At 44.6% G+C, this 288,358-nt stretch overlaps 2 protein-coding genes across 3 annotated transcripts; both read left to right on the top strand.

The window, feature by feature from the left end:
- Positions 1 to 44,215: 44,215 nt before the first annotated feature.
- On the top strand, positions 44,216 to 67,867 carry LOC134970104 (chymotrypsinogen B-like). Of its 2 annotated transcripts, none has more exons than XM_063946174.1 (7): positions 44,216 to 44,315; positions 55,245 to 55,348; positions 59,869 to 59,948; positions 62,475 to 62,553; positions 63,035 to 63,215; positions 64,344 to 64,477; positions 67,656 to 67,867. In XM_063946174.1, exons 1-7 carry the CDS (start codon positions 44,222 to 44,224, stop codon positions 67,815 to 67,817), a joined length of 834 nt encoding a protein of 277 aa, XP_063802244.1. In that variant the 5' UTR covers positions 44,216 to 44,221; the 3' UTR covers positions 67,818 to 67,867. The 2 variants fall into 2 exon arrangements, with proteins under 2 accessions (XP_063802244.1, XP_063802245.1); XM_063946175.1 differs by lacking the exon at positions 44,216 to 44,315 and adding an exon at positions 54,066 to 54,144.
- Positions 67,868 to 98,265: 30,398 nt separating this feature from the next.
- On the top strand, positions 98,266 to 243,583 carry LOC134968711 (chymotrypsin B-like). The gene is made up of 9 exons (XM_063944216.1): positions 98,266 to 98,454; positions 98,604 to 98,789; positions 166,347 to 166,512; positions 175,685 to 175,788; positions 214,814 to 214,893; positions 216,815 to 216,893; positions 219,803 to 219,983; positions 220,285 to 220,418; positions 242,985 to 243,583. The coding sequence occupies exons 1-9, from the start codon at positions 98,266 to 98,268 to the stop codon at positions 243,144 to 243,146; spliced, it is 1,281 nt and encodes a 426-aa protein (XP_063800286.1). The 3' UTR covers positions 243,147 to 243,583.
- Positions 243,584 to 288,358: the final 44,775 nt, after the last annotated feature.

The raw sequence follows: 288,358 nt of genomic DNA, 5'->3' as shown, positions 1-288,358 counted from the left end.
GGCGACAGCGGAAGCAGTCCACTGACCAGTAAATCCCTTCCTCTTGTAACCAAGCTCCCGCAAACCACACCACCAACTCCCTCAGTGTCAATTTCCTCCTTACCCAGGAAAGCCAATAGTCCTGCAGGCCATGTCACTGGCAAGTCTGACGAGTCCTCTCCTGCCTGGGATTCCTCCGATGCATCCTTGAGTGTAACGCCTACTGCTGCTGGCACTGCTGTTGTTGCTGCTGGGAGTCGATCGGCATCCCAGAGGGGAAGTCGGAAGACCACTTGTACTACTTCCAGTAAGCAATTGACTGTCCAACAGTCCTTTGCGAGGAAGATGAAATATCACAGCAGTCATCCTGCTGCAAAGCGGATAACTGAGGCCTTGGCAGCCTGGGTGGTGAGAAACGTGGTTCCGGTATCCATCGTTACTTCAGAGCCAACTATAGACTTGATTGAGGTACTGTGTCCCCGGTACCAAATACCATCTAGGTTCCATTTCTCTAGGCAGGCGATATCGAAAATGTACACAGACCTCAGAAAAAAGAGTCACCAGTGTCCTAAAAAATGCAGTTGTACCCAATGTCCACTTAACCACGGACATGTGGACAAGTGGATCAGGGCAGACTCAGGACTACATGACTGTGACAGCCCACTGGGTAGATGTATTGCCTCCCGCTGCAAGAACAGCAGCGGCGGCACCAGTAGCAGCATCTCGCAAACGCCAACTCATTCCTAGGCAGGCTACGCTTTGTATCACCGCTTTCCAGAATACGCACACAGCTGAAAACCTCTTACGGCAACTGAGGATGATCATCGCAGAATGGCTTACCCCAATTGGACTCTCCTGGGGATTTGTGGCATCGGACAACGCCAGCAATATTGTGCGTGCATTACATCTGGGCAAATTCCAGCACGTCCCATGTTTTGCACATACCTTTAATTTTGTGGTGCAGAATTATTTAAAAAACGACAGGGGCGTGCAAGATATGCTGTCGGTGGCCAGAAGAATTGCGGGCCACTTTCGGCGTACAGGCACCGCGTACAGAAGACTGGAGCACCACCAAAAACACCTGAACCTGCCCTGCCATCATCTGAAGCAAGATGTGGTAACGAGGTGGAATTCAACCCTCTATATGCTTCAGAGGATGGAGGAGCAGCAAAAGGCCATTCAAGCCTATACATCTGGCCACAATATAGGCAAAGGAGGTGGAATGCACCTGTCTCAAGCGCAGTGGAGAATGATTTCAACGTTGTGCAAGGTTCTGCAACCTTTTGAACTTGCCACACGTGAAGTCAGTTCAGACACTGCCAGCCTGAGTCAGGTCATTCCCCTCATCAGGCTTTTGCAGAAGAAGCTGGAGACATTGAAGGAGGAGCTAAAACAGAGCGATTCCGCTAGGCATGTGGGACTTGTGGATGGAGCCCTTCATTCGCTTAACGAGGATTCACGGGTGGTCAATCTGTTGAAATCAGAGCACTACATTTTGGCCACCGTGCTCGATCCTAGATTTAAAACCTACGTTGTATCTCTCTTTCTGGCAGACACAAGTCTGCAGAGGTTCAAAGACCTGCTGGTGAGAAAATTGTCAAGTCAAGCGGAACGTGACCCATCAACATCTCCTCCTTCACATTCTCCCGCAACTGAGGGTGCGAGGAAAAGGCTACGAATTCCGAACCCATCCGCTGGCGGTGATGCAGGGCAGTCTGGAGCGAGTGCTGACATCTGGTCCGGACTGAAGGACCTGCCAACGATTACTGACATGTCGTCTACTGTCACTGCATATGATTCTGTCACCATTGAAAGAATGGTGGAGGATTATATGAGTGACCGCATTCAAGTAGGCACGTCAGACAGTCCGTACGTATACTGGCAGGAAAAAGAGGCAATTTGGAGGCCCTTGCAGAAACTGGCTTTATTCTACCTAAGTTGCCCTCCCTCCAGTGTGTACTCCGAAAGAGTGTTTAGTGCCGCCGCTCACCTTGTCAGCAATCGGCGTACGAGGTTACTTCCAGAAAATGTGGAGAAGATGATGTTCATTAAAATGAATTATAATCAATTCCTCCGTGGAGACATTCACCAGCAGCAATTGCCTCCAGAAAGTACACGGGGACCTGAGATGGTGGATTCCAGTGGGGACGAATTAATAATCTGTGAGGAGGGGGATGTACACAGTGAAAGGGGTGATGAATCGGACGATGGTGATGAGGTGGACATCTTGCCTCTGTAGAGCCAGTTTGTGCAAGGAGAGATTGATTGCTTCTTTTTTGGTGGGGGCCCAAACCAACCAGTCATTTCAGTCACAGTCGTGTGGCAGACCCTGTCGCTGAAATGATGGGTTCGTTAAAGTGTGCATGTCCTGTTTATACAACATAAGGGTGGGTGGGAGGGCCCAAGGACAATTCCATCTTGCACCTCTTTTTTCTTTCATTTTTCTTTGCGTCATGTGCTGTTTGGGGAGTATTTTTTTGAAGGGCCATCCTGCGTGACACTGCAGTGCCACTCCTAGATGGGCCAGGTGTTTGTGTCGGCCACTTGGGTCGCTTATCTTAGTCACACAGCTACCTCATTGCGCCTCTTTTTTTCTTTGCATCATGTGCTGTTTGGGGAGTATTTTTTTGAAGGGCCATCCTGCGTGACACTGCAGTGCCACTCCTAGATGGGCCAGGTGTTTGTGTCGGCCACTCGGGTCGCTTATCTTAGTCACACAGCTACCTCATTGCGCCTCTTTTTTTCTTTGCGTCATGTGCTGTTTGGGGAGTATTTTTTTGAAGGGCCATCCTGCGTGACACTGCAGTGCCACTCCTAGATGGGCCAGGTGTTTGTGTCGGCCACTCGGGTCGCTTATCTTAGTCACACAGCTACCTCATTGCGCCTCTTTTTTTCTTTGCGTCATGTGCTGTTTGGGGAGTGTTTTTTTGAAGGGCAATCCTGCGTGACACTGCAGTGCCACTCCTAAATGGGCCAGGTGTTTGTGTCGGCCACTTGTGTCGCTTAGCTTAGTCACACAGCGACCTTGGTGCGCCTCTTTTTTTCTTTGCGTCATGTGCTGTTTGGGGAGTATTTTTTTCAAGTGCCATCCTGTCTGACACTGCAGTGCCACTCCTAGATGGGCCTCGGTGCAAATTTTAGGACTAAAAATAATATTGTGAGGTGTTCAGAATAGACTGAAAATGAGTGGAAATTATGGTTATTGAGGTTAATAATACTATGGGATCAAAATGACCCCCAAATTCTATGATTTAAGCTGTTTTTTAGGGTTTTTTGAAAAAAACACCCGAATCCAAAACACACCCGAATCCGACAAAAAAATTTCGGTGAGGTTTTGCCAAAACGCGTCCGAACCCAAAACACGGCCGCGGAACCGAACCCAAAACCAAAACACAAAACCCGAAACATTTCCGGTGCACATCACTACTAAACAGGTCTTATTATGGTTTGTAAGCAGGCAGGACACTAAACCAAGATAAACATGATATGATAATAGCACTTGACATTATCATACATGTGTACAAATATAACCGCAAGTGGACATACAGGCCCTCCTTCCGAATTGATCGCTCGCTAGATGTTTTTAGCAGCCGTGCAAATGCATAGTCTTTGCCCACGGGGGAGTGTATTTTCGCTTTGCAAGTGTGCGAATGCCTGTGCAGCGAGCTCTGCAAAAACATTTTGTGCAGTTTCAGAGTAGGTCTGAACTTACTCAGCCCTTGCGATCACTTCAGTCTTTTTGGTGCCGGAATTGACGTCACACACCCGCCCTCCATACGCCCGGACACGCCTGCATTTTCCCTACCACTCCCAGAAAACGGTCAGTTGACACCCATACAACGCCCTCTTTCTGTCAATTTTCTTGCAATCAGCTGTGCGTATGGATTCTTCGTTAAAACCATAGCTCAGCAACGATCCGCATTGTACCCATACGACGCATGTGCGCATTGCGGTGCATACGCATGCGCAGTGGAGACCTGATCCAGCGCAGTGAAAATCTGTAGCACGCGATCAACCTGGAATGACCCACACAGTACAATGGTCAGAGTTTGTTGTAGCTGCAGTTATGTTCTCCCAAATCACTCAGTAAGTCCTGGAAGATAACAGAACACAATTGCATATAAAATATAATAATAAAATACACCAATATTAATGACTAAACAAAATTTGGGTGAACAATCAGACTCCAAACTGATAGCAAACCAGGAAAGCTAATGGCTGGAGAAAGATAGCATAAAGTTAAATATCACAGGGTCAGGAAAGGTAGAGGTCATAAGAAAAGCAAACATTAGGATAATGGAAAACAGCAAAACCATACAGTATGTGATACCTCTAGTATAGGAGCCAATGTACACTATAATTTAGGAGGATGCCATTAGACTAGGTGAAGCCACAGAGAGACAAAAAATGAACAAGCTACTGTAGCAAACAGAAAGGGACTTCACTGCTAAGTTGTACATATGCAGTAGAGACTGCGAGATGTCAAGGAGTATAGCATGAGAGCAGGGTGAGGTGCCACAATTCTGATGAGGGAGACTGGGCAAGCAATGATGCTGAAGTAGTGCCAATTGCCAATGGCGATTGATAGTGACTCTGAGATCCAGAAACAATGTCACAGCACTGGGAACTGCAGTCGAGCTACATTTTTGCTGTGTAAGGTAAAGCGAATAAAGGCAGGAATCCCTATTGAATGTATATGGAAAGACTATTGAAAATACATTAAAAGCATATTGCAGGCATATTTAATGTACTGAGTAACATGAACATATACTAGAGATGAGTGTGTTCGGTTCTCAGAGAATCGAACCCTACTGAACTTCACTACCCGAGCCCGGACCCAAGTCCGGCCTGGGTTTTCCCGCTTGACTCAGAAACCAGAATGAGGCGAAACGTCATCATCTCGCTGTAGGATTCTCGCCGTGTTTGGATACCATATAAGGAGCCGCGCGTCACCGCCATTTTCACTCCAGTCCGGGAGAGTGTAGTGAGAGGACGTGTCTCCATCCTCAGTGTCTGTGCGGGCAGGGAAAGTGGAGTGGCGATTATAGTGGTATCTTGTGCTACTCAGTCCAGTGTAGTGTCTTAGCTGCATCAGTCAGTCCAGTGACCAGTCCCGGTGGTGGTGGTGTCCTCTGCTGCCATATGTCCAGTGCTGCTGTATAATAAGTCCCTTACAGTGTTGCTGTGTTGTCCTGCATAAGACCAGTGGTAGTGTACTGTGCACCAGTCAGTCCAGTGACCAGTCACAGAGGTGGTGTCCTCTGCTGCCATGTGTCCAGTGCTGCTATATAATAAGTCCCTTACAATGTTGCTGTGTTGTCCTGCATCAGATCAGTGGTAGTGTCCTGTGCATCAGTCAGTCCAGTGACCAGTCACAGTGGTGGTGTCTTCTGCTGCCATATGTCCAGTGCTGCTGTATAATAAGTCCCTTAAGGCCCATACACACTTGACGATGCACACGTCGTTAACGACTTCCCTTGAACTTCCCTTGAACAGCTGAGCAAACGACATGAGCATACACACTACCAACGACCAACGACCAAAGACCATTCATCGTTGAAGCATCCAAGCTGAACAGTTTATTAAAATAATGAGCTGGGAACAGGGCTGGTGAACAGTGGCTTGGTCGTTGGTCGTTCACACCATACACATTCAACAACGTCTCTGGTCGGTAACGACCATAGTGGAAATTGAGCATACATGCTCCACAGATAAGCGAGGGTCGTTAACGTTCCGCGGGGCCGCGCATCGGTGGTCGTCGGATGCATACACACTTGACGATATAATGAGCGACGTCGTTGATGAGAGCTGAAATGAACGACGTCGCTCATTTTATCGTCAAGTATGTATGGGCCTTTACAGTATCACTGTGTTGTCCTTCATCAGACCAGTGGTAGTGGACTGTGCATCAGTCAGTCCAGTGACAAGTCACAGTGGTGGTGTCCTCTGCTGCCATGTGTCCAGTGCTGCTGTATAATAAGTCTCTTACAGTGTCGCTGTGTTGTCCTGCAACAGACCAATGGTAGTGTCCTGTGCATCAGTCAGTCCTGTGACCAGTCACAGTGGTGGTGTCCTCTGCTGCCACATGTCCAGTGCTGCTATACAATAAGTCCCTTACAGTGTCGCTGTGTTGTCCTGCAACAGACAGGTGGTAGTGTACTGTGCATCAGTCAGTCCAGTGACCAGTCACTGTGGTGGTGTCCTCTGCTGCCATATGTCCAGTGCTGCTGTATAATAAGTCCCTTACAGTGCCAATGTGTTGTCCTGCATCAGACCAGTGGTAGTGTCCTGTGTATCAGTCATTCCAGTGACCAGTCACAGTGGTGGTGTCCTCTGCTGCCATGTGTCCAGTGCTGTTGTATAATAAGTCCCTTACAGTGTTGCTGTGTTGTCCTGCATCAGACTAGTGGTAGTGTACTGTGCATCAGTCAGTCCAGTGACCAGTCTCATTGGTGGTGTCCTCTGCTGCCATATGGTCAGTGCTGCTATATAATAAATATCTTACAGTGTTGTTGTATTGTCCTGCATAAGACCCGTGCTAGTGCCCTGTGCATCAGTCAGTCCAGTGACCAGTCACAGTGGTGGTGTCCTCTGCTGCCATGTGTCCAGTGCTGTTGTATAATAAGTCCCTTACAGTGTTGCTGTGTTGTCCTGAATCAGACTAGTGGTAGTGTACTGTGCATCAGTCAGTCCAGTGACCAGTCTCAGTGGTGGTGTCCTCTGCTGCCATATGGTCAGTGCTGCTATATAATAAATATCTTACAGTGTTGTTGTATTGTCCTGCATAAGACCCATGCTAGTGTCCTGTGCATCAGTCAGTCCAGTGACCAGTCACAATGGTGGTGTCCTCTGCTGCCATGTGTACAGTGCTGTTGTATTATAAGTCTCTTACAGTGTTGCTGTGTTGTCTTGCAACAGACCAGTGGTAGTGTACTGTGCGTCAGTCAGTCCAGTGACCAGTCACAGTGGTGGTGTCCTCAGCTGCCATATGTCAAGTGCTGCTGTATAAAAAGTCCCTTACAGTGTTGCTGTGTTGCCCTGCAACAGACCAATGGTAGTGTCCTGTGCATCAGTCAGTCCTGTGACCAGTCACAGTGGTGGTGTCCTCTGCTGCCACATGTCCAGTGCTGCTATACAATAAGTCCCTTACAGTGTCGCTGTGTTGTCCTGCAACAGACAGGTGGTAGTGTCCTGTGCATCAGTCAGTCCAGTGACCAGTCACAGTGGTGGTGTCTTCTGCTGCCATATGTCCAGTGCTGCTGTATAATAAGTCCCTTAAGGCCCATACACACTTGACGATGCACACGTCGTTAACGACTTCCCTTGAACTTCCCTTGAACAGCTGAGCAAACGACATGAGCATACACACTACCAACGACCAACGACCAAAGACCATTCATCGTTGAAGCATCCAAGCTGAACAGTTTATTAAAATAATGAGCTGGGAACAGGGCTGGTGAACAGTGGCTTGGTCGTTGGTCGTTCACACCATACACATTCAACAACGTCTCTGGTCGGTAACGACCATAGTGGAAATTGAGCATACATGCTCCACAGATAAGCGAGGGTCGTTAACGTTCCGCGGGGCCGCGCATCGGTGGTCGTCGGATGCATACACACTTGACGATATAATGAGCGACGTCGTTGATGAGAGCTGAAATGAACGACGTCGCTCATTTTATCGTCAAGTATGTATGGGCCTTTACAGTATCACTGTGTTGTCCTTCATCAGACCAGTGGTAGTGGACTGTGCATCAGTCAGTCCAGTGACAAGTCACAGTGGTGGTGTCCTCTGCTGCCATGTGTCCAGTGCTGCTGTATAATAAGTCTCTTACAGTGTCGCTGTGTTGTCCTGCAACAGACCAATGGTAGTGTCCTGTGCATCAGTCAGTCCTGTGACCAGTCACAGTGGTGGTGTCCTCTGCTGCCACATGTCCAGTGCTGCTATACAATAAGTCCCTTACAGTGTCGCTGTGTTGTCCTGCAACAGACAGGTGGTAGTGTACTGTGCATCAGTCAGTCCAGTGACCAGTCACTGTGGTGGTGTCCTCTGCTGCCATATGTCCAGTGCTGCTGTATAATAAGTCCCTTACAGTGCCAATGTGTTGTCCTGCATCAGACCAGTGGTAGTGTCCTGTGTATCAGTCATTCCAGTGACCAGTCACAGTGGTGGTGTCCTCTGCTGCCATGTGTCCAGTGCTGTTGTATAATAAGTCCCTTACAGTGTTGCTGTGTTGTCCTGCATCAGACTAGTGGTAGTGTACTGTGCATCAGTCAGTCCAGTGACCAGTCTCATTGGTGGTGTCCTCTGCTGCCATATGGTCAGTGCTGCTATATAATAAATATCTTACAGTGTTGTTGTATTGTCCTGCATAAGACCCGTGCTAGTGCCCTGTGCATCAGTCAGTCCAGTGACCAGTCACAGTGGTGGTGTCCTCTGCTGCCATGTGTCCAGTGCTGTTGTATAATAAGTCCCTTACAGTGTTGCTGTGTTGTCCTGAATCAGACTAGTGGTAGTGTACTGTGCATCAGTCAGTCCAGTGACCAGTCTCAGTGGTGGTGTCCTCTGCTGCCATATGGTCAGTGCTGCTATATAATAAATATCTTACAGTGTTGTTGTATTGTCCTGCATAAGACCCATGCTAGTGTCCTGTGCATCAGTCAGTCCAGTGACCAGTCACAATGGTGGTGTCCTCTGCTGCCATGTGTACAGTGCTGTTGTATTATAAGTCTCTTACAGTGTTGCTGTGTTGTCTTGCAACAGACCAGTGGTAGTGTACTGTGCGTCAGTCAGTCCAGTGACCAGTCACAGTGGTGGTGTCCTCAGCTGCCATATGTCAAGTGCTGCTGTATAAAAAGTCCCTTACAGTGTTGCTGTGTTGCCCTGCAACAGACCAATGGTAGTGTCCTGTGCATCAGTCAGTCCTGTGACCAGTCACAGTGGTGGTGTCCTCTGCTGCCACATGTCCAGTGCTGCTATACAATAAGTCCCTTACAGTGTCGCTGTGTTGTCCTGCAACAGACAGGTGGTAGTGTACTGTGCATCAGTCAGTCCAGTGACCAGTCACAGTGGTGGTGTCTTCTGCTGCCATATGTCCAGTGCTGCTGTATAATAAGTCCCTTAAGGCCCATACACACTTGACGATGCACACGTCGTTAACGACTTCCCTTGAACTTCCCTTGAACAGCTGAGCAAACGACATGAGCATACACACTACCAACGACCAACGACCAAAGACCATTCATCGTTGAAGCATCCAAGCTGAACAGTTTATTAAAATAATGAGCTGGGAACAGGGCTGGTGAACAGTGGCTTGGTCGTTGGTCGTTCACACCATACACATTCAACAACGTCTCTGGTCGGTAACGACCATAGTGGAAATTGAGCATACATGCTCCACAGATAAGCGAGGGTCGTTAACGTTCCGCGGGGCCGCGCATCGGTGGTCGTCGGATGCATACACACTTGACGATATAATGAGCGACGTCGTTGATGAGAGCTGAAATGAACGACGTCGCTCATTTTATCGTCAAGTATGTATGGGCCTTTACAGTATCACTGTGTTGTCCTTCATCAGACCAGTGGTAGTGGACTGTGCATCAGTCAGTCCAGTGACAAGTCACAGTGGTGGTGTCCTCTGCTGCCATGTGTCCAGTGCTGCTGTATAATAAGTCTCTTACAGTGTCGCTGTGTTGTCCTGCAACAGACCAATGGTAGTGTCCTGTGCATCAGTCAGTCCTGTGACCAGTCACAGTGGTGGTGTCCTCTGCTGCCACATGTCCAGTGCTGCTATACAATAAGTCCCTTACAGTGTCGCTGTGTTGTCCTGCAACAGACAGGTGGTAGTGTACTGTGCATCAGTCAGTCCAGTGACCAGTCACTGTGGTGGTGTCCTCTGCTGCCATATGTCCAGTGCTGCTGTATAATAAGTCCCTTACAGTGCCAATGTGTTGTCCTGCATCAGACCAGTGGTAGTGTCCTGTGTATCAGTCATTCCAGTGACCAGTCACAGTGGTGGTGTCCTCTGCTGCCATGTGTCCAGTGCTGTTGTATAATAAGTCCCTTACAGTGTTGCTGTGTTGTCCTGCATCAGACTAGTGGTAGTGTACTGTGCATCAGTCAGTCCAGTGACCAGTCTCATTGGTGGTGTCCTCTGCTGCCATATGGTCAGTGCTGCTATATAATAAATATCTTACAGTGTTGTTGTATTGTCCTGCATAAGACCCGTGCTAGTGCCCTGTGCATCAGTCAGTCCAGTGACCAGTCACAGTGGTGGTGTCCTCTGCTGCCATGTGTCCAGTGCTGTTGTATAATAAGTCCCTTACAGTGTTGCTGTGTTGTCCTGAATCAGACTAGTGGTAGTGTACTGTGCATCAGTCAGTCCAGTGACCAGTCTCAGTGGTGGTGTCCTCTGCTGCCATATGGTCAGTGCTGCTATATAATAAATATCTTACAGTGTTGTTGTATTGTCCTGCATAAGACCCATGCTAGTGTCCTGTGCATCAGTCAGTCCAGTGACCAGTCACAATGGTGGCGTCCTCTGCTGCCATGTGTACAGTGCTGTTGTATTATAAGTCTCTTACAGTGTTGCTGTGTTGTCTTGCAACAGACCAGTGGTAGTGTACTGTGCGTCAGTCAGTCCAGTGACCAGTCACAGTGGTGGTGTCCTCAGCTGCCATATGTCAAGTGCTGCTGTATAAAAAGTCCCTTACAGTGTTGCTGTGTTGCCCTGCATCAGACCAGTGGTAGTGTCCTGTGCATCAGTCAGTCCAGTGACCAGTCACAATGGTGGTGTCCTCTGCTGCCATGTGTACAGTGCTGCTGTATTATAAGTCTCTTACAGTGTTGCTGTGTTGTCCTGCATCAGACCAGTTGTAGTGTACTGTGCATCAGTCAGTCCAGTGACCAGTCACAGTGGTGGTGTCCTCTGCTGCCATATGTCCAGTACTGCTATATAATAAGTCCCTTACACTGTTGCTGTGTTGTCCTGCATAAGACCAGTGATAGTGTCCTGTGCATCAGTCAGTCCAGTGACCAGTCACAATGGTGGTGTCCTCTGCTGCCATGTGTACAGTGCTGCTGTATTATAAGTCTCTTACAGTGTTGCTGTGTTGTCTTGCAACAGACCAGTGGTAGTGTACTGTGCATCAGTCAGTCCAGTGACCAGTCACAGTGGTGGTGTCCTCTGCTGCCATATGTCCAGTGCTGCTATATAATAAGTTCCTTACAATGTTTCTGTGTTGTCCTGCATAAGACCAGTGGTAGTGTCCTGAGCATCAGTCAGTCCAGTGACCAGTCACAATGGTGGTGTCCTCTGCTGCCATGTGTACAGTGCTACTGTATAAAAAGTCTCTTACAGTGTTGCTGTGTTGTCCTGCATCAGACCAGTGGCAGTGTCCTGTGCTTTATATTATTTACTACACATAAATGGGTTATTAACATTTAATCCAAATATCACTTTTACAGGGTTTGCCCTGTGTAGTGTTGAGGTATGCTCTCCTGTGCTGGATATTGTGTTATATAACTCCAGAAAAATAATGGAGAACAAAAATTTGGAGGATAAAATAGGGAAAGATCAAGAACCACTTCCTCCTAGTGCTGAAGCTGCTGCCACTAGTCATGACATAGACAATGAAATGCCATCAACGTCGTCTGCCAAGGTCGATGCCCGATGTCATAGTAGAGGGCATGTCAAATCCAAAAAGCTAAAATTCAGTAAAATGGCCCAAAAAAATAAACTGAAATGGTCAGAGGAGAAACGTAAACTTGCCAATATGCTATTTACGACATGGAGTGGCAAGGAACGGCTAAGGCCCTGGCCTTCAGCTTTACGTGACGTTGGAAGACCTCATCCTCCTGCTAGAAAAATGAAAAGAGTTAAGCTGGCAAAAGCACAGCAAAGAACTGTGTGTTCTAAGATGGTATCCCAAATCCCCAAGCAGAGTCCAAGTGTGTCGACGGTTGCGATGCCTGACCTTCCCAACACTGGACAGGAAGAGGTGGCTCCTTCCACCATTTGCACACCCTCTGCAAGTGCTGAAAGGAGCACCCTCACTCCAGTTTCTGATATTGAGATTGAGGATGTCACTGTTGAAGTACACCAGGATGAGGATATGGGTGTTGCTGGCGCTGAGGAGGAAGTTGACAATATGAGGATTCTGATGGTGATGTGGTTTGTTTAAATGAGGCACCGGGGGAGACACCTGTTGTCCTGGGATCAATAAGCCCATTGTGATGCCTGGGCAAAATACCAAAAAAGCCACCACTTCAGTGTGGAATTATTTCTCCACAAATCCGGACAACAGGTGTCAAGCCATGTGTTGCCTCTGTCAATCTGTAATAAGTAGGGGTAAGGATGTTAACCACCTAGGAACATCCTCCCTTATACGTCACCTGCTGTGCATTCATCATAAGTCATTGTCAAGTTCAGAAACTTTGGGTTATAGTGTAAGCAGTCCACTGACACCTAAATGATGTGATTTGTTTGAATATTGGGGGTAATTCCGAGTTGATCGCAGCATCAAGTTTGCTAGCAGTTGGGCAAAACCATGTGCACTGCAGGTGTGGAAGATATAACATTTGCAGAGAGAGTAAGATTTGGGTGGGGTGTGTTCAAACTGAAATCTAAATTGCAGTGTAAAAATAAACCAGCCAGTATTTACCCTGCACAGAAACAATATAACCCACCCAAATCTAACTCTCTCTGCAAATGTTATATCTGCCCCCCTGCAGTGCACATGGTTTTACCCAACTGCTAACAAATTTGATGCTGCGATCAACTCGGAATTACCCCCATTATTTATCTGTGAGGAAGAGGCTGTAACCACTGAAGGGGGGGGGGGGGGGGGGGGGCGGGAATCTGAGGATGAGAAAAATATCTTGCCTCTGTAGAGTTGTAAAACTTTGGTTGAAAGTGTAAGCAGTCCACTGACACCTAAATTCCTTCTTCCTCTTGTACCCAAGCTCCGGCAAGCCACACCACCAACTCCCTTAATGTCAACTCCCTCCTCAGTCAGGAACGTTAGTGGTCCTGCAGGCCATGTCACTGGCAAGACTGAGGAGTCCTCTCCTATCAGGGATTCCTCTGGAGGACGTTTGAGTGGTACGCCTACTGCTGCTGTTGCTGCTGCTGCTGTTGTTGCTGCTGGGAGTCGATCATCATCTCAGAGGGGAAGTCGGAAGACCACTTGTACTACTTCAACTAAGCAATTGACAGTCCAACAGTCCTTTATGAGGAAGATGAAATATGACAGCAGTCATCCTGTTGCAAAGCGGATAACTGAGGCCTTGACAGTTATGTTGGCGTTAGACGTGCATCTGGTATCCGCCATTAGTTCAGCGGGACTTAGAGAATTGTTTGAGGTAGTGTGTCCCCGGTACCAAATCCCATCTAGGTTCCATGTCACTAGGCAGGTGATACCGAGAATGTACAGAGACACCAGAAAAAGTCTCCTCAGTGTCCTAAAAAATGCAGTTGTACCCACTCTCCATTTAACCATGGACATGTGGACAAGTGGAACAGGGCAGACTAAGGACTATATGACTGTGACAGCCCACTGGGTATATGTATTACCCCCCGCAGCAACAACAGCAGCGGCACCAGTAGCAGCATCTCGCAAACAACAACTCGTTCCTAGGCAGGTTACGCTATGTATCACCGCTTTCCGTAAGAGGCACACCGCTGACAACCTCTAACGGAAACTGAGGACATCATCGCACAATGGCTTACCCCAAATAGACTCTCCCGGGGATTTGTGATATCGGACAATGCCACCAATATTGTGCGTGCATTAAATCTGGGCAAATTCCAGCACATCCCATGTTTTGCACATACAATTAATTTGGTGGTGCAGAATTTTTAAAAAAATGACAGGGGCATGCAGGAGATGCTGTCGGTGGCCTGAAAAATTGCGGCCTACTTTCGGCATTCACCCACTGTGTGCCGAAGACTAGAGCAGCATCAAACACTCCTAAACCTGCCCTGCCATCACCTGAAGCAAGAGGTGGTAACGAGGTGGAATTCAACACTCTATAGCAGTGATTTTCAACCATATTTTTACTCGCGGCACACCGAACAATATGTTAAAATTGCCAAGGCACACCACCAGTTCCCCACAGAAAAAAACAAAAAAACACACATTGGCCCGCACAGTAAAAAAAACACACACACACACACACACACACACACACACATACATTGGCCTACACAGAAAAAACAATCACACTGCTCCCCACATAAATCATGTTGCTCCCTACATAAATCCTATTGCTTCCCACATAAATCAATAAAATTTCTCCCCACATAAATCCTATTGCTCCCCACATGAATTATTCAAATTATTCCCCCAATAAATCCATAAATCCTATTGCTTCCCACAAGAGAAATAAAATAACAAATATTAGCCCCTACCTGTCAGCTGTCCTCCTCCCTAACACTCGGTGGTGGTGGTTGTTCATAGTGGAGTTCTGCAAATACTGAGCAGCGGGCGGTCGGGCAGGTGTGGATGTGGGTGGGCAAGGAAAGCTGTGTATGCAGGCGGGAACTTCTCCAACCCTTCGAACTTGCCACATGTGAAGTCAGTTTAGATACTGCCAGCCTAAGTCAGGTCATTCCCCTCATCAGGCTTTTGCAGAAGCAGCTGAAGAAATTGAAGGAGGAGCTAAGACAGAGTGATTCGCAAAGTATGTGGGACTTGTGGATGGAGCCCTTCATTCACTTTGCCAGGATTCAAGGGTGGTCAATCTGTTGAAATCAGAGCACTACATTTTGACCAACGTGCTCGATCCTAGGTTTAAAGCCTACGTTGTATCTCTCCTTCCGGCAGACACAAGTCTGCAGATGTTCAAAGACCTGCTGGTGAGAAAATTGTCAACTCAAGCGGAACGTGACCCGCCAACAGCTCCTCCTTCATTTTCCCCCGCAACTGGGGCTGCGTGCAAAAGGATAAGATTTCCTTGCCCTCCTGCTGGCGGTGATGCAGGGCAGTCAGGAGTGAGTGCTTACATCTGGTGTGGACTGAAGGATCTGCCAACGATTACTGATATGTCTACTGTCAGTGCATATGATTCTGTCACCATTGAAAGAATTGTGGAGGATTATATGAGTGACAGCATCCAAGTAGGCATGTCAGACAGTCCATACGTATTCTGGCAGGAAAAAGAGGCAATTTGGGGGCCCTTGCACAAACTAACTTTATTTTACCTAAGTTTCCCCCCCTCCAGTATGTACTCTGAAAGAGTGTTTAGTGCAGCCGGTCACCTTGTCAGCGATCGGCGTAGGAGGTTACTTCCACAAAATGTGGAAAAGATGATGTTCATCAAAATGAATTATAAATTCCTCCGGGAAGACCTTTACCAGCAATTGCCTCCAGAAAGTACACAGGGACCTGTGATGGTGGATTCCAGTGGGGACAAATTAATACTCTGTGAGGAGGAGGATGTACACACTGAAAGGGGTGAGGAATTGGAGGATGAGGATGAGGTGGACATCTTGCCTCTGTAGAGCCAGTTTGTGCAAGGAGAGATTGATTGCTTCTTTTTTGGTGGGACCCAAACAAACCTGTCATTTCAGCCAGTCGTGTGGCAGACCCTGTCGCTGAAATTATTGGTTTGTTAAAGTGTGCATGTTATGTTTATACAACATAAGGGTGGGTGGGAGCAATGACAATTCCATTTTGCACCTCTTTTTCTTCTTTGCATTATGTGGGGTTTAAGAACTAGTCTGTCTGACACTGCCGTACAACTCCAGGGGTACTGCCGTATAAGTCCAGGGGTACTTCCCTATAAGTCCAGTCTAGTGGTTCTGTCTTGTGCTGCATCAGTCCAGTGGTGGTGTCTTCTGCCATAAGTCCCATGGTGGTGTTTGCCCTGTGTGGTGTAGGGGTATATTATTATAATAGCTCCAAATAAAAGTCTCCTGTGCCACCAATATTGTGCATGAATTACATCTTGGCAAATTCCATCACGTCCCATGTTGTTTGTGCCGCACTCTTGTGTTGCTTAACTTAGTCCTACAACTCCCTCATTGCACCTCTTTTTCTTCTTTGCATAATGTGCTATTTGGAGCCTAGTTTTTTAAGTGCCATCCTGTCTGCAACTGCAGTGCCACTCCTAGATGGGCCAGGTGTTTGTGCCGCACAGTTGTGTCGCTTAGCTTAGCCATACAGCTTCCTCATTGCACCTCTTTTACTTCTTTGCATGATGTGCTGTTTGGGGCCTAGTTTTTAAAAGTGCCATCCTGTCTGCAACTGCAGTGCCACTCCTAGATGGGCCAGGTGTTTGTGCCGCACACTTGTGTCGCTTAGCTTAGCCATACAGCTACCTCATTGCACCTCTTTTACTTCTTTGCATGATGTGCTGTTTGGGGCCTAGTTTTTTTTAGTGCCATCCTATCTGCAACTGCAGTGTCCCTTCTAGATGGGCCAGGTGTTTGTGCCACACACTTGTGTCGCTTAGTATAGTCATACATCTACCTCATTGCACCTCTTTTTCATCTTTGCATGATGTGCTGTTTATGGCCTATTTTTTAAATCTGCCATCCTGTCTGCCACTGCAGTGCCACTCCTAGATGGGCCAGCTTTTTGTGCCGCACACTTGTGTTGCTCAGCTTAGTCATACAGCCACCTTGGTGCAACTTTTAGGCCTTAAAACAATATTGTGAGGTCTTCAGAATAGACTGGAAATGAGTGGAAATTAATGCTATTGAGTTTAATAATACCATAGGATCAAAATTTCCCCATATTCTGTGAGTTTTGCTAAACCAATCAAGACCCAATACACGAGGATGGAACAAGAACCAAAACAAGAAACATGAAAAGTGCCCACCGCACATCTCTAACATTTACTAAAGACTTTAGATTTGAGTGTGCTGTCAGCATATGTTTTGAGTTATTTTTTCACTGGAATCAAGAAAGACCAGCATTAGATGCTAATCCTACTACTGTATTGTGTTGCTAATCCTACAACTGTATTGAGTAATACAAGTACATGTATGTTATAGGTAGAGATAAGCGGTTCGGTTCTCAGAAAACATAACCCCCACGGACTTCACGTCACGAGCCCAGATCCGAGTCAGGCTCAGGTTTTCCCGCCTGACTCGGAAACCAGAACGAGGCAAAACGTCATCATTCTACTGTTGGATTCTCGCGGGGTTTGGATTCCATATAAGGAGCTGTGCATCCCCGCCATTTTCACTCTGGCATTGTAGAGTGTAGAGAGAGGATGTGTCTCCGTCCTCAATGTCCTCAGTGGTGTTGTCTTGTGATGCATCTGTACAGTCACAGTGGTTGTGTCCTCTGCTGCCATATGTCCAGTGCTTCTGTATAAGTAGAGTCCAGTGGTGCTGCGTTGTGCTGCATCAGTCCAGTGGTGGTGTCTTGTGCTGCATCAGTCCAGTCCTGGTGTCTTGTGCTGCATCAGTCCAGTCACAGTGGTGGTGTCCCCTGCTGCCATATGTCCAGTGCTGCTGTATAAGTCCAGTCCAGTGGTGCTGTCTTGTGCTGCATCAGTCCAGTCCTGGTGTCTTGTGCTGCATCAGTCCAGTCACAGTGGTGGTGTCCTCTGCTGCCATTTGTCCAGTGCTGCTGTATAAGTCCAGTCCAGTGGTGCTGTGTTGTGCTGCATGAGTCCAGTTGTGGTGTCTTGTGCTGCATCAGTCCAGTCACAGTAGTGGTGTCCTCTGCTGCCATATGTCCAGTGCTGCTGTTTAAGTCCAGTCCATTGCAGTGGTGCTGTGTTGTCCTGCATCAGTCCAGTGGTGGTGTCCCTGTACTGCTGCATATGTCCAGTAATACTGACGTATGTGTCCAGTGATACTGCCATATATGTCCATTGTTACTGCCGTATAAATGTCCAGCAGTACTGCCGTATATATGTCCAGCGGTACTGCTGTATAAATCCAGTGATCCTGCCATATAATTCCAGTGGTACTGGTATATAAGTCCAGTCCAGTGATACTGCCGTATATGTCCAGTGATAACAATGTATATGTCCATTGATACTGCCGTATATGTCAAGCAGTACTGCCATATAAATCCAGTGATCCCGCCATATAAGTACAGTGATCATGTCGTATAATTGCAGTGGCACCGGCGTAAAAGTCCAGTGATCCTGCCGTATAATTCCAGTGGTACTTGCTTATAGGTCCAGTCCAGTAATACTGACGTATATGTCCAGTAATACTGCTGTATATGTCCATTGACACTGCCGTATATGTTGAGCCGTACTGCCGTAAAAATCCAGTGATCCTGCCATATAATTCCAGTGGTACTGGCGTATAAGTCCAGTCCAGTAATACTGATGTATATGTCCAGTGATACTGCTGTATATGTCCATTGATACTGCTGTACATGTCCAGCGTTACTGTCGTATATGTCCAGCGGTACTGCCATATAAATCCAGTGATACTGCTGTATATGTCCAGTGATAATGCCATATATGTCCATTGATACTGCCGTATATGTCCAGCGGTACTGCCGTATAAATCCAGTGATCCTGTCGTATAATTCCAGTGATCCTACTGTATAATTCCAGTGATCCTGCCGTATAATTCCAGTGGTACTGGCGTATAATTCCAGTGATCCTGACATATAATTCCAGTGGTACTGGCGTATATGTCCAGTCCAGTGATACTGCTGTATATGTCCAGTGATACTGCTGTATATGTCCAGTGATACTGGCGTATATCTCCATTGATACTGCCGTATATGTCCAGTGGTACTGCCGTATAAATCCAGTGATCCTGCCGTATATTTCTTGTGATCTTGCTGTATAATTCCGGTGGTACTGGCATATAAATCCAGTCCAATGATACTGCTGTTTATGTCCAGCAGTACTGCCGTATAAATCCAGTAATCGTGTAGAATTCCAGTGATCCTGCCGTATAATTCCAGTGTTACTGGCATATAAATCTAGTCCAGTGATACTACCGTATGTCCAGTGATTAGAGATGTGCAGTGGGCATTTTTCGTGTTTTGTGTTTTGGTTTTGGATTTGGTTCCATGAACGTGTTTTGGATTCAGCCGCGTTTTGGCAAAACCACCCTTTTCGATTTTTGTCGGATTCGGATGCGTTTTGGATTCGGGTGTTTTTTTTTAAAAAAAAACTAAAAAACAGCTTAAATCATAGAATTTGGGGGTAATTTTGGTCCTATAGTATTATTAACCTCAATAACCATAATTTCCCCTCATTTCCAGTCTATTCTGAACACCTTACACCTCACAATATTATTTTTAGTCCTAACATTTGCACCGAGGTCGCTGGATGACTAAGCTAAGCGACCCAAGTGGGCAGCACAAACACCTGGCCCATCTAGGAGTGGCACTGCAGTGTCAGACAGGATGGCAATTAAAAAATAGTCCCCAAACAGCACATGATGCAAAGATAAATAAAAATAGAGGTGCAAGATGGAATTGTCCTTGGACCCTCCCACCCACCCTTATGTTGTATAAACAGGACATGCACACTTTAACAAACCAATCATTTCAGCGACAGGGTCTGCCACACGACTGTGGCTGAAATGACTGGTTGGTTTGGGCCCCACCAAAAAAGAAGCAATCAATCTCTCCTTGCACAAACTGGCTCTATAGAGGCAAGATGTCCACCTCATCCTCATCGTCCGATTCCTCCCCCTTTCACTGTGTACATCCTCCTCCTCACAGAGTATTAATTTGTCCCCACTGGAATCCACCATCACAGGTCCCTGTGATTTTTCTGGAGGCAATTGCTGGTAAATGTCTTCACTTAGGAATTTATAATTAATTTTGATGAACATCATCTTCTCCACATTTTGTGGAAGTAACCTCCTACGCCGATGCTGACAAGGTGACCGGCTGCACTAAACACTCTTTCGGAGTACATACTGGAGGGGGGGAAACTTAGGTAAAATAAAGTTAGTTTGTGCAAGGGCCCCCAAATTGCCTCTTTTTCCTGCCAGAATACATATGGACTGTCTGACATGCCTACTTGGATGCTGTCACTCATATAATCCTCCACCATTCTTTCAATGGTGACAGAATCATATGCAGTGACAGTAGACGACATGTCAGTAATCATTGGCAGGTCCTTCAGTCTGGACCAGATGTCAGCACTTGCTCCTGACTGCCCTGCATCACTGCCAGTGGGTGGTTTTGGAAATGTTATCCTTTTCCTGGCAGCTCCAGTGGCGGTAGAAAATGAAGGAGGAGCTGTTGGTGGGTCACGTTCCGCTTGACTTGACAATTGTCTCACCAACAGGTCTTTGAACATCTGCAGATTTGTGTCTGCCAGAAAGAGAGATACAACGTAGGCTTTAAACCTAGGATCGAGCACGGTGGCCAAAATGTAGTGCTCTGATTTCAACAGATTGACCACCCATGAATCCTGGTTAAGCGAATGAAGGGCTCCATCCACAAGTCCCACATGCCTAGTGGAATCGCTCTGTTTTAGCTCCTCCTTCAATCTCTCCAGCTGCTTCTGCAAAAGCCTGATGAGGGGAATGACCTGACTTAGGCTGGCAGTGTCTGAATTGACTTCACTTGTGGCAAGTTCAAAGGGTTGGATAACCTTGCACAACATGGAAATCATTCTCCACTGCACTTGAGTCAGGTGCATTCCCCCTCCTTTGCCTATATCGTAGGCAGATGTATAGGCTTGAATGGCCTTTTGCTGCTCCTCCATCCTCTGAAGCATATAATTCCACCTCGTTACCACCTCTAGCTTCAGCTGATGGCAGGGCATGTTCATGAGTGTTTGCTGGCGCTCCAGTCTTCGGCACGCGGTGTTTGAATGACGAAAGTGGGCTGCAATTTTTTTGACCACCGACAGCATTTCCTGCCCGCCCCTGTCGTTTTAAAAATAATTATGCCCCGCCAAATTAATTGTGTGTGCAAAACATGGGACGTGCTGGAATTTGCCCACATGTAATGCACGCACAATATTGGTGGCATTGTCCGATATCACAAATCCCCAGGAGAGTCCAATTGGGGTAAGCCAATCTGCGATGATGTTCCTCAGTTTCCGTAAGAGGTTGTCAGTTGTGTGCCTCTTATGGCAAGCGGTGATACAAAGCGTAGCCTGCCTTGGAACGAGTTGGCGTTTGCGAGATGCTGCTACTGGTGCCGCTGTTCTTGCTGCGGGAGGCAGTACATCTACCCAGTGAGCTGTCACAGTCATATAGCCTTTAGTCTGCCCTTCTCCATTTGTCCACATGTCCGTGGTTAAGTGGACAGCGGGTACAACTGCATTTTATAGGCGACTGAGGACACTTTTTCTGACGTCTGTGTACATTCTCGGTATCGCCTGCCTAGAGAAGTGGAACCTAGATGGGATTTGGTACCTCAAGCAATTCTCTAAGTCCCTGTGAACTAATGGTGGATATCGGACGCACATCTAACACCAACATAACTGTCAAGGCCTGAGTTATCCGCTTTGCAACAGGATGACTGCTGTGATATTTCATCTTCCTGACAAATGACTGTTGGACAGTCAATTGCTTTCTGGAAGTAGTACAAGTGGTCTTCCGACTTCCCCTCTGGAATGACGATCGACTCCCAGCAGCAACAACAGCAGCAGTAGGCGTTGCACTCAAGAAGCCATCAGAGGAATCCCAGTTAGGAGAGGAATCGTCAGACTTGCCAGTGACATGGCCTGCAGGACTATTGGCGTTCCTGTCTAAGGAGGAAATTGACATTGAGGGAGTTAGTGGTGTGGTTTGCAGGAGCTTGGGTAAAAGAGAAAAAAGGGATCTAGTTGTCAGTGGACTGCTTCTGCTGTCACTTTTCAATGACTTCTGATGAATGCGCTCCAGGTGACATATAAGGGAGGATGTTCCTAGGTGGTTAATGTCCTTACCACTACTTATTAGAGCTTGACAAAGGCAACACACGGCTTGACACCTGTTGTCCACATTTCTGTTGAAATAATTCCACACCAAAGAGGTGATTTGTTTTGTATTTTGACCAGGCATGTCAATGGCCTTAAACCTCCTAGTGATACTCTGTGGACCCCTTCATTCAAAGTAAAGCATTCATACCTCTAATACCAAGAAATAATGACACGGAGACTTGAATTTGGCAGAAAATTGCTAGCTATTTATTGTGCCCTAACCATTAGCAAACCTGTAAATTGAAAATTTTGTTAACATGCCGATTCAGCCGGCATATGGTGGCAGAAAAAAGAACGGCTCTATTGTACTGACGCTAACCTTAAAAACGTTAAAATTCAAAACTATCCTAATTTAAATACAAACTATAAAATCGGTAATAGGTGCCCAACTCAACCCCCACGGTGACTACCCACCCTGATGGGTGCCTGCCGCTGCCCCCGGACGGGTGGTCGAGCGGCCTTAAAAGTCGATGGAGGTGAGTGCACCTAAACCACACCAAACTGTAAATCACTACAGCTAACAAGACAAACTACAACCTGCCGTTCTTTTCCACCAACAGCGAAAGACTCCTCCCCAGAGTCTTCGCACCACCACCATAACCTCAACCTAACTCCTGCAATGCCAAAAATAGATCCTCCAGGAAAAGCATCATCCCCTCATTGGACAGATGCACACCATCAGGCCGAAAAAGGTGACTGTCACGAAACCGAATCCTAGGGTGGCGAACCACTTTGCCTCCGTGGGACAACACCCACTTCGCCACCGCCCCATTCACCTTTTGCCTGGCCTCATCAATCAGGCGACCGTCCGCCACACCTCGCCAACTCAACCTTGGCACCATCAAAGAGAACACCAAGACACAATTGGTCCATGCTGTGGCCACACTGGCCAGATCCTTCATCATGGCCCACCGCAGCTCCAAAGATGTCCTCTTCCCCAGGTCGTTGCCACCTAAATGGACAACCAGCACCCTAGGGACTCCATGCTCGCTGGCCTGACTGACTAATCTACTCTTCAGATCTCTCCACATCATCCCCCGCCAACCAAGCCAACAAACGCCATGTGCCCTAGGAAACATCTGTGCCCCCTCCGAGGCCAAAAACCTGGCTGCCCAGTACACATAAGAGTGGCCAACCACCCAGATAGCCAAATCATCTTCTACCCAACCTGAAGAGAAGGAAAGGGATAAAAATTGGTTACTAAGTATCTGCAGCAGTGTTATACACGCATTAACCTGAAGGATCTGCCAAAAGAAAAAAATGGGCTTTCGTTTATTGCAGAAGTCACGGCCTAGCCGATCTGCACAAGCTTCCAGCCAATTTGAAGCGGAACATAAACACACAATGGGAAAATCAAAATTAAAATAAGAAATTAAACGGGGTGGGGGGGTCGGGAGGGGGGTATAAAATGGGAAAAACATGTAAGAACTCAGCTGGAGGTGAAAGCGTAAAAACCTGCTGAGGGACTTTGATTAGAACTGATCATCCGAATTGTGGATTAGAATTCAGTCCGTCAAGTCAGGCAAAAAATCGCAAAAGAACTCCAGACCCCCGCTGCCAGCAGCGGCGAGTGGCTAATCCCTGAGTAGGATAAACTGGGGAGACAAACAGACAGACAACACAAGGACGTACTGAACTGTACAACATGACTTAGAACAACTACGAATAAACAAAACCACATGCAAGCAAACATCTCATGCAACGGGGTGAATATATCGTCTGTAACTTGACGACTTCCATCGCCCCACCGCCTGGATTTCAGCCACGGAAAACCATGCCGACGCAGCCGACGTCGCAGCCCCGATGCGAAAGGAATGCGTCCCGAAAGCAGCGGGTGGAAGGCCCAAGCTCGCCAGACAGCGACCGAGCATCCAATGAAACTGATATTTCATCATTGGCAGACCGTCATAATGAAGCAACCACGACCCCCGACCATCGGGCCGCACTGCCGCATACTGAACTGCCAACCTCACTGGGCAAATGCTCTCTTCGAGCGCCGGAACCAAGGTGACCCATCGACCTCTACCCACTTGGTCCGTCTTAGAGCGACGCAATCTGCACAGCAAGGACCTCTCACCCACCACCACGTCCTCGAGAAGCATGCGCGAATCTGCTCGCTTAGAAGGCGCCACCAGCTCCGAAACCCGAAAGGCACCGTGATAAGCCATTGAGAACGCCAAACTGAACAGCAGCGACTCAAACATGGACGACGCGATACCGCCAACCGCCATGATGACAGCCTGAAGCAAGGCCGCATCAATGGGCCGCCTCCTATCAGGCGGCGTCGGCGCCACGCGCGCCCATCCCTTCATCGCCTTAAGCAGAATCCCGCTCTTTGTCATGTCAGGGACACCCTTGATTTTGCTAAAGAACGAAATACCAGCCAAGTACCGGGATACCACCGCTCTGGACCTACCCTTAACAACCAGCTGCCAAATAAAAGAAAGCATCATCCGATGCCCGCTCCTACCTTGTTGACTTCTTCCTCGGACAAACTCCTCCCACTCGCTCCAAGCTTGTCCGTAAGCCTTGAGCGTGTTCGGAGCGACTGACCGCATCGCTAGACCCTCCAGTCCGGCCCGATCACCTGCCAGACATAACCGGGACATTGAAAACCTTGCTCATCGGCCTCGGGTGCCAACAAAAAAACCTCTCCCACTGACCTCGTGACAATGCGTCGGCAATTCCGTTCTCCAGCCCAGGCACATGCTGCGCGCGGAACAACACATTCCTATGCAAGCATGTCAACAGCAACTGCCCCAGCACCCTCAGGACCACCAGTGACTTCGCCCTTTGGTTATTTATCGCATGCACCACGCCCAGATTGTCACATCTAAACAAGATGCTGCGATGCGCCAGACGATCGCCCCAAACCTCCAGCGCCACCATAATGGGGAAAAGCTCCAGCAGCAAAAGGTCCTTAGTTAAACCCTCGCGATGCCATTCCGCCGGCCACGAGGCCGCGCACCAAGACCCCTCCAGATAGCAACCGAACCCAGAGGAACCCGCCACGTCGGTAAACAGCTGCAGCCCAGCGCTGTCGACTGTTGGGGCCTGCCATATACACACCCCGTTGAAGTCCTCCAGGAACGAGGCCCATATGGCCAAATCCCTCTTAATCTCGGAGGACAAGCGCACGAAATGATGTGGTCTGGCACACCCCGCAGTCGCCCTTTCCAGCTTCCGGCAGAAAACCCTGCCCATCGGGATCACCCAACAAGCAAAGTTCAAAATGCCCAGCAAGGACTGCGCCTGCCGCAGAGTGACTTTACGCGACCTTTCGAACCGGCAGATAGCCTCGCGGAGCTTCACAACCTTGTCCGGAGGCAGTCGACACGATCCCGCCACTGTGTCGATTTCTATCCCCAAAAATGACAAACAGGAGACCGGTCCCTCTGTTTTATCCTCGGCCACGGGAACGCCGAAGTGAAAAAACAGAGCTCGGATGCTGAACAGCAAGTCGCCGCACCGTGGTGAATCTGCCGGACCCACACACAGGAAGTCATCGAGGTAATGGGCGACCCCGTGACCCCCTGACGAAGACTCCACGCACCAATGTAGGAATGTGCTAAACCGTTCGAAAAACGAGCAGGAAACGGAACATCCCATCGGCAAACACTTGTCGATGAAATACTCCGCTCCAATCCGAAAACCCATAAAACAGAATGAGTCCGGATGCAACGGCAGCAACCGAAACGCGGATTCCACATCTATCTTAGCCATGAGGGCCCCAGGCCCGTAACTACGGACCAGCTCTAGCGCTTCGTCAAACGACTGATACACCACTGAGCAATGAGCAGGCGGTATCGCGTCGTTGACCGACGACCCCGACGGGTAAGAAAGATGCTGAATGAGCCTAAAAGCACCTGGAGTCTTCTTGGGAACCACCCCCACTGGGGAGATGACTAAGTCATCCACCGGGGGTGAGATAAACGGTCCCTCCATCCTACCCAGCCTAACCTCCTTATCCACTTTCTCCCGCAGAACCGACGGCAAGGCACGAGCAGACTGGAGATTCCGTTGGGCCCGAACCGACACCTTGCTCGCAACAGGCAAGCGAAAACCAAACCGAAAACCGTAAAACAAAAACTGCGCGTCCGCCCTATTTGGATACCAATCCAACCACTTGGCCATTGTATCCAAATTAATTGGCGTTGGAGCTCTGCGGAGCGCTTCCGCTTGCGCCAGGTCTTGGGTAATTTTGCTTACCCCGGGCACCCTGGCGACTGCCTTTAAAGCAGGTAGAGGCTGGGTGGGAGCCGCCACATTGCAAGAACAAATGTCGAAACCGACACTGCTTGCCTAAGGAACAGGACGCGTTGTTAAACGCGAAGCACTTCCCTTTTGCGGCGGCCTGCCCCCCTCCACGGACGGCCGACCTACCTGTCTTGCCCCATCCGCCATCCGCGCCGGTCCCTTGGGCGGATGACCCTGCGCGGTGCCCGTCCGCCGCCGGATTCCGGGGCTCCCTAGCCTGTTGAGAAGCCCGGGTGACTTGGAGCCAGACTTCCACGTCCTTGCAACCAAAGTCTATCACCTGCAAGCAGTCCTGCTTTTCCCGGAATTTCTCGTCATACATCCGCCATTCGATGCCCGATGATGTGCGCTGCATATTGTGTATTAAATGCAGGTACCTAATGACGTTCATATGTTCGTCCGGCCTATCTTCTAGGTAACATGCCGCGAAGACACAAAAACCGGCCAGCCAGTTTTCGAAGGTAAGGAAAGCCTCGGCCCCGATGCCCTTCTTCGCTGACGCCGACTTATAGTCCTTCTTTGCGTCCTTCGTCAAGACGAACATATCAACGTAATCCCCCCTGCAGATTTTCCTACGGCAGCTGTCCCTCAGTCCTCGCATCACGGCAGTGTAATCGCAGTGGACTACGCCAGGCAAATCGCGGCGCTTCTTGGCCCTGCGAGCGTCCTCGCTAAGCCGCTTACGTCTCTTCCGTCTCTCCTGCTGACCCGCCGCCCTCTTGGCGTATTTCGTTGCGCGCTTTTTTGCCCTAGTCGTACTACTGACTTCGGACGCCGGCGACGACAGAGAAGAAGAGGAAGAGCTGCGAGAACTAGAGCGCGTGCTGGAGCCCGACCCCGACTGCTCCACCTCACCTGATGTCGTCGACTGCTCGGACATGGAATCCTCCGGTGTGGCGAACGCAACATCCTCATCCTCGCTCCCCACCATCTCCACTACTCCGCGTTCACCTGAAGAAGAAGACGGAGCAAAAGACCCAGAAAACAATCGCGGCGCATGCCTAGCACCCCGGGGCGCAGGCGTCCCTGCTTCGCGCCCCTGCTCGTCCCGCACGGCACAATGATCCAGCTGCTCCGCGGCCGCCCCGAGTTCCCGGCAGGCGCGAGCAACTCGTTGCGCCGCCAACACAGTCTGCGTACCGGACCCGCCTGCTACTGCATGCGTGCCGGAACTGCTTGCCACCCCCGGGGATGCGGCCGCGGCCAGCGGCCCCAATGCCGCTACCACCGTTGCCAGGGCCGACGCCAGTGTTCCGGAGGGGTCCTGACCACCCCAAAACTCGGTGTCGTCCCCCGCGGGTTCCCCAGCCGGTGTCGATGCGCGCCTTCCTGCCCGACGCCTGACAGGCGCCAACAGGGGCCCGACGTCCGGAGCCCAGACTGGCCCGGTGGGGAACCGGCAGCGCCCCTGACCACCAGCGGCCCGGTCCCCAACCAGTCTCTGCTCTCCCCTTGGGATTGCCCTCTGGTGCCAGCGCTGCCTCCTCTCTCCAACTCCCCGCGCGCACCCTCCCCCTGCAGGCCGGAGCTCCCTCCGCCCGCTGGGAGGGCGCCGCGGCGTGACTCCCCTCTGCCCTGAGCAGCACTGCTGCCCCTGACCCACACTCTGCTTCTCCCCCTCCCCTGCTCCCCGCCGGACTCCGGCTGCAAGGGAGTGCTCTGGGGAGACAGGGAGACCAGCGGCGCCACTGCGCGCACACGTGCGCGAACGGCGCCGCCTGTGGAGAGCGCGGGTGTGCGCGCACCCCATGCGCGCGTCCCGTCTCTTCCCGCCATCAAGCCCCCGGCTGTGCCGCCTTGTGAATCCGCCGGACGAGACCCAGCGACGGGCCTCGTCCGGCTTACCGCCGCCTCCCGTCTGCTCAGCCCCCCTCGCCTGGCACCACTTTGCGGCCGCGACGAAGGGGAAGAGACTGGAGACGACTCCGGCTCCATCGACGGCCGCCCACCGCGGCGCGCGGGCGCCCGGCACTGAGGCTTCCCCCGCTGCACTCGGAGGTGAGGGCCGCTGCCCGCGCCCGGCCGGCAAAACCAGCCCGGCCCCCAGCGGCCAAGATGACCGAGTCCGCCGCTCTCCGCCCATGCCAGAGCCCGTGTAGGCTCCAGGGGACGGGACGCCGTCCGCAGGGCCAGCCAGCCCGTCCTCGGGCCCAGACCCACCGCTAGGTGAGCGGTAACGGGCTGGGGTCCCAGCGGAACGGCGAGGGCGAGAAGCAGCCATAAGAACAATGGAGTGTAATGTAGGGAAGAGGCTTGTAATAATGCTAAATTAGTACAAAGACCAAACAATGGGGAGACTCTGCTATGCAGCACTCACCCAGGCAATTCAGCAGCAAGAGAGACCAAGCTGGCCTAGCATTCCCTATATATATTAACCCTCCCCCTTTTCCAAAGGCTGTACTTTCCTCACAGCTAGGTCCACCCCTCACAGGATGTTTAACTCTTTCCATTCCTATGCAGTCATTTCTCTCTCCTATTCATCCCATGGACAACAGGTGTCTCCCCAGGTGCCTGACTTAAACAAACCACCTCACCATCAGAATCCTCCTCGTCAATTTCCTCCTCAGCGCCAGCAACACCCATATCCTCATCCTGGTGTACTTCAACAGTGACATCTTCAATTTGAATATCAGGAACTGGACTGTGGGTGCTCCTTCCAGCAATTGCAGGGGGCGGGCCAGTAATATATCTGGTATTAGACGGCAGTAATGTCTGGAATTAGATACCACTAGATAGATACCAGATACCACTGTGACTGGAATGATGATGACCTGTGCACAGTGACAGGACACTACCACAGCACCCTACAGCAGCAAGATACAGCACAAGACACTGTACTAGTATTACTAATGTAGTATTACTGAGCACCACAAGACAATGAGCAGTGATACTGAGCACTGATGATACTGAGCACTGATGATACTATGGAGAACTGAGACTGAGCAGTATGATTAGCACAAGACACTGTACTAGTATTACTAATGTAGTATTACTGAGCACCACAAGACAATGAGCAGTGATACTGAGCACTGATGATACTAAGCACTGATGATACTACGGAGAACTGAGACTGAGCAGTATGATTAGCACAAGACACTGTACTAGTATTACTAATGTAGTATTACTGAGCACCACAAGACAAGGGCCCTCATTCCAAGTTGTTCGCTCGCTAGCTAATTTTAGCAGAAATGCAAACGCAAAACCGCTGCCCTCTGGGAGTGTATCTTAGCATAGCAGAATTGCTAATGAAAGATTAGCAATTCTGCTGTTAAGTATTTCCTTGCAGTTTCTAAGTAACTCCAGACCTACTCCTAGATTGCGATCACCTCAGTCCGTTTAGTTCCTGGTTTGACGTCACAAACACGCCCAGCCACTCCTCCATATCTCCAGCCACTCCTGCGTTTTTACCTGGCACGCCTGCGTTTTTATGGCACACCCCCTGAAAACAGCCAGTTTCCGCCCAGAAACACCCACTTCCTGTCAATCAAACTACGACCAGCAGAGCGATTGAAAAGCTTTGTTCGCCCGTGAGTAAAATAGCATTGTTTTGTGTAAAATTGCTTAGCGCGTTCGCCCTGACGTGCACACGCATGCGTAGAACTGCCGGATTTTAGCCTATTAGCAATTCTGCTAAAAATAGCAGCGAGCGAATAACTCGGAATGACCACCAATGAGCACTTATACTGAGCACTGATGATACTGAGCACTGATGATACTACGGAGAACTGACACTAAGCAGCACGATGCAGCACAAGACACTGTACTAGTATTAGTGAGCAGCACAAAAGCACTCTGGAATTGTCACCCCCCAGATGGGTGGTCTTCTGTATACCGGCGGTCGGGCTCCCGGCGCTCAGTACACCGGCGCCGGGAGCCCGACAGCCGGCATACCGACACTTATTTTCCCTCGTGGGGGTCCACGACCCCCATAGAGGGAGAATAAAATAGTGTGGCGCGCGTAGCGCGCCACCGTGCCCGTAGCGTGGCGAGCGCAGCGAGCCCGCAAGGGGCTCATTTGCGCTCGCCACACTGTCGGTAAGCCGGCGGTCGGGCTCCCGGCGCCGGTATGCTGGTCGCCGGGAGCCCGACCGCCGGCCAGCCGTAGTGAACCCCCCCAGATGCCACTGTGACTGGAATGATGATGAATGATACACAGTCACAGGACACTACTACCACAGCAATCTACAGCAGCAAGATGCAGCACAAGACACTGTACTAGTATTACTGAGCAGCACAAAAGCACTCTGGAACTGTCACCTCCCAGATACCACTGTGATTGGAATGATGATGAATGATACACAGTCACAGGCAGGGGTTAAAGTGAGCCGGAACGGGGCGGAACTGCGTTCCGTCAGTTCCACCAGGAGACGGAATGCAGTTCCGCCTCCCCCGGCTCACCTAACCCGATGTCCCGGGCGGCGCTGCAGGGAGATGCCGGGCGCCCGCTGAGATCGCGTTACCAGCGGGCGCCCGTCTCCCTCTCCGCAGCGGCAGCCGGAGGCAGGAGCTCAGTACTGAGCTCCTGCTTCCGGCTCTGTCAGTGCGCGCTATGGGAGAGACGTCATGACGTCTCTCCCATAGTGCAGAGGAGCGGGCGGCGAGAGAGGACTGCGGCGGGGGGAGCGGGGCTTGGTAAGTATGGTGCTCCCCCTCCCCCTCCTCCCTCCTATATGTGTACCACTAGCGTCGTTTCTACTGGGTGCTAGTTACTGGGGGGCTTTTACTACTGGGGGGCTTTACTACTGGGGCAAACTACAGAGGGGCAAACTACTGGGGGGCTTTACTACTGGGGCAAACTACAGAGGGGCAAACTACTGGGGGGGCTTTACTACTGGGGCAAACTACAGAGGGGCAAACTACTGGGGGGCTTTAGTACTGGGGGCAAACTACTGGGGGGCTTTACTGCTGGGGCAAACTACAAGGGGCAAACTACTGGGGGCATTACTACAAGGGGGCAAGCTACAAAGGGGCAAACTACTGGCAGCATTACTACTGGGGGCTAAACTACAAGGGGGCATAATTACAGGAGCTAAACTACTGGGGGTATAACTACAAGGAGGCAAACTACTGGGGACATTACTAACTTTGGCAAACTACATGGGGGCTAAACTACAGGGGCTAAACAACTGGGGGCACAACTGCAGGGGGCATTACCACTGGGGGCTAAACTACATGGGGCAAACTACATGAGGGCAAAACTACTGGGGGCATTACCACTTAGAGGCTAAACTAAAGGGGGGGGGAGTAAATTGCTGGGGTCATAACTGCAGGGGCATTATCAGTATGGGCATGACTACTGGGGCTAAACTACAGGGGCTAAACGACTAGGGGCAATACTACACAGGGGCATTACCATTAAGGGTATTACTGATGGGGTGCACAGCTAATGAGGGCATTGTAAAGGGGGCACTTCATAAGGGGCACTACTGTTGGGGGCATTGCATAAGGGGCACTACTACTGTGGGCATTGTATAAGGGGTGCTACTGCTGGGGGCATTACTGTATGGGCCGACAAAGAAGCTGCGTTCCCGGTCCGCCCTCCGTCACTCCACCCCTACCATCGCCGCCGCACTGGAAGCCCAGGTTCCAGACTCCCAGCTGCAGCGGATCTGGGACCAGGCCGGCTTTATTATCCCTGCCGCTGCATCGAGCTCCTGTGACCGCGGCGCTACTAGTTCAAATCTGTCGCTGATTGGCTGCTGGTCCGCAGCAGTTTTGAAATATTAGCGCCGTGGTCACAGTAGCTTGATGCGGCGGCAGGGATAAAGCCAGCCTGGTTCCCGATCCACTGCAGCCGCCCTAAGCCTCCTCTGCCGCCCCGCCCTCGGACCTCTGCGCACCCACAGCCTCCTCCTCCGCACTATCTCCGAGGCCCACAGCCTCCTCCACATCACGCCTACCACAGCCTACTCATCCACAGCACCGCAGACCACCGCCGCTGCTAAACAGGTAATCTAACCTGCTGCCTTTCTCTCTCCCTAGTCCCTACTGTATTCCCTTGCTGTCACTTTCCATGTCCCTGCTGTCACTTTCCATGTCCCTGCTGTCACTCTCCCTGTCACTCTATAATGTGAATTTCGGCTCATACCGTGTGCTATAATGTGATATTCGTCTCATACCGTGTGCTATAATGTGAATTTCGGCTCATACTGTGTGGTGTAATGTGAATTTCGGCTCATACCGTGTGCTATAATGTGAATTTCGGCTCATACTGTGTGGTGTAATGTGAATTTCGGCTCATACCGTGTGGTGTAATGTGAATTTGCCTCATACTGTGTGGTGTAATGTGAATTTGGCTCATACTGTGTGGTGTAATATGAATGTGGCTCATACTGTGTGGTATAAATGTGAATTTCGGTTCATACTGTGAGGTATAATGTGAAAGGGGTCCTACTATTGTGGTGCATAATGTGTATAAGGGGTATATGGTGTGGTAAACTACACTGAAGGGCACGCCCCCTTTTGCGTGGCCACGCCCCCTTGTCAGGAGTGTGCGCGCCTTTGGCGCGCAAATAATTGCACACTTCACTTTTCCATACCCCCACTTCAAAATTTCCACTTGGGTACTACTACTGTGGGCATTATTACTATTGTGTGACCACACCCCCTTTTTGAGACCACACCCCTTTTTTGCTGCGCGCGCCGTGGGGAGGGGAGTGAGTTCCACCACCTCTCTAGGACCACTTTAAGCACTGGTCACAGGACACTACAACCACAGCACCCTACAGCAGCAAGATGCAGCACAAGACACTGTACTAGTATTAGTGAGCAGCACAAAAGCACTCTGGAACATACTTACCTACATTTTCTTTCTCCTCTCTGGGAGAAGCCCGGAGAGGAGACGCTGCAGTGACTTCGGGGGGCGGGGCCGGACTGTGACATCACTAAGCCCCACCTCCGCATCAGGAAATGCCGCGATTTGCGGGTCCGCAGGAAGGGGGCGGGGCTAAAATGACGCGATTTGCGTCATTTTAACCCCTTCTCCACCCGACGGACCCGCGAATCGGGAGGTTATCTCTCCATCCTGCTCGCATCACTAGGGTGTGAGCAGGATGCGGGAGACCTGCCCACTCTTCCGGGGGTGCGGGGGGCTACCCCAAAAAACGGGAGCCTCCCGCAGCTTCCGGGAGAGTAGGTAAGTATGCTCTGGAATTGTCACCCCCCAGATACCACTGTGACTGGAATGATGATGAACGATACACAGTCACAGGGCACTACTACCACAGCACCCTACAGCAGCAAGATGCAGCACAAAACACAGTACTAGTATTAGTGAGCAGCACAAAAGCACTCTGGAATTGTCACCCCCCAGATACCACTGTGACTGGAATGATGATGACCGATGCACAGTCACAGGACACTACTACCACAGCACCCTACAGCAGCAAGATGCAGCACAAGAGAGACACTGTACTAGTATTACTGAGCAGCAATAAGCACTGATACTGAGCACTGATATTGAGATTTGACACTGAGAGAACGTAGCCACGTCCTCTCTGTACCCTCTACAATGCACAGGTGAAAATGGCGGTGACGCACGGCTCTTTATATGGAATCCGAATCTCGCGAGAATCCGACAGCAGGATGATGACGTTTTGCCTCGTTCGGGTTTTCCGAGTCAGACGGGAACAATCGAGCCTGGCTCGGACCCGTGTTTGACAAGTGGAGTTCGGGGGGGTTCGGTTCTCGGAGAACCGAACCCGCTCATCTCTACCAGTGATACTGCCGTATTTGTTGATTGATACTGCCGTTTATGTCCAGTGGTACTGCCGTATAAATAAATCCAGTGATCTTGCCGTATAATTCCAGTGGTACTGGCGTATAAGTCCAGTCCAGTTATCCTGCCGTATATTTCCAGTGGTACAGCGGTACTGTCACATAATTCCAGTGATACTGCCGTATACATATATATATATACAGTATATATATACCCTGTTGCAAAGGGGATTACTGAGGCAATAACAACTATGCTGGTGTTAGACGTGCATTCGGTATCCACCATTAGTGCAGTGGGACTGCGGTGCCAACCCTAGACGGGCCAGGTGTTTGTACTGCACACCTGTGTCGCTTAGTTTAGTCATACAGCTACCTCATTGCCTTCTTTTACTTCTTGGCATGATGTGCTGTTTGAGTACTATTTTTTTTAAGTGCCATTCTGTCTGACACTGCAATGCCACTCCTAGATGGGCCAATTGTTTGTGTCGCTTAGCTTAGTCATACAGCTACCTCATTGCACCTCTTTTTCATCTTTGCATGATGTGCTGTTTGGGGCCTGTTTTTTTTATATCTGCCCTCCTGTCTGCAGAGCCGGCCCTAGGTATAGGCAAACTAGGCAAATGCCTAGGGCATTTGGTATGCCATGGGGCACCAGCTGCTTCTGCTGATTAAAATGATATGCAGCATGCCTATATTCTGTGTGTAGCATTTCGTATGCAAATACAGCCACAGTCTCACACAGTATATAGGCATGCTGCATATCATTTTAATCAGCAGAAGCTGCTTGTGCATCCTAGCCACATAGCAATGCAAATAAGTTGCATTTTCATCAAAAAAAGGTGCCCAACGTTAGCAGAGCTGTCAGCTGACTCGCACCAGGTATCTCCTGCTGCATGCATCGAGGCAAGATTTATGAGGACACATCTATATCCAAGCAAATGCCGAGGTCACAGTGTTAGCAGCCGTGTGAGTGCTGTGTGTGTGTGTGTGTGTGTGTGTGTGTGTGTGTGTGTGTGTGTGTGTGTGTGTGTGTATGAGTGGGTTGGTTGTGAAATAGTGTTCGGCATCCATAGGCCCCTTTTCGGGCACATGGGCGCTTCACTCACCCAGAAGTCCCTCTTCGTGGACTTCAAATGTTGGGAGTTATGGTAAGGGGCATTATGCGTGTCGTGTATAAACACATTAATGATGTGCAGCAAATGTGTAAGGGACACTATGGGGGAGATTCAAATGTTTGAAAAGTCAGTTGGGAGTCTGTTTTTTCCTATCTAATAGACAGGAAAAAACAGACACCCAACCGACTTTTCAAACATTTGAATCTCCCCTTATGTGTGTCATTATGTGTATAAGTGCATTAATAATGTGCTGCATATGTGTAAGAGGCATTATGTGTATCATTATGTGTATACGGGCATTAATAATATGCTGCATATGTGTAAGGGGCACCTTGTGTGTCATTATGTGTATAAGGGCAATAATAATGTGCAGCATATGTGTAAGGGACATTGTGTGTCATGTGTATAAATACATTAATAATGTGCGGCATATGTGTAAGGGACATTATGTGTGTCATGTGTATAAATGCATTAGTAATGTGCGGCATATGTGTAAGGGACATTATGTATGTCATTATGTGTATAAGGGCATTAATAATGTGCGTTATGTGTGTAAGAGACATTATGTGTATAAGGGCATTAATAAAGATTGGCATAATGTGTAAGGCGCATTATGTTTATAAGGACATTAATAATGTGTGTCATATGCGTAAGGGACATTACTGTGTGGTATGTGAATAAATGCATTACTAATGTGTGGCATTATGTGTATAAGGTGCTCTACTGTGTGGCATAACATATAGAAGGAGCACTACTGTGTGGTCTAATGTGAATAAAGAGCAATTCAGTGTGATGTAGTGTGAATAAGGGGCACTACTGTGAGGAGAAACGTTTATAAGGTAAAGTGGTATTACTGTGTGATGTAACGTGAATTAGGGACACTATCACATGGTAAAATGTGAAGAAAGTTGCAGTACTGTGTGGCGAAAATTTGAATTGGGGATATTATTGTGCGACCATGCCCCTTTCCAGCAAAAACACACCCCTTTTTGGGCTGTGCGCCGAATGTGCACACTTTTCCTATTTAAAATACAGGGGGTAGGAACACCAAAATAAGGACTGCTGTGGGTGAGGGTTGATGGTGCTGGGAAAGGGGCAGAAGGCAGAGGCAGAACTAGTGGTGGTGCTAGGGGGCACCAGCCAAAATCATGCCTAGGGCATCAAATTGACTAGGGCCGGCTCTGCCTGTCTGACACTGCAGTGCCACTCCTAGATGGGACAAGTGTTTGTGCCGCACACTTGTGTCACTTAGCCTGGTGTACCTCTTTTTCATCTTTGCATCATGTGCTGTTTGGGGCATGGTTTTTTAAAGTGCCATCCTGTCTGACACTGCCGTATAAGTTATGGGGTACTGCTGTATTAGTCCAGGGGTACTTCCGTATAAGTCCACCAATTGCAGAATTTAAAAAAAATGACAGGCATGCAGGAGATACTGTCTGGAGATGGGCCAGGTGTTTGTGCCGCACACTTGTATCACTTAGCTTAGTCATACAGCAACCTCATTGAATTTATTTTTCTTCTTTGCATGATGTGCTGTTTGGGGCCTATTTTTTAAATCTGCCCTCCTGTCTGCCACTGCAGTGCCACTCATAGATGGGCCAGGTGTTTGTGCTGCACACTTGTGTCACTTAGCTTAGTCATACAGCCACCTCGGTGCTACCTTTTGGCCTAAAAACAATATTGGTGGTCATTCCGAGTTGATCGCTCGTTATTTTTTTTCCGCAACAGAGCGATTAGTCGCTAATGCGCATGCGCAATGTCCGCAGTGCGACTGCGCCAAGTAAATTTGCTATGCAGTTAGGTATTTTACTCACAGCATTACGAGTTTTTTTCTTCGTTCTGGTGATCGTAATGTGATTGACAGGAAGTGGGTGTTTCTGGGCGGCAACAGGCCGTTTTATGGGTGTGTGCGAAAAAACGCTGCCGTTTCTGAGAAAAACGCGGGAGTGTCTGAAGAAACGGGGGAGTGTCTGGGCGAACGCTGGGAGTGTTTGTGACGTCAAAGCAGAAACGAAACTGACTGAACTGATCGCAGTTGCCGAGTAAGTCTGGAGCTTCTCAGAAACTGCTAAGAAGTGTCTATTCGCAATTCTGCTAATCTTTCGTTCGCAATTTTGATAAGCTAAGATTCACTCCCAGTAGGCGGCGGCTTAGCGTGTGCAAAGCTGCTAAAAGCAGCTTGCGAGCGAACAACTCGGAATGACCACCATTGTGAGGTGTGAGGTGTTCAGAATAGATCCAAAACCAAAACACGAGTGGGGAATTAGAGCCAAAACCAAAACAATACACGAAAAGTGCCTGCCACACATCTCTAGTTATAGGACAATGTTCACCTAGTAAGAGATAATTCCCCCCAAATATTTTTTTCTGTTCACATTAAAGTGTATTTTGTGAAGATTGTTGTGGATTTAGAATCTAATGTATTAAAATAACTGAGAAACTGCAGTCTCCCGAGGTATAGCCATAGAGATAGCAAGTGGGGAGGGGGGATTGAGTGCTCACCTTATGTGTATTAATGTGTATATAGGGATCGACACTATGTGCAAAACTGTGCATTGTATAAACGCTGTGTACCTATATGTGCATTCTACTGTACTTTCCTTTTCAGCTTGTGAATTGATTTTGTTTTAATACTGTACAAATACAATTATTTAATCCATACACATAGTGTCGATCCCCATATACACATTCAAAAACACAAGGTGAGCGCTCAAACCCCCCTCCCCCCTCGCTGTTACTGATAAAACAAATATAGGTTGGGTAACCTATAGGGTTAGCAGCTCCCGAGACCTCAGGCATCTCCATAAAATAGTGTAGCGCTGTGTCCCCCCCACGATCTCTTCCTAAATAGCCAAGGAAATGTTACAGTAGTTAAGAAAAAGAAGCCCATATAACTAATAGAATGAGTTATTGTCCAGTGCCTATTTATGACTGCACTATGAACAACTACAGTACCTTATATTTAGCATATTTCCTTTCTTCTGTAATTGCCTGTCCAATGTATGGTGATGATTATTTTTTTCATACTGTGACCATCCTATACACAGGTCCCCTTTAAACCCCTTTAATACAGATTCTTGATTATTCTATTTATCAAGGTTGTCACACTATACAATGTTACAATCTGTATGGGGCTAGTCTCTCTGATACAGCCAGGGTGGATAAGCTTGTGGAGTCATTGCTAGAGAAGAAAGAAGATCTGCTGGACCTGCCATCTCTCCTGTAAGAATTGTTGTCATTACAGAGGACTTTACCAGCGCAGTCAGGATCACCTCTGAGCTATCTTTGAATCATGTGGGCACACACCGGAAAGCTCTTTGTGGTATAACTTGTTTATATATTGAAATTGGAACAGATCATAATACAAACTAGTCAAAACAGTATATCTGTGCATGAGCTGCCATCATGCATGTTCCATCTCTCTCCTTCATGTAACCTTTAAATACAGGAACAAACAAGTGTGAGACATACATCACAGACTGTAAAACACATAACATATATACAACAGCTCCACCTACTGTCCCTCCTGTGTAACTCATCAAGTCTGAATCTATTGAATGCTGTTTCTCAACAAGAATGCCAGCGAAACCTATCTGTATCAACACCAACTGCCAGGGATACCATAGATATATGAATCCAGATCAGCAGTAATGATTGGATCACACAGCCACAAGTCACTCACAACACTGTAATGCTGGGTTATCTAAGTAAACCTGCCAGAATCATAGGTCATGTGCTGTTGCTCAGTCCAGCACTACTACTATACAACTGGGTAGGCGTCCAGAGGAGGATGCTAGTGAGGTTTCCTTGACAACCTGTGCTAATGCCAAAAAATAAATGCCAGTGTGCAATGCCAAGCACCAGCTTTTACAGTAGTGAGACCTCCTGTCTTTTCTACACCTAAATGTGAAGGCCTCAAAAACTATAACTTGCTTTGCGCAAATCATCCCTTTGAATAGCAACACTATTCCCTAATCAACAGTATATACCGTATGTTCCTATTAATGTATAATTAACTATTTTAACAATTACTGTACATAACTGTTATGTTAATGTATAATAGTATAGCTCACACTTATACTTCCTTGAGCTGGAAGAAGCTGAAAGATTGCTCAACTGCAAAGTGGCCTTCACAATTGTAAATTCACTTCAAGAGCTCAATTTGCTTGGCACTGGAGATGAGTGGCAAGAGGAGCATGGAGAGATACTTTGATTACCTGTGGGGAGCAGTGGTGGTTTTAGGGATGGGCTAGCAGGGCGACTGCCCAGGTCACTGCAGTCACCCCGCCAGTCCGTCTACTCTGACTGCATCTGCCAACTGCCCACTGAAGGCAGAACACATTCCACCTTCACCCGCCCACCTTGTTTGGCACAGCATCTAAGTACAGGCAGCTGTCTGATTATAAAGGAGACTGGCTTCTCTCTGTCAAAGCACACATTTGCCCACCCATGGGTACCTGTCTACACTACTCCATGAGAAGGCGGTATCCCACCGTCTGACCTACCTTACCAATGTGACTGGCATCTGAAGTGTGGGAAAACAGCAGCAGATTTCCATCTCCGTCTCTGTGCCTCTTATGACCGGAACTCCCACCCACATCCTGCCGCCTTCCTTCCCCAGTTGAGCCTCAGTCTCTTATAACCTGCCACTCCCGATGGTATCTGGATACATATTCTGGGGCAGGGCTCCTTTATTTTTAATGGACTGACTCCCATGGTGACGCCCACCTCCGATTCCAAGGTATACTGTTCCCTGTGTGCTGGAACCTTCTATGGTTGCCTCTCTGGCTGCATTAGTACTGTCGGCAGCTCCCTGTGATCCCGTGGTCTCCGATGTGACACTGGGCCAGCAGTAGCTGTGCATAGATCCTATCTTCCTGTTTCCCTCTGGCTGAAGGTTTGAGACTGGTGTTGCCTTGCTGCTCCTACTTTCCTTGCTGCGGCCTACTTTCTGCTTCACCTCCTGATGTCTCCTATCTCCTCTACTGTTTTCCCTGCTGCCCCCACCTCAGATTCTTGTAGTAAAGTCCCCACCCAGTGTCCTGCCTGACTGAATAACTTCGACAAGTGCCTGTTGTTAAAATCTCAGCTCCCTGGACCGCTCTCCATTTCCCCATTGATGTGATGCTGCTGTCCAGTGTTTTCCACTGACCTATGGATCTCAAATATTTATTTATTTATTATTTATTAAGTTTCTTATATAGAGCAGCAAATTCCGTTGTGCTTTACAATTTGAAATAACAATAACAAACTGGGTGATAACAAACAGTCATAGAGGTAGGAAGGCCCTGCTCACAAGCTTACAATCTATAGGAAAATAGGCATGTGTACACAAGGAAAGGTGCTATCTATTACATAGAATGAGAAGACATGTGAGGATATGTGTGGACTGTACAGAGTGGATGCAATTTGATAGGAAGGTTTATGAAAGTTATGTTGGTGGTTCTGGAATTTGATATGCTTGCCTAAAGAGGTGAGTTTTCAGGGAACGCTTGAAGGTTTGGAGACTAGAGGAGAGTCTTATTGTGCGTGGTAGGGCATTCCACAGAGTTGGTGCAGCCCGATGAAAGTATTGCAATCGTGAGTGGGAGCGAGTAATGAGTGTGGATGAGAGACGCAGGTCTTGTGAAGAGCAAAGAGGTCGTGTTGGGAGATATTTTGAGATAAGCGATGTGATGTACATTGGTGTAGTTTGGTTAATGGCCTTGTGTGTGAGTAAAAGTATTTTATATTGAATGCGGTAGAGTACAGGTAACCAATGGAGGGACTGACAGAGTGGATCTGCAGACGATGAACGTCTAGCGAGGAAGATAAGCCTCGCCGCTGCATTCAGAATGGATTGTAGTGGTGAGAGTCTCGTTTTGGGAAGACCAGTTAGGAGACTATTGAAATAATCAATGCGGGAGATAATGAGAGCGTGGATTAGAGTTTTAGCAGTGTCTTGTGTAAGGTATGGTCGTATTTTGGATATGTTTTTTAGATGCATGTAACATGATCTTGAGACAGATTGAATGTGGGGAACAAAGGAAAGATCAGAGTGAAGGATGACACCTAGGCAGCGAGCTTGTGGGGTAGTGTAGATAGTCGAGTTTTCAACAGTGATAGAGATACCAGGTTGGTACCTACTATTGGCCGGTGGAAACATAATTAACTCTGTCTTTGAAATATTCAGTTTGAGGTGGCGAGATGTCATCCAGGATGAAATGGCAGAAAAGCATTCAGTGACACGATCCAGTACAGATAGGGACAAGTCAGGGGAGGATAGGTAGATTTCAGTATCATCTGCGTACAGATGATACTGAAAACCAAAGAGTTTACCAAGAGATGAGGTATAGATAGAGAAAAGCAGAGGACCCAAGACTGAGCCTTGCGGTACTCCAACTCAAAGAGGTAGCGAAGAGGAGATAGATTCAGAGAATCGAACACTGAAGGAGCGATTAGATAGGTAAGATAGGAACCAAGAAAGGGCTGTGTCTTTAAGACCTAGGGATTGTAGTGTCTGTATGAGAAGAGAGTGGTCTACAGTGTCAAATGCAGCAGATAAATCTAGAGGAATAAGTAGTGGCCTTTAGACTTCGTAGTGACCAAATCATTAACCACTTGAGTCAGTGCTGTCTCTGTGGAATGTTGGGAACGGAAGCCTGACTGAAGTGGGTCCAACAAAGTGTATGAGTTAAGAAAGTGTGTGAATCGAGTGTAGGCAAGTCTCTCAAGTAGCGGTCCTGCAAAGGGGATACTCACTATCTAATATCAATCAGGCAAAAGCTAGAGCCCTTAGAATGTCACGAGCACAATTACTTTCTAAATCACCCAACAAAGAGTTTATTAATCGTGTACCTTGGGTGAATCATTTTAATCGGGCCAGTGGTACGATAAGAAAGATTACCTCTAACTTATGGCTTATTGTTAGTTCTGATCCGGAACTTACAGTAACCTAAAAGATAAACGCATCATGCTGTATTATACTCGCGCCCGGAATATCCGGAATTGGCTGGTCCACTCTGATATTAGTGACCAAGGTACATCTGAGAATACACATTTTCTTTCAGCTAAAAAAGGTTGTTTTAAATGTTTGGGCTGTGTTACCTGTAGTTATCTCATCCCAGGTAATTTGTTTTTTCATCCCCATAGTGGGAGAAAATATACCATTTGCCATAAAGTAACTTGTACAACTAAGTTTATCATATATATGATTACATGCCCCTGTGGACTTAGCTATATTGGCAAGACTGACCGTATCGTGCGGGAGCACATGGCAGGTCATCGTATGTCGATACGTGCAGCCGTTGATAGTGGTAGAAATGATCGCTTCGTAGATTGTGTCCAAAGTATAATCCACGTACTTGACCAAAAGTAACCTCACCGCTGACCGCAAAGTTCCCACCATTGGCTACAATGGAGCGCATAGGCGCTACATTGTATCTCTGCCGTGTGCTGCCTCACAGACACTACAGGAGCACACAGCCAATCAGGAGAGTGCCACGACGTGGCGCTCCCTGATTGGCTAAAGGGACCCTCTTTGACAGGAGTCAGGGGGGGTCCTGGCAGTCGGGGAAAGGGGTCCCATGTGTAAACATGGGATGGGACCCCTTTCAGTGCGTGGTCGGGCTTCCGTTTTTTTGTTTTGCCAAGTACGTGGATTATACTTTGGACACAATCTACACTGGATTATGTGAGTATAATTTTTTTCACAGGTCCCCCAAGGATTCTACATGGAGAAGAGGACCGAGACTCGTGGGAACATAGGTAAGTATGTATGTATGGAGGTGTGCATGTATGTAATAAACTTATACTTTCACGGTGTGTGTGTCCTGTTTTTTGGGGGGTATTTTTTTTAGTAGTAGTACTACAGGTACCAGTGGGCCAGGTTTTCCACCGCATGCTGGTACTTGTGGTTCTCCAAGTACCAGCTTGTGGGGGAGGCTTGCTGGGACTTGTAGTACTGCTACTAACAACAATATTCAGATTTTTTACACATGGCTATCAGCCCCCCATCCGCCACCCTTGGATGGGGGGGACAGCCTCGGGCTTCACCCCTGGCCCTTGGGTGGCTGGAGGGGGGGACCCCTTGATTTAAGGGGTTCCCACTCCTCCAGGGTACCCCGGCCAGGGGTGACTAGTTGGTTATGTAATGCCAGGGCCGCAGGGACCAGTATAAAAGTGTCCCCCGGCTGTGGCATTATGTACCTGGCTAGTGGAGCCCGGTGCTGGTTTCAAAAATACGGGGGACCCCTACGCTTTTTGTCCCCCGTATTTTTGGAACCAGGACCAGGCGCAGAGCCCGGTGCTGGTTGATGAAATATGGGGGAACCCCTGTCATTTTCCCCCCCATATTTTGTCACGCAATTTTTTTTCTGCTTTTACACTAAACAGACCCTTTCCCATAGATAACCATGCACAGATCTCACTGATCCGTGCATGGTTATCCAAACTCGACTGGAAAAAGCAGGTCTATTTTCTTGCTGCTTTTTTTAACGAATCGAAAAAAAACAGACCCGCACTTGAGCACTCAGAGACTAACACCCAAATACGAATGAATAGTGAATGCCCGTATTGTATGAAATAACAGCCGCGTTTGACCGATGGTCTATTCATTCGTATTTCTGAACTTTGCCAATCAAACCATTACAAATAGACCAGACACTGCCGAGTTTTCTGCTTAGTGAATTCCCAGATTGGGACTTAGAAAAAAAAACACAAATCGACAAAACTCAGATTTTTAGTAAATACTGGCCCAGGTGGATATACACCCTCAATACTATCAAACCAGCACATCCCCAAGACAAAATCCATAGGAACACATTCCAATAGTTTATATATTACTCTCAGTCCGGGAGTCATAGTGTTAGGGGGATGCATTGAGAGGTGTTAACGGGTTGTCTCGATCTAGATCTCTAGAATTCACCAATATTTCACTTTATGTGGCATGGTCATCCTAGTAGGGACAGGACTCAGTATGGCTGTCCAACCATCCTCCATATAACAGATAACTTTAAACCATTGATATGAGTATTGATTTATACATAGGGCAGGCACAGCTTTAGTTAGTGATTTCTTTATTTATGCCATCATGTTTTTTATTTACGTTTGTATTACACTGTATGTATTTATTGTATTTTGATGCACTACTAGAACATCCTGTTCAACACACAAATTGTTTGCTTCATATTATTCCAGCCCCGGGCGATGGTCCAGTCAGGCACCTGGTTGCTAAGAAGCGCTAGTTGCCTTGGCAACACTACCAACCCTGGTCTCCAGGAAGCCTACGTCTCCACAGCCATGGGGCGGAAGTATGTCAGCACGCAGCACTGCTGGGCCAGGCCGGAGGCGGGGTTCACCCTCGGTCTGGGAACTTGTCCTGTTTGCGGGTCTTTGCCTACATAAAGGTATGTTATGCCACACTTTAGTTTGTATCACCGTGAAAAAGGGGCATTGCGGCCCCGGAACGTTGGGTATGAAGTGATTCCATTAAAGCACGTTTTGCACTTATGCACCTTACCTGCTGAGACCAGACTCTGAGTTCCGCCGCTTGTTGGATTTATTATACATGTGGATATTTTCCAGATGGCACCGGGGCAGTAAGCATTATTTGGAGTGAGTGCCAATTCATTTGCTGTGTGTATATATATATATATATATATATATATATAAACCACACACAAATACCCAATTGCACTAAGGTGTATATAGAGCAGCACCTCTAGAAAAGTCTCCCACTAGTAGAGGCTCAGGAAAGGAATGCAAAATGCTGTTCTGAGGGCGCTAGTCTCATTTGACTAGACAATACATTCTTGACATTTACAACATGCTAACCATTATAGAAATGTATTCACAGTTCCATTAAAAAAGTAGGAAAGTACAAACATATACAGATTTTCGTAAAAAAATAGGGCAAATCCTTCCAGTTAGATATAGCAATTTTCTTGGCCGGAATATTGCTCAGATCGTACATTACCACTGAAATCAAAAGAGCGCTCTATAAATAAAATTATTATTATTATTATTTTTAAAAGAACATTGAACCAAATGCGTTTCGTCCCAAAGGACTTCCTCAGGGGTACATTATCAGTAAAGTTGAAAAACACATTATAAACAAAGATGTATCATTAGAAGTGCTGGCTTGAAGTGATCTGGAAACAAATTAGTGTGTTGCACATATACAATCAATATGGATTTCAAATAGGATTCTTCAACTGAAAATAATCCTCAGGGAACTGTAGTATAAAAAGGCCAACACTATCGTTGGACCAATGGTGCATAGGTGTAGAGAATATTACTAAACTTTTATTGATTCCAAGGTGGTAGACTGACTTCACTGAACCAGCAATAGAGGATAATAATAGAAGTGAACAGTTTTAATCTAATGGCTGCCAAAGACTTTTGCATTCTCCATCTGCAGGTCTCACTCATACAAGGAGCAAGGGGCAGTGTGCAAATTACTTGCCACTATATAAATGCATTCAACAGTGTTTGAGTACACTTGTGGCAAGTAGTTTGTAGACTGCCCCCTGACACCATGACATCTGCAGACAAAGAAATCAGATAACTCTAAACTGAAGAAAGCAGATCAGTGGTCATCCACCTCACCTGAGGCTGCTGATAAGTTTTACAGCACTGTCAGTTATAGTAGCCAAACCAACTTACTTCATCCTGTGTGTGACAGGCTGATCTGTTACCATCCTCACGGCAGCACAAACTGCTCTCAGTCCCAGTGCTGCCGTGTACTCAGCTCCCCTTCACACGGCAGGTGCACAGTCATGATGTGATAGCAAGGTACCGGCCGGTGGGCTGTAAATAAGCTGCTGAGCACTGCAGCATGAGACTAAGGAGGCAGAGCTGCTGTTCTGCCCTGCCTCAGAGCACGCCGCTGCTGGAGATTTACTGTCATTATAAAAAGAAAAATGGGAGTATCCATAAGAGGTGTGGGGCAGCGGGAGGTTTCTATTTATAAATGGGAGCTGGTAAGCAAGCATGGGTGTAAGTATGTCGCGCCGTGATGCCACCAGCACTATGTGCTTCCGACACCTCCCGGCTTTTGTCAGACACTAGAGGTCAAGTATAACCTCTAGCATCTGTCTCCGCCATGGCAGCGGCCATTTTAGGAGGAACATTTAGCCGATTGACATGCGGACTGCTAGTCCACATGGGAATCAGCATTTAAACAGTGGTGGCGCGCCCGCAGCCCTGCGCCTCCAAGCCTGCGGGGGTTGTAGTTACGCCACTGTCACCTACCCTGCCAGCAACATAAACCCCTAACCTCTGGGCTCAACTACAATGATCACAAGGTGCTACTGAACCAGGAAGGTGATAAGGTCACCATGAAACCTTTCCCTCCACCTTAGATAATTTCCCTGCTTTCTCTGTCCCTTGTTGGGGTTTTGTATGAATTAACGATGGCCGGGATGCAAGCCATAAGTATAACGACAGCGGCATCCCGGCCACCAGTATGTTGGTAGTGGGGTGAGCACTAGTAAGCCCTTTGCAGGCTTGCTGAGCTCACCACGCTGCAGGCATGGTGGCTCGCTGTGCTTGCCACAGGTTATATTCTCCCTCTATTGGTGTCGTGGATACCCATAGAGGAAGAATCACCTACCTCACCAATACTCCCTCTGGTATGTACCTAGAAATGCAATTAATAATAATTTTATTTGTATAGCGCTCTTTCTCCAACAGGACATAAGGCGCTTTACAGATATCAAAAACAATGCACATAACACAGAAAGTGTAAGTAATACAGCAATTGACAAGCCACACAGATATAAAAAGAAAACCTGAGTGCACAGTAAGCATAATTCAGGATTTGAGTAGGCATTCTGGGTAACAACTTCCAAGGGTTGTGTACAGTATACCTCCCTCTACCAATAAGAGCTGTCCTTTGCAATCACAGGACTTCCGGGTTTATGATCCGGGAGTCCTTCTGCGCATGCACAGTATGATGCACACAATGTGGGAGATGCTGGGAGATTGCATTACCCACCAGATCCAAGTTCCTGAATGTATCACATTCCAGAGCTTGGTACATATGGAAATGCAGCCCAAACTGTGAAAACACAATTTTCTGAATTTTGGCCACATTTTTGTGATCTCTCTATGATTCTACCAGGTAGGAAAGAAGGGGAGGTGCTAGGCGCATGTCATCTTCCAGGTGGGAAGGAAAAGGAGAGGTTAGGGGTGTGGCATTCAAAGGGGGGTTAGAGTACCTAGAGGTGGGCGAGTTCCATCATCTCTCTAGGACCTCTTTAAGCACTGGGTAATGGGATCTACTGAGGCCGGAAGTATCGCTCCATCCATGTGAGAGATGGATGAGAGCTGTGGACCTACTGCTTCAGCAGACAGGACCTGGAGCTGGTGTGCAGTGAGTGTCGGGGACATAGGCAGTGGGGCAGACAGGACACACACACTCTCATGTGCTCACTCTCACTTTATTTCTCTCTCTCATTCTCAATCTCTGTATAAAAGGGCTCTACCGGGCATGTAATGTGTGTAAGAGGCTCTTCATGGTGTAACATGTATAAGGGGCTCTACCTGTTGTAATGTGTATAAGGGGCTCTACCTGGCATAACATGTAAAACATGAACTGTACCTGGCGTAACATATATAAAAGGGGCTCTACCTAGTGTAATGTGTATAAGGGACTCTCCCTGTCATAATGTCTATAAAAGGTCCTCTGCATGCCATAATGTGTATAAGGGCCTCTATCCGGAGTAATGTGTACAAAAGGGGCTCTACCTGGAGTAACGTGTATAAGGGGCTCTACCTGGTGTAATGTGTATAAGGGGCTCTACCTGGCATAATGTATGTAATGTATGTAAGGGGCTCTACCTGGCATAATATATTCGCATTACACCACACACTAGAATAGCTTATACACCACAGTAGAGCAGAGCACACTACTGTGGTGTATAAGCTATTCTAGTGTGTGGTGTAATGCGAATTGACACTAATCTGTGGCTACCTCCCTTACCCATGAAGCCACACCCCTATATTTTTGCACACTGTCTCTATTTTGAAATGGGGGGGCACCAAAGGAAACTTTTGCCTTAGACTCCACAAAGTCTAGAACCAACCCTGGCGAGGAGACACTATAATGTGGGATTTATCCAGGTGGCATCAGCCTAGGGCTGCCGGATAGCTTAATCAGGTCTTGCTGTGCTGTTGTTTCTTAAAACAGACCTGTGACTTAGATTCTACTAACTATTCATTGATAAATATATATATAAATATATATATATTGTGACAAGAACACTGGGATAGTGTTTGAGGGCAGGTATATTTGTCCCAGGTTCTTGTCTTACATGTTTTAGAAAATGTTAACTTCTAGGAAAAATGCTTTTTGTTTTGTCTGAACCTTTTCAGTTTGCTGTAAAAGCTGGGTAAAGGCTCTGAGAGAGAGATAAGGCGAGTTCTAGACATTGGGCCCAGTTCGGGTCTTTGGCCTCACAGAGGGCTAATCAGGGTTTCAGTTGTGTAAGAGTGTTATAGTGCTTCTAACCTGATTAGTATGGGCAGACTGCCTGGGAAGGCTGCAGGATCTGTGTGTGAGAGACACGCTTTCTGATGCAAGTAAGCTATACAGTATGTACTGAAGAACTCTGTGTTTTGTTTAGTGACAGTTAGGAATATCTTATGTTTAGTTAGTGCCGGACAGGCAAGGTATTTTTATTTTGGGGTTTGTTTTATTTTCTGTTTCAATAAAACTGGCCGGGGTCAGTTGTACCAGAAACTGGACTTGTGTTGTTCCTCAGCTGCTGCGTGCGGCCATATTCCCCAGGAAAAGGCGCCTTGCACCCCTACAGTGTTACAACTTGGTGGAGAATGCGAGCAACCCCGTTCTGCGCATAAGTGAAAGCAGCAGCTTTGTGAGGCCTGCAGAAAACGGTGGTTTATGCAGATACAGCCCAGTGTGAAGTTACTGAGACTCACCCCTGAGGGTTTGATATATGTCCTGGGTGAAAGCAGCTACAAAGCCGCCTGAAAAATCTGTCGACATGGAGGATCTGCTTAAAGCCTTGCTGCAAGCTACAGCGGCTCAGCAGGAGGCCAACAGACAGCAGCAGGTGGCAATGGAGGAAAATAAGAGACAACAGCAGGCAGTTGTTGATGAACTTTACAGGCAACAGCGTCAGGATAGAGAGGCCTTAGCAGAAGTGGTGCAGAGACTTGCAGCTCGGGTTGGAGATGTGGCCGTCAGTGCTCCAACCAGCTCTAGTTCTATACGGGCCAGTCACTTCCTGCAGAAAATGACAGAGGCTGATGATGTGGAGGCCTATCTGACCACGTTTGAAAGGACTGCCGAGCGTGAGAACTGGCCGAAAGCACAGTGGGCCAGTCTGCTGGCACCTTTCCTGTCAGGTGAGCCCCAAAAAGCTTACTTTGATTTAAGCCCTGCTGAGGCTCGGGACTATGATAAACTAAAGACTGAGATCCTGACCCGCCTGGGAGTCACGCTGTCAGTACGAGCACAACGGGTGCACCGTTGGCTGTACGCCATGGAGAAGCCTCCGCGCTCCCAGATGCACGACCTTATTCAGCTAACAAAAAAATGGCTACAGCCAGAGACATTAACTGGTCCCCAGATGGTGGAAAGAGTCGTCATGGACCGCTACTTGAGATCTTTGCCCATGGTCCTGCGCAAGTGGGTGAGCCATGGAAACCCGGGTACTGCTGACCAATTAGTGGACATGGTAGAGAGGTATTTGGCAGCAGAGGAACTACTGATGACCACCCAGCAACCCATAGATCCTCGACAGCGCCCTTCAGTAAAGACTGGTAAGACTGTTCCGTGGGAAAACGTTGCTGGGCGGTTAAGAGAACGCAAGGCTGGAGAGACTGTAAACACTGGCCCTGGAGACAGGCCAATGGGGCTAGAACGGTCTATGCTGCCCAAACGGGTTGATAATCGTGTGGTTAAATGTTTTAGGTGTGGTATGCCAGGTCATGTTATTGCCAATTGCCCAGTCACGCAAGAACCCATGCATTGTGATGCTGCCTTTGAATGTCGCAGAATGTCTTTCTTTGCTAGGTTAGCCTGTACTGTGGTACCTTCACCTGAGCTGGAAAAACAAATGTGTGATGTGTTCTTAGAGGGTAACCGGGTAGAGGCCTTGCTAGATTCAGGAAGTTTAGTTACCCTCGTGAAAGCTGGGTTAGTGAACCCCTTAAAGGTCCAGCAAATACCTATTGGGGTAACTTGCATACATGGGGATACCCAACATTATGCCACTGCTGAGGTGAATATAGAAACTTGTTGTGGGTCAGCAATGGTTAAAGTGGGACTGGTCCCTACCTTGGTGCATGAGGCCATAATAGGGAGGGATTTTCCTCATTTTTGGAAACTGTGGGAATCACGGTTATCAACAGATGTGAGAAGTAAAAAGCCAGTTGATAATACCGGTGATTTTATGGATGTACGTGGGTCTTCGGAACTTTCTGGCCCTTTGCCTTTTGCTAGTTTGGCTGGGGAAGTGACAGATGGGGAGTCCAGTGAGGACCCTCTTGCCGGGAACAGAGACATAGTAGTTAGAACTGAAAGCGTGCCTGACCTGGAGGTAAAGAAGGATCTGTTTGCGTCTGAACAGTTAAAGGATCCTACCTTAATAAAGGCTAGAGAGAATGTTAAGATTGTTAATGGGGAACCTGTGGTACCAGGTGACAGGGTTACGTATCCCCACATGGCCATCTGTAATGAGCTCTTGTACCACATTGTCAAAAGGGGTGAGGATGTGGTGGAACAGCTGGTAGTTCCCCAGCCTTATCGGAGAACGGTACTAGATTTAGCTCATAGTCACGTTACCGCAGGACATTTAGGGGCAGAAAAAACCACTGAAAGAGTTTTACAAAGGTTCTTTTGGCCAGGGGTTTATAAAGAAGTGTCTGAATATTGTTCTTCCTGTCCTGAATGCCAGTATCATGCCCCTAGACCCCATTTCAGGAGCCCACTAGTTCCCATGCCTATTATAGAGGTCCCGTTTGACAGAATAGCCATGGATCTCGTGGGGCCCTTGTTAAAGTCTGCTCGGGGCCATCAGTATATCCTGGTAATTATGGACTATGCCACTCGATATCCTGAGGCTGTCCCTTTACGCACTATCACAACCAAGGCGATAGCTAGGGAGCTGGTGCAGGTATTTAGTAGAGTGGGAATACCAAAAGAAATTTTGACTGACCAAGGTACTCCATTTATGTCAAGGATCATGAAAGAGTTGTGCAAGTTATTTAAGGTCACTCACCTCAGGACGTCCATCTACCATCCCCAAACTGACGGGTTGGTGGAAAGGTTTAATAAAACATTAAAAAGTATGTTAAAAAAGGTTGTTGAGAGAGATGGGAAAAACTGGGATTGTTTGTTGCCCTACTTGTTAATGGCCATCAGAGAAGTTCCTCAGTCCTCTACGGGGTTTTCTCCATTTGATTTGTTGTATGGTAGACACCCCAGAGGGCTGTTGGATATTGCCAAAGAGACGTGGGAAGGACAGCCCACTCCTTATAGAAGCGTTATTGAGCATGTAACACAAATGCAGGATAGGATTGCAGCCGTGGTACCTGTTGTCAGAGAGCACATGGAACAGGCCCAAAGTGCTCAACAGAGGGTCTATAACCGGAGTGCCAAGATACGGGAATTTGCTCCTGGCGATAGAGTTCTTGTTTTGGTACCCACTGTGGAAAGCAAATTCCTAGCTAAATGGCAGGGTCCATTTGAGATTAGGGAAAAAGTGAATGAGGTTAATTACAAAGTATACCAGCCGGGAAAGAGAAAACCCGAACAGATCTACCATGTTAACTTAATCAAACCCTGGAAAGATAGGTTGTCTCTGTCAGCGGAGCCTTGCCCTTCGGTGTCTTCACCCCGGTTGCTTCCCGCAGTGAAGGTGTCAGAGACATTATCAGCTGATCAGAACAATCAGGTTAAAGAATTTCTCATCCAAAATAGGGAGGTATTTTCAGAGCTGCCTGGCCGAACGACCATAATAAAACATGACATTGTCACAGAACCAGGGGTCAGGGTTCATTTAAAGCCATATAGGATTCCTGAAGCTCAGCGAGAAGCTATTTCTAAGGAAGTTAAAACCATGTTAGAACTGGGAGTCATAGAGGAGTCTAACAGTGAGTGGTCCAGTCCCATAGTGCTCATCCCGAAGCCCGACGGTAGCATACGCTTCTGTAATGACTTTCGTAAGTTAAATGAGGTGTCCAAGTTTGACGCATACCCCATGCCCCGTGTGGATGAGCTTGTAGAAAGGCTGGGAACAGCCAGGTTTCTCACCACATTGGACCTGACCAAAGGTTACTGGCAAATACCTTTATGTGATAGCGCCAAAGAAAAAACAGCCTTTTCGGTTCCGGAGGGGCTGTACCAGTATAAGATGTTACCCTTTGGGTTGCATGGGGCTCCAGCAACCTTTCAACGGGCGATGGATAAAATTTTGAGGCCCCATAGAAAATATGCAGCTGCCTATTTGGATGATGTGGTAATTCACAGTACAGACTGGGGGTCCCATTTGGTTAAAGTACAAGCAGTACTGGACTCAATCAGAGAGGCAGGGTTAACTGCTAACCCAAAGAAGTGCTGCCTCGCAATGGAGGAGGTCAAATACTTGGGCTTCACCATAGGCAGAGGTCTGATTAGGCCCCAATTGAATAAAGTTGATGCTATTCAAAACTGGCCTCGTCCAGTGAATAAAAAACAGGTAAGGGCTTTTTTGGGAATTACTGGGTACTATAGACGGTTTATTCCTAATTTTGCGACCACAGCGGTGCCGTTGTCAGACCTTACCAAAGGGAAGCAGTCAAATGTGGTGAAATGGAACCCTGATGCAGAAAAGGCGTTCCAAGCGTTAAAAGTGGCTTTGTGTTCACAACCGGTGTTGATAACACCAGATTTTTCAAAAGAATTTGTGGTACAGACAGATGCCTCAGAGGTAGGGATAGGTGCTGTGCTGTCCCAAACCAGAGATGGGGACGAACACCCTATCATTTATTTGAGTAGGAAACTCAATGAGCATGAAAAAAGGTATGCCATTGTGGAAAAGGAGGCTTTGGCCATTAAGTGGGCACTAGATACCTTGAGATATTACCTCTTGGGTAGACAATTCAGACTAGTGACAGACCATGCCCCTTTAAAATGGATGTATGTAAATAGAGGCAAGAATGCTCGTGTAACTAGATGGTTTCTAGCGTTGCAGGACTTTAAGTTTACTGTCGAACATAGACCGGGAACACAATTGGCCAACGCAGATGCATTGTCTCGCATCTTCTGTTTGGGGGCTACAAGTGTTCCGGCCCCTAGGTCGAAACAGGGGAGGGGGATATGTGACAAGAACACTGGGATAGTGTTTGAGGGCAGGTATATTTGTCCCAGGTTCTTGTCTTACATGTTTTAGAAAATGTTAACTTCTAGGAAAAATGCTTTTTGTTTTGTCTGAACCTTTTCAGTTTGCTGTAAAAGCTGGGTAAAGGCTCTGAGAGAGAGATAAGGCGAGTTCTAGACATTGGGCCCAGTTCGGGTCTTTGGCCTCACAGAGGGCTAATCAGGGTTTCAGTTGTGTAAGAGTGTTATAGTGCTTCTAACCTGATTAGTATGGGCAGACTGCCTGGGAAGGCTGCAGGATCTGTGTGTGAGAGACACGCTTTCTGATGCAAGTAAGCTATACAGTATGTACTGAAGAACTCTGTGTTTTGTTTAGTGACAGTTAGGAATATCTTATGTTTAGTTAGTGCCGGACAGGCAAGGTATTTTTATTTTGGGGTTTGTTTTATTTTCTGTTTCAATAAAACTGGCCGGGGTCAGTTGTACCAGAAACTGGACTTGTGTTGTTCCTCAGCTGCTGCGTGCGGCCATATTCCCCAGGAAAAGGCGCCTTGCACCCCTACAGTGTTACAATATATATCTATATATATATGCCAGCTATTAAAAAAAAATGTATTCTATGAATATTTAGTTGCTGCTAGTAATTTGTATTATTCAAAAGCAGATAACCTAAAATGGAGTGAAAGATTATTTGCTAATTGGATTTCTAACGTGTAAAATGTTAAATATAGACGTTGTTTGTTCTCCTTGAACTAATACATTTCATCCAATCATTAAGCATATCACCACCTTATCATCTCTGGTTCCTTTCCTATATAAGTTCTCCACCAGTAACAACAACCATCCACTAGCAGTTATGGCTTTTCTTTGGCTTGTCTGCTGTCTGGCTTTTGTCAGTGCAGCCTATGGTAAGTTTAACTGAATTACTTCAACATTATTTTTTTCAAACAACACTCTAGTACCTATAATATTTTACTTGTATAACATTAAAATTAACCATATAGTCACAGTGTTCATCTTTGTATTTCTTTATTGGATTTTTAGTGTTAATTTTTGTCTGTTCAGTATTTATTTATTTATTTATTTATTTATTTATGTATGTGTGATACTGCTGTTCAACTACAATTTATGCATAGTGCAATGCTGCATAATATACAGTACCAAAAACCATGAACTACAGTATAAGAGTGATACTAGTATTAATAATAATCTGCACAAAAGGTAATGACATGCAGTAAATGTCTTAGCCTGCTACTTGCAGACATCAGTGAGTATTGGGAAGTTTGCCTGATGTTTTAAAGGGGCAATAATTTTAAATACAAAATGTTTGCCCCCTTAAAACATTGGGCATACTTGCTGGAAACTCACCAATGCTTGCAAGTCACACACTATTACGTTTACTCTATAGTGTTCCTGAACAACAACCATACTGTACATTAATTTTACACATAAACAATTAATACATTGCCTATTTAACACATTGTTTAAAAAACACACAAAAAATGTTGAAATCATTATTAAATACAATTTGCTGCTGGCTTTGCCAGGTGAATCTATGTAAGGCACATACAGGGTGTATTATACAGAAATCACATAAACACAACCAAACTAACAACTTCTGAACATCGTTGTTGCCATTAATTGCTTCTGTACCCTAGGCATGATCTTAAATGCAATCAAACACTGGGAATCAACTTTTGTGTCACTGGTTTAAGGTTTACCAAATAATTTATATCATAACATATGGTAATGTAATAACGGAAGTTAATGTAATAATAAATAAATTTAAATTTTTAACGACTTATTTTTCCTACTTAATGATTTTCATATTCAAGACTGAAATTATGTCCTTCTCATTCAAAAGCATTCACTTTAAAGGTTTCATAACATTTACCTCTAAATCCACATTTGTGAATGTAAGCATCCATTTTTATCTGTGTCATCAATGGAAAAAAGTAAGAAATGAAATTGCTACCACATCTAATAGCAAATATACTGTTTTCACCAGGCTGCGGAACTCCTCGTATTCCCCCTGTGGTGACTGGTTATGCCAGGATTGTGAATGGTGAGGAGGCAGTCCCCGGATCTTGGCCCTGGCAAGTTTCCCTACAGGTAATTTCTCCATGCTTACTGTATAATGGAAGATAAAATATTTCCTCCTAACACCATAGCATATAGTATATTAGTTTGAGAAAGTGATGTTAAATAGGACTAAAAAGTTATCTGAGGCAAAAGTGTATTCACTCAGTGTTAGACTGAGGCATGAAGGGCCCACTGGGGTATTGAAGTGGTAGGACCATGCTTAGGTTCATGGCCAGCCACCACAGAGGATTGGCTGACCATTAGAGAGTGCATGGTCTGGGTCCCTTGATAAATATATATAGTAAATAAATACTACTAGTGCATGCATGATAATATACCAGATTAGCAACTGTATTATAAATATGTTATAATGTAACATATTTTTTATGTAAAACTGAAGTGCACAGTCTGTAATACCTAGAGTAGAAGGTGGGCCCACAGGCATTGGGGCATACTAGGGGTTTCCCCTGTACCCCTGTGGGCCAGTCCAACACTGTATTAACTAAATATGGAAAGCAGTTCAATTTACTGAAAACATTGACAGATTTTATTTGTTTAGAATAATTTACATATTTACTTTTTTTTGTGTGGAAGAAATTCTAAATTAGCAGATTGTGTCCCTTGAAATACCTTTTTATCAATTACATCAGCACTATTTTAGTTTAGTTTTGAAAAAAAGATCAAACATATTGGGGCTGATTCTGAGGGGCAAATTCAATAGGTAAAAATTGTGTTTACCGAGGCGTGACCTAATGTGCCTACTGTGCAGTTATTCCAATTACTTTGTCTATGAGTGCTCATGATTTATCATCAATTCAATTGATTAAAGCACACGAGTGGTAATTTTGGCTTTAATAGCTGTGTTAATTGTGGACAAAATGGGGAAGTTTTGTATTACCAGTTAAATCACCCTGTATCCCTAAAAAAGTGGTAAGAAAATATTGTATAATAGTATAGATGTCTATTGGAGACCAAAAGGAAACTAGTTACTGCTCTTAAACAGTTTAAAAATGGCCTGTTTACTTTTTCCAGCAAACAATGCTGTAGTTTTATTTGGAGTGCATACAAAAGCCAATAAACTGTTTTTTGTTGTGTCATTTGAGGACACTTTAAAAAAAAAAAAACACCAGTAACTTGCAAGGTAAAAAAAACCTGCCCATCATATACCAGTCCCACATATTTTAACCCATTTTTCTGCACCTTTCAGAATATCACCCAAAAAGACATATAGGGGTATATTTACTAAAAGTCGATTTGGGTCAACTTTGATAGATTTTTGATCAGTTTTGTGTTTCAGGTTCTAAATCACACATTTACTAACAGATGATTTTTGACATTGTTTACAAAATTTTTAAAAAATTCTCTGTTAGTAAATGTGGAATTTACAGCCTGAAATATAAAATCGACCAAACATGGACAAAACATTGACCAAAAATCAAACCAGATCGACTTTTAGTAAATCTACCCTCAAATCACACATTTACTAACAGATGGTTTTTTTACATATTTTTTTAAAGGATCTGTTATTAAATGTGGGATTTAGACTCTGACACAAATATCAAAAAGCAACCAAACATTTTTCAAAAATGGATCAAAATCGGTCCAAATCAAGTTTTAGTAAATATACCCCTATATGTCTTTTTGGGTATAAATATACTCCACAGTGTGGTCCATTAGTGTGGAAACATCCTTCTAAAAAGTCCTATATGTGTTAGTGCCATTGTCATTAATGTCACTACCTGCAAAAGAAAACTGAGAATAAAAAAGATACAAACAATACCATTTTTTTCTGATGAAATTTTGCATCTGTTTGATATGTTACATGACTGTCTTCCCAATTAAAAAATGAAAGTTCAATCCAAGTTGGCTGACTTCAAGATGGCCACCATACTGGTGACATATTCTAAAAGTTTTCCCCCACTCCCATATCATATGTGTAGACACTGGATTAATATTTCCTTACTCATTTCTTTTTATAAGGGTGCTTCCAACCGTATGGACCACCCTGCATAATTAATGGCAAAATTAAGCTAATAGAACAAAGTGTCTTATTAATCATTACGAAGGGTCATGTTCCAAGGGTTCAAAAGAAAGTCTAAACATTTCAACCTTAAAAAAAGTCATTTTCAAAAACTTTTCCCCAAAAAAGCTGCATTAAATCTCATGAAAAGTTAATGCATCTTAACTTGCACAGTTAATTGGATAGCAAAAAATAGCAACTGCTCACCTTAACTTGCAAAACGGGTTAACATGACCAAGTTGGGAGTAAAGCAAAAAATCGAGTAAATTCAACTCAGAGTCAGCAGCATCTTGTGTTTTAGACTGGCATTAAAACAGTGGCATCACTACTTAATAATGACTCTTCACATAGAGGATATGATATACAGCTGGGCGCGATGCCGGCGGTCAGATGACCATTGTGGGGGAATTCAATTCCAGGCAAATTGCCATTTCCTCTGTATTTAAACGACAGCAACAGCACCGCATTTGGCACCCTACAGATGTAGCCACACTGATCCAACGTACACACTTGCCATGGGTACGATTTAGTATGACGAGCTGGTGTAAATTAGATGCACACACACAGTAGCATACCTGCACATCATGCCACATGAGTCACACCCATGGCTAGGTGCAGGATGATGAGCATGGCTACATCTGTATGTCCACTCAGTTAAATCCTACATTTTCTTAGAAGTGCTAGCTACCCTATGGGGCTGTAAATGCTTTTGTGCAAAATTAGGCTGGCGCAATCGGGCTTTTATCTAGCTCTTACAGTATGTGTGTATGCTTGTATCTAGCTCTTACAGTATCTCAGTGGCGGATCTAGACTTAACTTTTAGAGGGGGGGCGGTTTAAGAATTATGACTCCTCCCCGTAATCATAGCTCCTCCCACTTAGAAATGCCCTTCTCGTTCACTTCTAAAATTTCCTATTGTTGCCATTACTAATAAAATGTTGCCAGTTAGTGGCGTGAACCCTGCACACTGGCGATACAGACTGGTGAATCACCATTCCTGCATAGCACACAGAAAGAGCCAAAATTCACATTATACCACACGGTATGAGCCGAAATTCACATTATAGCACACTGTATGAGCCAAAATTCACATTATAGCACACAGAATGAGCCGAAATTCACATTATACCACACGGTATGAGCTAAAATTCACATTATAGCACACAGAATGAGCTGAAATTCACATTATAGCACACATAATGAGCCAAAATTCAAATTATAGCACACAGAATGAGCCTAAATTCACATTATAGCGCACAAAATGAGCCGAATTTCACATTATGACACAGAATGAGCCTAAATTCACATCAGATCCACAAATGCCCTCAGCGGTGCCAGATACTCAAATGCCACCCGCGGTGCCAGATACACAAATGCCCCCAGCAGTGCCAGATACATATGCCCCCAGCGGTGCCAGATACACATGACCCCAGTGATCCCAGATACATATGCCCCCAGCGGTGCCAGATACACAAAGGCCCCCAGCGGTGCCAGATACAAATGCCCACAGTGGTGACAGATACAAATGCTCCCAGTGGTGCCAGATACAAATGTCCCCAGTGGTGCCAGTTACAAATGCCCCCAGTAGTGCCAGATACAAATGCCCCCAGTGGTGACAGATACAAATGCCCCCAGTGTTGCCAGATACATATGCCCCCAGTGGTGCTTACCCTCCTGCTGCCAGTGCCGCCGGTTCCCATCTCTGATGCTGAAGGGGAGCAAGCTCACTGCGTGTCTCTCCTGCGCCTCACTTCACTGATTCCCTGTCTCCAGCGCCCATTTGAAATAAAGCGCCAGCTTTTTGAGCCAGTCAAAGCTCACGGGCCGACAGCTAATCAAGAGTCAATCCGCGAGCTCTGATTGTCTGTCAGCCAGAGTCATTTAAAATGACTGCCGGAGACGGGGAAACAGTGGGCAGGAGAGGTGTGCGCAGCGCTCTCCTCCCTTCAGCATCAAGAAGAGATGGGAATCGGCAACAGCAGCAGGCGTGTGTGCGGGGTGGTGCCTGTGCGCACCAGGCACCCCCTGTGCGCACGCCTACACTGTGTCACTCTTCCGCTGTCTCTCCCCTTCCCCCGCAGCGCTGCACCGCTCTCCAGTCCGGCACCACGGCGGGACCCGGCCATCCATCCTGGTGCCGGTATGTGTAGGGGGGGGCGTTCGCCATAATCGGCCCCGCTAAATCTGCCACTGCAGTATCTGTGTATTCTTGTACCTAGCTCTTACAGTATGTGTGTATGCTTGTATCTAGCTCTTACAGTATCTGTGAATTCTTGTAACTAGCTCATAAAATATGTGTGTATGCTTGTATCTAGCGCTTACAGTATGTCTGTATGCTTGTAATTAACTCTTATAGTATGTGTGTAGCCGTGTATCTAGCTCTTACAGTATGTGTGTATGGTTGTAATTAGCTGTGTATGCTTGTATCTAGACCTTACAGCATGTGTGTATGCTTGTATCTAACTCTTACAGTATGTGTGTATGCTTGTATCTAGCTCTTACAGTATGTGTGTATGTTTGTGTCTTGCAGGACAGGACAGGATGGCATTACTGCGGTGGTTCCCTGATTAGCAGCACCTGGGTGGTAACAGCGGCTCACTGTGGTGTGGGGTAAGTTTTATGAGTAGCAAATTGATTTGCGATGGTAACATCCCTATAAGCACAGCCAATGTAAAGGTCCATTCAGTGTTAAAACCTAAGGTGCCTTTACGGCACAATATCTTAAATGATGTGGGCATTTCTGACCCCTCTGAATGACACATCGTTTAAAAAGTGGCATGTCTGGGTATGATAACGACGCTGATGCTTGCACCCACAGGTCGTTCGGCACCTCCATCCCCGCTAAACTGCCTCCCCACCCCCCCGCCATCACTCTTTATTGTCTGCGTCTGCAAGTGTGTGTGTGCACTTGCTGATGCCTGCACCCCGCCAGGTCCTGTTGCTCACAATGTGTCCCTGGAGTACAGATCACTCTGTGTGTGGGGGCCCTTGGATATTGACATAAACACATTTTTGTTTTACTTAAATACAATGTACAAATAAATGTGTTTATTATCTGGGAGCAGTGAGTATGCTAATACTGCTCTGTTTAGACATGTTCAGCTTTTAGGATTCGGAGTACACTGAGCAGTATTATTCACATGTATGCAGAACTTCAGCATTTGTGTAGCTACCGTAGTGTTACATTTGAATTTCAATTGCTGTCACATATGATGTAATTTTAAGCAAACATTCAGTTGTAACTAGGTAACTAGGTAAACATAAATGTCATGGAATAACATCATTGGTGTTAATTAGAAGTAATTTTATCGATTGAAATAAGCAATTTAAATATGCATAAAACTCATTTGTGTTGCAAATTAATTTTGTAGCAAAGCTATAGTCAACATTACAAAATCAAGGTAATAGCTAAATTGTATATAAACATTTTCCTGCGTTACTTAAATCATTTTGTGCCTTAAAATCAAATTTGTATTTTAGAAATAAGTGAGACTGCCTGAATGTAAAAATTTGGTTGAGGTTTCAAAATGAATGGTCTTACCAAGTAGATGTGCCAGTCAAAGAGAAAAATGAGACTGGGGCAGCGGGTCGCTAGTTGCGGAGCCGCAAATTTCCCTTGTAAAGTCAATGGGAGAAGCGTTCACTAGCAATATTAACATTTGCTCGACTGCTAGATCTAAAATATCCACTTTATTTGATTACCTTGTGAAGCGGATCATTGCCCTTATGTACATAAGGAGCTCAGTTCAGTGTCAGACTTGGTGTGTGCATGGTGGTTTATGATCAGTCCTAAACAGCGGCAGCTCCTACTTACTATAAGTAGGTGGGCTGCCACTACCCCCAGCCTAATGGATCTTGCAGGCAGCGGGACCAGCGCATGTGCAGATGCTGTGGTGTGACTGCGCATGCGCAAACCCCCAACTTCTATGTATTGCATCGGATGCAACCCATAGAAGACGGCTAGGGTTGCCTGAAAAGCAGAGATTGGCTTCCTACTGGAAGCCAGGTCTCTGCCTTTCGGAGCCTAGTCTGGCGGTCCTGGAGGGAGGAAACACCCAATGGGACTGCATTGTGTGTCTGAGACTGACAGATGACTAAATGATTCCTGGACCCTGTAAAATGCTTGGGATTTACTGACAAGTAGAAGGGGCTTTATCAGAAAGGGAGCATGCATGGATATCTTAGGATGTGTTTTGGTCCAATTGGATAGCATTGTTTGCATTGATCAGGGGCTTTTTGCCTTCATTTTTCCTGGATAAACATTAGTGTGCATGATATTTAATGAAGTACGATCACAAATCAACATCTAGAATTAAGGCAAGACTTCTATTGTTCAGATAGATCCAACTGCTATTATACCATGATATTCTGTTATTCAATCTCATCTGAAAGAAGAAAACATGGGCCCTCATTCCGAGTTGTTCGCTCGCAAGCTGCTTTTAGCAGCATTGCACACGCTAAGCCACCGCCTACTGGGAGTGAATCTTAGCTTAGCAGAATTGCGAACTAAAGATTCTCAAAATTGCGAATAGACAGTTCTTAGCAGTTTCTGAGTAGCTCGAGACTTACTCTGCCACTGCAATCAGTTCAGTCAGTTTCGTTCCTGGTTTGACGTCACAAACACACCCAGCGTTCGCCCAGGCACTCCCCCGTTTCTCCAGCCACTCCCGCGTTTTTCCCAGAAACGGCAGCGTTTTTTCACACACTCCCATAAAACGGCCAGTTTCTGCCCAGAAACACCCACTTCCTGTCAATCACATTACGATCACCAGAACGAAGAAAAAACCTCGTAATGCCGTGAGTAAAATATCAAACTTCTTAGCAAATTTACTTGGCGCAGTCGCAGTGCGAACATTGCGCATGCGCAATTAGCGGAAAATCGCTGCGATGCGAAGAAAATTACCGAGCGAACAACTCGGAATGAGGGCCATTGTGCAGAGATACACAACCTACAGAACAGCTGATTGGTTGCCATGGGTAACTTCTCCACTGGCTCACTTCTCCACTTTTATCACTGCTTAGTACATGTCCCCCTTAATCTCTTATCTGAAAGAAGAAAACATTGTGCAGAAATACATGACCTACTGTACTGATTAGTTTAGTTTGTTACATGAAGTGCTATGTTTTTACCTATAGGAACACTGACCGTGTTGTTCTTGGAGAACATGACAGAAACTCAAATGCTGAACAAATCCAGTCTCTGGCTGTTTCAAGAGTGAGTATAACTAATATGTTACTGCATCATAGGTTAAACTCAAATGTATGAAGATTAATCAGACTCATTTGGTCCCTGCAGGTAATCTTTATGTATACAACTATTTAAGGCTAATAAAAAATATGTTTGGAATACATCTAATTATTTAATCTTTGAAAATTACACACCACTAATACTGAATACCATACTTGTTTAAAACATACTAAAGGAGACTTTGCATCTACAGTATAAATCTAGTGGTAAATTAAAACTTGCAGAAACTAACATTATAGATTAGATTATATGTAGAAGTAATCTTTTATCATTTATTGGAAAATATGCAGGCACAGATTCCACCATTTACTAATGTTAAACTATAAACTAAACAATAAATATTTTATAGCTGCATGTTGCTTCTAAACAGCAAATATATTTTATTGCTGTGTTGTAATTTATTATTTCTCATTTACAAACAATTATTATTTATTTTTGTCTATTAAAGGTCTTTACTCACCCCAACTGGAACTCCAACACCATCAACAACGACATTTCCCTGATTAAGTTGGCCACTCCTGCTGTCTTGGATAGCACCGCATCTCCAGTGTGCCTGGCCAATCCCGGTGAATCATATGATGATGGTCGTATCTGTGTTACAAGTGGATGGGGAAAGACCAGATACAATGGTGAGAAGCAGTAATGTATATGTTTGCAATTACTAGCTCTGTATATAGGCAGTGACAGATAATAGGCACTTGTGCCTGAGAATCAAAACCCTACATGTGGAAAATGACAGGTAATTTACCTACCCTAGCTGCAGATAATGTACCGATCCTTGCAAGAAAGGCATCTACTATATTTTACATCCAATCCAGGAACCTGTCGTCTCCACTTTCCTTGACAGGATGACTCATTTTACTCTGCAAACCCCATCTCAAGTTGATGGTAGGAACCACTGAGCCTAACTGGGGCCCCAATAAACCCTATGAAGAATGTAAAGCTGAATTTGCTGATATCTGGCATAGTGTATGCTGTAGCCACCAGAGGTGACGCCAACAAAATAGTCCAGTACCAAGGTTTACCCCCCATCAAGACCTAGGGAGCACATGCTCTCAGCCCAATGTTTGCTAAAGAAGAGAGGAATATGCTTGATGTAAACTTCCAGCTATAAAGCATTCAGAGAAGGAACAAAAAGGAGTATCAGATAGAATAGGGATGTCTCTTCCCCATTGTGTACAGAGGGAACGCCTGAACTGCAAATATCTAAAGAACACATGAAATGGGAGGCCATAAGTAGACAACAACTGAGCAAAGGAGTGTAAAATCCCATTCTTCTATAAATGCCCCACAACATCCACCCACATAAGACACAGTGGGGCAGATGTACTGTACTAGCTTTGAGAGTAATAATGTGGAGAGAAAGTACCATCCAATCAGCTCCTAACTGTAATTTATCAAACACAGCCTGTAACATGGCATTTAGGAACTGACTGGATGGTACTCTCTCCACTTTATTACTATCGAAGGCTTAGTACATCTCTACCAATGCCAATTTTTATAACGTATCTTGTATACATAGAATATCTGTTACCATGAGTCAGATTCATCATTTATCATCAATGAATATTATCTGTATTTTTAATTACCAACTTGACATCATTTCCAATACTCAGAAGAATTTTGTCCTGTTGTTAATAAATTATTTATCTACTTCATTGGAATCTTTCCCAAATTATAATATATTGATGAATTTCCGCTTTGAGCTTTCTGAAAAATACAATATAACTGAACGTGTTTTCTCTCTCTGTATACAGCATTAACTACCCCCAGCAAACTGCAGCAGACTGCTCTGCCTGTGATTTCCAATACTCAATGCAAGACCTATTGGGGTAACAACATCAGTGACGTCATGGTCTGTGCTGGAGCTGCTGGATCCTCTTCTTGCATGGTTTGTACTTACTTAAAAACAAACAGTTCTTTATCGCTATTTTAGCTGTTACAGTGAATGAGAACCTTTGATAATACAGCAAAAAGAATGACCAGTACTAGGGAAGTGATTCTACAGCAGTTTCTTAACACACATGGGCTCTCTCCATGCTTGGCATTAGAACATATTTTCCCCTGTCTGACAGGGGGAATTCCTTATCCATGTTACAGTATATAGCCCAGAGTGGCAAGAAACAAGAGCACTGCCCAGTGTGTTTCAGCACCAAAGTCAGCACCCCTTCTCTGATCCATAAAGCATTGGCAGGAATCAGTGACGTGCGGTGAGGCGAGGCAGGTGAGGCAGAGCTTTTCCTGCCATAATCCAGTATACGCTACAGTCTGACTATATAATGTATATGAAAAATAGAAGGAATATATTATAAATATCTTCTTTGTATTTTTCTAATCATTTTTATAGTCAAAACTCTGAAGTAAAAAGTCTATGGCCGGGGAGGCTTTTCATCCCCTGCCTACCTTTTCCATTCTGATCAAATCTCACCAGCTTTCCAGCATTATATACTGCTGCACCTGTGTATAATGCCAACATGAACCCTTGAGCTTATATACCTGTATTGTGAGTAAACCTGGCTCTGGTACTTGCCAATGCCTCCTGAGACATTTACTTCACTGCACGTCCCTGGCAGGAAGGACATTGTTGTTATGGGATATGAGGGTTAAATAAAATGTAGATACTATTTTGGGTACTGGTATAGGTTATAATTTAAGGCAGTATTTATATCAGATTATATCAGCAGCTTCAAATTCTGAATCACTGTGTTTGAAATCTGGGGTGTGGGGAAGAAGGGGGATTTATCAAACCCAGGAGAGGGATAAAGTGTATAAATATTAAGTACCAACCAATCAGCTTCTAGCTTTCATTTTTCTTGCATGGCCTATAAAATGGCAGTTAGAAACTTATTGGTTGATACTTTGTCTCTCCACTTTATCTCTCTCCAAGATTTGATAAATTGCCCCCTCTATTTCACCGCACTCTTACCAACTGATGGCCAGTGGCGCAAATACAGAGTAGCTAGACTGATGAATGTCCTGGGGCCCACAAAGTAAAGAGGGCCCACCCCTAAATCAATCATTAAATACTGTAGACTAAATACGTGATTCAGCAAGTCATTTCTGTGTATAATTAAATTACTATTCAGTTCAATTAGAGTTGTATCTTCTAATAAACTGATACGATGGCCCCTTGGATTGGAGACGTTGTGTATTTCATAGCGCCGATGCCCTCAGGATGCAGCAGCACTCCAGTTCTCCTTCCTGTATAAACCCATCCCCAAAATCCTGTGTAACTAGCCAATGGGAGTCTGGGGGCAGACAGGAAGGAGAACTAGAGCTGAGTGCTGCATCCTAAGTGCAACCACAACTGTGAAACACAGTGCTGCCAATCCAGGGGTCAGGCAGCAATTACACATATTTCACGTAACATTAAATGTATGTTTATACCCCCCCCGTGCTTTCTGTTGTCTGCCCAGGGACAGCAGTCATCACTGATTAATGACTAGCAACTCCGTAAGCTGAGCCGATGCACTTACAAACCTTTGACCCTATCATGCTCCGCCGCCTCACGTAATTCTAATAAGCTTGATACAGAAATTATTCAGCAATGATGTAGACTCTAGGGTTTATAGATATCAAATAGGAGGACCACCTTGAGAGTTTGCCAGGGGCCTCCAATATCTAGTTATGCCACTGCTGATGTCATAAATCATAATACTTTTAAAATGTTAATGAAAGTTAATGAAATTAATGAATTAATTAATTAATTCATTAATAAGATTCTAAAATAACACAAAATAAATCATAAACATTTCTTCTCTGATTGGGTGGAAAAACGACTTGGGGCTAAATAGAAAAAAATTGAGCAGAAAAAATACAGAATTCAAAAGTCTAGTATTTATTCCAGACAGTAGGAGCCCTCTACTTTGGTAGATGTGAGAGGGACATCACCCTAAAAAAACTTGATTAGAAAATGATCTATTAGCTCGGATTAGCACCCATCTCACCTGTCCTTGGGTGTGGAAATTAGCACAGGGTCCTTGCATTTGTAGACTGCATATTGGATTAGATACTATGAATGGATAAGTCCTGGATACATTTATATACTGTAATACTGTATGTCAATATTAGAGATGAGTTTGGGGCATGGAGCCCCCCTGGGTTGGTGTGACCATGTTGCTTCAGGGTATTATATAGTGTAACACTCTTTAGCACCTCTATTGCTTTTTACTAATTTAACACTTTTTAACACCCTAATTCAGCCATTCCTAACCTCGGTCCTCAAGGCACACTAGCAGTACAGGTTTTAGTATATCCTTGCTTGATCACAGGTGACTTATTTAGTAACTAAGTTATTTTGATCTAACCATGTGTGTTGAAGCCTGGATACCCCTTAAACCTGCACTGTTGGTGTGCCTTGAGGACTGATGTTGGGAATGCCTGCTCTATTTTATACCTCTCATCTATGTAACACTCTTAACACATAGTTGCTGCTAATTACTAATTTAACAACTTTTAAACACTTTAATTGCTACTTCTCACTAGTGTGATGCCTTGGAGCACTTGCGTTGTGCTGGCCCAGGGGGCCCTGTGCTTGAACCTTAGGAATATTAGGGACCCACCTGATGAGGTCACCTGGCCGTGGTAGATGGGCCCATATTTCTGGCCAAAATATATGCTAAGCACCTCAGTTTTACTCTATGTTAAATTGCAGAGTTTATTATAATTTTTCTGATTAGCAGTGTTTAGTACTTAGTGTGTGCACCTTCATTTTTCCTATATTCTTGGAGAATAAAGAGCAGGGTTGAGCTAAGTCATGTTGTGACCTGCATAAGCAACTGGAAAAGCATTCATCTTATCCTATATACCAACTACCCTAACCATTAATGTATAAAGGTAGTCATTCATTTATATTCTGCAGCAAGAACGCTTATATTCTCAATTACTTCCAAAAATGTTTACTGCCCCCTAACTCTGCTGCCTGAGATAACTGCCTAGGTTTGCCTCATTGAAGGCGCTTATCTCTATATATGATTTGATATGTAATGCAACAGTTCTATTATCTTAGAGTTTCTTAATTTAAATAAGAATACAGTACATTAGCTATCAATCCTTCTGTTTCAATGTAGGGTGATTCCGGTGGACCCCTTGTTTGCCAGAATAATGGTGCTTGGACACTGGTTGGTATTGTATCCTGGGGAAGCAGCTCATGTTCAACCTCTACTCCAGCTGTCTACGCTCGCGTCACCGAGCTCCGCAACTGGTTGGACCAGACTGTTGCTGCCAACTAAACATGTAAAGTGATACATATAGTAAACTGAAAATATGTACACAATAAAAATATTTCCCATTATTATTGTCATCAGTTTAATCATTTTCTGTAGAGAATATGCATATACTGGGAGTGAGGATTACATAATAAATCATTTGGGTATCAATATGTATGAAAGATAGTATGATAAATCACAGATAATGCTATTTCTGTGTCAGGCATTTCTGTACACGGAATTGATTAATCTAGTAGAAACCCAATTCATTGCACTTGACCAATTTTACACTGGGGCAGAGCCCCTGGATGGATGGACAGATAACCCCTCTCATATACAGCAGACAGAGAGGGTACCCCTTTTTCAGATACAGCAGACAGAGAGACCACCCCTTTCAGATACAGCAGACAGAGCACCCCTTTCAGATATAGCAGACAGAAAGAGCACTCCTTTCAGATACAGCAGAGAGAGCACCCCATTTTCAAATACAGAAAACAAAGAGAGCACCCCTTTCCAAGACAGCAGACAGAGAGAGCACCCCTTTCAGATACAGAAGACAGAGGTAGCGCATTCACCCCACATCCATTCAGTACACTCTCCACAGCCGGAGTGAAGATGGCGCAGATCACTTGGGACTTATATAGAATCCAAAACCTGTGAGAATCTGACAGTGGGAAGATGATTTATACAAAAAGGAATTGGAACAAAATCAGTGCGCTAAACAGAGCTGCCTAAAATGACTTGTTTAGTAAAAAAAAGTGTGTCACCACACACCAACAAATCACCATATGTAATAAAAAAATTTCACCAAGCAATCCACCGGCACTGTTAGATTGGATTTCAATAATACCCCTTGCACATGAACTGGAGAAGGACAAGCCTTATCGGAATTCTGCTCCACTCTCTTCTCTCTTCTCAGTACGAATATCCAAAACTCCCAATGAGATATAATAAAAAATAAGCAGGTAAAGTATAATACCGTTTTATTTCCACACAACAAATAGACAATACAGATGAACAGTGGACTCTCACCATGTGGGAAGGTCTAGCATATAATGTAGACTATAAGAGCATGATGTTAAAAACCAGGCGTCCCCGGAGCCCTCAACAAGTCCCTCCATGGATCCATCCCAATGTCCTCTGAAAATGACCAGTTCCTTTCCAGTGCATTTCAATACTTGGCAGTATATTTTTTAAGGCATAATCCAACAATAACCCTGGGAGCATACAGTATTTATACTCCCTGTATATCTCATTATCCAATTAAAAGTAATTCCTAATTCCAGAGATGGATACACTAACCACTAAAAAGTCCATTTTGGAATAATGATAAAAATCCCCTAAATCTCTCTACCGCTGGTTTACCAGCTGATATCCTGTTTGGCGCCAAGAATCTCTGCAACCAGAAGTCGGGAAACAGCGTTTTGCATTCCACAAGCGTTCTGGGCATCATGTCACTTCTGGTGACGTATTTCCGGAAATCTCCATGACCAGAAGTCGGGAAAAACAGCGCTTTGCGTTCCACAGGCGTCACTTCCAGTAACATACTTCCGAACTCCACTGTCCACATTTTAAAACACAGGGGGAAGACGTTTATTCCAATAGTAGTCCTCAATTGTCCATAGCAGCCATTTTATATGTAAATAAAGGTAAGTTCTGCTATCGATCGCCAGCAGCCAATATCAGAAAACAATAATAAAACATACAAGTAAAATCCAAATAAAAGAATAATAAACATTTATAAAATACTATTCCCTATGTTATTTAAAATACCTGAATAATAGACAATACCTATAAAAACCATTTGAGTTCAAAATCATTGTTAAATCCTAAAGGGGCCAGTATCTTAAAATTATAGATCATGGACATTTCAGATTTTGCTAGTTTTGTAGCTATATCTCCTCCTCTTGCATCTACTGACACCTTTTTCCATGCAAATAAGTTCTTTATACACTTGGTATCACAATTGTGAACTTCTTTAAAGTACTTAGATAGTGCATGTATATCCAGGCCTTTTCAGATACTTTGGAAATGTTCCCCTATCCTAATTTTTAATGCTCTACTGGTTCTACCAATATAACATTTGCCACATTTATATTCTATTCCATAGATTACACTACATTTATGACAGGTTAAAAAAAAATCACTTATTTTACGTTTCTTTGTATTGATTTCTACTTCTGTCAATTTTTGACTGAAGGTGCTAATAACAACTTTACACCCTATAAAATCCTGATGATGTAACTATCAATTTTTTGGGGGGATGAGGTGCAAAAACTTTTCACCAGTTTAGATTTTAAACTGGGGACCCTCCAAAAAATACAATTAGGTTATCGGGTAACTCCATACCTATCACCGGATCCTTTTTTAACAGCTTCCAATGCTTTCTAAACATTTTTTTCACTTGATGGTGTTGAGATGTGTAGTTTGTAACAAATGACCATTTGAATTTATTCTCACCCTTTTCTTCCTTATCTTTGTGAGTCCATTTTTTTTATAAGATCCTTTTTATCTATTCCATCAACTATATTAAGGGAATCTAAAATCTCTTGATCGTTATACCGACTTGCTTTAAAACTCAATGACATCTCATTAGCCTGTGTTGAGAAATCTCCCTGTCTGTATAATTCCTTTTGACTCTTTTAAATTGGCCTAAAGGGACCGAATCTAACCACATCTTGTGGTGACAGCTTTCTGTGTCTATATAAGACCGTGAGTTGGTGGATTTGACACATTTTTTTGTCTTTAGTTGTCCATTCTCAATATATATACTGAGATCTAAAAAGTGAACCATTGATTGGCTACTCTCAAAAGTCAGAATGATATTTGTCATTTTTATTCAGATAGTTGCAAAATTGTGATAAAGATTCTGTGTCTCCTTTCCAAGTAAATATTATATCATCTATATACCTTTGCCAGGACACTAGGTCACCCCGTATGGGTTATTTTCCCATATCCTTTCTATTTCCCAAGCACCCATAAAAATATTATCATAACTTGTGGTGAAACTAGTGCTCATGGCGGTACCTCGTTTTTGAATATAAAATTCTTCTTTAAAAGTAAAATAATTATTATAAAGTATGAAATTAATACCCTCAACTAAAAATTCCTGTAGATTTGGCTCTACGGAAGAGGTTCCAAGAGCTTTTCTAATAGCCTCTAACCCTTGCTGGTGGTCAATTATGGTATACAGTGAACTGACATCTGCTGTGACCATAATATAATCCTCCTTCTATTCAATGGTTTCTACAAACTCTAAAACATCAGTGGTGTATCTTCAACCTTTGGTTTTACACAATAGATCACATTTGAGAGACACCACTGATGTTTTAAGAATTTTTAGAAACCATTGAATGGAAGGAAGATTATATTATGGTCACAGCAGATGTCAGTTTGCTGTATGCCATAATTGACCACCAACAAGGGTTCTAGGCTATTAGAAAAGCAGTTGGAACCTCCTCCATAGATCCGAATCTGCAGGAATTTTTAGTTGAGGGTATTAATTTCATACTTTATAATAATTATTTTACTTTTAAAGAAGAATTTTATATTCAAAAATGAGGTACCACCATGGGCACTTATTTCACCCCAAGTTATGTTAATATTTTTATGGGTGCTTGGGAAATAGAAAGGATATGAGAAAATAACCCAAATGTGGTGAACCTAGTGTCCTGGCAAAGGTATATAGATGATGTAATATTTATTTGGAAAGGAGACAGAATCTTTATCACAATTTTGTAACTATCTGAATAAAAATTACAGAAATATAATTCTGACTTTTGAGAATAGCCAATCAATGGTTCACTTTTTAGATCTCAGTATATATATTGAGGATGGACGAGTAAATACAAAAAACATCAAACCCACTGACTCACGGTCTTACATAGACACAGAGAGCTGTCACCACAAGATGTGGTTAGATTCAGTCCCTTTAGGCCAATTTAAAAGAGTCAAAAGGAATTGTACAGACAGGGAGATTTAAATCAAAACTGGTGAAAAGTTTGTGCCCGTCGTCCCCAAATAAATCGATAGTTACATCATCAGGATTTTATAGGTGTGGAACCTGTTAAGGATGAAAAGGTGTTATTAACAGCTTTGGTCAAAAATTGACAGAAGTAGAAATCAATAAAAAGAAACATAAAATCAGTGATTTTTTAACCTGTCATATATGTGATGTGATCTATGGAATAGACTGTAAATGTGGCACATTTTATATTGGTAGAACCAGTAGAGCATTAAAAATCAGGATAGGGAAACATCTCTGAAATATCTGAAAAGGGCTGAATACACATGCACTATCGAAGTACTTTAAAGAAGTTCACAATTGTGATACCAAGTGTATAAAGAACTTATTTGCATGGAAAAAGGTGTCAGTAGATGCAAGAGGAGGAGATATAGCTACAAAATTAGCAAAATCTGAAATGTCCATGATTTATAATGTTAAGATACTGGCCCCTTTAGGATTAAACAATGATTTTGAACTCAAATGGTTTTTATAGGTATTGTCTTTTATTCAGGTATTTTAAATAACATAGGGAATAGTATTTTATAAATGTTTATTATTTTTTTATTTGGATTTTACTTTATGTTTTATTATTGTTTTCTGATATTAGCTGCTGGACATCAATAGCAGAGCTTACCATTATTTACATAAAAAATGGCTACTATGGACAATTGAGGACTACTATTGGAATAAACATCTTCCCCCTGTGTTTTAAAATGTGGACAGCGAAGTTTGGAAGTATGTTACTGGAAGTGATGCAATGTCTGGAATGCCTGTGGAATGCAAAGCGCTGTTTTTCCTGACATTCGGTCGCAGAGATTCTTGGCGCCCAAGAGGATGTCAGCTGGTAAACCAGCGGTGGAGAGATGGAGGAGATTTTATCATTATTGCAAAATGGACTTTTTAGTGGTTAGTGTATCCATGTCTGGAATTAGGAATTACTTTTAATTGGATAATGAGATATCCAGGGGGTATAAATATGCTCCCAGGGTTATTGTTGGATTATGCCTTGAAAAAGATACTGCCAAGTATCGAAATGCGTTGGAAAAGAATCTGGTCGTTTTCAGTGGACATTGCGATGGATCCATGGAGGGACTTGTTGAGGACTCCGGGGACGCCTGGTTTTTAACATCATGCTCTTATAGTCTACATTATATGCTAGACCTTCCCACATGGTGTTAGTCCACTGTTCATCTGTATTGTCTTTTTGTTGTGTGGAAATAAAACGGTATTATACTATACCTGTTTATTCTTTATTATATCTCATTGGGAGTTTTGGATATTCGTACTGAGAAGAGAGCAACGAGTGGAGCAGAATTCCGATAAGGCTTGTCCTTCTCCAGTTCATGTGAGAATTGTCTACCATATTTGTAGACTGACCTTTCCGGTACGATCTGATACAAAATTTACCGATGTGTATTGAAGTTGATTACTGTATTTACACTATTGTGGTTCTTTTTATTGTATTTTATGTATGAGCAAAACGATACAGCCTCCAAACAAGGGGTATTATTGAAATCAAATCTAACAGCGCCGGTGGATTGCTTGGTGATATTTTTTATTACAAGTGGGAAGATGATGTTCAGCCTTGCTTTGAGATCTGAGTAAGGCGGGAAGTCCCAAGCCAGACTCAGATCCCGCATCGGATCTCAATGTTCGAGTGGGTTAATTTCCCCAAGAACCAATCCTGCTCATCTCTAGTTACTAAGCTACAGAGCAGTAGCACAAACACACAGCAGTTTATAGCACTTCTACAGATGTGTCCCGCTTCAGCTTTGCTGCCTATTGCAGCATGATATAGCTGGAGCATGATGCGTATGTACTGCAACATGCCGTGTGAGTGCACATTGCTGCAAGCTCCCATAGAAGTAAATGGGAAAAGGGCACATGTGCACTCTGGCTCTCATTGAAGTCTATGCATTGCGGGAGTGTATGCATGACGTACGCTCCACTATGCTGGCACATTTAAGCTGCGAAGCGTACACATCTCATCCACAGTGTAAAGGGAGACATCTGTATGAAACATTGCCACAGAACAGTTGCAGAAAAGAAGAGTCATGCAAGATGGAGTTGTGATTGGGCTCTCCTAGCCACCCTTATGTTGGATATTACAAATTATGTGCACAAACCAAACACTTTATTGACTGGGACTAACACTGTTGTGGTAGAAGTGCTTGGTTTATTTTGAACCCCACAAACCAATTTTTTTAAAGGACTACCTCAAATCACTAATGAGAAGGTTGATGATGAGGATATTGGTAGTGGATATTGCATGGGCTGGTCTAAACTGTTGGTAGCTGATCCTTGACAGCTAGATATTATTTTACAAATTATTATTATTTTGTTATATAGTTTTTATGATTTTGCTGCAAATAGCCTAACATAGAGGAAGTGCCTAGATGGTTAACATCCCTACCTCTACTAACTTTGGCCTTATAAATGGTGATGATGCCTTCACAAACATCAGGATTTGGGTAAAATTATTCCAACACCCAAGAAGTGGCTTTTTTGCTCTTATCCACAGGCATCACAATGAACTTCATTTTATCATGGGCAAGAACTGCTGCCACTGGTGGCTGACTTACACAAACAACATTAACAACATCCTCATCATCCTTATTAGTCTCAGATAGTACACACACAAAAATTCCCCTCATCCTTTTCCAATTCCACACTAGCATCCACAATTTCTAATATGTCATCATCACCATCTTTACTTGTACTACACATCCCCACATTTCCAGATGGTGTAGAAATGGTGGAAGGAGGCTAAGGAGTCTTCTCTGAGTACAGTGTGAGAAATGTCAGACCCACACATAGCCAATATAGACACCCCTAGACTCTCCTCAGAGATTTGTGCACACACAGTTTGTTCTTCAGCCTTAGTGTTCTGTTATGAGTCGCCGATGTGACTCATTCCTATTTGCATTCCATCTGTTGTTTAGCAACTTAGACACTGGCTCCTCCATGCAGCAATACACCTATTTTGAATACCTTGTTACCTGGTTCCAGCCTGATGACTCTTTTTATTGGTCTGCCTCCCTTTCATTAGGGATTCTGGAAATGTCCTGCTTGCTGATATTCCCTAGTTCCTGTGCCCTAGTGAAGCCTGCCACATGGTCGATGTATGCTGTACAGCTTCCAGTCTTTCTGTTCCTATACCCTGGTCTGTCTGTCTGAGTCCTGCATTCTTGTACCCTGCCTCAGTCCTCAGTGTGCTGTCCCCGCTAGTCCTGCAATCATGCCTTGTTGGATCCTGCCCTGTACTGGCTATACTGTGTTCATTCCTGCTCCGTATCCTAGTCTTGCAGTGGCCCACCAGTCATTCACATGCATAGTCCTGATTCATATCCAAGCTCCTGTCAAGTCTCTGTGAATATATCCTTCCAGTCCTAGTTTCATGCACATCCAGCCTGTGTGTGTGCAATAAAGTATGTACACTCCAGCCATGCTTATAAGTCACAAGCCTGCAGCATATCCAGAACTCAAGCTACATTTTGCCACTGTGCGTTATTACTGACTGCAGCCTTGTCACTATTCATCTAGCAAGTCTCTGCTTCACAGTTCAAGCTGAAAGTACTCTGCTTTCAGTCAACACACACACTCAGCAGAAGGTCACTTGAAATTACACATTTAATGTATGTAAAAAAAAAATTAAATTAAAAGGTTAAAAAGAGCAATGATGTATGAAATAAGCAATGGAGGCCACAAAATAGTGTCACTGTGTATCTCTCAGTCCTGATAGGAATATGTAGACAGTTCACACCTGTTCCAAAACACAGTCCCTTAATTGATAAGCTCAAGGTATCCCGTCACTGTTCCATCATGTATAATAGTTACCACCAGCAGTTGTCCAAGGTGTTTAAGCGGATAGGCATCCGCAACGGCTTATCCCTTGTTTAGCTGTGGGTGATGGCTGTTCTTCAAACGGGTCCGCAAATTGAGCCAGTGATGGAGGACCTGGTCCAGGTGGAGAGTCTTCAGGAATGAGTAAGTTGATGGTAGGCACACACAGCACCAATCGCCAACGCGTTTCGTTGCGGTCACGCAACTTTTTCAAGGTAATGGAGGTGCTGCTGTCCAGGGTTTTTATACCCTTTACAAAATGGTTGCTCATTTGCATATGTGAATGACAGTGACCAGATACTCTCATTATGTGACCATAAATGACAGACAAACAATTTAAAATATTAAGTAAACAATACATAATTAATAATAAGTATGATACACTTCGTTTTTTATATAAAACTACAGTTTAATCAATAATAAGGGAGCAGATCATATGGCTTCCGTATTTCAATGGGGAGATAGGGATAATATAAAGCCCGGACTGAGGTGCAAAGAGTCTCTCATCAGTCCTTTATAGAAAGGGACTTAAGGTCATGTCCATATATTACATGGGATCAGTCAATATAAATGAGAAGCAGGTGAATTACAGCACTCAATAAAACGCTGGCACCTGAGAGTCCAATTACACGTCATACGTCCGCGCCCAGAAGTCCAGGCAACAGCGACGCACAAACATCCCCACCGCCCACGTCACTAGGCCCCGCATATAACACAGGAGTCGCGCCCAAATGACGCGACCGTCGGGTTTCGTTGATGCAAAATGAATGGAGGCGGCAGGGATTGGTCCATTGTCCCGCCGTCGTCATAGTAACGAATGGGCGTGGGGGTTACCATGGCAGCGGGCAGTGCAGTGCGCGTCACCTAGGCAACACACGCCGCACTGTTCGCCGCCACAGCAAGCAGAAAGCATATTAGAAAGTGTATATAGGTGATTAACACCTATATATAGAGTAAGGTGCTCACTGTAAATCAATTAAAAAAACAATAAAGAGAAGGCTACATAAACGATTTTGATGATATGTACAGGAAACAATGGTAAATACTAATGATAATACACCGTGAGTAACAGCATATATGTCATGATGACAAAATATTTATAGGATCATATATGTATAAACATATTACATATATAATAAATGTGAAAACAAAAATAACACATAAAGGAAAATTAATAGTAGTAATAATTGATGTAGTTATTCAAAAAATTCTTTCTTTGTGATGAACACTTAAATATGAATGTACATCGTAAAGAGTATTTTACTATGGAAACAGGGAAATTAGAGAGATCACAAAACTGGATTCAGTTCTACTTGTTCGTTTAGGCCAGAGGGGTATATCGTATTCAGCCTAAACATCCAATAAAGCTCTTGTTTGCAGAGTAATTTATACCGATCCCCACCCCTCTTAGTTTTCACAATCTGTTCAATGGCTACTACTCCTAGTAGACTGGGGTCACTATCATGACAGTCTCTAAAATGTCTAGAGACGCTGTGTGTCGGGGATTTGTTTATGATATTCCGACGGTGTTCCATAAACCGGACTTTGATACTTCTCGTCGTCCGTCCCACATACCTTTTATTACAAGCACATGTCAACAGATATATGACATAATTGGTGTCACAATTCATAAAATTACTGAGAAAGAATTCTTCACTTCCCTCAACAAGAATAGATGTAGTTTTCTTAGGGATATGTTTACAGGTGGTGCACCTATTTGCACCACAGCGGTGGAAGCCAGGGGGTCGTGCTGGTATCCATGATTCTCGTGTTCCTCCCTCTAGATCTATTGGGGGAACTGTTTTGAGATAACTGGGTGCCAGGATGTTTTTGAGGGAGCGTCCTTTTTTAAAAATAAACTTAGGTCTGTGTGGCAAAGTCCCTCTTAGTACTGTATCCTGGTTTAGCATCCCAATTATGTCATATATCTGTTGACATGTGCTTGTAATAAAAGGTATGTGGGACGGACGACGAGAAGTATCAAAGTCCGGTTTATGGAACACCGTCGGAATATCATAAACAAATCCCCGACACACAGCGTCTCTAGACATTTTAGAGACTGTCATGATAGTGACCCCAGTCTACTAGGAGTAGTAGCCATTGAACAGATTGTGAAAACTAAGAGGGGTGGGGATCGGTATAAATTACTCTGCAAACAAGAGCTTTATTGGATGTTTAGGCTGAATACGATATACCCCTCTGGCCTAAACGAACAAGTAGAACTGAATCCAGTTTTGTGATCTCTCTAATTTCCCTGTTTCCATAGTAAAATACTCTTTACGATGTACATTCATATTTAAGTGTTCATCACAAAGAAATAATTTTTTGAATAACTACATCAATTATTACTACTATTAATTTTCCTTTATGTGTTATTTTTGTTTTCACATTTATTATATATGTAATATGTTTATACATATATGATCCTATAAATATTTTGTCATCATGACATATATGCTGTTACTCACGGTGTATTATCATTAGTATTTACCATTGTTTCCTGTACATATCATCAAAATCGTTTATGTAGCCTTCTCTTTATTGTTTTTTTAATTGATTTACAGTGAGCACCTTACTCTATATATAGGTGTTAATCACCTATATACACTTTCTAATATGCTTTCTGCTTGCTGTGGCGGCGAACAGTGCGGCGTGTGTTGCCTAGGTGACGCGCACTGCACTGCCCGCTGCCATGGTAACCCCCACGCCCATTCGTTACTATGACGACGACGGGACAATGGACCAATCCCTGCCGCCTCCATTCATTTTGCATCAACGAAACCCGACGGTCGCGTCATTTGGGCGCGACTCCTGTGTTATATGCGGGGCCTAGTGACGTGGGCGGTGGGGATGTTTGTGCGTCGCTGTTGCCTGGACTTCTGGGCGCGGACGTATGACGTGTAATTGGACTCTCAGGTGCCAGCGTTTTATTGAGTGCTGTAATTCACCTGCTTCTCATTTATATTGACTGATCCCATGTAATATATGGACATGACCTTAAGTCCCTTTCTATAAAGGACTGATGAGAGACTCTTTGCACCTCAGTCCGGGCTTTATATTATCCCTATCTCCCCATTGAAATACGGAAGCCATATGATCTGCTCCCTTATTATTGATTAAACTGTAGTTTTATATAAAAAACGAAGTGTATCATACTTATTATTAATTATGTATTGTTTACTTAATATTTTAAATTGTTTGTCTGTCATTTATGGTCACATAATGAGAGTATCTGGTCACTGTCATTCACATATGCAAATGAGCAACCATTTTGTAAAGGGTATAAAAACCCTGGACAGCAGCACCTCCATTACCTTGAAAAAGTTGCGTGACCGCAACGAAACGCGTTGGCGATTGGTGCTGTGTGTGCCTACCATCAACTTACTCATTCCTGAAGACTCTCCACCTGGACCAGGTCCTCCATCACTGGCTCAATTTGCGGACCCGTTTGAAGAACAGCCATCACCCACAGCTAAACAAGGGATAAGCCGTTGCGGATGCCTATCCGCTTAAACACCTTGGACAACTGCTGGTGGTAACTATTATACATGATGGAACAGTGACGGGATACCTTGAGCTTATCAATTAAGGGACTGTGTTTTGGAACAGGTGTGAACTGTCTACATATTCCTATCAGGACTGAGAGATACACAGTGACACTATTTTGTGGCCTCCATTGCTTATTTCATACATCATTGCTCTTTTTAACCTTTTAATTTAATTTTTTTTTTACATACATTAAATGTGTAATTTCAAGTGACCTTCTGCTCTCATATGTGACCATTCAGCGCTTTAATTTTCTTTATCCATTTGTGTTTTGGGGGTCTGACCAACCCCATGTGTTTTAGCTGCTGTGGTGCATCTCCCTCATCAGCGCCTGGAGTAAATTCACCCTAGGGTGTTTTTTCTTTATATCCACACACACTCAGCACCTGGTTGTTCATAGCAGTTCATAGCAGCTTCATTGTTCAGTTACCAGTGCATATTCAGTCATGCAATCTTCAGTCATCATAACTTGTCAAGCCTGCCTGCAGTTACCATTCCAGTATCCTGCTAATCTGACCAGCAATTAACTCCTGCTTTGCTGTTTATCTTGTTGTCATCAAATCCTGCTGTCTTCAGTTACACCATCCTTGCCTGCAAAACCTAGCCAAAGTCTGTTGTTATAAACCCCAGCCTTACCAAGTCATCCAGCATCTAGTCTTCTGTAGCCCTTGCCTTGTCAGTCACCCTGCAGCTACACTCCATGTTAATTACCTTGTTGTCTCCAGCCTATTGTGAGCATCTACTGCTTGAGGTTTAGGTCCATTGGGTCCCCTAAGTAACGGTGTGCATATAAAGCCCTAAAGTAACAGTGGGGGGTTACTACTGGCAGAAGACCCTCTGAAGGCTTTTAGGATCTTATACACATAGTGCTGAAGTTTCGTTACATGTCCTTTTTTAGGGCACTGATTTGTCAGTTTTTAAATGGACACCTCTACCCCTTTTTTAACATTGTGAAAGACTTTGATTTCAGGTGCCCTCTCCTATAATTTCTGCCTCCTGGACCACCTTTAGTAGATATTGTAGTACACTCATGACTGTCAGCAGCCACATCACTAGTACATGATTGCTGTTTCTGCTCTTCCATCAACTAATAATCATCCATATTCACTCAGTCCTTGTATTTATTAACACAGTCGGAAATGGCACCTACTGGGCTTTATTCCACCCACAAGTTAGTTTTTTCCCCCCACAAATTATAAATTCCCACAGTGGACTCACAGTGGGGTTTTTTTTATTGGTGCAGTGAGGCACGGCACTTACTGAACTCTATTGAACACACACAAGTTGCACAAAAAAAATGAAAACATCTTTTTTCTTCACGGACGACAGCTCAAGCCGTGAACTCACAGTGCTTATATTTATTATCTCAGTGGGGCACAGCACCGACTGAGCTTTATTAAACACATACATGTTGTGCAAAAAAAATTAAAAATATTTTTTTTTTTCACAAATGACAACTCACACTCGAGCTCTCAGTGCTTATATTTATGAACACAGTAGGGCATGGGACTTACTGAGCATACACAAGTTGCACAAAAAAAACTACTTTTTTATTTGCACAAATGACAATGCACACTAATGAATCCCAGTGATTTTTAGCCCCTGAAGTTAACACAAAAAAAATGTTTGTTTGTTTTAATATTTGTTTTGTCTACACGATGCTGCATATTACTGCACTTACATTATAGTATGGTGGCATGCACCAGTGTGCACCAATGAAGGATTAATGCTGCACTGCCGGCAGAGACGGAAAAACACCTGTGTGTAACCCCGTCCCTAATACTCTAATTCTTGGTTGTCTCACTAAGGGATGATTACTTGGTATTTGTGCCTCCACCCAAGCTGATTATTTAGGCTTGCCTGGGTAAGCCCCCCCCCCCTTTCTAATAATGTACACTAAATGCAAATCTATCGGTATCATGAGTGTATATAGGTGCACATTCTTCACAGTATAATATTATACCTGTTCTTCTGTTTTCACTTCCAGGGTCTCCGGATGGAATTCCAAATTCACATTTGCATATTGTAAGTATAAACACGTGTATTTATTTATCACAAAAAACAGTTAAAGGGTGAATGTAAACATTTCTTACCAACCTAGTAAGATAAATTACATTTTACTATCCCGTCCAACTATTTCCCTTTCTGGAACCTATACAAGTGGTTTGCATGCAATACACAAAAATTACCGTAATGTTAATATGAGAGTGACCCGGGTACTCCTAATATAGTAGTGCACTACAATGGCCAATAAAACTCATAAAATAAAGCAGTACTTTATAATAAACATTTAACATCACATCCTTAGCAAAATAATATTCTCCTCTCCTTTCTCAGTCTGTGAGGGAAGTGATTGTCTCAATGCAGAATGCTACTGTAGCAATTACTTTCAAATACAGTATGTTGCACTATATTGCCACCTATGTTTCTCTTTTGACTATTGGATAAAAGTGTCTTTTCCTCAGTTGTAATAGACATCAGCTTTCCATTAATATACAAGCAATAAAAGTGTGGCTATAGCTGAACGATTCTATACTGAACTCCTCGGAAATTTGGAATTTCTTATCCCTGGCTGCTGTGTTCCTTTAACAAACTGCATGCTGTAGTATTTCCAGTCATTATTGTCCTTTCTATCCTGGTGCAGTATAAATATAGACTGTCTCTTAGGTAAGGCAATATCTTGGTTAAAGACACTAAATGGAATATACAGTGGATCTCAATTAATTTAAATACTCCAGCCCTTAACTACAAGTCTCTTTGCAATTACATACAATATGGCTGGTTCTTTTGGACAATAAACTCTTCAGTAGTGTAGAACTATCTGACTTTGCTTTTATTCACTTTGTACACACCGTAGGGGTGATTTGGGTTTCTGCTCCTAATAATCCTTTGGACAATTTAACGCAGCCTCTCTTCAAAGCTTATACACTGCATTGTTGTTGACCACTGGGAGTACCATAGTCATTTGTGCCAGCTAATTTAGTCTGTTCCTCTCCTGTGACAACTAAAGTTATATTGCTGCTGGTACACGGTGTAGGGGCAGCCGATTAAATGCACTAACACAGAGCCGCAACTAGGGGGGGCTAGGGGGTCAGGCGACCTGGGCGCTGGATTGGAGGGGGCGCCGAGAGCCCCTAACATGCTCTCCCTATGTGGCAATGGTATCAGTTCAGAGCCGTCTGTGAGTAAACTGAAAATAAACTACAGCTCCCAGCAGCCCTCGGGAGCTGTAGTTTACTTTCAATTTCCTCTCTGCAGTCAGTGGCGGACAATCGGTGCTTCCGCCTCCTCACAGTCCCGCTGCCCGTCACCCATTCGAACGCCTCTCATTTCTCCCCACCCCCGCTGCCCGACTCCCGCCTGAACATATTTCTTTTCAACCACCCGCTGCCCTTCTCCCGCCCGGAAACCTCTGATCTCTCCCCAGCTCCGCTGCCCGTCTCCTGCCTGAAGGCTTCTCCTCCCGCCTGTCTCCTGCCCGTGATGAGTAGGGTGCGAGGAGCATACAATAGGTGAGCTTTCTGGCAGAGGACATTGACGGGGCGTGCAGTCTGGCTCAGGACAGGTGGGCAAGAGGAGAACTTAAAAGTTTCTTAGTATGTGTGTGTGCATATGGCTGTGTACGTATGTGGCTGTGTGTGTATGCGCGCGCATGTGTGGCTCTGTATATATGGCTGTGTATATATGTGGCTGTGTGTGTGCATGTGTGGATTTGTATATGTGGCTGTATGTGTGCATGTGTGGATTTGTATATGTGGCTGTGTGTGTGTGTGTGTGTGTGTGTGTGTGCGCGCACTTGTGTGTCTTTGCATATGTGGCTGTGTGTGCATATGGCTGTGTGTATGTTAGAATTTACATGTATGACTGTGCCGCTAAATTTAATATGGATCCAGCTTGTGAACCCACACCCACTATATAGTACTGTCCACTATTAAATCCACACTGTGCATTACAACATTTGGGGCTATTTATCATATTTATCAAAACTGGCGCACAGGTTTAAGTAGAGTTGCCCTTAACAACAATGGAGAAAATGGTGTAATGTACTGTTTGCCTAATACAGACCTGATCGCTGTTGTGCAGCGGCCGATTACTAAATGACTGCGCATGGATCGTAATGTGGAGACGCGATGCCAAACAGCTAAAAAAAAATCCTGCGTCCTTTTTAATCACTAGGCGAACACATGCTGATTGACAGAAAGCGGACATTTGGTTGTAGTAACTGGACTTTTTCTGAGAGTGTCAGGAATAACGCAGGCGTTCCCAAGCGTTTTCAGGGAGGGTGTATGACGTCAGCTCCGGCATGATCAGCCTGTTTGTATCGCACTGTAGGAGTAAGTCCTGGGCTGCACAGACTGGAAAAATCATTCGATGGTGAGTGAGTTGCGAACGGATTTTCAGATGTCCGCTGTGTGGCGAAGTTTTTGCAGAGCCAAGGATGCACCTGCCACCAACAGGAAAGCCGGAGAGCCGGACGGGAGGAGAGAGATCCTGCAGAATGGGAGGTATGTGTGCACCTACCACACACACATGCAGGTCCCTGCTAAAATTGCTAAGGCAATTTTTCATGTCAAAAAGTTCTGAAATATATATATATAAAATACTTTATATATATATATATATATATATATATTTATTTATTTTCTTATATATATATATATATATATATATATATGTGTATATATATATATATATATATATATATTTATTTTATTTTTCTATTTTCTATTTTTTTGGGGGGTGAGGGGGGTGGGTCGCCAAATGACTACCTTGCCCCGGGTGACAAAAATCCTAGTTTCAGCCCTGCACTAACACCTCAGTTCCCTGCTGCTGCAGTAACACCTCCCTGACTCTCCTACTCTGACCAGCTGACAGCTCTTTCAGATTGCTTCAAGAATAAATATATATATATATATATATATAACACTATTAGATTAAAATGCTGTAAGTTAATGCTTGAGCCCAAATGCCATGCTATAAATAGTGTTTGTTATTCACTTATACCCCTTTCACATCGCACAAATAACCCGGTACCGACACGGCATATTGCCGTGTCGAACCGGGTCAGTGTGCGATGTGAAAGCACACTGGGCGATTTAGCGGGTCGCCTGACCCGGTAAATCAACCCGGTAAAAAAGAAGGGTTTTACCCGGGTTGATTACCGGGTCAGGTGCGGTGTGAATGGGAGCCGTGTCGATGCGACACGGTTCCCATTCACAAGATAGGGAGAGGCGGCGCTGGAGATGAGCTCATCTCCCGACGCCGCCTCCACCCCCGCCCCTGCTGCTGCTGCGGCCTCCGTTGTCATGGCAACCGACCCGGTATATTGCCGGGTCGGGAAGCCTGCAACGGAGCGCAAATGCCGGATCCCACCCGGTAAGTACACGTTTGTCTTACCGGGTAGGACCCGGCATTTGCGGTGTGAATGCAGCATTAATGTCCCCGCATTATAGTATATGATGGTATTGCCTTGGGTCCGCCTGACCTCTCTGTGCTTTGAGTTAAGATTTAACAACTGCAGGAGGCTACTTGATTACTGTCCACACCTTTAACAATAATATGTCCCTTACTTTCCTTCCCCACGTCTAGTAATGTTAGATATAGTTCACTCTGGGCACATTATGCATATGTTATCTGCTTAAATTGGTGCTAAGGCTGCCTAGCGCTGGTGTTCCTGTGCTTAGTTTAGGTGTGAAAGAGGTGCAAGATGATTGGTTGTCACTCACGCTTCAGTTGTGCTGCTGCTGTGCTGAGCGCTCCCCCGACTCCTGCTCCTTTTCAATGACACGGCGTAAGGTGGGCTGAGATCCCTCTCTTCATTACACCGGCACTGACACTGCTCTGTCCCAGCAACCAGAGTAGCGTCCCTGGTTGCTATGGGCCGTCACTTCCACCAGCGCCAGCCCTCCTCTTCCCTCGTCAGCCGCAGGGACACTTCTACACTTGCCGCCTCCTAGGTCCTGCTGGCGCCGCTGCAGTGAGCCTCAGCCCTCCTCCGCCAGGACCAGCGCTGGACCTCTTCCGCTCGTCAGCGCCAGACCTCACGGCTCCCGGATCCCGCAGGCGTCCACGGCAACTCCGGCACAGCGGTGAGTACATTCAATAGTACTCACCCTGCCGCCCACCAGCGCTCCTTCACCTGCCCTGCTCCGGCCACATCACCTGGACTCCGCTGGCCGCTGTGACAACATACAGCTCTGTCAGCAGCGCAGGAGATCCAGGTGTGCACTCTCACAGGGGGAACAGCAGCCTCCCCAGCAGCGCAGGTGAGCTATATTTATACCCACCGACAGATTGACTCGTGCCGCGCAGCCGTCTTCCATTGGTCGCTCATCCTTAGCCACCACCAACCAGTGTCTCCTTACTTCATCAGCTCACGGTCAGCCCTGAACCCCGCTCGTGGACCAACTCTTCCCGCCCTGCAGGTTGTTGCTCCCGCAGCACGCGATCAATGCTAGGGATCCTGTTTGCCGCCTTTACTGCCCTGCAGGCTATTGCTATCTCACAATGTCTCGAGCTCACCTTGAGGTACAACAACTTTTATATTAAAGCAAGTATGGCAGCTGACCACTGTCACAATGGATGGCACAACTGCTCCAATTCATTACTAATACTATATACACATATATATATATATATATATATATATATATATATATATTTCATATATTTACACATATTATATTTATTGTATAATTTCTCCAAACACAATATATCCATATGAACCTCAGACATATTGGATTTTAAAATGAACCACACATTCTTTCTAATACTAACAATAAATATATTAATTTAAGGCTAAATGATCAATAATAAATAATATCCGTGTTACATGTGTGTGCAGTACCATGGGTTAATGCTACCTCTGTATTAGGATCACTGAGTTGTGCACCAAGGGTGCTGCAGTTAAGATACAAACACAGAGCCGGATTAAGGGGGGGGGGGGTGTGGGGGTAAGTAACCCTGTGCCCCCCGCAATAAAAAGCCCCCCCCCCCCGACACCTGCCACAGGTCAGATCTATATTACCGATTTGATCTGCAGCACTATGCTCCCCACTGACAGCCATCACAGCCACCGGCGCTGCACTGAGAGCTGTGCTGGGTAGCCGAGTCGAGTGATGGCTTCGCTGTCCAATCGTATGGGAAGCTGCAGCCTGCAGCTCCGTGACTGGATGGAGTGCAGGAAGGAGACGAGATCCCTGGGATACACACAGACAGTGGGATCCCTGGCATGCATGAAGGTGGTTGTATCGGTCCCAAGAGGAGGAGATAAAAACGTGTAAAGCCCTGGCTCTCCACCTGTTCAGTGTGTATGTGACCTGCAGTCTGTCCTTGCCTGCAGCACTCCAAAAGTAAGATTGGCTGCATTAACTTATTTTATGATATGAATTAAATTTGGAGTTAAGGCTCTGGGTTATATTTATTTATATATAGATAGATATATAGATAGATAGATAGATAGATAGATAGATAGATAGATAGATAGATAGATAGATTTAGATATAGATAGAGATATATAGATATTTATATAAGTGTGTGTATATGTAGATATAGATATATAGTTATATATAGATATATGTGTGTATTTCTTTCTATATATATATATATATATATATGTATGTGTGTATATATATATATATATATATATATATATATATATATATATATATATTGTATATAGAAAACACAAAGGAGCACTCACCAGAATTTAAAGTGCATAATCAATTTACTTCATAGTTGGTGAATCAGTACATCATATGTCCCAAACGTTTTCGATCACAATGATCTTCTTCGGGGGTCACAGCAACACAGCACCAAAAGAGATCACCAGATGAGCAGTCATAGATCAAGTCATGCCTATCCAGTCCTTATTTATACCCAGTAAATTACACAACAATGGTGCCAGAATTCAAAACAAGGCAACGCCCCCTGAGTGTGGATGCAATCACATAAAGCATCAAACTACACAATGATCACACACTCATTGCTAATCCCCAAAAGGCCATACAAAAGCCATCCAAATTGTGCATACCGTGTGTTGTAAACTGATAGTGTATCTAACTTCACTCTAATCAGCGGTCGCCAATGCCGGAAGATGTTATTTCCGCATTCCAACTGGAACGCACAGTACACTTCCGGCCCCCCGTCAGTTCCGGTCACATGAGCGGAAAGGGTGTAGATGGTGCTCGCATCAGGCACCGCTGCTGTAACATAACCACGTCACTGCGGTGCGGGCATCACGGTTGCTTGGCTACCAGTTGTTTTGCAACCTCAGCCACATTAATACTGAGCAATCAAAAATAATTACAAACACAAAGGAGTTAGATTTAAACCGCACCATTAGTCACATTAGCATATAGGGAAACCACAACATACTGGGACTAATGCCCTAATAATAAGAATTTACTTACCGATAATTCTATTTCTCATAGTCCGTAGTGGATGCTGGGGACTCCGAAAGGACCATGGGGAATAGCGGCTCCGCAGGAGACTGGGCACAAAAGTAAAAAGCTTTAGGACTACCTGGTGTGCACTGGCTCCTCCCCCTATGACCCTCCTCCAAGCCTCAGTTAGGATACTGTGCCCGGACGAGCGCACACAATAAGGAAGGATTTTGAATCCCGGGTAAGACTCTTACCAGCCACACCAATCACACCGTACAACTTGTGATCTGAACCCAGTTAACAGCATGATAACAGAAGGAGCCTCTGAAAAGATAGCTCACAACAACAATAACCCGATTTTTGTAACAATAACTATGTACAAGTAATGCAGACAATCCGCACTTGGGCGCCCAGCATCCACTACGGACTATGAGAAATAGAATTATCGGTAAGTAAATTCTTATTTTCTCTAACGTCCTAGTGGATGCTGGGGACTCCGAAAGGACCATGGGGATTATACCAAAGCTCCCAAACGGGCGGGAGAGTGCGGATGATTCTGCAGCACCGAATGAGAGAACTCCAGGTCCTCCTCAGCCAGGGTATCAAATTTGTAGAATTTAGCAAACGTGTTTGCCCCTGACCAAGTAGCTGCTCGGCAAAGTTGTAAAGCCGAGACCCCTCGGGCAGCCGCCCAAGATGAGCCCACTTTCCTTGTGGAATGGGCTTTTACAGATTTTGGCTGTGGCAGGCCTGCCACAGAATGTGCAAGCTGAATTGTACTACAAATCCAACGAGCAATAGTCTGCTTAGAAGCAGGAGCACCCAGCTTGTTGGGTGCATACAGGATAAACAGCGAGTCAGATTTTCTGACTCCAGCCGTCCTGGAAACATATATTTTCAGGGCCCTGACTACGTCCAGTAACTTGGAATCCTCCAAGTCCCTAGTTGCCGCAGGCACCACAATAGGCTGGTTTAAGTGAAATGCTGAAACCACCTTAGGGAGAAATTGAGGACGAGTCCTCAATTCTGCCCTGTCCGTATGAAAAATTAGGTAAGGGCTTTTATAGGATAAAGCCGCCAATTCTGAAACACGCCTGGCTGAAGCCAGGGCTAACAGCATTACCACTTTCCATGTGAGATATTTTAAGTCCACAGTGGTGAGTGGTTCAAACCAATGTGATTTTAGGAACACCAAAACTACATTGAGATCCCAAGGTGCCACTGGAGGCACAAAAGGAGGCTGTATATGCAGTACTCCCTTGACAAACGTCTGAACTTCAGGAACAGAAGCTAGTTCTTTTTGGAAGAATATTGACAGGGCCGAAATTTGAACCTTAATGGACCCTAATTTTAGGCCCATAGACAGTCCTGTTTGCAGGAAATGCAGGAATCGACCCAGTTGAAATTCCTCTGTAGGGGCCTTCCTGGCCTCGCACCACGCAACATATTTTCGCCAAATACGGTGATAATGTTGTACGGTCACATCCTTCCTGGCTTTGATCAGGGTAGGGATGACTTCATCCGGAATGCCTTTTTCCTTCAGGATCCGGCGTTCAACCGCCATGCCGTCAAACGCAGCCGCGGTAAGTCTTGGAACAGACATGGTCCCTGCTGGAGCAGGTCCTTTCTTAGAGGTAGAGGCCACGGGTCTTCCGTGAGCATCTCTTGAATTTCTGGGTACCAAGTCCTTCTTGGCCAATCCGGAGCCACGAGTATAGTCTTTACTCCTCTCCTTCTTATGATTCTCAGTACTTTTGGTATGAGAGGAAGAGGAGGGAACACATACACTGACTGGTACACCCACGGTGTTACCAGAGCGTCCACAGCTATTGCCTGAGGGTCCCTTGACCTGGCGCAATATCTGTCCAGTTTTTTGTTGAGGCAGGACGCCATCATGTCCACCTTTGGTTTTTCCCAACGGTTCACAATCATGTGGAAGACTTCTGGGTGAAGTCCCCAGTCCCCCGGGTGAAGATCGTGTCTGCTGAGGAAGTCTGCTTCCCAGTTGTCCACTCCCGGAATGAACACTGCTGACAGTGCTATCACATGATTTTCCGCCCAGCGAAGAATCCTTGCCACTTCCGTCATTGCCCTCCTGCTTCTTGTGCCGCCCTGTCTGTTTACGTGGGCGACTGCCGTGATGTTGTCCGACTGGATCAACACCGGCTGACCCTGAAGCAGAGGTCTTGCCTGACTTAGGGCATTGTAAATGGCCCTGAGTTCCAGGATATTTATGTGAAGTGACGTTTCCATGCTTGACCACAAGCCCTGGAAATTTCTTCCCTGTGTGACTGCTCCCCAGCCCCTCAGGCTGGCATCCGTGGTCACCAGGACCCAATCCTGAATGCCGAATCTGCGGCCCTCTAGGAGATGAGCACTCTGTAACCACCACAGGAGAGACACCCTTGTCCTTGGAGACAGGGTTATCCGCTGATGCATTTGAAGATGCGATCCGGACCATTTGTCCAGCCGATCCCACTGAAAAGTTCTTGCGTGGAATCTGCCGAATGGAATCGCTTCGTAAGAAGCCACCATCTTTCCCAGGACCCTTGTGCATTGATGTACTGACACTTGGCCTGGTCTTAGGAGGTTCCTGACTAGGTCGGATAACTCCCTGGCTTTCTCTTCCGGGAGAAACACCTTTTTCTGTACTGTGTCCAGAATCATTCCTAGGAACAGCAGACGTGTCGTCGGAATCAGCTGCGATTTTGGAATATTTAGAATCCATCCGTGCTGTCGTAGTACTACTTGAGATAGTGCTACTCCGACCTCTAACTGTTCTCTGGACCTTGCCCTTATCAGGAGATCGTCCAAGTAAGGGATAATTAAGACGCCTTTTCTTCGAAGAAGAATCATCATTTCGGCCATTACCTTGGTAAAGACCCGGGGTGCCGTGGACAATCCAAACGGCAGCGTCTGAAACTGATAGTGACAGTTCTGTACCACAAACCTGAGGTACCCTTGGTGAGAAGGGCAAATTGGGACATGGAGGTAAGCATCCTTGATGTCCAGAGACACCATATAGTCCCCTTCTTCCAGGTTCGCTATCACTGCTCTGAGTGACTCCATCTTGAACTTGAACCTTTTTATGTAAGTGTTCAAGGATTTCAGATTTAAAATGGGTCTCACCGAGCCGTCCGGCTTCGGTACCACAAACAGCGTGGAATAATACCCCTTTCCCTGTTGTAGGAGGGGTACCTTGATTATCACTTGCTGGGAATACAGCTTGTGAATGGCTTCCAATACCGCCTCCCTGTCGGGGGGAGACGTTGGTAAAGCAGACTTCAGGAACCGGCGAGGGGGAGACGTCTCGAATTCCAATTTGTACCCCTGAGATACTACCTGCAGGATCCAGGGGTCCACTTGCGAGTGAGCCCACTGCGTGCTGAAATTCTTGAGACGGGCCCCCACCGTCTTGCCTGAGTCCGCTTGTAAGGCCCCAGCGTCATGCTGAGGACTTGGCAGAAGCGGGGGAGGGCTTCTGTTTGTGGGAAGAGGCTGTCTGCTGCAGTCTTTTTCCCCTTCCTCTGCCCCGGGGCAGATATGAGTGGCCTTTTGCCCGCATGCCCTTATGGGGACGAAAGGACTGAGCCTGAAAAGACGGTATCTTTTTCTGCCGTGAGGTGACTTGGGGTAAAAAGGTGGATTTCCCAGCCGTTGCCGTGGCCACCAGGTCCGATAGACCGACCCCAAATAACTCCTCCCCTTTATACGGCAATACTTCCATATGCCGTTTGGAATCCGCATCACCTGACCACTGTCGTGTCCATAACCCTCTTCTGGCAGAAATGGACATCGCACTTACTCTTGATGCCAGAGTGCAAATATCCCTCTGTGCATCACGCATATATAGAAATGCATCCTTTAAATGCTCTATAGTCAATAATATATTGTCCCTGTCCAGGGTATCAATATTTTCAGTCAGGGAATCCGACCAAGCCACCCCAGCACTGCACATCCAGGCTGAGGCGATTGCTGGTCGCAGTATAATACCAGTATGTGTGTATATACTTTTTAGGATATTTTCCAGCTTCCTATCAGCTGGTTCCTTGAGGGCGGCCGTATCAGGAGACGGTAACGCCACTTGTTTTGATAAGCGTGTGAGCGCCTTATCCACTCTAGGGGGTGTTTCCCAACGCGCCCTAACCTCTGGCGGGAAAGGGTATAATGCCAATAATTTTTTAGAAATTAGCAGTTTTTTATCGGGGGAAACCCACGCTTCATCACACACCTCATTTAATTCATCTGATTCAGGAAAAACTACGGGTAGTTTTTTCACACCCCACATAATACCCTTTTTTGTGGTACTTGTAGTATCAGAAATGTTCAAAACCTCCTTCATTGCCGTGATCATGTAACGTGTGGCCCTACTGGAAAATACGTTTGTTTCCTCACCGTCGACACTGGAGTCAGTGTCCGTGTCAGTGTCTGTATAGACCTGAGGTAACGGGCGTTTTATAGCCCCTGACGGTGTTTGAGACGCCTGTACAGGTATTAACTGATTTGCCGGCTGTCTCATGTCGTCAACAGTCTTTTGTAAAGTGCCGACACTATCACGTAATTCTTTCCATAAGACCATCCAGTCAGGTGTCGACTCCCTAGGGGGTGACATCACTAACACAGGCAATTGCTCCGCCTCCACACCATTTTCCTCCTCATACATGTCGACACAGCGTACCGACACACAGCACACACACAGGGAATGCTCTGATAGAGGACAGGACCCCACTAGCCCTTTGGGGAGACAGAGGGAGAGTTTGCCAGCACACACCAGAGCGCTATATATATACAGGGATAACCTTATATAAGTGTTTTTCCCTTATATAGCTGCTGTATATATTAATATGCCAATTTAGTGCCCCCCCTCTCTTGTTTTTGCAGGACTGCAGGGGAGAGTCAGGGAGCCTTCCTCCAACGGAGCTGTGAGGAAAAAATGGCGCCAGTGTGCTGAGGAGATAGGCCCCGCCCCCTTCACGGCGGCCTTTCTTCCGCTTTTTAATGGAAAAATTGGCAGGGGTTAAATGCATCCATATAGCCCAGGAGCTATATGTGATGTATTTTTTGCCAAAAAAAGGTTTTTTATTGCGTCTCAGGGCGCCCCCCCCCAGCGCCCTGCACCCTCAGTGACCGGAGTGTGAAGTGTGCTGAGAGCAATGGCGCACAGCTGCGGTGCTGTGCGCTACCTTATTGAAAACAGGACGTCTTCTGCCGCCGATTTTCCGGACCTCTTCACTCTTCTGGCTCTGTAAGGGGGCCGGCGGCGCGGCTCCGGGACCCATCCATGGCTGGGCCTGTGATCGTCCCTCTGGAGCTAATGTCCATTAGCCTAAGAAGCCCAATCCACTCTGCACACAGGTGAGTTCGCTTCTTCTCCCCATAGTCCCTCGGTGCAGTGAGCCTGTTGCCAGCAGGTCTCACTGAAAATAAAAAACCTACTTTAAACTTTTACACTAAGCAGCTCAGGAGAGCCCCTTAGCCTGCACCCGTCTCGTTCGGGCACAAAAATCTAACTGAGGCTTGGAGGAGGGTCATAGGGGGAGGAGCCAGTGCACACCAGGTAGTCCTAAAGCTTTTTACTTTTGTGCCCAGTCTCCTGCGGAGCAGCTATTCCCCATGGTCCTTTCGGAGTCCCCAGCATCCACTAGGACGTTAGAGAAAATATGTTACCATTATTAATACTGGGTATATAAGGACCGAGTATGGGGATATCAAGTCATGATTGTCACATTTAACCCATAATGATACATAAAAAAACCAAAACAGATTAAAAAATGCATTTTTATAAAGAATGCATTTGATGCAGTGCAGTGGTTGAAAAAATACTAGAATTCAACGTAGAAAAATATTGAAGGAATTATATTCATTCAAGCCATTAGGGGCAACTGTCCCCAGTGAATGAATCCATTTGGATTCCAACTTCCTGAGAATAAGTGCACGGTCACCCCCCATCGCTTCAATGGAGGGATCCAATCAATGAGTCTACATTTTATTGAAGAAACTTGATGTCCCCTTGATAAACAATGTGCAGCTACCTGCTTGTCTGAGGCACCAGTTTCCCATGCTTTATTGATAGAGCTACGATGGTTGGCCATACGTTCACCAAAACTGCATGTCGTCATCCCAACGTATGCCAAACCACATGGGCATGTAAGCAAATATATAACAAAGTCCATGCAACAATGTAATTTATACTTGATCTTAATAGGAGTGCGCTTCTGCGGGTGAGGGAAAGTCGCTCCCGTTAACATCGAGCGACATGTCACCCAGCCAGTGTACTTAATACAGCCTGGTTTTGTGTATTTAACCAGTTGTTGTCCTTGATAACAGGTGGTTGAGGTGGATGCATCAATAGCTGCTTAAGATTCTTTTCCCGCCTACATGCCATCATAGATGGCGCAGCTAATGATTTGCCGATAACCAGGTCGGTGTAATGGACCAATTATTTTTGATGGATCTCGTGATGTCCAACACTTTCTCATCATATTGAGTCACATATATCATACGTCCCTGTTTCTTACGTTTCGGCTTTATCATTCTCTTCCGTGCAGTGGAGAAGCAACCTTCAATAGTATTGCTGTTATAGCACCTGTCCAGGAAACCCAAATCCTCAATCTTCTTTTCTACTTGATCTAGGATTAATGTATCGTGTTTGATGAAAATGTGGAGTAAGTCATGGGAACATTTTAGTAGTGTCGTTTCCCATTCGGTTTTAAGGTTATCTGTGGCCAGTGGGAAGGATGGAAATATTTTGGGTCTAAGACCTCTGGGAGCAATTTTATGTTTGATATAATTTTCTATGGTTGTGATATCCCAAGTTAAGCGTGTTCTTCTTTGTAGGGTCTTCTGTAATTTGGAAGGGGATGTTCTCCAATCCGAAGTGCCTCAAATTCAGATTGGTCCAAAAACAGATCCTCAAATTGTTCTACATTATGACGCCTGGACAGTTCATTTTTCAAGGAGAAGGTGGTCATAATAGATAGCTAAATGCAGTGTCACTAAACTCAAAGCAATATTGATAGAATTATGGTATTGTGCCCAGCTTACAAAATTAGGGAATACTGAGGTATAATTAGGAAAGAGTTCCTGTAGAAATTATAGAATATATATATATATATATATATATATATATAAGGACCGTGAAGGAATCAGAAACTGATACTAAGATCAGCAATTAGATTCAGTGACTAAGGGTTGCTAATTCCGCACTGGTCAAAATTAGAACCAGAATAGGGTAATTACTGGGAAATATGAGTTACCCAAATTAAACCCTACTGGTGGTGCGCCCAGAGTCAGTGTTATAGTTGAGAACAAAAATCGAAAAGGGAAAGAAGACTCTGTGTGGGCACACTCATTAATATAGTAATAGTGACAATGTATAATGTCTAGTTAATTAAAATCCACATTTCATTTCAATAATTTGTGCCTCTGCACATACCGGATTAGTGTTGTTGCGTAATACCCGCATGAATTGCGAGATAGGAATACTGTCTTTTAATGATGGTGGATGATTACTCATAGCTAATAATAAAGAGTTTCTGTCCATATCTTTATGGTATACCGTAGTTCCCAGGCCACAGCCATTACGAAAGACAGTCAAATCCATGAAATCCAAAATAGTATTCACAGACATGAATTTTCTTACCGCATCAATCCCCAGTTCATGGGGGATAAGGGCATACAATGCTGATACATCCATAGTAGCAAGCAAGATGTCATCCGAGATATCATTCACCTCTAAGATTTTACTCAAAAAGTCACCTGTATCTCTAAGGTAACTGGGAATAGCAACAACCAAACCCTGTAGAAAACTATCAGTAAATATTTTTCATCTATAATAATAATTTAGACTTAACCTTTTTTATACATTTGAGGAATACTATAATTTTATGTACTTAATAAAATTTGGTTTTAATTCACTAGACATTATACATTGTTACTATTACTGATTTCTGCACGGTCCTTTTATATATATATATATATATATATATATATATTCTATCATCTCTACAGGAACTCTTTCCTTATAATACCTCAGTATTCCCTAATTTTGTAATCTAGGCACAATACCATAATTCTATCAATATTGTTTAGTGACACTGCATTTAGCTATCTATTATGACCACCTTCTCCTTGAAAAATGAACTGTTCAGGCGTCATAATGTAGAACAATTTGAGGATCTGTTTTCGGACCAATCTGAATTTGAGGGCACTTCGGATTGGAGAACATCCCTTTCCAAATTACAGAAGACCCTACAAAGAAGAACACGCTTAACTTGGGGTATCACAACCATAGAAAATTATATCAAACATAAAATTGCTCCCAGAGGTCTTAGACCCCAAATATTTCCATCCTTCACACTGGCCACAGATAACCTTAAAACTGAATGGGAAACGACACTACTAAAATGTTCCCATGACGTACTCCACATTCTTATCAAACACAATACATTAATCCTAGATCAAGTAGAAAAGGAGATTGAGGATTTGGGGAAGAACCTGGAGAAATGGGAAAAAGATCCCACATTTCAGAATACCTTTGAAAAATACAAACAGGAACTAGAATCCTATGAAAGAACAATCATTGATCGTAAATGTACCAAACTTCAAAGAGACAAACGCGATTTTGCCCAAGGGAATCTATTCAGATGGAACGTACAACCACTCTGGAATTGTGATAGGAGACCTAGGGAAGACCCCACATTCTCAGAGTTTGAGTCATCTAACAGTGAAGATTCCTCCAACGACCTGAGTAAAACTCCCCGTGGGGGATACAATCAAGGAGATCGTGAGAACTCTCCCAATTTTTTAGGAAGAGGTCAGAGAACCAGAGGGAGAGTTAGATCTACAGGCAGACAAGGAGGGGGGGCAAGAAGAGACATCGGAAGAGAAACCGAATGGGATACCCCGCGAACATCAAATACACTGCTCGTCAGAGGAAAGCCTGGTAGAAACCCCTGTATCCAACCATCTGAGAATTATTAACCTCACCAACCAGACTGTCTCTCCCATACAAAATGAAGTACTGGGGAAAGGGTTATCATTCTCCCAGACAAGGCCCTTCAATAGATTCCTCTGGGAGAAAGATTTAAAATTGTTTGGGAGAAAATTACTCCTGAAGAAATTCTTCAGTAGAAGAAATCCCTCCCAGACAGCCACATTGGACAAACCCATTTGGGACCCTGAGGATATGAACACCTTAGCGATTCTGGAAGAATTACAATCAGAAACTGATTCCATGACCCTACAGAAATCACGCCCGTCATGCAGGGCTAAATCAACCTTTTTTTCCCCCGATACTGACAGTCCGGAGATTCAAGTTTTTATGGATATGATCTCTAAGGAATTTGATTTAATTAAGACCAACACCCAAAAGAGACTTTACTATTTTCCACCTAACCTCACCAAAAGGGAGAAAAAAGCACTCAGGGAGATTCAAACATGGAAAGATACAGTTATAAAACCTTCCGACAAAGGCGGGAATATTGTTCTTTGGCCAGTGGAGATGTATGTGACTGAAGCCTTGCGCCAACTCTTACAGGTGTCATGCTACAAGAAACTCTTGAGTAACCCTACACAACTGTTTCAAAAGAAATACGACCATCTTATCCTGGAAGCCCTTACTCAAGGCACAATTACAAAACAAGAGAAACTATATCTGACTACAGACAACCCAAAGACCCCACCTTCTACCTTCTCCCGAAGGTGCACAGGAACATTTCCAAGCCACAAGGGAGACCGATAATGTCGGGGAACAGTGGCCTTTTAGAGCAACCTAGCCGTTTTCTAGACTTATACCTTCGGGAACATGTGTTACGCCTTCCATCTTATTTGAAGGATACTTCAGACCTACTGCGTAAAATTCACTGAATCACATTTGAGGAAAATTTATTTCTGGTCCCACTTGATGTGGAGTCCTAATATACTAGTATTGACCATCTATCAGGTATACATCCAACCAAACATTTCCTAGATCAGGGTGGTGAGAGTGATTTCAGCGATTTACTACTCAATCTTTTGACTTTTGTATTACAGAAAAATTACTTAACCTTTCAGGACCAATTTTGCTTACAAATCAGAGGCACAGCAATGGGGGCAGCATGTGCACCAACCTATGCAAATCTATTCCTAAGTTGGTGGGAGGAAGTGCATGTGTTCAACGATACTAACACAAGATATACAGAACATGTACTTCTGTGGCTCAGATATATAGACAACATTCTCATTGTCTGGGACGGCGACTATGAACTCTTGCTGGACTTTATCACACTCCTCAATAAAAATAATCTCAATATAAACTTAATGCATACCTTCAGTCAGGAGACAGTATCCTTCCTAGACGTTAATATCTACAAGTCATCAATGGGCACCCTTGAAACTGAGCTTTATCACAAAAATACTGCAACCAATAGCATTTTGTTTCAAACAAGTGCACACTTTCCACCTACAGTAGAAAGCATTCCTAATAAAGAATTCCTTAGGTTACAACGTAATGGTTCAGAAGACAGCACTTACAAAGTAAAGAGTCAGGAACTTACCTCTCGCCTCCTGGAGAGAGGATATAGCAAACGATCTTTGAAGAAGGCATACAAGGAAGTAACCAAGATCAATAGGGAGACATTGATCTTTCATGATGAGGCAAAAAAAAACCCATTGAAGATGGCCCCATTAGATTCATAGGGACCTTCTGTCCAGAATGGAGACTTCTGAAACAAGCTACAATATTGAAAAACATCTTCCTATACTACATTTGGACAAGGACTTAGCACCCTATATTAAGGATAAAATACAAATGAGTTGGCGGAGATCCGGTAACATTAATGATCTACTTGTACGCAGTCATTTCCAGGGAGGAAACACTAAATTAAAATCTAAATCACAAGAAGTAATAGGCTCTTTTCCTTGCGGACAGTGCAAGGCATGCCCTCAAATATTAAAGACCAACTCTATTTTAGACCGATATGGTGACACAATCCCTATCAGACATTATTTCAACTGCAATACACAGGCATTAGTATACTGCCTGATGTGCAGTTGTATCTGAAGTATGTTGGCATCACCATCCGCAAATTTAAAGAGAGGATTTTAGAACATGTAGGGAACTGCCGAAATGCAGCTACTGACCTCACCCGTATGAGAAAACTAACCACAGTTGCTAGACATTTCAACTCTCATCATAAGGACTTTACTAAGGATCTGAAGATCTTCGGTTTAGACAGAGTAAATCTGGGCATAAGGGGAGGTGATGTGACCAAAGAACTCCTCAAAAAAGAGACCGAATGGATCTTTAGAGTGAACACACTTCGGCCCATGGGCCTTAATGAGAGCACCAATTATGGAGCCTTTTTATGAGAACGGCACCGGCACCAAGTCAGACTAATGTCCTCCTGAAACAAGACCATTCGATGGATGCTGAAGGATCATCTCACGCCCCCCTATGTAATTAATCCCTCCTTGACATTAGCATAATTCCCTTCCTGTCGATCACCCCCCCCCTCCTTTTCCCTTTACCCCAAATTCTCCTTTCCCCCCGTCCTCATACAACCCTGGGCACACCTGACCCATCACTGGTTCTACTGATTACACCCATTATTGGCACAACAAAATTCTGTTTTGTTTTTCTTACCTTCACGTAAATTTTACAATATCCCTTTCCCCCCCTACCCTGTCCCCCTTTGACCCAGACCACCACCCCTCCTTTTCTAACATTCACTGCCCCCCACTCACTCCTGTTCCTAGCCTTTTCATATTATTTTCATCCTGTTATAATACATATTCACTATTACTACCCTGTTGTAATGACTGCTCATTGTCCTCATTAATTAAACACAGTCACAGACTCACGGCTGGCAATCCTCACTGTAGCTTGATCTAACTTTAATTTCAGTACTATTCACTTCATGCTTTCATTCACTTTATTTACACATTAATACAAATTAATTCATCTCTCATCACTCTTCATTAATTCAATTTTTTCACATTCTTTATTTAAAAAAAATTTCCACCCTTAATTTGCCCTTCACTAATCCTTTCCACCCAGCCTACGTCACAAGAAAAATATACTAATACAAATGTAATAAATAATAGTTATCAGTGTAACCCTAATGCCCATACAGCATTGCAGAACCATTTTATTTTGGGCTTTAGTGCACATGGCACTATCATGCCATAATATGAAGTATCTGGCTCTGCTAATAACCCATTAACGTGGCCAATCTGTGGGCTACATTATAACCGAAGCGCCCCTAGGGAAAGCATGATTATACTCGAATGCCTTATGCCCAATTGCACATTTGCTATGTTTTGTGATTGTTCTTGAATTCTGAAGACCTCAAATTCCTATGTATATATTTTTCTGTTTACAGTCAGCGCCAGACTTAATCTCAATAACTACATGTGACCGCATCAACAACCAATCATAGACAGAAGGGGCGGCAGAGGTGATTACCTCCACTTCCGCCAGCAATGTACGTTGTCCTGGTAACTTTAGACGCGCCTACGCCAGGAGCGCTAGTGACGCGGCCCAAGTCCGTGCACCAGTGACGCGGCGGAAGTTACTGTGTTTTCTTCCACCGGTCACGCTATACTAGCAAATGCTTCACAAAGTAATCGGATCACCATCACGATCCGTTCCTTAGTGAGTTCGTTCAATCTCTCTCCTCTTTTAACTTAAACCTCATAGCATATGCAGTGCCCTAATGCAATACAATTTTATTATTATTTAGCCCTCTGATGGAGGTGAAAACTATCACTTCCACCAGTAGTTACATACACTTAATCCCAGTCTCACTGATTGGTTGATAGTGCTTAGGTACCATATTTAAACCCCAAACTGTGTCTGGCACAGTGCAATTGGAAGTGAACAAGCCTGGCTGTACAGGGGAAACGCGTCTTCCTTGACACTATGGACCCAGCATCTTGTGCTTCATAGAAATGTGTCCTTTTTCTCTTCGTTGGGGACTTCTGCTGTAAACACCACTCAGGGACCTGTGTGGTATCCGATACCTCTTTATTCTTTTAGTCTGTTGCAATTGATATTACCACTATTTCTCTGACGTCCTAGTTGATGCTGGGAACTCCGAAAGGACCATGGGGAATAGCGGCTCCGCAGGAGACTGGGCACAAAAGTAAAAGCTTTAGGACTACCTGGTGTGCACTGGCTCCTCCACCTATGACCCTCCTCCAAGCCTCAGTTAGATTTTTGTGCCCGAACGAGAAGGGTGCACACTAGGTGGCTCTCCTGAGCTGCTTAGTGAAAAAGTTTAAGTATAGGTTTTTTATTTTCAGTGAATCCTGCTGGCAACAGGTTCACTGCACCGAGGGACTAAGGGGAGAAGAAGCGAACTCACCTGCGTGCAGAGTGGATTGGGCTTCTTAGGCTACTGGACATTAGCTCCAGAGGGACGGTTACAGGCCCAGCCATGGATGGGTCCCAGAGCCGCGCCGCCGGCCCCCTTACAGAGCCAGAAGACAGAAGAGGTCCGGGAAATCGGCGGCAGAAGACGTCCTGTCTTCAATAAGGTAGCGCACAGCACCGCAGCTGTGCGCCATTGCTCTCAGCACACTTCACACTCCGGTCACTGAGGGTGCAGGGCGCTGGGGGGGGGCGCCCTGAGACGCAATAAAAATACCTTAGATGGCAAAAAATACATCACATATAGCTCCTGGGCTATATGGATGCATTTAACCCCTGCCAGTTTTTCCTTAAAAAAGCGGGAGAAAGGCCGCCGAGAAGGGGGCGGATCCTATCTCCTCAGCACACTGGCGCCATTTTCCCTCACAGCTCCGTTGGAGGGAAGCTCCCTGACTCTCCCCTGCAGTCCTGCACTACAGAAACAGGGTAAAACAAGAGAGGGGGGGCACTAATTTGGCAGATAAATCAATACAGCAGCTATATAAGGGAAAAACACTTATATAAGGTTATCCCTGTGTATATATATATAGCGCTCTGGTGTGTGCTGGCAAACTCTCCCTCTGTCTCCCCAAAGGGCTAGTGGGGTCCTGTCCTCTATCAGAGCATTCCCTGTGTGTGTGCTGTGTGTCGGTACGTTGTGTCGACATGTATGAGGAGGAAAATGGTATGGAGGCGGAACAATTGCCTGTAATAGTGATGTCACCCCCTAGGGAGTCGACACCTGACTGGATGGTCTTATGGAAGGAATTACGTGATAGCGTCAGCACTTTACAAAAGACTGTTGACGACATGAGACAGCCGGCAAATCAGTTATTACCTGTACAGGCGTCTCAAACACCGTCGGGGGCTCTAAAGCGCCCGTTACCTCTGATAAAGCTAAATATTTATCTTATATAATACCCTTTATGAGGTCTAAGAACACTGTACGCTATCTACGTATGAAGTACCGTAAGGGTACGCACGTTGCGTAACAATCGCTTAGCCGTAGTCGAGACGCTCAAGCGTCACGTTCGCTCACGGCCAAGAGATCACGGGCAGGCACGCTATTGGCTGCTGACTAACTTAATGATTCGCTATAGCGTAGCGGACGCTCGGGACCACGAGGAGATCACCAGCTGACGCTCACAATGTTAAACCTTTGTATCTAAACCATAAACAGTGTATTGTGCAGTAAAACCTTAGTGTAATGATAGAGTGTAAATGCAACACAGTATAACCTTATTACCTTTAAAGCTGTTCTAGCGTCACCGACGCTCTGAGAATACTTAACACTATAAGAAATACACAGATACCGTGCTCAGGGTCCAACGCCTAATATATATATTATGAATGATATACTTGCAAAAGAATTAATACAAATACAAATCATACACTACAATATAACATAGACTACCTAACCAGATAACTACACAGGAAATACAATACAATTACTATTTAAGGGAAAATAAGAGAGAAAGAGGAGAAGAGAGAGAGAGAGAGAAATTGGCCCACAATAACAAGAAGATCAATATAGTTGCGGAGAAACACTTACGCACAAGGGGAAACGATCGCATGCGCCTCGATATCCAGCTCCCGATTATCAGCAATGAGAACCGTTGAAGAGAGTGAACTGGATATGGTCGGCCTGCCTATTTATGCCCCACACACAATACAATTCGATGGTCCCTACAATCTCATTGTTCATTGGACACAGGAATTCGGCTTCGCATTATAACAAAAGGTCATAGGTTGATTCATACAGGTGGGCTGTGACTGCTTCCAACTGTTCAGGTGGGTGGGATACTGGGTTTCCCGCCGCATGACTAAATAAGAACAAATAATAGTAAATGGACATAAACTTCTTATGTCCATAACTATTCGCACGAGCGATTAATCCGCTCCAAACCAACACCGGAATATTGCTATTTAAATACTCTTCCGATGGGTACCAAACACCACTGTATGACCCCTGTTAGACCCTTCGTACAATACAAAGAGGGATCTCTCTGTTCAGGAACATGCTATGTTAACTAAACTTTCAGAATCTATCAAAGGGACCATGATCTACAAAATACATTATATAGTGAAAATATGTAATGATTGAGTCGCACGCTACGATCACATAAACTCTACCGTAAATACGCATACCGTGCGCCTGCGGGTGCCCGCGACTGTGAGTATGCGCACGTACGGGAGAGCGTACGCATGCGCAGCACGGACCTGTGTGAGGTGCAAATATGGTAGTGTGCATAGAGATATTTTTCTGACTTTGACAGTCCACCCTTTGGCAGTCAACAATAACTGCCACCTTCTAAAACATTTCAAAAAGAGAAAAATATATGTCAGGGGTTAATACATTAACATGGTTGGGTAGGGGAGGAGAGGAGAAGGTAGGAAAAGGGTATGACCTAGTGAGATAGCAGAAGCATGTGTGTATGAATCCGTGCTTGGGGGTCATGTATCATCGTGCCGTATGTGTTTTAAATCAAGCTTCGAGGTATTGCGAAGTATACATTTGAATTCCTTCTTATCCCGTGGTACGGGTCTGTGGATGGGCTGTCAAACTTTACCGAGCTCTTTTCGGCTTTGGTTGTAACAAAATGGGGGAGCACATTTTAGTTGATGATACATGAATGGGGGAGATATGTGATTGCTGATATCTGTGCCTGTATTCCCTATCGACTATGTGTGTCATTACCTGAGGGTTGTAGAAATGAAGAAAAGACATAATTACGGTAAATGCGGTGGTATTCTATGTCAGGTAAATGTACATTCGTCGATTGAGGTCTTGTTTGGTGTCTGTTGAATGCAGTCTTCTTTGTGCTTTTGCCCATAAGGTGCGAGCAAAAGCTGTCAATGTCCATAGATTTACAAAAGTGTTGGGCTAGCGTAATTTTAAAATTTCTAGGGAAACTGGGGATCCATGGCATAGTTCATCAAAAATCTGTGTATCAGGTTGTCAAAACTTCTTCTTTAATCCATCTGTTGTCTGTATATCGGCTCATCAAATTCCTCGTCCAAGTGGGTCTTTTTACCTTGGAGGAAACGGAAAAACAGGTGAAAGAAACGGACCGTAGAAATCGCATTTTCATCACATCATTGTTTCTACATTTGGGTCATAAATCAAGTCCATTGGAATTACAGTTTCCTCACTCCTTAAACTCATTACCCTAGTACGACGATTGCACCTCATTAAAGCCTGACCACATCTAAATATCAAACCAATCGTTATGATAACACCTAAGATACATAGGAGAAACTTCCCAACATCCATTATGACTCCTTGAGCCCAGTCTCCTAAACCAGAGAACCAATTTCGTGGGTTCAACCATGACACCCAACCAGTCAGCTCATTACCTACAGCAGCAAGAGTGAGATTGTGTCTTCTGCGAAATTCCCACTTCAGTTGGAGAATATCGTCCATCTTTTGGTCTATGACCTCGACCGGGTCCTCGGTGCTATTCGTAATATATGTGCAACATTTCACGCCGTATTGTGTTGCCAGTGTGACACAATATCCGCCTGTCACTGCTGTGAGGTAATTAAGAACCATTCTATGCTGTACCAGTTCTGTTTTATAAGCCTGAAGTTCTCTTCCAGTATACCTAAACGTGTCATCATACATTTCAGTGATATTATCTAACAAATTGGCGAGCGCAGATATGTATTTATAATTCAACACTCCTCTGGCGGTTCGAGTGATATCTAACGCGATTAGAAACTGAATCCCGGTGGATTCATGGACCATGTCAGAGGCCGGATGCTCTGTTCTTTCTATCAGGTGTCGTTTAACTACGTGCTCGTAATGGGTGTGAGTATAAGGAGTTTGGGCAACACGGTGTATGTCTTTCATTTTGTCATGTGATACAGTCATTACTTCAGGCAGTACTTTTCCAATATAACACAATCCTTCAGAGTTTGGGGCAAGCCACTTATACGCCTTTCTCCCGCATATGAAATATGCATCATCGGGGAGAACATATGGGACGGAGTAGGACATAACCATATTACACACCTTCCATGTGAAATCTCCTAACCCTAATTCTTCCATCTGCTTAGTACACGTATCAGGTTGTACGATATGTGCACAGTATCCTGGTGATACCTCTCCAACTCTCGTAATCCTATTTCCTAAGGTATACCTATACCGGAAAGATTTTCCTCTACTGGCTATGTGGCGTATAAGCTCTGTATCTGTAGGCATTCTATCTGCTCTATGCGAAAAGGTCATGGTTTGATTACTCCATGACACTTCCCAATTTCCCGGCTTTCGGGGATTGGAGATGTTAAAACATAATAGGGACCTATCCACATGGTATTGGTGGAGCTTCAAACTAGGAGGGCTGGAGATATTAAACCTCCTGTCCACCGGTCTCCCACCACTTAACTCAAGTACCTCCCCTAACGTTAAAGGAAATGGTACTAGCCCTGATTTGCTATGACCTTGAGGTACTTGAGAGCATACCCAACAATCTGTTTTATTTAACACACTACCCACTAAAGAGTGATAGTCACTCAATGGATGCCGGTCCATATGGATATTAAAACTGGATTGGCATTTCTTTATGCACCCATCCTCAATGACATTGTTACAGAGCCGACAGATACAGTTTTCTTCAGCTAACAATCCTTCACAATTCCTTCTATGGTCAATGCTATCGGATCGTTTTCTGATACTCGCCTTTGCTTGTTGATTATGTTGTTCTTGGAAAACTACGCCTCCATCTCTGTCATCAGAACCCATTCCAGAACCTCTCTCGACCTCCATGGTACTCTCGCCGGAACAGACTGCTCTGGTCAACATCATGGTCAACAGGAAAATCCGGATCACAGTCTCTTGGGGCAAGTCCATCTTGTAGGAGGAAACCGAGAAGAATGAGAAGGGGGAAAAAAAATAATTTGAGGGAGAGGGGATGGGAAGTTGGGGAAAAACAATAAAAGGGAACAGGGGATCGACAACTGCTTTTGGTCTTGTGATTTTCAATGCTCAGGTGCCGCCTCAGTCCTCCTGGAACAGACACTCCAGTGATACAACCTCTACCGTCTGTTCCTTATCACGGGGCCTCTCTGGATCAGCAACCTTTTTACAGTGGGACGAATGAACCCAAGTCTCTCTCTCAGCAACCTTCAATGCTGTAGTGCTAGTCAATAAGACCTGGTATGGTCCTTCCCATCTGTCAATAAGGCAACCTGAGCGTAGAAAATTCCGTATCATTACATAATCCCCAGGTTCAATGTCATGACAATTACTATCTGGTAAATCAGGAATCACTAACTTCAGATTATCATTTTGATTCCTTAACTGTTTACTCATGTTAATCAAGTATTTTACAGTCACTTCATTGTTACACTTCAAATCATCCTGAGGGTTAATCATAACATGCGGTTGTCGACCAAACAAGATTTCAAAGGGAGACAGATTAAGAGGGGACCTGGGAGTGGTTCTGATGCTGTACAGTACAATGGGTAATGCTTCTGGCCATGTCAATCCTGTCTCTGCCATCACTTTACTCAGTTTATTTTTAATAGTGCTGTTCACTCTTTCCACTTTCGCACTCGCCTGTGGACGGTATGGAGTGTGCAGCTTGCTATCAATTCCCATCAATTTACACATTCCTTGAAAGACATCACCTGTAAAATGGGTACCCCTATCACTTTCGATGATTCTAGGGATACCATATCTACATACAAATTCCTGCACAATTTTCTTAGCAGTAAACATAGCGGTATTTGTGGCCGCCGGAAATGCTTCGACCCAATTTGAGAAAACATCTATACAAACAAGTACATATTTCAAATTTCGACAAGGGGGTAATTGAATAAAGTCAATCTGTATTACCTGGAAAGGGCCGCCGGCAGGTGGGATATGAGATGGTTCTGTAGGTATTGCCTTTCCGATGTTCTTTCTCAGACAGGTAAGGCATGACATTGCCCTTTTACTCGCATGAGATGAAAATCCTGGGGCACACCAATATGCTCTTACCAACTTGCACATCCCTTCCTTGCCCAGATGAGTCAGCCCGTGGGCTCCCTCAGCTAAACATGGAAGGTATGCTCTGGGGGCCACTGGTTTACCGTGTCCATCCGTCCAGAGTCCTGAGGACTCCTGGCCATATCCTTTTGCCTTCCAGACTGCCTTTTCCTGTGTGGAACACAAATTTTGCATCTCACACAACTTTTGTGTGTTGATGGTATTAAATACCATCAGTTGTGTGGTGTCTGTCTGTCTGGGGGTAGCAGCTGCTAACTTAGCAGCTTCGTCTGCTCGGCTGTTACCAAGTGATACTGGGTCTTGGCTATATGTGTGTGCTTTACATTTGATAACAGCCACTCTGTTGGGTTCCTGTTTCGCTGTTAGAAGCCTTTTTATGTGAGCTGCATGCGCTACCGGTGTACCAGCTGCTGTCATGAAATTTCTGAGGCGCCATAGGGCTCCGAAATCATGGACTACCCCGAATGCGTATCTAGAATCGGTGTAGATATTGGCTGATTTGCCCTTAGCCAATTCACATGCTCTGGTTAGGGCGACCAGTTCAGCAACCTGGGCTGAGTGAGGTGGGCCTAGCGGTTCCGCTTCTATGGTGCCTTGGTCATCTACGACTGCGTATCCAGTACACAAGTCTCCCGAGTCTGACTGTCTATGACAACTACCGTCCGTGTAGAACGTAAGTTCTACATCTTCCAGTGGGTTGTCACTGATGTCAGGCCTTGCGGTAAAATTTTGGGTCAAATATTCCATACAATCATGTGTGTCTTCCTTTGTATTAAATTCTCCTTCCCCACCACTCTCATCCTCCACCCTTTGTGCCTGTCCAGGCACACCTGGGAGATATGTTGCAGGATTTAATGCACTGCATCTCCTTATGGTGATGTTTACGGGGGCCATTAGTGCCAATTCCCATCTTGTAAACCGCGCTGATGAGACGTGTCTGGTTTGGGCAGAATTTAACAAGGCTGACACTGCATGTGGTGTATGAATTGTGAGGTTGTGACCTAGCACGACGTCTTCGCTTTTCGTTACTAGCAATGCTATCGCGGCAACGCTTCGCAAGCATGTGGGGAGGGATCGCGCTACCGTATCTAGCTGAGCGCTGTAATATGCTACTGGCCTGCTGGCATCACCGTGCTTTTGGGTTAGTACGCCTGCCGCGCAACCAGCACTTTCTGTTCCGTATAGTTCAAAGGGTTTCCCATAGTCTGGCATACCCAATGCTGGTGCCTGCGTTAGGCACTGTTTAAGTCTCTCAAATGCTGTCTTGGACTCGCCTGTATGCGAAATCCGATCAGGTTTGTTTGAGGAGACCATCTCCTGCAAGGGTAACGCTAGAATGGAAAACCCTGGGATCCAGTTACGGCAATACCCACACATTCCTAAAAATGTTCTGATCTGTTGCTGGGTTTGTGGCAGAGTCATGTCTCTAATTGCTTGAATTCTATCAGCGGTCAGGTGTCTCAGTCCTTGTGTTAGACAGTGTCCCAAATATTTTACCTTAGTTTGGCATAATTGCAACTTGTCTTTGGAAACCTTGTGTCCTGTGTCTGAAAGATGAAACAGGAGCTGTTTCGTATCCTTCAGGGATGCTTCCAATGAATCAGAACACAGTAGTAGATCATCCACGTACTGTATTAATACTGATCCACTCACTGGTTGGAAAGACTGTAAACAATCATGCAAAGCCTGGGAAAATATACTTGGGCTATCTATGAATCCTTGTGGTAATCGAGTCCATGTGTATTGGACTCCTCTGTATGTAAATGCAAACAAATATTGACTGTCAGGGTGCAGAGGTACCGAAAAGAAAGCGGAGCAGAGGTCAATAACAGTGAAAAATTTCGCAGTGGGAGGGATTTGCATTAGGATGACAGCTGGATTTGGCACTACGGGGAACTGACTCTCAACTATTTTGTTAATCCCCCTTAGATCCTGCACTAGCCGGTAACCCCTCCCCCCACTCTTTTTAACAGGGAAGATGGGACTATTGGCAGTGCTGGACGTTCTTACCAGAATGCCCTGTTGTAGCAAGCGCTCTATTACGGGATACACTCCTAACTCCACCTCTGGCTTCAGAGGGTACTGTGGGATTTTTGGAGCTATCCTACCATCTTTTACTTGTACAACTACCGGAGCTACGTTTGCCATTAATCCAGTGTCCTGTCCATCTTTAGTCCAAAGTGACTCTGGTATCTGAGATGTCATTTCTTCTACTTGGGAGGGAGTCCTATTTGTCATAATGGTATGTGACATTAATTTTTGATGGGGAGTCTAACATGTCTCGTACTTCCTGAGCGTGATTCTCAGGTATGTCCAAGAATACACCTTCAGGAGTACAATAAATGACGCACCCCATTTTACACAGTAAGTCTCTTCCCAGGAGATTAGTCGGTGCCGATGCAGCCAGCAAAAAGGAATGCTTGGTATGTAAAGGCCCTACTGTAATCTCGGCTGGTTTGCTAACAGGGTAGTGCTGGACTACTCCCGTTACCCCTATGGCTGGAATTGTCTTACCAGTGGTTCTCATGCCCACTGTCGAATTTATCACTGATTTGGCCGCCCCTGTGTCTACAAGAAAGTTTAATGATTTACCAGCTACATTGATTGCAATTTCTGGTTCACTTCCAAGGCTTGCAATCAATTTTACTGGCTGCAGATTACAGGTATGGCCACACCCCTATTGGGTATGGTGACCTCCCTGAATCCCGCTGGCAGCAACTACTTGTGATGGAGTTAATTGGGAGCTACCAGAGGCTTGCCAGTCTCTGTTCGGGGGATATCTTTTTGTTTCCCCTGCATGTGGCTCATAACTCCGTTTCTGCGGACCTTGATCCCAATGTCGTGTGTCGTGTCGTTGTCTAGGGGGTTGGTATGAGTTTCGTGAATTTTTCACTCTACAGTCTCGTGCCATGTGTCCCTGCTTATGACAAGAATAACAAGTAACCACATTTGACTTACCCACAGGGTTTGGTGATATAAACAAAGGCTGCCTTGTGGTCAGGGCCTGTATACTTACTGCCATTAATTTATCACCTTGTTGTTCCCTGTGTCTGGTGATGTTCCTATCGTGATCAATAGCAGCCTCTCTCAAAGTAGCCACAGACAGACCTCGCCAACATGGTTGTGTGGTCTGTACCCTAGTCTTCAATGACTCTTTTAAACCATCCATCAGTACCGATACTGCTACTTCTCGATGGTTTATGTTGGTTTTAATGTCCTCTATGCCTGTGTATTTTGCCATTTCTGATAATGCTCTGTGAAAATACTCTGCAGCTGTTTCTGACTCCTTCTGTTTAATGGAGAATATTTTGTTCCATTTAACTACGGCTGGGAAATACTCCTTTAACTGTAAACTTATTCTTTTTACATTGTCTTTGTTGTACACTTCTGTAAGAGGTACATCCTGATCTAATCCACAGTCAGCTAAAAATTGAGCTGCGTCGACATTGGAGGGTAAACATGCTCTCAGCAATATCTGCCAGTCTTTGTTGTTGGGCTCTACCGTGTTACCTAGGTCTCTGATGTATTTTTGGCTGGCAACTAAGTCTTTTCTAGGGTCAGGGAATTCCGACACTATGGTCCTTAATTCCATTCGGGAAAATGGGCTGTACATGGCAATGTTCCTAACAGGAGTGACTCCTGAAGTGTCTGTTTTCCCATTTGGAACTACTATTACCTTAACAGGATTAACTCTAACAACCTCATCCTGTGTAGATTCTACAGGCTGTGGTGAAATAGTTTCAGCATAGTGTATGGTGCCGTACTTACCCATTGATACGACCTCACCTATCCCTCCGCTAGGGGCCTTTGTTACTAATCTCGGGGGTGGAGCTGTGCCTACTGTGGTCTCTGCTATGGTGGCTGCTAGAGAGAGCGCTGAAATTGTTGCCGATTCGTCCTCTTGATCACACTCCTGAGGAAAGTTCAAAACAGGGTACAACTTGCACGGGTTAATACTTGCATTGGTTAATTGGTTAACATTATCTTTAACATTTACACAGTTGCTAAGTGTTTGTGTGTTACACCTTAGTGCGTCATTCTCCGCAACCAATTTCTCTCCTGATATGTATGGTGGCGGTGGGGCCGTGGCTATCAGTTTCCTGATCGAGCCAGATCCCGCCGCCTGAGCCAATCCTCTCTGTATGTCACCCTCCTGTTGCCACAACTGCAAATAATCATAATGCTTGATTCGTCTCTTTGCTGATTTAATGAGACATATCCTTCTCCTTAAATTCGTTAACACTTCTGTGCTGAAGCTACCTACTCTTGGGAATTTCTCCCCGTCATGTACTGTCATTCTCTCCCATTCATCACATAAAGCTTCTGTGTGACTTCCGTATTTCTCACACATTACGTACCTTGCCGACCCGACTGGTCGGTTCACTGAATCAACCCGGACCGAGGTTGATCGCCCCCTACCTGAACAAGTGGCCCCCATAGTTCGAAGGTGTTGCTTTATTCAGCCAACCCTTACGCAAACCAAAATGTTCAAAATAGGCTGACGGTGGCGGTTTACCGAGTACCCCACTCACTCGCCCACGCCGACCAATACGACCTGATCACACTGATATAGTGCTGGCGTACTCGACCCAGGGCCCCTGTGACCTGAACCTCTATTTACTGGAACCTGCGAGGGTTATCCGAAGAACACTTACTCTTTCCAGTAACTATTGGTTGTTGGATAGTTCCTGAGTGAGCAGCGAACCTCCCTTAAAATAAAAAAATTACACAAATCACGTTAGAATGTACAAATAGCGTTTATGACCTTCGTACACAAATAGTACCGGTCAGGTTTACTAATGCACACAATTACGTGCGGTACAATCGTTCAGCACATAAGCAACTAATCTTATGTACGGAGCGACCAGTGGAATCGAAAATTACGGCTGCGAATTCCTTCAGCCAGAGCTTGTATGGCCTATATGGGTGTTGCACCAACCCTTTCTTGGTGTTGTGCCTGTGGACTGTATAGCGGACTTCCTTGTCTGCTGTACCTGAACCTGCTGGTCTGCTATGACCTCCTGGTCTGTTACAGTATGACCTCCTGGTCTGCTACACTCTAATGCTCAAATTGTATGTTTTAACCAGGGATGCCTCCCTAGCCACCATGTACGTCACTTACACGCATGTACCTCACGAGAACTCGACTTTTCTTGTGGTTCAACCTCAAAAATTGTAAAAACAAACACTCACTCACCACATATACACTTTTGTTTCTATTTCTATTTCTGCACAGAAATTTTCTTTAGACCAGATGTGTTACCAATTAGGAGAAGGATCTGTTAATTTAAATTTCGAATGTTAAAATAGATTTGCGCAATTTATCGCCTTGCGTTATTTACCGCGTTGCGCTACTTATCGCGTTGAGAGGAGAAAAAAAAAACTTGTGATTTGAGTTACGTGAGCGTACCCGGACGCTCCGCTGCGTGATATACGCTGCGTGCGTCGGCCTTTGGTTTGCGTACGCAAGTCTCAGTCCTTTGTTAGAGACACGTGTACGCAAAATAAAGATCCACCGTAACACAATTTATACGTTTATAAATGTAGATGATCCTTGATCATCTACCGCACACCACACTGACTTCGCCTTGTCTCCCAGGCAAAACTGTGTGTTTGTCTATACTTTAACTATGTTACCTTTACTCTTAAACTATGAAATAGCGGCAAATCTCTCTTAGCACGTTTATCAACTATAGAACTGGCAAACAGGAGAGTGATATACGAAAATACACAAATGAAAAAAAAAGGAAATGCAGATATATATGTGTGCGTGCGTGTGTACGCAAGACAGAAAAATAAACAGTTTTAAAAGAGACTAGCGTGTTGTTCTTACCTCCGGTTCCCGGATTCCTTCAGCACCCTTTACTAAGTGAAGCAGACGCTTATCCAAACAGCACTACGAGAAATATGATCTCCCGCCCTTTGCTGCTGGATAATGTCTGCTGAAATTACCTAGTGCAGATGTGTGAAGGACAGGACGAGCCCGCAATTGATAAAGCTAAATATTTATCTTATATAATACCCTTTATGAGGTCTAAGAACACTGTACGCTATCTACGTATGAAGTACCGTAAGGGTACGCACGTTGCGTAACAATCGCTTAGCCGTAGTCGAGACGCTCAAGCGTCACGTTCGCTCACGGCCAAGAGATCACGGGCAGGCACGCTATTGGCTGCTGACTAACTTAATGATTCGCTATAGCGTAGCGGACGCTCGGGACCACGAGGAGATCACCAGCGGCGCTGACGCTCACAATGTTAAACCTTTGTATCTAAACCATAAACAGTGTATTGTGCAGTAAAACCTTAGTGTAATGATAGAGTGTAAATGCAACACAGTATAACCTTATTACCTTTAAAGCTGTTCTAGCGTCACCGACGCTCTGAGAATACTTAACACTATAAGAAATACACAGATACCGTGCTCAGGGTCCAACGCCTAATATATATATATTATGAATGATATACTTGCAAAAGAATTAATACAAATACAAATCATACACTACAATATAACATAGACTACCTAACCAGATAACTACACAGGAAATACAATACAATTACTATTTAAGGGAAAATAAGAGAGAAAGAGGAGAAGAGAGAGAGAGAGAGAGAAATTGGCCCACAATAACAAGAAGATCAATATAGTTGCGGAGAAACACTTACGCACAAGGGGAAACGATCGCATGCGCCTCGATATCCAGCTCCCGATTATCAGCAATGAGAACCGTTGAAGAGAGTGAACTGGATATGGTCGGCCTGCCTATTTATGCCCCACACACAATACAATTCGATGGTCCCTACAATCTCATTGTTCATTGGACACAGGAATTCGGCTTCGCATTATAACAAAAGGTCATAGGTTGATTCATACAGGTGGGCTGTGACTGCTTCCAACTGTTCAGGTGGGTGGGATACTGGGTTTCCCGCCGCATGACTAAATAAGAACAAATAATAGTAAATGGACATAAACTTCTTATGTCCATAACTATTCGCACGAGCGATTAATCCGCTCCAAACCAACACCGGAATATTGCTATTTAAATACTCTTCCGATGGGTACCAAACACCACTGTATGACCCCTGTTAGACCCTTCGTACAATACAAAGAGGGATCTCTCTGTTCAGGAACATGCTATGTTAACTAAACTTTCAGAATCTATCAAAGGGACCATGATCTACAAAATACATTATATAGTGAAAATATGTAATGATTGAGTCGCACGCTACGATCACATAAACTCTACCGTAAATACGCATACCGTGCGCCTGCGGGTGCCCGCGACTGTGAGTATGCGCACGTACGGGAGAGCGTACGCATGCGCAGCACGGACCTGTGTGAGGTGCAAATATGGTAGTGTGCATAGAGATATTTTTCTGACTTTGACACCTCAGATGGTCGACACAGACCCAGACACGGACACTGACTCCAGTGTCGACGGTGAGAAAACAAACGTATTTTCCAGTAGGGCCACACGTTACATGATCACGGCAATGAAGGAGGTTTTGAACATTTCTGATACTACAAGTACCACAAAAAAGGGTATTATGTGGGGTGTGAAAAAACTACCCGTAGTTTTTCCTGAATCAGATGAATTAATTGAGGTGTGTGATGAAGCGTGGGTTTCCCCCGATAAAAAACTGCTAGTTTCTAAAAAATTATTGGCATTATACCCTTTCCCGCCAGAGGTTAGGGCGCGTTGGGAAACACCCCCTAGGGTAGATAAGGCGCTCACACGCTTATCAAAACAAGTGGCGTTACCGTCTCCGATACGGCTGCCCTCAAGGAACCAGCTGATAGGAAGCTGGAAAATATCCTAAAAAGTATATACACACATACTGGTATTATACTGCGACCAGCAATCGCCTCAGCCTGGATGTGCAGTGCTGGGGTGGCTTGGTCGGATTCCCTGACTGAAAATATTGATACCCTGGACAGGGACAGTATATTATTGACTATAGAGCATTTAAAGGATGCATTTCTATATATGCGAGATGCACAGAGGGATATTTGCACTCTGGCATCAAGAGTAAGTGCGCTGTCCATTTCTGCCAGAAGAGGGTTATGGACGCGACAGTGGTCAGGTGATGCGGATTCCAAACGGCATATGGAAGTATTGCCGTATAAAGGGGAGGAGTTATTTGGGGTCGGTCTATCGGACCTGGTGGCCACGGCAACGGCTGGGAAATCCACCTTTTTACCCCAGGTCACCTCTCAGCAGAAAAAGACACCGTCTTTTCAGGCTCAGTCCTTTCGTCCCCATAAGGGCAAGCGGGCAAAAGGCCACTCATATCTGCCCCGGGGCAGAGGAAGGGGAAAAAGACTGCAGCAGGCAGCCTCTTCCCAGGAACAGAAGCCCTCCCCCGCTTCTGCCAAGTCCTCAGCATGACGCTGGGGCCTTACAAGCGGACTCAGGCACGGTGGGGGCCCGTCTCAAGAATTTCAGCGCGCAGTGGGCTCACTCGCAAGTGGACCCCTGGATCCTGCAGGTAGTATCTCAAGGGTACAAATTGGAATTCGAGACGTCTCCCCCTCGCCGGTTCCTGAAGTCTGCTTTACCAACGTCTCCCTCCGACAGGGAGGCGGTATTGGAAGCCATTCACAAGCTGTATTCCCAGCAGGTGATAATCAAGGTACCCCTCCTACAACAGGGAAAGGGGTATTATTCCACGCTGTTTGTGGTACCGAAGCCGGACGGCTCGGTGAGACCTATTTTAAATCTGAAATCCTTGAACACTTACATACAAAGGTTCAAATTCAAGATGGAGTCACTCAGAGCAGTGATAGCGAACCTGGAAGAAGGGGACTATATGGTGTCTCTGGACATCAAGGATGCTTACCTCCATGTCCCAATTTGCCCTTCTCACCAAGGGTACCTCAGGTTTGTGGTACAGAACTGTCATTATCAGTTTCAGACGCTGCCGTTTGGATTGTCCACGGCACCCCGGGTCTTTACCAAGGTAATGGTCGAAATGATGATTTTTCTTCGAAGAAAAGGCGTCTTAATTATCCCTTACTTGGACGATCTCCTGATAAGGGCAAGGTCCAGGGAACAGTTAGAGGTCGGAGTAGCACTATCTCAAGTAGTACTACGACAGCACGGGTGGATTCTAAATATTCCAAAATCGCAGCTGATTCCGACGACACGTCTGCTGTTCCTAGGGATGATTCTGGACACAGTCCAGAAAAAGGTGTTTCTCCCGGAGGAGAAAGCCAGGGAGTTATCCGAGCTAGCAGAACAAGAGAGGAGAAGGACTCTATGTTGGGGCACTCTTCGTCAAAAAATTATTAGACACTAAAACTTAACTTTTAATAAATATAGTAAAAATCTAGTGACTCAAAAATGAAAAACGTGAACAAAAATATTCATGCATATCGCTTAATGCTTCTATTATAAGAATATATATGAAAATGCCTAGGTGAAAATTATTTGTAATTAATACTTTAACTGGGACAGATCTGTCTGTAATTTAAGACAGAATATAGTTGTAGTCCCCGAGGAATACTAACTATGTTCAGTTTTTTAGATATTATAAATGTTCTTTAAGAAAGAAATTGAAGGCAATGTGATCTTTAAATGTTGCCTTTAAGGGTCCTTAAACACCTCCTGCTCTATATTTAGGCAGTGGTGTTACCGGGAAGGCTTTTACTTGAATAAACAGTGTATTGTTCGACTTTATGCAATAGATAGAAGTCTGAAAATACGATATTTGAGATAAAAAACATTTACATATTCGGCAGTAACACAGTAATGCAGTAGATAGAGGTTTGGAAAAACAGTATTGCAAGTTTTATATGGAGATATGTTGAGATGAAAGAAATATATATATTTCCTTCTCTTATCTGTATTTTGAACCTTAGGACTTCACTGTATTACTGCAAAATATGCCATATATATTTCTTTGTAAGTGACGTCACTTTAGGTCAACCGCAGGGCAGAAAGTTCCCACCATTGGTTACAATGGAGCGCATAGGCGCTACATTGTAACACTGCCGCGTGCTGCCTGTCAGTCAGTACAGGAGCACACAGCCGATCAGGAGAGTGCTACAACGTGGCGCTCCCTGATTGGCTGAAGAAACCCACTTAGACAGAAGTCAGAGTGGGTTTCTGGAATTCGGGGAAAGGAGTCCCATGTGAAAACATGGGGCCCCTTTCAGTTCGTGGCTCGGGTATCCGTTTTGTTATTTTATTCAAGTACCTGGATTACAAATGGTTGCCCCGAGGACCCTGGGACCCTGGATCTGGTGAGTAGAATTTATTCAACAGGTACCCCTTGGATTCTACTGGAGAAGAGGACCGACCTGCGTGTGAACATAAGGTAAGTATGTCAAAGTCAGAAAAATATCACTATGCACACTGCCATATTTGCACCTCATGCGTGTCCTCGCTGCGCGTGCCTGTGCTCTCCCATGCGTGCGCATACTCGCTGTTGCGTGCACCCGCAGGCGCACGGTATGCGCATTTACGGTAGAGTTTGTATGCGTCTAGCGTGCGACTCAATCGTTACATATTTTAACCATATAATGTATTTTGTAGATCATGGTCTCTTTGATAGAATTTGAAAGTTTAGTTAATGTAGCATGTTCATGGACAAAGAGATCCCTCTTTGTTTGATACGAAGGGTCAGACAAGGGTTATACAGTGGTGTTTAGTATCCATCGGAAGAGTATTTAATTAGCAATATTCCGGTGTTGGTTTGAAGCGGATAACTCGCTCGTGCGAATAGTTATGGACATAAGAAGTTTATGGACTTTTACTATATTTGCACTTTATTATCCATGCGGCGGGAAACCTAGTTTCCCACCCACCTGAGCAGTTAGGAATAGTCACAGCCCACCTGTATGAATCAACCTATGACCTTTTGTTATAATGCGAAGAGGAATTCCTGTGTCCAATGAACAATAAGAATATAGGAACCATTGTACTGTATTGTGTGTAGAGTATAAAAGGACAAGCCGATCTAGGCCAGCTCTCTATTCTCTTCAACGGTTCTCACCACTGATAATCGGGAGCTGGATATCCAGGAGGCGCATGCGATTGTTACCCTTTGTGCGTAAGTTTCTCTGCAATCATATTGTCTTTGTTTATTGTTATAAGCCATTCTCTTTTTCTCTCTCTCTCTCTCTCACTCCCTCTCTCTCTCCCTCCCCCTTTAAAAGTGATTGTATCTTTATTGTATTTTATGTGTAGTTATCTGGTTAGGAATTCTATGTTATTTTGGTAGTGTATAACTTGTATTGTATTATTCTTTTTGAACGTTCATTCATTTACTTAAAAGGCGTTAGACCCTTAGACCGGTATTGTGTATGTTCATTATATTGCAGTGGGTAATAGGAGCGTCTCTATCGCTCAAACAGCTTTAGTGTAAACAAGGTTAAGCAGCGTTATATCGCTACAGTGTTTCAGTACAAGGTTTACAGTATAAGAATATCATTTCTGTGTGTTACATTCAAGGTCTACTGATTGTTATCTTGTGAGCGTCTGCGCCGCTCGTGATCTCCTCGTGGTCTCGAGCGTCCGCTACGCTGATAGCGTAGCATTACGGTAGTCGCTTACCTATAGTGTGCCCGATACCAACAGCGTATTCTCGCGAGCGTTTGTGTCGCTCGAGCGGCTCGCTCCCGATACAGCGTCCGCTACGCTAAGAGCGTACCCTTACGGTACCTTGTGCGCCAATTGCATACTGTGTCTCTTAACCTCTTTATAGTGTGTTATATAGGATAAATATTAGGCTTTATCAATTGGCAGCTCGTCCGTCCTTCACATATCTGCACTAGGTAATTACAGCAGACATTATCGATCAGCAAAGGGCGGGAGGTAATATTCCTCATAGTGCTGACCCGATAAGCGTCTGCTTCGCTTAGTAAAGGGTGCTGAAGGAATCCGGAACCGGAGGTAAGAACAATACGCTAGTGTCTTTTAAAACTGTTTTTTTTCTCTGTTCTGTCTTGCGTACGCACGCACGCATACATCTGTATTTCTTTTCATTTGTGTATTTTCACATTTCACTCTCCTGTTTGCCATTTCATAATTGATAACGTGCTAAGAAAGATTTGTTGCTATTAGTAGTTAAAGAGTAAAAGTAATACATTAAGGGGTAATTTGTAAAGCACGCACACAGCTTTGCCTAAGATTACAAGGAGAGACCTGTGTGATGCTCGGTAGATGATTACAATTAAAGATCATCTACATTGATAAACGTGTTGATTGTATTTCGGTGGACATATCTGGTCAGCGTACACGTGTCTCTAACAAAAGGGTGAGACAAGAGTACGCAACACAAGGGCCGACGCACGCAGCGTATATTACGCAACGGAGCGTCTGGGTACGCCCACGTAACTCAAATAACACGATAGGATTATTTTAGCTCGCGAAAAGGAAGCAACGCGATAAATAGCGCAAGTCAATTTTAGTGTCCAAAATTTTAAGCTAATAGATCCTTCTCCAATTTGTGACTCATCTGGTCTAGACTATTACTGAATGAAAGAAATTTCTGTGCAGAAATAGAAACAAAAGTAAAGTGTACATGTAGTGAGTGTTTGCATATATAAGTTTTTACAATTTTTTTGGGTTGAACCACAAGAAGTCGAGTTCTCGTGAGGTACATACATGTAAGTGACGTGCATGGTGGCTAGGGAGGCATCCCTTGTTAAACAATAAAAAAGAGCATTAGAGTATAGCAGACCAGGAGGTCTACTGTAGCACAGACCAGGAGGTCCGGAACAGACCAGGAGGTCTAGGTACAGCAGACTAAGAAGTCTGCTATAGATAGAAAAGAGCACAACCCAGGAAGGGTTGGTGCAAAACCCATATAGGCCATTAAAGCTCAGGCTGAAGGAATTCGCAGCCACAATTTTCGATTCCACTGGTCGCTCCGCACATAAGATTAGTTGCTTATGTGCCGAACGATTGTACCACACGTAATTGTGTGCATTAGTTAGTAATTTGACCCAGTACCATTTGCGTACGAAAGGGGTCATAAACGCTATTTGTACATTCTAACGTGATTTGTGTAATTTTTTTTTTATTTTAAGGGAAGTTCGCTAGTCACTTGGGAACTATCCAGCAACCAATAGTTACTGAAAAGAGTAAGTGCTCTTCTGATCACCCTCACATGTTTCAGTAAATAGAGGTTCAGGTCGCAGGGGCCCTGGGTCGAGTACGCCAGCGCTGAGGCAGTGTGTGGGCGTATTGGTCGGCGTGGGCGAGTGAGTGGAGTACTCGGTAAACTTCGCCGCCGGCCTACCCCGGACATCTTGGTTTTTGTAAGGGTTCGCTGAAGACCCTGATTAAGGTCAGAGGTAGTGAAAGCAACACCTGCAAGTATGGGGGCCAGTTGTTCAGGTAGGGGGCGATCAACCTCGGTTCGGGTTGACTTAATAAACCGACCAATCGGGTCGGCAAGGTATGTAATGTGTGAAAAATACGGTTCACACACACAGGTTTTATGTGATGAATGGGAAAGAATGACTGTACGTGACGAGGATAAGTTCCCTCGGGTAGGTAGTTTTAGCCCAGATGTGTTACAAAACCTTAGGAGAAGGATATGTCTCATTAAATCAACAAAGAGACGGATCAAACATTATGATTATTTACAGTTATGGCAACAGGAAGGTGAAATACAGAGAGGATTGGCTCAGGCGGCTGGATCCAACCCTATCGGGAAACTGATAGCTACGGCTCCACCGCCACCTTACATAACGGGAGAGAAGTTGGTTGCAGAGAATGACGCAATAAGGTGTAATAAACAAGCACTTAGTAACTGCATAAATGTTAAGGATAATGTGGATAAGATGAGTAATGCAAGTATTAACCCGTGCAAGTTGTACCCTGTATTAAACTTTCCCCAGGAGTATGATCAAGAAGACGAATCAACAACACTATCGGCGCTCTCTCTAGCAGCCACCATATCAGAAACAGCAGTGGGTACGGCCCAACCCGTAAGATTAGTATCAAAGGCCCCTAGCGGAGGGACAGGTGAGGTTGTATCAACAGGTAAGTACGGCACCATACACTATGCTGAAACCATTTCACCACAAGCTGTAGAATCTATTCAGAATGATGTTAGTAGACTTAATCCCGTTAGGGTAATAGCAGTGCCAAATGGGAAAACGGACGCTTCAGGAGTCACTCCTGTCAGAAACATCGCCATGCACTGTCCATTTTCCCGAATGGAATTGAGGACAATAGTGTCCGAATTCCCTGATCCTAGGAAGGATCTAGTTGCTAGCCAGAAATATATTAGAGACCTAGGGAATACTGTAGAGCCCAATAACAAAGACTGGCAGATATTGCTGAGGGCATGTTTACCCTCCAATGTCGACTCAGCACAATTTTTAGCTGACTGTAAATTAGATGAGGATGTACCCCTTACGGATGTGTACAACCAAGACAATGTAAAGAGAATACATTTACAGTTAAAAGAGTATTTTCCAGCTGTAGTTAAATGGAACAAGATTTTCTCCATAAAACAAAAAGAGGCAGAAACAGCTGCAGACTATTTTCACAGGGCATTACAGGAAATGGCTAGGTATACAGGCATAGAAGACATTAAAACAAATGTAAATCATAGAGAGGTAGCAGTATCTGTGTTAATGGATGGTTTAAAGGAGGTATTGAAGACAAGGGTACAGACCACGCAACCATGTTGGCGAGGTCTGTCGGTGGCTACTTTGAGAGAGGCCGCCCTTGATCACGATCGAAATATCACCAGACACAGGGAGTCACAAAGTGATAAGTTAATGGCCGTAAGTATACAGGCCCTGACCACAAGGCCACCTTTGTATGAATCTCCAAACCCTGTGGGTAAGTCAAATGTGGTAACTTGTTATTACTGTCATAAAGAGGGACATTTTGCACGAGACTGTAGATCGAAAAACACACAAAAATCATACCAACCCCCTAGACAACGACATGACACACGAAATTGGGATCAGGGACCGCAGAGACGGAGTCATGAGCCACATGCAGGGGAAACAAAAAGGTATCCCCCAAAAAGAGACTGGCAAGTCTCTGGTAGTTCCCATTTACCCCCTTCTCAAGTAGTTGCTGCCAGCGCGATTCAGGGAGGTCACCATACCCAATAGGGGTGTGGCCATACCTGTAATCTGCAGCCAGTGAAATTGATCGCAAGCCTTGGAAGTGAACCCGCGGTCACAATTGATGTAGCTGGTAAATCATTAAACTTCCTTGTAGATACGGGGGCGGCCAAATCAGTGATAAATTCGACAGTGGGCATGAGAACCACTGGTAAGACAATTCCAGCCATGGGAGTAACGGGAGTAGTCCAGCACTACCCTGTTAGCAAACCAGCAGAGATTACAATAGGGCCTTTGCATACCAAGCATTCCTTTTTGCTGGCGGCATCGGCACCGACTAATCTCCTGGGAAGAGATTTATTGTGTAAAATGGGGTGTGTCATTTATTGCACTCCTGAAGGTGTATTCTTAGACATACCTGAGAATCACGCTCAGGAAGTGCGAGACATGCTAGACTCCCCATCAAAATTAATGTCCCACACTGTTATGTTAAATAGGAATCCATCCCAGGTAGAAGAAATGACATCCCAAATACCAGAGTCACTGTGGACTAAAGATGGACAAGACACTGGATTAATGGCAAACGTAGCTCCAGTAGTTGTGCAAGTAAAAGATGGTAGGATAGCTCCAAAAATCCCACAATACCCTCTGAAGCCAGAGGTGGAGTTAGGAGTTTACCCAGTAATAGAGCGCTTGCTACAACAGGGCATACTGGTAAGAACATCCAGCACTGCCAATAGTCCCATCTTCCCTGTGAAAAAGAGTGGGGGGAGGGGTTACAGGCTAGTACAGGATCTAAGGGGGATTAACAAAATAGTTGAGAGTCAGTTCCCCGTAGTGCCAAATCCAGCTGTCATCCTTATGCAGATCCCTCCCACTGTGAAATTTTTCACTGTTATTGACCTCTGCTCCGCCTTTTTCTCGGTACCCCTGCATCCTGACAGCCAATATTTGTTTGCATTTACATACAGAGGAGTCCAATACACATGGACTCGATTACCGCAAGGTTTCATAGACAGTCCAAGTATATTTTCACAGGCTTTGCATGATTGTTTACAGTCTTTCCAACCAGAGAGTGGATCAATATTGATACAGTATGTGGATGATTTACTCCTGTGTTCAGATTCACTGGAAGCGTCCCTGAAAGATACGAAACAGCTCCTGTTTCATCTTTCAGACACAGGACACAAGGTTTCCAAAGACAAACTACAATTATGCCAGCCTAAAGTAAAATATCTGGGACACTGTCTAACACAAGGACTGAGACACCTGACCGCTGATAGAATTCAAGCAATTAGAGACATGACACTGCCACAGACCCAGCAACAGATCAGAACGTTTTTAGGAATGTGTGGGTATTGCCGTAACTGGATCCCAGGTTTTTCCATTCTAGCATTACCCTTGCAAGAGATGGTCTCATCAAACAAACCTGATCGGATTTCGCATACAGACGAATCCGAGATGGCATTTGAGAGACTTAAACAGTGCCTAACGCAGGCACCAGCATTAGGTATGCCAGACTATGGGAAACCCTATACGGAACAGAAAGTGCTGGTTGCGCGGCAGGCATCCTAACCCAAAAGCACGGTGATGCCAGCAGGCCGGTAGCATACTACAGCGCTCAGCTAGACACGGTAGCGCGATCCCTCCCCACATGCTTGCGAAGTGTCGCCGCAATAGCATTGCTAGTTACAAAAAGCGAAGATGTAGTGCTAGGACACAACCTCACAATTCATACACCACATGCAGTGTCAGCCTTGCTGAATTCTGCCCAAACCAGGCACGTCTCATCAGCGCGGTTTACAAGATGGGAATTGGCATTAATGGCCCCCGTAAACATCACCACAAGGAGATGCAGTGCATTAAATCCTGCAACATATCTCCCAGGTGTGCCTGGACAGGCACAAAGGGTGGAGGATGAGAGTGATGGGGAAGGAGGATTTAATACAAAGGATGACACACATGATTGTATGGAATATTTGACCCAAAATTTCACGGCAAGGCCTGACATCAGTGACAATCCACTGGAAGATGTAGATTTTACTTTCTACACTGACGGTAGTTGTCACAGACAGACGGACTCGGGAGACTTGTGTACTGGATACGCAGTCGTAGATGACCAAGGCACCATAGAAGCAGAACCGCTAGGCCCACCTCACTCAGCCCAGGTTGCTGAACTGGTTGCCCTAACCAGAGCATGTGAATTGGCTAAGGGAAAGTCAGCCAATATCTACACCGATTCTAGATACGCCTTCGGAGTAGTCCATGATTTTGGAGCCCTATGGCGTCTCAGAAATTTCATGACGGCAGCTGGTACACCGATAGCGCATGCAACTCACATCAAAAGGCTTCTAACAGCGATACAGGAACCCGACAGAGTGGCTGTTATCAAGTGTACAGCACATACATATAGCCAGGACCCAGTATCACTTGGTAACAGCCGAGCAGACGAAGCTGCTAAGTTAGCAGCTGGTACCCCCAGACAGACAGACACCACACAATTGATGGTATTTAATACCATCAACACACAGAAGTTGTGTGAGATGCAAAATTTGTGTTCCACACAGGAAAAGGCAGTCTGGAAGGCAAATAGATATGGCCAGGAGTCCTCAGGACTCTGGACAGATGGACAGGGTAAACCAGTGGCCCCCAGAGCATATCTTCCATGTTTAGCTGAAGCAGCACATGGGCTGACTCATCTGGGCAAGGAGGGAATGTGTAAGTTGGTAAGAGCATATTGGTGCGCCCCAGGATTCTCATCCCATGCAGGTAAGAGAGCAATGTCATGCCTTACCTGCTTGAGGAAGAATATCGGAAAGGCAATACCAACAGAACCATCTCATATCCCACCTACAGGCGGCCCTTTTCAGGTAATACAGATTGATTTTATACAATTACCCCCTTGTCGAAATTTGAAATATGTACTTGTTTGTATAGATGTGTTTTCAAATTGGGTCGAAGCATTTCCTGCGGCCACAAATACCGCTATGTTTACTGCTAAGAAAATTGTGCAGGAATTTGTGTGTAGATACGGTATCCCTAGAATAATTGAAAGTGATAGGGGTACCCATTTTACAGGTGATGTCTTTCAAGGAATGTGTAAGTTGATGGGAATTGATAGTAAGCTGCACACTCCATACCGCCTTCAGGCGAGTGCGAAGGTGGAAAGAGTGAACAGCACGATTAAAAATAAACTGAGCAAAGTTATGGCAGAAACAGGATTGACATGGCCAGAAGCTTTACCCATTGTACTATACAGCATCAGAACCACTCCCAGGTCCCCTCTTAATCTGTCCCCCTTTGAAATTCTGTTTGGTCGACAACCGCATGTTATGATTAACCCTCAGGATGATTTGAAGTGTAACAATGAAGTGACTATAAAATACCTGGTTAACATGAGTAAACAGCTAAGGAATCAGAACGATAATTTGAAGTTGGTGATTCCTGATCTGCCAGATAGTAATTGTCATGACATTGAACCTGGGGATTATGTAATGATACAAAATTTTCTACGCTCAGGTTGCCTTATTGACAGATGGGAAGGACCATACCAGGTCTTATTGGTTAGCACGACAGCATTGAAGGTTGCCGAGAGAGAGACTTGGGTTCATTCATCCCATTGCAAGAAGGTTGCTGATCCAGAGAAGTCCCGTGATAAAGAACAGACGGTAGAGGAAGTTGTATCACTGGAGTGTCTGTTTCAGGAGGACTGAGACGGCACCTGAGCATTGAGAATAATAAGATCGGAGGCAGTTGTCGATTCCCTGTACCCTTTTATTGTTTTCTCCACTTCCCATCCCATCTCCTTCAATTATTTCTTTCCCCTTTCTCATTCTTCTCCATTTCCTCCTATAAGATGGACTTGCCCCAAGAGACTGTGATCCGGATTTTCCTGTTGACCATGATGTTGACCCGAGCAGTCTGTTCCGGCGAAAGTACCATGGAGGTAGAGAGAGGTTCTGGAATGGGTTCTGATTACAGAGATGGAGGCGTAGATTTCCAAGAACAACATAATCGTCAAGCAAAGGCGAGTATCAGAAAACGATCCGATAGCATTGACCATAGAAGGAATTGTGAAGGATTGTTCGCTGAAGAAAATTGCATCTGTAGGCATTGTGATAATGTAGTTGAGGATGGGTGCATCAAGAAATGTCAGTCCAGTTTTAATATCCACATGGACCAGCATCCATTGAGTGACTATCACTCCTTAGTGGGTAAAGTGTTAAATCAGACAGATTGTTGGGTATGCTCTCAAGTACCTCAAGGTCATAGTAAATCAGGCTTAGTACCATTCCCTTTAACGGTAGGGGAGGTACTTGAGCTAAGTGGTGGGAGACCGGTGGACAGGAGGTTTAATATCTCCAGTCCTCCTAGTTTGAAGCTCCACCAATATCATGTGGATAGATCCCTAGTATGTTTTAACATTTCCAATCCCCGAAAGCCGGGAAATTGGGAAGTGTCATGGAATAACCAAACCATGACCTTTTCATACAGAGCCGATAGAATGCCAACAGATACAGAACTTATACGCCACATAGCCGGTAGTGGAAAATATTTCCGATATAGGTATACCCTAGGAAGTAGGTCCATGAGAGTTGGAGAGGTATCACCAGGATACTGTGCACATATCATACAAACTGATACGTGTAGTAAACAGATGGGAGAATTAGGGTTAGGAAATTTCATATGGAAAATGTGTAATATGGTTATGTCCTACTCCGTCCCATATGTTCTCCCCGATGATGCATATTTCATATGCGGGAGGAAGGCGTATAAGTGGCTTGCCCCAAACTCAGAAGGGTTATGTTATATTGGAAGTACTGCCTGAGGTAATGACTGTATCACATACTAAAATGAAAGATATTCACCGCAGTGCCCAAGCTCCTTATACCCACACTCATTACGAGCACATCGTTAAACGGCACCTGATAGAGAGAACAGAGCATCCGGCCTCTGACCTGATCAGTGAATCCACCGGGATTCAATTCCTAATCGCGTTAGATATCACTCGCACCGCCAGAGGAGTGATAAATTATAAATATATATCTGCGCTTGCAAATTTATTAGACAATATCACTGAAATGTATGATGACACATTCAGGTATACTGGAAGGGAGCTCCAAGCTTATAAAACAGAACTGGTTCAGCATAGGATGATTCTCAATTATCTCACAGCTGTGACGGGTGGGTATTGTGTCACACTAGCAACGCAGTACGGCGTAAAATGCTGCACTTATATCACAAACAGCACCGAGGACCCGGTCGAGGTCATAGACCAAAAGATGGACGACATTCTCCAATTAAAATGGGAGTTCCGAAGGAAACACAATCTCACCCTTGCCGCTGTGGGTAATGAGCTGACCAGTTGGGTGTCATGGTTGAACCCGCGAAATTGGTTCTCTGGTTTAGGAGAATGGACCCAAGGTATTATCATGGATGTAGGGAAATTCCTTTTGTGTGTTCTGGGTGTCATCATATTAGTCGGTCTGATATTTAGATGCGTTCGGGTTTTAACAAAGTGTAAACGTAGCGCCCGAGTGATGAGTTTAAGGAGTGAAGATACTGTAATAACAACGACTGATGTGATTTATGACCCAACGATAGAGACACTGTTGTGATGAAAATGTGATTCTACGGTCCGTTTCTTTCACCTGTTTCTCTTTTTTCTCCAAGGTAAAAAGACCCGCTTGGAAGAAGATTTTGACAGCCTTGTATATAGACAACAGATGGACTAAAGAAGAAGTTTGACAACCTTTTACACAGACAACTGATGGACTATGCCATAGACCCCCATATCCCTAGTACTTTTAATTTTACGCTAGCCCAACACTTTTTGTAAGTCTATGGACATTGATAAAGCTTTGCTTGCGTTTATTGGCAAAAGCACAAAGAGACTACAGTCAACATGTACATCAAGACAAGACACCAGACAAGACTTCAATCGGCGAAATGTAAATTAACCTCACATAATGGTATCTCTACCCCGTAACAACACTTCTTTTTTTTTCACCTCTACAACCTTCAGGTAATGACACACATAGTCGATAGGGAATATAGGCACAGATATCAGCACTCACATATTTCCCCCATTCATGTATCATCAACTAAAATGTGCTCCCCCATTTTGTTGCAACCAAAAGCCGAAGAGAGCTCGGTAAAGTTTGATAGCCCATCCACAGACCCGTACCACAGGATAAGAAGGAATTCAAATGTATACTTCGCAATACCTCGAAGCTTGATTTAAAACATGTACGGCACGATGATACATGACCCCCCAAACATGGATTCATACACACATGCTTCTGCTATCTCACTAGGTCATACCCTTTTCCTACCTTCTCCTCTCCTCCCCTACCCAATCATAGAAATGTATTATACATGACATATATTTTTCTCTTTTTGAAATGTTTTAGAAAGTGGCAGTTATTGGTGACTGCCAAAGGGTGGACTGTCAAAGTCAGAAAAATATCACTATGCACACTGCCATATTTGCACCTCATGCGTGTCCTCGCTGCGCGTGCCTGTGCTCTCCCGTGTGTGCGCATACTCGCTGTTGCGTGCACCCGCAGGCGCACGGTATGCGCATTTACGGTAGAGTTTGTATGCGTCTAGCGTGCGACTCAATCGTTACATATTTTAACCATATAATGTATTTTGTAGATCATGGTCTCTTTGATAGAATTTGAAAGTTTAGTTAATGTAGCATGTTCATGGACAAAGAGATCCCTCTTTGTTTGATACGAAGGGTCAGACAAGGGTTATACAGTGGTGTTTAGTATCCATCGGAAGAGTATTTAATTAGCAATATTCCGGTGTTGGTTTGAAGCGGATAACTCGCTCGTGCGAATAGTTATGGACATAAGAAGTTTATGGACTTTTACTATATTTGCACTTTATTATCCATGCGGCGGGAAACCTAGTTTCCCACCCACCTGAGCAGTTAGGAATAGTCACAGCCCACCTGTATGAATCAACCTATGACCCTTTGTTATAATGCGAAGAGGAATTCCTGTGTCCAATGAACAATAAGAATATAGGAACCATTGTACTGTATTGTGTGTAGTGTATAAAAGGACAAGCCGATCTGGGCCAGCTCTCTATTCTCTTCAACGGTTCTCACCACTGATAATCGGGAGCTGGATATCCAGGAGGCGCATGCGATTGTTACCCTTTGTGCGTAAGTTTCTCTGCAATCATATTGTCTTTGTTTATTGTTATAAGCCATTCTCTTTTTCTCTCTCTCTCACTCCCTCTCTCTCTCCCTCCCCCTTTAAAAGTGATTGTATCTTTATTGTATTTTATGTGTAGTTATCTGGTTAGGAATTCTATGTTATTTTGGTAGTGTATAACTTGTATTGTATTATTCTTTTTGAACGTTCATTCATTTCCTTAAAAGGCGTTAGACCCTTAGACCGGTATTGTGTGTGTTCATTATATTGCAGTGGGTAATAGGAGCGTCTCTATCGCTCAAACAGCTTTAGTGTAAACAAGGTTAAGCAGCGTTATATCGCTACAGTGTTTCAGTACAAGGTTTACAGTATAAGAATATAATTTCTGTGTGTTACATTCAAGGTCTACTGATTGTTATCTTGTGAGCGTCTGCGCCGCTCGTGATCTCCTCGTGGTCTCGAGCGTCCGCTACGCTGATAGCGTAGCATTACGGTAGTCGCTTACCTATAGTGTGCCCGATACCAACAGCGTATTCTCGCGAACGTTTGTGTCGCTCGAGCGGCTCGCTCCCGATACAGCGTCCGCTACGCTAAGAGCGTACCCTTACGGTACCTCGTGCGCCAATTGCGTACTGTGTCTCTTAACCTTTTTATAGTGTGTTATATAGGATAAATATTAGGCTTTATCAGTATGTATGTTTGTGTGCATGTATGTAATAAATCTTTACTTTCACGGTGTGTGTGTCTTGTCTTTTTTTGGGTATTTTTTTAGTAGTAGTACTACAGGTACCAGCGGGCCCGTTTTTCCGCCGCATGCTGGTACTTGTGGTTCTCCAAGTACCAGCATGCGGGGGAGGCTTGCTGGGACTTGTAGTACTGCTACTAAAAACAATATCTTTTCATTTTCACAAAAGGCTATCAGCCCCCCATCCGCAGCCAATTGGATGGGGGGACAGCCTCGGGCTTCACCCCTGGCCCTTGGGTGGCTGGGGGGGGACCCCTTGATTGAAGGGGTCCCCACTCCCCCAGGGTACCCCGGCCAGGGGTGACTAGTTGGATATTTGATGCCACGGCCGCAGGGCACTATATAAAAGTGACCCCCGGCTGTGGCATTATCTGTCCAGCTAGTGGAGCCCGGTGCTGGTTTTAAAAATACGGGGGACCCCTACTCTTTTTGTCCCCCGTATTTTTGGAACCAGGACCAGGCGCAGAGCCCGATGCTGGTTGCTTAAATATGGGGGAACCCCTGTCATTTTTTTCCCCATATTTCTGCAACCAGGATCGGCTCAAAGAGCCCGAGGCTGGTTATGCTTAGGAGGGGGGACCCCACGCAATTTTTTTTGAGAAAATAATCACTTTCCCACCCCTTCCCACTGATATACATGCACGGATCTCATGGATCTCATGGATCCGTGCATGCCTATCCAATCACGGATAAAAAAAAGCAGGTCTGTTTTTTTTTAAGCACTTTTTTACGAGTTGTAATTTTTCGCGGCAGTGTTTTGTTTTTTTTTGCTTTGCACTTCTTAGTAAATGACCGAGATTCATACTTAAACAGCCGCGTTTTGACCGATGGTGTATTCATTCGTGATTTTTTCCTAGGACTTCCAAATATTACGAATGCCCTCATCACTGCCGTGATTTGAGTTTAGTAAATTACCGAGATGACACTTTGATGAAAAAACGGCATCTTGGTCAAAATCGGGACCTTAGTAAATTTACCCCACTGACCTAGTCTGCCATTACAACCATCTCTGGCAGTGAATTCCTTATTCGTATTGCCCTTACAGTGAAGAATCCCTTCCTGCGCTGAGTACAAAATCTCCTCTCCTCAAGCCTTAGTGGGTGTCCGCGCGTTTTGTGTAGAGGACTCTTAATAAACAAATCACCTGATAGTGCCTTAATAAACAAATCACCGCCACATATTGCCCCTTTACATATCTGTATCTCCTCTTAGTCATCTCATTTCCAGTGTAAACATATCTAACCTAAAAAGCCTCTTCTCATAGTCCAGTGTCTCCAACCCCTTAATCAATTTGGTAGCTCGCCTCTGAACCTTTTCAAGTTCTAACATGTCTCTTTAATTGTGTGGTGCCCAGAACTGTACACAATACTCAAAATGCGGTTGCACCAATGATTTATACAGTGGCAGGATTACACTCTCATCACTTGTCTCAATTCCCCTTTTAATACATGCTAACACCTCATCTCCCTTTGTTGCTGCTCTTTGAAATAATTATATATATATGTATATATATATATATATATACAGTATGTATATATATATATATATATATATATATATATATATACAGGTTGAGTATCCCTTATCCAAAATGCTTGGAACCAGAGGTATTTTGGATATGGGATTTTTCCGTATTTTGGAATAATTGCATACCATAATGAGATATCATGGTGATGGGACCTAAATCTAAGCACAGAATACATTTATGTTACATATACACCTTATACACACAGCAGGAAGGTAATTTTAGCCAATATTTTTTGTAACTTTGTGCATTAAACAAAGTGCATCTACATTCACACAATTCATTTATGTTGCATATTCACCTTATACACACAGCAGGAAGGTCATTTAATACAATATTTTTAATAACTGTGTGTATTAAACAAAGCTTGTGTACATTGAGCCATCAAAAAACAAAGGTTTCACTATCCCACTCTCACGCAAAAAAGTCCGTATTTCGGAATATTCCGTATTTCGGAATATTTGGATATGGGATACTCAACCTGTATATATATATATATATATATATAAAAGCAAAAACTCTCTTACTGCACTATTAAAGGAAATTTTGAATTTGAAGAAGAATTTATCAGGCTGCCTTGTCTCACTGGGTTTCCTGATAGGAAGAACTCAAGAACTGGAAAACATACAACAATAGTGAGACTGGCGCCTCGGGGTTCTATCAACACCCTAACAATTTGTCCCACCTATTATAGATGTTGCATATATACCCAGATGAAATAAGGTATTTTACGAGGAGTAGTGTTAAACAGTGTATTCCTCTGATACAATTTATTATAAAAATTCATAAAATATAAAATAAGTCCATAATCACATAGACATTTCAAATAGGAAATACTTCCTGGTATTAACAAGTTTAGAAAACACCACGGATGTCATTGTAAAGATGTATAGATGTTCTTTTACAGTCTCCTCTTTCATAAGGGGTACATATTAATTTGTGAGTAATTTCCATCTTTACAATAATTAAACCGCAAATGGTACAATTCATGGACACTTGCATCTATCAGACGGGCCACTGCACATTTATATTTGTGGTCCACAAGGCCTTATATATACAAAAAATGATGTACAGATGCAGCCTCCGTTATCTTGGCTGGCTGAGGCGTTAGTCACGATTGGGCATTCGCAGCGTGCCTGGGCGCAAGGAGGCGTGCCTAGTCATAGGAAGGCGCGCCTAGTTGTAGGGAGGCGCACAGAGCGTTTGGCATTACCTTTAAGTGTAATGCCTGCGATCATCCACCAGATGTCACTTTTTAAAATCACCATTGCGCATGTGTGTGGTCTCCATTAAAATACAATACCGAAATACATAGTAAGAACTACTTTACTGGTGTGTCTCATTATGCTACAATATGCTACAGTATGTCATACAGTATATTACAGTGTACAGATGTAAATACAGTAGTACAGTATGTACAGATGCAAATGAATGTGATAAAGCAACAGTATAGTCCAGGCCTGGCCAACCTGTGGCTCTCCAGCTGTTGCAAAACTACAAGTCCCATCATGCTTTGCCACAGTTTTGCTATTAAGGAATGGTAAAACTGTGGCAGGGCATGCTGGGATGTGTAGTTTCACAACATCTGGAGAGCCACAGGTTGGCCAGGCCTGGTATAGTCCATTGACGTTAGGAATATGTAAGCGTCCAAGTCCCTCAGACAAATCAACAAATAAAACCACTAGAGTACATAGATGCAAACGAACATGTTACAGGTACGTTGTTTTCTATTGATGTTGGGGATATTGTATGTTAGCATCCTAATCCCGTAGCCATTATGGCATAATCAAAACCAATGGGCGTATTCATCTGTCAGTGGTGACATGTCCGAGTGGTGAAGTGTTCCGCTTCCCCTGCTTAGAGTCCCGGGTTCGATTTCCAAAGTGCGAATGCATGTTAGTTTTTTCCAGACACTTTATTCATTTTTCTATTTTTGTATCTATTGTAGTGTACTATACTTTCACATTCAATAGAAGTGTGCACACAAGTTTGACATAAATCAGGGCAAAGCTGTAAAATACACAGCGGCTATGACGATAAGGTTCTATGCACCGGCCGGTACACATACAATTCTGTTGCATAGCAGACTTAATTGAAATGGCTACCACCCATGACGCCTTGCCTCGTGGTAGCCCTTAGCTATGGAGTGAGCGATGGCATAGGTTTTGCAGGCTACAGGGTAATGCTGAAGGAGTGTCACAATCTCCCTAGCTAAAATACATAGGGGCAACAGGGATAGGCAAGCTCTATGCACATTACGATACACCGGACTCGAACACATACAGTAGCAAGTTGACAAAATGGCTGCCACCCATAATCCCTTGCCCTGTGGAAGCCCTCAGCTATGGAGCAAGTGATGGCACAGGCGTTGCAGGCTACAGGGGAATGCTAAAGGAGCATCTGAATGGTTCCGGTATGAATGGTCGACCATGTTATGGTCGACAGTCATTAGGTCGACCACTATTGGTCGACATTGACATGGTCGACATGGACACATGGTCGACACATGAAAGGTCGACACATGAAAAGGTCGACATGAGTTTTTAAACTTTTATTGGTGTCGTTTTTTGCGTAAAGTGACTGGGAACCCCAATTAGTGCACCGCGTCCCCTCGCATGGCTTGCTTCGTTCGCCATGCTTCGGGCATGGTGCCTTCGCTCCGCTACCGCTTCGCTCTGCACAGATTACCGTTCCAATCGTAGTCCACGTGGATCGTAAAGTATGGAAGAGTTCCCCAAAAGAAAAAAAAGTTTAAAAACTCATGTCGACCTTTTCATGTGTCGACCTTTCACGTGTCGACCATTTTCATGTGTCGACCATGTGTCCATGTCAACCATGTCAATGTCGACCAATAGTGGTCGACCTAATGACTGTCGACCATAACATGGTCGACCATCTGAACGGATGCCCATCTGAATACCCTAGCTAAAATACACAGGTTCGATAGGGATAGGGAAGCTCTATGCACATTATGATACTCTATCATACCCTGCAACATTTTACACATGAATTCCGGTACAAATTAGGAAAGGAGGCATGGCCACGGGTAAAAGGGGGTTGTCCATGGACCCTTTCCTATACTTTCAATGTTAATTTGGAGAGTCAAAATCAATACAAAGACCTTTTTGGCAGGTACAGACCCTAAAAAAAGGTACACCGGACTCGAATGCATAGCAAGTTGACAAACTACAGAGCAATGCTGAAGGAGTGTCTCAATACCCTAGCTAAAATACACAGGGCAATAAGGTCCCATAGAGTGATCAATTAATAAATATATTGTGGTGTATATAGATGCAAAATAAGGAGTTTAAGCTCCAATACAGTATGGTCCATTGAAGTCAGGGATACAGTACAGTACAGTACAGTACGTGAGCGGCCAAGTCCCCTAGACATTTGGGCATAATCTAAAACCAATGGCAAGGGATCACTGCTTACTGTATATTTAGACATGAGCTTGTGTATCTGTCATGAGGTGTTTTTTTCCCTGACACTTTTTTTCTATTGTAATATACTGAACTGTACTGTAACTGTACTTTACATTCAATAGAGATACTGTATGCACACAGGTTTTACATGAATCAGGGCAATGCTGCAGGAGCATCTCATTACGCTATCTAAAATACACCACGACTATAGGCTAGGATACAGTAAATGAGTCCTGTAACCATAAGCTGTCTGCTGTATACAGCAGATTTCCATCTGGGATGCATTTGTGTGTTTGCAATAAAAAATAATAATTTACTGTACATTTAATGTATACAGTAAAAATTACCTCTAATACACATTTCCTGTGGAAAAGACTGTACAGTCCTGTACAGGACTGTACATGGAGCATTTTCTTTACTGATCCATTTATGTAATTTTTTTATTCACTCTGTACACTGAACCTTCGTTCCTCCAGCTGTTGTTGAACGAACTACACATACAGTACCAGCATGCCTTGCTAGTTTTGCTATTTTGCCATGCTAAAACTGTTGCAGGGCATGCTGGGATGTTTTGTTCAACAACAGCTGGAGGACTGAGGGTTTCCCATCCCTGATGTACAGTATTGAACAGTGTTTCTTTGGAAACTGACTTACTCTACAGTATATTTATAGACCAGCCTACTGTACACCCAACAATTTTGTTTGCCATAATACAGTAGAATACTGTATGTATAAAGTACCATATTAAAGAAGCAACTGAAGAAAAATCACAAAGCATGGCTACTATATTTTAAGTTCTCTTATAGTCTGAAATTTCAAGCCGTGCCATACTGTACATGTCAGGATAAGTAGATACTGTACAGTACAGTGTGGACCGATCTCTACTGTATGCATGAAATTCCAATTGCTATTTAGAGTACCTTGTCCAAAGTCTTTTGTCTGTTTAACTAAAGACTAGATGGTCCAAGTGGTTCTTACAGTATCTTCCATAAAAATCTATGTTTCTTTGTACAGTACCTACTGTATTACTAATAAAACATTTGCACCTCACACTTCAGAGTATTATGTACAGTACAGTAAGAAGCTTGCTGGTACACAGGATGTGTTCTTTGCCGCAGGGGGGGGGGGGGGCTAGGAGGGGGTTGCTTAGAGTCAGGACTGCTTTGCACAAGTACTGTACAGTAGCAGTCATACTGTACCTGTATTGACTGGCGCAAATCACTGTCCTTACAAATTCCTTGTTGTAACCCAGGCTGTGGTTAACATTCTGGGAGATTTGATTTAATGTACTGTACTGTATGATGCAGGTGATTAGGAGATAAGAATTGCAAATTGGAGACTCCTGCAATATCCGTGAGGGTAGGCAACTACTGTACTGTATGAACAATCAGCATATGTGTGGAGAGGAATTACCCCCCACTGCATAAAGGAAGCACTCAGTACAATTGTGCAAAGTTCTCAAATGCTTTTTATTGCATAAAATAATTGAAAACAAATACACACATCATTTATAACTGCGTAACACAGTCTTATACTGACAAATGTAAGCACAATTGTAACTTGATTAATACAGTAATGTACAGTACAGTACCTAAAAAATACTGTAGAGTACAGTATGCAGCTTAAACAAATCACATTTCTTCATATTGGTGCTAGAATTCTTGTTACTCTAAAACAGCAAAGGTACTGTACACAGTACCAGTGCTGTATGATAAACTAATGTCCAAGATTCTTTAAGGTGCGTAGCCCCTCTAAGTTTGAGAGCCTGGTACAAGCATAGTCCTTTGTTCCTGCTGTTGCCAGACCTGGCTGCTGTGTCCACCAGTGACTGACATCACAATACATGTCCGCCGAGTTGTGTCACCATGCATGACACATTATTACAGTCAGGGGGAGATAGACCATAGGCCTCACCAGGAAGAATCCTGGTAGGCTGATGTGTCTGTTTGGCCCACATATGACAGGAGACCCACCCACCACACTCAGTACACTGCATTGTCCAAATTTATGGCTTCACAGTACGTTATAATGTGCCTCTTGTGCTTCCCATGTTGGGACACTTCTAGACAATAGTACAGAGCCACTTTTATTTCCCAATCTGCCCCTCAGACACCCCGGCAGCAAAGATGCACGGAAATCTGCATTTGCGAACAATCAGGCCATATAAGACAATTACCCATTGTCAGGATGGGTGAATTATTGTTGTTAGTGTTTTTTCCCAAAATAAAGCAAAATGTAAATGGAACAGAGATTAGCGCTTGGTGAAAATGGAGGCAGCCTGGGTGTATTCTGGTGACTCCCAATCACCCAAAAGACTAATAGACAACAGTTATTTGTTGAATACACCGTTGGTGCTCCCACTGTAAGAATAACAAAGTTACGTGAAAATCTTGGTGAATAGTCCCGAAATGAATCCTATGTTTCACTTGGAAAATTCTTTTTTTTTCCTAGATTCCAATTCTTCTCCCAAAATTAATTCGGAATTTTTTTCCTTATGTAGAGGTATTCGTCATGGAAAGAAGAAAAAGCACATATAGTGTAGTAATTCAAAATAAAAGTAGATTTATTAAATTAAAATTCATGAGATACTTGTATCCAATAAAAGTGACAAATTCACTGTGTAGTAAAATTGGAACCGTACCGTGTCAGGCTCCCAGCATGGAGCAATGAGAAGAGCAAAATTGGAAGGTTCCGGAATTCCTCCCTCCTCCCCTCATGCAAAACACCGGCCGCAGGACCTGGTAGGGTTCTCCTGGTACTCTAGATGCAGGTAGATGGATCATTCAGAGCCGCCAACGCGTTTCGAGTTGTATCTAACTCTTCCTCAGGGCAGAATGATCCATACCTGCACACATCCTCTTTTTATACTGCATTTGACCCGGAAGTGGAAACATACTTCCTGTTGGTTACTTGTTCAGAAGGTCATTAAATTATTATCCTGGCATATTCCTTCATTTCTTAATATTTATAGCACTGGAAATATAATGCCTATATTATAAAATGATGTGAAATAAACAAAACAATAATGTTAAATGCTAAACTGCTTCCTGTGTGATATCATTTTCGGCCATGTATTGTTCCTATGAAAGCAATACAAGATTGCTCCATACATCACTCAATATGTATACATTGACCAAATTGATTCCGGTAAAGATATATCTTTATCTCAGCAGAGTTTTGTTGGAAACGCTATGCGTTCCATTCACGGCCGTACCCGGAAGCGCCGTGCTTTCCACCGCCGAGGACACACACGCACTTCCGGGGCGGCGCGGCCGGTCTGGGTTTTACTTCCAGATCCATTTAAGCCGGTTTCCGATTATCTCTACTATGATTATACAATTGTATTTACTATCATAATTGCATAGAGATAACAGGAACACTACATTTTCGCTTTGCCAAACGTCTAACATTAAATACTCGCTTACAAATCAGTGGGTTTACAGTTATCTTCCTGTCACCCTCTTTATATAAGTGAGTCACACTTTACCTCATCGTCACTACAATTTTGTTTAATACTTGTTTTAATTTATACTGCTGATACACAGCTATAATTGTACAATTTTTTTCGTCTGTGAATACCATTAAAAGTTAAGTTTTATCTAATTTTACATACAAACCACAAATTCCCTCATCCATCTTTCCATATTTTCTATCAATATATAGAAATTAAGTGTGCCCCTGAGAGACATAATAGTCCTCTTCTTTTTTGCCTCTTTGCAAAACAATCCCTTACCAGTTTGTTTTCGAACTAATGTCTGGGAGCACCACCAACCTTGATCTACTTCAAAAGCCTTATTAGGCGAAGTCGGTAGCTTTATGTTGGTCTTATTATATTTGCCTTATATGCTATATATGTTATATAACAATTGAATGACAATCAGTGTACAATCAGGACCAGTGCAGATTCCTAAAAAAAAACCCACCCAGTACAGTACTGTACCCAGAAAGACAAAATCTGAATACAGTACTGCAAGTACTGTTCTGTTGTTTAGAGCAGAGAATGGAAATGGGGGGGGGGGGGGGGGGGGTTAGGATCAAATAAGAATTGAGCTATAAATAATGTAAAAAAGGGGGCATACTAGATGGACACAGTGGTTCTTATCTGCCGTCAAATTCTAGTGTATGTTTCTATAGTACAGTACTGTACAGTATGTTTCTATGTTTAATAACACTTTTCCTCCATAACAACTGTCTAATCCTAATTTAACCATGTTGTTGCTGTGGTTGTTGTTATTAAGTAAATGACTGAATTGAAGTTAGATTTAGAAAAACAATTAATTATTTATAAAAAAGACCACGCCCGTATACAGGTTGAGAGACCACATTGTCTCAGCCTGGGTAAAAAATGATTTAACAGAGAAAACATGGCAATACAATGATTTGTATAACATCCAGTTACACCCCATTCTTATAACACTCCCATATGATTTCATGCATCTTGAGTACAGTGTTATGCTCATATTAGGACAATTGGCAAAAACAAACAAGAAATATTCAGCAAAACACATCTTTGTGACGAGGTTGGCTCTTGCTTTCACCCATGTGTCCTTGATAATAATAAAGTATACAATATCCATATTAGGAATTAAACTGGACTTCATGAACCTTTCGGATGTGTGTACGTGGCATCCGAACCAGCTAATTAACTTGTTTTTGTACTAAATGTAGGCCAAAGGTACTTTAGTATGTATGAAGTTAATATGAATATACTTTCCTATATAAGATAGAAACAAAATGGATTCTGTTATGCTTTTAGATTATAAAGGTGTTAGGGTCTCCTGCCCTGTGCTGCCACGTCGTCATGGCAACCGGGAGACAAGTGCTAGTGGAGTAACCTGAGCGCAGCTGATACTCCGGTTCGGGTCTTTTGCTGTGCAGTGGTTATAGGCTCTGTGCACGGCAGGGGATCCGGTGCTGGTTTTTGTGCTCACAGTCTGTGAGGTCTGAGTGGGGCGTGGACAGCACCTGCTTTATAAGGCCTCTTTTCAGGGTAAGCAGATGCTGCTGAATCTCTGTTGGTTAGTCAGTTCATGAAAGTTAGCCAGTACTGTGTAGCTTTGTATTTGTTTGTTGCTTACTGCAAATAGGCCTGGGGATTTGGTATTACACTCTGCCAAGCCAGACCTAGCAGTAAGACTGGAGTCAGTCGTTTAGCTTGCTGGGGTTCTGTTATTACTCTGTGAACTTAGCAAGTTTGCGGCTGTATTCTAACACTTGCCTGTCTAATCCTGTCTCACTGTGCTAGGTGTCAGGGGTCAGTTTAGTGGCAGTAAGTTTAAACCTGTGCACTGCAAGTGAGAATCAGGATTGTGGAGGCTCTCCTTGTGTCTATCATTCCATCTCTGACCAAGGAGTTTACTGCCACACCCGTTGGTAACCCTTTAGGGTTTTGCTGTTGCCCTTAGCAACAGCATTTCGGGTTCTCTACGTATTAAAACACAACATCTTGCTTTTTACATCTGAGCAGTTCTAATACAAGGGAGATACCCAGTTTCTTAGCCTCTGGGCTTCTCTGTTCACTGTGTGTGTATTTTGTTACCCTATCACCTTCTGTGTACGTTATGTCATATTCCCCAGTTTGTCTGTGAGTCCATTTGTTTTGCATAACAGTTCAAACACCAGTAAATTCCTGCAGACACTGGAGTGCATAACAGTTCTGACACTAGTACTTTCCTGCAGGCACTGGTGTGCATAACATATTCAGCAGCCTAATACTCCTGTTGAAATTTTGTGGGAATATGGAGCATACCCCTCAAAATACGTTGCAACAGGTGGTCAATCAGGTGCAGGTCCTGACTCGACAATTTAATGATTTGTCCATTAAAATGCACACCTCCCAGGCTGCTGGCGGAGCTCCCGCAGCAGCAGCACCTGCAGGGGTTAAAGAGCCGAAAGTAAATCTCCCGGATCGTTTTTCTGGAGATCGCTCGCAGTTCTTTTGTTTCAAGGAGAGCTGCAAGCTATACTTCCGGCTTAGGCCTCAGTCTTCTGGGTCGGAGATTCAGCGGGTGGGCATAGTGATTTCCTTGCTACAAGGAGACCCACAGGTCTGGGCATATGGGTTGCAGCCTGACTGTCCGTCGCTTAAAAGTGTTGATGCTTTTTTTACGGCACTGGGCATGTTGTATGATGACCCTGACAAGACGGCCTCAGCCGAGGCTCAGATTTCGATCCTTAAGCAAGGGCGAAGGCCAGTTGAGGTTTACTGTACGGAGTTTCGGAGGTTGGCCCATGATACCCAGTGGAATGACCCAGCCCTGAGACACCAGTACCGAAGAGGTCTTTCTAACCAGATAAAGGACCAACTGGTACAATATCCCTTGCCTGATAGCTTGGATCAGCTCATGCAGTTATCCATCCGGGTGGATAGACGGCTGAGAGAGCGTAGGCTTGAAAGGGAGACTGAGATTTCCTTCCTTCCCAAGGGAACCTCAGACTCTGAGGAATTTTCTGAGGAGCCTATGCAGATTGGGGCTACCCGCCTCTCCTCGCGTGAGAAGACGCGGAGGAGACAGCAGGGGTTGTGTTTGTACTGTGGGAATAAAGGTCATGTGGTAGTATCATGCCCAGAAAAGCCGGAAAACTTCAGGGCCTGAGGGTGATGGGAAATATCCTGTCAGGCCAGAAGTCAGAATTTCCCAAGAAGACTTTTATCATTCCGGTGACCTTGAAGATCCTCGGTCAAACTGTCAAGACTGAGGCCTTTGTGGACAGTGGGGCCGACGGGGTTTTTATGGACCGCCAATTCGCCCTAAAACACTCTGTTCCCTTAGTACCCTTGGCATCGGAAATTGAGATTTGTGGGTTAAACGGGGACCATTATCCCAAGGTAAAATTACCTCTTGCACTAGCCAGATTTCTTTGTTTATTGGAGCCACACACTCTGAAAAATTGTCCTTTTATGTGACTGTCTGTACTTTTGCCCCATTGGTGTTGGGGTTACCCTGGTTAAGGGCCCACAATCCTCAATTTGACTGGGTCTCTGGGGAGATTCTTAGTTGGGGTACTGATTGTTTCAGGAGTTGCTTGAGCCTTCCAGTCAGGCTCTCGCAGCTAAGTTTGCCAGGATTGCCAGGGTGTTATGCAGATTTTGCGGACGTGTTCTCCAAAAAAGTTGCAGAGGTACTACCTCCCCATCGCCCCTATGACTGTGCCATTGATTTGTTGCCAAATGCTAAGCTTCCCAAGAGCAGGTTGTACTCCCTGTCACGTCCTGAGACTCAGGCTATGGCAGAGTACATTCAGGAGAACTTGGCTAAGGGATTTATCAGACCTTCACAGTCTCCAGTTGGGTCGGGGTTCTTCTTCGTGGGTAAAAAGGACGGTTCGTTGCGACCCTGCATCGACTTCAGGGAATTGAACCGTATCACGATTAAAAACTCATACCCACTGCCTCTCATTTCGGTCTTGTTTGACCAGCTTCGTACTGCCACCATTTTTTCTAAGATTGACCTACGCGGTGCGTACAATCTAATCCGAATAAGAGAGGGGGATGAATGGAAGACTGCCTTTAATACCCACTCAGGGCATTATGAATATTTGGTGATGCCTTTTGGGCTCTGTAATGCCCCGGCAGTCTTCCAGGATTTCATGAATGATGTGCTCAGGGAATATTTGGATAGATTCTTAGTTGTATACTTAGATGACATCCTAATCTTCTCCCATTCCCTGGAGGAACATCGGAAGCATGTACGCTTAGTCCTCCAGAAACTCAGAGACCACCGGCTTGGGGCGAAGCTGGAGAAGTGCGAATTTGAAGTTCAGCAAATCGCATTTCTAGGATATATTATCTCCCCAGAAGGTTTCCAAATGGAGGGTTCCAAGGTACAGGCAGTCCTGGATTGGGTGCAGCCCACTAGTTTGAAGGCGCTTCAGCGTTTCCTGGGCTTTGCGAATTTTTATAGACGATTTATCGCTGGATTTTCGTCTATAGTGGCGCCCTTGGTGGCACTCACTAAGAAAGGGGCGGATGTTGCTCACTGGTCTTGTGAGGCTAAAGCGGCTTTTGCCCGTCTCAAAAGGGCATTTGTTTCGGCCAAGGTGCTGCGACACCCAGATCCAGAGCGTCCTTTTGTGGTGGAGGTGGATGCCTCTGAGATGGGTATTGGGGCAGTGCTTTCTCAGATGGGAGTGTCTGATAATCGCCTTCATCCCTGTGCTTACTTTTCCCGTAAATTTTCGCCTGCCGAGATGAATTATGACGTGGGTAACCGGGAATTGTTGGCTATTAAGGATGCACTCGAGGAGTGGAGACACTGGCTTGAGGGGGCTAAGTTTGTGGTCTCAATTCTCACTGACCATAAGAATCTGGCATATTTAGAGTCAGCGAAGCGTCTCAATGCCAGGCAGGCACGATGGGCTTTGTTTTTTGCTCGCTTTAATTTTTTGATAACATATCGCCCTGGGTCAAAAAACATCAAGGCTGATGCGCTCTCGCGGAGTTTTGCTCCAATCCAGGAGACCACCGAGGAGCCGTTGCCCATTGTTTCCCCATCATGTATTAAAGTGGGCATTACCCAGGACCTCTTATCATTAGTCCTTAGAGCACAGGAACAGGCTCCTCCAGACCTTCCGGTAGGTCTTTTGTTTGTGCCTCCTAGGTTAAGACAGCGAGTGTTCCTGGAATTCCATGCCAAGAAGTCGGCAGGTCACCCGGGTATTGCCAGAACTCGGGAGTTGCTATCTAGGGCGGTGTGGTGGCCCTCGGTGGCTAAGGATGTGGATCAGTGGGTTCGGGCATGTGACATCTGTGCCCGAAATAAGACTCCTAGAGGGGTTCCTGTTGGCCCATTACATCCACTCTCTATCCCATCTAAGCCATGGACCCACATTTCAATGGATTTTGTGGTGGACTTGCCCAAATCCTCGGGGATGACAGCCATCTGGGTTGTCGTTGACAGGTTTTCGAAGATGGCGCACTTCGTTCCACTGGTTGGGCTGCCATCAGCCAGACGCCTGTCTGAATTATTTATGCTGCATGTTGTGCGTCTCCACGGGTTGCCACTTGATGTGGTCTCTGACCGCGGATCCCAGTTTGTGGCCAAATTCTGGAGGGCATTTTGTTCCGATCTCCAGATTTCTGTCAGCTTGTCGTCAGGCTACCATCCGCAGTCTAATGGGCAGACTGAAAGGGTGAACCAGTCCTTGGAGCAGTTCCTCAGGTGTTATGTCTCCAAGTGTCAGACTGACTGGGTTGCTCATCTGTCCATGGCGGAGTTTGCCTATAACAACGCGGCTCACTCTGCTACAGGGATCTCTCCCTTCCTTTGTGTGTATGGTCATCATCCTAAGGCCAATTCTTTTGACCTCCTGGACTCCACGCCTGGTGGTTCCTCTGTGGTTTCGGTCCTTAGAGGTATTTGGTGGAAAGTGAAGAAAGCCCTTGTGTCTGTGTCATTAGTGACCAAAAGGGTTTTTGATAAGCGGAAAAGACCCTGCAGCTTCAAATTAGGAGACTTCGTCTGGTTGTCTACCAAGAATTTGAAGTTGAGACAGCCATCTCATAAGTTAGGGCCCCGGTTTATCGGCCCTTATAAGATCACCAGGGTTATCAATCCGGTGGCATTTCAGTTAGATCTGCCCCGTTCTTTGGGTATCAATAAAACATTTCATTGTTCCCTTTTAAAACGGGCGATTAGTAATCCTTCTTCCAGTGGAAGACCTTCCCCTCTTCTGATACGTGGCCAGAGGGAGTTTGTTGTTGAAAGGATTCTTGACTCCAAGGTGGTTCGGGGTCGGCTGTCATTTTTGGTGCACTGGAAGGGGTATGGCCCAGAGGAGCGGTCGTGGGTGCGCAGTTGTGATCTTCATGCCCCCAGACTGATACGCTCTTTCTTCTCGCAGTTCCCCGATAAACCCGGTGGTAGGGGTTCTTTGACCCCTCGTCAGAGGGGGGGTACTGTTAGGGTCTCCTGCCCTGTGCTGCCACGTCGTCATGGCAACCGGGAGACAAGTGCTAGTGGAGTAACCTGAGCGCAGCTGATACTCCGGTTCGGGTCTTTTGCTGTGCAGTGGTTATAGGCTCTGTGCACGGCAGGGGATCCGGTGCTGGTTTTTGTGCTCACAGTCTGTGAGGTCTGAGTGGGGCGTGGACAGCACCTGCTTTATAAGGCCTCTTTTCAGGGTAAGCAGATGCTGCTGAATCTCTGTTGGTTAGTCAGTTCATGAAAGTTAGCCAGTACTGTGTAGCTTTGTATTTGTTTGTTGCTTACTGCAAATAGGCCTGGGGATTTGGTATTACACTCTGCCAATCCAGACCTAGCAGTAAGACTGGAGTCAGTCGTTTAGCTTGCTGGGGTTCTGTTATTACTCTGTGAACTTAGCAAGTTTGCGGCTGTATTCTAACACTTGCCTGTCTAATCCTGTCTCACTGTGCTAGGTGTCAGGGGTCAGTTTAGTGGCAGTAAGCTTAAACCTGTGCACTGCAAGTGAGAATCAGGATTGTGGAGGCTCTCCTTGTGTCTATCATTCCATCTCTGACCAAGGAGTTTACTGCCACACCCGTTGGTAACCCTTTAGGGTTTTGCTGTTGCCCTTAGCAACAGCATTTCGGGTTCTCTACGTATTAAAACACAACATCTTGCTTTTTACATCTGAGCAGTTCTAATACAAGGGAGATACCCAGTTCCTTAGCCTCTGGGCTTCTCTGTTCACTGTGTGTGTATTTTGTTACCCTATCACCTTCTGTGTACGTTATGTCATATTCCCCAGTTTGTCTGTGAGTCCATTTGTTTTGCATAACAGTTCAAACACCAGTACATTCCTGCAGACACTGGAGTGCATAACAGTTCTGACACTAGTACTTTCCTGCAGGCACTGGTGTGCATAACAAAAGGTGAATATGAGATCACCTTTGATATTGTGATTATATATGTGCATGCATAATATACGTACTATCCAGTAATACATATAGTGGGCTTTTATAGTGGTCAGAATTTGAATCATGGCATGGTCCAATCGTTGGTTCAATAGTGGTAGAATTACACCTAAACCTCTGCTTAGTCTCTCTTCTGTATAATTTTTTTTTTTTTTGGAATCCAGCAAAGATATTATCCAGAGACTGATTCAAAACTACAAAATGATTTGACTGTTCAAATGTGTTACACAAATTATTTAAACAGTTACAAGTATATCAAAAGCTGCAAGAATTTTGGAAGGATATTTAACCAACACGAACACTCAGTCCGGCACAGGACAAATCACTGAGAGAGTGGAGACTGTTATGGTGAGAAGTTGCTTATGTTTTGGTTCCATTACAGATCGCATAGGATGGTCCTTGGCAAGTACCGCTGACTACTGATACAGCCATTGCAAAGGCTGCAGAAGGAGGACACCTAGATCCTAGAGCTCGCATTGGAATGAAAACCTCTGGTGTTCACCTTATGTGCAAATGTGTGAGTGAATGATTTGAGCTAGCCCTTTAAGGAGCTTGTTTGTGTTTCAATCTGAACTCATAGGTACCATTCTGTTACACTATGAGGATAAATAAGGAGTTGTAGTGCCATAAATAAAGTGAAAACACATAAATCACATCCCTATTGAACAGACAGCAATATACGTGTGTGTGCGTATAAATGAGGTGATCACCCGAGGTTAGATTTGATTAGAATTTGATTATAGTTATAAAGTAAAACTGCTGCTAATAAGAGTTGCTGACTATTGTTTTAATCATAACCTGAGTCTGTTTGCTAACATTGCAGTGCACTAAGAGACAAGCAACTTTTAACTTGGCGTGTTGCTTTGTGATTGTAGTTTGTGATAAGAGGGTATACTGCCGCTTTCAGTAACAGATGTGTTGCATGTGTGAAGTGCCGGCTAAAGGTTAGCCAATATTTCCGCGTATGGAAGGGTAGGAAGGATTTACCCTAAGTGTGCATATCATGTTATGGTAGAATGTTCCATATTGCAGCGATTTTGTACAGTACTGTGACCAATGGGTACAGTCTACAGAAAATGTGAGAAAAAAAAACATGTACATGGTATGGAATTTCAATGATGCATTTCAATTATGCTATATTAGTATGGCTTGATCAACCAATACTAAGCGTATATTGAAATCGGCAAAACTGTTGAAATTTGCAAGACAGTGAAATCTGCAAGATGTTGAAATTTGCAAACTGTTTTTTTTATTTAACTTATGGGCGCCCAACGTGTTAAGTATGCGTATTCAGAATTAATGCAGAGTAAGGAATCTCGGAATTTAAACTAAGCACAGACTCATGGCCGAGAGTTACAGTACAGGTTGAGTATCCCTTATCCAAAATGCTTGGGACCAGAGGTATTTTGGATATGGGATTTTTCCGTGTTTTGGAATAATTGCATACCATAATGAGATATCATGGTGTTGGGACCTAAATCTAAGCACAGAATGCATTTATGTTACATATACACCTTATACACACAGCCTGAAGGTAATTTTAGCCAATATTTTTTATAACTTTGTGCATTAAACAAAGTGTGTCTACATTCACACAATTCATTTATGTTTCATATACACCTTATACACACAGCCTGAAGGTCATTTAATACAATATTTTTAATAACTTTGTGTATTAAACAAAGTTTGTGTACATTGAGCCATCAAAAAACAAAGGTTTCACTATCTCACTCTCACTCAAAAAAGTCCGTATTTCGGAATATTCCGTATTTCGGAATATTTGGATATGGGATACTCAACCTGTATTTATATGAAAATGAAATGCTGTACATCGGGCTGGGAAAAGGAGAGGTTAAAATGAATAGATATGAAAAAGACTATAAAACTATGGTACCAAATGACCTGCCCTGCGCCTGCGAAATTGTATGTCATTGTGAGGTTTTGTTTTATGGTGTCTTCTACGTCCGATATGAAAGTTCAGTGTTTGTTCTGTTAAGTATATTATCAGATCTGTGTTTAACACAGAAACTTTCTGTCTGTGACTGTCTGGCATGTTTACAAGTCTTGTGAATAATGTTTATATATGTTTTGAACTGAGAGAAAAAATAGAGTTAAAAAAAAGTTAAATGTCACCCATGTGTCCTTGATAATAATAAAGTATATAATATCCATATTAGGAATTAAACTGGACTTCATGAACCTTTCGGATGTGTGTACGTGGCATCCGAACCAGCTAATAAACTTGTTTTTGTACTAAATGTAGGCCAAAGGTACTTTAGTCTGTATAAAGTTCATATGAATATACTTTCCTGTATAAGATAGAAACAAAATGGATTCTGTTATGCTTTTAGACTATAAAGATGAATATGAGGTCACCTTTGATATTGCGATTATATATGTGCATGCATAATATACGTACTATCCAGTAATACGTATAGTGGGCTTTTAGGCCTTTAGAAGGTTGTCTCTGTCACAGTATTTGACACAACACATCATACTGTACATTTACCGCCATGTACCATAGCATACTGTATAATGACATTTTTATTGGAAAACCTCAATATAAATATAAAAAAAGTTTTCATTACAAAATCAGATTTCACGTACTGTACTGATCAAAAATGTACAGTACTCTTAATATAAAACTGTAAAGAACTGTTCATACACATCAATAACAGTACTATGTAGTATAATGCATAATATTGTACATTAACTTACGCAATATTCAGACAAAGGCAATTTTATAAACATTTTTAATAATGCATCGATTAAAATTTTATACAGAAAATACAGTACAGAACTACATATTTGTGGCTTGACCATTTCTTTCAACTATAACAGGTAATACTTTATACAGGTGATTTATATAATTATTACAATGTTCAGGTGTGAATACTTCTAGCCAAAATTTTTGGATCCCATCCAACAGCTGCTGTTTTGTTGTTTGCTTCACAACACTCCTAATGTATCTTTTCATTTGAGCCCACACTAATTCAATTGGATTCATGTCCGGTGATCTAAAAAAAAACAGTACAGAACAAAATTTTGTTAATTAATGAAGTTAAAAAGAGAAAAAAAAAACATACAGTATTGTACTGTTCATTAAACAAAATTTTTTTTACAGTACTAGAGTGCTATCGAAAATTTTACTGGTACAGTATTAAAACAATACTCACTCTGGTGGAGTGCGTTCCCAATTGATACCTTTATCTTTCATAAATTTGGCTGAGGCAGAATGTTTAGGATCATTGTCTTGGAATATCCTGTGATGAGATGGGTAATGTTTACTCACGAATGGCACCATACATCCCTCTACTATTTTTTCTTGGAAGAATTGCTTATCCATGATCCCTACATAAATAAGAACATGTTCATTATTAAGCAACTCATTTTATTGTGCATTTACATGTATTGTACAGTACAGCATGTATTTTTACAGAACACAGGAACAGAATAAAGTACAGTACCTACCAAAAAATAATAGGGGACCAGCTCCTAATCGTGATATGCCTCCCCATACATGGACCTTCAATGGATGCTTTGGATGTGGCTTTAATGAGATATGGTGATGTTTACAGAATGACATTCGGGAGAACCGCTCAAGAGTGACAGACGATTCATCTGTGAAAATGACATCATGAAATGTTTCACCACTCTCAATCCATCGCCATGCCTGTTCAACTCTCTTTTCTTTATTCACATCTCTTATAATGGGAGATATCCTGTGAAGAGTCAAAAATAATTAATCAGATACAGTAATGAAATAGATTACAGTACTGTATATACTGTAGACTGTATGTACTGTATACTGTACTGTATACATTATACTGTATATACATGACAGTATATACACAGTACTGTGTATATATATATATATTAGAGATGAGCGGGACCGGCTCTCAAATAACCGAACCCTACCGAACTTCACCATTCGAGTCCAGTTCCGAGCTAGGCTTGGGTTTTCCCGCCTGACTTGGAAACCCGAACGAGGCAAAACTTAATCTTCCCGCTGTCAGATTCTCACAGGATTTGGATTCCATATAAGGAGCCGCGCGTCCCCGCCATTTTCCATCTGGCATTGGAGAGTGTACAGAGAGGTTGTGTCTCCATTCTCTCAGTGTCCTCAATGTCCGTGGCTTGTGCTGAATCTGTCCAGTCACAGTGCTTGTGTCCTCTGCAGCCATATGTCCAGTGCTGTCCAGTGGTGCTGTGTTGTGCTGCATCAGTTCAGTGGTGGTGTGTTGTGCCACATCAGTTACAGTGGTGGTGTCCTCTGCTGCCATATGTCCAGTGCTGTGAAGTGGTGCTGTGTTGTGCTGCATCAGTTCAGTGGTGGTGTGTTGTGCTGCATCAGTCACAGTGGTGGTGTCCTTTGCTGCCATATGTCCAGTGCTGCTGTATAATAAGTCCCTTACAGTGTTGCTGTGTTGTCCTGCATCAGACCAGTGGTAGTGTCCTGGTCATCAGTCAGTCCAGTGACCATTCACAGTGGTGGTGTCATCTGCTGCCATATGCCCAGTGCTGCTGTATAATTATCTGTGTTGTCCTGCATCAGACCAATGCTAGTGTCCTGTGCATCAGTCAGTCCAATGAACATTCACAGAGGTGGTGTCCTCTGCTACCATATGTCCAGTGCTGTTGAATAATTAGTCCCTTACAGTGTTACTGTGTTGTCCTGCATCAGATCAGTGGTAGTTTCCTGGCCATCAGTCATTCCAGTGACCAGGCAGTCACAGTGGTATACGCTGCTGCTATATGTCCACTGCTACAGTATTATAATAACAATAATAACAACAACAACAAGTCCCTTACAGTGTTGCTGTGTTCTGCTGCATCAGACCAGTGGTAGTGTCCTGACCATCAGTCATTCCAGTTACCAGACAGTCACAGTGGTATATGCTGCAGCTATATGTCCACTGCTGCCGTATAATAATAACTACAACAACAGGTCCCTTACAGTGTTGCTGTGGTCTGCTGCATCAGACCAGTGGGAGTGTCCTGGCTACTGCTATATGTCCGCTGCTACAGTATAATAATAATAATAACAACAACCACAAGTCCATCACAGTGTTGCTGTTTTGTGCTGCATCACACCAGTTGTAGTGTTCTGGCCATCAGTCATTCCAGTGACCAGGCAGTCACAGTGGTATATGCTTCTGCTGTATGTCCACTGCTGCTTTATAATAATAATAATAGTAATAATAATAATAAAAAAAAAACAAGTCCCTCACAGTGTTGCTGTGTAGTGCTGCATCACACCAGTGGTAGTGTTCTGGACATCAGTCATTCCAGTGACCAGGCAGTCACAGTGGTATATGCTGCTGCTAAATGTCCACTGCTGCCGTATTATAATAACAACAATTCCCTTACAGTGTTGCTGTGTTGTGCTGCATCAGACCAGTGGTAGTATGCTGGCCATCAGCCATCAGTCATTCCTGTGCCGCATATTGTGTTATATAACTCCAGAAACATAATGGAGAACAAAAATTTGGAGGATAAAATAGGGAAAGCTCAAGAACCACTTCCTCCTAGTGCTGAAGCTGCTGCCACTAGCCATGACATAGATGATGAAATGCCATCAACGTCGTCTGCCAAGGCCGATGCCCAATGTGATAGTAGAGGGCATGTAAAATCCAAAAAGGCAAAGTTCAGTAAAAAGACCTAAAAATTTTTTTGAAATGGTCTGAGGAGAAACGTAAACTTGCCAATATGCCATTTACGACATGGAGTGGCAAGGAACAGCTGAGGCCCTGGCCTCTGTTCACGACTAATGGTTCATCTTCACATGGCAATGGAATCCCTCATCCTCCCCCTAGAAAAATTTAAATAGTTAAGCTGGAAAAAGCACAGAAAAGAACTGCGCGTTCTGAGATGGTTTCACAAATCCCCAAGGAGAGTCCAAGTGTGTCGGCGTTTGCGATGCCTGACCTTCCCAACACTGGACAGGAAGAGGTGGCTCCTTCCACCATTTGCATACCCCCTGCAAGTGCTGGAAGGAGCACCCACAGTCCAGTTCCTGATATTGAAATTGAAGATGTCACTGTTGAAGTACACCAGGATGAGGATATGAGTGTTGCAGGCGCTGAGGAGGAAGTTGACGATGAGGATTCTGATGGTGATGTGGTTTGTTTAAGTCAGGGGGAGACACCTGTTGTCCGTGGGATGAAGAAGCCCATTGTGATGCCTGGGTAAACTAACAAAAAAGGCACCCCTTCGGTGTGGAATTATTTCTCCACAAATCCGGACAACAGGTGTCAAGCCTTGTTTTGCCTCTGTCAATCTGTAATAAGTAGGGGTAAGGATGTTAACCATCTAGGAACATCCTCCCTTATACATCACCTGCAGCGCATTCATCATAAGTCAGTGTCAAGTTGTGAAACTTTGGGTAAGAGCGAAAGCAGTCAACTGACACTTAAATCCCTTCTACCTCCTGTACCCAAGCTCCTGCAAACCACACCACCAACTCCCTGAACGTCAACTTCCTCCTCAGCCAGGAACGTCAGTAGTCCTGCAGGCCATTTCACTGTCAAGACTGAGGAGTCTTCTCCTAACCGGTATTTCTCCAGAGGATCATTGAGTGGTACACCTGCTGTTGCTGCCGCTGCTGGGGAAGTCAGAAAACCACTTGTACTACTTCAACTAAGCATTTGACTTCCCAACAGTCCTTTGTGAGAAAGATGAAATATGACAGCAGTCATCCTGTTGCAAAGCAGATAACTGAGGGCTTGACACTTATGTTGGTGTTAGACGTGCATCTGGTATCCGCCATTAGTGCAGTGGGATTTAGACAATTGATGGAGCTATTGTGTCCCTGGTACTAAATCCCATCTAGGTTCCACTCCACTAGGCAGGTGATACCAAGAATGTACAAAGACATCAGAAAAAGAGTCACCAGTGTCCTACAAAATGCGGTTGTATCCAGTGTCCACTTAACCACGGACATGTGGACAAGTGGAACAGGGCAGACTAAGGACTATATGACTGTGACAGCCCACTGGGTAGATGTACGGCCTCCCGCAGCAACAACAGGAGCAGCAACAGTAGCAGCATCTCGCAAATGTCAACTTGTTTCTAGGCTACGCTATGTATCACAGCTTTCCGTAAGAGGCACACAGCTGACAACCTCTTACGGAAACTGAGGGACATCATCGCAGAATTGTTTACCCCAATTAGACTCTCCTGGGGATTTGTGATATCGGACAACGCCATCAAAATTGTGCGTGCATTACATCTGGGCAAATTCCAGCATGTCCCATGTTCTACACATACAATTAATTTGGTGGTGCAAAATTTTTTGAAAAATGACAGGGGCGTACAGGAGATGCTGTCGGTGGCCCGAAAAATTGTGGCCCACTTTCGACATTCTGCCACTGCGTGCCGAAGACTGGAGTGACAGCAAACACTCCTGAACCTGCCTTCCATCAACTGAAGCAAGAGGTGGTAAAGAGGTGGAATTCAACACTCTATATGCTTCAGAGGATGGAGGAGCAGCCAAAGGCCTTTAAAGCCTATACATCCACCTACGATATAGGCAAAGGAGGGGGAATGCACCTGACTCAAGCGCAGTGGAGAATGATTTCTGTCTTGTGCAAGGTTCTCCAACCATTTAAACTTGCCACACGTGAAGTCAGTTCAGACACTGCCAGCTTGAGTCAGGTCATTCCCCTCATCAGGTTTTTGCAGAAGCAGCTGGAGAAATTGAAGGAAGAGCTAAGACAGAGTGATTCCGCAAAGTATGTGGGACTTGTGGATGGAGCCCTTCATTTTCTTTGCCAAGATTCAAAGGTGGTCAATCTGTTGAAGTCGGAGCACTACATTTTGGCCACCATGCTCGATCCTAGGTTTAAAGCCTACGTTGTATCTCTTTTTCCGGCAGACACAAGTCTGCAGAGGTGCAAAGACCAGCTGGAGAAAACACTGTGAGTAAATTGTCAACGCAAGCGGAACGTGACCCGTCAACAGCTCCTCCTTCAATTTCTCCCACCACTGGGGCTGCAAGGAAAAGGATAAAATTTCCTAGCCCACCCGCTGGCGGTGATGCAGGGCAGTCAGGAGCGAGTGCTGACATCTGGTCCGGACTGAAGGACCTGCCAACGATTACTGACATTTCTACTGTCACTGCATATGATTCTGTCACCATTGAAGGAATGATGGAGGATTATATGAGTGACAGCATCCAAGTAGGCATGTCAGACAATCCGTACATTTACTGGCAGGAAAAAGAGGCAATTTGGATGCCCTTGCTTGCACAAACTGGCTTTATTTGACCTAACTTGCCCCCTCTCCAGTGTGTACGCCGAAAGAGTGTTTAGGGCATCTGGTAACCTTGTCAGCGATCGGCATAGGAGGTTACTTCCACCAAATGTGGAGAAGATGATGTTAATCAAAATTAATTATAAATTCCTCCGGGAAGACCTTTACCAGCAATTGCCTCCAGAAAGTACAGAGGGACCTGTGATGGTGGATTCCAGTGGGGACGAATTAATACTCTGTGAGGAGGAGGATGTACACAGTGAAAGGGGTGAGGAATCAGAGGATGAGGTTGAAATCTTGCCTGTGTAGAGCCAGTTTGTGCAAGGAGCGATTGATTACTTCTTTTTTTGGTGGGGGTCCAAACATACCACTCATTTAAGCAACAGTCGTGTGACAGACCCTGCCGCTGAAATGATTGGTTTGTTAAAGTGTGCATGTACTGTTTATACAACATAAGGGTGGGTGGGAGGGCCCAATGACAATTTCATTTTGCACCTCTTTTCTTATCATCATGTGCTGTTTGGGGACTATTTTTAAAAAAGTACCATCCTGTCTGACACTTCCGTATATGTCCAGTGGTACTGCCATTTAATTGCAGTGATTTGGACGTATAATTCCAGTGATTTGGATGTAGAATTCCAGTGATTTTGCCATTTCATTCCAGTGATTTGGACGTATAATTCCAGTGATTTGGACGTATAATTCCAGTGGGAATTGTTTGTGTCACTTGGCTTAGTCATACAGCTACTGTACCTCATTGCACCTCTTCAACATCTTTGCATGAGGTGCTGTTTGGGGCCTTGTTTTTGAAAAGTGCCATCCTGTCTGACACTGCCATATGAGTCCAGGGATACTGCTGTATTAGTCCAGGGGTACTGCCGTATAAGTTCACCAATTGCAAAATAAAAAAAAATGACAGGGGCATGCTGGAGATGCTGTCAGTGGACCGAACAATTGCGGCCAACTCTCGACATGTAGCCACTGCGTGACACTACTAGATGGGCCAGGGACGGGCTTACATATATAGTGCATAATTATACAATAATTCATAACTGATTAATCAATGGGGCGTGTATTCAGATAACAAGGGGATCATTGATTGGTTGATGAACAACAACAGGAAATCTCAAATAAGGTCAGCTGGGCTAGATGTAATGGCTGATCTTCTTCTGAAGATGGCAAACTGGTTCCATAAGTTCAGAGAGCGCATGGATGCAGAAACAAGAATGACAATTTAATATAAAATAGAACAATTAAAATGCAATATTGCTATTTAAGCATTATCACCTGATTGGTGGGACATTGAACTTTGCTTCACCACTTTTATTCAGGATTTCTTCCCTTACCGGATTTATCTGGAATCACAGACATTTCTGACTAGTAGTTCAGAGGTTTCCACTAGTGCGGTTCTTATGATATATGTTTCTAATATATAGCAATATTGCATTTTAATTGTTCTATTTTATATTAAATTGTCATTCTTTTTTCTGCATCCATGCGCTCTCTGAATTGTTTATCTTTATAGACATTATCGTTTTGTGTTTTTTGGTGTTCAGAACACCTTATGAGAGCAGCTGTTATTTAAAATACAGGTGTACTAGATAATTTGAGTTCAATTAATGTTTAGGAGCGCCTGATACGTCCTTCTTGATTGAGGAATTTTTTTTGGTTCCATAAGTCTTGGATCTCCCATTCACACCAATAGAGTCTCTCAATAAGCTTTGTCAGCAAAGAGGTTATTCCTGTTCATATGTCATGGTGTTCTTTTCAGAGCCGAAGGTTCATCTGATATTTATTTATCAAACCCCATAAAGTGTCATTAAGTTCTGGTTATCTAAATACAAGGGTCTCTATTTAGACACGTATGCTCTTAGTCACAAGCTAGGATAAAGGTTGACAGAAAATTCCACTGTAAGAAAGTGCCATCCTGTCTGACATTTCTGTATATGTCCAGTGGTACTTCCATTTATTTCCAATGATTTGTACGTATAATTCAAGTGATTTTGCCATTTAATTCCAGTGATTTTGCCATTTAATTCCAGTGATTTGGACGTATTATTCCAGTTATTTGGACATATAATTACAGTGATTTTGCATTGTAATTTCACTGATTTTGCCATTTTATTCCAGTGATTTTGCCATTTAATTCCAGTAATTTGGATGTATAATCCCAGTGATTTGGACATATAATTAGTTAATTCCAGTGATTTTGCAGTATAATTCCAGTGACTTTGCCATTTAATTCCAGTGATTTAGACGTATAATTCCAATGTTTCTGCCATTTAATTCCAGTGATTTGGACGTATAATTACAGTGATTTGAATGTATAATTCCAGTGGAAATTGTTTGTGTCGCTTGGCTTAGTTATACAGCTACCTCATTGCACCTCTTCGACATTTTTGCATGAGGTGATGTTTGGGGCCTAGTTTTTGAAAAGTGCCATCCTGTCTGACATTGCCGTATGAGTCCAGGGGTACTGCTGTATTAGTCCTGGGGTACTGGCTGTATAAGTCCACCAATTGCAGAATTAAAAAAAAATGATAGGGGAATACTGGAGATGCTGTCAGTGGACCGAACAATTGCGGCCCACTCTCGACATGCAGCCACTGCGTGACACTACTAGATGGGCCAGGCGGTTGTGTCGCTTAGCTTAGTCATACAGCAACCTCGGTGCTCCTTTTTTTCTTCTTTGCATCATGTGCTGTTTGGGGCCTGTTAATGCCTAATTATTTTAAAAGATTTGGGGAGTCTCCATTGTGATGATATTCAGCATATAGAATTTATTATCAAAGAAGAGTCCACGCCTATATTTTCCTGCGCAGAGAAACGTGACCCAAGACACACTTCATCAATGATGCCCGTCCCTTCAGGCGATTTCGGGCTTACATATATAGTGCATAATTATACAATAATTCATAACTGATTCATCAATGGGGCGTGTATTCAGATAACAAGGGGATCATTGATTGGATGATGAACAACAACAGGAAATCTCAAATAAGGTCAGCTGGGCTAGATGTAATGGCTGATCTTCTCCTGAAGATGGCAAACTGGTTCCATGAGTCTTGGATCTCCCATTCACACCAATAGAGTCTCTCAATAAGCTTTGTCAGCAAAAAGGTTATTCCTGTTCATATGTCATGGTGCTCTTTTCAGAGCCGAAGGTTCATCTGATATTTATTTATCAAACCCCATAAAGTGTCATTAAGTTCTGGTTGTCTAAATACAAGGGTCTCTATTTAGACACGTATGCTCTTAGTCACAAGCTAGGATAAAGGTTGACAGAAAATTCCACTGTAAGAAAGTGCCATCCTGTCTGACACTTCTGTATATGTCCAGTGGTACTTTCATTTATTTCCAATGATTTGTACGTATAATTCAAGTGATTTTGCCATTTAATTCCAGTGATTTTGCCATTTAATTCCAGTGATTTGGACGTATTATTCCAGTTATTTGGACATATAATTACAGTGATTTTGCATTGTAATTCCTCTGATTGTGCCATTTTATTCCAGTGATTTTGCCATTTAATTCCAGTAATTTGGATGTATAATCCCAGTGATTTGGACATATAATTAGTTAATTCCAGTGATTTTGCAGTATAATTCCAGTGATTTTGCCATTTAATTTCAGTGATTTAGACGTATAATTCCAATATTTTTGCCATTTAATTCCAGTGATTTGGACGTATAATTACAGTGATTTGGATGTATCATTCCAGTGGAAATTGTTTGTGTCGCTTGGCTTAGTTATACAGCTACCTCATTGCACCTCTTCGACATTTTTGCATGAGGTGATATTTGGGGCCTAGTTTTTGAAAAGTGCCATCCTGTCTGACATTGCCGTATGAGTCCAGGGGTACTGCTGTATTAGTCCTGGGGAACTGGCTGTATAAGTTCACCAATTGCAGAATTGAAAAAAAATGACCGGGGCGTGCTGGAGATGCTGAACAATTGTGGCCCACTCTTGACATTCACCCACTGCGTTACACTACTAGATGGGCCAGGTGGTTGTGTCGCTTAGCTTAGTCATACAGCAACCTTGGTGCACCTTTTTTTCTTCTTTGCATAATGTGATGTTTGGGGCCTTTTTTTGATATCTGCCCTCCTGTCTGCCACTGCAGTGCCACTCCTAGATGGGCCAATTGTTTGTGTCACTTGGCTTAGTCATACAGCTACCTCATTGCTCCTCTTCTACATCTTTGCATGAGGTGCTGTTTGGGGCCTAGTTTTTGAAAAGTGCCATCCTGTCTGCCACTGCATTGCCACTCCTAGATGGGACAGGTGTTTGTGTCGCACACTTGTGTCGCTTAGCTTGGCCATCCAGCTACCTAATTGCACCTCTTTTTCTTCTTTGCATCATGTGCTGTTTGGGGACTTGTTTTTGAATAGTGCCATCTTGTCTGCAACTGCAGTGCCACTCCTAGATGGGCCAGGCGTTTGTGCTGCACACTTGTGTCACATAGCTTGGTCATACAGCCACCTCGGTGCAACTTTTAGGCCTAAAAACAATATTGTGAGGTGTTCAGAATAGACTGGAAATTAGTGGAAATTAATGTTATTGAGATTAATAATACTGTAGCAGCAAAATTACCCCCAAGTTCTGTGATTTTAGCTGTTTTTATGTTTTTTCAAAAATCATCCAGATCCAAAACCAAAACACAAAAAGGTGGTTTTGGCAAAACCAAGCCAAAGCCAAAACATGAAAGTGGAATTAGAACCAAAACCAAAATACAAAACACGAAAATTGCCAGCCGCACATCTCTAGTCAAAACCAATTCATAATAAATAGGATCAACTACATACTAAAACACAATTATTTCTGGTATGGAGGAACATTCTATCGTCAGATTACTGGTACCGCTATGGGGACTAGATTTGCGCCAAGTAATGCAAATCTCTTTATAAAACATTGGGAAACCAAGAACATCTGGTCCATGCATGAGTTTGGTGCAAATCTAGTCCTCTGGCGAAGATACATAAATGATATAATCTTTATTTGAAAAAGAGACGAGTCAACACTGATCAAATTTCTGGAATACCTGAACAACCATCACAACCTCAAATTCACCACAGATTACAGTCAATTTCCTTGATATAACCATTTTTATTGATCAAAATGAAAAACACACAAAAACATACCAAAAACCAGTGGATGTCAACAGTTACATTCTTTCCAGCTGTGGACATCACCTGAACTGGCTACACAGCATCCCCACTAGTCAATTTAAAAGAATCAGAAAGAACTGTTCACAGATAGAAAACTACCATGCACAAGGGGAAATATTGAAAGAGCAATTCATCAGCAGAAATTGCAATACTGATATGGTGGAAGAGGCTTTCAACAACACAGGCAAGATAGTAATATCGTCACTCTTGAACTACAAAAACAAAGAGAATACAGAAGAGAACAATAAAATGTTTAAGACAGCCTTCACTACAATACAACCAGACAACTGCAGAATATCATCAACAAACATTGGCACATATTATTCCAAGATGGGATTTTAGCTGATATATTGCCTGAGAAACCGAAACTCCTCTACGGGAATGCACCAGACCTAAAACAACAGCTGGTAAGAAACCATATAAAAGAAAAAGAAAAAATACAAATAACCACGTAACAGGAGGATTCTACCATTGTGGCAGTTGTAATAATTGTAAACTATGCAGCATCAGTACAAAGAATGTGAACCATTTCACTTCCTGCTCTACCAATATCAAATACCCTATTAAACAACACATGACCTGTGAAACCACAGGAATTATTTACATTATTGAATGCCTCTGCAAACTTCAATATGTAGGGAGAACTACGAGGAAATTGAAAGTCAGGATCGCAGAACATATCAGAAATATAAAGAAAGGAATAGAAACCCACAACCTATAACATTACTTCAAACTACATCATAACCAAAATCCAAGAAGTATGACCTTCCTGGGTGTCCAGAAAATATCCAAAAACTGGAGATGAGGCGATTTTGAGAAAACCATAAACAGAGAAGAATTGAAGTGGAATTACACACTAAAAACATTCATAACACAAAGCCTAAATATTGACAATGAAGTAAAAACCGTCATTCTAGGTTAATATGTCAGGACAATAAACATAGTTTGAAATATGGCATTGTCATGCACCCAACATTTCCATACTTGCATCAGAACTCCTGAAAAATTCAATGAGATACCTTCACAACATTCATTCACTGTACATCTCCATAATCAAAAGTCTTCAACCATAAAATAAATAACCTCCACAACTAACATGATACTTAACATAGTTAGACAATCTTACATTAAGTGGGATACTTCACTAAAAAAATAAGAATTTACTTACCGATAATTCTATTTCTCGTAGTCCGTAGTGGATGCTGGGGACTCCGTAAGGACCATGGGGAATAGCGGCTCCGCAGGAGACAGGGCACAAAAGTAAAAGCTTTAGGATCAGGTGGTGTGCACTGGCTCCTCCCCCTATGACCCTCCTCCAAGCCTCAGTTAGGATACTGTGCCCGGACGAGCGTACACAATAAGGAAGGATCTTGAATCCCGGGTAAGACTCATACCAGCCACACCAATCACACTGTACAACCTGTGATCTGAACCCAGTTAACAGCATGATAACAGCGGAGCCTCTGAAAAGATGGCTCACAACAATAATAACCCGATTTTTGTAACAATAACTATGTACAAGTATTGCAGACAATCCGCACTTGGGATGGGCGCCCAGCATCCACTACGGACTACGAGAAATAGAATTATCGGTAAGTAAATTCTTATTTTCTCTGACGTCCTAAGTGGATGCTGGGGACTCCGTAAGGACCATGGGGATTATACCAAAGCTCCCAAACGGGCGGGAGAGTGCGGATGACTCTGCAACACCGAATGAGAGAACTCCAGGTCCTCCTCAGCCAGGGTATCAAATTTGTAGAATTTTGCAAACGTGTTTGCCCCTGACCAAGTAGCAGCTCGGCAAAGTTGTAAAGCCGAGACCCCTTGGGCAGTCGCCCAAGATGAGCCCACCTTCCTTGTGGAATGGGCATTTACAGATTTTGGCTGTGGCAGGCCTGCCACAGAATGTGCAAGCTGAATTGTACTACAAATCCAACGAGCAATCGTCTGCTTAGAAGCAGGAGCACCCAGTTTGTTGGGTGCATACAGGATAAACAGCGAGTCAGTTTTCCTGACTCCAGCCGTCCTGGAAACATATATTTTCAGGGCCCTGACAACATCTAGCAACTTGGAGTCCTCCAAGTCCCTATTAGCCGCAGGTACCACAATAGGCTGGTTCAGGTGAAACGCTGACACCACCTTAGGGAAAAACTGGGGACGAGTCCGCAGTTCTGCCCTGTCCGAATGGAAAAAGAGATATGGGCTTTTGTGAGACAAAGCCGCCAATTCTGACACTCGCCTGGCCGAGGCCAGGGCCAACCGCATGGTCACTTTCCATGTGAGATATTTCAAATCCACAGATTTGAGCGGTTCAAACCAATGTGATTTGAGGAATCCCAGAACTACGTTGAGATCCCACGGTGCCACTGGAGGCACAAAAGGGGGTTGTATATGCAGTACTCCCTTGACAAACGTCTGGACTTCAGGAACTGAAGCCAATTCTTTCTGGAAGAAAAACGACAGGGCCGAAATTTGAACCTTAATGGACCCCAATTTTAGGCCCATAGACACTCCTGTTTGCAGGAAATGCAGGAATCGACCGAGTTGAAATTTTTTCGTGGGGGCCTTCCTGGCCTCACACCACGCAACATATTTTCGCCACCTGTGGTGATAATGTTGTGCGGTCACCTCCTTCCTGGCTTTGACCAGGGTAGGGATGACCTCTTCCGGAATGCCTTTTTCCCTTAGGATCCGGCGTTCAACCGCCATGCCGTCAAACGCAGCCGCGGTAAGTCTTGGAACAGACATGGTACTTGCTGAAGCAAGTCCCTTCTTAGCGGCAGAGGCCATGAGTCCTCTGTGAGCATCTCTTGAAGTTCCGGGTACCAAGTCCTTCTTGGCCAATCCGGAGCCACGAGTATAGTTCTTACTCCTCTACGTCTTATAATTCTCAGTACCTTGGGTATGAGAAGCAGAGGAGGGAACACATACACCGACTTGTACACCCACGGTGTTACCAGAACGTCCACAGCTATTGCCTGAGGGTCTCTTGACCTGGCGCAATACCTGTCCAGTTTTTTGTTCAGGCGGGACGCCATCATGTCCACCTTTGGTCTTTCCCAACGGTTCACAATCATGTGGAAGACTTCCAGATGAAGTCCCCACTCTCCCGGGTGGAGGTCGTGCCTGCTGAGGAAGTCTGCTTCCCAGTTGTCCACTCCCGGAATGAACACTGCTATCACATGATTTTCCGCCCAGCGAAGAATCCTTGCAGTTTCTGCCATTGCCCTCCTGCTTCTTGTGCCGCCCTGTCTGTTTACGTGGGCGACTGCTGTGATGTTGTCCGACTGGATCAATACCGGCTGACCTTGAAGCAGAGGTCTTGCTAAGCTTAGAGCATTGTAAATTGCCCTTAGCTCCAGTATATTTATGTGGAGAGAAGTCTCCAGACTTGACCACACTCCCTGGAAATTTTTTCCCTGTGTGACTGCTCCCCAGCCTCTCAGGCTGGCATCCGTGGTCACCAGGACCCAGTCCTGAATGCCGAATCTGCGGCCCTCTAGTAGATGAGCACTCTGCAGCCACCACAGAAGAGACACCCTTGTCCTTGGAGACAGGGTTATCCGCTGATGCATCTGAAGATGCGATCCGGACCATTTTTCCAGCAGATCCCACTGAAAAGTTCTTGCGTGAAATCTGCCGAATGGAATCGCTTCGTAAGAAGCCACCATTTTTCCCAGGACCCTTGTGCAATGATGCACTGACACTTTTCCTGGTTTTAGGAGGTTCCTGACTAGCTCGGATAACTCCCTGGCTTTCTCCTCCGGGAGAAACACCTTTTTCTGGACTGTGTCCAGAATCATCCCTAGGAACAGCAGACGTGTCGTCGGGATCAGCTGCGATTTTGGAATATTTAGAATCCACCCGTGCTGTTGTAGCAGTACTGCTACTCCGACCTCCAACTGTTCCCTGGACTTTGCCCTTATCAGGAGATCGCCCAAGTAAGGGATAATTAAGACGTCTTTTCTTCGAAGAAGAATCATCATTTCGGCCCTTACCTTGGTAAAGACCCGGGGTGCCGTGGACAATCCAAACGGCAGTGTCTGAACTGATAGTGACAGTTCAGTACCACGAACCTGAGGTACCCTTGGTGAGAAGGGCAAATTGGGACATGGAGGTAAGCATCCTTGATGTCCAAGGACACCATATAGTCCCCTCTTCCAGGTTCGCTATCACTGCTCTGAGTGACTCCATCTTGATTTGAACCTTTGTATGTAAGTGTTCAAAGATTTCAGATTTAGAATAGGTCTCACCGAGCCGTCTGGCTTCGGTACCACAAATAGTGTGGAATAATACCCCTTTCCTTGTTGTAGGAGGGGTACTTTGATTATCACCTGCTGGTGAATTGCTTCCAATACTGCCTCCCTGTCGGAGGGAGACGTTGGTAAAGCAGACTTCAGGAACCTGCGAGGAGGCGACGTCTCGAATTCCAATCTGTACCCCTGAGATATTACCTGTAGGATCCAGGGGTCCACTTGCGAGTGAGCCCACTGCGCGCTGAAACTCTTGAGACGACCCCCCACCGCACCTGAGTCCGCTTGTAAGGCCCCAGCGTCATGCTGAGGACTTGGCAGAAGCGGTGGAGGGCTTCTGTTCCTGGGAAGGGGCTGCCTGCTGCAGTCTTTTTTCCTTTCCTCTACCCCTGGGCAGATATGACTGGCCTTTTGCCCGCTTGCCTTTATGGGGACGAAAGGACTGAGGCTGAAAAGACGGTGTCTTTTTCTGCTGAGAGGTGACTTGGGGTAAAAAGGTGGATTTTCCAGCTGTTGCCGTGGCCACCAGGTCCGATAGACCTACCCCAAATAACTCCTCCCCTTTATACGGCAATACTTCCATGTGCCGTTTGGAATCCGCATCACCTGACCACTGTCGTGTCCATAAACATCTTCTGGCAGAAATGGACATCGCACTTACTCTTGATGCCAGAGTGCAAATATCCCTCTGTGCATCTCGCATATATAGAAATGCATCCTTTAAATGCTCTATAGTCAATAAAATACTGTCCCTGTCAAGGGTATCAATATTTTCAGTCAGGGAAACCGACCAAGCCACCCCAGCACTGCACATCTAGGCTGAGGCGATCGCTGGTCGCAGTATAACACCAGTATGTGTGTATATACTTTTTAGGATATTTTCCAGCCTCCTATCAGCTGGTTCCTTGAGGGCGGCCGTATCTGGAGACGGTAACGCCACTTTTTTTGATAAGCGTGTGAATGCCTTATCCACCCTAGGGGGTGTTTCCCAACGCGCCCTAACTTCTGGCGGGAAAGGGTATAACGCCAATAATTTCTTAGATATTAGCAATTTTTAATTCATCTGATTCAGGAAAAACTACAGGTAGTTTTTTCACACCCCACATAATACCCTTTTTTGTGGTACTTGTAGTATCAGAAATATGTAACACCTCCTTCATTGCCCTTATCATGTAACGTGTGGCCCTACTGGAAAATACGTCTGTTTTTTCACCGTCGACACTGGAGTCAGTGTCCGTGTCTGTGTCGACCGACTGAGGTAATGGCCGTTTTAAAGCCCCTGACGGTGTTTGAGACGCCTGGACAGGTACTAATTGGTTTGCCGGCCGTCTCATGTCGTCAACCGACCTTGCAGCGTGTTGACATTATCACGTAATTCCATAAATAAGCCATCCATTCCGGTGTCGACTCCCTAGGGGGTGACATCACCATTACAGGCAATTTCTCCGCCTCCACACCAACATCGTCCTCATACATGTCGACACACACGTACCGACACACAGCACACACACAGGGAATGCTCTGATAGAGGACAGGACCCCACTAGCCCTTTGGGGAGACAGAGGGAGAGTTTGCCAGCACACACCAAAACGCTATAATTATACAGGGACAACCTTATAATAAGTGTTTTCCCTTATAGCATCTTAATATATTATAATATCGCCACACAAAATGCCCCCCCTCTCTGTTTTAACCCTGTTTCTGTAGTGCAGTGCAGGGGAGAGCCTGGGAGCCTTCCTAGCAGCGGAGCTGTGTAGGAAAATGGCGCTGTGTGCTGAGGAGAATAGGCCCCGCCCACTTTCCGGCGGGCTCTTCTCCCGGTTTTTCTGACAACCTGGCAGGGGTTAAATACATCCATATAGCCTCAGGGGCTATATGTGATGTATTTTTAGCCAGCATAGGTTCTTTCATTGCTGCCCAGGGCGCCCCCCCCAGCGCCCTGCACCCTCAGTGACCGTTGGTGTGAAGTGTGCTGAGAGCAATGGCGCACAGCTGCCGTGCTGTGCGCTACCTTAAGAAGACTGGGAAGTCTTCAGCCGCCGATTTCTGGACCTCTTCTCTCTTCAGCATCTGCAAGGGGGTCGGCGGCGCGGCTCCGGTGACCCATCCAGGCTGTACCTGTGATCGTCCCTCTGGAGCTAGTGTCCAGTAGCCTAAGAAGCCAATCCATCCTGCACGCAGGTGAGTTCACTTCTTCTCCCCTAAGTCCCTCGTTGCAGTGAGCCTGTTGCCAGCAGGACTCACTGAAAATAAAAAACCTAACAAAACTTTTACTCTAAGCAGCTCTTTAGGAGAGCCACCTAGATTGCACCCTTCTCGGCCGGGCACAAAAACCTAACTGAGGCTTGGAGGAGGGTCATAGGGGGAGGAGCCAGTGCACACCACCTGATCCTAAAGCTTTTACTTATGTGCCCTGTCTCCTGCGGAGCCGCTATTCCCCATGGTCCTTACGGAGTCCCCAGCATCCACTTAGGACGTCAGAGAAATGTCTAATTAGATCTAGGCAATTTTAGACATACAACCATTCTCACTTGCAAGCATATAATTGGCAGCACCAGGGCCATAGATTCTGTGATACAATTATCAACCTAACTCACCTACATTATTACTAGACATCAACAGGTGTCACTATTAGGAGTACCATTAGTATGCAAGACAGGGCAAGATTCCACCAAGCCCCCTCCCTCCAACAAACAATCAACCTATTAAATCAGCTCAAGGCACTCATAAATATCTGACCACAACCAAGATGGCTCAGATCACACTCCCTGAGGATGGCCCAGAGGGCTGATATGCATTGGAGGATCAAGCAGCTACATACATTTGCCTGATATCTACTACCCCTTGGACAGCACACCAAGTCTCCTCCCTAGCAAGCAGAGTTGAGCGGTCAGCACGCTGAGGGACTATCGGGAACAGCACGTTCTCGTAAAATCACGTAGGACCCCGAAGTCTCACGGCTGCTTGCGGTCCCGGGCTGTGTGGAAACGGGTGTGCAGGCCTGCACACACCGCCACCGGCTCTCAGCAGTAACAGTGACGGGGCACCGGGAGACCACACAGGAATATTATCAGCGGCTTCACCGTTCACCAGCCGCAGAGAAGAAGGGTAAGTTTTATGCAACTGGCGGATGCGGGACGCCACTCCACCAGGACATAGAACCCCTACATCCAGGATTCTTTTTGATTAATCATTCATTCATCAATCATTTGAACTGTATTGACGGTATACCCATATTAATTCATTAACTATTTAACCTTTAAAACTTTAATTGAGATCAGTCAATGATTTATCGGAATTTGTACCCACACCAATCATAAGAAGCATTGTAACGTCAGTAACGAATAAAACCTTTATATTTGTATTATATTCATATATATCTACTTTAACCTTTATGTATTCAAATTTATCTGCATAAACTCTCATTTCACCTAGCAGCAATATATTATACTACCCAATACCACTTAGCGCTGACCTTCATCAACTTATCAGTTGGTACCTACCAATATTGTTCTATGAGGGAATTGGGTAACCTTAAGGTCTAGCACAGTGATTTTCAACCTTTTTCAGTTCGCGGCACACCAAAAAGATTGAAAAATTGGCAAGGCACACCATCGGTACCCCACGGAAAAATAAAACACACACAGGGAAATAAAACAAACATATTGTCCCCAACAGTTATTAAAATAATGCGCAGTACTTGAACACACTGCCACAGTAATTCCACACATTGACCCTCATAGTATTGCCATCACACTGTCCCCCATTGTAATTGCACACATTGCCCCCCCATAGTAATGCCACCACACACACTGACCCCCACAGTAATGCCACCACACACACTGACCCCCACAGTAATGCCACCAGAGACACTGACCCCCACAGTAACGCCACCATACACATAGTAATGGCACTGCACACACAGCATAAAGCACTGGCCCAATCTTTTTTGTTTTCCCCCTTAGCGGTAGGAGCACTGAGGAGCAGCACGGGCCACGAAGGTAAACTAGACAATACCCACTAGAAGGTACACTAGACAATACGGGCTGGATGGTGATGTGTACGTGACCTATGAGTCACGCCACGTCGTAGGGGTCACGGGCGGGCCCGCAGAAGAGCTGCCGTCTTCACTATACAGTGACCGCAGAAGAACTGCCTGCGCTGCCCGATAGTGATGCTGTAAATCAGTATCACTATCGGGCATCGCAGGCAGCTCTTACGCGGTCATTGTATAGTGAAAACGGCTGCGCAGCAGACGGGGACTGGCAGCAGGGATCTCCGGCGGCACACTTGACAACCGCTGGCGGCACACCAGTGTGTCGTGGCACAGCAGTTGAAAAACACTGGTCTAGCAGCTGAAATACAATCCCCCAGTAGTACTTGGAAGTGCTGTCCTAACCACATTTTTTTCAACCACCACAGAAGTTCATCCTCCTATACTTTCCTGTTCTGCATGAAGAAGAGTTACATAAAGCCATCTAGTTTTCACCCAAGTCTTCCACGCTCCACTCCTGCATTTAAACTAAGGATGTGTGGCGGGCACTTTTCGTGTTTTGTGTTTTGGTTTTTGATCTGGATCCCCGCTCGTGTTTTGAATCTGGATTGGTTTTGCCAAAAACCACCCTTTCGGGTTTTATTTTTGTTTTTAGTTTTGGATCTGAATGATTTTTAAAAAAAACATAACAACAGCTAAAATCACAGAATGTGGGGGTAATTTTGAATCTACAGTATTATTAACCTCAATAACATTAACTTCCACTTATTTCCAGTCTATTCTGAACACCTCACAATATTGTTTTTAGGACAAAAGGTTGCACCAAGGTCACTGGATGACTAAGCTAAACAACACAAGTGGGCGGCACAAACACTTGGCCCATCTAGGAGTGGCACTGCAGTGGCCGACAGGATGGCAGTTTTAAAAACTAGGCCCCAAAGAGCACATAATGCAAAGAAAAAAAAGAGGTGGAAGATGGAATTGTCCTTGGGCCCTCCCACCCACCGTTATGTTGTATAAACAGGACACGCACACTTTAACAAACCAATCATTTCAGCACCTGGGTCTGCCACACGACTGTGGCTGAAATTATTGGTTCGTTTGGGCCCCCACAAAACAAGCTGGCACTTAATCTATCCCTGCACAAACTGGCTCTACAGAGAGTTGTGTACATCTTCATCCTCAGAGAGTATTAATTCATCCCCACTGGAATCCACCACCACAGGTCCCTCTGTACTTTCTGGAGGCTGGTCTTCCCGGAAGAATTGATAATTCATTTTGATGAACATCATAATCTCCACATTGTGTGGAAGTAACCTCCTATGCTTATCGCTGACAAGATTACTGTCTGCACTAAAAACTCTTTCGGAGTACACACTGAAGGGGGGCCAACTTAGGTAAAATAGAGCCAGTTTGTACAGGGGCCTCCAAATTGCCTTTTTTTCCTTCCAGTACAGGTACTGACTCTCTGACAAGTCTACTTGGATTCTGTCACCGATGTAATCTTCCACCATTCTTTCAATCATGACAGCATCATATGCAGTGACAGTAGACATGTCAGAAATTGCTGGCAGATCCTTCAGTCTGGACCACATGTCGAAAGTTGGTCCTGCCTGCCCTGCATCACTGCCAGTGGGTTGTTTGTATCGGATATCTAAGTTGGTTCCTGGTAGCCCCACTTGTGAGAGAAAATGAAGAAGGAGCTGTTGTAGTGTCACGTTCCGCTTCAACTGACAGTGTTTTCACCAGCAGGTCTTTGCACCTCTGCAGGCTTGTGTCCGCCGGAAACAGAGACACCACATAGGCTTTAAACCTAGGGCTGAGCATGGTGGCCAAAATGTAGTGCTCTGATTTCAACAGATTGACCACCCTCAAATCCTGGCAAAGCAAATGAAAGGCTTCATCCACAAGTCCCACATACCAAGCAGAATTGCTCCGTATTAGCTCCTCCTTCACTTCCTTCAGCTGTTTCTGCAAAAGCCTGATGAGGGGAATGACCTAACTCAGGCTGGTATTGTCTGAATTGACTTCATGTGTGGCAAGTTGGAAGGGTTGGAGTACCTTGCACAACATGGAAATCAATCTCCACTGCGCATGAGTCAGGTGCATACCCCTCCTTTGCATATGTCATAGGTGGATGTATATGCCTGAATGGCCTTTTGCTGCTCCTCCATCCTCTGAAACATATAGAGGGTTGAGTTCCACCGCGTTACAACCTCTTGCTTCAGGTGATAGCAGGGCAGATTCAAGAGTGTTTGCTGGCGCTCCAGTCTTCGGCATGCAGTCACTGAATGGCGAAAGTGTCCCAAAAGTTTTCAGGCCACTGAAAGGTCTCCCTCATGGCCCTATCATTTCTCAAAAAATGCTGCAGCACCAAATTTATTGTGGACACAAAACATGGGGCATGTTAGAATTTGCCCTGATTTAATGCCCACACAACCGCCTGATATCACAAATACCCAGGAGAGTCTAAGTGGGGTAAGCCATTTGGCAATAATTTCCCTCAGTTTCTCTAAGAGGTTGTCGGCGGTGTGCCTCTTAGTGAAACCATTGACACACAGCGCAGCCTGCCTTGGAGCGAGCTAGTGTTTCTGAGATGCTGCTACTGGTGCCGCTGTTGTTATTGCTGCATAAGGCGATACATCTATCCAGTGGGCTGTCAGTCATATAGTCCTTAGTCTGCCCTGTTCCACTTGTCCACATGTCCGTGGTTAAGTAGACAGTGGTTACAACCTTATTTCTTAGGATACTGAGGACACTTTTTCTGTACATTCTCGGTATCGCCTGCCTAGTGAAGTGGAATCTAGATGGGATTTGGTACCATGGGACAATACCTCCATAAATTGTCTAAATCCCACTGCACTAATGGTAGATACTGGATGCATATCTAACACCAACATAGCTGTCAAGGCCTCAGTTATCTGCTCTGCAACAGGATGACTGCTGTCATATTTCATCATCATCGCAAAGGACTGTTGGACAGTCAATTGCTTAGTTGAAGTAGTACACGTGGTCTTCCAACTTCCCCTCCGGTATGACGATCGACTCCCAGCAGCAACAACAGCAGCGGCAGCAGCAGCAGCAGCAGTAGGCGTACCACTCAAGGATCCTCTGGAGGAATCCTGGTTAGGAGAGGAATCCTCAGTCATGCCAGTGACATGGCCTGCAGGACTACTGCCGTTCCTGACTGAGGAGGACATTGACGTTGAGGGAGTTGGTGATGTGGCTTGCAGGAGCTTGGGTACAACAGGAAGAAGGAATTTAGGTGTCAGTGGACTGCTTACGCTCTTACCCAAAGTTTCTGAACTTGACAATGACTTCTGATGAATGCGTTGCAGGTGACATATAAGTTAGAATGTTCCTAGGTGGTTAACATCCTTACCCCTACTTATTATTGATTGACAAAGGCAACACATGGCTTGACACCTGATGCCTGGATTTGTGGAGAAATAATTCCACACCGAAGATGTGGCTTTTTTGGTGTTTTGCCCAGGCATGATAACGGGCTTTTTCATCCCATGGACAACAACTGTCTCCCCCGTGCCTCATTTAAACAAATCACATCACCATCAGAATCCTCCTCGTCAACTTCCTCCTCAGCATCAGCAACACCCATATTCCCATCCTGGTTTACTTCAACAGTGACATCTTCAATTTGAATTTCAGAAACTGGACTGTGGGTGCTCCTTCCAGCACTTGCAGAGGGCATGCAAATGGTGGAAGGAGCCACCTCTTCCCGTCCAAGGTTGGGAAGGTCAGGCATCGCAACCGCTGACACACTTGGACTCTCCTTGGGGATTTGTGATACCAGTTTAGAATGCACAGTTCTTTGCTGTGCTTTTGCCAGCTTAACTCTTTTCATTTTTCTAGTGGGAGAATGAGGGCTTCCACCGTCATGTGAAGCTGAACCGTTCCTTGCCTCTCCGTGTCGGAAATGGCATATTGGCAAGTTTACGTTTCTCCTCAGATGGTTTAAAAAAAATTTCTGGGCCATTTTATTGAACTTTGGCTTTTTGGATTTTACATGCCCTCTACTATGACATTGGGCATCGGCCTTGGCAGACGACGTTGATGGCATTTCATCATCTATGTCATGACTAGTGGCAGCAGCTTCAGGACTAGGAGGAAGTGGTTCTTGATCTTTCCCTATTTTATCCTCCAAATTTTTGTTCTTCATTATTTTTCTGGAGTTATATAGCAATATGCTGTACAGGAGAGCTTACCCCTACACCACACAGGGCAAACCCTATAAAAAATATTTGGATAATAATAACCCTTTTATTTGGCGTTATTATAATAATATGCAGCACAGGAGAGCTTATCCCTACACCACACAGGGCAACCGTGTAAAAAGTATTTAGATTAAATATTAATAACCCCTTTATTTGAAATAAATAATATACAGCACAGGACAGCTCCACTGGATTTATACGGCAGTACCGCTGGACTTATACGGCAGTACCCCATGACTTATACAGCATTACCCCAAGACTTATACCTCAGTACTGCTGGACTTATACATCTGTACCACTGGACTTATAAGGCAGTACCACTGGACTTATACGGCAGTACCCATGGACTTATATGGCAGTACCCATGGACTTATACGGCTATACCACTGGAGTTATACGCCAGTACCGCTGGACTTACACGACAGTACCGCTAGACTTATACGGCAGTAGCACTGGACTTATATTGCAGCACCACTGAACTGGACTTATACAGCAGCACCACAGGACTAGACTTATATGGCAGTACCGCTGGACTTATACAGCAGTACAGCTGGACTTATATGGCAGCACCACTGGACTTATACGGCAGCACCACTGGACTGGACATATACAGCTGCACCACTGGACTTATGGCAGCACAGGACACCACCACTGGAGTGACTGGACTGATGCAGCACAAGACACAACCAATGGACTGATGCAGTACAAGACAGAACCACTGGACTGGACTTATACAGCAGCACTGGACTTATGGCAGCACAGGACACCACCACTGGACTTATGGCAGTACAGGACACCACGACTGGAGTGACTGGACTGATGTAGCACAATACACCATCAGTGAACTGATGCACCACAAGACAGCACCACTGGACTTATACGGCAGTACCCCTGGACTTATACGGCAGTACCCCTGGACTTATACGGCAGTACCACTGGACCTATTTGGCTGTACTGCTGGACTTATGCAGCAATACCCCTGGACTTATATGGTTGTACCGTGGACTTATACGGCAGCACCACTGGACTGGACTTATATGGCAGTACAGCTGTACATATATGCCAGTTCCGCAGGACTTTTATGGCAGTTCCACTGGATTAAACAGCAGCACCACAGGACTGGACATGTACGGCAGCACCACTGGACTGGACTTATACAGCAGCACCACTGGACTTATGGCAGCACAATACACCACCATTGGAGTGACTGGACTGATGCAGCACATTACACCACCACTGGACTGATGCAGCACAAGACAGCACCACTGGACTTATACAGCAGTACCCTTGGACTTATGCAGCAGTACCCCTGTACTTATACGGCAGTACCGCTGGACTTATATTGCTGAACTTCTGGACTTATGTGTCAGTACCCCTGGATTTATACGGCGGTACCGCTGGACTTATAAGGCAGCACCACTGGACTGAACTTATATGGCAGTACCTCTGGATTTATACAGCAGTACCGCTGGACTTTTACAGCAGCACCACAGCACTGGACTTATACGGCAGCACCACTGGACTGGACTTATATGGCAGCATTACTGGAATGGACTTATACAGCAGCACCACTGGACTTATAGCAGCACAGTACACCACCATTGGAGTGACTGGACTTATGCAGCACAAGACACCACCACTGGACTAATGCAGCACAAGACCGCACCACTGGACTGGACTTATACAGCACCACTGGACTTATTCTGCAGTGCTGGAGTTATACAGCAGTACCGCTGGAGTTATACGGCAGTACCGCTGTACCTATATGGCAGTACCACTGGACTTATATGGCATCACCATTTGGACTAGACTTATATGGCAGCACTACTAGACTGGACTTAAATGGCAGTACCTCTGGACTTATATGGCAGTACCGCTGGACTTGTATGGTAGCACCACTGGACTGGACTTATACAGAAGCACCACTGGACTGGACTTATACAGCTGCACAACTGGACTTACGGCAGCACAGGACACCACCACTGGATTTATGGCAGCACAGGACACCACCACTGGAGTATCTGGACTGATGCAGCACAAGACTCCACCACTGGACTGATGCAGCACAAGACAGCACCACTGGACTGGACTTATACAGCACCACTGGACTGGACTTATACAGCACCACTGGACTTATATGGCAGTACCGCTGGAGTTATACAGCAGTACCACTGGACTTATATGGCAGTACTCCAAGACTTATACGGCAGTACTTCTGGAGTTATACCTCAATACCACTGGACTTATACGTCTGTACCACTGGACTTATACGGCAGTACCACTGGACTTATCTGGCACCACTGGACTGGACTTTTATTGCAGGACCACTGGACTGGACTTACACAGCAACACCACTGGACTTATGGCAGCACAAGACACCACCACTAGACTGATGCAGCACAAGAACAACACCACTGGAATGATACAAAAGTTTCAGGTCACCACCCCATGCACCACGCCACTTTCCCGCACAGACATTGAGGAGACATGTCCTGTCGCTACACTCCAGGACTGGAGTGAAATTGGTGGTGAGGTGCAGCTCTTATATGGAATCCAAATTCCGCGAGAATCCACCAGCGGGATAATGATGTTTTGCCTTGTTCTGGTTTCTGATTCTGGCAGGAAAACCCGAGCCGGACTCACAGTCGAACTTGGAGCGTGAAGTTTGGGGGGGTTTGGTTCTCAGGGAACCGAACCCACTCAACTCGAATTTAAATCTAGCCCAGTTCCACAAACCAGTCCAAGCCTGACAAAGAGGAATTGCTCAATTTCACAAGAAATGGGAATTACATTTACATTATTTACCAATGACAACCTCAAAAAGTGTCATGAAAATTTCTGAAAACACTTCTTGGTCTGTGTTGCATAACTTCACATAACTGGAGAAAATTAAATGGTGGGTATTTTTTTTTTTTTTTTCATGTTTCCTCCTTTACTTTTGACTCGTCGATATGCTGACATCATGACTCCCCACTGATACCCCCACCTCTACCCTTTCACCTATTTTCTCTTTTTCAATTCTGTCTCTTGGCTCTTATCTCTTTCCCTTCAATATTTCAATATTGAAATGTTGGTACTATATAAGGAGCTACAGTAATTATTGACCATATTGACTGGCTTTATGTTGATGCAATGTCCCTTCTGCAACTGTCATTATTGATACTGCTGCCTTTACTCTGTACTGTTTTTTCTTCTTTTGCTTTGTATTGCTAAAACTTTTATTATACAGTATGTGTCAATGAATGTGATTACTGTTTTGCTATTTTCATGCCAATAAAAATGATTTAAAAAAACAACCCAGTGACGACTAGTGGAAATTTGCGATAATGTGGAACAGAAGATTATCAGTTAAAGTAATTTAACATAAACTCGCCACATGTTATTTTTAGTATGTTTTTATTTTAAGTACAAATAGTATGATAAAGGTTAAGTATACATTGCCTCAGTTACTGGGGCATGCCGAATTCCTAACAAACGGAAAATTCTGAATATATATTGTTTGTTCTCCTTGAACTGTCACATTGCATCAAATCATTAGGCAGATCAATATCCTATCACCTCTAGTTCTATTCCTTTATAAGTTCTCTTCAGAATACAACAAGAATCCACTATTAATAATGGCTTGTCTGTGGCTTGTCTCCTGTTTGGCTTTTGTCACCGCAGCGTATGGTAAGTTTAGTTTATTTATTTTTAATATAAATCTATTTTATAAGAGACTGACCCTATATTTATTGAAAATAATATACTTAAATAAGGAGACTTCTGAATAACAAATGTTTAAAATCAATAGAGTCCCTTCTTCAACTCCAAACTGTATGTGCATGCTCAGCATGTATTGGTAATAATTTATCAATATTAGATATTTAAAATACATTACAGTATATGCACTCAATCAATATCTCATAAAATTACATCAAGTACATTATTAGGTAAACAGTTAGGAGCACTTTTTCAGTTGTTTTTTGGTAGGATATACAGTATTTTACATTTCATTGAAATAGCACAAACAGTGCAATACTATACTGTATAATAACAAAGTCTTTATTTCTTCCAGGCTGCGGAATACCCAAAATATCCCCGGTGGTGTCTGGTTATGCCAGGATTGTGAATGGTGAAGAGGCGGTTTCAGGATCTTGGCCCTGGCAAGTCTCCCTGCAGGTACTGTAACATCAATTTCAAAATAATAATTACAGTGTTTACAGCTATTCAATAGTTTTTAAAGTGGGGGTGTGCCTGGATATATTTGCTGTATGTTGCTTATCACTGCATGTAATGTTTTGTTTTTTTAATGCTTGACTCTTATGCTCTATCTTGCAAAATTGTCTACAGTGTTTTTGCTTCAATAATAAAAAAAAGACATTTTTAAATAAAGTATAATTTCTTTATTATATCATTTTTAGTTAACAAATATGGGGACTGATTGAATCAGTCATGTCAAACTAACTTAATTAGTTTCTATGACATAGTGAGCGATAATCTTGACCGGGGTAATGCAGTGGATATGGTCTTTTTAGATTTTGCTAAAGCCTTCGACACAGTGCCTCACATAAGACTGATCTTCAAATTAAGAGAGCTTTGTATAGGAAACACTATGTGTACTTGGTTTAGTAATTGGCTGAATAACAGGAAACAACGTGTTGTGGTTAATGGGATGTTTTCGAACTGGGCCACAGTACTCAGTGGAATACTGCAAGGATCCGTACTCAGGCCATTACTGTTCACCATATTTATTAATGACTAAAGGGGGGTACACATGGAGAGATCCGTGTTTAAAATCTAAGTAATCTGACTAGATTGCTTAGATTTTAAGCACGGATCTGCCGTGTGTATGCCCCGCAGCGATAGCGATGCGCGGCTATCACCGGTGTTAGATGGAGCCTGCATGCAGGCTCAATCTAGCGGATCGCTCACTTCAGCACTGTGTGAAGTGAGTGGCCCCCCATCGTCGCCGCCCACCCCACCCCCCCTCGCTCAGCACAATGCGCTGTGCTGAGCGGGGGAGAGATGTGTGCTGAGAGGTCTGTGTTAAGATCGCTCAGCACACATCTCTCCTGTCAGTACCCCCCTTTAGGAGTAGGCCTGGAAAGCACAGTGTCAATATTTGCAGATGATGCTAAACTGTGTAGAGTAATTAACTCAGAAAAGGATACTGAGTGCCTACAAAATGACTTATTTAAACTGGGGGTTTGGGCAGCTAAATGGAGAATGAGCTTTAATATTGAAAAATGTAAAGTTATGCACTTTGAGACTAAAAATAAACATGAAACCTACAAGTTAAATGGGGAAAATGTAGGGGAAACAGTAATAGCAAATTATTTGGGGGTGCTCGTTGATAATAGACTTAACAACAGTATCCAATGTCAAAGTGCAGCAACGAAGGCAAATAAGGCAGGGCCGGATTAAGCCTTGGTGGTGCCCGGGGCACTTATGACAGGGGGGCCCCAGTGGGAGGGGGAGTGTATATTAGATGCATGTGCATACCTCCCATCATGACCCATTCCAGGAGGGACAAAATGCTCTCTATCTGGACTTCCTTTTTAATATGATTGATGTCACCTGTGTTGAACTATTTAATTGATAAGAAAGGAAATCCAGGTAGAGAGCATTTTGTCCCTCCTGGAATGGGTCATGTTGAAATGTATGGATTGTGTATATTAAATTTAAATCAATGGTGTATATTAGATTTAAACTAATAGTTTAATAATGCCTGGGTACTGTTTATAGCATCACCTACTGTAATTGAAAGACAATTATTTTAGAAAATTCTTGTAGTGGAACAATGACAACTTAAATAACCTGAAAACACACATGGAAAAATAAAATCTATAATTTATTTTGTCACATGCAAAAATAGCAGCAGCCTCTGTACTGCTTACATACTGGGACAGGACTCAGGAGCACTCTTTGTGTATGTCTCTCCCTAGACCCTCATTAGATAACAGATTACACAGGACTCAAACACCCAGGCGGGGAAGAATAGAAGCTTTCATCCCTGTGTCACTTACAGCCCTCTCCACCCTCCTATCTCTCTACTGGTCAGAAAGTTCCATCAGTAGCTCATGATACCTGATACTCCTGTGTCTCTGCCTGCACTGCATACTGTCCTGCTCGCTTTCTGGCTGCCTGGTTCTGCTGCTGCATAATAGGGAATGCCAGTGATGTCAGTTTGATCTGGCTGGGGGGCCTCGTGACAAAGGGGGCCCGGGGTACAGTATGCCCTGCATCCCCCTCTTAATCTGGCTATGAAATAAGGTATTAGCTTGCATAAACTGGGGAATCAAGACAAAGGATGAGAGTGTAATCCTTCCATTATATAAATCATTGGTACAGCCACATCTAGAATATTGTGTACAATTCAGGGCACCACACTACAAAAAAGATATCTTTGAGCTGGAAAGGGTCCATAAGTGAGCTACAAATTGATTAAGGGGTTTAGGACACTGGATTATGAGGAAAGGCTTACTAGGTTAGATATGTTTACACTTGAAAAGAGGCGTCTAAGAGGAGACATTTAATATTTTCAAATAGATAAAGGGACAATACATGGAGCTTTCAGGTGATTTGTTTATTGAGAGATCTCTACACAGGACACCCCCTGAGGTTAGAGGACAGAAAATTGCTTACCGAACGAAGGAAGGGGATTCTTTACAGTAAGGGTAGTAAGGCTTTGGAATTCACTGCCAGAGAAGGTAGTAATGGTGAACTCTGTAAATATGTTTAGAAATGGATTGGATCCATTTCTAACTGAAAAGGATATCCAAGGATATAGTATTTAAATTGAATGTATTTTTGTAACCGTATGCACTCTAGTTGTCAATTAGGCTATTAACAGTCATCACTTGAGCCATCATAATTAACCCAGTGTAGAATAGTGCAGGAATTATAAATACAGGTTGAACTCGATGGATAACTTGTCTTTTTTCAACCTCATTTACTATGTTACTATGTAGAGGTGGGCTCAAACTGCAAAGCAAAAAAGACCAAAGAAACAGTAGAATTCCCCTAGGACACATCCCTCCCAACTCTAAATTGCTCTGCACATTTTTTAGAGATGAGCGGGTTCGGGTTTTACTCGGATTTACTTAGTTCTCTAAACGGCATCTTATTGGCTATCCAAAACACGAAACATCTGTGAGCCAATAAAATGCCATTTTGAGAACCTAGTAAATCCGGGTAAACCCGAACCCGCTCATCTCTAATTTTAATTCTGCCACACCCATAGTGCAAAATGGATTTGCCAAACTCTGAATCCAATTATGGGCCTAGTTCAGTTTAGATTGCTATTGAGACACAAATTGTGATTTTCTCAATCCTGCTTCTGCTAAAAATCGCATGTGAATAGCCGCCCAGAGAGGTAAAAAAAAAAAGCCCACCGATGCAATTGCAAAATTGTGTATGCAATCGCAGAATTTGGATGCATACATAGAAATTGAGTACCATCGTCAGTTGCACCGGTGCCATGTTCTTAGTCACAATCTATTGCAACTGACGTCAAATACACGGCCTCGAGAATGGCCATGATCCACCTGTATTTTTCCAACCACTCCCCACAAATGTCATGTTAACACCCACGAATAATCACTTCCTGTCAATCAAATTGCGATCAAATTTCACTTAATTGCAATCGCAATTTAACGAACCAACATGTGCAATGCATTCACAGTCTGCCGATTATCGCCCGAATTTGCAATTTGAAAAATTTGCAACTGAAGCTGGATAAGGTCCAGTGGGGGTAATTCTGAGTTGATCGCAGCAGGAACTTTGTTAGCAGTTGGGCAAAACCATGTGCACTACAGGGGAGGCAGATATAACATGTGCAGAGAGTTAGATTTGGGTGGGTTATTTTGTGTCTGTGCAGGGTAAATACTGGCTGCTTTATTTTTACACTGCAATTTAGATTGCAGATTGAACACACCACACCCAAATCTAACTCTCTCTGCACATGTTATATCTGCCTCCCCTGCAAGGTGAGTGCACATGGTTTTGCCCAACTGCTAACAAAATTCCTGCTGCGATCAACTCAGAATTACCCCCAATGTACATTATTCTGCATATAGTACATCTTTCCAAATAGTACTTAACTGATTTAGAGTTTAAAGCAAAGCCAAAGAGCACACAACTGGGTAACACCATGTTGGATTTCCGGTCTGGCTGATATAACATATGTAAAGAGATTTAGATTTGGGTAGGTCAGACTTTTTTCATTGCAGGGTAAATAGGGGCTGCTTGTGCATGTATCCCACTAAAACTGGACAGCTTTATTTTTACACTGCAATTTAGATTACAGTTTTAACCGCCCAAATGTAACTCTCTCTGCACATGTTATATCTGCCCCCCCTCCTCTGCAGTGCAACATGGTTTTGCCCAGTTGCGTGCTTTTTGGCTGTGGTTGCAACTTTGAATTAGACCCCGTGTTATTACAGTTTAAGTCCCCAAAATGCTTGGGACCAGAAATACAGTATTTTGGGTACTGGATTTTTCTGTATTTTAGAATATTTGCATACCACAATGAGATCTTGTGGATGGACCCACGTCTAAACACAGAATGCATTTAGTATGTTTCATATGCACCTTACACACAGCCTGAAGGTCATTTTATGCAATATTTTTAATAATTTTGAGCATAAAACAGTTTGCGTGCATACACAAAATTAATTTTTGTTTTATATGCACCTTATACACACAGCCTGAAGCATGGGCGTAGCTACCATAGGTGCAGGGGATGCGACTGCTATGGGGCCTGAGTTGTCTCTGGGGCCTGAGCCTTCCCCTGCACCTAGTTTGCTCAGTGAGCCCCGGTGCTTGCATATTTTACCTTGCACTGCAGCCACACTTGCTCACCCGGCCGCCAGCTCCGCCTCTCATGAGTATAACTAATGCTGGGAGGAGGCGTGGCTGAGTCTGCAGGAACATCCCTGGACCCCGGCCATGCCTCCTCCCAGCATTTGTGAGGAGACACGAGATGGAGCTCGGCTGGCTGGTAGAGCGAAAGAGGTGGCAGTGCAGCCCCAGTGGTGAGCGCTGTGGGGAAGGTGTTCTTTTTAGGAATTCCCTGGGGGGGACACGAACACACGCTGTGGCAGAGGGGCAGACCTGTGCCGTGGCATGGATTTATGCTATGGGACCCCGTCTGGCATAGCTACGCCCCTGGCCTGAAGGTCATTTTATACAATATTTGTAATACTGTAATGTTCTGCATTAAACAAAGTTTGTGTACATTGAGCCATCAAAATGCAAAGGTGTTATTATCTCAGTCACACTAAAAAAAATCTGTATTTTGGAATACAGTATATCGTGTATTGCAATTTAGGATATAGGAGACTCAACCTGTATTAGGATATGGGAGACTCAACCTGTATTAGGATATGGGAGACTCAACCTGTATTAGGATATGGGAGACTCAACCTGTATAACATGCTTTAGTGCCTTCTTTTTTTTTTGTTGCAATGAACTGCTAGACATGAGGGAAAACATTTGGGTAGCCCTATTGTTTCTGAGCTACAGTACAAGCTTAACTTGTAGATCAGTTATAATTCATTTTTAATTAACAGAGAATGTTGGTAAAATAAAATTATACAAATAATGAGACACAAGAAGATATAATCTCAGCAATTGTTTTATTTATCTAGAGGTCTTAGGGGTACATTTACTAAGCGGTGATAAGAGCGGAGAAGTGAGCCAGTGGAGAAGTTGCCCATGGCAACCAATCAGCACTGAAGTAACATCTATAATTTGCATACTATAAAATGATACAGAGCAGCTGATTGGTTGATGGGGAAATATCTCCACTGGCTCACTTCTCCGCTCTTATCACTGCTTAGTAAATGTTCCCCTTAAGGAGCTCTTCATTATAATTGGTGAGTAATCATTTCAGTGGTGATTAGCAAAACTTTAATATTCTAAGAAATAGCTAAGTAAGGATGTTACATGCCAACTTGGTGGCTTACAGGGTATTTCTTTTTACCATCATACACTATAGTTAAGGTTTTTTCTCTAACGTCCTAAGTGGATGCTGGGGACTCCGTAAGGACCATGGGGATTAGCGGCTCCGCAGGAGACTGGGCACAACTACAAAGAAAGCTTTTAGACTACTGGTGTGCACTGGCTCCTCCCACTAAGACCCTCCTCCAGACCTCAGTTAGATTCTTGTGCCCGGCCGAGCTGGATGCATACTAGGGGCTCTCCTGAGCACCTAGAAAGAAAGTATATTTAGGTTTTTTATTTTCAGTGAGATCTGCTGGCAACAGACTCACTGCAGCGAGGGACTAAGGGGAGAAGAAGCGAACCTACCTAACAGGTGGTAATTTGGGCTTCTTAGGCTACTGGACACCATTAGCTCCAGAGGGATCGACCGCAGGACCCGACCTTGGTGTTCGTTCCCGGAGCCGCGCCGCCGTCCCCCTTACAGAGCCAGAAGCACGAAGAAGGTCCGGAAAATCGGCGGCAGAAGACTTCAGTCTTCACCAAGGTAGCGCACAGCACTGCAGCTGTGCGCCATTGCTCCTCATGTACACCTCATACTTCGGTCACTGATGGGTGCAGGGCGCAGGGGGGGGCGCCCTGAGGGCAATAGATAACACCTTGGCTGGCAAAATATACATCATATATAGTCCCAGAGGCTATATAGATGTAAAATTACCCCTGCCAGTATCACAGAAAAAGCGGGAGAAAGTCCGCCGAATAGGGGGCGGGGCTTCTCCCTCAGCACACTGGCGCCATTTTTCCCTCACAGTTCCGCTGGAAGGAAGCTCCCTGGCTCTCCCCTGCAGTCTGAGAAACTACAGAAGGGTAAAAAAGAGAGGGGGGGCACTAAATTTAGGCGCAGTATAGATATATATATATATATGTAATATATATAAAAAAGCAGCTATAGGGAAAACACTCATTGATAGTGGGATCCCAGTGTTATATAGCGCTCTGGTGTGTGCTGGCATACTCTCTCTCTGTCTCCCCAAAGGGCTTTGTGGGGTCCTGTCCTCTGTCAGAGCATTCCCTGTGTGTTTGCGGTGTGTCGGTACGGCTGTGTCGACATGTTTGATGAGGAGGCTTATGTGGAGGCGGAGCAGATGCCTGTAAATGTGATGTCACCCCCTGCCGGGTCGACACCTGAGTGGATGGTGCTGTGGAAGGAATTACGTGATAGTGTCGACTCCTTACATAAAAGGTTTGACGACATACCTAATGTGGGACAGCCGGCTTCTCAGCCTGTGCCTGCCCAGGCGTCTCAAAAACCATCAGGGGCTCTAAAACGCCCGCTACCTCAGATGGTTGACACAGATGTCGACACGGATACTGACTCCAGTGTCGACGACTAAGAGACTAATGTAACTTCCAGTAGGGCCACACGTTACATGATTGAGGCAATGAAAAATGTGTTGCACATTTCTGATGTTACCCCCGGTACCACAAAAAAGGGTATAATGTTTGGAGAGAAAAAACTACCAGTAGCTTTTCCTCCATCTGAAGAGTTAAATGAAGTGTGTGAAGAAGCGTGGGCTTCCCCTGATAAAAAGATGGTAATTTCTAAGAGGTTACTAATGGCGTACCCTTTCCTGCCAGAGGATAGGTCACGCTGGGAAACATCCCCTAGGGTGGATAAAGCGCTCACACGCTTGTCGAAGAAGGTGGCACTACCGTCTCCGGATACGGCCGCCCTGAAGGAATCTGCTGATAGAAAGCAGGAGGCTATCCTGAAATCTATATATACACACACAGGTGTGATACTGAGACCGGCTATAGCTTCAGCCTGGATGTGCAGCGCGGCTGCTGCGTGGTCAGATTCCCTGTCAGAAAATATAGATACCCTAGACAGGGACACTATTTTGCTGAACGTTGAGCATATAAAAGACACACTTTTATACATGAGGGATGCACAGAGGGATATTTGCCGGCTGGCATCCAAAATTAGTGCAATGTCCATTTCTGCCAGGAGAGGGTTATGGACTCGGCAGTGGACAGGTGATGCAGATTCCAAATGACACATGGAAGTTCTGCCTTATAAGGGTGAGGAATTGTTCGGGGATGGTCTCTCGGACCTTGTTTCCACAGCAACAGCTGGGAAGTCTACATTTTTACCCCATGTTCCCTCACAACCTAAGAAAGCACCGTATTATCAGGTACAGTCCTTTCGGCCCAATAGGGGCAAGCGGGTTAAAGGCGCGTCCTTTCTGCCCAGAGGCAGAGGTAGAGGGAAAAAGCTGCAGCATACAGCCAGTTCCCAGGAGCAAAAGTCCTCCCCCGCTTCCTCTAAGTCCACAGCATGACGCTGGGGCTCCACAGGCGGAGCCAGGTACGGTGGGGGCCCGTCTCAAGCATTTCAGCAAGCAGTGGGCTCGCTCACGGGTGGATCCCTGGATCCTTCAAATAGTATCTCAGGGGTACAAACTGGAATTCGAGACGTCTCCCCCCCGCCGTTTCCTCAAATCTGCCTTGCCAACCACTCCCTCAGGCAGGGAGGCAGTGTTACAGGCAATTCAAAAGCTGTATTCACAACAAGTGATAGTAAAGGTGCCCCTACTTCAACAAGGAAGGGGTTACTATTCCACAATGTTTGTGGTACCGAAACCGGACGGTTCGGTGAGACCCATTTTAAATTTGAAATCCTTGAACACATATATCAAAAAATTCAAGTTCAAGATGGAATCGCTCAGGGCGGTTATTGCGAGCCTGGACGAGGGAGATTACATGGTATCGCTGGACATCAAGGATGCTTACCTGCATGTCCCCATTTACCATCCTCACCAGGAGTACCTCAGGTTTGTGGTACAAGATTGTCATTACCAATTCCAGACGTTGCCGTTCGGTCTCTCCACGGCTCCGAGGGTCTTTACCAAGGTAATGGCGGAAATGATGATACTCCTTCGAAGGAAGGGAGTTTTAATTATCCCGTACTTGGACGATCTCCTGATAAAGGTGAGGTCCAGAGAACAGTTATTGGTAGGGGTAGCACTATCTCGGGAAGTGCTGCAACAGCACGGCTGGATTCTAAACATTCCAAAGTCACAGCTGGTCCCTACGACACGCCTGCTGTTCCTAGGGATGGTTCTGGACACAGAACAGAGAAAAGTGTTTCTCCCGGAGGAGAAGGCCAAGGAGCTGTCATCTCTAGTCAGAGGCCTCCTAAAACCAAAACAGGTGTCGGTGCATCACTGCACGCGGATCCTGGGAAAAATGGTAGCTTCCTACGAAGCGATTCCATTCGGCAGGTTTCATGCAAGAACCTTTCAGTGGGACCTGTTGGACAAGTGGTCCGGATCGCATCTTCAGATGCATCGTCTGATAACCCTGTCTCCAAGGACAAGGGTGTCTCTGCTGTGGTGGCTGCAGAGTGCTCATCTTCAAGAGGGCCGCAGATTCGGCATACAGGACTGGGTCCTGGTGACCACGGATGCCAGCCTTCGAGGCTGGGGAGCAGTCACACAGGGATGAAACTTCCAAGGACTATGGTCAAGTCAGGAGACTTCCCTGCACATAAATATTCTGGAACTAAGGGCCATTTACAATGCCCTAAGTCAGGCAAAACCCCTGCTTCAAAACCAGCCGGTACTGATCCAGTCAGACAACATCACGGCAGTCGCCCATGTAAATCGACAGGGCGGCACGAGAAGCAGGACGGCGATGGCAGAAGCCACAAGGATTCTCCGATGGGCGGAAAATCACGTGTTAGCACTGTCAGCAGTGTTCATTCCGGGAGTGGACAACTGGGAAGCAGACTTCCTCAGCAGGCACGACCTCCACCCGGGAGAGTGGGGACTTCATCCAGAAGTCTTTCAAATGATTGTAAACCAGTGGGAAAAACCACAGGTGGACATGATGGCGTCCCGCCTCAACAAAAAGCTGGAAAAATATTGCGCCAGGTCAAGAGACCCGCAGGCGATAGCTGTGGACGCTCTGGTAACACCATGGGTGTACCGATCGGTTTATGTGTTCCCTCCTCTTCCTCTCATACCAAAGATACTGAGGATAATAAGGAGAAGAGGAGTAAGAACTATACTCATTGTTCCGGATTGGCCAAGAAGAGCGTGGTATCCGGAACTTCAAGAAATGATGTCAGAGGACCCATGGCCTCTACCGCTCAGACTGGACCTGCTGCAGCAGGGGCCCTGTCTGTTCCAAGACTTACCGCGGCTGCGTTTGACAGCATGGCGGTTGAACACCGGATCCTGAAGGAAAAGGGCATTCCGGAGGAAGTCATTCCTACGCTGATAAAAGCTAGGAAAGAAGTAACCGCGAACCATTATCACCGCATATGGCGAAAATATGTTGCGTGGTGTGAGGCCAGGAAGGCCCCAACGGAAGAATTTCAGCTGGGCCGATTCCTGCACTTCCTACAGTCAGGGGTGACTATGGGCCTTTAATTGGGTTCCATTAAGGTCCAGATTTCGGCTCTATCGATTTTCTTCCAGAGAGAATTGGCTTCACTACCTGAAGTTCAGACTTTTGTTAAGGGAGTGCTGCATATTCAACCCCCTTTTGTGCCTCCAGTGGCACCTTGGGATCTCAACGTGGTGTTGGATTTCCTAAAGTCACATTGGTTTGAGCCACTGAAAACCGTGGATTTAAAATATCTCACGTGGAAAGTGGTCATGTTGTTGGCCTTGGCTTCGGCCAGGCGTGTTTCAGAATTGGCGGCTTTGTCATGTAAAAGCCCTTATCTGATTTTCCATATGGATAGGGCAGAATTGAGGACTCGTCCCCAGTTTCTCCCTAAAGTGGTATCAGCTTTTCATCTGAACCAACCTATCGTGGTGCCTGCGGCTACAAATGACTTGGAGGCTTCCAAGTTGTTGGATGTAGTCAGGGCCCTAAAAATTTATGTTTCCAGGCAGCTGGAGTCAGAAAGACTGACTCGCTCTTTATCCTGTATGCGCCCAACAAGTTGGGTGCACCTGCTTCTAAGCAGACTATTGCTCGCTGGATCTGTAGTACGATTCAGCTTGCACATTCTGCGGCTGGACTGCCGCATCCTAAATCAGTAAAAGCCCATTCCACGAGGAAAGTGGGCTCTTCTTGGGCGGCTGCCCGAGGGGTCTCGGCTCTTCAACTTTGCCGAGCTGCTACTTGGTCAGGGGCAAACACGTTTGCTAAATTCTACAAATTTGATACCCTGGCTGAGGAGGACCTGGAGTTCTCTCATTCGGTGCTGCAGAGTCATCCGCACTCTCCCGCCCGTTTGGGAGCTTTGGTATAATCCCCATGGTCCTTACAGAGTCCCCAGCATCCACTTAGGACGTTAGAGAAAATAAGAATTTACTCACCGGTAATTCTATTTCTCATAGTCCGTAGTGGATGCTGGGCGCCCATCCCAAGTGCGGATTGTCTGCAATACTTGTATATAGTTATTGCTTAACTAAAGGGTTATTGTTGAGCTATCGGTTGAGAGGCTCAGTTGTTATCATGCTGTTAACTGGGTATTGTATCACGAGTTATACGGTGTGATTGGTGTGGCTGGTATGAGTCTTACCCGGGATTCAAAATCCTTCCTAATTGTGTCAGCTCTTCCGGGCACAGTATCCTAACTGAGGTCTGGAGGAGGGTCTTAGTGGGAGGAGCCAGTGCACACCAGTAGTCTAAAAGCTTTCTTTGTAGTTGTGCCCAGTCTCCTGCGGAGCCGCTAATCCCCATGGTCCTTACGGAGTCCCCAGCATCCACTACGGACTATGAGAAATAGAATTACCGGTGAGTAAATTCTTATTATTAGGGCCTTTCCTAATAACCACATTTCAAGTACTGATAGTTATAGGACAGTAAAACCGATCTGCATGAAAAGACAGAGATTTAGGAATCTGTACAGCTGAGCTGAAGACAGCAATTTGTAGGGAGTTTTGTAATTTGATATTGCCTTATCCTTGCTCTTGGAGAGTAGTTCAATTATTTGGGATGAAAGCAATGGGCCTTTCCGAATGCCATGGGAATATTTGTAATGTTAGCACATCAAGGGGGTTAATCAGGTCAGCTATGTGATGCGACCGCAATTTCCCTGTCGGCGGCACCAGTGCGCATGCTCAGGTCCATCCTGCACATGCATAGCCCATTCAATGCGATTGCATTGCATTAGCAGTGAATGCCTTGAGGTCAAGGTGTTTGCATAGTGGGCAGGGGCGGCAATGGACCATTAGGGGGGCGGTGCAGGGAAAATCGGTTCTGGTCAGCTGCATTTTTACAATCCTTTGCCATGCAAATGCAGGAGGAGGGGCATACCACCGTCTTCCTGCATTTACGATGTCATCACATATGGGATGAACATCGCGACCATTGCCCGCGATGTTTATCTGCAATGACAGGCTGAGTAAGCATAGGCTTGCTGTCGCAGTGCGGCTTTTGAGGCAGAGGAATCTGCATCTGGACTGCAGTCCTTGGCCTGAGCACTCCCGGAAAATGAGAGCAATACTCTCCCATCTTCACCCTACACTGACCACCCCCATATCTGCATCTCAACTGCTTTGCCTGTCAGTCAGGCAGAGGTGTTCATATTCCTGCAATGTGATTGCAGGTCCAGTTCTGCACATGCGCAGAACAGGTGCTGCACATGCGCTGCTTCCCAACCATCGGGAAACTGCAGAGAGGATCAAAGGAGTGGTCCTGAAATAGGCCCACAGACAGGAGGGACCCATGTGCAGACTCCGTGCAGGCTCTGTCCTCTCTGCTGGAAGGTAGGCTCTGGCATTGTGCCAGAGTCTATTGCACATGTGCAGGTCTCAGGGAACACGGCGCATCAACGGTCTTTCCAATTGAATTGGATGCGGTTGCAGCCGCAACTGTGTATTTTCTTTTGCTGCAGCCGCAACTGCATCTTTATGCTAATGCATGGCCAGTGGTTTTCTACTGAAATGCCCACCGGCTGGCTGCAGCGATAATCCATCACAGTTCATTGATCGCACATCAGAGATTGCACAAGCCATATACAGGCATAGATTCTCCAACTGAACATGGCTGCATTTGTCAGTGCAACTGTGTACTTAGATGCAGTCAGGGATAGACTACCCCACAGGAGTATAGGGGAAACCCCTAGTGGGCCTATTGCCTGGGAATCCACTTCCTCCTCAAGGGATCAGGTTCCAGACTGTGCACTTATACAGTACAATATACATATGTTACCTTATACTGCATAGGACCAGTGCCGGATTATAGGAGGGGCAACAGGGGCGGTGGTCCCAGCCCTCCCCCCCAGAGATTAGAGATCCCCACACACTGTCCTACCCAGAATTGGCTACAGCTCTTCTCCCTGGATCACAGCATTTAGCTGTGTCTCCATTCCCCCACATCCCTGATACCTCAGATGTTCATTAACAGCAGCCACCATGGAGCTCTTCACTATACAGTCTTGCGGGATAGTTATGTTAAATCCTGCGAGACACTGTCCCAGAGACGCCCATGGCCATTGCCATGAGGGAAAGGCTGCAGAGATGTTGCTCAGGGTGTTGCCCCAGCTCCCTGTGAAACACCCTGAGGTTGGTCGGTATGTCTAAGTGGTTGAGAGAGGTATCACAGGTTTTGGGTGGCTATGTGACAGACCTTTTCCCTGAAATGTTGCTCCCCGTACCTTGTCCTGTAGAACCATGTTCAGAGAGGTAGGATAGATTGATACGAACAGGAGTGCATTGGCAATTCTAAACATAAGTCTTTTATTGACCTGCAATGAACTCTGGATTGAAGATGATTAATTGGCATTAAATTTGGATAATCACAAAAAAGAAGAATTTGGGCGTAAAAGATGAACAAAGAGAAGACAATTGGCTACAATTCACGCCACAAAGAAGCATTCAAAATGCAAAAAAAAAATTAATTGTAATCACACACTGTGGAAACACAGTTGAACATATTAATTATAATCACAAATATAGGCATGAGGTCATTTGAATCACAGTATATAATATGAACATAAGGAGAGTGATAAAAAATAAAATTAGCAATCATCAGCACTACCTTTCTAGCTTTCCCTAGTCAAGGTATGTCAGTCTTCACCTGCAATAAATGTTGGCGATCTTGTAGAAGTCTGCTGTGCCACAGTTTGTTAATGGGGTGATCGCAGGGCTGAGACAGCCGTAGGCTGTCTGGCATGAGCCGGCGCACTGCGATGTCGGTAATTGCACAATTACTAACACACAGATTAAAGTAAAAAAAGATTATGGAGAATGAAGCACAGAGAGATCAATTGGAGTACTGTAAATTTATGACAGGCCTACTCTTTCTCTATAAGAAGTCCAACCAAACCAGTTCATATGGATAGAAGTTGGAAAGGAAGAGTATTTGGCTTAAGCTGTTTCATACATAAAATGTTTGTGGATCTTATTTTGAATGGCTGCTAGAGAAGGGAGTTTCTCAGATTTCCATAGCTGTGCACTAGCTGCTTTGGTAGCTATATATAGTAGCATCTGTTACTATATATGTCTGTTGTGAGAGGCAGAGAGGTTCCTGCATTAGGAGGAGTGCAGGCCCTGACATGCCATATGGAGCATTATGGGGTTGCTCCAAGGTAGGTAGCTCTTAGCTTAGATATATTTATGTAAGGAGCCATTATCATGTGGCTCCTTGCTGGTTAATCATAGACCCAGATTGGGGTAATGGAGGTGTGGGGTGTGGTGCCTCTGGACTGGCTGAGCTGGATGGCTTTAGTGTGGCATACCTTTACATTTTAATAATAATAATAATTTTATTTATATAGCGCTCTTTCTCCAATAGGACTCAAGGCGCATAGCATAATATAGTACAGAAAATAATGAAGCACATTTTCATAAAATACAGAAGCATGAAGATACTAAAAGGGACATTCTGGAAATGCTTGAGTAAACAGGAAAGTCTTGAGTCTACTTTTGAAGGATTCTACAGTTGGGGCCTCTCGCACTGTGCGGGGAAGTGAGTTCCATAGAGTCGGAGTCGCAGAGTCGCAGATGAATTATGGGAGATTCTAGGTACTGCTAAAAGTCCTTCATCTACAGATCGCAGTAAACGAGTGGGGCAGTATGGGGTCAGAAGCTGCTTCAGGTACCTTGGGCCCTGGTCATGTAGTGCTTTGAAACTCAGTAAGCCAATCTTGAAGATGATTCGCCATCTTACAGGCAGCCAGTGAAGGGAGTAGAGGATGGGTGTTATGTGGCTAGAATGGGGCTGGTTGGTTAACAGCCTGGCAGCTGTGTTTTGCACCAGCTGTAAGAGGTGCAATTCTTTTGCTGGGAGACCAAGGTAGAGGGCATTACAGTAGTCTAATCGAGATTATACAAATGCATGTATGACTTTTGGCGGATCATCTGAGGGAATTAAGTGCTTGATTCTGGCTATGTTCCTCAGGTGAAAGACTGAGGATTTGATTGTGGCTGATATCTGATGTTTAAGTGTCAAGCCGCCATCCAGGACAACGCCAAGATTCTGCACATGATCAGTGGTCTGTAATTCTGAATCCCGAGTGTAAGTCCAGTTGGTTGGCTATGCTGCAGTCTTATCCTTTGATGTTGCGGTCTTATCATAAGGACCTCTGTTTTATCCGGGTTCAGTCGCAGCCAACTGGCGCTCATCCACTCCTGGAGCTCAGCTGGACAGCCATTTAGGGTTGCTATTGGGTTATCAGTGCCCGAAGCAAAGGACAAGTACAGTTGTGTATCATCTGCATAGCAGTGGTAGACCAGGCCATGGTGCCTGAGTATTTCACCCAACGGGAGCATGTATACTGCAAAAAACATGGGGGATAGTATAGAACCTTGTAGGACACGACATGGCAATGGCACTGATGGTGATGAGTATACTCCAGACGATAATCTCTGTGACCTGCCTGTGAGAAATTATTTGAACCACCTTAGGACTGTGCCATCCAGACCACGGGAATGTATCAGTCGCTCAATCAGAAGCGCATGGTCCACAGTATCAAATGCTGCAGAGAGATCCAGAGGGATTATTGAACAGTCACCTCTGTCTCTTGCCATCAGAAGATCATTTAACACACACACCAGGGCTGTTTCAGTGCTATGTCTTCTCCTGAATCCCGATTGGAATGGATATATATTATGGGTTGTCAGGCGGGTTTCCAGTTGATTTGCAACCACTTTCTCAATAACCTTTCCTAGGAAAGGAAGGTTTGATACCGGTCTGTAGTTGGTCTGCAGGCAAGATCTAAATTCGTTTTTTTTAAGAAGTGGTCTAACAATTGCTTTCTTTAGGGGTCCAGGAAAAATGCCTGTCTGCAAAGAGCATTTAACTATTTTTACAAAGACATGACCAATTATATCCATACAACCTATTAGAAGCTTGGTTGAGGCCGGGTCCAGATCACAGGTGGTGGGACACAAAATCCGAGCAATTTCAGCAGTGTCCTTTACATCCACTGGGTCAAAGCTTGTCCATGAAGGCAGGTGACTTATATTGGTAGGCTTTGTAGTTTGGCACTCCTTTGATGCTCTGTGGAGATTCCAGCCCGGATGGTGGATATTTTATCTGCAAAGAAGTTTGCAAACTCATTGCATCTTGCCTGGGAGAGGGTTCCATCAGTCTGCAGGCATGCTGGCTTGCAAAGCATCTCCACTGTGCGGAAAAGTTGAGCAGGCCTATTGTTTGCTGCCGTGATCTCATTTGACAGGAACTGTGATTTCTTACGGGTGATTGTCTATTGATGTTATGCTTTATTAGTTTTATTTTGTCATCCACTAGGTTAGTCTTCCTCCATCGTCTTTCCAGTCTACTCCCCCTTTTCTTGAGCTCACTAACACTGTTGTCGAACCAGGGAGCTCGACGTTGTGGTTTACGAGGTCTTATACGCACAGGGGCGATAATATCAATTGCAGCCATGACATCCCTATTATAATAACGGACTAGGGAACAGGGATCTTCACAGGCACCCAGTATAGCAGAGAGATCCAGATTTGCTGCAAGAGCCTGGGGAGTTATACCCCTCCTTGGACGATACCTGGTCAATTCCACGGGCAGAGATCTTATTTGAGGGGTTGCAACTGAGAACCAAAGGGAGTGGTGGTCTGACCAGATGACTGGGTTTATTTTTAGGTCAGTGACTTCTAATCCAATTTAAAAGACAAGATCAAGAGTGTGACCACTTTTATGTGTGGCAGAAGGAATGACCTGTGTGAAGCCGAGACCATTCATTGTGCACAGGAGGTCTTGGCCAAGGCGTGAGAGCTCATCATCCACCCATGCATTGAAATCCCAGAGGATGAGCCATCTTTGATGTTCCAGAACCAGGCCAGCAACAGTGTCTGCAATTTCTTGTAGAAATATCTTTCCAACTCCAGGGGTCCGGTAAATGAGAAGTATTCTGAAACCTAGTCCTGTCGAACTCCAGGCAGCAATGCACTCAAATTAGCAAGTCATTTCAATAGGGTGGACCCTAAGTTTAAGTTATTTTTTGAAGCAGATAGCCACCCCACCACCCCCGCGGTCTAGTCTTGGGTTGTGGCTGACAGAGTAGTTTGTTGGGATCGCAGCCTCCAATATAGGTGCTGCATTTTCATCTAGCCAGGTCTCTGTAATACAGGCTAGATCTGCAGATTCAATAAGGTCAGCAATTGTTGCAGTCTTGTTTCTTATAGATCTGGCATTACAAAGGACTGACCTGATTGGGCATACCAGAGCGCCTTCAGTTTTCTTTATGTTAAGTGCAGGAGCTCTGGGTATGGGGGTCACAAAGCGAGAGTTGACAGTTCTGTTCTTCCAAACACAGGGCCCTCTTTTGGGCATCACTTCTATTTGATTGTTCTTTGAAGCTGGGGGTGAGCAGGTGTGCAAAGGACTTAGGTAGTTACCGGGGGAAATAAATTTCCGGCCTGCTCACTTCCCACGAATGCGCCTGTGTTTTCTTTTTAAAATGCCAAGGGATTGGAGAATAGAAGCCTGTGATGGTGTGATAGGAACTGTGGAACGTGGTGGGCAGAGTGAAAGAATGAAGCTGGAGGAATACGTATACATTGGGTCATCAATGACAGATTACTATAAGTATGAGCTGCATATGATAATGAGAGAGAGACAGAGAAACCAGTGGGGGTTTTTTTTTGTGTTTTGTTTTATTAACACTTTTCACTAACTAATTTCTTTAACACTATTTCTCCATTTTAATTACATCTTATTTTTGTATCACCTTTATAGCTTCGGCTTCCTTACACTAATTTATTAACACTATAGTTTTTTCACTGGTATTCTGCTCTGGGCTTTCTGGCTTATGCTGGTACTTTGGGGTGCCACACCCTGCACCTAGATATAGCGCTAGGAACCCCAAATATACAGAGATGGGTTGATGCGGCTTTGGGGCTCATTCATACTATGTAACCGAGATCTCTGAATTTTAATATTGGGTGGGATTTAAATCTGGTTACCGTTATCATTCAGGGTGCTGGGGGAAACAAAATGCCTTTTTTTTCTTGCTTTGGTAGCTATCAAGATGTGCCCCAATAAATATTTATCACCTATAGAAAGTTGGCTTAAATATAAGTAGAATAAAGCTATGGCAGGGTCCGTTGGAATATTAATCTCCAATACCATATTTATCATTTGGAAAACTTCCCCCCCAGAGTGGTTGTATATATGGGCAAGTCCAGAAAACATGAAAGATATCTCCAGTAAAGACACACTGTCTCCAACATAACTTGGACTTTGAAGACCAGATACTTTGTTGCTTTTCAGGCCATCTCTATTAATTTAAAGAACATTTCAGAGTGATTAACACATCTGGGTATTTTGAAGCAGGATTGGAATATATAGTCCCATTCTTCATCAGTGAAGGATTTATTTAAATCCCTTTCCCATAAAGACTAGACTTTTATATTACCTTTTTTACTATTTGACAACTGGAATGGGTACCACCGAGAAATTCCCCACTTATGTTAGGAAACATCTAGATGGCTTTTAATATAAACTGGGAAAGAAGGTTTTTTGGCGTTTTACAGGTGAAAAAAGATTGGAGCCAACTTCTTGTTTGCAAACACATTAAAAAAAGTCTTGTTTCTGAACCCCAAACAGCTCCTGTAACTTAGAAAAGGACATTAAATTATCTTCTCGAAAAAGATTCCCCAGGGTGTATAACCCTTTCCATATCCAATTGTCTACGTTTATATTGGGAATTAATGACATTAAAGATTTTAATGTTAGAAAGGGAGATGGCAAAATCAGACTCATCCAATGATGACACCAGTTTATGCCATATATCTAATGTAGACTTGACTGGCCTACAGGTCCCTGTCCATTTACGCGCAGTGGAGGGCGGCATCCAAAATAAGTCAGGAAGAGCAACCGGGCTTGAGCTAAAACTTTCCAGAATAACCCACGGTTTGGGGTTCTTAATATCAAACCAGTCCCTAGCTTGACTCAGCAGTGTGGTATTTTTCTATATCTGGAAAAGCAACACCTCCTACCTGTTTAGATAAAATTAAAATATTTTTAGCGATTTTCGGCTTGGAGACCCTCCAGACATATCTAGACAAAGTTTGATTAAATTTATTATACAAATGTTTTGGGAGAGGTCTTGGAATGGCACGGAACAGATACACTAGTTTCGGCAAGAGAACCATTTTTGCTGAAGTGATTCTGCAGAGTAAAGAGACTTCCTGCGTAATCCACTCCCCAGCCAGGAGCTCAAAGACTTTTAATAAAGGGTCATAATTACACTTAATTAATTTATCCTTGCTCGCCAGTATAATTCCTAAATATTTTAATGCAAAGGTGGGGAAATGTGGGGAAAGGAAATCTGTTGCACAGGAAATAGAAAATATATCTTACCTAAAGAGGTGGTATTAAAAGCCCCTAATACTTATTAGCACACATTTGATAAATTCAACAGTGGGGGTGCAACCACAGATCAAATGTCATACAAAAACAAAAAAAGAGAGAAAGAGCGATCTGTTTTGGTGCACTTATGAATAAAATATAACGTTTATTGGTTCATTTGAAAGTGGATGGTATATCACACTATACAAAACAACATTTATGCGAAATATTGATAAAAAACATATATAATTCTGAAAAGATATGAGACAATGTGAGACTTGAAGAGAAGAGTGAGTGAAGATATAGATTCTAAAACCGAGCAGAGCAATGGACTGCAACGGACTTTGGCGCTCAATCAATTTTGAATGACCTGCGATACATTCTGATTGGCAGCGGGTACCCTAAATAGGATTGTCGGTGGATGCCTCCGGTTACCTCGAAAAAACTAGTATGCGAAACGTACGTAGGACCTGAGCCTAGCGTCCTACATGTCTACTCCGAAATAATAGGATTTTAATACCTACTGGTAAATCCTTTTCTCCTAGTCCGTAGAGGATGCTGGGGTCCACTTCAGTACCATGGGGTATAGATGGTTCCGCAGGAGCCATGGGCACTTTAAGACTTTTCAAGGGTGTGAACTGGCTCCTCCCTCTATGCCCCTCCTCCAGACCTCAGTATAGGAACTGTGCCCAGGGAAATGGACATTTCGAGGAAAGGATTTACTTTTAATTTAACGGTGAGATTCATACCAGCTCACACCTCAACCATGATGCACAACATGGCATTAAACATAACACACGCCAACAGGCATGAACCATTTGCAGCAACATGCTGAAAATAATTGTAACACAACTACTGCAGGTAAAGTACGCACTGGGTCGGGTGCCCAGCATCCTCTACAGACTTGGAGAAAAGGATTTACCGGTAGGTATTAAAATCCTATTCTCTCATACGTCTTAGAGGATGCTGGGGTCCACTTCAGTACCATGGGGTTATACCAAAGCTCCAGTACGGGCGGGAGAGTATGGATGACCCTGCAGCACCGATTGACCAAACTTGAGGTCCTCATTGGCCAAGGTGTCAAACTTGTAGAACTCTGCAAATGTGTTTGACCCTGACCAAGTAGCTGCTCGGCAAAGTTGTAATGCAGCCGTTGCCACGCACCATAGGCGGCGTTTACCGCGCTTAACCCTGCGTGCCTGCTGGTCTGTGTTGCGGCCTCCGCCTTCGGTGGTCCACGAGCTCCGGCGTCTGGCTGGCGCGGCTCCCGGCGGTTCCCCGGGGCAGGGGCGCCGCCATGACACCCGGCATCATGTGGGCGGGGAGCAGGTGACGTCATCAGACTGTTCCGCCAATCCAGCGGAGGCGGGAGATTCAAAGGCAGACACCAGGCAGAGCCTCGGCGCCTGAGTATCGTCTTTTCCCCTGAAGTGGATGCCAGGGCTCTTGTTCCCGGCGAATCTCTCTGCAGTCGTACCCCAGTGTCTCCGGCACTTCCAGGTGCCAGTTGCTGCACAGTTCCAGCGTATACAGCGGCTGGTGTGTTCCTCTGCAATCCAGTCACCAGTGCTTCTTGGAGTCAGCGTGGGCTGCGTGCTAAACGCCGCTCTCAAGTTCTACAAGTCATCAGTGTCTTTAAACACCGCTCTCAAGTTCTACAAGTCATCAGTGTCTTTAAACACCGCTCTCAAGTTCTACAAGTCATCAGTGTCTTTAAACACCGTTCTCAAATTCTACAAGTCATCAGTGTCTTTAACCACCGCTCCCAAGTTTTGCAAGTTACCAGTGTCTTTAACCACCGCTCTCAAGTCATACAAATCATCAGTGTCTTAACCACCGTTCTCAAGTTTTACGGTGTCTTTAATCACCGCTCTCAAGTCATACAAATCATCAGTGTCTTCAACTACCGCTCTCAAGTTCCATAAATCATCAGTATCTTTAGTCACTGCTCTCAAGTCATACAAATCATCAGTGTCTTTAACCACCGCTCACAAGTGTTTCAAATCATCAGAGTCTTTAACCACCGTTCACCAGTTCTTCAAATCATCAGTATTTCTAAAAACATCACTCACAAGTTCTTCAGCCACTATTATCTTATACCAACACTCACAAGTACTTCTTTTCCCGGAATCTTTAACATTGCTTACAAGTTCTCCTATAGGCCTGGACATTCCCCCCATACGTTCCTTCTCTGCTATGTGACATTGTGTTGCTCCCTTCCTGCAATAAAGTTCTTTAATATTTTCACCAAGCTTTACTGTCAGAGTCCTGTATGAGGAAGACCTATATCAAGCCATCCCTGTTCAGACCCAACTGTGGTTCCTCTCCCCTACCATCGGGAGAACCCCCGAGTTCACAACACCCCCAACCTAGGTCAGTGACAGTATACCCAGGCCTCATGGACCCGGGGGATCGGAGCCCAGAGGCAAGTACCATCCAGGACTTGATTTCTCGAGTACAAAGTCAGGAAGCAGCACAGGGCCAGGTGATGCAATATCTCCAGGAATTATCTGGCCAGCTGGATCAAATTCAGATTTCTCTGGCTTCAGTAGTACTGGCCCCAGCTCCAGTACCCGCTCCAGTGGTTGTCTCTAGTAATGTTCCATCCTCCTCTGGAACCAGGTCACGCCTTCAGCTCCCTACTCCTTCTCGCTGTAATGGGAATCCAAAGAATTGCCGTGGTTTTCTCAATCAGTGCGAGGTACATTTTGAACTTCTTTCACATAACTTCCCTACTGATCGGTCCAAGGTGGCATACATTATTTCTTTGCTCGAGGGTTCAGCGTTGGATTGGGCATCTCCGTTATGGGAGCGATCTGATCCATTGGTTTCTAGTTACACCAATTTCATTACGTCATTCCGGAGGATCTTTGTTGAGCCCGGCAGGACGACCGCAGCCTCTGCAGACTTGCTTCGTGTTCGACAAGGCTCTCGTTCAGTGGGACAGTATGTAATTAATTTTCAGACCATAGCCTCAGAACTGCGCTGGAATAATGATGCCCTTTGGAACGGGCTCTCCGATTGTCTAAAGGACGAGTTGGTCACTAGAGATTTGCCGGATTCTTTAGAACAGTTGATCTCGCTCTGTATAAAGGTGGATCTTCGCATGCAGGAATGAGGTGGGGAACGTAGTCGGTCAGATCGATCAAGGGTCCAATCTCTTCCGTCTAAGCAAACAGTTATTCCAAGTCCTGATGAACCTATGCAGATTAATCGATCTCGGCTGTCCCCAGAAGAACGTCAGCATCGTCGTGAGGGTAGACTCTGCCTCTACTGTGGAGCCGCGTATCACTTTCTCAAGTTTTGCAAGTCTCGTCCGGGAAACGGGCAGTCCTAGCTTGTTCCGGAGGAGTCGAGCTAGGGGCTTCTTCTAAACCTTCTCCGCCAGTGGACTGTTTACTCTCTGTGTCTCTGGTCTCCGAGTCAATAGCCAAACCCGTTAAGGCTCTGCTGGACTCAGGGGCTGCAGGGAATTTTATTTCCCTTTCCTGTGCCCAGGATCTGGGTTTTCAGCTACGGTCGGTCGAACGACCTATTACGTTGACTGCTATCAATGGTACCCAAATTTCTAACGGTCTGATTTCAAGTTGTACAGTACCAATCAAACTGCAAGTGGGAGCTCTGCATCAAGAACACCTGGAGTTCCTAGTGATTCGGGAGATGCCCCACGATCTGGTTCTTGGCCTACCTTGTCTTAAACTTCACAACACTCACGTCGACTGGAGTTCGACACAAATAATATCTTGGAGTTCTTTTTGTCATTCGAATTGTCTCACCCCTGTCTATCCGCTCCGTGTATCTTCCAAGTCAGATGAAGGGCTCATTCCGGAGGCCTATCGGGAGTTTTCTGACGTGTTCTCGGAGCAAGCGGCTGATCAGCTACCACCGCATAAACCCCTGGGACTGCCTCAATGAGCTCATTCCGGGAAAAATGCCACCTCGGGGTCGCACTTATCCCTTATCATTGCCCGAGACCCAAGCTGTGTCGGACTATATCAAGTCTAATCTGCAGAGAGGATTCATCCGCCCCTCTACCTCCCCGGCGGGGGCGGGTTTCTTTTTTGTGAAGAAAAAGGACGGAGGGCTGAGACCATGTATTGACTATTGTGGTCTAAATGATGTCACCATTAAGAATAAGTATCCTTTGCCGCTCATTACGGAGCTTTTTGATAGAGTTCGTGGAGCCCGAGTTTTCACCAAGCTTGATTTAAGGGGAGCTTATAATTTGATACGTATCCGACAGGGGGACGAATGGAAGACGGCCTTCAATACCAGGGACGGGCATTACGAGTATCTGGTAATGCCGTTTGGCCTCAGCAACGCCCCTGCCGTCTTCCAGGGATTCAGTAACGAAGTCTTTCGGGATATGCTATACCTAAGTGTAGTGGTATATTTGGATGACATTCTGATATTTTCTAAAAATCTCACAGAGCACAGAATACAGGTCAAGGAGGTACTTCTTCGATTGCGAGAGAATCATCTTTATGGCAAGATTTCCAAATGTACTTTTAAGGTTCCTTCTATTCCATTTCTTGGTTACATCATTTCGGGCACGGAGCTTCGTATGGATCCAGAGAAACTCACTGCCATCCGGGACTGGACTCAGCCTCTTTCCTTGAAAGCGGTCTCTCCTGCGGAACAGAATTACACCATTGGAGACAAAGAGCTTTTGGCAATAAAATCTGCCTTGGAGGAATGGAGATATCTTTGGAAGGTGCTAAACACCTAATTACAATTTTCACTGATCATAAGAATTTGCTGTACCTCAAGATGGCCCAGTGCTTGAATCCCCGTCAAGCTAGATGGGCGCTCTTCTTTACCCGGTTTTCGTTTGTTATTAAGTACCGGGCTGGGACTTTTAACACCGAGGCTGATGCTTTATCCCATTCCTTAACAGCTTCGGATGAGGAGAATTCCGTTGAGAAGGCTTTGATTCTCAGTCCAGTTTCTATGTCAGCGGCTCCCACCGCTCTGGGTCCTCCTCCTGGGAGAATGTCTGTGCCAGCTAAATTTCGACCAATGTTGTTGCAGTGGGCTCATATTTCCAAGTTTTCCGGTCATCCTGGAGTTCAAAAGATGTGGGAGTTTCTACGAAGGTCTTACTGGTGGGACACTATGAAAAAGGATATTCAAGATTATGTCAACTCATGTCCTCAGTGTGCTCAGCACAAAATTCTTCGTTTGCCTCCTGCGGGGGTTGTTGCATCCACTGTCCATTCCTCAGAGGCCTTGGACCCATATCTCTATGGACTTTGTCACCGAATTGCCCCTCTCCAAGGGTCACAATACTGTCTGGGTAATTATCGACCGTTTCTCTAAGATGGCACATTTTGTACCTTTGACCGGGTTACCATCAGCTCCCAAGTTGGCTTTGTTATTTATCCGAGAACATTTCCGCCTGCACGGCTTACCTCAGGAAATCGTCTCTAACCGGGGGGGACAATTCACTGCAAGATTCTGGAGAGCTCTCTGTACGGCCTTACAAATAAAACTCAAGTTTTCATCCGCTTACCATCCACAAACCAATGGGCAAACTGAACGCGTCAATCAAGATTTAGAGACTTTTCTCCGTGTTTATCTTTCTCCCTCGCAAGATGATTGGGTGGAACTGTTGCCATGGGCCGACTTTGCCCATAATCATCTGTACCACTCTTCGACTGGTGAGTCCCCATTTTTCATTAATTATGGGTTCCATCCTCAAGTTCCTGAATTACCCATTTGTCCTCCGGAGGATGTTTCTGCTGCAGCCTCTACTCTTCGGCACTTCAGACAAATTTGGAGTCGAGTTCATGCTAATCTCAAGAGAGTCTCCGGCCGCTATAAGTTCTTTGCGGTTAGGAAGCGACGAGCAGCTCCCCAATACAAAGTTGGTGACAGGGTATGGCTTTCCATCCGCAACCTCCGGTTAAGGGTGCCCACTATGAAGTTCGCCCCAAAGTTTATTGGTCCTTTCCCCGTGTTACAAGTCCTGAACCCGGTTGTCTGCAAATTGGGATTGTCTTCCCACCTCCGGATACCGAACTCCTTTCATGTCTCTCTCCTTCGCCCCCTTATTTTAAACCGATTCCATTCAAAGTCCCCGAGGCCAACCTCTGCAGAGTCTGAAGCTGGAACGGACTTTGAAATCAAAGCTATTCTTGACTCTCGTTATCTTCACAAGAATCTACAGTATTTGGTGGAGTGGAAAGGTTTTGGCCCCGAGGAGAGAGCTGGGTCAAGGCTACTGAAGCTATGGCTCCCCGACTGGTGCAGATTTTCCATTCCAGACATCCAACAAAACCTGGAAAGTGTCCGGGGGCCACTCCTGGAGGAGGGGGTACTGTCACACGCCATAGGCAGCGTACACCGCGCTTACCCCTGCGTGCCTGCTGGTCTGTGTTGCGGCCTCTGCCTTCGGTGGTCCACGGGCTCCGGTGTCTGGCTGGCGCGGCTCCCGGCGGTTCCCCAGGGCAGGGGCGTCGCCATGACACCCGGCATCACGTGGGCGGGGAGCAGGTGACGTCATCAGACTGTTCCGCCAATCCAGCGGAGGCGGGAGATTCAAAGGCAGACGCCGAGCAGAGCCTCGGCGCCTGAGTATCGTCTTTTCCCCTGAAGTGGATGCCAGGGCTCTTGTTCCTGGCGAATCTCTCTGCAGTCGTACCCCAGTGTTTCCGGCACTTCCAGGTGCCAGTTGCTGCACAGTTCCAGCGTATACAGCGGCTGGTGTGTTCCTCTGCAATCCAGTCACCAGTGCTTCTTGGAGTCAGCGTGGGCTGCAGGCTAAATGCCTCTCTCAAGTTCAACAAGTCATCAGTGTCTTTAAACATCGCTCTCAAGTTCTACAAGTCATCAGTGTCTTTAAACACCGCTCCCAAGTTTTGCAAGATACCAGTGTCTTTAACCACCGCTCTCAAGTCATACAAATCATCAGTGTCTTAACCACCATTCTCAAGTTCGACAGTGTCTTTAATCACCGCTCTCAAGTCATACAAATCATCAGTGTCTTTAACCACCGCTCTCAAGTTCCATAAATCATCAGTATCTTTAGTCACTGCTCTCAAGTCATACAAATCATCAGTGTCTTTAACCACCGCTCACAAGTGTTTCAAATCATCAGTATTTCTAAAAACATCACTCACAAGTTCTTCAGCCACTATTATCTTGTACCAACACTCACAAGTACTTCTTTTCCCGGAATCTTTAACATTGCTTACAAGTTCTCCTATAGGCCTGGACATTCACCCCATACGTTCCTTCTCTGCTATGTGACATTGTGTTGCTCCCTTCCTGCAATAAAGTTTTTTAATATTTTCACCAAGCTTTACTGTCAGAGTCCTGTATGAGGAAGACCTATATCAAGCCATCCCTGTTCTGACCCAACTGTGGTTCCTCTCCCCTACCATCGGGAGAACCCCCGAGTTCACAACACCCCCAACCTAGGTCAGTGACAGCCATCCAGGATGAGCCCACCTTTCTAGTAGAATGGGAATTTACCGACTTAGGTATCGGCAATCCTGCCATGGAATGAGCGTGCTGAATCATCCCTCTATTCCAGCACGCAATAGTCTGCTTAGAAGCAGGACACCCAATCTTGTTGGGAGCATACAGGACAAACAGAGCCTCTGTTTTCCTTATCCGTGCTGTTCTTGCGACATAAATTTTCAAAGCTCTGACCACATCAAGAGACTTTGAATCAGTGAAAGTGTCAGTAGCCACTGGCACCACAATAGGTTGGTTCATATGGAAAGACGAAACCACCTTTGGAAGAAATTGTTGGCGAGTTCTCAACTCTGCCGTATCTTCATGGAAGATCAGGTAAGGGCTCTTGTGAGACAATGCCCCCAACTCAGACACCCACCTTGTGGATGCCAAGGCCAAAAGCATCACCACTTTCCAAGTGAGAAACTTCAATTCTATCTACTGTAGAGGTTCAAACCAATCTGATTGAAGGAACTGAAACACCACATTAAGGTCCTATGGTGCCACCGGAGGCACAAATGGAGGCTGGATGTGCAGCACCCCTTTCGCAAACGTCTGAACTTCTGGAAGGGCGACCAATTGTTTTTGAAAGAAAACTGACAAGGCCGAAATCTGGACCTTGATTGAACCCAATCTTAGGCCTGCATCCACACCAGCCTGCAGAAAATGCAGAAAATGTCCCAACTGAAACTCCTCCATAGGAGCCTTCTTGGATTCACACCAAGACACATATTTTCTCCAAATACAGTGGTAATGTTTAGACGTTACGCCTTTCCTGGCCTGAATAAGAGTGAGGATGACTTCATACCCTTTCGGGCTAGGATCCAGCGCTCAACAGCCATGCCGTCAAACGTAGCTGCGGTAAGTCTTGATACACACACGGCCCCTGCTGCAGCAGGTCCTCGTGAGGAGGAAGAGGCCGAGGATCTTCTATAAGCAACTCCTGAAGATCTGGATACCAGCCCTCCTTGGCCAGCCTGGGGCAATGAGGATTGCTTGAACCCTTGTTCTTCTTATGATTTTTAGAACTTTCGGTATCAGTGGAAGTGGAGGGAAGACATATATACCAACCGAAACACCCACCTGGTCACCAGTGCAACCACTGCTATTGCTTGAGGGTCTCTCGGCCTGGAACAATATCTCTGAAGCTTCTTGTTGAGACGAGATGCCATCATGTCTACTTGAGGAACTCCCCAAAGACTTGTCACCTCTGTGAAGACTTCTTGGTGGAGGTCCCATTCTCTTGGATGGAGATCGTGTCTGCTTAGGAAGTCTGCTTCCCAGTTGTCCACTCCCGGAATGAAAATTGCTGACAGAGCTCTTGCATGCCTTTCTGCCCAGAGGAGGATCTTTGTAACCTCTGCCATTGCCGCTCTGCTTTTAATTCCGCCTTGACGGTTTATGTACGCGACTGCTGTTACATTGTCCGACTGGATCTGCACGGGTTGTTCTTGAAGAAGATGTACCGCTTGTAGAAGGCCGTTGTAAATGGCTCTCAATTCCAGAATGTTTATGTGAAGGCAGGTTTCCTGACTTGACCATTTTCCTTGGAAGCTTTCCCCCTGTGTGACTGCTCTCCAGCCTCGGAGACTTGCATCCGTGGTTACTAGGACCCAGTCCTTAATCCCGAACCTGTGTCCCTCTAGTAGGTGAGAACTGTGTAGCCATCACAGGAGCGAAATCCTGGCTTTGGAGGACAGGATTATCTTCCGGTGCATGTGTAGGTGGGATCCGGACCACTTGTCCAACAGGTCCCACTGGAATACTCTGGCATGAAATCGGCCAAACTGTATGGCCTCGTAGGCCGCCACCATTTTCCCCAATAACCAAATGCATTGATGTATTGACACTCTTGTTGGTTTCAAAATTTGTTTGACCATTCTCTGGATTTCCAAAGCCTTTTCTACTGGAAGAAATACTCTCTGTACTTCTGTATCCATTATCATCCCCAGAAAGGACAATCTTGTCGTCGGTTCCAATTGTGACTTCGGAAAATTCATGATCCAACCGTGTTGTTGGAGTACTGACAGGGAGAGAGCAATGTTCTGCACCAACCGTTCCCTGGATCTCGCTTTTATCAGGAAATCGTCCAGGTACGGCATTATATTGACTCCTTGTTGTCGAAGAAGGACCATCATCTCTGCCATCACCTTGGTGAATACCCTCGGTGCCGTGGAGAGCCCGAACGGCAACGTCTGTAACTGGTAATGGCAATCCTGTACTGCGAATCTCAGATAAGCTTGGTGAGGAGGATAAATGGGAACATGCAAGTAAGCATCTTTTATGTCTAATGACACCATGAATTCCCCTTCCTCCAGACTGGAAATCACTACCCTCAGAGATTCCATCTTGAACTTGAACCTTTTGAGGTAGAGATTCAGATTTTTCAGTTTTAAATTGGTCTGACCGAGCCGTCCGTCTTCGGAACTATGAAAAGTTTTGAATAAAAACCTTCTCCTTGCTGTGACAAGGGTACCAGGACAATGACTTGATCCTGACACAATTTTTGAATTGCAGCTGTTACGACTTCTCTGTCTGGAAGAGAAGCTAGCAAGGTCGATTTGAAAAATCGGCATGGGGGACGTCTTGAAACTCCAGTTTGTATCCATGGGACACTGTGTGAAAGACCCATGGGTCCAGGCCAGATTGAAGCCAGATCTGACTGAAAAGTTTCAGCTGTGCTCCCACCCGAGCGGACTCCCGCAAGGGAGCCCCAGCGTCATGCTGCAGATTTGGCAGAAGCAGGGGTTGATTTCTGCTCCTGCAATCCTGGAGACACTGCGGATTTCTTTCTTCTTCCCCTTCCTCTACCTGCAAAGAAGGGGGAACTTTTGGCCTTTTTATATTTGTTGGGCCGAAAGGACTGCATGTGAGAGTGCTGTGTCTTTTTTGCCGGTGCAGGAGCATAAGGCAAGAATGTTGACTTACCTGCGGTAGCCGCAGAGACTAACACATCCAGCCCATCTCCAAACAAGGCCTCACCTTTATACGGGAGAGCCTCCATATTTCTTTTGGAATCTGCATCAGCATTCCACTGGCGAATCCACAACGCCCTCCGAGCTGATACTGCCATGGTAGCGGCTTTTGAACCAAAGAGTCCAATATCTTTCATGGCTTCTAGCATGTATGCAGCAGCGTCTTTGATATGACCTAACGTTAGGAGTATCTCGTCTTTATCTATCAAGTCAATTTCTGATGACAAGTTATCTGGCCATTTTTCGATAGCCCTACTCAACCACGCGCAAGCGATGGTGGGCCTAAGCAACGTACCATTGGCCACATAAATAGATTTTAACGTAGCCTCCAACTTGCGGTCTGCCGGCTCCTTCAGTGAAGCCATCCCAGGTGCAGGGAGAATCACCTCTTTAGTTAACCTTGACAGGGCACTGTCTGATACGGGGGGTGACTCCCATCTTTTCCTGTCCCCTGCCAGGAAAGGATAAGCAACCTGAATCCTTTTGGGAATCTGAAATTTCTTTTCAGGGTTTACCCAAACTACCTCAAATAGAATATTAAGCTCATGAGAAGGAGGGAAAGTTACATTAATTTTTCTTTCTTTATAAAAATAGGCCTTCTCCTGAGGTACAGGAGGGGCTTCCGTAACTTCCAAAACTTCCTTTATAGCAACAATCATATATTGAATGTTTTTTGCCAATTTAGGATCTATCCCCCTGGAATCACTATCGTCGACATAGGAATCAGAGTCCGTGTCGGTATCAGTATGTACTATTTGTGCAAATAGTCTCTTATGTGACCCAGAGGGGTCGCCTGCGGATGAAAAGGCAGAACTATGAAAAATCACATTTTCCACTGATTTTCTAAAGCTCTCTGCATGAGACTCAGACTTATCTAATCTCTTACTGATATGATTCACGCTATCACGTAATTCTTTCACCCATTCAGGCTCGTGGTGTGCCGGCAGCGCCACCACATTACAACTCTGTGTCCCTAAAATGGCTCCCTCAGGGGAAGAGCTCCCTGCCTCAGACATGTCACACACGTGCACAAACACACCACAGACACTCCGGGGCTTAAAGGGGACAGACCCACAGTAAAGTCTGTCAGAAGGACACAGATAGGATTTGCCAGTTCACAACCCAGCGCCAGTAATAAATTGTCTGTGAAATACAAAATGCCCACTGACATGCAGCGCTTTTATAATGGTAATCACACAATATATAGCACCAAATTTCACTGTGCTCCCCCTGTTTTGCACCCTGATACTTGATTCAGCAGAGGAGGAGGACCAGCGTTCTTCTCTGCAGCCTGGAAGGAGAGAAAATGGCGCTGAGCAGTGTGCTGGCTGACTGAGGAGGAAGCCCCGCCCCCATAATGATGCGTTTCTCCTCAGCATTTCTGATTTAATTTTTTATACTGGCGGGGGTAGGACTGTGCCTCAGCATCTTATGCCCCTTTATTTGCCAGTTTTACTAGGTTTCATGCTGCCCAGGGTGTCCCTCCCCCCCCCCCCCCCAGCACCCTGCAGTGCCTGTGTATGTGTGGGTAGCATGGCGCGCAGCATTCCCACCCGCTGCGCGGTACCTTTTAGCCGTCACAATGTCTGAAGAATTCTTCTTACACTCACCTGTCTTCTGACTTCTGGCTCTGTAAGGGGGGTGACGGCGGGCTGTGGGAGTGAGCACATAGCCACAGCTAGCGTTCAGTTCCCTTCAGGAGCTAATGGTGTCCTGTCAGCCAGAAGCAGAGCCATGAAACTATTCAGGAAGTTGGTTCCTACTTCTGCACCCTAAGTCCCACGAAGCAGGGAGACTGTTAGCAGTTCTCCCTGAAAATAAAAAACCTAACAAGTCTTTTCAGAGAAACTCAGTAGAGCTCCCCTGGAGTGCATCCAGTCTGCCTGGGCACATTTTCTAAACTGAGGTCTGGAGGAGGGGCATAGAGGGAGGAGCCAGTTCACACCCTTGAAAAGTCTTAAGTGCCCATGGCTCCTGCGGAACCGTCTATACCCCATGGTACTGAAGTGGACCCCATCATCCTCTAGGACGTATGAAAAATATGTGTTATTTGTAACCTTGATGTTCAAAATGCTCAGCAGAATTTGTCAATGAGAAGCAGGGCACAGTATATATAACATATGGGCCCTCATTCCGAGTTGATCGGTCGCAAGGCGAATTTAGCAGAGTTACACACGCTAAGCCTACGCCTACTGGGAGTGTATCTTAGCTTCTTAAAATTGCGACCGATGTATTCGCAATATTGCGATTACAAACTACTTTGCAGTTTCTGAGTAACTTCAACCTTACTCTGCCTGTGCGATCAGTTCAGTGCTTGTCGTTCCTGGTTTGACGTCACAAACACACCCAGCGTTCGCTCAGACACTCCCCCGTTTCTCCAGCCACTCCTGCGTTTTTTCCGGAAACGGTAGCGTTTTCATCCACACGCCCATAAAACGCAGTGTTTCCGCCCAGTAACACCCATTTCCTGTCAATCACATTACGATCGCCGGAGCGATGAAAAAGCCGTGAGTAAAAATACTATCTTCATTGTTAAATTACTTGGCGCAGTCGCAGTGCGAATATTGCGCATGCGTACTAAGCGGATTTTCATTGCGATGCGATGAAAAATACCGAGCGAACGACTCGGAATGAGGGCCCTTGTTTTATGGCACAGTAACATTGCTGGAAATAAGCAATCACTGTTGGGATTATGATGCTAGAGTAAGTTGTATAGCGGTGATTATAACAGGCTATTGCTTAATACCCGTGTGAAGAAAACAACTGGTTTATATACCACTACTGTACCGCTCCAGTGAATGTGATTAGACCATCCTATACCACATATTGTGGATGACATTATCCAACACGGAGGATACCTAATATGGGGAATAATATATCATAAGCACTTGTGTACCAGAGTACCATTCCTCCAATACTATACGGTATAGTGTATCATATATCAAGTGATGACTGGTAACATAGCTTAGGCCAGCGATTTATATTTATCTTACACTCCCCTCTTTGTGTATACCTGATATTCAATGATATGACTGCATTTGAGATCAGATGCAGCTAGCATCATTGAAAATCATATAACTAGTATGATATATGAGACACAATTATTACGTCTCTTTGTGTGTATATATATATATATATATATATATATATATATATATACATATGTCACGTGTACAGATACGGAGCCTTCCAAATTTGAGATCCATACAATATAAGCACACAGATCATTAGACGACACAGGTACACACCAAGTAAGGGGCAGCGGCCGCTAAAGCTATTACTATACATACTGGCTGTTTAAGACATTTTTTGTGGTATATGGCCGTATATTAGATCAACCTTAGTGTACATCACAAACATTAGGTGATCTATAGAGTGCATAATAGTTGCTTTTCAAACACACTCCATAACGTGCTACTATATGCTGATGACACTACGATTATAAGGCCATGCGGTACAGTGTATCCCCGAATACAATGGAACACTGAGTATGACGGATAATTAATAACTAATGTATCCAATGAAGGTGATCTTCAATAAATAATACAATCACAGTGTAACATAACTGATTAGCACCCACAAGTATATATGAGTGTGGACAAGGGGTTATCAATATAAGATACTCCCATAGTTGTTTCAAACTTTTACCAGCACTCTTAAATATATCATAACACACGGGGAGCCTTTAGCCTTGCTGTAACACACCACGATAGAAGGAGGATCAATAAATATTATAGGACAGAATTAGTGCTTATTGCTCAATTTAATCAGTGGTCCTATATGATATTGTTAATACACACTGATTTGGAATCAGTAAACAAAAGATTTATTGTGTGAGTAATATCTGAAGGTGTATCTGCATTATTGTGATACTATCCCTGCCCCATGAGAGGTTATGAGTTTCTAAAGAACCTCAGTGCATTATCTCCTTCAGGGATTCTCAGCAGGGATTCCCAGCAGTGATGTTGTACACTGGGCCAAGTACTTATAATATGCCACATAGGCTAACTGCCAAGAATTATAGCTGAGCCTCAATAGCAACATTTGTTGCGAATCTGTGTACAAAGAGTAACATATACTACAGGTTGAGTATCCCTTATCCAAAATGCTTGGGACCAGAAGTATTTTGGATATCGGATTTTTCCGTATTTTGGAATAATTGCATACCATAATTAGATATCATGGCGATGGGACCTAAGACTAAGCACAGAATGCATTTATGTTACATATACACCTTATACACACAGCCTGAAGGTAATTTTAGCCAATATTTTTTATAACTTTGTGCATTAAACAAAGTGTGCCTACATTCACACAATTCATTTATGTTTCATATACACCTTATACCCATAGCCTAAAGGTAATTTAATACAATATTTTGAATAACTTTGTGTATTAAACAAAGTTTGAGTACATTGAGCCATCAAAAAGCAAAGGTTTCACTATCTCACTCTCACTCAAAAAAGTCTGTATTTCGGAATATTCCGTATTTCGGAATATTTGGATATGGGATACTCAACCTGTATAATAATATCGAATAGCTGTTACTATGTACACTTGTACACACAAAAAAGTAGACATAATAAAGACGCTAAGGCTGTTTTAGAATCTATATCTTCACTCACTCTTCTCTTCAAGTCTCACATTGTCTCATATCTTTTCAAAATTATGTTTTTTTATCAATATTTCGCATAAATGTTGTTTTGTATAATGTGATATACCATCCACTTTTAAATTAACCAATAAACGTTATATTTTATTCATAAGTGCACCAAAACAGATCGCTCTTTCTCTCTTTTTTTTGTTTTTGTAAATATTTTAATGAACGGCTCTCCCAGGCATAGACTTTTTTTAATCTAGAAACCACTTCTTGAGGTATATTGAATGGAATAGCTGCTGTTGCACCTTGGCACATAATTTCCTGCAATATGCTAATTGCTTAGTATTAGGGGCATAACAGTACACTAGTGTCACCTCCTTGTTCTCAAGCATTCCAGACAAGATCAAGAATCTCCCCTTAGGATCACTGTATTGTGATATGAGATTAAACGCACACTGCTGAGAAATTAAGATCGCAACACCACCTTTCTTTGCTGGACCATTAGCCATATAGCAATGTGGAAATTTGCCATTACTAAACTGCAGTGGGCCAGATTTAATAAAGTGTGTCTCCTGGACTGCAATAATTTGTGCTTTAAATTCATGGAAATAATTCAGTGCTAATCTCCTTTTGTTTGGGGAGTTAAGTCCCTTTGTATTTATAGATACAATATTAATCATACTATAATGAGAAAAGAAAAGTATGGAATGATCACAAATGATTTGTATGCAGAAAGCATGTGGAACAGGTTCCAGGCAAAAACAAGTAAAGAATTAAGGAAAGAGAAAGAGAGAAAAATAGTGAAAATAAAGAAAAGAATAGAATCGACCCCTCTCGGGGGCATGTTTGGATGCCTAACCATGGCATAAACTAATTTATGGGGGTAGAGACCAAACCACCATCACCTTGAATAGAAAAGCAACATTCTTTATTGCTTTGCCCCTGTCCTTCGAAATTGGCAACAACTAAGTCCAAAATTTACTGGGAAAATATTCCTTAGACGAGAGATAATTGCTGAAAGCATATGGAGAGACAGGAGCAAGCAACCATTCAATATAGAAAATGTCTACGGAATATCAGAAAACAAACAGACAAAAGCATTAACATGTAACATGTAAGGACTTTTAACTTTGCATTAGCGCCTTGGATGCTACTATAAGCTGAGATCAAACATAACTCGAATGAATATACATTGCAGGTATGATAAGACAAAAATACTTATGCTTTTTCTCCCGCCGTAGTCCAGTCCCGCTGAAGACCTAGATCGGGAGAAGAATTTGAAGAAGAACCTGCAAAGTTCCATTTTGAGAAGATCTTTTTACCCTACTTGACGTTTGTTATTACTATTATAAAACCTTCACAGGAAATTAGTAGCTTTGTAGGAAATCCCCATCTATAAGGAATGTTCTCCTTGCGCAACAATGAAGTGATGGGGAATAAGGAACGCCTTTTTGCTATAGTTGCTTGAGATAAGTCTCCAAATATTTGAAGTGAGCCAAGAATTTCTGAAAAATCCTCTGAAGGTCGAGCAGCTTTTAATACTGCCTCTTTCACATGAATGTAGTGTAGCCTCATAAGGACATCTCGAGGAGCTTCATCCAGAGCACTTCTGACCTTGGAGAACCTGTGGATCCGATCAATCAGAAAGTCCATGGGTGTAAGTGTAGGGAGGTTTTTTTTAAAGAGGTCTATAGCATAATCGTTTAAGGAACTATTAGAAACAGACTCCGGAACACCACAAAGTTTTATATTGTTACGTCTCTGACTGCAATGACTTCAGCTTGTAGCACCTCATGAGAGGAGATCAGGTCATTATGCGCATTTACAACCTTTCCCATTTTTATTTCTAAATGATCAGTCCGTCCACCAATCTTATCAATAGACCTCTGGCACTCTTTCATGGTGGCCCTAAATTCTGCAGCCACTTCATCCTTAAACTGTGATAGGAGATAATTCATGGCACCCACCTTAAGCACATCACTGTCACCAATAGAGTCATGGTGTTGCAGTGTTTAACTTAGGGAATGTGGCACTATGCTGTCTGTGCTCTTTAAATTGGTATTAAGTTTGCCCTGGGCTTTTTTTATGTAATCACTCATGTACTCACTCAGGAATGCAGTTAATATACTGCCGGATGGGATCCTGGCGGTCGAAATACCAACGCCAGGATCCTGAAAGACACCATAAATTCCGACGGGGCTTAAATGTCAGCATAAAAATACTGATGGCTACAATCCTGATCACACTTCAAGCATGATGCGCTTCCCTCTAGTCAGGCGGGGTGGGGTGGGGTTAGGTTTATGCATTAAAAGGGGGATTAGGGTGCAGGGACAGGAAGGTTAGGGTTAGGTACCAGGGAGAGGGTATTTAAGGGTTAGGCACTTAGAAGGGGAGGTTAGGGTTAGGTGCCAAATGAGGAGGGTTAGGTTTAGGCAGCGGGGAAGGGAGGGTTAGGGTTAAGCACCACCAGGGAGGGTTAGGGTTAGGCACCACTGGGGAGGGTTGGGTTTAAGCATCTCAAGGGAGTGTTAGGGTTAGGGTGGGGACAGTCAAGGGTATGGTACTTACTGGGGGCATTTCGGGATTCTGATGGGTAGGATGCTGATGTCGGTATTGTAACCACCGGCATTTGGTCCATCGGCATATCATACTGAACCCCACACTCAGACCCTCTTAAACTGAGGTTTTCACTTGTTAGGCTAGTCCTTAATGGCTTCTCACAGTCCCAATATGGCTGCTGCATCCAAGCCTTTCTTCAGACCTGGCAGTGTCCGGTCTTCTGCTGCGGTGTCACAACACCCTCTCACCAGGCACTTGTTTCTCTGGCAGCACTCTGCTGCTTGCACTTTGCAGCACTGCTCTCATCGCTCAAAGTCTTATGGCTGTCACTTGGATTTCCAGCTCCCGCTCTGCTTCCTGTGTAACAAGCATTCCTACACTTTCCCTGTCTCTGCACACCATTGACTCCTCCCTCCTTTTTCCCAGAAGTCTTTCGTCTCCCAGCTTTTCCTGTCCAATCCGCATCCCGACCATGTGCTTGGACCAGGGTCCCAGCTTTAATTCCTGCTGTGATGCACTCTCCCCTTGTGCTGCTGCGGACCTGTGTGTCAGGTCTTAAAGGGTCACACACTGCTTTTCAGGATACCACACCTGCTCTCCTGTCCCCTGCTCAGGCTGCTGCTCAATAACACCAAAATGTCCAGGCCAGACAGGTGATGTGATGTGAGGGGGAAGATGGCATCAAGTTTTTTAATGGGGTCCACGCAACTTAGTTGCCTGTGGGCCCCACAATATCATTTGGGTGGTTTGAGTTATGGTGGCCTGCAATAATAACAAAATGTTCTGTGTTTATTTTACATGTGTATAACTGTTAGGGTCTCCTGCCCTGTGCTGCCACGTCGTCATGGCAACCGGGAGACAAGTGCTAGCGGAGTAACCTGAGCGCAGCTGATACTCCGGTTCGGGTCTTTTGCTGTGCAGTGGTTACAGGCATGGGATCCGGTGCTGGTTTTTGTGCTCACTGTCTGTGAGGTCTGAGGGGGGCGTGGACAGCACCTGCTTTATAAGGCCTCTTCTCAGGTTAAGCAGATGCTGCTGAATCTTTGTTGGTTAGTCAGTTCCTGAAAGTTAGCCAGTACTGTGTAGCTTTGTATTTTGTTGTTGCTTACTGCAAATAGGCCTGGGCATTTGGTACTACACTCTGCCAATCCAGACCTAGCAGTAAGACTGGAGTCAGTCGTTTAGCCTGCTGAGGTTCTTTTGCTATTCTGTGAACCCAGCAGGTTTGTGGCTGTACTTTCAGACCTGCCTGCATAATCCTCTCTCACTGTGCAGGGCGTCCATGTGTCAGTTTAGTGGCAGTAAGCTGAACCTGGGCCCTGCAAGTGAGAATTAGGATTGTGGAGACTCTCCTTGTGTCTATTATTCCATCTCTGACCAAGGAGTTTACTGCCACACCCGTTGGTAACCCTTTAGGGTTTTGCTGTTGCCCTTAGCAACAGCATTTCGGGTTCTCTACGTATTAAAACACAACATCTTGCTTTTTCCATCTGAGCACTTCTAATACTAGGGAGACACCCAGTTTCTTAGCCTCTGGGCTTCTCTGTTCACTCTGTGTTGGTTTTGTTACCCTATCACCTTCTGTGTACGTTATGTCATATTTCCCAGTCTGTCTGTGAGTTCATTTGTTTTGCATCCCTCTCTGTTCAGACACCAGTACATTCCTGCAGGCACTGGTGTGTATAACAGTTCAAACACCAGTACATTCCTGCAGGCACTGGTGTGCATAACAATAATTATATGTATGATTCATGTTACCACTTCAGTACAGTTACCTAAATTATTCCTGATTTTTGCAGCTGGAAATTAAAATTTTACAAATACTGACAATGCTTTATAGTTTCCTTTGATAGTGACTAGTCTCAAAATCTTTATGTTTTGTGAATTGCAGGACAGGACAGGATGGCACTTCTGTGGTGGTTCCCTGATTAGTAGCAACTGGGTGGTAACTGCTGCTCACTGTGGTGTTTTGTAAGTTTCATATGTATTCCATATCAATACACAAGATCGGTTGTAATAGTTTCTGTGTCAGTAAGTGAATTATGCATAGGATTAACAAAAATGAATATAAAAGAAAATGGTAGTCAGGTGTAAAAAGATGAAACTTGCACAACCCCTGCACATAAAACCCTTAATTTTAGAGATAAACTTACAGAGAATCTACATACTGTATATAACATATGGCTGCATATACTGAAAAATAGAGTCTTTAGACATACAGTACTAAATGCTTTTAACGTAAAAAATCTCCAAAATGTGTCCGTCAGCATTGAGGTATGTTTGTGAAGATCCTCTACATTAGCAGAGCCGTAACTAGACGTTTTGGTGCCCTGTGCCAGATATAGAATAGGTGCCTCCCTCCCCCTCATCCCCCCATTTTCTAATTGGGACATAAGGTGCATGCATCAAGTGGAAGAAAGCCTATGAAAACTGATCCTGAAGAAAGTCTATGCTATGACCCACCTTCCTACAATATATATATATATATATATATATATAAAATACCCTTTATTAAATGACACATTTCAATATAATGCCATTCCCAGGATTCAAACCCATAATCTGTTGCATTTCAGTAACATACCCTACTCATTGAGCTATTTAATCCTGCATAAAAACTATGATCTAACTGTATGAAGCTACTTGTAAAGAAAAATAATCAGCATTGCAATTGAGCAGATTTATGTAGTGTGCAGCCAAACACCCTTTCCTTAACAGCCACACACTACATAGATCTGCTCAGCTGCAATGCTGATATTTTTCACACAAAGTACAAGGTGAGCTTCAAATATTTATAATTTTCTAACTTAGAATTCTCTAGGTTTTTATACAAGGGCAGATAGCTCAATGAATAGATGACTGTAATGCCACAGGCAAAGGGTTCGAATCCCGGGTATGTAAGCATTTTTTTCATTAATGTGGTATAGGTATTAGAACGGAAGGGGTGGGGGAAGGAGACAGGGGTGACCAGGAGATGCTGGCCTTCAAAAAAGGGGGAAGCTACAAGTGAAAGCAATTAAAACTCATAATTGACAAGTGTGCCCCATACCCTGCAGTGCTATGTGCTGTGGTACACTCCACACCACCCTAGTTATGGCCCTGCACATAAGTAACATTTTGGTTAGCATTTTTATAAGGCCTTCTTTAGGGCATGGATTACTGTAAATCCAAGTTTGAAACACAAGATTATCAATTTTTTTACTATGTTTGCATTGTAGTAACACAATATGGAGTTTAAGTTCAGCACAAATTGTATTTGCAATCCCTCTGCTTGGGACAGTGGATCAGTAATATGGAAGTGCAACTGGAATACAGTATGACTGTAAATAAACCACATCTTCAGATGTATAGTTTTGTGTATTCAATCTCTGGTGCAAAAATATGGACTGATGATGATAGCCAAAATAGTCTGGGATGGCAAGGCAATACCTTCAAATGCTGCAGTAAGAACAGGATATTATTAGCTTTTTAATGCACTAGCTCATGCTGTTGCTCAGTGATATAAACGGTCTATACAAAGTGCTGGCAACATCATTAATTGACCTGCAGAGGTGGGAGGTCCTATGAAGACCATAGCCACTATTTACTGTGCACTGCAGCTGGTAGGAACCTGTGGAAGTGGTTAGCGGTTTGATGTGCGCCAATGGGAGTTGAGCATATGTGAAAATGGGATAGAGGAGAGACCATATGCACCATTCTTCCATTGTTACAAATGAGGGAGGGAGGGGCTGTAAACTTGTATACAAGCCCACTTAGTTCAGGAGTTTTATATTAATGTTGTTAAATAACAATTTAATGGTTCTGATCTCATATACTGTATAATCAAAATATTTCTTAATTAAAATATCTCACGAAAATTCAAATCATTATGGTTTCTTTTTTTTATTTATAGGAGCAGTGATCGTGTTGTTCTTGGAGAACATGATAGAAACTCAAATGCTGAGGCAATCCAGGCTCTGGCTGTAGGAGCAGTGAGTAACACATTTTCCACTTTGCAGTCACTTATTCATAAACATATTAATACACTTTACATAAATATTTTTCTGTACAATAATACATTGTTATACTGTACTGTATTGTTATACATGACATCATCTATTTTTGCTGCATATTTGTGGGTTGAAACGCTGTGCATCATTCTGTAAAGCAATTAGCGCTCTCTCTAAAATGTATTCTCTTAAACTTTCTTTTCATGTTCATGATCCCCACTTAATAAAACTAGAGGCACAAATGCACCTACTCAACCAAGCTCTGCTTTTAAACATCCACTCCATCGACTGATGCACTTGTACAGTATATCTCCCCACAGCAGTTGGAGTCAGATTTTACTTTAATTGTAAAGAGGCAGGTAGTAGCAGGAAATTAGTTTTACTTTATTAGAAATCTCAAATTAGCCAGCAGGTGGCACTATAAGTCCAGCTTATTAGCTGCATTTAAAGTCCAAAGTTATTGTTGTTGTTATTATTATTATTATTATTATTATTATCCTTTATTTATATGGCACCACAAGGGTTCCGCGGTGCCCAAGTACAGAGTACATAAACAATGAATCAAAACAGGAAAATCGTGACTTAAGGCCCGTACACACTGGCCGATATATCGGTCATTCTATGGAATGGGCAATATATCGCGGGTCCGTCGGCCAGGGTGTACGGACGGTATGTCTGTGAACTCCATCGTTCACAGACATATCACGTTGGCCCTGCAGCACAGCTGACGGCCAATATATCTACCGATGTATTGGCGCATCGCTGTGTGTGTACGGGCGACTAGCCGACCGCCCGTACACAAGCGGCAGCAGCCGGCAGTGATTGACAGCTGAACTGGGCGGGCGTTTGTACACGCCAGCCCAGTTCATGATGTCAGTCCCCAAAGGATCGGGCAGTGTGTATGCACAGCACACTGCCCGATCTGTCCATAGATATATCTGCAGATCAATTGATCTGCATATATATCTATCAGTGTGTACCCACCATTACAGTTGAAGACAATATAGGACAAGTACAGGGTAAATAAACGTAGCTATATCAGTAGATGAGACTGAGATAAGTATCAGGGTGGCAGAAAACCGCAGGAGTTGGTGCAGTTGAATATGATTAAAGTAAGAAAAAGATAAGCACTTGAGGGAAGAGGGTCCTACTCAAGGGAGCTTACATTCTAAAGGGGAGGGGTAGACAGACAGGGGTAACACAGATGGGGTAGACAGAGAGCGTGGAACAGAGAGTTAGAATGAGATTTGGTTTGGTTTGGTAAAGAAGTGGGTCTTGAGAGCCCGTTTGAAGTTTTGTAGAGAGTAATCAGGCAGGAAGTAATCATTATGCAGGAGTGTGGGAGTGCATTAGCAGAGCGAAAATAATGGGTGGGAGTGTAAAGAGATGTAAATGGAAGAGGAGTGGGTGGGGGCTTTGTAGGCGACTGTGAGAAGCTTGAATTGGATTCTGAAAGGGAAGGGGAGCCAGTGAAGGTCTAGTAAGAGAGGAGAGGTGGACATAGTGCATTTTGTGAGGAAGATTAGCCGGGCTGCAGCATTGAGGATAGATTGGAGTGGAGAGAGGCATTTGTGAGGGATGCCAGCCAGGAGGACATTACAGTAGTCTAGTCTGGAGATGACCAGTGAGTGGATATGGGTATTAGTAGCATCCTGGGTCAGAAAGGATCTCATCCTGGAAATATTTTTCAGATGAAAAGTTTTAACAATACCTTCATAAAGACTTGCGTGAGAATGGCTGCAGTTAGTTTTAGTGCTGAGTTTGTATATTCTTTTGTTTCTCTAATGAGAAAGTCTCTGGTCACTTCCGCACTGGCTTTATTTTATTTCATATACTTATTTATTACTTTCTATTTTTTTATTTACATATTTGTGTTTGCTTTCTCTGTCTCTCATCCACGATGCTCCTCTTACTGCTTCTCTTCCCCTATCTCATCTCTTTTCTGACTCATGCTTAACTTTTCAGTGGCGGCTCAGTCGCTGGAAAATGGCAACCAAAGCGGGCAGACATGTCACTTACAGCCTGAATCATCAGAGTTGCACACAAGTCCTCTGCACTTACGCCTTAGCTGAGTGCTCGGAAGTTAATTTGGATATTCATCTGTGTTTAGATTTAGCCCCATCCATGTGGCTGCACTGGCTTCAACATCCACTTGCAATAGTATTCATTGTCAATATTAATGAGCATTTGCACCAGCATTACCCTTGTTAGTGAGAACTATAAAAAAATCAGACATACAGTATCTCTGTGTAATATCACTTTCAAATAGCCCACACTCATCTTACATGTAAGCACTAAAGGCTAAGACACATACAAATCTCCTATAGTTGCTCAAAGTTGCGAATGCTCAACTTGGAAGCATAGTGTGAAAATCCCAATATCTGTCCTGAATGGACATGTTTATACAAATATGTTTGACCGACACAAGCTGACATCACCAAAGAGGATTTTACACCTCTCCCCATCTATTTTGTGCTTGTTGCATTTCATTATTTTTAGTAAAGAGGAGTCTGTTTTGCAGAATTGTCAGTAACAAATACAGGGCCTAATTCAGACCTGACACAGCAGCAAAAACTTTCTCTAATGGGCAAAATCATATGTACAGGGTAGGCAGGTATAACGTGCAGAGAGAGTTAGATTTGGGTGGGTTATTTTGTTTCTATGCAGGGTAAATACTGGCTGATGATTTTTTCCACTGCAATTTGGGTTTCAGTTTGAACACACCCCACCCAAATCTAACTCTCTCTACACATGTTTTGTCTTCTCCACCTGCACTGCACATGGTTTTGCCCATTAGAGTAAAAGTATGCTGATGCGATCAGGTCTGAATTAGGCCCACAGTCCGAAGATACATGCAAACACCCTCAATTATTTCTGTTTGTCTGTTTAAGGTCTTTACTCACCCCAACTGGGACACCAACGCCATTAATAATGACATTTCCCTGATTAAGCTGGCAACTCCTGCTGTTTTTGGTAGCACAGTATCTCCAGTGTGCCTGGCCAATCCTGGTGAGGTATATGATGATGGTCGGATCTGTGTTACCAGTGGATGGGGAAAGACCAGATACAATGGTAAGCACAAGTGATTTACTGTATGTTGGTCCGCAGGGTGTGCTAACATTGCTGTTCAATGTCCCTTTTTTGTTAAGGGGTCTATTAATCATCAGGCAGTAATAGAACGTGTTTAGAAAAATAGGGTAAAGCAAATTAAGGCACATCTCCCATTAGATATACACACAGAACTATCTAGTCTATGCTGCTGAAAGCCACACAGTGCAAGTTCTCCACTGTCCAGTATTTTTTTATAGAACAAAGAATTTTTTTTAAAAAGCTTTACACATTCTATAAATAGTGTCTCTGTTTCCATACACAGCTGTGCTCACCCCCAGCAAGCTGCAGCAGACTGCTCTGCCTGTGCTGTCTAATGCTCTATGCAAAACCTATTGGGGTAACAACATCAGTGACGTCATGGTCTGTGCTGGAGCTGCTGGATCCTCTTCTTGCATGGTTTGTACTTACTTAAAAACAAACAGTTCTTTATCGCTATTTTTATTGTTACAGTGAATGAAAGCATTTGTTAACAGAGCAAGGAGGATGACCAGCGCTATTGAAATGAGACTAAAGTATATATTTCCTCCTAGTTCCTTAACACACACAGTTTCTTCCCATGCTTGTCCTTAGAACTTATTCTTCCCTGACTGATAGGGGAAATCGCTTATCCATTGTCTCTTCTTGCATGGTTTGTATTAGTAGATGGATATACAGTACCATACTGCACTTGTTAGATACTGCAAATCTACAATGCTATTCTTTCTAACTAACACGCTTTGTTTGAAGAATAAAAACAAGTTTATGGGCTTAATATACCCTCTTCTGTAAAATAAAAGGACAAATAAATATTCAAAAAGTTCTTTGGCTATGCAAAAATACAAAGCCACGAGTGCTATACAGATCACAGAATATACTTCTACTTAAATTCCATTGTTCATCACCAATGCATTTGAATAGGTGGCCTGCCCGATGCAGGCTTAATCCTGGACTTACCTTCCTTGAGTCCTATTTATCAACCTGTTTCCCCCATACTTTGTGATTGCACTATTTTTAAAGCTTTAAAAGCTTTCAGTTGTATGCAGGAAAAAGAATGCCATATTAACATGTTGTTAGCCCACTCCTACCTATGGAAATAGTGTCCATTTGGATCTCCCTCTGCTTTCTCTTGAAATCGCAGTGTGCATGCATGACCTTATCAAGCAGCATCTGCCATACAGGGCCGTAACTAGGGCTGGGTGAGCAAAGCCATTGCAGATGGTGCAGGACCCCGGAGACCGCACCATCACTGCCTGGAACCAGGGGTGAGTGCGCTCCTTAGGCAAAACAGTAACGTCCGCCTCCCGTCTGCCTAATTTTAATTTTATTAATGATTAGTTATTAGCCTTCATTTTGGGAAAGCTAATTTAATAGAATAATAAAAAATCCACAATGACATTTTTTATTTTTTATTCTAAATATAATAAATATACATATTTACTAAGTAGTAAAGCTTACAGGGACAGTAAGTGCATATGCTACCCATATGCACTGCATTCAAGATGACGTATGGTACAGTACAGTGAAAATATGTTGCAGTTATTGGTACTTTTTGGGCTGACAGTACCAACACAGGCATTCAAGTGCTGCCCCCAAACAAGTGCCACCCTTAGGCACATGCCTAATGGGAAATTTGCCACTGCATGGAACAGAACCCTGCAGCCAGTAGCTCTGCTGCAGAGCTACACAAATTTCCAAGAGATGCACCAGTCAGACACCATGCAGCCTCTGGAGCTGCCTGGAACATTCTTAGGACAGGTTGTCATCTTCCAAATCTTGCACTACAGAAACAATACAACTGATTTACATAAATGAGAAAGGTGCAGAGAACCTGGGTGCTTTTAGTAGCACAAACTCCAACTAAATTGATATAGACCATACTGTACAAGAACAGATACCTGCAATAAGATCTAATATTTTTCTTAGCTTGAACTCCTTTATTCTTTCCTGCTATATTCTCTACCTGCAAACAAGTTCCACAAGAAAAAAAAACCCTGATACTTTCAAAATAATTTTTAAAATCAGTGAGTCAGTGAGTACACATGGTCACCAGGGCCGGATTATAGGAGGGGCGACAGGAGCACACATTACAGGCACACACACGCTGTCCCCCGAATCAGTCACTGGCACTGCTAATAAAATTGGAGCACGGCGTTTAGCTGTGTCTCCGTTCTCCCTCTCTTCGGCCGCTTTGGAACTCCAGACTCACACTATACAGGTCAGTCTGCACAAAGTCAAATCCTGCAAGACATTGTCTGTCCCAGAGCCGCCCCCTGTGAAGCTGAAGCCAGGTGAAGGAGATGAGTAAGTGAGGTGCCATTTCACAACTCCAAACTCAGCAGCGCCGACTGACAGGTGGCGGCTTGGTTTGGTAGGGTTCTCCAGATCCCTCTACCCCCTGTGGGGCAACCTTGGAATGTCTGAGTGACAGAGAGTTGGTGCAGTGCTGCAGTGCACACTGCACTAATTAGTACATGTGAGTTTTGAGTAGCTCCTCTGCCTCTCTAGCCTACTCTAAATTAATATCATCAAAATAATAACTGATTCATTATCTAATAATAATAATAATAACAATTATTATTATTATTATTATTATTTATTTTACAGTTTAAATTAGGAATACATTAAGATCAGTTTATTAATAGGGGCCCTAGAAATCTGTCGCTCAGGTGCCCTCAGAGAACTTAACCCAGCCCTGATGGTCACTGTCAAGTATGACTGAGACCCCAACTCTCAGTTTGATCATGCTCCTAACTTAATGCACAAATAACTGACCAAGATTGTTGAGACATCCACCACCTCTGAAAAAAAGTAAAATACTACGTGCAATGCTGCATACTGCAAAGAGGGACATTTGTCCACTCAGCTGGACAAGGGCCCTGATGGGTCAATCCAGTGGGCTCAGTCCCAGGTAACTGGTACCCAGGGCCGGATTAAGCCTTGGGGGTGCCCGAGGCAGTTATGGCATGGGGCCCCAGTGGAAGGGAGGTGTATATTAGATTGTGCATAACTACCAGGGCCGGTGCAAGATTTCTCAGCACCCTAGGCAAAACTTCAGCCTCCCTCCCCCTCCACGCCCCTCCCCATTGGCCAACACAGGAAATAAAAAAAAACACATTGGCATCCACAGGAAAAATAATGATAAACACATTGGCCCCTTTCGGGAAAAAACAAAAAAACACTTTGGCTTCCACAGGGTAAAAAAAACACACATTTGCCCTAACAGGAAAAAACCCCACTATGCTCCCCAGTACATAATTAGCATTTACCCCTTTATTACTGACAGAAAAGCAAATTAATGTGCTCCTGCTAAGTACAAAGGGGAAATGTGATGGCTTCTCCAACATATGCGCAAGGCCCTATCTTAAAGTATCAAAATGATTATTATTGTTTACTTATATAGTGCCACTAATTTGCACAGCGCTGTACACATAACATCAGAATTCATATCACTCCCTGTTCCACTGGAATGGGAGTGATAGTCGCTAAAAAGCAAACACACACACACACACACACACACACACACACACACACATATATCCACATAACCTTCACATATGTTTTTGGAGTGTGGGAGACTGGGAGGAAACAGGAATACCCAGAGGAAACCCACACAAACATAAAAAGAACATGCACACTCCACACAGACAGGCCATGACCAGGAATTGAACTCATGACCTGAGTGCTGTGAGGCAGTAATGCTTACCCTATGCCCCTGACCCACCGATTGGATTATAACGTATAAAAAATGTTGCAGGCTGTATGGAGAATACACCCTACAGCAGGTTGGGAAAGGGATCCTGGCACTTAGGATGCCAGTAGTCAGAAGAATGACAGCAGCATCCTGCTGATTAGAATCCCAACACCTTGTAGGAAAGTATGCTAACCCTCTACCCTCCCCTACCTGCAGCCTAACCCCCCTTCCTACAACCTAACCCTAAACCTCCCCTGGTTCCTAACCCTATCCCCCTCCCCATACCCCCCACAGCCTAACTGAAACCCTCCCCGGCACACTTACATTCGGTATGTTGACTCCTGGGATTCCGGCATCGGGATTCTGAGCATTGTCGGGCAGCGCGTTTTTAGTGTGTGACGTTAGATTTCAGTACTAATATATGGCAACAAAATAGTTCATGACAAACTGACAAATACTTTTTCTGAGCAGCAGGTACGGATGTCTTGTTCAGTACACTATCTTGTGATATACTATGTTGGTTCGTTAACAAACAGTTTTTATGTTGCAAATATAGGGAAATGTGGAACTACAAGTCCAAGCATATCCTGCCAAAAAGTAGCATGTCATACTGGAAAATGTAGTTTCATATCAGCTACAGGCGACACATGGAAAAAAAAACACTACCTACTTGCAAGGAGGAGAAACGGTCAGATGGAGAGGCAATAAGTCAGCATCCATCACAGTCTATGGACCTACAGGTGTTCCGTAGCTCTGTAGTACAAAGTAAAAAAAAAAGGCTGTAGTAGTATCACATGCTGCTGCTGGTCTCACAGTGATGGTGGTGGGAGCAGGCTGCAGATGCATAAACCACTGGACTACCAGGGCACTTCCTCTAGATGAGGCGGCCCAGGACATAAGTGACAGAGCGGCCTGGGGGGTATGTGACATCCGCCCCCCCCCCCCCCCTACACCCCACCCCGAGCAGCCTGTTGCTGTATTAAAATTTACAAAAATAAAATAAAATGATCCTCCTAAACAGCAGGGGGGAGGGGGGTGCTCGGTGCTGCCATTGAATCTGCCTATACTCTCCCCAACTGCAGGCCTCTAGTGATACAGTATGTGTGCAGGGAACTTTTTTAACAGGGTGGGAGGTATGGCAATACAGGTACTGGATGTATCACAATGAGCCCTGTAGTACACACACACAACCACTCACACTGAGGCCCACACACACACTCATACTGAGACATACACACAGTGATACTGAGACACACACACACTGACACTCATATTGAGGCAGAGGAACACATACACTCATACTAAGACTGAGACACACTCCCGCTGACACCAATACTGAGGCAAAGGCACACACACACACTCATACTGAGACACACACACACACACACACACACACACACACACACACACACACACACACACACTGACACTCATACTGAGACAGAGGCACACACTCATACCGAGACACACACAGTGATACTGAGGCCCACACACACACACACACACACACACACACACACACACACACACACACACACACACAGACACTCATACTGAGGCAGAGGCACACATACCATCATACTGAGACACACACACAATCATACTGAGGTACACACTTATACTGAGGCAGAGGCACACACACTCATACTGAGAAACACACTGACACTTATATTGAGGCATAGGCACACACACACACACACACACACACACACACACACACACACACTCATACTGAGGGACACATACACACACTCTGATACTTAGACACACATGCTGACACTCATACTGAGGCAGAGGCACAGACTCATACGGAGACAGACACACACTCACTGAGATACACACACACTCTGACACTCATACTAAGGTAGAGGCGCACACACACACACACACACACACACACACTGACACTCATACTGAGGCAGAGGCACACATACACTCATACTGACACACACTCTGATACTCATACTAAGGTAGAGACACACACACACACACACACACACACACACACACACACAGTGATACTGAGACACACACACTGACACTCATACTGAGGCATAGGCACACATACACTCATACTGACACACACACACTGACACTCATGCTGAGGCAGAGTCACACACACACACACACACACACACACACACACACACACACACACACACACAGTGATACTGAGACACACACTGACACTCATACTGAAGTAGAGGCACACACACACACACACACACACACACACACACACACACTCATACTGAGACACACACAGTGATGCTGAGACACACACACACTCATACTGGAGACACACACACTAATATTGAGAAACACACACACACCCACACACACACACTGAAAAACACACAGTGATGCTGAGAGACACACACACACACACACACACACACACACTCATACTGAGGTAGAGGCACACACACACACTCATACTGAGACACACACAGTGATGTTGAGACACACACACACACTCATACTGGAGACACACACACTAATATTGAGACACACACACACACATACTGAGAAACACACAGTGATGCTGAGACACACACACACACACACACACACACACACACACTCATACTGAGACACACACACTGATAGTGAGACACACAGACACTCATACTGAGACACACAGACACTCATACTGAGACACACAGATAGCCTACCACAGTAGTTACCTCCAGCTTAAGTCACAAGAGCCAGTCTCTGAAAGAGCAGGCATGCCAGGCAGCAGAGCCACAGACAGACCGTCGAGGACCTGACATACTTGGGGGCGTGGCCTAATCACGCAGGTGTGGCCACGCCCCTTTAAAACAAAAAAAAGCATCAAGCAGCATGGAGCCGGCCCGGCGGAGAGGGGACACGGGACCGGGCGAGGGGGAAACCACCTCTCTGCTCCCCTGCACAGCGGTGCGGTGGTGAATTAAAAAAGACTCACTGGTGGATCCCGGGACTCTGGGTAGTGGGTAGTGCATCAACTGCCTGTCACTGTCAGTCAGCTTAGCAGCGTTGCAGGACTACCCGCAGCGCTGCTATGTGTGTCCATGCCGCCGGGTGCCCTGCTGCTGCTATTGCATGGCTACAGGGCCGAGTGGGGGGAGAGGGAGGGGGCGGCTTACTGTCAAAATGACCAAAATGCTCCTGGCAGCCTCAGCGTACCGCCCCCTCAGGTCCCGGCGCCCATAGGCAGCTGCCTAAAGCTGCCTAATGGTAGCGCCGGCCCTGATAACTACCAACATGACACATTCCAGAGGGGACAAAATGCTCTCTACCTGGACTTCCCTCTTAATATATGATTGATGTCACCTGTGTTGAACTATTTATTTCATAAGAAAGCTGTTTCAACACAGGAGATTGCAATCATAACTTTTTTTAAAAAGTCTAGTCCTCCTGGAATGGGTTATGTGGGGATGTATGAATTGTATATATTAAATTTAAACCAATGGTATGTATCAGATTTAAACTAATAGTTTAATAATGCCTGGGTATTGTTTATAGCTCCACCTAATTGAAAGACAACTATTTTATCAAATGTTCTTGTAGGGGAACAAAGACAACTTAAACAACCTTAAAATACACACAGAAAAATAATATTTAGAATTTAGCTTGTCACATGCAAGAATAACAACAGCATCTTTACTACCTACACACTTGAACAAGACTCAGGAGGTCTCTCTCTCTCTCTCTCTCTCTCGACCTTCATTAGAGAACAGGTTACACAGGACCCAGACACCCAGAGGAGAAGCTGGGATCCCTGTATCACTTACAGCTCTCTCCACCCTCCTATCCTCTGGCCAGAAAGCTCCGTGGGTACAGTAGCTCATGAAACATTATATTCTTGTGTCTCTGCCTGCACTGCACTCTGGGCTGCTTGCATTCTGGCTGCCTGGTCTGCTGCTGCATAAGCAGGAAAGCTAAAGTATGCCCTGTGCCACCCGCCATCCCCCCCCCCCCCCCCCTTAATCTGGCTGTGCTGGTACTCACGCAAACCCCTCTCAGAGCCCGATTAGCTTACTATAAATTTTCAGTTAGGAATTATCTGTTGTAATTAGCTCGTTGAGATGGTATAGATCTTTCACTGATGGACTGATTCTTGTTTATTTCTTTGTTGATGGGTTATTTTTCCCTTTGACAGTTTATATATCAACATTGACAATTACTTAGTTTTTTAATTATGATACACCTGTTTAATTTTTGTGAGGCAGATTTCTAATAAGCTGTGACAAGTTTAATTAATGAATTCTTCATCTCTGCACTTTGTGCTCTTTTAATGAAATCATGCAAAATGCATAATGTGGACTCATGCGCAGTTTGTTTCTACAAACATTTACATTTTAACCTTTCTCATTGTAAGGCACAGTTATTTAACTAGAGATGTGCGCCAACCCCCGTGTTTTGGTTTTGGATCTGTATTAGCTAAGTGTTTTAGGTTTGGTTTTGCCAAAACCACCCTTATAGATTTTGGTTTTGAATCTGTATTATTTTCGAAAAATGATAAAGACTGCTGAAATCACATCATTTTGGCCTTTTTTTATTCCTACAGAATTATTAATCTCAGTAAAATTAATTTCCAGTTATTTCCATTACATTATCACCACCTCACAGCTCAAATACTGTTTTCATCAGTTTAGGCCATAAGGTTGCACCAAGTTAGTTGGCTGAGTAAGCTAAGTGACAGAAGTGGGTGGCACACACACGTGCTGTTCAACTTCAAATGTGGCACAGACATCTGGGAAAGAGTGGCAGTGCAGTGGCAGGCAGGATGACAGTTTAATAAACTATACTACCCCATAGAAAGTAACCAAGAATGTCTTAATTAATCAAGAATTAGATTAGAGGCCAGATGGAGGCACAGGGAAATGGAGGTAATAAAACAATTTAAAAAAAATATTGATTGATTGTGGTAGCCAACTGTATGGTCCACTAGGGCAGTGACTGATGTGAATGACTAAATAACTATTTTCTGTGAGGACTAGTTGCAAAAATACAATAAAAGAAGAATCAGAAAATTATTGATTGATATTGGTAGACATTGACAACTGTATGATCCACTAGGGCAGAAATTGATGTGAATGAATAAATAGTTTCTGTGAGGTGAGGCCTAGCAGCAAAAATATAATAAAGAAGAAAAAAATTATTGATTTTGGTAGGCATTGGCAATTGTATGGTCCTTATTTTCTGTAAGGTGAGGCATAGTGGCAAAAATACAATAAAAGAAGAAAAAAATTATGTATGGATGGATTGATTGATTGATTGATTGATTGATTGATTGATTGGTTGATTTAAGCAACTGTATGGTCCACTAGGGTAGAGACTGATGTGAGTGAATTACTATTCTCTGTGAGGTGGGTCCTAGCGCAAACAGTACATTCAAAGAAAAGGGCGTCACCAATGGCCTTAAAAAATGCAGCCCATAATTAAAATAAAGTGGTACAATATGGAATTGTACTTGGACCCTCCCAGCCAACTTATTGTTGAATATTATAAAGGACATGCACAGTTTAACAAACCAAGCACTTCAGCAACAGGGACTGCTACTTTGTGACTGAAGTGCTTGGTTTCTTAGAGATCCACAAAACAAGCTACCAATGGACTTAAGGCAGCTAAATTAACAGCTCTACATTGTCATCATCATTATCATCCTTACCCTCATTAGTGCTTTTTAACTCATTCTCACATAATATAAATTCAACGTTGCTGGAAATTACCATTACAGAAGTCTCTGTACTTTGATGCAATTGCCGGTAAAGGTCTTCATTATGATTAACATAATATTTTCCACATTTTGAGAAAGTAGCATCACACGCCAATTGCTGACATGGTTCCCGGCTGTGCTGAAGACTCTTTCTGCGTACACATTGAAGGGTGGGCAGCTTAAGTGAGGCAGTGGGTGATTCAGACCTGATTGTAGATGTGCTAAATTTAGCACATCTACGATCAATTTCTCCGACATGTGGGTGGACGCCCAGCATGTCAGGCCCTGTCGTCCCCCCTCCCCCCGCACGGGTGTGAAAGCATTGCATGGTTGCAATGCTTTTGCACTCGACAAGTAGCCTAGCTCCCTACCTGCGCAGCCTAGCTGTGCTAGAAGATGGGTTGCAGTGGCTGTGTGTGACGTCATGCAGCCGCTGCAGCCTGCCCCGGCAGCGGTCCAGACACGCCTGCATTGTCCGAACTGAAGATGGGTTGCAGTGGCTGTGTGTGACGTCATGCAGCCGCTGCAGCCTGCCCCCGCAGCGGTCCAGACACGCCTGCATTGTCTGAACCGTGCCCCACCAACGGCGTTCTAATGCCATTGGCATGCTCCCTCCTGCCCCCACCCACCCTGCGACCTCCTCTGTCTGTCAATCTGTAATAGCACCTCACTGGGTCTTACTGGGCGCACACTCCCCTAAGTGCTTCAGACTGCGATTGCTGCCATTGGAGCGATCAGGTCTGAATTAGGCCCGCAAAGCGAGTTTGTACAAGGGCCTCCAAATTGGCTTCTTTTCCTTCCAGAACTCAAAGGGAATCTGTAACACGCCTGTTTGTAAGCTGTCATTTAAATAATCCTCTACCATCCTTTATTTTATTTTCCCTGCTTTCTTTGCAGTAAATATATCATATGGTCTAGAGAACATCTGCTCTATTTTCTTATCGCATTGTTTAAGCTGTTGGTAGTTTTCCGATGTGAACATGTGCCATTAGTAATGGCTGTTAATCTCAGACACTATTGTAGAATATGTGGTTACTTACTATAGCATATAACTGTTAAGTCACCCAGTAGTTTTATTATTAAAATTATGTTATTTTATCACTAATCATATTTATAAATAATTACACAGACAACTGAAATGCTACTAAAGAGGTCATAGCCAAAACTATTGACCAAATCAGATTTTGTAATCAAAGGGTTGCAGTAAAAGCAGTGCTAAGAAGTTCTCAAACTTGGTCTTCAGGACCCCGCACAGTTCATGTCATCTGTGGAACTTTGAAGTGTGACAGTTCACTGTTTAGAATGGAGAAGGGGGAGGGGGGGGGGGGGGGGGCAAAGGAAACATTCGCCCTGGGCTCCACAAGGTCTACAACTGGCACTGAGTATATGCATCAACATACAGTATCGCAAGTCGGCAGGGTTGGTGCGTATGTATCTCATTTACTGTTCAGTTTAATTGGTGATGAATGATCTTATAAAACACACTGGGTAGGGAGGGCAATCCCGGGCTATTTTTTTAATCCCGAGTATCAGAATTGAAAAATGGTCAATCATGGGATTTCCGGGATACCCAGGATTAGCTTTTTGATTTGTTTGTCCGTCCGTCTGCCCCGCCCCGCCTCTCCCCACCCGCCCCGCACATAAATCAACTAACAAAACTGCTGGGAGGGGCGGGAGGGAAACTTTCTTCAGCGGTGACTGTAGGGTGAGCCGGATGGAGGCGGCAGGTGACGGCCGCCTAACCAGCGGCCTTAGCAGCGGGTTACTGCGCAGCGTGACCTCACAGTCAGAGGTCACGCTGCGCCGGGGGAGCTGGAAGGAGGGAGACGGGCAGAGTTGAGCGTGCTGCCCATCATTAAAGGGCTGCCTGATCCCACAATCCCCGGGATTGGAGCTTCCAATCCCGAGATTGGCCGCCCTAAGCACTGGTGTATATGTAAAAGGGTCTGAGTTTGCCGGAGGTATAGGATGCCAGTCGATCTCTGACCCTTGTTTTTAAAGCGACAATCATTTACAAGGTATAGTTTTGCCTTGTAAATGATTGACCCTTTAAGAAGGTAAGAGATTGGCCTGCATCCCGCACCTCTGGCAAACTCGAACCCTGTTATACAGTATATGCCCCACTGATTTATTTGTTGCAAGTATTTAGAAGATAAGGATCTTATAATCTAATGACAGTCATGGTATAAATGATGATTTGTTTTTATGGTGCTGTTTATTGCATTTTATCCTTAGTTTTAGGGCTTCATTGTTCCCTGCTTTGTGACCTAGCAGTCTTTTGGGTTTGAATGTTGCCATTACAGAGTTTTTTTTGTGTCATTAGTTTCTCATGGCCACTTCTGAGTAGAACGAAATACACAAATAGGCCCTGAAAAGTATCAGTGTGTTTTTATTAGAGAGGTGCGGTGGGCACTTTTTGTGTTTTGGTTTTGGTTCTGGTTCCATGCTCGTGTTTTAGATCTGGATTGGATTTGCCAAAATCACCCTTTCGTGTTTTGGTTTTGGATCTGGATGATTTTTGAAAAAAACATAAAAACAGCTAAAATCACAGAATTTTTGGGTAATTTTTGATCCTATGGTATTATTAACATCAATAACATTAATTTCCACTCATTTCCAGTCTATTCTGAACACCTCACAATATTATTTTTAGGCCAAAAGGTTGCACCGAGGTAGCTGTATGACTAAGCTAAGCAACACAAGTGGTCAGCACAAACACCTGGCCCATCTAGGAGTGGCACTGCATTGGCAGACAGGATGGCAGATTTAAAAAATAGGCCCCAAACAGCACATCATGCAAAGATGTAAAAGAGGTGCAATGAGGTAGGTGTTTAAATAAGCGTTACATACAATTGGCCTATCTAGGAGTGCCACTGCAGTGTCAGATATGATGGCACTTTAAAAAACTAGGCCCCCAAACAGCACATCATGCAAAGAAGAAAAAGAGGTGCAATGAGGTAGCTGTATGACTAAGCTAAGTGACACCAGTGTGCGGCACAAACATGGGACAAGCTGGAATTTGCCAAGATATAATACATGCACAATATTGGTGGCACAGGAGAGTGTACCCCTAAACCACACACACACACAAACACACACACACACACACACACACACACACACACACACACACACACACACACACACAACAAAGCCCGTAAAATTAATTTGGATAATAATGACCCTTTTATTTGAAACTATTATAATAATATGCAGCACAGGCGAGCGTACCCCTATACCACACAGGGCAAACCCTGTAAAAATTATTTGTATAATAATAAGTAATGTATATAACCCTTTTATTTGGAGTCATAGGCGTGCGCAGGACATTTTATTAGGGGGTGCACGATTAGAAGGGCGTGTTTAGCACCGCCTATTGGACATGTCTAACACCACCCAATGGGCGTGTCTAGCACCACCTATCAAGCGTGGCTACCACCACATATTGGCACTCAATGCAAACTAAATAATATAGAGAATTGATGCACACATATATAAAATCTGTTTAATATATGTTAAATTTGTATATTTTATTACCATAGATTATATCCCAATCTCTCGAAATATATATTGATATTGAATTTGAACTTGTCCTCCTCCAAGAGGAACGGTGTATTCTGTGGCGTTGGCACATGATGAGGAGAGAGAGAGCATGGGTAGGAGCATGAGCGGGCATACACGCGGCATGACATCATCACGACACATCCCACAGGTTAGAGGAATTGGGAGTAGGAGTATGTCAGTGATGCTGCACCCATACAAATGAATGACAGCCAGACTGAGCGGAGGGGGTGGCGGGCGCAATGGGCGGGAGAACAGAAATGAGCACACTCGGCGATCGCCGATGCTGCAGCAGCAGCAGGTGTGTGTGAGGGGGTGACAGACATTAGGGGGTGCCTGTGCGCACCAGGCACCCCCCCTGCGCACGCCTATGTTTGGAGTAAATAATATACAGCACAAGACACCACCACTGGACTGATGCAGCACAAGACAGCACCACTGGACTGGACTTACACGGCAGTACCCCTGGACTTATAGGGCAGTACCCCTGGAGTTGTACGGCAGTGTCAGATAGGATGGCACTTTAAAAAACTAGTTCCCAAACAGCACATGATGATAGAAGAAAAAGAGGTGCAAGATGGAATTGTCCTTGGGCCCTCCCACCCACCGTTATGTTGTATAATTAGTAGAGATGTGCGGCGGGCACTTTTCATGTTTTTGGTTTTGGTTCTAATTCCCCGCTCGGGTTTTGGTTTTGGATGGGTTTTGCCAAAACCACCTTTTTGGGTTTTGGTTTTGGATCTAGAGGATTTTTGAAAAAAACATAAAAACAGCTAAATTCACAGAATCTGGGGGTAATTTTGCTCCTACAGTATTATTAACCTCAATAACATTCATTTCCACTCAGTTCCAGTCTATACCTCACACCTCACAATATTGTTTTTAGGCCAAAAGGTTGCACCGAGGTGGCTGTATGACTAAGCTAAGCGACACAAGTGTGCGGCACAAACACCTAGCCCATCTAGGAGTGCCACTGCAGTGGCAGACAGGATGGCACTTAAAAAAACTAGGCCCCAAACAGCACATGATGCAGAGAAGAAAAAGAGGTGCAAGATGGAATTGTCCTTGGGCCCTTCCACCCACCCTTATGTTGTATAAACAGGACATGCACACTTTAACAAACCAATCATTTCAGCGACAGGGTCTGCCACACGAAATGACTGGTTTGTTTGGGCCCCCACCAAAAAAGAAGCAATCAATCTCTCCTTGCACAAACCGGCTCTATAGAGGCAAAATGTCAACCTCATCCTCATACTTCGATTACTCACTCAATGGTGGATACCGGACGCACATCTAACACCAACATAAGTGTCAAGGCCTCAGTTATCCGCTTTGCAACAGGATGACTGCTGTCATATTTCATCTTCCGCACAAAGGACTGTTCGACAGTCAATTGCTTAGTTGAAGTAGTACAAGTGGTCTTCCGACTCCCCCTCTGTGATGACGATCATCTCCCAGCAGCAACAACAGCAGCGGCAGCAACAGCAGGCGGTTAGGAGAGGATTCCTCAGTCTTGACAGTGACATGGCCTGCAGGACTACTGACGTTCCTGACTGAGGAGGAAGTTGACGTTCAGGGAGTTGGTGGTGTGGCTTGCAGGACCTTGGGTACAGGAGGAAGAAGGGATTTAGGTGTCAGTGGACTGCTTATGCTCTTACCCAAATTTTTACAACTTGACACTGACTTATGATGAATGCGCTGCAGGCGAGATATAAGGGAGGATGTTCTTAGGTGGTTAACATCCTTACCCCTACTAATTACAGATTGACAGAGGCAACACATGGCTTGACACTTGTTGTCCGGATTTGTGGAGAAATAATTACACACCAAAGAGGTGGTTTTTTGGTATTTTGTCCAGGAATCACAATGAGCTTATTCATCCCACGGACAACAGGTGTCTCCCCCGGTGCCTGATTTAAACAAACCACATCACCATCAGAATCCTCATCATCAACTTCCTCCTCAGCGCCAGCAACACCCATATCCTCATCCTGGTGTACTTCAACAGTGACATCTTCAAATTGAATTGAACTGTGGGTGCTCCTTCCAGCACTTGCAGAGGGTGTGCAAATGGTGGAAGGAGGCACCTCTTCCCATCCAGTGTTGGGAAGGTCAGGCATCGCAACCGCCGACACACTTGGACTCTGCTTGGGCATTTGTGATACCATCTTAGAATGCAGAGCTCTTTGCTGTGCTTTTTCCAGCTTAACTCTTATCATTTTTCTAGAGGGAGGATCAGGGCTTCCATCGTCATGTGAAGCTGAACCACTAGTCATGAACATAGGACAGGGCCTTAGACGTTCCTCGTCTCTACGTGTCGTAAATGGCATATTGGCAAGTTTAAGTTTCGCCTCAGACCATTTCAATTAATTTTTTTGTTTTTTTTTACTGAACTTTGGCATTTTGGATTTTTCATGCCCTCTACTATCACATTGGGCTTCGGCCTTGGCAGACGACGTTGATGGCATTTCATCGTCTATGTCATGACTAATGGCAGCAGCTTCAGCACTAGGAGGAAGTGGTTCTTTATCATTCTCCCTATTTTATCCTCCAAATTTTTTGTTCTCCATTATTTTTCTGGCGTTATATAACAATATGCAGTACAGGAGAGCGTACCTCTACACCACACAGGGCAAACCCTGTGAAAATTATTTGAATTAAATATTAATAACACCTTTATTTGGAGTAAATAATATACAGCACAGGACAGCACCACTGAATTTATATGGCAGCACCACTGGACTGGACTTATACGCCAGTACCACTGGCATTATAAGTCAGTATCACTGGATTTATATGGCAGTACCACTGGACATATACGGCAGTATCACTGGACTGGATTTATACACTAGTACCACTGGATTTATACGGCAGTACCAGTGGACATATACGGCAGTATTACTGGACATATACGGCTGTATCGCTGGACATATACGGCAGTATCACTGGACTGGATTTATACACTAGTACCACTGGATTTATACGGCAGTACCAGTGGACATATACGGCAGTATTACTGGACATATACGGCAGTATCACTGGATTTATATGGCAGTACCACTGGACATATACGGCAGTATCACTGGACATATACAGCAGTATCACTGGACTGGATTTATACGCCATTACCACTGGATATATATACGGCAGTACCACTGGACATATACAGCAGTATCACTGGAATTATATGGCAGTGCCACTGGACATATAAACGGCAGTATCACTGGACTGGACTTATACCCCAGTACCACTGGACTTATACCCCAGTACCACTGGAATTATACTTCAGTATCACTGGAATTATATGGCAGTACCACTGGACATATACAGCAGTATCACTGGACTGGATTTATACAACACTACCACTGTATTTATACGGCAATACCACTGGATTTATACGGCAGTTCCACTGGACATATATGGCAGTATCACTGGACTGGATTTATATGCCAGTACCACTGGATTTATACGGCATGACCACTGGACATATACGGCAGTATCACTGAAATTATATGGCAGTATCACTGTACATATACGGCAGTATCACTGTACTGGATTTATACTCCAGTACCACTGGAATTATGCGCTAGTATCACTGGAATTATACGGCAGTATCACTGGAATTATACGGCAGTACCACTGGAAGTATACGGCAGTACCACTGGGCATATACGGCAGTATTATCATACACCACAAGCGCTAAATTGAGATATCACCATAACGTTCCTTTTAGGCTGAATGACGGATCCTTTCCTCTCAGATGTTTTCTGCTGCAATCAACTCTGAATTACCCCCATGAGGCCCAATGAGCAGAAACCTAAAGAGCTGTGATCCTTATATGAAAATTTAAAGATACCTTGATGGGAGTTACACAGTTCTTCTAATTGTGAGTTGTGGTACGCGATTCTTGGATTGTCCTTTTTCCTTGAAGGAGAGAAAGATACCTTTATATGTTTGCAACCAGTTTATCGACTGTGAGTGTTGGGGTACGCATCTCCTGCCTTCTTCAGAAACTTTCACAAGTCACGCTTGAGTCTGAGGGTGATCCCGTCTCTGGCACACTGGGTGTTATATGAACAAATGAAGGTGACCCCCACAAAGAAACCCTGATGTGTTTTACACTTTTATTTTCAGTGTGAGTGGGGTACGCTTTGAATCCACTTCAGTCATTTAAAGGCACCATATGAACGTTAATAAGTTTTGATATTACTTACTACACATTGGTTTGTCCTTGTTATTTTGTCTTTTTTATGGTATCCATACCTGGGAAGCCTATATTTTATTGACCTGAATTGGAGATACATCTGAGAGGAAAGGATCCGTCATTCAGCCTAAAAGGGACGTTATGGTGATATCTCAATTTAGCGCTTGTGGTGTATGACAGTGTTTCAAATTGCTGTTTTTTATTTCTTGATCTAAATGTGGTGACATTTATTCCGAAATCTATTACATCTGAGCAGCTTAGCGCCAGTTAGGACTACCCTGACACACTCTGTTTCCATATACGGCAGTATCACTGGACTGGATTTACACGCCAGTACCGCTGGAATTATATGCCAGTACCGCTGGAATTATATGCCAGTACCGCTGGAATTATATGCCAGTACCACTGGAATTATACGGCAGTATCACTGGAATTATACGGCAGTACCACTGGAATTATACGGCAGTACCAACTGACATATACGGCAGTATCACTGGACATACTGTATACGGCAGTATCACTGGACTGGATATTTACGCGAGTACCACTGGAATTATATATTAGTACCACTGGACATATACAGCAGTATCACTGGATTTATACGGCAGTACCGCTGGACATATACGGAAGTATCTCTGGACATATACGGCAGTATCACTGGACATGTAAGGCAGTACCACTGGACATATACAGCAGCACAGGGACACCACCACTGCACAGCACCACTGCAATGGACTGGATTTATACAGCAGCCCTGGACATATGGCGGCAGAGGACAGCACCACTGTGACTGGACTGATGCAGCACAATACACCACCACTGGACTGGACTTATACAGCAGCACTGGACATATGGCAGCAGGGGATACTACCACTGTGACAGTGACGTGCGGTGGGGTGAGGCAGAGCCTTTCCTGTCATACTAACGTTTGCGCCAGAGTTTTGACTGTATAAAGTATATGAAAAATACAAAGATTATATTAGAAATATCTTCTTTGCATTATTCTAATCATTTTTATAGCCAAAACTCTGGAGTAAAAAGTCTATGGCAGGTGAGGCAGTGCCTCACCTGTCTACCTTCTCTACACATCTCTGATCAAAACTCACCAAATTTCCAGGAGTTTATACTGCTGCACCTGTGTATAATACACAGATGTATCCTTTGGCTCATATATTATGTGTAAATCTTGCTCTGGTGCTAGCCAGTGCCTCCTGAGCTATTTAGCTCACTGCTCGTCCCTGCACTGTGACTGGACAGATGCAGCACAAGACAACACCACTGGTCTGATGCAGCACAACACAGCACCACTGGACTGGACTTATAGAGCAGCACTGGACATATGGCAGCAGAGGACACCACCACTATGACTGGACTGATGCAGCACAAGACACTACCACTGAACTGATGCAGGACATTGAGGACGGAGACACGTCCTCTCTCTACACTCTCCAATGCCGGAGTGAAAATGGCGGCGACGCACGGCTCCTTATATGGAATCCAAACCCCGCGAGAATCCGACAGCGGGATGATGACGTTTTGCCTCGTTCTGGTTTCCAAGTCAGGCGGGAAAACCCGAGCCTGACTCGGATCCGGGCTAGGGTAGTGAAGTTCGGGGGGGTTCGGTTCTCAGGGAACTGAACCCGCTCATCTCTAGTTTTTATCAACAAGTAAATCTTACTAACTGCTTTGGGGTTCTCTTACATTTGGATGTTAGTCTATTTTATGACATGGCTCTCAGGTGCAGCAGTACACATCCACTTTAATGCCACACTCATAGGTGTTGCTTTCACAATCTCCCTGAAATGCTTTTTAAAAGTAGGCATGTATGATTAAACTGTGCACCTACAGTAACCTCCATTATTGGTAGATACTTCAATAGAATTGCAGTCTGCACAGTTTAAATGTGCATCCTGCACAAATTGCAGAGTTTCCCAACCACAATCCTCAAGGTACACTAACAGTTCCAGGTTTTAAGGATAGCCATACTTGAGCACATGTGACTTAATTAGTATTTCAGTTATTTTGATTTAACCATCTGTGCTCAAACATGGGTGTTACTAAAACCTGGACTGTTAGTATGCCTTGAAGACCAACATTTGGAAACACTGCTCTCCTGCATTAGTACCATGCATTTCAGTTAAAATAGAGTTACAGTGAATATAGTGAGACAGGCTTCCAGCATTCAGACACATCTTCATGCGTGCCTCCCTAGTCATTCGCCTCATCGCACGTCATTGTACATTAGATCACTCTTATTTATTTAGCGCACAGAAAATGGGATGCGGTGGTAGCCGGGATACATACAATATCCCGGCTGACGGGATGCCGACGGTCATATGACCAACACCGCCATCCCAAAGTAGATAATCCAGGTCGGGAAAGAATGAATACCCTCCCTGCTAACCCTAACCCTTCCTCCGTACATACTGACCATAACCTTCTCCCTCTGCAGCCTAACCCTGACCTTCCCTAGTGGTGCCTAACCCTAGCCACCCCTTCCCGCAGCCTAAACCTAACCATCCCTTCCCCGCTGTCTAACCCTTCTCAGGGTGCCCAACCCTAAGTCCCCCCCAGCCTGACCCTAACCCTCCTCCCCCTGCAGCCTAACCCTAACCCTCCCCCCACAGCCTAAACATAACCTCCTCCCCGCGGCTTACCTCTCCACAGCTCTGACAAATCCTTGTTCGTGATCCTGGTGCCGGGATAATGATTCATGTTGGGATACCAGTGCTGGCATTCCAAGTAGTGTCGGGATTCCAGTGACGGAATTTCGACTGCCAGGATCCTGAACACCAAGATCTTGACCCCGTGATCCCGAGGTAGCCAAGTCCTCATATTTGCCTGTACAAATAAATGTCCCTCTGCAATTGCTGTAATCATGATCCACATACCCATATGTCTCAGCACAGTCTAGGTAAACTAGAGCAAGTTGAAACACATTTTAGTCAACAGCTTACAGTACTTTTACAGTATGACATGGGTGGTTTGCTTGTTGGCAATGACCTCCAGTGTATATATATATATATATATATATACAGTAATTATGAAGTACGTTATCGCTGGCATGAAAGAAATACAGTACATACTGTACTGTGCAGTTGTTTATACATGTAACTCATGGACATGCGGTGAGCTAAATGGCTCAGGAGGCACTGGCTAACCCGATTTACATGTAATATGTGAGCCAAATGGTACATCTGGGTATTATACGCAGATGCACCAGTATAAATTCCTGGAAAATTGTTGAGTTTTTATTAGAGATGTCCGGAAAAGATAGGATGGGAGGCACTGCCTCATCTGCCATAGATTTTAATCCAGAGTTTTGGCTATAAAATTATTAGAACAATACAAAGAAGATATTTCAAACAAATTCTTTCTATTTTTCATATACTTTATACAGTCAAAACTCTGAAACAAATGTTAGTATGACAGGAAAGGCTCTGCCTCACCCCACCGCGCTTCACTGATTTAGGGGTCTATTTACTAAGCCTCGGGTGGAGGTAAAGTGGACGGAGATAAAGTACCAGCCAATTGGCTCCAAGCTGTCATTTTTCAAACTCAGCCTGTGACATTGCAGTTAGGAGCTGATTGGCTGGTACTTTATCTCCATCCAAGGCTTAGTGAATAGACCCCATAGTAACCACACCGCTCTAGTTTAGTCTAAATGTATTTTTTGTTTTATTTTCCTTCTTGTTCAGTTTCAGAGACAGCAAACTCTAATAAGTTAAAAATTAAATACTGTATACATGATTTCAGAATAGAACTCTGTAAAAGAAAAACATTTATGAAGGTATGTTACTTTATATAAATGGCACATAGGGGTATATTTACTAAAGTGTGGGATTTTAGAAGTGGAGATGTTGCCCATAGCAACCAATCAGATTCTAGCTATTATCTTCTAGAAGGAGCTAGGTAAATGGTAAGTAGAATCTGATTGGTTGCTATGGGCAACATCTCCATTTCTAAAAACCCGTACTAAATATACCCCCTAGATGGAAATGTGTATAACTTAGATTTGTTATTTGCTATAGTAATTAGAGTAACTATAGTAATTAAAGGCAGCAGCTTCTGTTTGTTTGTTGTATGATTGAGCATGGGGATGTCAGCAGGGTTTTATTCCAGTGCAAAGTTTTAAATGTTTAAAGCTGTAATCTTGTGTTCCAGGTCATCAATCCTTAGCTTCCACAAATACAGTACATCCACAAGCTGATGTATATATTCTTGGTGCCCAGTATGGCCATAGCACTATTATAACTAATCCACAACCTTCAGTAATTTTATTTATATTTTCATTTTTTATAATTTAAAACTGATTGATCAACATATCACTATTCACTTTTACAATCCACAACTGTTCCAAAAAAGTACTTTGCATTTCATACAGCACCCATTTATTATCTTTCTTTCTTTTTTTTGTCCTTGAATTTATTGGTGGGTTGTATTCCTCCTTCACCCATTTTACTTCATATGTTGTATTTAATCTCTGTGAATAAACAAATGTATTTAATTGTGCTGGTTCAGGTACTGTATAGTAATTGAATGAAATTGTCAACACTTCAATATGGAAACATGGAGGCTTCTCATTATATTAATAGTCAACTTATTGCAATAATAATACATTTCAAAAACATAATACAATTAAAAATAAAGTAAGATAACCAATTCAATATAGCATTAAGTATGACAATTCAGTCCAATATACACAAATAAATGTAGATATCTAAAAACATTATTAGTATCCTGAGTGTGACATTTGATAAAATCAATTACTTTAATGTTAATAATGTATGATCCCAGATGATTGTTAGTTATAAGATAAGGAAACAAGCTACTGCTGAAAAATAGTTAGATAGCAGATGCCAAGTGTTTGGTTACACCCTCTAGCGTTATTAAGGGATGCAGTCAATATACCGGCTGTCGAGACCAATGCGGGAATCCGGACAGCCGGTTAGCAATTCCTCATATAGTAGATATGTATTAGGTACAGTTATATCATACTGTACATACACTTTAGGAGCTTCACTATTAGGGGGCTGTTATATACTCAGTAGATTCTCGGAAGATCCAACAGAAGTGAAGAAACTTCCCTCTAATGAATGGCGTGATTTGACTGTGGTATGCCAAGCAGTCGATTATCCTCCCAAATGGTTGCTGGCAATGTGCATAAAGAGGGCCCATCTAGCACAGTATGAGACCTGATATTTTATATCTGCTATCATTTTACCAGGAAAAATAACTTTAAATTATACTTATAAGCCATTATTACTATATATCTAATGTCTTCTGTGAAATGACCTCATTTGAACAAAAATAAATATGTTGAATTAAATATTAAATACTGTATCCAAAAAAGAATACCAAGATGAACTATCACCCAGTAGAGGATAATTGTCCAGGGCTCCTCTACCTAGATTGTGCCTAAGCAGCTATGAGCAAATACCAGGGTGCGGTGTAAGAGGATCCATCACATGCCCCTTCATTTACAGAATATGTCCATCCACCAATATTTACTTGCTGGATCTGTATTACAAAACCAACAAAATACAGGAAAAAAATTGCTGATTGTAGCAGCCCCCAGGGTTTCATCAATTAGTGCAGCGTTATTATTAATATATGATGTGGTAAATTATAATGTGATTCAAAGTATATCAGACAGGGTTAGCATTTTTGCATTACTTTTGATCAGAGAATTTCTTTTGTTTGTTTTTTCTGTTTCAAAAGGCAGATAATGCTGTATTTATACAACACTGTACATAATTAACTGGAATCCCTGGCTAAATAAGTAAAATGAGTAATATTGTCATGTATTTTATTTTAATTTAGGGTGATTCAGGTGGACCACTTGTATGCCAGAGAGATGGAGCTTGGACACTGGTCGGCATTGTGTCATGGGGAAGCAGCACATGTTCCACATCTTCTCCAGGTGTCTATGCTCGCGTCACAGAGCTCCGCAGCTGGGCAGACCAGATTATTGCTTCCAACTAAATACATAAAGAGCAACACAGTTCATTCTTGAAAAAAGAAAACTATAGATTTAATATTATTGTTACATTCATTAATCTATTTGTCATTTATGGGTTTACTAATGTTCATTCATGCGTGAATATTTAAAAAATATTATGACTGTAAAAATTGTATTTCTCTTTTATATACTCTTTCGAAACTACTCTCACTGCTGCACAACATTCATCTATATAGCTATACTATAAAAGGTTGCATGCAAGGTTGGAACTGCAAGAGGTACAGCCCCTATGGGTCCCAGAGCTGATAGGAAACTGTAAATGCTAGGCTGTCCCACCTCTCTGGGGCACCCACGCTGCTCTCAAAAGAGCCAATGCATGCAATGGACTTTACCTACTCAGAAGAGGCCTGGGAGGCTAGAGCAATATCACCAGAGGGCCCCTATCCAAATTTTGCTATGGGTAAGGATCTGCCCCCTCTACATATATAATTCCTCACATACATGGGAGTGACTATAGTGGGTGCAAAGGTTTCCATTGCTATGGTGCCAGAAGGCTTAGGTGGGTCTGGACCCAGGTTATAAAGTGGCATACCAATTTCCCAGATTTGTCTGCTAAGCAGTTGGGTATGATCCATTGACCAGAAAGAATTGTGTGACATTACATTCTCAGTGAGAGAAGTGTGTAGTGGATGTTATAATGGCAAGGGGGCACTGTAATGTGGCATAATATGAACTGGAGGCCACTGTAATGTGTCATAGTCTGATCTGTTCATTACAATGTGGAGGGCACTATTATGTTACATAATAAGAACCGGGGAACTTTAATGTGGCACAATATAAAATGGAGGCACTATAGTCTGGCATAATATGAACTGGGACACTGTAACGTGGCATAATTTGACCTGGAGGGAGCTCTAATGTAGCAGAGCACTGTAATGTGGCATAATATGAAATAGCGGCAGTGTAATGTGGCATAATATGAACTGGGGACCCTGTATGTATGTGAATTGGGGATACTGGGTAGCATAATGTGTACTGGCAACCCTACAATGTGACGTCATATAAACTAGGGAACTACAATGGTTCATAAAATAAACTAGGGCACTATTATAGGGCATAAAATTATTAACTGAGTAACTGCTGCGTGGAAGTGTCTATAAAGAAGCATTGGGACAGTGAAACCTTCAGTATGTTGCTATGGGACCATAAAATTCTGGTTACACCCCTGCTCACATATGTATGTGTGATAGCCGGGCAGCGGCAGATCCATCAGTGATTTTAAAAGCATTGTCCACCAGGCCGTTTCATCACATAAGCAAACAGTTTATTCACCGTTCAGACAGGGTTATCACGACAGTAACATTTAACTTCTTTTTCTTCTCTCCAGCACAATATTCATATGGGTTACATCAGGTTACATCTCCTTTCATTTGCTTCACTGGCAATAACAGCATTAACAGTGATGTGACAGCATTACAGTACAGTACATACCAGCGCAGTCTCTGGGAATCAATAGTGCGGCTTCCGCAAACTAAGATTCATTTCAGTGTGCTCTCCCCCATTCTCTAGGGGCTCTATCTAAACGGGATCTCTCATGGACATGTTACTGGGGGCCTTCCGCCAAACGTGATTTCCTATCACTCACCCAGCTCGTCCTCTCCCGCAGACTCACACCTCCCGTCCTGCTTCTTGGGTACACCTGAAGGTCCTTTGTTCCTGGTGCCTTCCACTGTACTCTGCATACTGTGGCTCTCACACTGCACTCTCCATCTCTCACTGAAGCTGCTGGCTCTCCTGTTACACTGCAGATATGGGCTCTCCCTCTCTTCATAGCAACACCCACACGCTGCTCTTCTCTCCATCATGCCAGGGACTGTGGACCATGCTTGTTCCACAGTCTCCGGACTGCGTTTCTCCTGGACACTAGCCTGTGCCCTCCATCCTCAGACCTCAGCTCCCACTGAACTGTCCTGTGCTTTGTTCCTTTTTCTAAAATCCCCCTGCACTTCCTGTCCTAAACCCCTACATGTGGCAGGGTCTGCCAGAACTGGTTTTGGGGCCATAAAAATCCTCCACTCACTGATAAGAATTAAATGGCTTTTGGAACTTTCCAATATCTCTTGTCTCCTAACATTCCAGTATGCCACATACACCCCTGCTAAAATCTTGCGTGTCCCCATGCAGTATAACTATGAGCTTGCAAAAAGTCTCGCAAGGAACAGTCTCTTACTGTATACTCTACAGCAAGGTCAAAACATAACACACAATAAACAAGCATAATTGCAGTATACATCACACACAGTATAACAATCACATGAGCAGAAAAACATGGCATGCAAACACATAATATAACAATCACATGAGCAGAAAACATGGCATGCAAAACATCACATGAAACACAAATCACATATACTGCTGCCTTTTTCCTCTGAATTACAGTCCTGGGTCACAGATGATCATAAATGTTCTAACATCTTCTGGCAATTGTGCCAAACACTTAGAACCTGCCTGTGCCGGCCCTTTCTTCCCCAGTTCGCTGGGTCAAAAGAGGTAGGTGGCTTTCATGGGCCCCTCCAAATAAAGTTTTCCCCAAATTGGCAAATAAATCTTCGATACCGATCCTGCTCGCGGACTCCAAGATGTGATAGCCGGGCAGCGGCAGGTCCATCAGTCATTTTAAAAGCATTGTCCACCAGGCCTTCTCATCACATAAGCAAGCAGTTTATTCACAGTTCAGACAGGGTTATTATCACGACAGTAACATTTAACTTCTTTTTCTTATTCATATGGGTTACATCAGGTTACATCTACATCTCCTTTCATTTGCTTCACTGGCAATAACAGCATTAATAGTGATGTGACAGCATTACAGTACAGTACATACCAGCGCAGTCTCTGGGAATCAGTAGTGCGGCTTCCGCAAACTGAGATTCATTTCAGTGTGCTCTCCCCCATTCTCTAGGGGCTCTATCTAAACGGGATCTCTCATGGACACGTTACTGGGGGCCTTCCGCCAAACGTGATTTCCTATCACTCACCCAGCTCGTCCTCTCCCGCAGACTCACACCTCCCGTCCTGCTTCTTGGGTACACCTGAAGGTCCTTTGTTCCTGGTTCCTTCCACTGTACTCTGCATACTGTGGCTCTTACACTGCACTCTCCATCTCTCACTGAAGCTGCTGGCTCTCCTGTTACACTGCAGATATGGGCTCTCCCTCTCTTCATAGCAGCACCCACACGCTGCTCTTCTCTCCATCATGCCAGGGACTGTGGACCATGCTTGTTCCACAGTCCCCGGACTGCGTTTCTCCTGGACACTAGCCTGTGCCCTCCATCCTCAGACCTCAGCTCCCACTGAACTGTCCTGTGCTTTGTTCCTTTTTCTAAAATCCCCCTGCACTTCCTGTCCTAAACCCCTACATGTGGCAGGGTCTGCCAGAACTGGTTTTGGGGCCATAAAACTCCCCCACTCATTGATAAGAATGAAATGGCTTTTGGAACTTTCCAATATCTCTTGTCTCCTAACATTCCAGTATGCCACATATGTACAGTAGCACCTCTGAACAAATTAGTCAGTCATATTGGCTGTTAAGCAAGGAAGGTAAGAAGGAGATGATTAGCAATAATGGCAAATACGCTATAAGAGAAAAGCACTAAGGGCCTAATTCAGAGTTGATCGCAGCAGCAAATTTGTTAGCAGTTGGGCAAAACCATGTGCACTGCAGGGGGGGCAGATATAACATGTGCAGAGAGAGTTAGATTTGGGTAGGGTGTGTTCAAACTGAAATCTAAATTGCAGTGTAAAATTAAAACAGCCAGTATTTACTCTGCACAGAAACAAAATAACCCACCCAAATTTAACTCTCTCTGCACATGTTATATCTGCCCCACCTGCAGTTCACATGGTTTTGCCCAACTGCTAACAAATTTGCTGCTGCGATCAACTCTGAATTACCCCCTATAACAGAAACAATGCATCAAAACAAACTGTTCACTGTTTTAATTTGTGCAGTCTGATACCTCATTTGTAATTTAATGTTAAAACATATTTGAAAATATTGAATTTATAAGTAAGTTTTCTTAAAGGAAAGATAGGGGCTCATGTAGAGTTTGACACATTTACAGTATGTCCCAATCATGAGAAAAGATGCACACATTTTGCAGTGTATGTATGTGTATCCCAAAGCAACTTACAATGGGGGTCATTCTGACCTGATCGAACGCTGCAGTTTATCGCAGTGTCGCTATCGTTTCAGTACTGTGCATGCGCCGGCGCCGCAGTGCGCCAGCGCATGCCAGACGGCCGAAGGCCGTCATTGCCTAGTGATTGCCTAGTGATTGCCTCTGCCTGATTGACAGGCAGAGGCGGTCGCTGGGCGGGAGGGGGCTGGATGGAGGCGTTAAGCCGCCGTTTAGGGGGCATGGCAGGGCCAACGCAGGCGTGGGCGGACATTTGGGGGGACGGGCCGCGGCGGCTGCGTGACATCACATGCAGCCGCTGCGAACCGGGCAGCAAAGAGGCTCTCCCGGCCAGCGTCAGGAGCTGCGCTGGTAGGGACGTACTCCTGAAATGCAAAAACATTGCTGCTGTGTGATGCTTTTACACTTCTGTGAGGGGGACGGCACTGACATATGGGGCGGACTAGCCCTGTGCTGGGCGTCCCCCAGCATGTCTGTGTGCCTGATCGTAGCTGTGCTAAATTTAGTACAACATTAAATGCAAAACCAAATAAAAAATATAAATATAAGTTAAAGTAAGTGAAATTACATTAAATACAAAAATGTTTTCTTTTCCTCTTTACAATAAAATAAGTATTTCCTATTACAAATGGAAATACAATGAAATAATTAAATTAAGTAACAAACAACTATGAATTCATATAATATATCCATCACACTAATGAATTAAGGGCCTAATTCAGCTTTGGCTGCAAATGTGCAAAAATCGTGAAGAAGAAATTTCTGCACATCAGCGCATGCGCGTACGTATGAATGCGCATGCACGAGGTCTTAAACTGTGTTATCTTCAGAACGCAGTTTAAGACCTGGAGGGTCTATTGCATTCTGGGGCTTGGTGCATATGTGGTAAGGGACCAATCCTCCAAAAACTTCATTTTCGGAGGCTTGGATGTGGTGGGCAATGATGGCATTTGTCCCCACTGAGAGGGATCCAATCTGTTCATATTATGCCACACTATAGTGCCTCTATTTCATATTGTGCCACATTAAAGTGCCCCAGTTCTTAATATGTAACCTCTTAATAGTACCCTCCACATTACAATGGGTACGGGTGATAGGCGGTCGGGATCCTGGCGGTCAACATACCAACACTGGTATCCCAGTTAGCAGAATGCAGACAGGGGGGCAAGGGCAATGAAGCCCCTTGCGGGCTTGCTGCGCTCACCACGCTGCTGGATCGGTGGTTCGTTGCGCTCTCCACAGGTGGGCATAGTTCTGCCGGCATTCTGACATCATGCTGACCGCCGGGATCCCAACCGCCGGGATAATAACTAAATCCCGATCAGACACATTACAGTGCCCTCCAGTTCATATTGTGCAACATTACAGTGCCCCATTACCATTATAACATCCACTACACACTTCTCTCACTGAAAATGTAATGTCGCACAATTCAGGTTGGGCAATGGATCAGAGCCAATTGCTTGGCAGGCAAATCTGGGAAATTGGTATGCAACTTTATAACCTAAGTCCAGTCTCCCCTAAGCCTCTGGGCCCCATAACTCTAGCACCCCTTGCATCCATTATATTTACACCAATGATTATAAGCATCAGAGACCAATCATAAGTGTCTTATGATTGGTCTCTGATGTAACCTTCATCATAATTTTTTTCACTGCAGAAGTCATACAGCACCCACAAAAGATAGAGTTCTTCCTGATGGTATTGGACTTATGTTTAGCACTTTTAGCACTAGCTGGGCAGTCTGAAGATGGCCTTATATGCTGGCTATCCAGTATCCAGTAACATGCAAAGGTTAGGGTTACAGGTTCATGGGCATAAACGAATATAATGAATACCAGCGCTGGCTGAATTAAAAATTCAATGGATATATATATATACATACAAGCTTGTTTGTATTCATATATTTATCAAAATTCACAATAATAATTTCAGAAATATCAATAAAATGTCATAATATATAAGACTCTCCCTTAGTAGAAACATTTGTATGTCACTGCATGGACAGCAAAATTTATTTACCGGATGGTTATTGTATTTCCAAAGGTGGCCAACATTAAATGGAGGACCAATTAGTAAACCGGAATGTCCCCATAAGAGGTCACTTGGCAGGAGTCCTTTCAATGCAAGAATTGGGGTATACCTTTGTATTGGTGTGCAGCAGTGTCCCTTCTGGAATTTGTGGTCAATGGGAAGTCGATCCTTTCTGTACCATTGGGGTATAAATAATGCAGTGTTCTCCAAACTGGGGCAGAGAGTCCAATTAGTGCCAGGTAGTGATGAACAAAGGTCCTGGTGATTGCAGGTCAACGCATTTTGCTGGTATAACCAGCTTCCTCAGGAGCATGTATAGGTGTCTCTGGGAATCTCTTTATATATACGCTGTAGAGTGGCTACATTGATAACACCTGTTTTTACACCTAAACAAACAAGCCAGCTTTTATTTATAAAAACACAATAAAACACATATTATCAGAGTCATACTGGATCCCAAATAGATATAGATAAGATTACAATCTAAAATGATTGTTTATATGTATATAAATTGATTATTTAATACACAGTTTGTATATAGACAAATCCGATAATGTGACCCATATTGGTCACATGATCGTTATTAGCCAATGGTTTCATGGGTCTGTTGAGATTTTCATTGGTTAGCTGATGTCAGCTGTCTATAGTTTCAGGAAGTTAATGTATACAAATCACTGGTCACATGATCCGGCCATATGATCCGCGTGATCTGGTATTCATATGTCTTTACTTAGATGGTAAGTATGCTTTTGGACAGGCGTGCTTCCAATCACATGGTCTCGGGGGTCCGAGACCATACATCCCTGGCTGTGTATCACACTTCTGGAAGTGCGTCTATGCTGGGAGATGACGTGCAATACATCATCACATGATCGCATGTAATGCGCATCACGTGTTGTGCAATAGATGAATCCTTGCTAGTTTGTGGTCACATGGTGTCACCATGTGACCAAGGAAACATTTAGTTACTATAACAACCCGTGAATACATTAGTTAATCCACAGAGATAGGAACTCACAATCATTTAGACATTTAGACAATCACAACAATAAAAAGTAAATAGATAATATAAAAGACAGAGTATCAAGAAGTATATAAAGTACTGTAATAAATCTTGTAGTTGTTAATTCCACATGAAGAATATTCTTTCTGCTAGTTACAAAAGATTATATATATAAATGAAGATACCAAGGCATAAGAAGGAATAGTACATAATTAATCTTATAATAGATTTCCTAAATCAGAAACTCTGAAACAACCACATATATGTTGTGACAACAATATAAATTACAGTAAATACATAAAATGATGAAAGAAAATGGGTGATAAATACATAAAAAGATGAAAGAAAATGGGTGAAGAATCCAGATGACTGAATTCAATTTGATGGTCTCATTGAGACCATCCCGACGGCTGAGTATATTAAATCTGTCTCTACCCCTAGAGGTAGGACCAATATATTCCAATTATATACTGGACAGAAAAATGGGCTCGCAGAGTGTTTCTCGGCAAAGTGTCTGGATACACTATGAGTTGGGCATCTCTTAATAATATTACGACGATGCTCATAAAGCACGTTTTTAAGTTTCTCATGGTTCAGCCCACATATAAGCCACAACTACACATTAAAAGATACATGACATATTTTGAATCACAGTTCATGAATGATTTTAATGTACCATATATACTCGAGTATAAGTCGACCCGAATATAAGCCGAGGCACCTAATTTTATCACAAAAACCTAGGAAAACTTATTGACTCGAGTATAAGCCTAGGGTATGAAATGCAGCTCTAGCCGAACACAGCCCTCAGTGCCAGATATGCCCTCATACTGCAAGATATGCCCCCACAGTGCCAGATATGCCCTCATACTGCCAGATATGCCCCACAGTGCCTGATGTGCCAGATATGCCCTCATACTGCCAGATATGCCCCCACAGTGCCAGATATGCCCTCATGCTGCCAGATATGCCCCACAGTGCCAGATGTGTCAGATATGCCCTCATGCTGCCAGATATGCCCCACAGTGCCAGATATGCCCTCATACTGCCAGATATGCCCCCACAGTGCCAGATATGCCCTCGTAGTGCCAGATATGCCCCCACAGTGCCTGATGTGCCAGATATGCCCCCACAGTGCCAGATATGCACTCATACTGCCAGATATGCCCTAAAGTGCCTGATGTGCCAGATATGCCCTCATGCTGCCAGATATGCCCCACAGTGCCAGATGTGCCAGATATGCCCTCATGCTGCCAGATATGCCCACAGTGCCAGATGTGCCAGATATGCCCCCACAGTGCCAGATATGCCCCACAGTGCCTGATGTGCCCTCATGCTGCCAAATATGCCCCACAGTGCCAGATATGCCCTCATGCTGCCAGATATGCCCCCTCATAGTGCCAGATATGCCCCCTCATAGTGCCAGATAAGTCCCCTCAGTGCCACATATGTCATCCCCCCCAAGTGCCAAATATGCTCCTCCAGTGCCTGTTACTTACCCTCCGTCACTCCCGCGCTGTCTTCTGAAGGAGGGACACGGAGCGCACAGCGCGCACCTCTCCTGTGTCCCTCCTGCATCTCCGGCGGCCGCGGCGGGTCTATTAAAGGAAGTGCCGGTTCGTGAGCCAATCAGAGCTCACGAACGGGTACTTCCTTTAATAGACCCGCCGCTGCCGCCGGAGATGCAGGAGGGACACAGGAGAGGCGCGCGCTGTGCGCTCCGTGTCCCTCCTTCACACTGCTCTCCCTGTCACACTGCTCACTCTCTGCACTGACTCGAGTATAAGCCGAGGGGGCTTTTTCAGCACAAAAAAAGTGCTGAAAAAGTCGGCTTATACTCAAGTTTATACGGTATATATTTCACTTGACAAATGAAGAGTCACAGTTGTAGTCTTGTGGACCATGAGAGAACACATGGTAAATCTTATTTTTCCACATCTGTGGAATCCCAGAGGTTTAGTGGTTAGCCAATCACAGCCCTTATTTGATTCCATTGTTTCAGCTGTCTTCAAATTACTAGGGGGTAAAATTGTTTTTAAAGATCTATTTTTCTTGTAAACTACTTGAGGTTAGAAGGGTAACAATCTACCTAATATATTGTTGTTTTTAAGGCCTCTATAATTCCAATTTAGAATAGTTTTAATTAGAGATGAGCGGGTTTGGTTCGTCGAGATCCAAACCCCCCCGAACTTCACCTATTTTACGCGGTTCCGAGGCAGCTTCGGATCTTCCCGCCTTGCTCGGTTAACCCGAACGCGGCCGAACGTCATCATCCCGCTGTCGGATTCTCGCGAGATTCGTATTCTATATAAAGAGCCGCGCGTCGCCACCATATTCACTCGTGCATTGGAGATTGAACGGAGAGGACGTGGCTGCGTTCTCTCCCTGAAAAGCTCAGTATCTGTGCTCAGTGTGCTGCAAATATCTTTGCTCAGTGTGCTGCAAATATCTGTGCTCAGTGTGCTGCAAATTTCTGTACTCAGTGTGCTGCAAATATCTACGTTCTCTGCCTGAAAACGCTCCATATCTGTGCTCAGTGTGCTGCAAATATCTGTGCTCAGTGTGCTGCATTGTGGGGACCACCAGTATATAATTATAGTAGTACAGTACAGTAGGCCATTGCTGTATCTTGCAGCTCTGTGTCAAGTATACTATCTCTGTGCTGCATTATTGTGAGCAGTATTTAGTAGGACAGTGCAGCATTTTGGTGACCAGCAGTATACATATAGTACAGTACAGTAGGCAATTGCTGTATCTTGCAGCTCTGTGTCAAGTATACTATCTCTGTGCTGCATTATTGTGAGCAGTATATTGTAGGACAGTGCCGCATTTTGGTGACAAGCAGTATACATATAGTACAGTACAGTAGGCCATTTCTGTATCTTGCAGCTCTGTGTCAAGTATACTATCTCTGTGCTGCATTATTGTGAGCAGTATATAGTAGGACAGTGCAGCATTTTGGTGACCAGCAGTAAACAGATAGTACAGTACAGTAGGCCATTGCTGTATCTTGCAGCTCTGTGTCAAGTATACTATCCATATCTGTGCTGCATTATTGTGAGCAGTATATAGTAGGACAGTGCAGCATCTTGGTGACCAACAGTATATAGTTGTACAGTACAGTAGGCCATTGCTGTATCTTGCAGCTCCGTGTCACTGCAAGTATCCATTCCATATCTGTGCTGCATTTTTGTGAGCAGTATATATGGTAGTACAGTGCAGCATTTTGGTGACCACCAGTATATAGTTGTACAGTACAGTAGGCCATTGCTGTATCTTGCGCTCCGTGTCACTGCAAGTATCCAAATCTGTGCTGCATTGTTGTGAGCAGTATATATAGTAGTAAATTGCAGCATTGTGGTGACCAGTATACTATAGTACAATAGTCCAGTGCTGTTCTCGCTGCTCAGTGTCAGTTCTCCATAGTATCATCAGTGCTCAGTAAAATCAGTGCTCAATATAATCAGTGATTGATCAGTATAATCAGTTCTCAGTATAATCAGTGCGCTGTTAGACGTGCGCCCGTTTTCCGCCATTAGTGCATTGGGATTTAGACAATTGATGAAGTTATTGTGTCCCCGGTACAAAATCCCATCTAAATTCCACTTCACTAGGCAGGCGATAGCAAGATTTTACCAATTATTATCAGTGATTTATAATTAATAATTAATTACAGTGATCTTGCCAAATGATTCCAGTGATTTTGTCATTTTCTTCCAGTGATTTGGACCAATAATACCATTGATTAGAACGAATAATTCCTGTGATATTGAGGTGTTTGTGTCGCTTAGCTTAGCCGTCCAGCGACCACAGTGCACCTCTTTTTCTCTTTTCTTTGCATCATGTGCTGTTTGGGGCCAATTTTTTTAAGTGCCATCCTGTCTGACACTTCCATATATGTCCAGTGGTACTGCCATTTGATATAATTCCCGACATTACTGCCATTTAATTCCAGTCATTTTGTCATTTTCTTCCAGTGATTTGGACCAATAATACCATTGATTAGAACGAATAATTCCAGTGATTTTATCATTTTCTTCCAGTGATTTGGACCAATAATACCATTGATTAGAACAAATAATTCCAGTGATTTTGTCATTTTCTTCCAGTGATTTTGACCAATAATACCGTTGATTGGAACGAATAATTCCTGTGATATTGAGGTGTTTGTGTCGCTTAGCTTAGCCGTCCAGCGACCACAGTGTACCTCTTTTTCTCTTTCCTTTGCATCATGTGCTGTTTGGGGCCAATTTTTTTAAGTGCCATCCTGTCTGACACTTCCGTATATGTCCAGTGGTACTGCCATTTGATATAATTCCCGACATTACTGCCATTTAATTCCAGTGATTTTGCCATTTTCTTCCAGTGATTTGGACCAATAATACCATTGATTAGAACGAATAATACCTGTGATTTTGTCATTTTCTTCCAGTGATTTGGACCAATAATACCATTGATTAGAACTAATAATTCCTGTGATTTTGTCATTTTCTTCCAGTGATTTGGACCAATAATACCATTGATTAGAACTAATAATTTCTGTGATTTTGTCATTTTCTTCCAGTGAATTGGACCAATAATACCATTGATTAGAATGAATAATTCCTGTGATTTTATCATCTTCTTCCAGTGATTTGGACCAATAATACCATTGATTAGAACAAATAATTCCTGTGATATTGAGGTGTTTGTGTCGCTTAGCTTGGCCATCCAGTGACCACAGTGCACCTTTTTTTCTCTTTTCTTTGCATCATGTGCTGTTTGGGCCCAATTTTTTTAAGTACCATTCTGTCTGACACTGCAGTGCCACTCCTAGATGGGCCAGGTGTTTGTGTCGCCCACTTGGGTCGCTTAGCTAAGTCATCCAGCGACCTCGGTGCAAATTTTAGGACTAAAAATAATATTGTGAGGTGTAAGGTGTTCAGAATAGTCTGGAAATGAGTGGAAATTATGGATATTAAGGTTAATAATACTATAGATTCAAAATTACCCCCAAATTCTATGATTTAAGCTGTTTTTGAGGGTTTTTTGAAAAAAAAAAAACCCGAATCCGACAAAAAAATTTCAGGGAGGTTTTGCCAAAACGCGTCCGAATCCAAAACACGGCCGCGGAACCGAATCCAAAACCAAAATACAAAACCAAAAAAATTTCCGGTTCATATCTCTAGTTTTAATCCCATGTGCACATTTACTATATTTGGAGACAAATGCAATTTCTTTATCTATATTGGCATCTTTTGATGCTTGTTTCTTCTGAAGAAGATTGCTCCTATCCATTTTACAGACCTCAGAGTAGGCTTGTTGTAATAATGAATCTGGATAGTCTCTCTGTCTGAGAGACTCCATTAGATCATTTGCTTGTTGTGAAAAAGTATTGATGTTCGAACAATTACGCTTAAGGCGTATTAATTGTTCTTTTGAGATGTTTCGTTTCCAGGATATGTGGTGTGCACTTTTGTAGTGAAGATATGAATGAGTACTAACAGGTTTAACATAATTACATGTAATAATTTGGTTATTTAGTATCTCGAGGGTCACATCCAGAAAATCAACCCAATTCCTGTTATATGTAGAAGTGAAGGATAAATTAAATTGATTGTAATTGAGACTGGTGACGAAGGAATTGGCTGATACTAAATCCCCATCCCAAATAATAAATAAATCATCAATATAATGGCAATAGAAGACCAGGGATCCCCCAGTCACCTCCCCACACATGGGTTTCTTCAAGGTTACCCATATACAGGTTGGCCTAACTGGGGGAAAACCTGGTCCCCATGGCCATACCCATTACCTGTAAATAATAAGTGTTGAGAAATATAAAATATTTATGTGAGAGAATGAAGGAAATACACTGAAGAAGGAATGTCCAGTGTCTCGTCTCACACTTAGATCATCATCTGCAGATAATCTTTTGGAAATTGTTTCAAGACCAATTGAATGTGGAATATGAGTATATAATGCATTAACATCTAGAGTTAGAAAAGCATAGCTTTCCTTCCAGACAATTTACTGAATTTTATTAAGAAAGTCCATTGTATCGTGAAGATGTGATCTCAGTGTGGACACACTAGGTTGAAGGAAAGTATCAATGTAATAGGAAAGATTGGAGGTGAGGGAGTGAATACCAGATATGATGGGGCGCCCAGGGGGTGAAGTGTTAGATTTGTGAATTTTTAGAAGAAAGCAAAATGTGGGTGTGACAGGAAATTGAGGGAACAGTAATCGGTGATCCTCGCTGGATATGACCCCCGATGATACTGCTGAATCTAAAAGATCTTTCAGATCTTTCAAAAACAAGCACGTAGGACTGAATAAAATTTGGTATCTCTCAATTGTCTTAATGCCTCATTTACGTAGTCAGACCTATTCATAATAACGAGGCCTCCACCTTTATCGGCCCCTTTAAAGATTAAGGAAGTATCCTGTGTTAGTACTTTCAATGCTTGTTTTTCTTGTCTAGAGAGATTGGATGCCACTAGGAATCTCCCTTGGTTATGTTCCACCAGATTTTTAAAATCCTCTAAAGTTATTTTATAAAAGGATTCTATACAGCTGCTTTTAGTGGGTTTTGGTGGGAACCAAAAACCTAAGTGAAAATCTGGCCTACAGTTTGGTATATCCAGAGCAAGGGTTTGACAATACTAGTGGTAAATCATACTGTTGTTATTACTATTAGGTGAATTGATACAAAGGTCTAAGGTTTGGTTTAAATCACAGAAGGAATTTCAATTAACTGAGAATCCAGAACCCCCTTAATGGACCAAATGTGTTCTCTGAGATGGAGCCACTTGCTTTGACTCACGATCAGAACTCGTCACTCTTTTGTTGGGCCTAATAATGCAAATGACCTGCCCCATCACACATTTTCATATGGGACAAAGCCCACCTGATCAGGGTCTATAAAATTAGGGAGAAGTGGATTAAGGACCTCATTCAGAGCTGGCAGCATCAGCAGCCCACAGCGCAATTTGCCTACATCAGCAGAGGCATAATGCCTGCATGGCCTTAGACATTGTGGCCGCATCTTGGAAGGATGTGATTGACAGAGGTGGGCATTCGCGGGGCGGTGATGTGGCATTGGAGTGTGGGCATGGTGGGCCGAACTGGGGCATTTAGGGAGCGTTTTCAGGGTGGCTGAGTGGCTTCACATGCAGCTACTTTGATTAAAAAAATGAAGGCCAGCCCTCTGACAGTGCAGCCAGGCTGCGCTGCCAGAGGTCATCCATAATTCAATATGCCTGCAATTTAATTGCGGACGCATTGTGAGGTGGCGCTACACATGCTGGGCGGCCTTGCCCTGTGCTGGGCAGCTCCCAGCATGTGAGGAGATGGACGCAGAACTAACTGCGTATGCAGCGATCTGAATCCATCTCAGAATAAGGTCCAAATGCTTGCCACTGTCAATCACATTGCGGCCACATCCTTCCGGGATGTGGCCTCAAAGTGAATGAACACACAGGTGCAATACATTTGCTGCGCATGCACAGTTTGCCAACATACAGATGTGTCCACAATTACCTTTCTGAAAAAAGTGTCATGGCCTGCCATTCATGGCACTAGATAATCTTTCCTACCAAGACATACATGGCAGGCCATGTGTAAATCATCTGAAATATAGTGCAGTACCACTTTTCAGACAGCAGGTGGCATTTTCAGAAACTGATGATAAAGTCAGTTATTACCTAAAAACATTAAGCTATATTCTATTATGGATTAAGTACGCTATTGGCGCACTGAGTACCGTAAGGGTACGCACCTAGCGTAGCAGATGCTAGGCCGTGGGCGCGATGCACGAGCGACACGCACGCTCACGAAATGTTACACAGTAACCCTTAGTAACAACACAGCTTAAGGGTACGCTTTACACTTTAAACCTTGACAATGAAATACTAAAACGATGTAATGCTTATTAACCTTGATTATATGAGAAGCTGTTTGAGCGATTGAGATGCTCAGAAAACCCTTTACAGTAACTAGTGAAAACACAAGACCTGGTTAGGATATAAAAACCACTTAGGCTCTAACACCCAGTGGATAATTCTATTTGAGTAAAAAGGGAAAAACAGTACAGCTTATACACTACAAAACTAACATAAAAATCTAAACAGAATAACGAGGAATAATATGAACAATAGCGAACGATCACAAATACAAGAAAACAGAATGAGTACACAATGAGAACAAATGGCAAACACAGAGGATAACAAAATGGCTACAGAGAACTTACACACGTGGGAATGATCCGCAGGCGCGTCCTGAATCCAGCCCTCAGCCTTCAATGTGAAAACCTTGCAGAGGGAGTGAGTGACTGGACAGGCAATGGTGGTCTTTATATACACAACATACAGTAACAGTACAATGGTCCCTATAATCTCATGGTTCATTGGACACAGGAATGTGTCTCTGCATTATAACAAAAGGTCATAGGTGGGTTCGAACAGGTGGGCTGTGCCTTTCTCCAACTGCTCAGGTGGGAGGTATCCTTAGGATTCCCGCCGCATGTGTAATGAACAGCAAATACAGTAAATATCTATAAACTACTTTTGTACATAACTATGCGCAGGAGCGATCAATCTCTTCCTAACCAACACCGAAATGTTACTAATAAAATACTCTACAGCTGGATACTAGACACCACCGTTCTACCTTTATCTGACCCTTCCTATCATGCAAAGAGAAATTTCTCTGTCCAAGAACCGTTTAAACTAAATATACTTTCTGACATTGTTAAGGGGAATATTCACTATAAAACACACTATGTGGGTAAAATATGTTATGATCGAGTCGCCCGCTAGATCATGAACATAAAAAAGATCGATACTGTGGGAGAGACTTCATACAATCCATTGTGAATATCGGTTTAATCATCCATGTCCAAAATACCCTGAAGATTTTGCTATTGTATTATATACTTTATGATTAAGCTTTTGTGCAAAGGATATTGAAAATGTTGTTAATGTATTAGTGTCATTAATCATATAACATGTGGTTTAAGTTGTCTGGACTTTTTCGCAAAAATTTCAATTACGGAGCTTGGTGGGTTGGAAAATAATGTCATTTCCTATACCTCTTCTACTATGGAACGCAAGGACAGGATGTCCTGGTTCCTTTCAGCTTCTCCACTGCGAGGAACTAGTTTCCGATCATCACGTACACGCACTTCCGGTAAAACCGGAAGTGACGCATGCGAGACCGGAAGTACGGCGTGACACGCATTCGGACGGCGGTGGAACGCATAAGCCGTTCCACATCGCCCAATAAGCTCCAACAGAGAAAGTCCATACTACTTGGGCTAATTTTACATCAATGGGGGTCCTATTTTAGTAATATGGAGGATCAGTGTTTCCTATTCTTAGGCATTGGTGCTGGAAGGAAGTGTATGCCTCTACTTCCGGGTTAATATATCCCTTGGGATATATTGAGCTTATTCAATATGTATTTTTTGATTTGTTAATGTAGGAATTCATTATTGTATATTAGATTTTGAAACTATGAGTCATTGTTGCTGTTATGATTAAATTTGAAGATGGTAATGATAATTGGGAGGTCACTTCCTGGTGCGACCCGATTGGTCACCCTCCATTTAAATATCACAGGTGTGCACAGTGCCAGCATGTCTTGACAAAGGCTCCATAAAGGGCCGAAACGCGTTGACAGATCCTGGCACTGTGACTTTGAAGCACTTTTATCCAACCCGGGGACCTAAAGGTACTGTTCCACTATCCATACATTTGGGGGTCCGGACTTCCCCTCTTGTACTGTTTAGTGGTTAAACTTTTCCTTTTGGGGAACCGATGAATTCTTCTTTTTTTATTGTGGAACGTAATTTTTTGTAGTTTGGATATATACAAAAGGTGTATTTTTTTATTATGAGATGTATATGACTCCTTTTTAAAGAAATTATAAAGAGACTTGGTTTTTTAACTATTGTGGATTGGTTTCCTTGAAAAAAAATAGTTCACACTGGTCTAGATTGGATATTATACCCTTTGGGACTATAGCAGTGGAACCTACAGACGAAAGAAACCCAGATAAGAGGGATATCTCCGTCTCTATGTGTGAGTAAGGGTACGCATCACCTGTAATAAGATAAAAGAAACCTTTATTGAGATTGACAATCCATCATTTAGAAGTGAGTTGGGTACGCACTCCTCTCTCTCATTCATTTTGGTGGAGGTCATACTGAGTTCGGCTGTAAAGAAATCATTTCACATTATTGGAGGGGTTTTATACTGGGAACCAGGGTACGCCCTACATATCTCCTACATTTTCGTGTGTGACTCTAGAGGTCACAAAACAGCTCTACACATTGCATGTTGTTCTTTTTTTTATATATATTCACGTGAAACTGAAAATTTTGGGAGGAACAAAAGAAGGGATTGAAGAACAGGAAACACGGGTGGAACCATCATTTGGGCCCGAGTAAAAGAAACCTTTTGAAGCTTGTCTCCTCCCTCCTCTCAAGTGAGTTGGGTACGCATTCTTTCATAATACGCTGGGTGTATGTCCCATGTGATATCATTACTCGATATAAACTTTGGGAAATACGATTATAAGTCTGGGACCTTCTGGTAAAGGGTATACGAGGCTTAGGACAAAGAAACTGCTACGTGTACAATATACAATACTCGATTGTGAGTTGGGGTACGGACTACAAGTTCTTAAAGAAATTTCCCTTCTTTGTGGGACAAGTGGGTTATATGTATTAGAACAGACTTGAAGCATTTCCACACATTTTTTGTTCTTTCTGTGTTTCATACATTGGGATTGAAGCGGAATCATTTTCCACCACAATACTGAAGACAGAGGAATAAGGAACATCATTGAGGACATATAAGGAATGTATTACTCATTTATGTATTATTAAGCGCTTATATGAGTATTTTCTCCCGCTAATATTGTTGTATTTGTTCTGGTTGGGTGTGGTGACACCCTTGAGGGGGATTATACACGTTAAAGCTGCATTTTCTCTTGCGCACATCTCTAAGACAACTTCCCTTTGTTTTTCTCGCCCGCTAGACGCTTACAAACTCTACCGTAAATGCGCATACACTGTGCGTGATCGCCAGAGCGATCTTACGCAAATTGCGGATATGTGCACGCACGGCAGGGCTTGTGCACGTGCAGCGGCCATGTGCATGAGGGGTTAGTACAAGGCATATGTATCAGGATATTTTTCGACTTTGACACTGAGTAAGCAGAAAGTCTGAGAGAAAGATTCTAGAGGGGGTAATTCAGACCTGATCATAGCAGCAATTTTGTTAGCAGATGGGCAAAACCATGTGCAGTGCAGGGGAGACAGATATAACATGTGCAGAGAGAGTTAGATTTGGGTGGGGTGTGTTCAAACTAAAATCTAAATTGCAGTTTAAAAATACAACAGCCAGTACTTACCCTGCACAGAAACAAAATAACCCACCCAAATCTAACTTTCTCTGCACATGTTATATCTGCCTCCCCTGCAGTGCACATGGTTTTGCCCATCTACTAACAAATTTGCTGCTACGATCAGGTCCGAATTAGGCAGGCAGGCTTACAGTATAACTGCAAACTTTACCTACACATACTGTACAGTAAAATAATGTTAGTACAGTGTTCCTGCAAATGTGTTTTTCTTTTCTTTTTCTTCTTACAGCGTACTTCCACCCCACTGTGTGCTATTCCTGTAATGTGTACCTCCACTGATTGTATACCCTGCCAGCAGTAACCTATGCAGTGCACCCCACATAGCTTCCTCAGATGGTTCCTCTGTGGGCAGGGTGTGCTTCATTTGGATCTTTCCATGCAGGGTATAGCATACTCCTACACACCTGTCAGTTTTCAGATACATGCATTTGGCCCTTGTATGGCTCATCTCCCACTGTGTAACCTTTGCAGTGTGCCCAACATGGCTGACTTATCTGGTACGCTTGTGGATGGGATAAAAAATACATGTCTGCCTCAGTGCTGCTCTGCTATTTGATTAACTGTATTTTTAGATACTAGAGCAATATATGGCACTGCATTTGGCTCAATAATTTACATTGAATTTGCATTATCAACAAATACTGTATGTCCTGACACTGTCACACTGGGTGCAAGCAATTTAAAGATATAGGGCCTAATTCAGATCTGATCGTAAATGTGCTAAATTCAGCACATCTACGATCAGCTTCTCTGACATGTGGGAGGACACCCAGCACAGGGCTAGTCCACCCCACATGTCAGGCCCTACCCCGCCGCACAAGTATAAAAGCATTGCACAGCGGCGATGCTTTTGTACTTGAAGAGTAGCTCCCTATCAGCGCAGCTCCTGCGCGCTTGCAGGGAACTACTCGTCACTGTCCAGGTTGTAGTGGCTGCATGTAACATCACGCATCCACCGTGGCCCTCCCCCAGCATGGTCAAGGCACGCCTGCGTTGCCCGGACCGCGCCCCTAAAACGGCAGCAAAACACCGCTGGCCTGCCTCATCCCGCCCAGCGGCTGCCTCTGCCTGTCAATCAGGCAGAGGCAATTGCAGGGCTGAGGTGGCCGTCAGTTGTCTGGCATGCGCCGGTGCATGCACAGTTCATACCTGATCGGCTGCTGTGCAAAACTGCACAGCAGCGATCAGGTCTCAAATAGGCCCATAGGCTCTTATGGAGAGAGAATTGACTGCATAGGAAAGGAAAGAGTTAAACATCTGGTGAGGGGTGGACCTAGCTGTTAGGAAAGTACAGCCTTTTTAAGGGGAGGGTTTGATATATATAGGGAAGGTGAGGCCATCTTAGTTCTCTTGGTGGTGATTTGCTTCAGGCATTTGTTTCACATACTGTGCAAATCTTACACAGTTTACCCCCCCCCCCCCCCTTCTTGGTAGTACTCCCTCCTCTCTACCTTAATATACCTGCTGCTATGTCTGCCTGCCCTCAGCGTGTTTTACGGGCCCCGGCTCGATACCGTGGGTCAGGCGGTCGAGCTGGGCCAGGTGATGAAGTGGGTGGCCTGGGGGACGGGGCTCCGTCCCTCGGGGCCTCCACAAGCACGGGCACGGGCGTTGCAAGCCGGGCCCGGTCGGCCTCGCCGCCGGGAGCCGGGCCGGTCGCACCGGCCGGGCGAGGGCGGCGAAGGGGACCAGGGGTCCTTGCAGGCCGCCCTGGGGTCGACGGGCGGCGGCCATCCCCTCCGGGAGCAGCAGAATCCGCGGCCGTGTCGGGCGCCCGCGGGCGCGCGCGTGCACGCCGCGGAGGGCACTCGGCGGGTACGGGCTCGGTTCCTAGCCCTCCTCCCTTGCCGCGGCCGAGTGCAAGTGCCGGGCGGGGGGAGAGGGCGGTAAGGGGAGCTGGCGGTCGCCGCGCGGGGCCTGTGCAGGAGCCTCGCGCGGCGGCTGGGGAGGAGACGCTGGCCGGGAGCTTGATGGCACCTTTTTTGACTCCCCGGATGCCGGAGTCCGGCAGGGGGAGGGGGCACAGCAGGGGGGTGCAGCGTTTGCCACTTGTAGGCAACGCTGGGCAGAGAGGAATTGCGCCAGGAGATGGGGCCACGGCAGCAAATGAAAGGGGGGACCGCGCGCAGCATGCGCGTACGCACACCGCGGGTTGTGCAATGCGCGGGGGAACACGCGCAGATGCACCGCAGCTTTCCTTGCCTCCCCATACCACTCCTCCGGAGACGGGACGCAGCGGGTCCCGGGGGTTGAGGGGGGACAGGGAATGGGTCAGCGGCCGCAGGGCCGCGGCACGCGCCGCTGCACACGACAGCGGGACCTCCCCAGGATCGGGGGATTCTTCTGATCCGCTGGGAGGGGAGGAGGCGTGCTCAGAAGGGGAGAGCGAATGGTCCGGCCGGGGGGCCCCCGCTTTCCCGTCTGATCAGAGGGGGCCGGGTCCCCGGGTCACGTCGGCCGGTCGGCGGGCGCGGGTTCGCGCCCAGGCACGGACCGGTGGTCCTTCGGGGGCCGTTGACGGGGGTCGCAGCACGCGGGATCCTCCCGGGGCCCTAGCGTCGGCTCTGGCCACGGTGGTGGAGGCTTTGGGGCCGTTAGCTGCAGTAGCTTCCCCTAGGGCGAGGTCTGATTTCGGCCAGTCTGCCGGAGTCAGTGGGTCTGGCAGACAGAGGGCCTCAGCGGCGCAGCGGGTGGCACGAGCCTGCCGAGAGCTAGGGGCGGCTGCTGCGGAGCTGGAGCTAGGTACGGACCGGGATCGGCAAGGGCGCGCGCTCACAGCGCCTACCACACGGGGGGCCCGGCGTGCGCCGCAAGCGTGGGCCGGGTCCTCTTCTGCTTTGTCTTTCACAGGGGGCAGGGAAGAAGGGGATTTGGCGGACTTCGTGGAGGACGACGATTGGGCTGAGGAGGATGAGGATTCCAGGTCGGAGCGGACGATGGCATCCGGTGAGTTGGTGCAGTCTATATCGGTTTCCCCCACGAGCTCGAGTTCGCATAGCTCTTCTTCTTCCTCCTCTTCCTCTTATTTGTCGTCGCAGGCGTCCGACGTAGATAGTACTTCTAGGGCGAGGAAGAAGGCGGCAAAATTTGCCAAGCGGGCAGCAAAACAGCAGAAGAGGCGTAAGCGGCGCAAGCGAGTTAGTGAGGAAGAGCGTAGGGCTAAGAAGCGGCGCGATCTGCCTGGGGTAGTGCGCTGCGAGTACACCGCAGTTATGCGGGGGCTGCGAGACAGCTGCCGCAAGAAGATACGTAGGGGTGACTTCGTGGACTTATTCGTTTTGACTAAGGCCATGAAGAAGGAATACAAAGCGGCGGCCGCTACGAAGGGCATGGGGACAGATGCTTTCCGGTCCTTTGATAATTGGCTGGCCGGTTTCTGGGTCTTTGCGGCATGCTATTTGGAGGATAGGCCGGAGGAGCACATGAATGTTATCCGGTATCTGCATCTCGTACACGACATGCAGCGCACGTCCTCGGGCTCGGAATGGCGCCGGTATGATCAGGAGTTTCGGGAGAAACAGGACGGGTTACGGGTCATGGACTTCGGATTCAAGGACGTGGAGGTCTGGCTCAAAGTGACCCGGGCCTCACAGCAGGAGGAAGAACCCCAGAAACAGGGAGCAGGTGGGCGACGCGCAGGGTCATCAGCTCAGGGGTCAGGCGCGGACGGAGGATTTGCAAGGACAGGTGGATTGGCCGTTCGCGTGGGAGGGCGTTCTGCCACGCGAGGGAAGTGTTTCGCGTTTAACAGCGGAACATGTTCCTTTGGCAAGCAGTGTCGTTTTCGTCACTCCTGCCAGCAGTGTGGAGGAGCCCACCCAGCCTCCCCGTGTTTCAAAGGCGGTCGACAGGGAAATCGGGGAAAACAAGCGTACCCTAAGCAGGCCGCGAGCGGGACCGCTCGGCAGAGCCCCAACGCCAGTTAAGCTGGAAGCGATGGTCAAGTGGTTGGATTTGTATCCGAATAGAGGGGATGCAAAATTTTTGTTAGACGGTTTTAAGTTTGGTTTTCGCTTGCCTGTTGCGAGCGAAGTGTCCGTGCGCGCGCAGAGGAACCTCCAGTCTGCCCGAGCCTTGCCGACTGTGCTGCGGGAGAAAGTGTATAAGGAGGTCAGGTTGGGCAGGATGGAGGGGCCGTTTAGGTCACCCCCGGTGGATGACTTGGTCATCTCCCCGGTCGGGGTGGTACCGAAGAAGACTCCAGGCGCTTTTCGGCTCATCCAGCATCTTTTTTACCCGCCGGGGGCGTCGGTCAACGACGCAATACCACCGGCTCATTGCTCGGTGGTGTATCAGTCATTTGACGAGGCGCTAGAGATGGTCCGCAGCTATGGGAGCGGGGCCCTCATGGCTAAGATTGATGTGGAGTCAGCCTTTCGGTTACTGCCAATGCATCCGGACTCATTCCGTTTTATGGGTTTCCGGATTGGAGCGGAGTATTTCATCGACAAATGTTTGCCGATGGGATGTTCCGTTTCATGCTCATTTTTCGAGCGCTTTAGCACGTTTCTGCATTGGTGCGTGGAGTCTGCGTCAGGCGGTCACGGGGTTGCCCATTACCTCGATGATTTCCTGTGTGCGGGTCCGGCTAATGATGCAAGGTGCGGCGACTTGCTGTTTAGCACCCGGGCTCTTTTTTACCACTTCGGTGTTCCTGTAGCCGTGGACAAAACGGAGGGTCCGGCCTCCTGCCTGTCGTTTTTGGGGATTGAAATTGACACGGTGGCAGGAGAGTGTCGCCTGCCCCGGGACAAGGTCTCGAAGCTCCGCAAAACCATTTGCCGGTTCAACAGCTCGCGTAAAGTTACGCTGCGGCAAGCGCAGTCCTTGCTGGGCATGCTGAACTTTGCTCGTCGGGTAATACCGATGGGCAGGGTTTTCAGCCGGAAGCTTGAGAGGGCGACGGCGGGGTGTGCCAGGCCTCATCATTTCGTGCGTTTGTCCTCCGAATTAAAAAGGGATTTGGCCGTTTGGGCCTCGTTCCTGGAGGATTTCAACGGGGTGAGCATATGGCAAGCGCCAGCGGTGGACAGCGTGCGGTTGCAGCTGTTCACTGACGCTGCAGGTGCCTCTGGATTCGGTTGTTTTTTGGAGGGATCTTGGTGCGCGGCATCCTGGCCGGCAAACTGGTATAGCGAGGGTCTTACAAAAGATCTGGTGCTTCTGGAGCTTTTTCCCATTATGGTAGCGTTGGAGGTCTGGGGCGATCGGTTGGCTAATCGCAGCATCTTGCTTAGATGCGATAATCTGGGCGTGGTGCATGCGATTAATAACCAGAGGGCAAACTCGCTGGTGGTTCTACGGGTGCTTGGGCAATTGCTTTTGTCGTGCTTGCGTAGGAACCTATGGTTCCGGGCACAACACGTGCCCGGTTTGGAGAACGGAATTGCCGACGCTTTGTCGCGTGGACAGTGGGAGAGGTTTTGGGTTTTGGCACCCGAAGCTGAGAAGCAAGGTTTTCACTGTCCCGGTTATGTTTGGCAGGTGATCGGGCCGGACTGGAGGGTCTAGCGTTGCAGTCAGTCGCGCCAGCCACGCTCAAGGCTTACGGACAAGCTTGGAACGAGTGGGAGGAGTTTGTCCAAGGTCGTCAGGAACAAGGTAAGAGCAGGCATCGGCTGATGCTTTCTTTTATTTGGCAGCTTTACGTTTCCGGTAGGTCCCGAGCGGTGGTATCACGGTACTTGGCTGGGGTCTCATTTTTCTGCAAGCTGCGAGGCGTCCCTGATGTGACAAAAAGCGAGGTTCTGCGGAAGGCAATGAAAGGGTGGGCGCGAGTAGCGCCGACGCCACCAGATAGGAGGCGGCCCATCGATGCGGCTTTGTTGCCGGCCGTCATCGCGGCGGTGGGACGAGTCGCGTCGTCCAGGTTTGAGACGCTTTTGTTTAGTTTGGCGTTCTCAATGGCTTACCACGGGGCCTTTAGGGTTTCGGAGTTGGTAGCGCCTTCCAAGAAAGCAGATTCGCGCATGCTGGTCGGAGACGTAGTAGTGGGTGAGAGGTCCTTGCTGTGCAGATTGCGGCGCTCTAAGACGGACCAAGTGGGGAGAGGTCGCTGGGTCACTATGGTTCCAGCGCAAGAGGAGAGCGTTTGCCCAGTAGGTCTGGCTATGCAATATGTGGTGGTGCGACCCGTTAGGGAGGGGTCATGGCTATTGCATTATGACGGGCTGCCAGTGACGAAATACCAGTTCCGTTGGATGCTGAGTCGTTGTTTGGCGGGCTTGGGCCTCCCACCCGCTGCGTTCGGTACCCATTCCTTTCGAATAGGCGCGGCGACGTCGGCTGCTGCGGCGGGTTTCTCCAGAACTGAAATCCAGGCGGTGGGGCGATGGAAGTCGTCAAGTTACAGACGATATATTCGCCCCGTTGCATGAGAGGTCGGATTGCGCCTAGTGCCTTGTTTTATTTGCAATGTATTATGTTGTTCCAGTTCTGTGAGTTATGGTGTTGTGCGTCTGTTGGTGTTTCCCCCTTTTGTTATCCTACTCAGGGATTAGCTACTCGCCGTTGCTGGCATGAGTCGGCAGCGGGGGTCTGGAGTTATTTTGCGATTTTTTGCCTGACTTGACGGACTGAATTCTAATCTACAATTCGGCTAATCAGGTCTAATCAGAGTCCCTCAGCAGGTCTGTACGCTTTCACCTCCAGCTGAGTTATTACATGTGTTTCCCATTTTATACCCCCCCCGCCCTCCCTGCTTAATTTCGTTTGTTTTTATTTGAACTTCCCCCTTTGTGTGTCTATTTGCGCTTTAAATTGGCAACGTAGCATGGTGCAGATCGGCTAGGCCGTGACTGCTGCAATAGCGAGAACTAAAGTTTTTTCTTTTGGCAGATCCTTCAGTGAAAGCAATTAATAAGCCTTTTAGTAATCAATTTTACCCCTCTTTTCCCCTTCAGGTTGGTTTGAAGACAATTTGGCTATTTGGGTGGTTGGCCACTCTTACATTTACTGGGCAGCCAGGTTTGTGGCCTCGGAAGGGGCTCAGGCGTTGCTTGGAGCGCAGGGTGTCAGATGGCTTGGCTGGCGAGGGATGATGTGGAACGAGCTGAGGAGTAGTTTAGTTAGTCAGGCCAGCAAGCATGGAGTTCCTAGGGTCTTGGTTGTCCATCTAGGTGGCAACGACCTGGGGAAGAGGACATCCTTGGATCTGCGGTGGGCCATGATACAGGATCTGGCAAGTGTGGCCGCAGTATGGACCAATTGTGTGTTGGTTTTTTCAATGATGGTGCCAAGGTTGTGTTGGAGGGGTGTGGCGGATGGGCGCCAGATTGACGAGGCCCGGAAAAAGGTGAACGGGGCGGTGGCAAAGTGGGTGCTGTCCCACGGAGGGAGGGTGGTTCGCCACCCGAGGATTCGGTTCAGAGACAGCCACCTTTTCCGGCCTGATGGAGTACATCTATCCAATGAGGGGATGATGTTTTTTCTGGAGGATCTGGGTTTCGTTTTGCAGGAGTTAGGGTAGGTTTATGGTGGCGGTGCGAAAGGCTTTGGGGATGAGTCTTTCGCTGTTGGCGGAAAAGAACGGCAGTTTTGTATTTGTATGGAAAACTGTAGTGTTTTACAGTTTGGTGTGGTTTAGGTGCACTCACCTCCATCGACTTATGGCCGCTTGACCACCCGTCCGGGAAGGCAGCGGCAGGGCACCCAGGAGCGGTGGGTAGTCATTGTGGGGGTTGAGTTGTCACCTATTACCGGTTTGTTGTGATAAGTTTTTGTAAATTTAGATGGTTAGTTATTTAAGGTTAATTTAGGTTAATTGAGCCGTTCTTTTGGCCGCCACCATATGCCGGCTGGATCGGCATATTAATTAATTCTCTATTACAGGTTTGCTAATGGATAGGGACAAATAAATAGCTAGCAATTTTCTGCCAAAATTCAAGTCTCCGTGTCGTTATTTCTGGTTCTAGGTTATGAATGCTTTACTTTTAAAGAAGGGGGTCCACCAAATATCACTAGGATGTTTAGGAGAGAGAATTGACTGCATAGGAAAGGAAAGAGTTAAACATCTGGTGAGGGGTGGACCTAGCAGGAAAGTACAGCCTTTTTAAGGGGAGGGTTTGATATATATAGGGAAGGTGAGGCCATCTTAGTTCTCTTGGTGGTGATTTGCTTTCCCACCCTCCCGCCCTGGTGGTCAGAAGTTCTGGCACGTGGTGCTTTGGCGTTAAGTTGTTGGCTGGTTTATCGTTGGCTATTTATTGGCGGAAAAGAACGGCAGTTTTGTATTTGTATGGAAAACTGTAGTGTTTTACAGTTTGGTGTGGTTTAGGTGCACTCACCTCCATCGACTTATGGCCGCTTGACCACCCGTCCGGGAAGGCAGCGGCAGGGCACCCAGGAGCGGTGGGTAGTCATTGTGGGGGTTGAGTTGTCACCTATTACCGGTTTGTGATAAGTTTTTGTAAATTTAGATGGTTAGTTATTTAAGGTTAATTTAGGTTAATTGAGCCGTTCTTTTGGCCGCCACCATATGCCGGCTGGATCGGCATATTAATTAATTCTCTATTACAGGTTTGCTAATGGATAGGGACAAATAAATAGCTAGCAATTTTCTGCCAAAATTCAAGTCTCCGTGTCGTTATTTCTGGTTCTAGCTTATGAATGCTTTACTTTTAAAGAAGGGGGTCCACCAAATATCACTAGGATGTTTATAAAAGATTCTTATATCTTTGCTCTGATATCCAGACCATTGTGGTTTAAAGAACTTTAGTAATTGCTTTAATGTACTTTTTTTGGATGTCCAAATCAATGCTGTCTAATTGTGTTTAAAACTCTCTACCTTTGTGATTGCTCTTGGATTAGTGGAGAGTATATACAAACTCCACACAGAGAATTTAGATGGAGAGAGTTTCATAAAAAGCCATAATGAATCAAATCTGATGTTTAGATCAATGCTGCCTATATGTTTGCAAAAATCTTTTCCCTTATGATTGATAATGTGCTGCATGAGTATTATTAATGACTGTCTAGCGTCCTCTGCAGCCTGCTGTCTTCCTGGTGGCACTTGCAAGTGCAATAAAAGTTTACTTTATTTTAATTATAGTACATATATATCCATGTGCCTACATATATACACATGTATATACATACATACATACATACATATAAACACACACACACACATATGATATATATATATATACATGTGTATATATATGTGTACTGTATGTGTGTGTGTGTATATATATATATATATATATATATATATGTATGCATGTTTAATATGCTATGTATATGTGTATATGGGTTCACTACGATCTCCCGGCGGCCGGCCTCCCGGCGACCAGCATACTGGCGCCGGGAGGCCGGCCGCCGGCTTAGCAACAGTGTGGCGAGCGCAAATGAGCCCCTTGCGGGCTCGCTGCGCTCGCCACGCTACGCGCGCCACACTATTCTATTCTCCCTCCAGGGGGGTCGTGGACCCCCACGAGGGAGAATAAGTGTCGGTATGCCGGCGGTCAGGCTCCCGGCATCGGTATGCTGGTCGCCGGGAGCCCGACCGCCGGCATACTGAAGACCACCCGTGTATATGTATGTGTGTGTGTATGTATATATATATATATATATATATATATGTGTGTGTAGATATATATATATATATATATATATATGTGTGTAGATATATATATATATATATATATACACACACACACACACACACACAGACACACTAGTTTTACGGACCCACTGGGTCACCTCAGTCCCCACCCCCGTGATTGGCTCCGCCCAGTTCTGGAAACCCCCCCATGCAAATCCTGCGTTTGCCACTGGATGGAGAGTTCATACAAACTTCACAAAGAGATTTGATAGGGAAATTGTGATACTAAGTAAAAGGCACTTTTGATACTTGTAATTTTTTGCAATTGTTTGGTGGTTAAGGTGTGAGTATAGAGAAGTATTGTAACGAGGTAATATACCTCTGAGAGATTTTTTTGCATTTCAATACCGCATATGGGTCAATACCGCATATGGATGGTCATTCTGAGTTGTTCGCTTGCTGCTATTTTTAGCAGAATTGCTAATAGGCTAAAATCCGGCAGTTCAGCCATGCGTATGCACTGCAGGGCGCACGCGCTAAGCAATTTTACACAAAACTATGCTATTTTACTCACAGGCGAACTAAGCTTTTCAGTCGCTCTGTTGATCGGAGAATGATTGACAGGAAGTGGGTGTTTCTGGGTGGTAACTATTAACTAAGCGTTTTCTGGGATTATGCTAAAAAAACGCAGGCATGCCAGCAGAAAACGCAGGAGTGGCTGTAGAAACGGGGGAGTGGCTGGCCGGACGCAGGGCGTGTTTGTGACATCAAACCAGGAACTAAACGGACTGAGGTGATCGCAATCTAGGAGTAGGTCTGGAGCTACTCAGAAACTGCAAGGAAATACTTAATAGCAGAATTGCTAATCTTTCGTTAGCAATTCTGCTATGCTAACATACACTCCCAGTGGGTGGCGGCTTTGTGTTTGCATTTCTGCTAAAAGTAGCTAGCGAGCGAACAACTCGGAATGACCACCATGGGGGGTAATTCTGAGTTGATCGCAGCAGGAACTTTGTTAGCAGTTGGGCAAAACCATGTGCACTGCAGAGGAGACAGATATAACATGTGCAGAGAGAGTTAGATTTGGGTGTGTTATTTTGTTTCTGTGCAGGGTAAATACTGGCTGCTTTATTTTTACACTGCAATTTAGATTGCAGATTGAACACACCACACCCAAATCTAACTCTCTCGGCACATGTTATATCTGCCCCACCTGCAGTGCACATGGTTTTGCCCAACTGCTAACAAAGACCCTCATTTCGAGTTGTTCGCTCGCTAGCCGCTTTTCGCAGCAGTGCACACGCTAAGCCGCTGCCCTCTGGGAGTGAATCTTAGCTTAGCTGAATTGCGAACGAAGTATTCGCAATATTGCGAAAATACTTTTCTTTGCAGTTTCTGAGTAGCTCGAGACTTACTCTTCCAGTGCGATCAGTTCAGTGTTGTCGTTCCTGGTTTGACGTCACAAACACACCCAGCGTTCGCCCAGACACTCCCCCGTTTCTCCAGCCACTCCCGCGTTTTTCCCAGAAACGGTAGCGTTTTTTCGCACACACCCATAAAACGGCCAGTTTCTGCCCAGAAACACCCACTTCCTGTCAATCACATTACGATCACCAGAACGAAGAAAAAACCTTGTAATGCCGTGAGTAAAATACCTAACTGCATAGCAAATTTACTTGGCGCAGTCGCAGTGCGAACATTGCGCATGCGCAATTAGCGGAAAATCGCTGCGATGCGAAGAAAATTACCGAGCGAACAACTCGGAATAACCACCCATATTAGCAAGCTTCTTGGAAACACATCTATTTGGAGATTTGCTATAGAAAGTCCTCTTCTTCATTCTGCTGGTCTTTGCGCACAGAGGCCCTCATTCCGAGTTGTTCGCTCGCAAGCTGCTTTTAGCAGCATTGCACACGCTAAGCCACCGCCTACTGGGAGTGAATCTTAGCTTATCAAAATTGCGAACGAAAGATTCACAATATTGCGAAAAGACTTCTCTGTGCAGTTTCTGAGTAGCTCGAGACTTACTCTGCCAGTGCGATCAGTTCAGTGCTTGTCGTTCCTGCTTTGACGTCACAAACACACCCAGCGTTCGCCCAGACACTCCTCCGTTTCTCCAGCCACTCCCGCGTTTTTCCCAGAAACGGTAGCGTTTTTTCACACACTCCCATAAAACGGCCAGTTTCCGCCCAGAAACACCCACTTCCTGTCAATCACACTCCGATCTCCAGAACGAAGAAAAAACCTCGTAATGCCGTGAGTAAAATATCAATCTTCATAGCAAATTTACTTGGCGCAGTCGCAGTGCAAACATTGCGCATGCGCAATTAGCGGAAAATCGCTGCGATGCGAAGAATATTACAGAGCGAACAACTCGGAATGAGGGCCAAAGTTCCTGCTGCGATCAACTCAGAATTACCCCCATATTTTGCTATGATACATTGGATTACCGTATCAAAAAGTTTATGATTACAATTTTTACATGTCACAATGTCGCTTTATGAGATGATCTATTTTAATTGTGAATATTAAAAGTTATATTTTATTAATAATTTTTTACAAGTGTGCCCCAGGATATACTTAAAGTCTCCTTTTGTCTTTACCTCCTATGTAAAGATTTTCCATTTATACAGTTTATTGAACTATTATTTTCTGGGAGCACCACCAACCAAGTGCCAGGAATATTTGACCCTTTATTGCCTTTATGTTGGTCTTTTGAATTTTGCCCCATTATACCAATGTCATCCATTAATGGCATAAAATTAGGTGTAGCTGGGTCCTTCTGGAAGTTCGCTGCTTGCTCCACATTGATGCAGTTTCGAGAAAGGACTGCACACTTTGCCTTTGCAGTTTTTTCCTTGCACTTGGTACATTTTCTTTCCCCACTTTCTTTGGTTTAGTGATCTTCGGTACCATATTAGCAAGCTTCTTGGAAACACGTCTATTTGGAGATTTGCTCTAGAAAGTCCTCTTCTTCATTCTGCTGGTCTTTGCGCTCAGAAAGCATAGTACTGTGAAGTCCAATAGGTAACAGACTCCTATTTAAACTGTGAACTAATTTGTACACAATCCTGTCTCAAGTTCCAATAGATCAGTGGTCCTCAACCTCGGTCCTCAAGTACCCCCAACAGTTCATGTTTTCCAGGTCACCTAGCAGTTGAACAGGTGTATTTATTACTCACTGACACATTTTAAAAGACCCACAGGTGGAGCTAATTATTGAACTTGCAGTCCTGTGAGGAGACCTGGAAAACATGAACTGTTGGGGGTACTTGAGGACTGAGGTTGAGAACCACTGGCATAGGTTGCCCTTGAAATGATTGGACAGCTTTATGTAACATCCCACATTCAAACCTGTATGTACTGGCAGGGCCGTAACTACGTGTGTGCCAAGTGGGCTTGGCACACAGCGCAGTTGCCCTGAGGGCGCACGGCAAGCGGCATGTAATGAGTCAAATTGACTCATTACATGCCACCTCTGCTGTGTGCGCCGTGCGCCGTGCTGTGGAGGGAGAAGAGGACCAGCGCCAGGCAGCGGAGAAGGAGGAGGAGGGAGGGGGAGCAGGGAGCCGCAGCAGCGCTATGTCATTGGTAGTAAGCGCCGCTGCAGCATCCCCCTCTCCTTCTGTATTGGCTGCCCGGCGCTGCTGTGGATGCTGGGATGCGGTTCCTCCATCCCAGCATCTACAGCAGCGCCAGGCAGCCAATACGGAAGAAGAGGGGGATGCTGCAGCGGCGCTTACTACCAATGACATAGCGCTGCTGCGGCTACCTGCTCCCCCTCCCTCCTCCTCCTTCTCACCTCACTGCCTGCACCGAGGGAGCTGCACGAGGAGCCTGACTGCCAGCAGGGAGATGGTAAGTATATATCTCTTTCTCTTTCTCTCTCTCTCTCTCTCTCTCAGGGGGTCACCGTCTGACGCAATGTGTAAAAAGGGGGATGGCTGCCGCAATGTGTAAAAAGGGGGACTGGCTGTAAAAAGGGGGACTGGCTGCCGCAATGTGTAAATAGGGGGCCTGGCTGCCGCAATGTGTAAAAAAGGGGGCCTGGCTGCCGCAATGTGTAAAAAGGGGGACTGGCTGCCGCAATGTGTAAAAAGGGGGACTGGCTGCCGCAATGTGTAAAGAGGGGGCCTGGCTGCCGCAATGTGTAAAAACGGGGACTGGCTGCCGCAATGTGTAAAAACTGGGGCCTGGCTGTAAAAAGGGGGACTGGCTGCCGCAATGTGTAAATAGGGGGCCTGGCTGCCGCAATGTGTAAAAAAGGGGGCCTGGCTGCCGCAATGTGTAAAAAGGGGGACTGGCTGCCGCAATGTGTAAAAAGGGGGAATGGCTGCCGCAATGTGTAAAAAGGGGGACTGGCTGCCGCAATGTGTAAAGAGGGGGCCTGGCTGCCGCAATGTGTAAAAAGGGGGATTGGCTGCCGCAATGTGTAAAAAGGGGGCCTGGCTGCCGCAATGTGTAAAGAGGGGGCCTGGCTGCCGCAATGTGTAAAAAGGAGGACTGGCTGCCGCAATGTGTAAAAAGGGGGCCTGGCTACCGCAATGTGTAAAAAGGGGGACTGGCTGCCGCAATGTGTAAAAAGGGGGACTGTCTGCTGTAATGTGTAAAAAGGGGGACTGGCTGCCGCAATGTGTAAAAAGGGGGACTGGCTGCCGCAATGTGTAAAAAGGGGGACGCTGTCTGCTGTAATGTATAAAAGGGGCTCTACCTGGTGTAGTGGCGCTACTGTGCCGCGTAATTTAAATAATGTAGACTACTGTGCACCGTAGTATGAATTGCTATTATTTTGTGGCCATGCCCCTTCCCCATGAAGCCACGCCCCTATAAATTTTTCACGCGCCTGCGGTGCGCACTGCCCCTATTTTACATGGGGGGGGGGGGGGCGCCACTGTCGTTTCTTGCTCACAGCGCTAAAATGCCCAGTTACGGCACTGTGTACTGGTTTGCCCTTATGATCTCCTCCACTGTACTGCAGTACATAACATTATACCTGTACAGTATGTATGTACACACTACAAGATGACACGCACAATTTCAAAGAGCGTGAGCCAAATCATTGCTTATATGAAGAAGGAGAATAAGAAAATAAGTGAGATAAAACAGTGGCTGCTTTACCCACGGTTCATTATCATGCCTTTGATAGAACTTTACTTAGAATCAACACACCTACCAAATGCACATGGTACGTATAGTCATTTTCAGTATCTGTTGTTTACATTTTTTACTTTAGAGTTTCAAAATATGTCACTATATGTAATATTATGAAGCCAGGAAATCACATTCTAGTTAAATGACTGTGAACTTTAATGTAGACATACAGTACAAATTAGTGCTTCAAAATATGGTACCAAACAGTATTTCATACACTGGTGCAGTATAATGTAATTAAATTACTGACAGTGATTTTGTGACTTTCATCCACTGTTTGCCTCAACACACAGGAAGAAGGAGCAATTAATTTGGAGACAGGGCATGAGCTACTTTGTGAGTAAGAGACTGTACAAAAGTCTCAATACAACATCAATTAGCATTAAAAAAAAAAGGCAGAGGAGGGCAAATGTAAACCTAATTAGTTGTCTGTCTGGGGACAGTGCACTGGGCCTGATGTACTAAGCTTAAAAAGTGATAAAATGAAGAATGATAAAGTACCAGCCAATCAGCTCCTTACTGCCATGTCACAGGCTGTGTTTGAAATATGACATTTAGGAACTGATTGGTTGGTAGTTTATCACTCTCCACTTTGTCACTTTTTAAGGCTTAGTACATCTTACCAACTGTCTCCAAATTCATTTCTCACTCCCCCTGTGTGTTGAGGCAAATAATAGATAAAAGCAGGGGCGCTTTAAGAGAGCAGGAGGCCCGTGTGATCGCTGACATCGCTGGGCTGAATATTGCTCAGTGCATACACACTGAGCGATTTTCCCCCTGCACAGTGATGTCAGCAGGGGTGAATGGCTTTCCATGGCAGGATGCTATGGATAGCCATCCACCCCGCCATTTGCAGCCACCGGCGATGAAGCGGGAGCACAAATCAGCGCTCACCGCTCATCGCCGGGGGCATACATACTGGGCTCAACATACCAAAAGTGACCTGCTTTCAGCTCAAAATTGATGGGGGAGGGAGCACGATACACATACAGTACTGTGTACCCTTGTCATTTGTTTTTATTTAACCCCTTTGACAATACTGTATTCTTGCAGAATTGGCATAGATATACATATGTCGTCATGGACACCGTATAAGTGTACCGTGTCCTCTCGCATGGCTCACTTCGCTGTCCACGCTTCGGGCATAGTGCCAAGCTATGCTCAGCACACTATTGTAATCTAACTCTAAGTCTACTTGGATAGTAAAGTATGAAAAACCACCTGTTTTGGAATAAAAAGGGAAAGACTCATGTTGACCTTTTCCTTTTTTGTTGACCTTTGACCATGTTGACCTAGGCGATGTCGACCTTTTTCATGAGTTGACCTATGGCCTGTTGACCAATAGTGGTAGACCTATTGACTGCCACAACTCCAGTGAATCATCTCCAGTCCACTGCTACAGTACCTCCAGACTGCTGCACCCAGTAGCCCCTCCACCATCCACATCAATGCCAGTGTCACCATCAGTTCCAATGCCAGCCTTATTCCTCGGGCTGCCAAATCTCTTCCAGTGGGCTGCATCATCAGATGTGTGTACGCAAATGAATAATGCATAGAATTCGCATAAAGGACCCTTTACCTATCATACCCCTACTTTCTGCAAATGCATGAAATGCCAAAATTAGACTACCTGCGTAAATTAATTAATTTGTTATATTTTATCTGTAACATACCCTTCACCCTAGTATTATATTTGTTATGGAATCTTGTAAATGGTTTAAAAAAAAAAGTAAAGTCACCTCTGCAACACTGTATACTGTAATTGTGTATGGATTGTAAAAGCATCCAAGTGATTGCATTCATTTTCTCTACTTACAGTATGTTTATACTCTTTATTTGGAATTATTTTATCATTGCAAAATCTTATAATATGTTCTGTTACTCTATAGTAGAGATGTGTGGCTGGCACTTTTCTTGTTTTGTGTTTTGGTTTTGGTTCTAATTCCACTGTCGTGTTTTGGTTTTGGCTTGGTTTTCGATCTGGATGATTTTTGAAAAAAATATAAAAGCAGCTAAAATCACAGAATTTGGGGGTCATTTTGCTCCTACGGTATTACTAACCTCAATAACAATCATTTTCAGTCTATTCTGAACACCTCACACCTCACAATATTGTTTTTAGTCCAAAAGGTTGCACAGAGGTTGCTGGATGACTAAGCTAAGTGACAGAAGTGGACAACACAAACACCTGGCCCATCTAGGAGTGGCACTGCAGTGTCAGACAGGAGGGCAGATATAAAAAAGGCCCCAAATAGCACATCATGCAAAGAAGAAAAAGAATTGCAATGAGGTAGTTGTATGACTAAGCCAAGCGACACAAACAATTGGCCCATCTAGGCGTGGCACTGCAGTGGCAGACAGGAGGGCAGATATCAAAAAAAGGCCCCTAACAGCACATGATGCAAAGAAGATAAAAAGGTGCACCGAGGTTGCTGTATGACTAAGCTAAGCGACACAACCACCTGGCCCATCTAGTAGTGTCACACAGTGGCTGAATGTCGAGAGTGGGCTGCAATTGTTCGGTCCACTGACAGCATCTCCAGCACGCTCCAGTCACTTTTTAAAAAAAAAATCTGCAATTGGTGGACTTATACGGCAGAACCCCAGGACTATTACAGCAGTACCCCTGGACTCATACGGCAGTGCCACACAGGATGGCACTTTTCAAAAACTAGGCCACAAACAGCACCTCATGCAAAGATGTTGAAGAGGTGAAATGAGGTAGCTGTATGACTAAGCCAAGTGGCACAAACAATTCCAACTGGAATTATACGTCCAAATCACTGTAATTATACATCCAAGTCACTGGAATTAATTGGCAAAATCACTGTAATTATATGTCCAAATCACTGGAATTAATTGGTAAAATCACTGTAATTAATAATTATATGTCCAGACTTCCGGTAGGCGGGGCATCCAGCATGGCCGCTTTTTAGATGCTCTCTTGGAGAAGGCACCTGGAATCAGCTTCCATCCAGCGTTAAATTGCATTTTGGAAGGAATATAGTGAAGCATCGGATTGATAACAGGCTGCATGATACATTGGTGTCTATATCTGGGAGAGAAAAGGTATATCTACCAGAGTCTGGCCACTAATCATAGTGGCATGTATGACCGCCATATTTTGGCGTGAAAGCAGGTGTGAAGACAGGGCACCTTCACTTGTGGTGCTTCTTGGCATCGAACTTGCCAGCCGAGCTGTCTTGCTCTCCTAACTCCCCCCTACCTATCGCCTGGGTGGCGAGGACTTGATACCCTGTTTGTGAGGAGGAGGACTCGCTCCTAGGGAAATACTGGCCCGTAGCGATCTGCGCTGAGCCGCCGAGATGGGACTCCCACTCGAATACACCTGCGGTCTATGCTACTCCTGCCTGCTTAACCTGGCGGTGAGGTAATGATACAATCCCGCTTTGTGACCCACTATCAACAGCTCCTCTCGCATCCAGCTCTTCTAATGACGGTGTTTCCCCGTTTCACTGAAGTGGACAGGCTGTAACTCACATGCTATTCGAGACACTGGAGCCTACGTTAGATAATAGGTGGGCCGAGGTGTGAAACTTAGACGGCGAGGCTGCACTGCCTGTGAGACCAGGAGTATATCGGGCTGGCTGTGACCCCCCCATCCCATGCAGACCAATTGAAATATGTTCTAAATAATTTGGTTTAATTTCACACTATCGCCCGAACAACATGTATACCTAATTCTTTTTATCACTGCTACCTGTGACTGTTGGTTCGGTGACTTCAGGAGACACCAATTACTCTATACCTCATTCCCTATGGTATGGACAAATACCTTGACAAAAACATGCCTCCAAAACAATCAAACACCTCCGATAAATTGGGGAAGGGGAAAGAAGCACCCCCTAAGTCGGGTACGTCTTCTCCTGCTGGTCCTGAGGTGGAGTTACCTAGTTTATCTAGTGAGAACCCCCCCTTGACAGCTAAAGAAATTTTGGATTTCTTTATGCCCCTGCTAGACAAACGATTTGATTATCTTCAAGCCCACTTAGACGCGGGACTGGCCCGCATAGACTCACATACGATGCGTATCTCCACATTAGAAACAAGAATGAGTGATACTGAGGACTTAGTCCAATCTTGTCAGGAGGAGGTATCAACCCAGGGTTAATCCATACAATTGCAGGAAAAAGTAGAGGACCTGGAGAATAGATCCCGTAGGAACAACCTTAGATTTATTGGTATACCAGAGTCCTTGGTGGGCCTAGCCCTTTCCTGCTATCTTAGCACGGACCTCCCCACCTCGCTGGGAATCATAGATGATATTGAGGTCCCATACATTGAAAGAGCTCATAGGTTGGGAGCATTGCGGGATAGAACACAGAAGCTTTCTCGACCAGTCATTGCCCATTATTTAGACTATAGGGCTAAGGAACAAATTCGAGCTGCGTACCGTAGAACCAGGGAATTGTTAGTCAAGGGTCACAAAATCTTGATCTTTAAAGATTTTTCAGTTGCTGTGGCTCAGAAGAGAAAAGAATTCTCTGACGTTTGTTCCTACTTACATAATAAAAACATTCGATTTGCCCTGCTCTACCTGGCTAAATTGCGGGTCTTAGAAAATGGAAACCAGATATTCTATACAGACCCGGAGGTGGCGAGATCACACATTTTGACACACAGGTCCCCATCGAGATCGCCCACTAATTAGGGTGTCGATCATAGGACCGCCATGGGTCAAGCAGTTTATGTACCCTCGCCTCAGGCGGATGTGTGTTGATCTAACTAATATTTCTTGCTCCCTTTTTTTGTGTTAGCTTTCTCCTTAAATATAGCATCCCTTGTTAATAAATGTTGTAATTATTTTTGATAGTGTTCAGTGTGTGCACCACTAGATCTAGTTGGTGCCCACCATGGTTATGGTTGTCAGGAAAATTTTAGAAAATGGAGTTATGAGTCATTGTGATTTATTGTTAACATTTCAAACAGTACAATTGTGCAATGTATTTTATGTCACATTGGTGTTCATGCTTTTAATACCTATACTGAAATGGAGGCCTTGGGTTAGGGGCGGAGCCGCCATCGTGTACCTGATATTATTGATTACCTGTCAGACATTTCACTGCCCCGTGGGGGTTGGGTAGCCATGCCGTCTGCAGTTTCTTCCTCGTCTGAGGTATTGCCCCCGAAACCTATACAATTTATTTCTTGGAATGTTAGTGGTCTAAACTCACAAGTCAAACGACGTTGTGTGGCCATGCACCTCAAACGTTCTCACCCAGATGTGATTTTTTCACAGGAAACTCATTGGCTGACAGGCGACGAAAATGTATTAAAGGCTCCTTGGCTTGGCTCCTGTATCTCTGCTCCTTTTCACACAAAAGCCAGAGGGGTAGCCATACTCTTCCGAAAAAATCTTCCTGTTACTGTTTTGGCAGAAGTTATTGATCCTGAAGGCAGATACATAATATTGGATATAGAGCTTTTTCATTCTAAATTTACCCTTGTCAACCTATATGCCCCGAACGTTAACACGCACGTGTTTATTCAGGACCTCGGTCACATTCTCCAAGGTAGAATTAACTTTCCCTTGATAGTGGGAGGGGATTGTAACATGGTAGATGATCCCACAGTTGATAGGTCACCGATTATACCAAGAATCACTGACCCTCATAGTAGACACTTATTGGCATTTCGAGACTCATTAGACCTTTCTGACCTATGGAGATTGCTGCATCCTGCCGACAAAACACATACCCACCTGTTACTGACCCACGGGACATGGTCTCGTATTGACAAGTTCCTACTTGCCGATGACTTGATCTCTCATGTTGCTGGGGTGGATATACTTGATATATTGATTTCTGATCATGCCCCTGTCATGTTGGCTCTCACCCATCCCCATATGCATTCAACAGATCATATTTGGCGATTCCCGCAATACCTGTCTGACTCAGAGGACTTTAAGTTATATCTCACATACCATTGGACTAACTATGTTGATGAAAATATAGATTACTGGGATAGACCAGACATCTTTTGGAACGCCTCTAAGGCAGTGATGATGGGTCATATTATTAGCTGTGTCACCCGGAAAAAAAGGGAATCTAAAATGGAATATACTGCGCTAAAAGCAGCAATGTCTATGGCTTTCCGAACCTATACTTCCATACCCACGGATGCCGCTCTCACTGAGTACAAACAAGCCAGACACCTGCTTGAAACTTACTTAGCGACCCAGGCATAACACTCATTAGACTTTACCAAAAATAAGTTCTATAGATGGGGTAATAAGGCTGGTAGGTTGCTGGCGGTCATTTTTAGACCTCCCAAAAGAAGACATACCATAACTGCTATACACCACCCCGTGTCAGGTCGATTTATTACCAAATCTCAGGAAATAGTAGCGCAATTTCAAACCTACTTTCAATCCTTGTTTAGTTCTGCACAGGTAGATGCCGATGTACAAACACAATTGCTCACGGATAAGGTGCTGCCTCCTTTGAATCAGAACCAGAGAGAGGCCCTCGTGGGTAATATAACGGCGGAGGAAATTAACATCGCCATTTCCAACTTGCCCCATGGTAGATCTCCAGGTCCTGATGGCCTGTCGGGAGACTATTATCGCATATTACAAACCCATATTGTTCCTGCTTTATTAGAGTTTAGAGCTATACATGAAAGTTCTCCTTCCCCCCTATTTAATGAAGCATTTATTACCCTTATCCCTAAACCCGGTAGGGACACAAATTTTCTCTCTTCTTACAGACCAATCAGTCTATTGAATGTCGACTATAAATTATTGGCTAAAATAATGGCATTACAGCTTCAATCCATCCTCCCAGATATCCTCACTACGACGCAAATGGGATTTGTGACTGGCAGGCATGCGGTCAAGGCAATCCGCATGGCTCTGGCGGCGGTGGCAGCATCCCAATCTTCATGTACAGACTCAAATATGCTCCTTAGCCTCAACGCCAATAAGACTTTTGACATGGTCCTGTGGCCACATTTGTTAACGGTGTTGGAAAAAAGAGGCTTTGACACAGACTTTATTAACTATATTCGTTATATTTACAACAAACCATCTGCTTCTCTTTTGATAAACGGGATTACGGGTTCTTTTTGGAAAGGGGCACCTGTCAAGGATGCCCTTTATCACCGCTACTATTTAATCTAGCTCTTGATCCACTGCTTCTAACACTACAGGATTGGCCGGCCTTTCGTGGTATAAGAGTAGGCGGGCAGGAAATTAAGTTATCGGCCTTTGCCGATGATATCCTTCTCTATATATATCTGACCCCGAGCACTCCCTTCATCTAATTTTAGAAAAAATCCAATTATTTGGCCACATTTCGGGTTTTAGTATTAACATGAACAAATCTAAAGCGCTACTGTTGTACGGTAATACCACATGTCCGCATTGGACTTTACATTTTCCACTGCACTGGGTATCGACGTACATCTCTTATTTAGGAATTATGGTGCCACGGTATATGTCTGAATTGTACAAACTCAATGTGAGCAAGGCCATACGTACTCTAACTGATGATAGTAAGGGATGGGAATGTCTGCCGCTGTCATACTTGGGCAGGGCTAATCTACTTAAAATGGTGGCTATACCACGCATATTATACCCATTACAAATACTCCCTGTATTGTTGACTAAAACAGACGCGCAATTGATTAATAAACTTATCAGAACCTTTATATGGAAGGGGGGCCGAGCACATATTGCTTTGCGTAAGCTTGTCCAACCTAAATCCAATGGAGGAATCAATTTCCCCGATGTAGTAGTTTATAATCAGGCTACACTTTTGAGACATTTAAGAGACTGGCTACAAAACAGCTCTGTTTACACAAATACATATCTGGAACAAAATTTTCTAACAAACATAGACTTAACGTGTTTTCTCCACCAACATGACCAGGAAATACCGGATCATATTAAGTCAAACCCGCTTTTGTGGTCTACGAGGAGAATATGGCACATAATGCGCCACAATGCGAAATTGAATCAATATCATTCTTTGCATCTACCCTTAATCAAAAACCCAGAATTCTTGGACGGCATGGCTGTTCACCCCTTTACAATGTGGAGGGAGGCTGGTATAACATCAATTCGATCATTGGTATCGGTGGAAGGCCACCGTTTGTTCACTTTTTCAGAGATATCAATGAAACATGTTGTGGTTGCCTCGTCTCCCCTTCCATTTTTGCAAACACAACTTTATGTTAGACATGTTCTCACATATTTTGCGGAAGGGTACTGGACTAACTCCCTAGACAGCCTCTTATTACACCCCGTGCCTAGTCATAAAGCCATCTCTATACATTATACATTTTTAAGGACAATATTAGATCATGCTACCGTAGCAGGCGGCATGTCCAAATGGTTGACTCACTTTCCTGGTCTGACTATACTTGTGATGGAAAAAACCCTATTATATTCCTGAAAGGTCCTGTCAGCGAGTATGTACACCGAATTATTTCTAAATGTATATCATAATACTTATTTATCCCTGCTACGGCATTTCCATATGGGAACGTCGGAAGTGCACTCCTGCCCAAAATGCCACCAGAGTGAGGCGGATACCTATCATTGTTTATGGGCATGTCCTATTGTACAATATGTCTAGCACCTTATTAGGAGATATACAGAGGCTAAACTATCAACTTATGTGCCATTCACCCCCGAATGGGCAGTTTTGGGTATCATTGATCCCACTCTCCGTATGTCATCGGAATGCAAAAAACTATTGATAGCCCTCAGTGCAGCGGGGAAAAAGACGATACTACAAGGGTGTATAGACAGCACACCTCCACAGATACCTTTATTTTTGACTAAACTGCACCACCTATTCAGGATGGACTGGGTGGAAGCCATTGTGGATAGGGGTAAACAAGTGGGTTGTTTTTTACTCTCTGGGAATCTTATATTTCCAATCTACCCCTCACCATGCGGCTGCAAATTCATAACAGTTTAAAGAACACCACGTGGTACCAGACTAGATTAGCAGCACAAGACCAACCTGTATCTTTGGTCTGCGGACTGACGAATGTGGCGGCTCCCCTCAGGGCTACCTGTATCATACGTAATAACACGAGTGACCCCAATGCATGAATAATATACTAAGTATTTTCCTTTATTACTTTACATAACGATATGTGACTTTATTGTATAACGCACAATTGTAAATTTTCTTCGTTACAAATGTTACTATCATTATCTATGTATGTACAACCCATAATGTCTCAATAAAAATTGTTTAAAAAAAATAAATAATAATTATACATCCAAATCACTGGAATTAATTGGCAAAATCACTGTAATTATACGTCCAAATCACTGGAATTAATTGGCAAGATCACTGTAATTAATAATTATACGTCCAAATCACTGGAATTAATTGGCAAAATCACTGTAATTATACTTCCAAATCATTGGAATTAATTGGCAAAATCACTGTACTTATACGTCCAAATCACAAGAATTAATTGGCAAGAGCAGTGTAATTAATAATTATACGTCCAAATCACTGGAATTAATTGGAAAAATCACTGTAATTATGCGTCCAAATCACTGTAATTATTTGGCAAGATCACTGTAATTAATAATTATACGTCCAAATCACTGGAATTAAATGGCAAAATCTCGCTATCGCCTGCCTAGTGAAGTGGAATCTAGATGGGATTTGGTACCGGGGAAACAATACCTCCATCAATTGTCTAAATCCCACTGCACTAATGGCGGATACCGGACGCAAGTCTAACACCAACATAAGTGTCAAGGCCTCAGTTATGAGGGCTTCCATCGTCATGTGAAGCTGAACCACTAGTCAGGAACATAGGACAGGGCCTTAGTCGTTCCTTGCCACTCCGTGTCGTAAATGGCATATTGGCAAGTTTACGTTTCTCCTCAGACCAATTCAATTTCTTTTTTAAAATCTTTTTACTGAACTTTGGCTTTTTGGATTTTACATGCCCTCTACTATCACATTGGGCATCAGCCTTGGCAGACAACGTTGATGGCATTTCATCGTCTATGTCATGGCTAGTGGAACTAGGAGGAAGTGGTTCTTGATCTTTCCCTATTTTATCCTCCAAATGTTTGTTCTCCATTTTTTTTCTGGAGTTATATAACACAATATGCGGCACAACAGAGTGCACACCTCACAGGGCAAACCCTGTAAAAATAATTTGGATTAAATATTAATAATCCTTTTATTTGGAATAAATAATATACAGCACAGGACAGCACCACTGAATTTATATGGCAGCACCACTGGACTGGATTTATACGGAATTATATGGATTTATATGGAATTATATATGGCAGGATAACTGGAATTATACGGCAGTATCACGGGAATTATACGGCAATATCACAGGAATTATACACCAGTATTCTGAGAATTATACGGCAATGTCACAGGAATTATACGCCAGTATTCTGAGAATTATACGGCAATGTCACAGGACTTATACAGCATTATCATAGGAATTATACGCCAGTATTCCGAGAATTATACGGCAATGTCACAGTATCACGTGAATTATATGGCAGTAACACTGGATATATGGCAGCAGAGGATACCACCACTGTGACTGGTCACTGGATTGATGCTGCACAAGAGACTTCCCCTGGTCTAATGCAGGACAACACAGCACCACTGAAAGGGACTTATACAGCTACACTGGATATATGGCAGCAGAGGACACCACCACTGTGACTGGTCACTGGACTGATGCTGCACAAGAGAGACACTACCCCCAGTCTGATGCAAGACAACACAGCAAAAATGCAAGGGACTTATACAGCAGCCAGCAGCACTGGGGACATATAGCAGCAGAGGACACCAACACTGTGACTGGCTGGACTGATGCAGCACAATACACTGACTACACTGGACTGGACTGAGCAGCACAAGACTCGCCACCCAACTTTCCCTGCCCCCACACAGACACTGAGGACGGAGACACGTCCTCTGACTACACTCTCCTAGACTGGAGTAAAAATGGCCACGACGCGCAGCTCCTTATATGGAATCCAAATCCCGCGAGAATCCGACAGCGGGATGATGACGTTTTGCCACGTTCGGGTTTCCGAGTCGGGCGGGAAAACCCAAGCCGGGCTCGGAACCTCGATCGAATGGTGAAGTCCGGAATGGTTCAGTTCACTGAGAGACGAACCCGCTCATCTCTACTCTATAGCACTATTAGGTTTTTCTAAACTTATTCTTTAATGTCACTTTAGACTTCATTCACCTCTGTGCTCTGAGCAACAGGTACAGTAACGCTAATTATTGCATTAATAAACTGAGGCTCTGAATTGCTTAAAGGGCCGTACTGATGGGGAGATTTCCCCAGAGATGTGTGCTACCGCTTAGCAAGCATCTCTGCCCCCGCTCAGCACATTGCGATGTGCTGAGCGAGGGGGGGAACGTACATGGGAGGCACTCATTTCACCCAGTCGTTAAATAAGCAACCTGCTAGATTGTGCCTGCATGCTGGCCAATCTAGCACCGCCGATAGCGATGTGCAGTCCTGACACCAACACCCCTACACACAGAGCGATGTTCAGCTAATTTCTAAGCAATCTAGTCAGATTGCTTAGAAATTAGCTGAACATTGCTCCGTGCGTACCCCCCTTAAGGGTCACTGTTCATTTCAAATCCCAGGACCCAAGCCATCCTCCAGACAGGATACATGCTATCTCTACCCCCCAAGGAATCTACTTCAAAGGCCTCACACACTAAGATTTTCACACCTACGCAATTAGGAATTGGACTCTAAAGCTATGGCACGTGTGCTACTTTCCTGTGTTTAATTGGACCCTCCCTGTAGTCTGTAAACAGATCTTTATTAATTAGGGGTAATATGTGCTTTACTGCGCAGCTCCTGTATGGAGAATGTTTGTTTTTTAGCTTGTTA

Source organism: Pseudophryne corroboree, chromosome 11 (genome assembly GCF_028390025.1).
Source record: "Pseudophryne corroboree isolate aPseCor3 chromosome 11, aPseCor3.hap2, whole genome shotgun sequence".
Taxonomy (NCBI): domain Eukaryota; kingdom Metazoa; phylum Chordata; class Amphibia; order Anura; family Myobatrachidae; genus Pseudophryne; species Pseudophryne corroboree.
This window is presented reverse-complemented; position numbering and strand designations above follow the sequence as displayed.

Coding starts and splice junctions, on each gene's coding strand:
- LOC134970104 (XM_063946174.1), top strand. CDS start 44,222: ATGTCAGCACGCAGCACTGCTGGGCCAGGCCGGAGGCGGGGTTCACCC. Junction 44,316..55,244: donor GGGTCTTTGCCTACATAAAG/GTATGTTATGCC, acceptor TGTTTTCACCAG/GCTGCGGAACTCCTCGTATT. Junction 63,216..64,343: donor GGGAAAGACCAGATACAATG/GTGAGAAGCAGT, acceptor CTCTGTATACAG/CATTAACTACCCCCAGCAAA.
- LOC134968711 (XM_063944216.1), top strand. CDS start 98,266: ATGGAGACTTCTGAAACAAGCTACAATATTGAAAAACATCTTCCTATA. Junction 98,790..166,346: donor AGATCTTCGGTTTAGACAGA/GTAAATCTGGGC, acceptor AAAATCACGTAG/GACCCCGAAGTCTCACGGCT. Junction 214,894..216,814: donor GCTGCTCACTGTGGTGTTTT/GTAAGTTTCATA, acceptor TTTTATTTATAG/GAGCAGTGATCGTGTTGTTC.